The 288,358-nt window shown below is 38.4% G+C and overlaps 1 protein-coding gene across 4 annotated transcripts; it reads right to left on the bottom strand.

Annotated features, from left to right (window-relative positions):
* Positions 1–56,748: 56,748 nt before the first annotated feature.
* Positions 56,749–283,721, bottom strand: EPHA3 (EPH receptor A3). 4 transcript variants are annotated; one of them, XM_051621540.1, is made up of 17 exons: positions 283,528–283,721; positions 266,410–266,474; positions 209,693–210,353; positions 134,659–134,814; positions 133,853–134,188; positions 117,489–117,613; positions 110,735–110,897; positions 108,320–108,422; positions 107,790–107,857; positions 101,914–102,039; positions 95,386–95,571; positions 89,945–90,006; positions 87,438–87,647; positions 77,605–77,754; positions 75,503–75,696; positions 61,967–62,122; positions 56,749–60,533 (listed from the first exon to the last, which is right to left on the bottom strand). In XM_051621540.1, exons 1-17 carry the CDS (start codon positions 283,625–283,627, stop codon positions 60,428–60,430), a joined length of 2,967 nt encoding a protein of 988 aa, XP_051477500.1. In that variant the 5' UTR covers positions 283,628–283,721; the 3' UTR covers positions 56,749–60,427. The 4 variants fall into 4 exon arrangements, with proteins under 4 accessions (XP_051477500.1, XP_051477508.1, XP_051477525.1 ...); XM_051621548.1 differs by having other exon boundaries at positions 110,735–110,894; XM_051621556.1 differs by having other exon boundaries at positions 60,500–60,533; positions 61,933–62,122.
* Positions 283,722–288,358: the final 4,637 nt, after the last annotated feature.

Genomic DNA, 288,358 nt, shown 5'->3' with positions numbered 1-288,358 from the left:
AACACTGCTGGCAGGGAAGCAGATGCAGCAGACATCTGCTTCTGTGGCTTATCCTGTATCCCCATTTCCTTTTCCCAAAGAAGAATAATATCTTGGAGACTTTCATGGAGATAAAAATCATACCTTGGGCAAGGCAGGAAATGAAGAGGGTCCAGAAAAATTGTCAGGGACCACAACGAATACTTGGGGGGGGCAGATCACAGGTGGAGAAGTCCAGCCATTTACACTTCTCCCTAGAAGAATTAGACTAGCTAATTATCTAATCAAGCCAATATATCTCAAAAGTAATTAAGTAATTCAGCTATTTTAACTGTCATTGTTTACAAGACACTTTGAAGATGTGTCTCCAGTGAAAACTGTTCTGCACTGATAAGTTTTTGACATTTTTTTTTACCCATGCACTTGCATTTTATTATTGTCTGAAATAGGAAGGAAAAGGCTGAAACTTATAATTACCAGTGGTGTTATATAGTGTAATCTTTTAGTAATACACAAAAACCACTATCACCCACAAAAAAAGAAAAAAAAAAACAAACAAACCAAAACAAGAAAAGTGCGTACTACAGCTAGTCCAGAATTCCCTTTAGCTGAGGAGATGCTCTCATGCCTTCATAAAAAGACACAACTGGCTTTTGTGGAAAGGAATAGATTAAGAATCTACATCATCACAGCAAATAGGAACAACTAGTCCAGTGTTTACAGAAAAGCAGCCAGCAGCCTGACTCTCTCCTTTGTCTTCATGTGACCAAGTGTCCTCAGAGCTTAGGTCTCTACCAAGAACCCATGCTCAGGTTGTCCATGTGAGGGAACTGCTGAGGATCCCCTTCCTACCATTGAAAAAAGGATAAATTATAAATCTACTGGTCATGGAGATATAGACATGGATTAAAAAAAAATTAGTTTCTTTTCAGACTAACACAGTCTTTCCAAAGTTATTGCAGAAGCATCTGATAGACATTAAGTATAACATTTATACAAATGAATAAAGAACATGTCAAAAGCTTACCACAGTTACTGCTATCACAATAACTATTTTTTTTTTGCTAGCATTTCCTTCTTCACAGTTTAAAATCAGACATTTGCATCACAATTTTAGTGTAAATCAGGCAGACAGGCAGCATTCAAAACAAAGTATCACCACCAACTTATTTAAGAAACAATTGTCTAGGCAGGACACTAAACCTTTAACTGGAAGTCTCAAAAGTCATCAAGAAGGGGGAAACAAAAAGAAGAGACAAACTCCAAGTAAAAGTGCAGTCTGCAGCCTTCCTTGACTTTATTACACAGGTACTTCTCAATTCAAAGACATGTAATCACCAGCTGAGAATCTGACTCTGATCTAAGCTACTTCATGTATTAACAACAAAAATCTGTTTCACTCTAAGAATCTTTTCTCTTATACTGCATCAAATGAGCTGTAGGTTTTATTAGAAATAACTCCTATAAGTTTGCCTGTATGAAATCATACTATGACTATTTTGGGGTGTTGTTTCTAGGTGTCTTGTCTGTCCACATCTGCTAGAACTCTCTCCACCACCTGCAGCATCACCCATGGGAATGTGCCACTCTTTTCTGCAGTGCACCTATTTTTTCCTGAAGGAATCTGGAAGATATCAGCTGTTCTTGAGGATGGCTCTTTTTCAAGGGCATGGTAAGTTTGTCTTTCTGCCATTTGAGATAGGTTTGGAAGCCCTGGGAAACTTGAGCTTCTATAGACTCACGTCTTTTGTTAGTCTTCATCAGTGATTTCAATTTTCTGATGCTCTATGGTCTCCTTTCAGGTTTTTTTGGGGGTTGTTTTATTGGTTTTTGTTTTGCTTGCTTGTTTTGGGATTTTTTTCCCCCAAGATGTTCATTAATGGGTTTAGTTTGTCATTTATTACAGCAAAGGAAGTAAGTATTTACTAAAGCAATTCACAATATTTCCTTCAAGTCCTGATTTTGCCTTGAGGATTTCTAAATCTTACACTTCTACCTCTCAAACACAGCAGTAGTTACAGTCTGGCAAGATCATTGACCAAAGTGATGTAACATGTGGGATGAAGCTGGAGCAGTGCTGTTCCTCTTGCAGATGAAAATACAGTAATCTATTTGTGGGTCCAACTAATCCTTTCTTCGCTTTTCACAGGCCAAGAGTCCTCTGGGGACCATCACAAAATCAAAGTGTTCCCAAGAGCTGCACTTCACATTTAGGGTTTGGCTTTACCTAGCCAGACATTCTCCAGCAAATGCACAAGAGTACGCTGAGAGCATAAGTAGTAAAAACTAAGCTTAAAAATAGCATCCATTTAAAATGTAAATTTTATTCTAAGTTAGCATTTTTTTGAATGGATTTGTTTAATTATCTGACTAGAACACAGATTTTCTGTTTTCTTGCTGAAGAAAACCACCAGATTTTATCCTTTCTACCTCTCATTCCTTTCCTATCACATATCTTCATGTCCTATAGTCAAGCTACCTGGTTTTTGTTTTTAACACATTCCTCCATGATTGAAATGTAGCACAGAACACCTCTGTGCATAAACCTTAAACCAAATAAGCATTGCTGTTCCTGAATAATTCAGAAAGCTAGTCACATACAAATGGCATTTCTTTACTGTGGTAAGAAGCTTATAGTAGATCTCCGAAAAGTATCCACATTGTACACAGGAATATCAATGCATGTGTTACACACACATTTTAAAACTATGACTTAACAGCATAGCAAATAAATTCCAGTCAATTACTTCTTTCCTACTCTAAAATGCAATAGCAATAATAATTTTCATTAAGGACCCTGGTCTTCCATGCTTATTAGTCTTATAGCACTACTTCTTTTTTCTAGGTGCAAAGATACCATTCTCATTGCATTTTTAAAAAGGTACTAAGATAGCAAACATCCCAAAAATCCTGCCATTGAAAGTGCAAATGAGTAATAAGATATCACACCATCAAAATTATCTTAATCCTTTTTTTAAAAAGCTTGACTTCAGCATAAAGTGGACATTCTATGTAATAATGAGGGTTTTAGTTTTCATTTCTGCCAACAGTTCCCAAAAACAATAATACTGAGTTCCTCTTGCTAATACCTGCTGTAGCTCTACATAATGCTTACACAGCCCTTTATCCAGTGGAGACTCCTGAATTCTTACTGAATAGATTGAAAACTGGCAGGTATTCACCACTTCACTATTTCCATTGAGCTACTTGCATAGTCATGAAGAAGCAGGGCTGCATGGGAAGGAAGATGAAAGAGAGAGGTAGAAGCCATTGCTGTGTTATTTTCTCTTACTAAGAGAGCCTGTTTAATTAGAACTGCCCTTCAGACTTTAGAGTGACCATTTGTGCACCATACCAAAGAGTAGCATGAATGAGTTAAGCTAAGAGATTTGGCAGTTCTTTAGTAGGTATGAAAATTAATGCTTTTTTTTTTTTTTTTTAAGATTAAACTCACTACAGCAGAAAATGTTTATGAACCTTAAATCTTGCTTCTGGATGTTTTATTCTTTTGGCCTCGTCAGCTGGCTTGACAGTAAGTAACACAAAGCTTTTCAAAATCTTTTCAGAGTCTGGTTCCATTTTGTCATGTTTCATTTCAATCCCATTTTATGAAGATTATTTATATTTTGAGACCTTGGAAATAACAGGCTAGAGTAAGGTTTACTGCTTTACCTTGATGCTTTCTTGTGTTTTCAGTTGCTTTATAAGCTGTGCTGAATGGTGATGAATCCCCTTTGGCCAACCTGGCATGTCCAGCTGGAGCAGTGGTCAGGACACTGTTCCTTGCTAATCACTGAGGACATTCTCAGGGAAGACGCCCCTTCCTCCATCCATACAAAGTCCAGTTAGGAGGCAAATAAGCTTTTGCCACGTGCACCAAAGCCTCAAACAGGCATGGCCATCTACCAGCTCTCAAACACCAACCCTCTCATCAGCACTAGGGCAGCAGTATCAAGTCAGAACAAGGGTCCAACCACCATTCCCATCTTCCCACTGTTTGCAACTCAGATTTTCTGAGCCTGATTTGATGGTATTGCATTTAATATCAATTTTTCTAGATGCTTTTTAATAGATGCAAACGTTTAAGTTTCCATGGCATCTTGAATTAAGGCTTGTGCTTGCATGAAGACTGGATGTTAGAAGCATCAATGAGAGAGGTGAAATTTTCATTACCTTCCCAGATAACAAGGTGCATCAGTATTATAAGGGGAATTAGGTTATCTGTCTTTGAAAGGTAAACATAGCACTTCCATAGTCTTCAGCTCTAATCTTTACCTAGATCTTTATTTGCTTTTAAAAAAAGTCACACCTATTGAACCTAGAGGCTGAAAAATCAAAGAACAGAATAACTGCAGCAGAGATGTTCCATCTTTTCTTTACTGTTATTTATTGACCCAGCACTGTAAGCTTGCATGTGTCCAATTCTTAATTTTTAAAATGTCCTCAGTCTCTCACTGAAAAGACTCATAAAATAAATTTGCCAATGACAGATTCAGCAACAGAACACAACTTCACTTGACATTTTTTCTGTTGCCTCCACTGTTTTGAAAACTTTGGTGTATTAAAATACAAAAAAAGAGACAGTTCTACTTGCTGTTACTTGAGTGATTAAGGTGACAGAGCTGTCAAAAATAAATGCAGACTTCAAGAAACACTAAACTATTGAGATTATTTTATTTAAAAGCTCTCTAAATAAATCCATTCCTAGCATACACTGCTCATCCCTTCTTAGCATGGTATTACTGACTGAGGCAAGAAGCCAGCAGACTGACTACACACTAGTTATTGGTAAGTCACCACTCACAGCCACCCAGCTTTTTGTTAAGAGGAGGCTTGCACTGGGGTTTTTCAATACAAAATTACAAAAAAATCACACAAAATGTAAATAAGTCAAAAAACACAAACAAGATTCAAATGCACAATATATGAGTTCACATTCCCTTTTGCAAATAAAAATTCCCACTTATGTAAAAAGCACCAGAACAGAACCTTAAGTTCAAGATCTCCATTTTGATTTCCAACTGCAACACTAGAGGAAAAGTATAGTTGCTATTTGAAAGAAATTAAGCTAGCATACCTGCGCAAAACACACAAGGAACTGAGTATACTTATTAACCCCTGAACTCCCAAGCTGCTGAATTACTTTCCTAAACCAGAATTTGTGAATTGATCAGTATGTCAAGCTGCAGGTAGGGGGGCCAACACTTGCAAGGGAGGGAGCACCAGATCCTGCTGAAGCTGCAGGGGAAGCCAGATGCAGTTACTGCTTCTGCCATTAATTACTGACCTCAGGCCTTGCAGCTCCACTTTGAGGGTGGCAGGATCACACTATGGGAGCATGAGTCCTGCAAGGAGCAGGGAGTTGGACTCAATGATCCCCAACACAGGATAGCTATGGAGCTGTTGAAGCAAGTCCAGAGGAGGGCCACAAAGGTGACCAAAGGGCTGGAGCACCTTTCCTGTGAAGACAGTCTGAGATACTTGGGGTTGTTCAGCCTGGAGAAAAGAAGGCTCAATGGAGACCTTACAGCTGCCTTCCCATACCTACAGTGGTATTGTAGGAAAGCTGAGCAGGGACTTTTTACAAGGGCAGGTAAATGATAGGACAAGGGGTGATGGATTAAAACTGGGAGAGAAAAGATTTAGGTTAGACGTTAGGAAGAAATTCTTTAATGTGAGTGGAAAGACAGTGGCACAGATTGCCCGGGGAAGCTGCGAGTGCCTCCTCTCTGGAAGTGCTCAAGGCCAGGTTGGATGGGGCTTTGAATAACCTGGTCTAGCAGGAGGTGTTTCTACCCATGCAGGAGGGCTGGAACTAGATGATCTTTAGGGTTGCTTCCAACCCGAACCATTCTACGTTCCTTACAGGCACACTTCCAACTTGAGATCTTGTATGGGTTGCCTAAAAAAGCCAGATCTCTTCATATCACCAGAAAACAAGCTTCCTGGAGCAGAAAAGACACCATAGCACTATGTTGGTTTTACCTGTTCCTAAGTGATGTCTGTCACAGCAAAGAGCAGCAAAATACTTCTTTCACAGTAAGCGGAAAAGTGAAAGAAGAGAAAATACTAGATAGGTTAAAGATTTGTTAAGTTTTAATTGAATGATCAAGCTCAAATTTCAGAGCATAAAAATTTCCATGCCAGAGAATGTAAAAAGTGTTTGGAAAAACAATCCTATACAAATATTTAATCTCTGCAGTTCTCAGATGACGATGATGATTTTTAACATAGGATTGCCTGTTTTTAAGCAAATCAGCTGACTCACAAAGTGCCTAATTATTCCACCTCCAGTTTTATAATAATCACTCTATTTCAATACCTTACTGCAATTACCTCATCTTTCCTGCTCAAGACTATGACTTACCTAGTCACCCTTTTGGAGAAGGAAAAACACTCATTAATTAATAATTTATCCTTGTCATCCTGATTCTCTCTTGAACCCCAAGGCTCACCACAGCCACCACTTCAGTGCCATTCAATGCTACTTGCAGAAGAGTTTCAAACACAGCTTTTAGCTTTATGAGCATGTCCTTTCACATGTTAGAAGGCCCCTGAAGGTGTTTTGCAGTTCAGATGATCAGGAAAGCTGTGCCTTCACTAGGCAATGGCTGGTCCATCACACTATCTGACTAGGTGAAACACCAGCACAGTCTTCAGATGAAGTCAGCATCCTGACAGCAAACTAGAGCTCCTTTTTCTCAGACTAAAACATCACCCGAAGTTGAGGATGTAATGTTGTTCAGTGATTCAGGTATCTTTTCCAGAAAATTATATTTTCTCTAGTATTTTTTTTTCTAGGAGTAAAGCTTTTCAGCCATGATAATTTTTTTTTTAATTTTTTTTTTTTTAGAATTTTCTTCCTTTTTGGAGATTTATGTTTAGACTATAGAAGGTGGAGACAGATATTTAGCTCACCTCATGCTCTGTACAATTCAAAGGGAATTGATTATTACAGGCAATGTGAAACACCCAATAGCCATCTGCCATAGCACAGAAACCAAAGAAAACGAATATTAGATATATGTTTGAAGCCTAGAGTGAAAATAGTAAAAAAAAAAAAAGACAGAATAAAACTAGAAAATCCTGCACTGATAACTTACATGTACTAAGGAGAGAATCTTGAAACCTGAGAATTATGGTCAAATACAAAGGGCACAGACAAGTAATTTTCAATGAGAAAAACAAGAGTAAAATGCTGTGAAAGGTATTGCTAGGAGATGATCCAGGCAGGAGATTGGGAAAGACTAAATTTCAGCTCAGTAAAAGTTCACAGAATAAATAAAACTTTTCTACTTACTCTCATAAAACAACAAAAAACTCCAAACCAAAAACAAACCACCAAAACAAACACCCTCCCTAAACAAACAAACAAAAAAACCAACAAAAAAACTACCAAACAAAAAATCTACCTCTCTGCAGTGATATCTTTTATAGCTCAAGACTATTCATCTTTATTCCCTGTTTCAGCAGCAGTTTTATCACAAGCTTAGGAAAACAGAAAAAAATAAAAAGGCTAATATTAACACACCAGATTTTTTTACCTTTTCTGTACCTACTCTGTTATTCTGATAATAAAAATCAAGTGAGAGGTGAATAAAACCTTGAGTCTTGTTTTAGGAGTTCCTTAAGCAGTCAGCATCATTAAATTCAATGCAGAAAACTTCATGCCTTCAAAAAGGCCTGGTGCATTTATGTGCAGTTACAACTTTGAGAGTAGGGGGAAAAAAAAAACCACAAACAAACTGAAAACCAAAATCCAAACAAAAAAAACCACAACAAGCCCAGTCCAGTTTCTGAAACACTACCATCTGAAAATCTACAAAACAAACTACATAAGCCTATTTCATATCTGAGGTACAATAGCAGAATAAATATTTTTAAATGAATGAAATTATTACAATCTTTTGGCCTTTTTTCACTTTTTTTTTCCCCTAAGGGTATTTTGCTTTATGAAATGAATTACATGCTTAAGATAACTGGGCAGGAAGATACTGTGGTAAAATTCAAAGTATGTCACTGTACTCAGAGGGTTGTGGGTCTTTTTCTCCCTTCATTTTCTATTTTGTACCTGTTTTCAGTTGTGGTCACCACTCCGTGTCTGCAAAATAGTAAATGGTCAGAAGCTGAAACCCCACTTATCTGTATCACAGTAAAAACTGGCATCCTGCAGAAGAGGGAACCTCAGCAAGATTGGGATTAAAAAACAATTATAACCTCAGTTATGAGGAGCAAACCTCCCATACAAGTTTGCTGTAGTCTTCTCAGGTCTTGATTTTTTTTTTTCCTTAAACAAAGGAGAGTCAGGAAACTGTCAAAATACAGTCATCACATAGTATAAAAGAAGCATTGAGAAATATTATGAAAGTTTCTGAAAGTTTTGTAACTCATCACCTTGACAGATTTAAGGAAGGTTATATTAATTTCCTGACACTCTTGCAGCAACTACTATGATAAAAAGGTAACAGCAAGAAGAAAAATAGGTGTCACTTCTTTGCCTTAATTCATAATATCATTTCACATTCTTCAAACCCCCTTCTCTCCCATGAAGTCAACAGTGTAGGGGAATGAAGCAACAGTGAAAATCTGCTCTAGTGAAGAAGGAACAAAGAGGCCTTTCAGTCTGTGCATGGCTATGTAAAAGCTGCAATTTATATCTAAATTGAGCACTGAAAAGTGGTTCTGCTGTAAAAGATCTGCACAGTACCCGTCCAAAGGACTGCAACTGCTGCATTTTCAAATTATTCCCTCAAGAGGGGGCATTAAGTTGTTCCCAGCCAACTCACACCCCTGCAAAATCTATATTTCAGGAGTGAGGCTTTTTTGTACTCATCAAGATTGGGGATCAATGATTATGCACATCAACAGTGTAGCAACAATTCATTAATCTTGAGTTTATTTCCTGCAACAGAACATTAAGGGCTTTAAATCATACAAGGCCTAGGTTCCCTTACAGAGCCAATACAGAGTGAAAATCTGAACAAGGAAGGTACCAGCACAAGACAGGATACATACTAAACAAATGTTATTATGGAAAAATGGCAATTAAGATTCTCTTAATTAGCCTGTCATTTTGTATTTATCATCATAATGTTTGTTTTACAATGCTTTATTAAATCTGGCTTTATGACAAACAGTCTGCTGGCAATGCATCCTGCTGTGCAACATATGGTGTTACACCTAATGAATATTAATGCTGTGAAGTACAAATGGTCTTCTGGGACAAAGGCTGATGGCTGGGAAACTCCTGCAGATGGCATTATTATTCAAAGAGGTTAACCTCACGTGTTTCTCATCAGGTCTCCTCCATAGCTAACTAGGGTTCTGCCTATAGGGCTTTCAAGAGAAGACTGCAATGTACTAAACCTCACAGTCCCATTCCCTGTTATCAAGGGAATTGGAGGGTTGTGGGGTTTTTTTGTTGGTTTGTTGTGTTTTGGTTTTTTACTAAAGGTTATAGTTTAGCTCCATATTGTAAGTTCATCTAGTCTTTGATAAAACAAATACAACCACCTTCCCAAAGTGAAGCTAATTCTCATCTGGGATTTCTTAGAGTGCTGGAAAATGCCAGGTTATATTTGTTCTGCTTACATTTGTGTTACATGCTCCTTACAATCCATTTGATGAAGAGAGACATACCCCATCCCCCAAGACAGAGAGAAGATGATGTCTCTTTCCTCTGGTCACCTTTGGGGACAGCGGAGTCACAGGTCACAGATGGACAAAAAGGGACTTTGGTAAGGAGCAGTAAACACTGAGTTAAGCTTCAGAGGCCACAGGAAAAACTTGCTGGTGTACAGCATTTTCTGTAACTCAAAGTAATAGACTATTTACAATTGAACCTGGATAAGAGGATCCATCTGCAAGAACACAGGGGTGCACAACCTCTTCTACTTGTACTCTGGCTTGCCTCTCTACTTCTGAATTTTCCGCAAGATGTGAAGTGTCTTCTTTTTCTTTTCAATTTTGAAAGCTTTTCACTTCTCTTGGGGAGCACACAATAGTAGAGTATCCAGGCACCTCCATCTAACAGACCTCGTCTCACCACTTACACAAGTGAACCTGTATAAATGGGAAACTCGTGAAGAAGCTACAGAATCACCAGTACACCTTGGAGTTCCACAGCAGTCTTAATTGAGAAAGTCTCTTGATTACTTTAAGATGTGCTACTTCTTCGTTGTTGTTTGTTCGGGTTGCTTGTGTTGTTCCCCCCACATGCTCCCCCCAATGGACGACTGCACTAGGTGATCTTAGAGGTCTTTTCCAACCGTGAAGATTCTGTGATTCTACCAAACACTGGTTCCTACATCTCTTGCCTGGAAATTACAATAAGGAGTAAAGACCTCCAAAGAGACCTCGCTCTTCTATCTATCACCATCATCTTCCTCTCTAGTCCTGTCCTCTCCAGTATGATCCAATCAGTTAGCAAGCCAGGGAAAAAAAAAGAGGTGGCTGTACTATCCCCAGATTCCATTGCCCAGGTGTTTTAGTGGTACAAGATTTAATATTGCCTTTACTGAAGACAGAAGGTGCTTCATACTAATAACCAAATAGATAGAGTTCCCTTTCACCCATTCCTTGGTGTGGAAGAGGTCTATCTATCAAAATGCTCTGTCCTTTTTCTCTCACTGGAAAATCATGATACCAGGATAAGTGGCCCTTTATGATTATCAGTATCTGTTTAGGGATCTATTGCAACTGGAGAGATTCCTACTCTGAACAAGAGTTCTATTGCTTCACAGCTTCAGGAAAATAGCTCAGATCTGGCCACAACATGATCCAAGAAGTTATTTACTCTTCAGCACATGAACTTTTAAAGATTTAATTACTGACCATCATCTATTTTTAAACATTTGCTACTTGCTTGATTTAAAACTCATTCTCCATCCTCATTTTAAAAACAACACCTCCCCCACAAAAAAAATAAACACCCACCACCAAAAAAACCCACAAAAAAAACCAACCCTGATTATGTTTGGTCTGATTAGTTTCTTTTGCAAAGCAAATCTAACAGAGTTGTTACAAACAGATTTTGGACACTAAAAAGAAGAGTGTGAAGGAAATAGTACTGCATCTCAATATGGAAAGTGGTTTTCCCTGCACAAGAGACAAGCACATCACGTTTGTTTGAGAAATCTTCTAGATTTTCAGGAAGCTTACAGATTAAGAATGACAAAACAGACCCACCAGATTTCCATAACAAGTTACTCCCAGACTCTCCCATCAAGTCTGACTATAAAAATGACAGCTGTGCTCACCAATAGTCACTTTGTTTATGCTACACCAATTATGCAGCATATTCTCCTAAATAGCTGGAAAAAAATACACTTATTTGAATGCCATAAATACTTCAGCCATTCACAGAACCACCCCAATATATGCTTTTGGCTTCCTCCTGCTGAGACTAGAAAAATGTCACAGTTTGACTCAGAGAAAAGAAAAATAAATACAGTAATAGCTGCCAAAATGCTGAAGATAGGCTGTTGGTTTTCCCTAGATTTATTTTGAGAATATTACATTTCATTTAGCCTTTCAATTGCCTGTTGCTGCAACAAATAGCAGTTACTCGCAGCACATTTATATCCACATATTTCTGGATAAGCACCACAGAGCTTGCACTAGCTGAAACAGAAGAGGCAAATCAGCAGGTTATTGTAGACTCTGTACAGCTTTATGGGTTGTGTAACACTTCCCAGCTCAAAAGCTTTAAGTATCATACAGAGATGGCCCAGGAGAATAAGAGCACTGAGTACAGTGCTAAACCAACCCCACACCTTCACAGCCAGCAAGCTTCTTAGGAGGATGTTGACCCACAGACTAACCCTCACAAGGTCAGACACTAACTTACTTACCTGATGCAATCAGACTAGCCTAGATTTTTTTATTCTCTTTTGGTTTTTGTGGTACATGGGCAGAGCAGCTGCCAGGTCTTTTCTCACTGTAGAAGGGTCGTGTCCAAGCTTGGACATAGCCTTTGATTTAAGATACTGTTAATGGCAGTTTCAGTTTTAGGCTTAATCATACAAGCCCTATGAACAGAGCCCACTGTGAAGTCTGAAGTTTAATAAGGCAGAGTTAATTTCACCATCATCCCAAGTCTCTACCTGCAGTATGGTACCTGGGAGCAAAACATTCTATTCTATCATCTATCTCAAGACCTATGTACATAGTTGATTTAGTTTTTATGTTGCGTATATAATCAAGGTTCAAGACTGAAATGTTTTCCAGGAATAGCAATCACTGTGCCTGGTGCTCTCAAAGCCAGAACAGCTTGGTTGTTTGAATTGAACCAAGTCTCCTGTGTACAGCTTGGGGTGTTTAATGATACCACAGACAGTCGAAGCTTGTTTTCTGCTGTTGGGAAGAGCTCTCAATGCACCCAACTCTTAAATTACCTCCCAGCTCCATTCCTTGTTCCTAAACAATGTTAATCTCTATCAGACATCTAAAGAACTAATTAGATTGACAAATTAGCACAATATACTATTGCAGAGGAGCCAGTAATGATAATTATGTTCTTTTAAGTCCTGAGAACCAGAAGGTATGCAACTGGCTGTTAGGGTGAACAAACAGGCAGAGAGATTTCCCTGATAGTGAATAGTTCCCCTTCAGTGCTTGAAAGAAATCACCTGCAAGCTACCACAAGTCTGGTGTGGGGTAACAGCAAGGGAAATAAATGGGAATCTCAGTCTATTTAAAAGCTATTCTCATTTATCAACAAAAGAACTGTGAAGTTTTGGCAGTCTTCAGACACAAGGTCAGAAGCTGTCCTGCCAATGTCCTCCTTCATCCCTCTGTTTTGATGCAGACCTTCTCGATTTGGCTGACGCTTTTCCCCACTGCACGTTGAGTTCAAAGCAGAGGCAAGACTGCTGCCTCCTTACTTGTTTTCCTGTTTGTTACAGGCACCATCAATAACGCAGGCAGCTCTCCAGGAATAAGGTTTGTTATTCAGCTTGTGACAGTTTTTGCAACTGGATCCAAAAAAATTGTAAAACATCATAGATGATTCTGTGCAAGCGAATAAACAGTAGCTGCTGCTTTATGGGTGTTTTGGCTTCAGAGTGAAACAGTTTCCAAAGAGGCAAATTGCTCATTTTTCATAGGGGAACTAGGGAATACATCACACCAGATTAGACTGCATCTCAAGGTAACAAGAGACATAACAGGCCAAATTTTTTTACAGTCTTAATATAATAGATCAGACAAACTCAGGCAAAAGAATAAGGTGTGTTATGGGTTACACTATTACATTGCTCAACACAACAGATGGTGTTAGCTCTCTCTAAAGTTTTCTTCCTTTGCTTTCTTTTACTGAAAAGGAAAAAGGTTTTGGAGACGTGGAAGGTGACAGAAAGCTTGCAAATTAGCCACATGAAATTAACTCATCTTAGCTGATGATTTCAAGTAACAGTCTGCTGTCAAGGAGCAGGATCTCTCAAGTTATTTGTAGCTTAAGAACATGGAAGTTGGCTCTTTGTACCCTTGACCTACCAGACAAACAGGACACCCACTCAAGTTGCAGGGCTTTCACAGATGCAGTGTAAAGGAGCAACACCCTGCAATACTCTGAAAGGCACCTTCTAGTATTTGGTGCCAAAACCAACCTGGCTCCCAGGATGGGCTTTTGGGTTGTCATTTCATACTCAGCAAAGAACAATGAAAGGGTATATCAAAGAGTGGCAAATAATTGGCTTAATTTAGTCTCAACCACTGCCTTTGCTGATAGCTACCAGTTGAGTTACCAAGTGGTGACTTCCAAACCACCAGGTCCATACTGACTTAGGAGCATACACACCATTAATAAAAAGACATGCCTAGACTGCTTCTCCTTGAGGCACCTATGCTAGCCTGGTACAGCAGAGCTGCCCCCATACCAGCAGCATCTACCCAGTTTAACATCCCCCTGCTTCAGTGCCCACCACACCTGTGGATGGGACAAGGAGAAGGAAGCTGATGATGAGAAACACATCCGGCTCTTGTCCCCTTTCCTTGCTCAGGGGGATGGCTGGCTACCTGCACACTGCCTCAGGGCAGGCCAGTCTGTGGCTGGCAAAACACCCTGGACAGTGCAATCCCAGCCTATGGAGGAAAAGGATGCCCAAGACACTTTTTCACCACTGCTGAATCCAAAGTGACAACAGCTGCTGAGAAACCCAGGTGGTCTTTTTCTGTCTGGCTTAAGGCCGCAATTTTGTTGCCTGAGGCAACTGCTGCCTTTAGCCTGTGCCCAAAACCCTTCCTGTATACCCAGGAGATGTAATTATCAGCTTCCCCCAGTACAGCAGCTATTTGAATACCATTTTTTGATTGTTATTTCTGCTTGGTGGTTTAGTATACATTTTATTAACCTTTATTTAGTTTTCAAGTTATCAGGGTTTGTATCCTGATCAGCTTCATGAAGGCAATTTCCGTGGCAGTTTGTGCTCTTGTTATTCAAAACTGAACTACTCCATCTGACTGTTCAGATCACTGACTTTGAAAATCTCATCCTAAAGGCTGATAAATGAGACATGTGCTTTCAAATGGGTGCCATTCCTGATGAGGACCCTACAAAGTAAACAACTTTGAAAACTTCATTACTACTCCTGTTCTTGTCAGCTCCCCAGTTCTGAAGGTACCTACTGAGGTCAGTTTGTTGAAGGCTGCCCCAGATCCCCCTCCAGTCTTACACATTTCTAGGGAAGTTCAGTTGAAACAAGCAGAGGACAGGAGGTAAAATCTACAATAGTTTTCTAGATTAAGCTTGCAACTGCAAGACTCCCCATGAAAGCAGAGACCTAACTTTTCATGGGCTGCTGATACATGCATTTCTCAAAGCCAGAACGAAGTTCATCTTCAGAATATCATCTTCAGTCTAACAGGCTCACAGATAAATACAAGCATTAAAATAATGACCTTCTCTGTAGTACATCCAATCTGCCTTCTCTCTTGTACAGTATACACCAAATTCAAGGTATAACTTCTTGGCTGCTTGATACTGTATGCAGCTGCTTCTCCTTGATGAGGGAACGTAATTCAACACAGAGTTTCCCTTTGTTGCCCATGCATGCCCAGACACAAGTGGGAACAGCAGACTCCTCCAAAGCTTTTAGCAAACCTGCAGGAAAAGTGACTAAAAAAATATCTGGCAGATGGTTGGGCTATGCTCAGCTGAGAGTTTTCATTGTGCTCTTAAAAGGTGTTCTCTAAACAACAGAATAGTCCACTTAAGAATAAATAGTTGATACTAACTCCCAGCTGCCACTTTTAGCCCTATTCCATTCTTCACATCACCAACGATGCCATAGTCTTTCTATCAGGTGACTGCTTTCTCTGAGCAAGTTTAAAGACCAGAAAGTCTAGGCTGTAACCTGTATCCTAAGCAGATTTCCCCCATCACTCTGTAAATAAGCAGGTCAGTTTTAGTTGGCTGAAATAAGCAGTTTTTTTCAGAAGATGCAGATTTCTCAGCAAATTTTATATCTTTAAGCAAACCAGCAAAGGTTAAAACAGCATTAGCATTGATAACCTGCTTACTAATTGTTTCTCACACACAGAATGCAAGTGATTCAGAATACTATGCTAATTCAATAACTAGAATAGCCAAAAATCTTGTGCTAGGTTATATTTTTTAAATTAATTGGTGCTCTATCAATCTTAAATGTCAAGTACCAAGTTTTTAAGAGCTATGCAACATCCATGAACACAACAAATGGCAGGTATAATGCATCATATCTTATATACTAATAAAAATACTGACTGTTATGCTTTATAAGGTCATGACTTACTGCTGTGTCTTGACAAAAAAAAGCTTAATGCAACACTGGTCTCTGCATGATCTCCATAGTCAGACTTAATGAGGAGGAATCACAATTAATGGTTTTCTGCAAACCAATGGATCACAAGTGACAGGAGCTTATTCAAAATTTATGAAGACCTGATATTTTGTCTTGGTGGGAAGAGGATAAGAAAATTGCAAAGTGATAATGAAAAATAACTATTACACAGAATATGGTAATGCAAGTTTATAATCAGAACCTACAGATTTGCCCACTGCAGCAGACTAACAAAGTGCAGGCTTGCAGCTCCAGCAGGGGTAAGATTTAAGGCACACTGACAGAAAAGTACTCAGGGTAGCATTTATGAATATATCACCACTGAAAAAATGACCTATAGAGGGCATCTTTCTGTATGATTAGTGGTTTGAAATATGCATCAGAAAAGTTAGGGAGGAAAGGTACATGATGGGGAACAGCTGAGCAGGGAGACAGACTTTCCTCTGCTCGCTTGCCAGTCTAGCAACAAATCGGTCACAATATCAGAAGCTTCTGCAACCTTCATTACTCAGGTTTCAAAATAAGTCTTATTCTGAATACCCATAACTTGGCTATGAGCTTTTAGACCCACATCTGTGGCCTGAGCTGCAAGAGTTCCAGTTCTCTGGCTATTTTAAGTTTTATCTTTAGAGTGAAAAATACCTGCAAAGGCTTTTGCTTATACTTTCAGCAACATACAAAGTTGTCCCAGTCTTGACACAGTTGCCACTTGGTACTTTTTAAAAAAGTGATTATGATATAGAAATTAGATTTTTTTTTCCTATTTAATCTCCTGGAGGGGGGAAAAAAAGCAGACAGTTTAGTACATAGTCTTTGAAAACCCCATGCACATTTACAAGTTAAATCCACATAGCATCTGCTTCTAGTTCTTATTTCTGTTTGAGATATGAAAAGCCTCTACCAGGCCTGATTTCAGTCAGCAAAGCTCAAGTAACAGATGCCTTCCTATGGTTTGTGTTTATAGTTTATATGAAGGAGGTTCTGAAGAAGACTTCTTTTATCTGCTTCCTCTGGCACAATTACTCTTTGCTTTTCTGTTTTAAGTTCAACAAGCAGTGAGAACATGGCTCTCCTGGCTAGCCTGGACAGGAGCATCTTCAGGGAGGCCAAGGTGAAGCATTTGAATCAACAGAAAACGGACAAGAAATACTGGTTTCTGGACCAGGACCTAGCAATTAGTGGCACTAAAGCATTAAAGTCCACCCCTTCTCCCCAGCTATTCAGTATTCTTGTCCCTTGCTAGATCACAGGCTCATTTTAGACTCCTCCTGAACAGCACCTGGATCTACAAATCCCCAAGGGACATTATTGCCAGCTGCAACAGGTTGCACAGCCACTCTAGGTCTTAGACCAGGAGTGTCAGTAATGTGGCTCCCAAGCTGTTCAGTGGCTCAAACCCTCAGCTTCTTTGGCTTATTAACATCTCCTGTGTGTCAGAAAATAAAAGCAAGATGACCTCCTTTACCAGCTTTACCTTAAAAGAGGAAAATACCAATATAGGTATACTGCTAAACTGTTAGTAACCATATAGAACAAGCAGAGGTTCACAGATTTAATAGTTTCACTGCCTGCATCAGCTACCACCATTAAATAATTAGTAGATAAATTAGTAATTATGCCTCACATAAATACATGTATCTGAGAGAACAACAACACCTATAGGCTGCTCCCCTCCATACCCCCACCACTCATGAAGAGAAGAAACTGCTGCTACAAAGGCAACTGGGCAGCCCCCAGCCAAACAGTGCAGTGACTGATATCCTGCACCCTGTCAGCCTGGAGTAGCCAGCCATGGGCTGCCTGGGGTTTGTAAAAAATAGGGTTTGCAGCATGGTGCTGTGGAGGTTTTGAACCAAGTTACTCAGTAAAACATGCTTTGCTTGCTTTCTACTGGAGAGCATGCCTTTCAGCAGCAGAAGGCAGTGAAAAAACCAACAACAACAACAAAACCCCAAACAAACAAAACCAAACAAAAAACAACACCCACAAAAAACTAAATTTGGAAGGGCTTGGCTTGCAGTATACTAATACAAAAATGCTGGTATCAAAGTAAGCATCACTGGTTCAAAGCTCCTATGCCTACTCTCTGCTTACACATTCCCCTTAGAAAAAGTTTTAGCACCTAAAGCTAAATGTGCTTTCCACCTTAACACTTTGGTTAAGCACACACACTGATTGTTTTCCCTGTCAGAACCAGTTATGAGGGAGATACAAATGAAGGCAGAGTGATGAAACCTGGCACAATAATTCCAGCTATGACATAGATTGTACATTCTTAGATTAATTATTCAATTGGAGTGATTAGTTACAAAGAGAACTCCTGTTTTCCTTCTGCAGCAATACATGTAAATCAAAGCAGGCAGCTGGTGACATAAAAGGCCTCACTGGCACATCTGAATTTCTCCTTGCATCTGCATAAGCCCAGTGGTTCAGATTTATACTGGTGTGGAATAGAAAATAATCAAAGCCAGTGTGCACTATTGAGTTAGGGCAGAAAATGTCAGTAGCCTTAATCTTTATAAGAAATCAAACAAGCAGGGCTTTAATGTAGTCTTGATATTATACCCAAATCTGCTATCGCATAATGATAGATGCATGGTAGGTAACACAGCTTGAAAGCAGGGAAGAGACAGTTGAAATACATGTGTAAACTATTACACTATTGCTTCCCTGCGGGGCAGGTAGGGGGAGCAGCAGCAGGATGGCTTCCAGGTGGAGCTCCTGGAACATGAATTGCACCAGTCCCTGGAGAAGGCACATAGCAAGGAAGCAGGGGAGAACAATACTCCTCATTTATTGCCTTCAAAAACAACAACAAAAAAACAAACCACCAAAATAAAGCTACAGATGCACAGTATAACTAAAAATGAAAGCTGTGAGTTGAGAGTGGAGCAGGTCCTGGTTGGGACCCTAACAGACTGTTTTCCTTTAGATTGAGATAGTGACAGAGGGCAGAAAGAAGAAGTGTGGAAGAAGCAGGGGAGGTGCAAAGGACTAGCAGACACCAGCATCAGCCATGCCCTGCCCTGGGCTAAATCCAGCTTGCCTCCTTTTAGCAGTAAAAGTGACTCTAGACTTGACGTACTCCAAATAAAGACAACATGGCACACATTCTGCCCCCACACCCTTCTCCCCCCATAAGCTTTTTAAGCATAGAGCACACTAGCTGAGCCAAAAATTCTGTATGCTGGTAACACAGTTCTGATGGGAAGAGCCTTTGGCATGGCAGTACACAGAAACAAAACAATCAGTAAAACTTAGCAGGGAACTAATTGCTTCTCAACAACAGTAGAAGCAGAGAAACACCTTTAAAATCTCCAGCACATCAACTGCTGCAATAAATCTGAGAGTGCAGCCCTAATACTTCATTTCTATCCACACAGTTATGATAGTCTATGTTTGAGGACAGGAACTTCAGAATTTACTCCATGCAATGCTAAGGAAATAACTGGAAAGCAGATCAGTTTGCAGGGACCTCTTTAGCATAGATTAGCTGTTATGTCTAGTTACTAGAAGACAATAGAAAATGGGACTGCATCTTTTTACATAGCTGTGAAAGAACAATTAGTATGAGAAATAAAGCCAAAATATTTAATATAAACACCCAGATGCACAAATGGTGAACTTGTAAAGTTCTGTGTTCCTTGCAGTGCTATAGAAAGTAATAAAGCAAATGCAATTAATCTTGGTTATAAATGCAAAAAAAGTCTGCACATTTATCCACTTGTATATAGTCTGCTCACAGCTATGATTTCCTCTCTCATTCTCCTGTTCCAAATGGATTTTGTTCCATCCTTCCCTGCTTCCACCCTCCAGTTCCCATAAAACACAGATAGATGGTTGAAATCTCTGTCATCCCACTTTGACAGCAAGTTTGTTTCTGATTTACATTCTGAATTGGAAATAAAGCTGAATGTCTTTTCAGGTGATGACATAAACATTAATACAGCCTCAAACTCAGGTTATGTCTAAAGCGTTCCTTCAGCAGTTTCCCAAACCATCAGTATCTTTCCTGGCCTCCAGTTGCAATCTGTTAGCCAAAAAAGATATGCTTCATGTGGTACACTTAAGAAAATGAGTTCTGGAGATCTTCACTCTGCTCATAGCTTGGAGCTGTATACAGCACAAACAAGGGGACTGAAACACTATGAACGGAGCTGCCACATGCTTCTGTTTCCCAACAAAAAAACTTTGATGCTGATCTCCAAAACTCCATTTACATCCCACTCCTTTACTTGCTCCTTTAGAGAAAGCTGGGAAGTGTAAAGCAAAGAGGGACTTCCCAGCTCTCCCCATTGCTCAGGTCACCCCTGACCACCATGCAAGTTGGGTGTCCCATGGGGGCTGGCTGCCTTTGATGCTGGCGGCACACAGGCAGACACCAGCAGGTCAGCTGAAGCAGCAGAGGATCCAGCCCACAGCCCATCACAGGCTAAGTCAATCAGACAAGTCGCTTTGGGGATCCACTGGCATATTTAACCTGAAGATGTTCTGTATTCGTAGCATCAAAGTGTTTTTGTCAAGACCTGTGCTATTTGATGTCCACATGGTTTGCATTAGTAAGGAATGGTTTGGGCTCTATGAAGAGATTAACTTCGGTGAACTTGTTGCTTGGGTAAAAAACAACTTTCAGATGCAGAACTTCTATGATCCTGACCTACCCAGGATGATTTTATGATTTGAAATAAACCAGTTGCAAAATCAGCCTTGCTTCTTGCAGACTCTGGGAGCAGACAGCAATAAAGGGGATATTCATCAAAGGTTAGTGCTCAGAGTGAAGGAGTCCATATGGCTTTACACTGGAGGTGGAGGGGGGCAGAGGCAAAGGAGGGGGAAGAAGGAAAAATTCAATGAGGCCAAAAGCCATGAGAGCTGCTGAACATTTGGAGGAGAGCATTGCATCAGGAGGACTGAATGCTATTTCCAGAGCTAAGTCAAACAGACAGCAACTTTGTCAAATGCTAATGGGAGAGAGTAGGACTCTTAATGCATCTGATACTGTGTTTACCATGTTCACTAGGGTGGCTAAAGAAGTCAGATGAGCATGCAAATTGAACAATAAAAGAACCTGAAAGTGAAAATTGGGAATATTTCATTTCAAAATATTTTAATCTCATTATTTGTCTGTTTCACATAGCTATTCTTCAAGTGCTACTAAATTTTGCACTGTTGTAAGACCCAGAATGAAACACTCACTAAATTTATTCCAAGCAGGAAAAATTTTAGTGCTGTGTAAGGTTTTCCAAGTTACTTCAAAGTCATGTAGTCACTACCTTGAAAAAGTGTTGAGAGCCTCCCACTACAGAAAAGGGAATTTAAGATTCTGGGTATATAAGAAGTTGGATATATAGAGTCAACATTAAAAAAAAGAGACATTTAGCTACATAAAAATGTAGTGCATCAACAACAGGAGAGAAGTTTGTCTTGATTCCAACTTAAATATAAAAAACATCTATAGGCAGTAGGCAAAAAGACCTCAGGAAGAACAGTTATTCCTTGCCAGACAAGGATAAGGAAAAACAAAAAACAGAAAAAGGGACTTCAGCCCCTCTCTCCCTGTGGATTCCATGACCCATTTCTGTGGGAGCTGCTCAGCACACATAGCTGGTACCACCAACACAGTACTGCAGATTGTATCCAGTTTGCCAGCAGTCTGATACAAACTGGGGCTTGAGAGCGCAAATGGGCCAGTGCCCCAAGCTTACGACTCAAAGTATCACACAGCAGTTCAGCTGGCATTCACACCAGACCTGCTTCTAACCGATATATCATAGAGAGAAAAAGGTAGTTTAACGTGTTCGTATTATCAAGAGAGTTATAAATGCCGAGGTTTAGTTACAGCAGATTGAATTTGTGTCTGCATCTTATCAAATTGGGGCTGAATTATGCCACAGATCTCAAGTCTAAGGCAAGGCGCATGGAACAGACGTGCTATTCATTTGCATCCAGGACTCAAAGGAAAGGGCCAGATGTGGAAGGTAAGGTATCATTTAACCATAGATGTTAAATCTACATCTTAAAGTGATTCAAGGGAAAAAACAACAACAACAACAACAACAAAATACCCCACAAACAAAAAAACAAAGAAGTGAACAAACCCATCTGTTGTTATTGGTTAACTTGATTATAACACCACCTCAACATGGAGGAAATTCCAGTGTGCTGCACAGCTTTTCACTGTGATGGAGCCAACTGTGTTCCTGAGTTGCTCCAAGAGGTAAGGGGGATACTTTATGCAATTAAAAGCTCTGAGGTAGCTGTGCATGTTTTCTCCTTACCAGCACATGCTGTGCAATCAAGACAGAGTTTAAGTTGGCAGAACTGGCATTCAGAAAAGCTTGCAACACACTATCAGACTTCCCACGGCTTCTTTACACTTTCTTATGCTGAAGCAGAAAGAAAGATATTCCAAAGACTGAGAAAATGTCAGTTTAAAGTATTCCTGTGAGAACTTGGCACCGGTTATCTCGCTTAGTGTTTTCACTGTAAATTAATTAGCTCTTTTACAGACACATTTCTATTTATAACACTTTCCTCTGTGATATTGATGCTGACTTCTTTCTCCTTAAATATTAGATGCCATCTGTGGGTTCCCTGTTTCACCCACAAGTCAAACAAACAAACCACAACAGAAAGCACTGCTATCACTGTATTAAAAAACAGAACTGATGGTATATTTTAAATTTAATGATATATAATGGACAACACGTGTACACAGAAAGCAAAAAAGAAATACAGAAGTAGCTGCCTGGCCTTCCGTGAAAAAATGACCCACCTGCCCCCCAGCATTGAAGGTTTCTCATTCCGTAACCATAGGGACTAATACTTTCCCTCAGTCTTTAACTTCAATTAAAATAGCCATTAATAAACTGAACCCAAACACCACCTGCAACAAAGTCACTGGGAAAACACCCCATACAAGCATTCAGCAATCTGAAGGCAACTGGAGAACAAAACATCATGGAGGAATCTTGCAATTAAAAAGAAAAACAAAATTCAATTGCTCACTGAATCATGTGGAGAAACAGAATTTCCTGCCTATTCCACCCAAGGTTTTGCTTTCTGTCCTCCTGTCTCATAGCAGTTACAGACTTTGGCCACACCTGAGTAAGGAGGTTGTGAATGTTCATAGCAGCCACCCTGACAGCATTTCTTTCAACATTGTCCCTGCTGGTAGTTGTTGCCAGTCATCCCCAGCACACCCCTCAGACCTGGGGCAGCATCCATGAGAAACAGTGAGACACCAAAGGAAAGCAGCCCTACCAGGAACCACAAGGCACCCAATAGAGAGGAAGCCACCCTCCTTTGTCAGCAGCAGCTCTCCATCGCCTCCAAGGAACCAGGCCAGGAATGATGAACTCTAGTCATAACTAGCAGGATGGGATCCTCTGATCTCTTGCAATTTCATTTTATTGGGGACAGCATCCTCCTAAATGGGATAAATAAAACCAAAAATAATAAATTGTTCCACAGTCTGGTCTGGAAAGTTTTTGGTGGGGCCTCTGGAATTTGTTGTTTTGGGGTTTTTTGTTTTTTACTTATTTCTATTTAAAGATATCAGACTTCATTATGATTATTCCAGACTTACAATTTCTAATAGCATGTTTACAAAAAGGTGCTAGGAAGATACATAGATGTCTAAAGGTCTTTTTCAGTTTTGTCACTGGCTCTTTTTCTCTTATGGTAATATGCAGCTCTTCTATAGCTCTTTCAGAAAGGAACCTTAAAGGACTGTGAAATTATAATAATACCTACAGGGAAGGGAAATAAGTTGTGAAAAGCCACAAAACAGACCAAAGCCAAGCCAAAAATTTTCACATACCTGAGATACAGCTCCATCGCTTTCTTCACTGGAGTGTTCTCTGTCTTCATAAAGGCTTGCACTTGTTAGCAAAATGCAGAATAAATATAGGATATGAAAACAAAACTATAGATAGAAAATACTTTAAATCTTTGCTTTAATCCCAAGAGGTGGAGCTGCCATCCCATAATAAATTATTTTGTGATCCCCTACAGGTAGATGACATTTAAATTTACAAAAAAAAAAAAAAAAAAGCACTTCGACTGGGAATAGGTAGCTGGTATGTTTCAGTTGGAAGTCTGAAACAGCTATACAAAATTCCTGGCCTTGGGCCCCCCGAGAATCTAATTTAGTGCTATCATTAGAAATATGTTGAGTAAGAGTTTTGTTCCCTCTAAAAAAAAAATTAATCTTAGCTATTGGAAGGTATATAACTCATGAGAGGATACGAGGGAGTGGGTCAGGAAAAAAGACCAAGAAGTCTTTGGAGACAGGAAAAAGTGGTGTGAAAGGGGTGCACCTGATGAACATATATTTCTCTGCAATGACTTGCAGACTCCAGAGAGTGGAGAACCCTGCATGATGTGTCCAAGAGATTGTTGCTCAAGCAACTGCAGAGATAAGTGTTGTGTATTTAAATGAGTATGAAAGAGCCATATAGGGAAAGCTGCTGTCAGTGTAACAATATTTTTTCTCTCTGAATATTGTATGTTTGAAAAGGGAAACTTATTGCCTCCATGAATTCTTATCAAGATTTTTAGTGTCCTTATATACTATGCATTAATATTTCACAAATTCAAGACTTGTGATAGCTCCCCCGTACCACAAACTGTTTCCCTTCACCATGCAGCAGGGATTCCTGGAGCTGTTCCTTATCATAGACCAATTACTTAGTAAACATTTCTTTAAGATAGCTTTTCCTAAAGCTTCATACAGAACCCAAAAATCTATTTCATTTGGTGGTGCATATAACCAAAACTAAACCTCAGAGTCTCAGTGGTCTGAACACAATTCCATGAATATTGATCAATTTTCTCCTTCACATTCTTATCACCATTTCTGATTTAGCTGCTCCAGGCAGAAAACGTAATTAATACATCTTGACCAAATATCCTCGTCCACCTTGGAAAAAACTTGACAGGCTTTATATCTCCCAATGGCTCACAATGCCAATTCAGAGTTGTAATAAATTTTTCATCTTGCCTAATACACCATGAAGACCACTAGCCAGCTAACAATTGTATCTGTTTTGTCCTTTATAAAACCGGGGAGATGTTAACAAACTTGGTTATGTTGAATAATACCTCAAGCCCACTTTCAGGTATTACTGCCTTCACACCAGGAAAAAAACCAACCAACCAACAAAAAACACCACACCCAGTCTTCTCCAGATGCAACTTTGAGGTTCTTCAGTAACATTTATAGATAGATATTTTTCTGATTTTTTTTTTTTAAATGAAGCCCATCAGTACCCCCCAAATAAAACCTCAACCTCAATGCCTTAAGACTGGAAAATTACTAATTAAGTTATTGAGACCGTAAACAATCACATTCTGGATGTATTATAAGAACAAGATGCAATTTCTGAAAGGCTTTGAAGCTACAGCAGTCTCTGCATCTATTGCAAGTGTTTAGATTCAACAGCGTCACCTTGATCACACACTTCCTAATTCATAAAAGTCCATAAAATTCCTGCATGGTCAGCATAAGATGTTCTTCACCAAACATCTTCTGATCTTGCACATACAGACTCCAATAGTAAAAAATAGTATAAGTGGAATACAGTCACATTATTTTTTTCCCCATTATTATTACAGTTTATCTCCTTTTATGCAAGTTTTAACAGAAAGCAATGTAACAATTAAATAAGACCCAAATTAAAAGCAATAAGGGCTTCAGAGGACAAGAAAAGTGATGAGGGGAGAGCAAGTATGACACACAGGGAAAAATAAGTGTTTGACAGAGGAAAAAGGAAAAAAGAGGCAAAATCAGAGGCTTAAAAAAAAAGAAAAAAACAGACACACGTACAAGAAGAAACTGAAAAATTATGAAGCAAAACACATACACACAAAACAAGATTAATTCACTTGATAAAAAAAACTATTATATTTTTGTCTTCTATTTACACAAATAAGAGATGCTGTAGGCACCAAGGAAAAATTTAATGCTGAATGCCTTCCTGATCACATATAGCAGAATGAAGTTTGTAACATGACTCTCTTAATAGAATGGACATATCAGAGTCACTTACTGATATTAAGTTTGCTTTATCTTTTTAAGGACTCTTTCTAGGGAAAACAGTTCCATCATGAGAACAGAGCCAGTAATTACATACAGATCTCTCCCTTTCGTAGTGATGAAGGACCAGCCATGCCTAGACCCAGCTTGGTGTATGTCTCAGGCAACATCAAAAGGGACTGAACGTCCATCAGGTCTCCTAGAAGTCCTTGGTTACCAAATTGGGAAAGCCCTAAGTACAAATAAGAGGGAAATGATGGATCCGAGGAATTATTCTTTTGACATTTATGTTAAAGGTTCTTCCAGAAAGAGTTTATATCCAGGCAACTACTCTTACCAATGCCCATAGCTTCCTAATCAAATTAGAAAGATTGAGTCATTAGGGTCAAGTGACCAGCCACAAAATGATTAAAGACAGTAATCAAGAAATCGAAACTAATTAGTACCTAAGCCTATTAAAATGGCTTAGAAATAAATTACTTCTACATGAATTCATGTCCAGAGGTCCAATTTTAAAAAGTAATAGAAGTTTCAGAAATTGGTAGGTACAAGTCACAGTACTCCCAAGTAGAATAAAGCACATTGCATTTCACTGGGACTCAGAAGAATACAGCAAAAAAAGTACATGACTCCTAGTCAGCATTTTCAGGGGAATAAGCATTCTCAAGGGTCAAGTGTCACAGGGCTTGAGTAGTCTTGCACAGACTTTATAGTTAACTCATCCATATGGGAGCAAGACTATGTCTTCAATCACCTAACTTGAGGAAATTTTACTTCCAAACGTAAAAACAATGAAAACAATTTTTTTCAGAAGTGCTCAGAGGATAAGGAAAGAAAGCTAGAGAACAAGTAATCTCAATTTGTAGTTACAGGAAAACCTCAAAGCCTGAGATTTCAGTGTATAAAAACACCCAGAAGTTGAGGTAGTTTCTTGGGCTTATTTAGTATGCAGAACTGGATGAGGTGCCACTAAATTTCTAGTCTTTGTTAATGGAAATACTACAAATGCAACTCTTCATCATGGCATTTCAGCATATTTGTATCTCATCTCCATGAAAACCAAGAAATGGAGATAAGAACAAAAATTAGAAGTTATGGAGAAAAGAGAAACATCATCCAACCATTTTATATGTCAAGTTCAATTCTGATTTCACTTCAGAAAAGGATTTTGACTTGTTCTTATTAAGAACATGAATCCAAAGATATTTGTGCAAGGAGATTTTCACTTTACATGTTTTGCATGTGTATAGACAGAGTGCTTTTGGATACAACACTTCTAAGAACTGAAATTAAGCACATTACTCTTTCCATAGCAGAGGGTTTCTTGCTATCCCAGTCTCTATTGGAAGCTGTCAATACATTTTAGGGAGCACAATTTTTGCATCTCAGAACACCTTACTTCAAAAAACACTTAGATTTTTCTCATGGAAACAAGTAACACCACAGTATGCATAACTAACTGGATAATCAAGAGTAATATAGAAAGCATTTTTTAAGTTCAGAACTAACGGTTTGTTTATTATAGCTAAAAGAAAAACAGAAAGATTCTTTTTTGGTTTTAACTATAGTTATGTTACTTCAGCCCTTTGTGTTTCGAAAGGTTTCTTCAGCTGCATCAGCTTCATCCCAATTTGTAGAAAAAGGATTTTGCTCTCCTGTTCCATAATGCAAACATATCTACCTGATACCTACTCTCTCCTACAAGAAAGTAAACATCATCTCTTTTATGCAGCAAGAGGTTAACTCCTAAGGTTAGACTGCTTTTTCTTTCCCTTTGGAAAACGCAGCAAAAAAAACAAAACAAAAAAACCAAACAAGTGAAAGCAGCATCCTTACTGGAAGAGTGAGTTAAGACAGATGCTCCTACTCATTATGCAAGCAGAAACTACTCAGTTAAATTTTACCAAGAGAATTATACTTAGGTATGTGAATTCCACCTATGTTCAGGCCACCTTTTCTTCTTTTAAACACCACTAAGGCTAGTAATGGGGAGGGAGGGGGTAAGGAGCATGTGTTTGGTTTTTTTGTGTTGTTTTGTTTGTTTTTAAAAAAGGCAGTCTGCTGGAATCAGTCTTGGACTACACTTTTGCAGCTATGTTAGCTCACATACAGCTGAGAATGTATGGGATACTGGAACTACATTTCTTTGTCAGATATTGTTATTTAAACTGAATGAGCTTATTTTTAAAAAGCAACATACTTTCCATGGAAGGTTTAATTTTATTTCATATTTTAACATATACACTTGAAAACTGATGCAGGAACATGTCCCAGACACCCTGGCAATCAGCAGGAACAGAAATTGTAAACCCTATTTCATATCACCATATTCTACTTTAGGAAGTTCAGCAACAGGCACATATTTTAGCTTTCAAGTGAATGAAAAATCCTATTCTTTTTTAAACTTTTATCCTTTATTTCTTTCACAAGTCCTCATTATTTTTCAGCTGCTCAGTTCTTGCCTCAGCTTGCTCAGTAGCTCTCTATGCCCTCTTTATCTGTTCTTCCTACAAAATCACATAGTCTTTCAGACCTATGGCTGCAGCATTATCTCACACCCCACTCTGATGGCCCTTCTCCAGTCACTCACTTGCTCTTGAGCAAGAGTTGGGGCTCAATACAAAAAAGAACAGTCTGGTGCACATTAGATGAGCTTACAGAGTTAGAATGTAGTTTTCAACCATACTGGACTAACCTACCCATAGAAATGTAAAGCAAAGCAAATACCACCTGCAGATTTTGTTCAAGACCTGCAGATGATTGCATCTGCATCACTGTCTGAAACAAGGGCACTGCTAACATTTGGTTCCTTTGGCTTGAGGCAGGGCTGATCTGGCTGGTGGGAGAAGGCAGCTCCAGCTTTGGTTAGCATAAGGCTAGGAACACATCTGAGGTGAGGGCAGGGAGGCATTGCTGTGCCCTGCTGACTCCTCCTTCAGTAGAGGAGGGGGGCCTGAGCTCACCTGTGCAGCCTGTGCACACCAGTGTGGGCTGCACTCAGGTAAGCGGTGTTCACTACAGTGATCACTTAATTCAGCCCAGCAAGCAGATTTCTGCAAGTGCATCATGAACCGCACAGAAGAACACGACTGTGTCTGCTGTCTTACAGAGAAAAGAGTTAACAATAAAAATGACATGCATAGCACATTTCCCAGTGTTATGTGAGATAAACAGCATGTCTGGCAGTAATTCAGTTTGAGCTTGTTATATTTCAAAATGTGTGTTTTTTGAGGTTTGGCTACCAAATGTTGTGCTCTAATTATCATAGCTTCCTGGTGTTCTCTAGCCCCTGTGAGATATTTTCCCTGGATGTATTGTGCTCTTTTCAGTAGTAGCAGCTGCTGATAGCCACCTGGACACATTCATCAGGGCAGAGCTTCTTAGCACTGTTTCGATCATTTATGCAGGAAAATCAGTACTAAGCAACCTCAAATCTTTCTACTTCTTACTTACATTAAGCTTTCAGTCATTCTGGTTACTGTGTTGCAAAGATATGCAAGTCAATTGGTTGCTAGTGTTGAAAATGTTAATTTGGCTCTACTATAGAACAAATGCAATCCTAATGACAAAAAAAAAAAAAAAGAAAATCACATTAAACTAGTCACAGCAAATTTCCCAGGTAATGAAGAAGGTATGGTCCTTCATTTCCGCCTCTATCATTAGTTACACATGTTGAATTTTAAAATATTTTTCCACGATCATGGACTATGCGCCCTGGGAAAACAAATATCTGGGGGAGGGAGAGGAATTTGCTGAGGAACGTTTCTCTAACAGTAGTTTTTTCATCCATTGATTTACAAGCCACTGAGTTACAAGCTGTGAATGAATAGTAGCCTTCAACAACAGGAAGCCATGCCATTGAGAAACCCTATAGCGTCAGGTGGAGCCTGGAGACAAGCCTGTCTGCTAGCAGGGAAATTCACTCCAGGAGCCCCCTGTAATCAGAGCTGTTAGCCAGAAGGAAATGTCTTCAGTACTCTTACATGGCCTTTAATCAGATACTGACAGAGTCCCTTTGATCAATGCATTTTCAAAACAAGGGTAACTGCAGTTTACAGTAGGTCTACACAGATTTCACAGCCAGTTCCCAATGTGCACAGTCAGAGAAATTACTCTCTACTTCACCCTCTGCTCTCCTTTTCTTTTGCTGTCTCAGAAGACAGAGTCAAGGAGACTTAGGAATTAGCAACACTGAGTGCCACGGATGCTTAATAGCTTTGCTGGTCCCCTGCATGTGGCAGGGAGGTAGCCTTCCCTTGTGTGTCTCATAATATTTTACAGCCTTGGGGATGGGGCAGAAGGAGAGAAAACACACTTGGTCAGTTATTTTTGAAGGGTCTAGGCTGCTGTGGAGCCAAGGCTGGCGAGTCAGATTAACAGTTTCCCATACATTCACAGTGGTCTAGATAATACCATAAGGAAACTATTACTGAAGATTAAGACCCTATATCCTGGAAAGCTACCTCAGAATGGATTACTTCAATCAAATACTAAGCATTAGATGTGTAACAATTTTCAGAGGAGTATTGAATGAAAACAATTCTTTTTCCCCAGAAGTACAATGATGCAAAATGCTATAGCACTTGATGTAAGAGGAGAAGTGAAGAGAGATAACTATGGATATTCACTGTTCATCACTGCAGTGGTATTCTATAACATGAGAGCTGGCACACCCCAGGACTAATTTATTCAATCTTAAAAGTAATTTAGGGAATCTGAAAGGCTTGCATGTTTTTACTGCTTGAGGAAAAGGCCTAGGTTTCTAATAAACAGAAGACCACAGTGAGAGAACACATTACAGAAATAGAAGAGTGGATGAACAGGAGACTGGGGCAGGGGGGAAAGATGGTTTTAGATCCCACTCCACTAAAAGAATGTGCTTCGAGCAGAGAGATCATCAAGAAAAACAGGAACATATTAATCAGGCAGTCATTCCCCATCCTCTTACATCACCTGGTTGTACCCTGGTACAGCAGGGGTCCAAAGCAGTGGGTGATCGTACATAGCATATGCAGTGAACTGTGTAGCACATATGGTATATACATTGCAGAAACATAAGATAAAAGCTCACCTGCTGTTCTGTGGCTTTCTTAATAGAGTGCCTATGCACCACCAGGTGAATTAAGAGTAGAGTAGCAGCTTTAACTCTAGATTTCCTCACCTCTGTGTTAGAATGCTTTTCTTGTTTCATTTAAGTAATTAGGTCACTGAGGAAATGACAGAAATCAAGAACGTGATGTTAAGACAGAGTGTAATTTAAATAGAGCAAAGGAGCCTTCTCAATTTTATACAATGTTATTAAAAAGTAAAAGATACCCCACAACACAAATATAGGAGACCTATTCTGTAGCAGATATGCTCTGAAGAATAACAACAACAATAATAGCAGCAACAATTATGTGCATGAAACCTCACAAATGGCTCAAGAGATTGGAACAGGAGCACTGTTGGTCACAAACATATCAAGGAATCAGACAGTGACAAAACTAGCATTTAAATGTCCTAAAAAGCCTGCATGCCTTCAACAAGGGGAAAAAAAATCCCATATTTAAAAAAATTAAAAAGTGTGTCATTTTCAGTTTGATACTGCATCTACTTGAAGCATATACATATTTCATCAGGCATACAATTAGTTTGGATAATGGCTACACCCAGAAATCTCACAGCATTTTATGACTGAGATAACACCTGAGGATTACTGCTTACCCTTTTTTTCTCTGACTATAGAAGGAGACAAGAGAAAATATTACACCTCACATTAATACCACCTAATTTTCAATGCCCCAGCTAAGAAAATAGTTCATTAAAAAAATAAACAATAGCTCCATCCTGAAAGAAAACTCTTTCTGGAATTTACCACCACTATACTTTTCCACCCCATACAATGCATGTCATGTGATCCTCGTTTTCTACTAAATAAATATCAAACTGTCTTTCATGTATAAAGTTCACTTATCATGGATCCAAATGATGCTACCTGTAGTAAGAATAACCTAAACAATAATCTCTCTCTAAAGCTAATTCTGCAATCCATCTGCTGTAACCTTTTAATACAGAAATTCTCAGTTTTCTACTGTTTGCTGCATTATTTGATACTTGAAGAACATCAGCTGACCATAAGAACTCTGTTAGTATTTTCAGTTCCTTAGTAAAAAATTGTTAGGCTTGTCGAGCAACCTAGCCAAAAAAAAAGTTATTAGCTATCATAAGACAAAATAATCCTGTGCTTAAATCTGTATGTACTTTTCATACTTTCATTCATGCACCTCTTCCCTCTGTTGAGGAAAAAAGAACAAAAAAATGCTAGAGATTAGTCACACACTTCAGTCTGTCGTTGATGAGTCATTAAATAAGTGTAACGCACCATGATGAAGCTGCACCTTACAACTCTGCACTCAATTATAGGGGTGTCTCTCCCTTGTGCTTTAAGAAGAGGGATCAACACCTGGAAATGAAGCTCTTAATTTTGCCTCAGTCTCTCCTGTTGAATTGTCAAACCACTGCAGGCCTCATGTCCCACCAGGAGCAGAGGCAGGTGGCTAGGCAGCCCCCATGGAGCCCAATGAGGTGGGCAAGCATTCAGAATTTAGTGGTGCTCAGCAGGACTAAGGGCTTATTGGGCACAGGGTAGAAGTGATAAAATCCAGAATTTCAACTCATGGTGAGACTCTGTCACTTCAGTATTTTGGTTCTTACCTTGATCTTATTTTGAAATGTTCATAAAACAAAAAATCTGGAAAAAACCTAAAGCTTTTCCTTTTCCCTCCCCCAGGTTTTGTGCTTATCCCTTTCACAGTAAAATGTGCTACTTAGTCTTACTGTAGTGTTTTTTGTCTTCTTACCTGTAGCATGGACAGGAACTGCAAGTATGCATAACCACTTCAAGGAAAATTGAGACCAATGTACACGTAAAAAAGGTCACACTATCAGATGGGTCCCTTTCCTCTGTACGGCCATTAGGCAATAACTTCTCTTTCAGCAAAACTCTTTCAGCATGGGGGGAACCAATCCTAGAGGAGGAGAAGGAAGACTTACTCAAGTCTTTAGGCTATGGGGGGCTCCTCCTTGTTAACCAAAGACAGCTGATACTGAATGAAACAGAGATTAGCTTTAATGAGCCCCAATATAGCTTCAGTGAGTTTGGCTAGCCTCAAGCTTTTTGCCTGTCCTGACAGAGCTCAAGTGTCTTGAGGAGAGAGCAAAACATAGAAATGGAAATCCTTCCTAGCTGCTGTATGATGGATGTCAGATGCTAGGATGTTGTTGTCTTTGTGGATGTATATACATACACATATTTAAAGCAAAACATAAACAAACAAGTGAAACCACTGTGTAAGCCTAAGTACAAGAGCAACCTTGTGTGCTAGCCTATAGATTGAAAGCAGATGTAAGACTTTGTAATTAGGCCTGATTCAAGCTGCCTGATGTGCACAAAACCAGTTGTTTTGGTAATGAAGGGAGGGACGAGGGTAATATAAACACAATTTGTCTTTTTGCTGCACATGGCAACAGATTAAAGCAAATGCAAGCAAATTAATCACGGGGCAAAAAAAAAATTCAAGGAGGGCACTTACACACTCTCATCCTTCAAAAATGAAATGTTTAAATGTTGCTCTTTCAGAGCTTGTATTCTAATTATTCAGATCTGCAACCTGATTGAAAAGTTGAACTATTTTAGGAAGTTCTCTACATATTGAACACATGCATCTAAAAATACATAATTAAAGTGACTGTGAATTCATCTGGAAGAGATCACTGATAGCTGCCTGATTCAGTCAATGAAGTGCCTGCTTCTCAACATTTGGATCAAGACCCTGTCCTTGGGAAACACCAAATGCTAGCTAAGACTTTTACAGATGAAGACACCAATACACAATGATGCTTGGAAGAAGTCACTGCAGGTGAGTTTCATAAAAATTTTCGTTGTTTTATGCTTTATAGAGAATCAAAACACTTCTCACTCTTCACCCTAAGAATTAATGTGACTGCATATCAGCAGTACACACAATTCTTAGGTTGCTTCAAGGTGAATTGGACCCTCTGGATGTTGGGTCTAGTTACCAAGACTCCTTTGACATCCCTGCCTGTATATCAAATTCCTTTGTGTATCTCACTGCAACCTACTAGATGCTGTCAACCGTGTGCACAAACACTTTTTAATTAACCTTAATGAAAATGCTACAAACACTGAAGTCATGTAAGATAACAACCCATTACTTACAGTATTACACAGATTTAAAAAAAACCCACTTTTTTCTTTGAGAAATAAGATCCAATGTTTATTATCTGCCCTTAGCTATACAGAGGACATTAGTGTCAAACAGTTCTTGCACCTAAACTTTGCTTACCATTCTCATCAGATCACTCAAAATATTGCCATCACACAGAAGCAGGATTTTAGTGAAGCAATCCCAAGAGCCAGAGCATGAAAAGACCCCCACTTCTAGGATTAATAACATACATTCCCATCATTCCTGCTTTCCAGACAGTAGGATCACACTTATTTGTGACCAATTTTGCCTCTAATCAGTATATGAAAAGCAGATTAAAACAGTGCTAGTCCATTGTTTGCACCAGTTGAGGAGACACAGCCACTATGCATGCAAACCCAATATTCCACATTTCAACACCAAACATCAGTTAAGAAGGAAGGAGGGTCTCAAGGCCCCCTCAGTATAACAGCCTTGTGCCACCAGGGTTCAGCTTCAAAGTTTGCCAGCAATCTTTTGTGTAACCTCAGGCAAGTCACTGAAATACACTTTCTTTTAGGTCATTGCCCTAATAGGCCTTGTAAGAAGTTTAAATACCAGTCTTCTATTTTCTTTAAAGTAGCTGCAAGTGCACACAATTTTCTAACAGTAAAAAATCTTTAGGCTCCCTGTCCTGGTGCTCAGCATACATAGAGCAATTTGATCTTCATATTTTTCTTTCTCCCCTTCCTGCCCCAAGTTTTGTTACTTTGTCTGAAATCTAGCTTATTCAGAGCATGTACTGCAAATCCTACAGTGGCTTTTTGAGAGAAGGCTCCTTAAAGCAGAACCTCCAGGAACAAGAAACACAGATATTCCTGTTGTGTGCCAAAATAAGCTGTTCTCTACATCCTGCACCATAAAACTGCACAGGGATTCTTGCCATGGCCACAGATACAAAGAGTTTGGACAGTACAGAAAAAGGCTGAAGAATTCCATGTCTAAAGCTAGCTTTCCTGTAACATTCTTAGTAATTATTTTGACTGATGTGGTTTAGTTTTGTTTTGGCTGAGTTTTGTAGGTTCTATATAGTACCAGGCTGAAAGAAAATACATAAACACACTTGCATCACTACAGAGAAGCAGAATTGATTTTCTTTTCCATTTGGTTATGAAATTTAAGACATCTTAACACCAGATTGTCACCCTGCAAAAGCAGATGTGATGTTACATTTGTAATGTCTTAGAAATTTACATGTTTAGTATTAAAACATTAGAATTTTAAAACAGCATCATGAGCAATCCTCCTTTTCAGAAAAAATTAGAGGCTTGAATATACTTTAAAATATTAGTGACAGGTATAGCTTTGGCCTGAATGATACACTAAAACACACTACAGTAAAACTAAATCTCCCAGAAGAGGTAAGAACACTGAGAAGAGGGCTTTGGGGTTGTTTCTTTGGGGTGACATTGGCATGAGCATGCAGCTGTCCAACTTATATAGGCTCCTTCCACAGTCATAATGAACCCTCAACATTGTCTTCTGAACTACTTACATGTTAATTCACAGGAAGCCTATGTACAGCACTACTCATAGAATTTGGCATTGGGGGTGGTTTTGGGGGAGGTGAGGGGCAGGGAGGGGTTAGGTGTGGTGACTGGTTGGGTTTGGTGTTTTTTTGTTTGTGTGTGGGGGGGTTTTTTTGGTGTTTTGTTTTTGTGTTTAACTTTTCCCTTTTGATCAAGTCCAAGGCAGCACAGTCAGTAAAACTCTAACCCATCCCAGTATTAAGGGCTTTTTGTTCCCTACAGTGAGAGAGATTTCTACAGCCTTGGAGGCAATGATGCCAAAAGCACAACTCAAGCTGATACAAAAGACAAAGAGGAAATCAAAGTCAGTCTAAAAAAAAAATCACAATGGACTGTTGCTTGTTTTGATTGCAGCGACATTAAATTACAATTTAAAGGCAATTCAGGAGTTACTGAAACCATTTCAAAGTAGCCAGCCCAGTAGTTTTTGAAAACAAGTTAAACCCCCACTCAAAGCAGGGATTCTTACCCCTACACACACACTTTGGATCATACAACCCTGGAAAGACTTCAGTGCTCTGCATCACTTTGAGAGGCTCTGATCCCAAATTATGGGAACCTCAACACCTACAGTGGGGAAAGCCTTTCCCTGGTAAGCAAGGCCCAGGCAGCAGGGTATCACAACAACATGCTCACCACCTCCTGTGAGCAACTCAGGCCACACTTACTGTCAGAAGCAGCAGAGCTCCATACACCTACTCAGTGTATTAGTACTAGGGCCATAAAGGCAGACAGTCACAGAATCACTGAATCTTAGAGGTTGGAAGAGACCTTGAAAGATCATCCAGTCCAACCTCCCTGCCAGAGCAGGGTCACCTAGAGTACACCACACCGGAACATGTCCAGGCAGGTTTTGAACATCTCCAGAGAAGAGGACTCCACAACCTCTCAGAGCAGCCTGTTCCAAGGTTCTGTCACCTTCACAGTAAAGAAGCCTTTCCTCAGTCATTTTCTTTCTCCCCCCCAGAGAGTGAAAGTAAAGGTGAAAAAAATCCAACAAAACCAACAGATTTCAGTGTCCCAATTTTTGTTTTACTAAAGTGTTTCCTTTTCACTTTCTCAAAAAATAATAGAAAAAAAAACAGCCTTCAACTTTGATTTTTACTATTTTGCAATGTTCAAGTTCTTCTTTCCTGAGAATAATGTGGTTGTAAGGTGTTTAAGGTTATGCTAAACTAATATCTAAACTACACTGGGCTTTCTTCCATATTCAAATACAAATTAATATTTTCCCAATCCCTATTTCTAGCCTTCGCCCTGAAGGAATGACTCCAGGCTGAGAACAGTGCTGCCTGGAAGATCCAGAAGATCTCCAGGAGATGTCACTATTCAGTAGAAGCCTTTCCAGCAGGCTGAGGAGCGCTGCAGCTGGTAGCCAGTATCTACAAGGTTATCCTGGATCAAAGGATTTTCAAAATAATTCTCCAATAATTTCAGAGACTGTTTGCCCTCAGTGAATATAGTTCTACCACACAGGCAGGCCCTTTCTCTAATACACAGTTCTTTATTATAATACATAATATTAATTTTACTCTCTAATCATTTCACATTTTTGGAATGTAAAGTTACCCTTAAGGTCCCCTTTTGCTCATGATACATGCACGTCTCCTAATGTTATAGTAAGAATAAAAACTGTGGAGCAGGGTGAACAAGCAGGGTTTCCAGACAAGGCAACAGGTACCTCCTCTGCTCATTCAACTACATAATCCTTGCAGGGGGAGATCTAAACCTTTACTGTCCTCAGGTATTGCCATCCCATGTTCAGTTTAATTGCAATCAACAGATGGCCAGATTTAAAATGCCCATTAGATCAGCTGGAACACCTTTCAAAAGAACAAGGTGCCCAACAAAAAGCAGAGGACTTTTCTTCACACAGCAAATGCATAGACCAAGTAATTCACACACATTACCAGATGACTGCTTTATTATGAGGTTTTTTGAGGTTTCATTACATTAAGGCCATCTTTCTTGTTTTCATAAAATAAACCTCAGGAAAAAACACAAAACAAACAAAAAACCCACCAAAACCCCAAACAACACACCCAAACCTAACACACCAAAGTATTCCCTCTTCCTAGGAGCTCTTCAAGACACCATAAAGATGGTTTTCCCTTTCTCCTTCATTCAGAGCAAATAAAAATCTGAGTATCCATGGATGAAGATGTTACTGAAACCCACAGAAATGTAAAAGGTTTTAAAATTGAAACTGCTGGCCTTTAAGTGGGTATAGATAATAGCTGTGCTGCAGCCATGCTGCTTTTAATCTAACAGCACTGAGTGACAAATGATAGCACTAGGTGGAGAGGAATGGCCCTCCTGCAGAGTCCTGCTCTTTAGTAAGTTTTTAGTGTGCTTACTAATCAATTATGAAAATAAGCATGCCATCAGCAGCACCTTTTAGTTTATGAAGGGACTTGAAATAAATGTCACATACTTCTCATGCAGTTGAGTTAGAAATTAAAGAAAGGTTTTCCATCTGGAAATTATCATTTGCTGTAAACGTCTGTCTTTCTCCTTTCTTTTTATCAGAAGACCAAACATCAAAGTGTAAACAAGGGATTTTGGAAGCCTTTAACAAGCTATGGCAGTCAAAGCCAAAAATGCTATTTAACCTATGGGTGTAAAGAACCTCCTCAACTATATCAAGACAAAGCTCTCTAGCCCTAGTGCTTTTTCTAAGATTTGTTTTTTTCCTCAGTGCTTCTCCTGTTGCCCACCAAACTCCTAAGATTTATCCAGTCTCCTCTTTCTGCCCTTTTTATTAGATCTTATTTACTCCCATGATATTCAATGATCTGGTGCCTTCCTGCTGCTGACTCTGCTCCAAGTTTATGCTCAAGACTCTAATTTCTCAGCCTCTATGCCATGTCATCTGATGATTTTTTACTTCAGATTAACCATTCAGCTCATCGCATTGTCCTATGACTTAAATGTTGTGCGAGTTCTATTTCTAAACATGAGCAGTATTTGATAACTAGAACTATGAAATGATATTAAACAAAGTTTATGCAACCAAGAAAAGTACAGTTTGCTGGGGACTAACTTTTGACTCACACCTCTCAGTAAGAGGTTTATTAAAACATTGAAAGAACATTTAAATCAGCATTGAAAATTGCTCATAGCAGAGCAATTTTGAGGTACCTCAAAAACATGAACCTATACTAGATTATGCTGATGTAGTCAATGTGGCATTTCACGAATGAGTCAAGCGACTCAGACAAAGTTGTTCCTGCAAGGAAGCAGGCCTTACACCTTTGCTTTTCCACAAGACAGCTGGGCTTTTTGGTCTGGTGAGAGGGGACAGTGTAACTGCTGTGTCAAAAGACATCTGCAGTGGCCCAGGTATAGCAAGCCCTTCTCACATGCAGCCAGAACAGTACTCCAAAGCACCTCTGGCTCAAGGAGATTCCACACCTGCCCCATCACATCCAGAAGGAGGAGGAAAACAATGCAGGGTGATCCCAAAACAGGTAGGTACAGGCACCACAGAAGGACAGGAGAAGTCTTCATCACCCTACTTCACTAAGCATTGCCTTTGGCCACACAAGTGATCCCAAAAGCATGATATATTGTAGTGTCTCAGAGGATGACATGCAGCAGCTCCTGGTTCCAAAGTACGATTACCAAGTATTTTTCTGTTATGCTAAGGGTAAGTCAAACCTCTGATTTATGTAAGGCTACAGTCACAGCCTTGCTTTGCAAGGGGGTTTCTGGTGTGTTTTAGAATTCATGTTTGTGTCCTGTGCACAGGACATGCACAAAGGTGGTGACATTCAAAGGAGCATAAAGGACTCACACTCATCTGTCATACAGTGACAGCAGAACTTGGCTTCTGCACAATTCTTAGACTCTGTAACTTGATAAGTAGGTAAAGAAGGCTATTTGGAAGCCTGTGCACCTAGTTTAAACATATAACAGAGAAAAGCTAGGGACACAGCTGGAAAAATATTTGCCCCCTCCACTGAGAAATTTAAGAGGTTACTGCTATTTTCTACTTTGCTTTATCCAGGTGAAGCAAAAAACCCACAAACAAGCAGATTTAAATAACTGGATTTGTACAATTCACACTGAAGGAAACACCGACTCTTCTATGGTAAAGGCTCAACATCATTTGCCCAGAGTAACAGTTATACAAAGGTAACGTGGACATAAACCAGACCTGGCACTCCTCAGGACATGTCTTTGGCAAAATTTTAGTTGCTGGACCTAACCCTCATCCTACCAACACTCTTGAACTAAAGCTTTCATTGGAAGTGATGCTTTACATTGTATGGAGAAAGAAAAAAAAAAGCCTTGGCGGTCTCCACCTTTAGGCAATCAACAGACACTCCTAAGGGGTTTAAGTTTGCAGAGCTCAGTTTCCTAGCCCTCACCGAAATTCTGGTAATGGAAATTTGACATGCAGAACCTGAAACATCCAAAGCCACTGGTCTTTTTAATTAAGGGCTTCCTGTCCTCAGATTTCTTCCAAAAGTCAGTTTTTCCTTTAGCTCCTCCAGACCTCCTTTATGTTACTCTTTCAGTTGCTTCAACTTCAGCTCTACAGTGCCTTTACCAGATCTACAGGGGTATGTTTTTTTGGCAAGGCTGGAAAGAAAAAAAAAAAAAAAAAAAAGCTTATATCTTTCACTAAAACTCAAAAGGTTCAATTAGATGAGAAACAGTCAAAACTCTGACCAGCAGAGCCTTGTTTGTGTCGATGTGGCCCTCTATCCGTCCCTGGCATAAAGGGCAATATAACATGCAAAAACAAGAGGAAGAAAGAATGGGCTAGAGACAGAGGTGATAATCGTAAACAACTGTCTAATAATTCATAAGCTTGATTCACATATATAGTAAATACATCCTTTTACTTCTCATCAGCATGTGTCGACACCCACAGTAATTACTCCCAGAAAGTTAACTCTCTGAGGCAGTATTTCTATCCCGCTTAATTGCACAAGCACCAACTTGCAGTCTATCAGTACTGATGAGCAGTGACATCCTCCTGTCAACCAAATAATTTGTTGGCAGAAAATGCCACGGACTTTCTTCTCTATCTTTCAAAGCATCTCATGCAAATGAGGCAGAGTAATTAGCACTGACCTTTGGCTAATGCTGGTTGCCAATCAGTGGTACTTCCTTACTCAGCTGCTGCTTTTAGATATCCCCATTTAACAACCGGGAGTACAAAATGCACACAGCATGTTCACAGCAGGCAAACAGCAGTGCTCACAATCTGGTCATTATGAGGGTTTAGGATGTTTCCCTACTATTGCTCAGGACTGCCATTGCAAGTGCCCAGAAAGAAAAAGATTTCATGACACTCCACACCTCATAGAAATAAAGGCAGACTTCAGACAAAAAAAACAACAACAAACAAAACAACAAACCAAAAGTAACCAAACCAACAACAACAAAGCCAACCCTGCAAACAGCAAACAAAATATAGCAGACAGTTTTCATCCAGAAAACTTGCAGTGAAAACAATGCAGGCAAAGAGGGAATTTCAGAAAGCCTGGACAAACTCAAGTATTACTGTCTGCTCTGGCAACTGGACTTGCTGGTGTGAGACAACCTTAAGGAACAAGTTATCTGAAGCTCCAAAACACTAAGGTTCAGCAGTTAAAAGTGGCCACAAAATGCTCCATTACTGTTTTCAGAAGTGACTTCCCCAGGACACAGAAGGACAAAGGGGGCTGTCCAGATGAGGTAGCTTGTCTATCTATCCAGCCCCCTAGTGAGCCATCGCCCCTAAACCTCCAGAGTTAACTGCAAGCTTCTCTGCTCCAGGCAAATTGGTTACAGTCTTGATCACTGTCAAGCAAACCCAATAGAAGATAAATCACCCTGCATTCATCATTTACAGTCTCCATATAACATAAAAGAGCAGTAACTTGACACTTTAATCATGTACTGTTACAAGCTGCTGTTCCCCACCAACCTGCATTTGGGCCCATTGTCCTGACCCACCCACAGCTGTCACAGAGTGAAAAATGGCACCTCTGTTTGCAAGTGAAAAGATTAATATAGAAGTTAACGGAAGGCGTTGGTGCCTACCAGCACAGAGGAAGGAAATGTTCCTGGAGCTCAGGTATCCAAGCATCTCCCCACCAGAGGGTTTCAGCTTGCTCTGAAGATGCTGAAGTGCTGGTATGGGGATTGACACAATGGCATTCAGGAGCTAAAGGTGGTCTTCTCCATACAGTCCAAATACATAGCCAATAAGTTCTCTCTCTAGCTCTGACAAAGCTCAGCCTGACTCCAAATTAAAAGCTATTTGTGAACAAGACACTCTTCTACCTCCTACAACTGCATAAGCTCTCCAGTGTTTTCAGCATCTTCCATTAGTCAAATGCAGCAAAAGCATTGGCCCAGTAACATACACTGCTTGTTGTGGATGGAAAAAGAGAAGAGAGCTACTTCAGAAACATGTAACTAACAAACTAAATCACAAGTAAATATGTACTTAATTATCCATCAGTGGTTTACACTTTAAAGAAGGTATTTTTGCCTCCACAATAGCACCTATGTTTGTTGAAAACTAGGAATAGCACACTGCAACAGGTCACAGATAAGCTTCATTTGGAGAGGAGGAAAAGGAAGATTTGTATTATCTTATTATTTTTTTTGCAAGCAAGTTCATATTCATGTAGAAGATGAGTCCTGCCCAAAACATTTCTATCAGTCAACAAGGCAGACATGCAGGCTATATCTAGAAGTAAAATTGAAATAAATTATTTTAAGTCATGCACTTTTCTCTTTCTGATTTGCTCCATGGAACAAGTTGTTCCCTTCAGACTAGACTAAATATTCTTAGGCAACTTTTCTTTAGGAGGTCCCGAGCCAAGAGCTTCCTCTGAAGCCAGGGAAACCTGCAGTTTCTCAACACCTTCAACTCCCAGGCAAGCTTGTAGATGTATACACATGCGTGGATCATATATACATAACACAGAGAGAGCTGCAGGAAGATATTTGAAACAGACTAGCCTTTCTTATTTACTTTACAATCACCATGGGACACAACAAATTAACTGAACTAATCAGCTAATAGAGAGCATTAGCTCTCCCAAGATCTAGATGTTGCAGTTCCTGGATTTGGGAATTGATACCAGACAGTCTTTAGTCACTGACTGTGTTACTGATTATGTCCAATTATGGCAAAGAAAAAGGAGTCTGAAATGTTTGAGCTGGAGCAGAGAGAGAAGCGTAATTCATGCCTTATGTTAGACAGATCCTCTTCACTATTACAGCATTATTCAATTATTCACAATCTATTTACCATCAAGGAGACAATCTGTCCATGTGCTCTGTCATATTTACCATTTCACCAAGCTGTCTGATGCTAACACGTTCTATTAATATGGTACCAAGGGGTGATGCTGAGAGAAACTGCACTGGAGTGGTTCAAATCATGTTCAGCTCACAGACAATTTGTCAAGGTGGGAGGTTGAGTTTCAAGCCTGGAGCATAATTCAATTCAGTATCCTGACAAGAGGTGGCATTAGTGCCTTCTGCTCACAGGGCAAGCGATACTCCAAAAGCCTGCAACAGACCAGCAACGCGATTATCCCACACCTCCTCTGCAAAGAATGCCTTCTGTGTTTTAGTGCCACAGAACTGCTCTTTCTTTTTGCAAAGATAATTAACTGTGTGATCTTTTTACTTATCGCTGTGTCTGGCATCCATGGTTCTGACACATACGTGGCATTCAGCATAAAACACTCCCTGCTTACAGGGGGGATGTGGGCAAAGTGTTGCTTTAAAGGAACAATGTGTGTCACTGCTTTGCCACTACACCTACTTCTTTTCCTCTCCTCCAAGTTGGAAAAAAAATAAAATTTAAAAAAGGCAGTCAACCTGTATCAACTCACAAAAGAAAACCTCTAATTCAACAAAAGGTTTGCAGCTACCAGGCACTGCAAAGTAGGCTGAGACTGTAACTCTCCATGCTGAGGATAGTATCTAAGATAACTCTAACCCCTCACCTGTCCCTAAGCATAAAATTCTTTCCCTCCCCTTGCCTGCATCACATACATCTTTGATATAGGAAACATCTTTTTATTATGTTAGCCTAGCAATTACCTGCCCAGGAAAGGGTGCTAAGAGGAAGCCTGGAAAGGATGGGAGGCAGGTCTATTTTTACCATGAAATAAAATATGTTACAGATAATTTTATCACTTTTTTAAAAAGTACTCATGTCATAAATTGATATAGTCATCACATCTATAAACTTACTAGATTATAATGTAGTTCATAAAAGCAGAAACTATCAGGTCTAGTTAACACCAAGAGATGCCAAGCATCCATTCTAAGGCATAACCAGTTCAGACATGGACTCAGCAAGCCTAATGAAAACAAATTTAAATCCCCTTACCCTCAACAGTTCAGGAAGCATAAACGCTATTAGGACTAAGCCAGAACAAGAGGGTCTGGAAGACACACACAGGAAAGCACTGATTCACTCACAAGGATGGTGAGGAGATCCCCAGCTTGGTGTCCCGATGCTCATACCAGTTCCGGGCAACTGAGGAAGCCATTTTCCCAAGCTACTGCTCCCGTCACAGCATAATGAGGGGCTCTGCATCCACCCATGGCTTCTTGTCCCTTCCAAGGCAGCAGAAGGACTCGCTAGAGGATTAGTGCCAGAAGAAATAGAGCAACAAAGCAGAGACCCTGAAGCAGCAGGTGACTAAAGAGTAACAAGGGGAGAGGAAGCTCACATTCAGCAAAAGAAGGTAGGGGAGAAAAAAGGGGTGATTTCTTATTTAAGTCTAACACAGGGTCACTATCACACGTACAGAATATGACTTTTTCAGCATTCCCATAACGTGGCACGAAACTTATACTAGAAGCAGGAGAAATCTCCAAGTGCCTTGAGCAGAGCTTAGGAAAGGCTAGATGGCAATTTTAAAATCCCCATCAAAGCCCCAATTCCTAGCAGCCACAGCACTTACCAGGCACTAAACCACACGATGAGGCTCAGCCATCACAAGATTTAACATGCATTTGTCTGCACTGTTTCCTTCAAGCTAGAATGCCAAGCACAGCAACAGGCCTTTCACTCTCCAATACTAGATGCTACTAAAACATATGCTACAATATTTAAAAAAACCCAGAAACATAGATACGTGCAGCAGGAGGAGAGCTGAACAAATCAGAACCACAGGGATCCATGGACAAGTCTGCTGTCTGTCCAGGCCAGCAGTGACATGCGAGAGCAGGGGCACAAAAGAAGTCTGCCACCACTCTTGGTTTGGTCCAGTAGCTATTGCTTCTCAAGTTGCAAAGAAATCTCTGCATCACCCTAAGAAAAGGGTAGGCACAGCAAAGCTCCCAAACCCATACAGTACCCCATAGCCACAGGTCCAGTAGCCCACATCCAGGAGCTCTCCATAGACATAGGCTCTCCCCCATATCTCAGGGGCTTCCAGCTCACCTGCAGCACAGCAGCCATGTCAAGAATACCCCTCCCAGCTACCACATCACAGCCACTCAAAACAGATTGATACCTAACCCACACCATCTACAACAAGACAGCCCTAAGTTCCTCTCAACATTTGAAAACACCAACTAGCACAACATCAGGAGTTATTTTACCTTTTGCCAGCCAACAGAGAGCAGCCCTCAGGAAGCCATAGCATGTTTGGGCATCAGTGAGAACCTGGCTCATTTGCCCCACATTGCTTTAAGTATGCACAGCTGTGACAGGGGAAACTCCCTTTACACCATACAAAGAAGCTGCGTCCAGATTACAAAGTATTTTAAACAGGTGCTGAGGACTATACATAATAAAAGGCCATTAAAAATGGGCCCATTAACCCCAGTGCCTTTTTTTTTTTCATCCCCAATTGTTTTTAATTGATTCTGCAGGATAGAAAGCCAGAAAAACCTATTAACCGCAATATAAGTTTTTCCCTAAGTAAAAGTTTGGACTGGATTTACTTTTATCCAAATCTGTCCCCTGTGTAACTCTGTGGAAGACAATCAAGTTACAGCATGGGAAAATATACAATTTTATACCTAAATGCAAGCTCTCTTTATTATTCACTGCAGATGGATGCAGGTGTAGGTAGTGGCTACTGATGCTGTTTAAAATCTCAGCTACACAGCTTTCCCTAAAGATATGTGGATGCTAAAAGGAAAAGGGTAAAGCTGCACAGGTCAAAAGTTAAGCTCATAATAACAGAAACAGAGGTTCCTGTGACAGTAGGGCAAATTTCTGGTTCCTTGGGTCTCCAGTGTTGCTCCCTGATGACTAGAGGGTCCACAATGAGGTGATTCTGAGCATTTTGTGTGCTAGGGAATACCCATCTTGATGACTGGGAGATGTGTTTTGGGCCCCTGCACATGTGACACATTTCTCTCTCACATGTCAGTACATGAAACCACTCCTGCTGCAGCAGATGATCCTTTCCTAAGCATTTTCTGGAAGGAGGTAAATCCCTTAACCGCCTTGGAATAAATCTGCAAGTCATTAGCCATCTTGAGGGGACATGGGGCTCCAACTGTGCCAGGCTGGAACACAGTGCTCCTTAAGGACCAGGCTTGGAATAGCAAGAAAACAGACAGGCATCTTTCTGCTTAAGCCTCAAAAAACAAGATACAGTACAATTTGATCATCTTTCATTTTTGTTTTTGTTTGGCTGCAGCCCAGTTAGATTTTATTTGATTTGTTGGTGTTTTTTTCACTTTCATCAGTTAACAGGAATTAAACCAAAGGGAAGGCCTCATGTGTTTGATCAACCCACCCACACAGTTTTGTAAACATCCAGTGAGACTACATGTGGTATCACTCAGTTAATAAATAGCTCATGCTTTCACTATCCCTGATGTTGTGCAGTGTCCTTCAAGGTGGTGCAGTGCACCAGCTCCTTGCAGACAAAAAACAGGATGCTGGTTTTCTGAGAAACTGCAGCTAATTAGAATTGCAGGTCAAGAGAGCAGACATCCAAAACGGGGATTTCATCACACCTTCAGAGGCACATCTGCAAATCTGAACGTGCTACAGGCAACGCAGTAGTGTTTCTGGTGGTTTTCTGCCTGTCTCTGTTTTAGAGTCCTCTTTCCACCCCAGAGCCACTGCACCGTAAAGTGAGGCCTCATCCTGCCGGAGACCCTAGGATGAGCTGTCTTCAGAAACATACCTAAAATCTCTTTTAGATGACTGATCTGATTTGCTCACAAGTCCACAAATAAAGAAAACAATGGAACACAGTAGAAATCTAGTATAAATCCACTAATTTTGTTCATTTTCCCAAGAGCCACAGTGCAGGGCATAGATGTTCACATGGGTACAAATGAAGATTAAACACAACATATGGTACTGGGTAGATCTAAGATAGCTTGAGCCATTTGCACATTCCTGTCCCACCACTTTGCAGGTGCATGGTTTTCAGTAGGTTTGCTTGCAATGCTCTTGAGAAAACACATTCTCATTAGAAAATGCTTATTTGTGGAAATTCCAATATTCTGTGGAAATTCTAAAAGTATTTTTCCTTGAAGCAACATGATAAGCAGCTAAGAAGTTTACAAATGTTCCCACCTCAGTTTCTGTGCTGCGAGGGCTGCCTCAGAGCAGAAGGCCAGGGGTCTGAGGGAGCACAGGAACTCATATAAACTCCAGCTACTCATTGGGCTTCCCACAGGAACCTGAGTCATGCTAATATGCACTTTTGCATAGGACTGCACCTGAAAATACAACAAGAAAGCAAGTACCTAGAAAAGCTGATGGAGTAGCAGCCTCTGGGAGCCCACCATCACTCTCTCGGCCCCAGACCCTCTAGCAGCCCTCAACTTTTCCACGGGGGAGTGGGCAGTCTGTCCTGCTTTGGCCCATGGGTCCTCACCCACATATGGCTCCCGCAGCCAGGCTGCCCAGGGGGCTCAGCCTGAGCCTGGCTTGTCACGTGGTGGCACCAGGGCCCTCCATGGTTTTCTTATTTTCTGCCTTATTTCTTCAGCTGGCTCACAGCACATGAACCATCACAACAGTGCTCACAGCTAACAAAACTAGTCCTGTCCCAAGGCAGGTTTCAGAGCCTGAGATGCCAGAAACCACATTTCACCTATTGTGAAATTTAGGATTTGAAAAATGCTGGTAGCAAAGAATCCATCATTTTTTTTTTAAATGTTGTTCCTTTCCTGCCACCACTGTGAATCATTGTCTTATAATAAAAATGAGCAATATTATGACTACCTGGATCCAGTGATCTGAAGCGTTAATTGCTGTCATAATCTCCTTTAGTAAATTCAAGAAAAAGCAAGGTTACAGTGAGTGGGGAGGTGAAAAGTCTTCTCTCAAGCCACAGGACTCTTCAAGCTTTTGGTTATCACTCATACACACTGTAGCAACACAGGTCCTTGTGAGGCTACATTAAATGATCTTTAACAGGATGTTCTTTAAACACAGATTCAGCAAAAAACAATGCACTCAGCAAACAGTATAAAAACACAGTTTTGACAGTATCTGAAGAAATGTGTGTGAAATTATTAGACCTACAAAAACATTTATTTCCACTTACAGAGCAAAAACTTGCCAACAAAGTGAAGTTGTTTGATTGATTTTCATTTTTATTAAGTCATCCAGGCCTGCTACAGTCATAGTCTCCATGTTCAAATCTACTGCAATTTCGTTTATTAAACATTAAAAAAAATCATCTGAGCAGATGCCATTATCTTAAATTTCTTGAAGCTACAGTTGACTTGTAATAAGATTCCCCAGTGCATCACAAAACAGGGCTGTCAAGCTGTAACAGCTCTATTACAGCTTCTGCTTCAGTCTCTGCTAGTCTTTGTACAGACTGCCAAAATTTTCACCTACCCAAGGGAAGTTATATTCAACAACAGAGAAGAGGAAATTATGCTCAGATGAGTTGTTCTCTTGCTGAACAGATTGCAGAGGTTGTTCTCTCATTACTGAAATGGCGAGGGTGGAGAGCTGAGGGAAAGTGAGAGAAAAGCTACGGACTGATGAGCAGCTGGAGAGCAATGTGCAATTTTGGTTTCCCCTCACTTTGTGACTCTCATAGGATGTCATTCCTTTCTAACAACAACTATGCAAGGCTGAGCAGCCTGGTGGCAGAGAGACCACTGTTGGTGGGAATCAGCCCTGATTCAGCATCAGCAATTCTAATGTCCACCTGAGACACTTACAGCAAGTCTTGTTATCTGTACCCAGCAAACAGGGGAAACAAGTGACCGTATTTGTTGTTTAGGCAAAGAATTTTTCAAGAGTATGGGTGAGGTGTGCTGTGTGACCATGGAGGAATCATGCAATCTGAAGCCAAAAAGACTGAGACATTTTCTGCCTCAAGCCGTGCCTCAGCTACACCAAATGATTTCTATGAGATCCCCATCTATTGCTTTCTTAAAAGGCATCAGTGACAGAAGCTTCATAACTGCTTTTGCAACTGATTTGGAAGCACAGCTTGTGTCCAAATGAAAACTTCTGAATTATTCTAGAGCTACACCCAACATTATATTTGTTTGTTTGTTTGTTTGTTTGTTTTATTTGCTGTGGTTTAATCATTCCCACCCTCAGTATTAAGCTGACTTAGGGCATGTTAAGAAGACTGAGCAGAAGGAAGAAAATTTCTTGCTGTTAAGTTACAAAGTAAGGAGGCCTGATAACTTCCAAAATACAACAACAAAACCAATGAAAACCAAAGCTACTGAGGTGTTTAACACACCCTTTGTTACTTTGGCTCTTCTCTGCTGCTGAGGCACAACAACTGATATTCAGAGAGAGTGAAATTCAATGAGATTGAAATGATGAGCATTTTCCTTAATAAAGTATTCTACAATTGTTCACCACTTTGCCTTGACAAACCTGACCATGTCCCAGCAAGAACTGGGGAACTGTTGAGCCAGGTGCTGGTAATCCACAGGGAAGCCCAACACTGAGCTCCCAGGTTTGCAGCCTGAATGAAGTCCCCTCCCTTCCCACCACCCCCTGCAGCTGCTGCTTTGGGCCCTTCTGCAGCTGGGAAGCAGGCTGGGAAATCCCAGCCCCAACCTTCAGACCCCCAGTGGCCATGGCACTGTGGGACATGATGCCATGAGCATGGTGGCTGGGACTCATCACCAACTAGCAGGAGCTCTCACCTTCAGCTGAGCCAGATTCATGAAACACGTATGTGTGTCTAACCCAGGAAGATCAAAATAAAGGAAAAAAACCCATGTTTAACATGACTAGTTTGGTTTTTTTGTTGGTGGTGGTTTTTTGTGTTCGTGTGTGTGTGTGTTTGTTTGTGTGTTTTGGTTTGGTTTGGTTGTTGTTGTTGTTTGGGGGGGTTTTGTTGGTTTATTTGTTTCTTTTTTATTTTTCTTTTTTTTTTTTACCTCAGAGGATTGAATAAAGCCTGCATGGTCTAAAAAGAAAAATGTGGGCACATTACTCTAAGCTTATAATGGTAGCAATAAGTCTCACGGGTGTTTCTGCAAGTCGCAGTTGGACTTTTACACAATGCAGAACCCACTGTTAAGACATTTCTTTCTACTTTCTCACAAATGCAAAGTGCTAGGCAATTATTGCAAGGCTGGAAATGCCACAACCCCTAAATGACACAAGAGTTGATGTATTTTACTTGCAAGAATCTTACACTCTTATGGTCTGCAAAGAGTTTTGTGATGTAGTGTTCCCATTCCACATGCAAGATCCTGTGTAGCATCTCTGGAGAGAGCAGTAACTTTAACCCTGTGTCCACACTGGGCTAAGGCTAAATGAAGGAAAAAGGAATGCTTCCCCTGAGTCCTCTACTGCCTCTGATTTTACTGAGCTTGGTATTTCAGCTACTCAACTAGATACTTTTTTTTCTCACCCTCTCCTTGGAAATTTCATCAGCTTTTCACAAACTGTAGGTGAAATTTCTGAAAACCCTCCTGGACTTTTTCAAATTCTTTTTTACTGGAAGATACAGTTTTTCTCTGTAAAGTAGTGGCAATCTCTCCCTCAAGATACAGGGCTAACATCTAGCTTAAAACATTAAGTGCATTTCATATGTCTGCTGATCCAAGCCCGTGCCATTTTTATTGGATAAATATTTAAGAAACGACAGTTTCAGTTTCACACTCACTCAGACCATTTACAAATGGACTATCATAGAAATCTTATTGTCTTTTACAGGGTGACAAGAGCAGTTACCTGAAGAAATAAATTTTATATGTTGATAAAGCAATGGCTTACAAATAATCAGTTTTGAAAGCTTCCTTTTGGGCAAGTTGCTAAGACATTTTTGACTGCTGATTCACTTGGCTCTAGGCCTGTTGAATCAGGATACCGTGTGGACACAAAGGACATGTACTAAGCGCCTGATCTGGATTTCAGATTGCTTCAATAAACTCAGAAAGATTAGGAGAAAATTTTCCAAGTTGATCGTTCCACTAGTTTCTCACAAGACGGAAAAGTTTTGCTCTGTTTTATTTTGAACAGCTTTTCCTCTTGTGGTGCAGTGTCTACTACAACCCATGAGATCTTTCTTTTGAGGGCAGTGAAGTAATTTTAGCACTCCCCTAGCAGTCACTTAGCAACAAAAGACTATTTCCAACACCATTATATGGTCTCATTAGGGGGCCATGTAACAGCCAAGAAGTGCCTATACTAAACTTAAAGATTTGGGCCAAGGAAGGAATACTGGGAGAGAGGTTCCCATGAAAAGGCATCTCATAGATGCCAGTGAAAACTGGCATGTCCTTGAAGCAGGTAGCATGCAGAGTCTGAGAGAGGGTGTTGTGCTTTTGGTGTTGCACTTGCCATAATTAGAAACAGACTAGATACAGTCTTTTTGCAGTGTTTCTCAAAATGTACTTCAGACTAAGAGTGCTTAAAAAAAAACCCACAGCACTAGGTATTGTGGTAGTGAAAAGCAATAAGCTAAAGAGCTACTTGTATCCACAATGCTAACATATTTTATGCCCAAAAAACACAGCTAAGATAATGGAGCCTGGTCTTTATAATGTAGACTTAGGCAACCATCAAGCACCAGGAAATTTTATCTAAAGCACTGTTACCATGGAGGACCCAGGTAGCATGTCAGTGCTATTAAATATCTTTTTTCAATATAAATGCATGGCTTGGCCAGCTATGGTACTTGTTTGGCAGAGGATTCAGTGAATAGAAACCATACAAGAAGGGAGAAAGAACACACTCCAGTTTTGGATGTGAAGGCTAGAGAAGGTCTCAGACTAGTTCAGCCCTGTGCTTCAGGGTGTCTTCCTCTTGCCTGGGGATGGGACTGCTCCCCTGGCCTGCTTGCAGTGTAAACACCAGGAAACTGGTTGTGGTAACAATGGCTGGCTGGTGTCAGGCAGAGGGGTTTACTTTGATTTGATCTCTCTGTTTTTATAGTATTTTACATTTTATTTTATATTTATTTGGAGGAATCTAATTATTCCATTACCGTACAGTTCTTCATACTGTTCACATTCAGGAAGTGTTCACAGAGACATTTTTGGTGCTTTTGGTATACTTGGTTTTTGGTTGTTTTGGGGTTTGTTTGTTTGTATGCTTTGTTGCTTTTTGTTTTTTGTTTGTTTGTTTGTTTGTTTTTTGCTGTTGTTGTTTGGCTTGTTTTGTTTTGTTTTGTTTCTTCAGTTGGCTGTTTTTTTTTAAGTAACCTTAAAAGAAGAGGATAGTTTATATGAAACAGAGGTAAAAAGGGGCAGAAAAATAGTTCCTTTGTGGGCCAACAAGTCCTCTCCCCCAAAACCCATGTGCACAATGACAGAATGAAAGTCAGGAAGAGAGAGAAAGAAAAATGAATCAAGTAATGACTGAATATTAAGAAAAAAAAAATCAAACCCAAAAAACCCAAGAAACATCTATATCTAAACATCAGAAAGAGATTTTATTTGTTTATATTGCTTCCTATTTTCATTTGACTTCCTTGGCAGGTAGCCCAGCACTCCATCAGTTAGAGGACAGGAAGTTAAAGTATCACATTGTTGTAGGGATTGAATTTTATTACTTTGCTATTACAATGAGGCAAGTATTAACTCAGTTAATGAGGCATAAGTTTTTTGTTGTTTTTTTTTTTCTTAAAGTATACACAACTGGGGATTGTGGATTTGTCCTCCTCTAAAGCCCAAAAAATCCCTTTATGAGAGTAAAGGAAAGAGATTAAAAACAGTAAAACAGTAAACGGTGATCCTACTTTAAAGGGGCAGAGTAAAAGCAGGGAATCGTTACTGTTGAGTAGCTAACAACCAGTCTGAGGCGAAGCTCCATGTTTTAGCAGTGACCAAACCCACTAGCAAATATCCAGCTAGCTGTACAAAAAGCCATTCAGATAATGCAGAAAAGATGGGGAGAACCAGGATCCCTATTTTACCAGCCTGTGGGTGGAAACCTATTCACTGTCCAAATGATGAGCTCAAGAGGCACTGAGCCTCTCAGGAACTTGGATATCTGGTGAATTTTGTTGGGGTGGGAGGGAGGGTTTTGTTTTGTTTTAAGCATCATCTGTTTTGGTTAAAATGATACTATTCCATAGCTAAAATAATTATTCTACCATGCTAAATCGTAAGTGGGAGGAAATGTCTACACTGAACATGACTTATGGGGAAAAAAAATCACAGGCAAACCTAAATGTCTGGTGGGACTCCCCATGGTTAAACTTGTATGGCAAGATTTCAGAAATGGAAAGCTCAGCAAAGCAGGCAACTGCAACTTCTGAAATATTGTTTCAACTCTAAATACTGCTTCTATCATCTCACATCCTAACTTTTGTGTTCTCCAGAAGGTTGGGGTATAAGCTGCAGCAGACAGACAGCACCTCTCACCAGCAGAGAGAGGAAGGGTTTAGGAGGGTGCTTGGTGGCATAGCAGGGGATGGAGCGTACGAAGGAAAATCTTCAGGAGGAAGAGGTCCTGCAACACACAAAACTTTTGTGGTTTGAGCCTAATTTTAGGGCCTGTTATACTGCATGAGGGAAGACGGGAGCTCAGAGAATAACACAAGTGGAAAGAGTGAACCGCCTTGTGAAAATAAATTACTTCAAGCTGTAAACTGTATGAAAGGATCAATTTCTGCTGGGTGGGAAGGAGGGACAACAGGAAAATTAGCTTCAGAGATGCTTATTTGAATCCCTGTTCAGACTATGATGCAAAGCTACCAGATCTCCATTTTCTTTTTCATTTGAACAAATTGTTTTTAGCATATATATGGGTTTTTTGGGCTACATTTCAGCTCAAAGCCTTAAAATTTAATGTTACACTCTGTGCTCAGCAAGACTGAATGCTCACTTTTCATCCTTGCAAGCCTTGTGCCAGGAGGAGAAATTCAGCCCTGTGAGGAGGGCTGGGCTGGGGCCTTAGCAGCGTTTCAGGGTGAGGACAGCAGCCCTCCTAAGGTGGGTGTTGCTTTGGCAGAGCCATTGAAGCCTGCACAGCATGCACAGCTGCTCAGCAACAGGGGTGCACGAGCACTATGTCACATCAGAAGCAGTCTCAGTGTACAGCCACAACACAGTTTCTTCTGGGAAAGACACGCAATATTTACTGGAGCAGCATCCCACAGTCATCTTACATGAACAGGATGATGATATGTACGGGTGCCTGAGATCTCATGTCTGGTGCTTCATGCCCAGACGTGCTTTTACTATTGCTGAAACTGAAATCTCTGCTACGTATCATGGCTTAGAAATTAATCAGTTCAGATACAAGCTCAAGATCTGCTTCCCTAAGTCCCTCCAAATATTAAGAATATAAAGCCCTGGTTATTTCACCCTGTCTTGCAAACATACACTTTTGAAAGGTTTGGAAACCAACCTTGGTATTAATTACAAATCCATGGTGGGTAAACTCAAGTGGCTCACTTTGCTGAAGAGATTTAAAAATGGAGCTTTCTAATAATATTAGGATAAACTAGATGGAAGAAGAATGGAGGTAAAGGATATTTCCCACTTTATGTAGATAGCAGCAGAGTGAATGAAAAGATTTCTAACTATTCCAGACAGTGAATCTCAACTATGTTTGTAAGATGCTTGACCTTATCATCCAACTTCAAAATCACACAGTAGTGATAAACCTCAGTTGTTCAATTTAATGAAAAACAAAAAATGACATTTGCTAACCAGACAGGTGTTACTACATGCTTCTTTAATGGTGACTCTTAGTAGTTGCCTGCTTGCAAAAATTTGAGGCATAAGCTGAAAACCTGGACACACAATGAAAACATTTGCCTGTATGCATTTTATTTTTATTTTACAATTAGGAATCCTAGGAGGCAGAACAAGTGATTGATGCATTCAGGTTTGCAGAGTCTGTGAGATTTACTATGGCAACAGAAGGGACTAGTCCAAGGGTAGCCACTGGCTGTTCTCTTGGAGAAGTCTTGGAGCCCAGGCAACTGGAGTAGAGCAAAGATCATCCTGACCTTTAAAAAGAGGAGAGAAGCACAGCTGGGCGATTACAGAGTAGGTATGCTAACCTCAGATGCTCAGAAAGATTTTATGTATTTATATACATATATCACACAATACATTTCTAAGCAACCAGAGGATTACAAGGTCTTAAGAAGCCAACTAAGATTTGTCAAGAATAAACAAGTCACGTCAAACCTGCATAATTTATTTCGGTGACAGGATAATCTAAAAACTAGTAGATCTGATTTATCTTGTCTTCAGTAAGACTTCTGGTACTGTCCCACATGACATTCTTATGAGCTAACAGGGGAAATATGGGCTATTATGGAATCATTGTAATGTGGAAGCAGAGTGAGCCGAAAAACCTTGTATATTGAATTTTTTTCATTTACCAGAGGTTCTCACACCATCTGAAAAACATAACATAGCAGCCCAGAGAAGGCTGTCCTTTGTGTTTCATGCTGTTCCCCATTTGAATTAGTAACCAGCACACTGAGCATGTGCATGATTATATGTGTGACTCAAGGCTGAGATAAACATTTCTAGGAGAAATATTTTTAAATTGGGAAAGTAGAATTAATTAAGAAATACATGAAGAATTGGACTGAGAACTGAAAAATAATTGAGTACACACATACAAATGGGGAATTACTGACCAAGAAGTGACAGCTTGGAAAGGATCTGAGGGACTATAGTGGCTCAGAAAATGAAGGATAGTCAATAGCATGGATATTTGTCTGAATTAATGGGGGTGGCATATGTGAGATATCAGAAGTAATTGTCTCATTCCACTTTGCACTGCTTAGGCTTTTACTGGTATAGATATCTAGGTCTGGGTATCATCTTTAAGAAGGAATGCAAAGTCACTTAGACATTACTGAAAAAGGCATATCCAAATTTGTGCAATTATCTGCAATTTATCCCTCCAGATTTGAGCTGAGACATGGTGATGGGCTGCAAAGCATTTGCTTGCTCTGCTGCTGTCTGTGTGAATTTACCCTACGGTTGTTCCAGGATTTCCTGTGAATATTAATACTGTTTTACAATAAACATAACAGTTATAAAAGCGTTAGTATCCACTGTGCCCTTTGGGATATGTATACAATGTACCAGTAAAGCTAAAGGGATGGAACACCAGGCAGTGCAACACAGCTGCCGAAGTGAAACCTATTCACAATGTAAATAGTTTGCATACCGCATAGATTTGACTTACAGAGCTGCTTCCTGGTCCTTCAAGTATAGCATTGAAACCCACTAATTAGAAGTTAAAATTACACTATATGTACCCACTGCAGCATGAGCCGTACGCTGGTGTTACGAAGAAATGGATTTCAATCCAGCTGTTCCCATTTAAGCTTAAGTCAATTTTTCGTCTGTATACTTACGGGTAGAACTTTTTCATGATTCCTCTTTCTATTACAGATACCAAGATAAAATGATGAAAAAAAAAAGTGTGCTACATCCATGTCCATAATGTTTATCAACTTATGAACTTCAGGACAGGTATATAATTCATTATGTTGCACCAGTAAGCACAGTAACACACAGAAGCATGCAAAATAATATATGGTACTGAAAGATCCTGTAACCTTACTCCTCAAGTAACAGGCAAACATTAAAACCACGCCTGTTTATCTAGGAAGATAATTCCTGAGATGCAAACCTGAGTTACATGTTGGCATTTTCAAAGACACACTACTTCAGTGAAGCATATTAAAACAACTTGGTAGGGACATAACAAAACAGGAGCAAAATATTATCTAATAAAGATACTCAGAGGCAAGAAATGATCATGGGGTTAAACTACAGTAAGCGGTGGGCTTTTTTATTTTGTTGAAAAGTACATCTTTTACTGGATTCAACATAGTAATAAGATTAAAAGAGGTCCACTGGCAAGGGAGGAAAAAACCCAAAAGTTTGGAAATACTTGACACAACTAAAATAAATGACAGCTTTTTCACTCTCCCGTAGGCAAGCTGTAGTAGACAATGTTTTCCTGTATCCGTAGAGAAAGCAAAGTCTTTAACTGATGTAAGTCAGTTTAGCACAAATGCTGGTCTGGCTAGTTAAAACCTGCACTGCTTGTTTCTTGTCATAGATAACATAGGTAAAATGTAGCTTTCACTCCGAACCCATGCTTTAACACACAGAGTTTATCCATATTAAATTACAATTTTATCACACTAATCAAATAAATGTACTTTGTCCTTCAAGCAATCACCTCGGTATTCCAGTATGTAAAAAATACTTTCATTATGTTTATTATAAAAATATAAATGTTTCCACTACAAATCATTTTACATTAGTAAGAGGCCATCTACAATTGCACAATATAGAATCTAAATGAGTAAGTAATGTTTTGAAATACAAGTAAAAGTAAATACATATTGCCAATCAAATCACATCTATACATTGCTTATTGAATGCTAAGTAACAGCACAAAACTAGATATGTTAACAGAAATAAATAAAATGGAAACTATATTTAAAGATACAAAACCAATAATACAGGATGTCATTTTATGAGCAATTGCATTTTGCTTGATGTCAATAACCGATGCAAGTCCTGTACAGGAAGATGGCCACACGAATTCTAGTATCTCTACTCCACAATGAAGAATTGTACACTGCTATGTATACATATGTACATGGGGAGAGGGAGTATAGGATGCTTGCAACTGAGGCCACTTACAGTACAAATCAACCTTTGACAGAGAGAGAAAACTAAATGTGTTTTAAAACTCTCTACTCCTAATAGCAAAGAAAAGCAAAACTCAGTTTCTTGGTTGTTTTTTTTTCCCAAGCATCAGTGAGATTTAATCTTTTATGCTGAGCATGCTCAAACAGTGGGCAAGGAACATGACATGATCCTAAGAAAAAATGGAGGGTGGTTGGTGCTGTTTTCATCCGTCATCTAAAACTCTAAGAACTGGGTCTGTGTTTTCAGAAGCATTTAACAGATGTCCTCCCTCACCCACAGCATCCCTCGCCCCCACTCTCCAGCAGCAGAATGAAGCTGAAGAGAAATGTCATGAGGAATATGTTATAAAAAGCTGTCCCCACAAAGACAATGTCTGCAAATGGATTTTGGTGACTGAAATTCACCAACGATGCTGGACTCAGAGCAATCTCAAACTGAAGAAATGAAAGGTTCTGAATGAACTAACCAAAGGAAAATACAGTTTCTCTATTCAGCATGCTGCATTTCACAATAGTTTGTAGCAGATAAGTGTTCTTTACATGTTAAGTGCTGTATTTTAATTTTCTTCTTCATTTTTTATTTCAACTGACTTTAAAACCCATTCATTTTTCTTTCAGAAAATATTACTAATTATTACCCTGTGAGTGTGGTTCAAACCCAGCATGTTCACTGACAGGACTCATTAGAAAGCCTCTAATTCTCCTTCTATTTAACAATGTGTGATAAATTTTGTGTCTCTACACTTTATACGTCCTGGACCCGTGAAGAACAATTTAAAAGCTGATTCAGCCCCACAAATCCTAGGAACTTATTCTTCCCTTATTTGTGTGCCCTACATTACAAGGAGCTTCAAATAACAAATCCAACCAAGAAAGCAAGCATGACTAGTTGTTTGCTTTTGCAAGCACAGCAAAAGGCAGCATGCCATGTAGTCATCTGCCTCCTGCACGGTCTTTAACTTACAGGGACTCTCTGTTATTAATCAGAATCAGGTTTAGGTTCCAGCATGGGAAGTTGGGAGTCAGAGTGGTTTCCATCAGTGCCCAAAGCCTAAAATCTGCATGTCTGGAAACTCATCTAGAGCATTAAGACACTTGCCTGTATTTAGAATAAGAAGTGCCTCACACTGCAGTAGAAACTACCCATTTTTCAGAGTGAAGAGTTGTGTCTGCTTAGGACTGGGACTGACATGCTCCAGAGCAAGAGCTTAAGAGCTTGCTATCTGGAAGATGGGGGAGGGCTCTCAAATCTCACTTTCCCAGCTCCTTCCTCCTCCAGGAAATACAAATGTGCTCCTGGAGATAGGCTTCTTTCTGCTTTCTTTCAAGGAACAGGTGTCTAAGGAGCCTGTGCCAAAAAACAAGGCTCCTGCAGGATAGCAACACTAGGACAGCTGTCTTCTAGCTCAGACTTAGGTAAAATTAGATACCAAAGTCCCATTTCACAAGCTTAAGCAGCACCTTTTAAACTGTCCACTCATCCTTGGCTGCAAGTCACCATCTAAGCGTAACTACCAGTGGCTGCCCACACAGCAGTACACCTCCCAGTTCCCAGCATGGGGAGCAGAGCCTGCCAGACAGAAGCCAGAAATGGACCACTGCCCAGTGAACTCAAAAAGCATCCTCAGTTACTGAAGGATGCAACTCTTGACTCTTTTTTATGTTTGCTAGGCAAGTCTCCCACCTGAACACCACCTGAGAATGGGGGTCCTTACTTTGACAGGAAAGCAGACCTTTGGGAAATAAATGACATGTTAAGTGCTTGACTGGGACAGATACTGATCTAGACATCAATACATGCACAACTCTGCCAAAACTCAAGCCCAGGGTAAAATACCACTCACAGCAAATGGAAGAAATCTCAACAAGCCCAGATGCTTTGTCTAGTGTCAGAGCTGGAAAAAAAATATCATCTTTCTTTCTTTCTGTATTTCATACGTGCTTTCACGAGTATAAAATAATCTAATAATTAACCATCAGACAATTTCTCAGGTTGAACCAATGAAGTTTTGATAACATTTGGCACTTGGCCATTATACAGCCAGGTTAAGGTATGTAAGCATAAATATAAACAATAATGAACAAACCAAAGGAAATAAATAAGTCTTTTCAAATTAAGACTTGTTTCTATTTAAATGAACACAATTAGGGAAGCTAACATAATGGCAAAAATCTTTTGTCAGCTAACTCAGTCACCACAAACTTTAGTTCTGTGTTCCCTTCTGAAGTTGAAATAGTATGTTACAATGACATTATAGTAAATATGGCCAGAGAGGTTGTGAGGTATAGTCCTCTATTTTCCTTGCTTTTAAAGAAATAAAATACCTGTTACAGATCTCTTCTGTATAAAAATACTGCAAGTCTTTCTTTCTTCTTGTTTGCTGTATAGATCAAACACACAGCTTTTACGTCCATGGGGTTTTCGTGTTATTCAGTCACTTAATATTCAAATGGCTCTAGGTTTTAATATCACTGTTTTTTACTTGGAAGGATTTTTTACATTTTTTTTCTTTTGAAATGTACTATCTGCATTAACAGTCAGACAAGAGCACCCACCCTTTAGGATTGACAGATAGAAAACAAGTTTGTTCCTAGTTTTAAGGCATTTATACTCATTATTTGAGTGTCTTAGTGGGTTTCAAATTTCAACCATTATGTTTCCAAAGCTGTTGCAAAGAACTCCTTTAAATTCTGCTGTTTATCAGCCATCGCTTTTGCCATGTGATGCAACTTTTTTTTTCTCTCTCCTAAGCAACTTCATTTTGGTACCTTACACAGGAACAGGGCTGTTCTTTGTGTGTGTTTCTAGAGCTTTGATACTGCTAATGATCTTCTTCTGAGGCCCCACAACTGTAACTCCGACTTTCTTCATGTCACTGGAAAAAAGAGAAGATGCACCAAGTGAGTGAGCACATCGTGTTTCCTAGCACTGATGTGTGCAACAGAAATCTACTCGCTCATCATATTTTGCTATGTTGCAGGATCCTCCAGGTATTGTTATACTGCTGACACATAAGCCCTGGTACCAAAAAATACATTTTGCATAAAACCAGCATAAGGCTGCTGAAAAAAAAGGGTAAAAACTCATTTAGCCTTGTGTTTGCTTATCGGGAAGAAAAGACAATGAAACAATGTTCTCCAGTCATATGCCCATTGGGATTTAGGGACAAGGGGGTTCACTTTCCGGGCCAGCTGCAGTCTTGAGCCTCTCTACCTTCCTACCAGCCTCTTTACCTTCCTTCTCTTTTCCTGAGCCATGCTGAGGTGTCCTGAGGCCTCTGAATATTTGTCTTATCTCTGCTATCAGCACTGAAATAACGGCTTCATGGCCAACCTTCCAGCTTCTGCCCTGTTTTTTACCTCTCCTTTCTCCAGGCTATCCAGTGCCTTTGTTCCTTTTGCTACACAGAAGTGGTTTAACACTTGCAAAGGGCTAATTAACCCGTGGTTCACAGGAAATTGGGCATTCCTAGAGGATTTCTGCACTGTCCCCAAAGGGTAATTGTTACAAAAAGCCATTAGCAGCCTTTTTATAGTTGCAATAATACACTAATTAACGGCATTGATGTGTTTAATTGTCGATACTGAAGCTGTTGTTTACTCTATAATTTGTCATGTATCCAGCTAGCCCAACAGGGAGTCGAGGTTTCCTTTGGTAGTAAGTTCATTACTGTACTTGATGCCTTTTCAGGTGTAGAAAGATCATCCTACTCTTCCTTATCACAAGAAAGGAGATTGTATTTAAATGTAATAAACTTACAAGTTGTAAACTTCTGAGTTTAGCTTGATTAAAACTGGAGGAAGGAGGGAGTTCAGCACCTGAGTAATTATTAGCATGTAGGAGGAGAGCAGCTACAAAGTATTCGCTTTTATTCACCTGGTTTAATGGAATTTGGGATAGGCAATAAAGGAGAAGAGTGGCAGACATGCCAGCTGTGGGGAAACCCCCATATGAAAGTCAGAATAAAAAGATTCAACAGAGAAACTCCTAAGCTGTGACTGAAATAAAGTGATGCTGGTGTAACCAGATGATTTATGGTGTTACTGAATCAGAAGAAACTGCGACTTTCCTTGGCATCAGTGAGAAAAAGATAGGGAATCATGGCCTTCACACAATCACAAGAGCATCTACATTTCCTGCATGTGTATTATAACTAAAACAATAATTTACATTTATCTCTTTAAAGGTAAGAATATTTTAGGTAAATACTTGAAACTCCATATAAAATGCTACTCTTATGTGCTTATGTTTAAACTTGTAACCCCAGCTATTACCAATGATGAAGAGCAGTAGTCAATTTGAACCTACTCGGTAGAAATCTTGGCTATTGTATCACAGGAACTGTACTCCACGCCCGTGAAAATATCTTTGCACTGTCCTGTCCGAAAACCATTGAGCCAATCACCTGTTGTGCGGAAGGCTGAAATGTCAATGTTACTTTGGTCGAGGAGAAGATTTGATGGCCTGAAATAAAGAAGAATATGACGAAAGTTAGGGAGCAGGGATATCTGTGGATTTATTTTGTGTCCAAACAGCACTGGCATCAGCAGGAGATTCCAGGCTAGACGTGGCTTTTCTGTTCGTCTGTAGAAGGTATCTGCTGCTGCTGAGGCCACCACATGTACTCACACTGGCAGCTCTGACAAACGCTGTGTAACCATCATGATTAAGAACTCCAGCTTGTGCCTACGTTTAAATCACTGAAGCACCACCAAGTCACAAAGTGTATTGTGATTCATCTTGTCCCAAACAGCACACAAATGATGCACACTCTACACTCCAAGCTGAAGACACTATTCCACATGCTAGACTCCATGTTGAGCATTTTGGTAGAATATACACACATCAAATGTTCAGGGTATTGCAGCCCACTGACAAAGCCTAAAGGCTGCTACTAAGTTAGAAGCACAAGTAAGACACCAGTGGCTTTAAAAAAAATGCAACAGATCAAAAAGTAAAATTTTAAGGGAATTTGTGAGACAAATGTAGCTGCATGAGACTTGGATTCCACGGTCTGCAGAAGCAGAAATGAGGAAACTTGTTATTAAATACACTTAGACTAATTCAAAGTGCAATTGCCGTGTTCAGTTTAAAATCGATGCTCACTTGAAGGCTCAAACTTTCATATGGATCTCATTCAAATAATTTAGAAGAAAGAACGGAATCGACTCCTGCCTTTGACGCTCATGAAGAATGCTGATATGACTTGCATCCGAGTTCTCTACTTAGGTGACAATAAAGAAACGAGTAAGAAGCAAACAAAACCAACTGAATGAATCAAAAAAAACATTTGTTGCTCTTTCTTAGCCAATTTAAACATTATTCCATCTGCATAAGTCTACCTAGAAGCTACTGAGAAAAAATATCCTTCTCAAAATGATGCTTAAATATATACTTTTTTATTTAGAAGGAATATATTGCAGCTGACCCTGCACTTACTATATTGCAAACCGCAGAAATTACTGTTCCCATATTTATTCCGAAAATTCAGTTCTGCCTGGTAAAAGGACTCTTGTTTTCACACTCTTGTGAGCATTCTGTGACTTCTTATTTGTGGGCATTGAGGCTAAAAATGGACACCAGCCCTTCCCTCAGAGTCACTAGAGTCAGGCTCTACCACACCTCATTTTAGCTGTCTGAACAGTAGCACAAATAGGCCCAGGTAGTTTTCTGAATGATTGCTGCAGTCCATGGAGAGACACACACATTTCCAGGCAGGGGGGCTGTCCTGTCTGAAACAGGTCTTCCAGGGAAACAGCTTGGAGGAGCCACCCATCTCTTCAAGAGTTCAATTTGCTCCTAGCTGTCCCTCCTCACTAACTTGCTGTCTTTTCTAAGTGGCACGCATAGACCCTGAGCAGTAGTATGATCAGTAATTTCTCCCTACTTGCAAAATATTTTACTCATTCTAATTACCTTTTTCTCTCAATGCTAATTAGCACAACAAAGACTTCCTTGACTAGTCAGATATTATTAGATATATCAACTCTATTTCTGCATTTTCCCCTCCACTGACAAACCCATGCCCATATTGGACAGCTCTTTAGCCCCGATTCAGAAACATACGAGCTCTATTTTAAGTAAAGTGCCTATCTCAGGCTTAAAAGCTAAGCATGTGTTTAGCTGTGCTACTATGATGGTGCTACCCACGAACACAGCAGACTGAACTAGAGGATGGCCAAAGCAGTTAGCCCTGCAAATTTAAAGTCTATTTTCTGCACCATAATTCTTTTCGCTCCTGGCTCAAGTGAAACATCATCTGCACAGGAGTCTGACCACTACAGCTAAATCCATCTGAAGTGACTTTTGTCACTGGAAAGAAGTGAAAATGAGAGGTGACTAGACTAATACTGTAATTTAAAGGTAGTGATTACACAGCCCAACAGGTAGATTACAGGTTCTGGACTGAAAACACCCTCTTCACCCCAAACCAGGCCATCTCTGAGCACTGGAAAAAACATAAAGGGCAAATTTATAAAGGCCCTAAAATGAACAAAGACTTTAAATTCCAGATAATTTAAGCTTGTAAGCAGCCTAGAAAATCCAAATAAAACATCTCAATCCCAACACAAGTCTTCATTAAGTTTCATCAAGATCAGTAGCATTACAACAGCATACTCCTGCAGTATATCTGACTCACACTGGGATCAGGAGATACCACATGAATTAAAGCAAGCCTTTTACCTTTGAAGAAAAATAAAACTTTGCAACACAATAACTCTCAGTATTTACTACCTATTAAACAATATCTTTTACTGGTGTTTTGCCAATTGCTATCAATCTGCTGATTTCTTTCAGAATCAGAAAATTATTTTAATATCTTCTTCCCTTCTGGGATCACAGGCCACAATTAAAGAGCTTGTTAGATGCTTGCAAGTCTTAACTTCAAAATTATGAATGGACATAAGTCTGATGTAGATTCACTATAAATTTCACAGTGATGCATGCCCCTGATGGGACACCTTTTGCCTGACTGTTTTCTCTCTGGAGCCCAGCCAGGGCAAGGAGCTGCTGCAAATATCTGTGATCACTGGCACCAACTATTAACCTCATGTCCTGGGAACAGCCACAGCCAGAAAGGAAAGCAAAAGAAAACACTAAAGAAGGGAAAGCACAACACAGCCACACAGACACAAAGGCTGAGCTGAGGACAGAAGATGCATTACATTGCAGGTTACTGTTCTCATGCTAAAAATAGATCTTAGACACCTGCGGGATATACAGCTTTAAACACTCTCCAGATAAAGACTCAGGTTAGATAATCAAACCCAAAATGTTTTTATTCAGTAGCTGTACAGCCTGCATCTCCCTGACTACTGTTTGTCCCACAGAGAGCCAGTGCTTTTTATTTATAGTTTTCTGGGTACAGTGTCTGGAATCCCAAGGCATTTATTAAGAGTATTTATGAACTGTTCTTAGTGATAAAGCATGAATATTTTTTTCCCAGACTAGTATGTCTTTTCAACTTAAATCTAATAAAACAAGGCCTGACTCAAGAATCACCAATGAAAAAAAAAAAAAAGTATAAACAAGTTGAAATAGAACAGGTCTCTAGGATTAGGAATTAGAGTGGCCCAAAAGAGCTTTCATGTTTATTACTTGGATCAAAGTATCATCAGGACAAAAAAATATGACCTAATTTTAAAGCAAGTGACCTCAGAATAACCAGCACTGTAAAGTATCATTTTTCTCCTTGTAGGATTCCAAACAAAAATTAGTTACTTTCCTCCTCAGAGAGGACATCTGGACAGTTTATCAATGAACAGGAATTTGTCTCACCGCGAAGAGTCTGTGATGTCTCCTTGCATGCACCAAGGGAAAGGTGGGCTTTCAGAGCATCTGCACACATCGGCAGTTTATTTCCCCCTGACCCAGCCCCTAGACAGAAGGACTAAACATCAAATTTATGGCCTGGGTGATGTGCACCATGAGCTCACACTTTACTAGACAAATTAGATGGGTTGCAATCCCTGCAGCTGTAAACGATGTCCTGCAGGGTTCCACCTGATCTTTTACAGCTTTTCATAAATCAGTACCTACTAGCTTCAGAAGAGAGTCATTAAAAAGAAATCATGGAAATTACATGTTTGCTCAGGGGAAGTGAAATAGAACATTTCCCTCTGTCTTTTCTTCTCTCCCCTCCTTTTTACTTTGTTACTTTGACCAACTACGATATAACCCCTTGTGTCATCTTTTGACAGTCATGGGAAGACTTCCTCTCCTGTTCATCCTGACTGTGTGGCTATCTACAGACTTGTCTTTACTAACATGTGGTGCCCTGAAAAGAATCAGCAAGACAAATTGTTGGACAAATTTAACAGCGCGATGCCAGTTACAAAATGCCCTGTTGCTGAAAGCTTTCTCTGGATGTGCCCATTATGTTAACGGTTGGAATTAACCTTTGAGCCATCCACAGTAGCAGACAGAACTATAGTTTGTTACCATTAGCACAGCTTTTTTGTCACAACACTGGGAAACTTTTTCTGCCTCATATAGTAACGACAAAGACCGCAGAAAACGTCACTAGAACCCTTCCCAATATGGCATGGAAATCTTGTCCCTGGTCTGCTGCTGCCTGGCAAGAAAGGGAGACATTAACTTGTAAAATCCAGGAAGTGAGACAAATAAAAGGAGAATGTCCTGCTGCTTCTTCTGCACAAAGGTTGATATTCTGCAAATGCACAGAGGAACTATGCACACATTATCCCAGGCCTTGCATTGCAGTAGCATCTCTTTTCATCCCTTCCTCCAAACAACGCAACCGACCTTTAGTTTTTCAGTCTGGCCTTCCCCTTCCACAGCCAGATCCTTTTAAAGGGGGAAGCATTTAAAAAACATATAGTAACTTCCTGTGGCAAATTTAATGCAATGATAAGCTGATTTTGTAAAGTGAAATTGCTCCCTAGGAGAGAGCTAGGTTTGAACACAAATTCTATGTGCTTTATGAACATGGCAAGCTGAAGCACGGAATTCAGGTCTAAAAGAAGGATATATCCTATGTGAAGAAAAAAACCAAACCAAACCCCAAAATCTGGCATAGAAAGCAAAATTTAGTTTTATGTTGTACAGCAAGCAGAATCGTAATTATACATATTTAGTTTAAGTTTACATATCTAGTTTCCTCTAGGATCATGAACAAATAAAATTTCTACTGCCCCATAGGTCAGTACTCTAGTCATTCCTACTCCTTTAGCTGACCCTCAGAACTTGGTTTTAAAGGGGCTTATATCTTTTCAGAATCCTTGTGAGGTAATAAAACATTCCTCGATGTATCAATGGTCCTCAATTTACTTTTTCCCTCTACCAAAACCACTGAAGGCAAAAAATACCAGCACATTACTGAAACGGTTTTCTTTTTCTCATAATACAGCTTGAGTTGTGCTTTCAAGATGCAGAAATAACATCATGTGGTCATTTCCTGGGATTCGTAGCTGGCTCAGATACAGACCCCTAATTGCAACCAATCATTATTGGTAGGACAGCCTATAGGATCTTTAATGAGGGAGAGAAAAATGCCTTAGAGAGCTTTTAAAAAGCTTTTCTGACTCTTTGCATCTACCATTTGCTGTGTACAACTTGCCCTTGTATCTCACAATTGGCTGTGCTATGAATTTCTACAAACTTTGGCCACAGCGTCCGCGGCATCAAGAGACGGCTCCATGATAGTCTCTTTTTCCAACATTTCCAGCACAGAACTGCCATTAAACCTAACAAGGGCCTCATGTTGTAAACCCAGCACATGGAGCTGAGAACAGCAGAATGAAATCCCCTGGAATGACAGTAAACAGTAAAATGCTCACCATCAGGCCACCTGCTGCCTGGGCTGCATTACTATTTAAACTGTACAGCACCCAACTCAGTCTGCTGAGAAATCGTGTTTGAGCTTCACTAGCAGAGGCAAATTTGAGGTGCAAAACTGCAAACAGATGTTTTACCATCTCTGTTAACAGTGAGTCCCAGGAACTTTCAACTTTGAAGGAACAATGGCTGATTTGGGTCCTCCTCTGGCAGGGTACTAACGGCTGCTGGAAAAGTCAGGTGAAAATAGGGTTTTTCTGTCTCTGGCACACTGACTAACTGTAGCTCCTGAAATCTCCTCAGCCTAACTCCTGGATTCCCTGCACAACCCAAACTATGATTAGACACCAAGGAGTATAATTTACTGTAATCTTCCATTTTTATTTCTGATTTGTAGTTAAGCTTCCTCCCCTCCATCAATTCACTATTTAATGTCTAACAGACTCCAGAAAGAAAGATAGTGTTTGTAGGCTTACATTACTTGAATTCTTTTAGAGTGAGCAGTCCATTTTAGGACATGGATTATATTGTTGCAGATTTTTGAACGAGGCTAAAAATTCACAAGTAGACTTGCATTATGCAGTGTTTGGCCAAACCTGGACTCTGTTGTTGATGCCTCAACACTCACAAAACATAAGCCCTCTCTGAAATGCTCCAAGTAAAACTGGAATCTCCTTCCTTCAGCCTGAAAGTTCCTAGCAGAGAGAAGCAAACAATCAATATTACAGCAGGTCAGCAATGTACGTCAAACATCTGAAGCCTTCTGACCTGAATGGCAAAAAAAAGGGATTTTCAACAAAATGTTCAGCCAACACAAATAGTCATCCCACAGCAAATATTATTATAAAAACAGGGCTTGAATTATGCTTCATAATGGAGCAGTCTGTACTTTTGATTAGATCTGTTCACTGTTTCTATTGAATTTAATTGTCATAAATATCTCACTAAGCTAGCATACTACAGATTTTCTACTAAATCATCAGATTTTAAGTGGAAACAAACTTTGTGAGAAGCAAAGTTCAAATTTTAATTGCAAATTATGCCTCTGGATGTCAGAGAGCAAACATGATGCTGGACAGCAGTAAGAGCACCACTATGATGGACAACTAAGCACATGTTTAGCAGCAAACACTTGCAATCAACTACTTGCAAATAAGAGGTCATCCAAAAGCTGCACAAGGAGATTATCAAAGCAAATAATTCAAACAACACATGAAGTTCAAGAAAATCAGTACAGGGTTGCAAACTACTTGCTAATACTTGAAAGAATATACTAGAAAATATTCATACACATTTTCAAACACATTGGTATTTTCATCAGGAAGAGTAACTGATCCTGACCCCCTAAATTTCCTGGACCATATTAAAAGAATTTCAGCTATGCTTTTTTTCTGAAAATGAGTGGCTTTCTTGTTTTTCTAGCCTTAGCTATAACAATAGTGGTAGAGCTCATATTTTAGATGGAGAACTTCTAACACAGAAAAGAGGTCTGAAAACAAATCTACCTCCAATGCTGCAGTACAACCCAGAAAAAAATGCTTTGTATTTTGGGGATTAAAGAGAAATCCACATAACTGTTCATAAATTAACTTTTTTTTTTTTTTTTTTTTTTTTAAATTAATGCCTGCCATAGTCAGGCATGCTGCTTCATTGTCAAGTAACTGGAACTTGGAAGTTAATGGAAGATATGAAATTGTGTAAAAGTATGGGATATACAATCTCAGGTCTATGAGTGAAATTCCAAGAAGGCAACTTCACATGCTGTAAACTTCAGTACCAGAGTCTTTGATAAAATCTTAAGAGGTTTTATCCATGTACCTTAGTTGTCATTCATAAACAGAAAGAATAGTGTATATTCATTACTGTAAATAAAAAATAATTTGAATAAACTTGATGAGGGACCTTATTCTGGAAAACAGAAATTTGTCCTTCCATTTTGTTCTACACACCAAAGAGTGCATCATTAGCATGCGTAATGGTCTTAATTTTGAAAATTAGCACAAATATAATTTTAAATGTCTTTTTGATAAGCAGCATTATTTCTTTAAAAATCTGATTTGGCTTCCCTGTTTTAGAATTAGCTTTTTACTTTGTATGTCTATTCAGAAATCCTTTAGTAAAGTGAAAATAAAAGGCAGTCATATCCACATTTTATAACTTGTAACATTTTTGTGTTACCCAGAGCAGCCTAGTAGACTAAAATAAGCACTTAAAATTAAAACAGAAAACTTTGCTTCAGAAGCCTCTAAATGTGAGTACACAAATCCAGAGTTTTAATTCTTTCAAAGCATCTTAAACCCAAGGACTGACTGGAAAGCAGATTAGCTGGTTGAGGCTACAAGCAGTGCTTGGAGAACAGAGAGAGTCTACAAAGTGTAAGAGAACCAGCCTTGTGTCCTGCCTGTGTTTATGAAATCAAATGGCTTTAATGTCATTTACTTTGCTGAACAAGCTCTCTCTTTTCCATGTGTTTCATACTAAAGGTAGCTCCATGCCAGAAGAAACAGATGCTGAATACTGTTAAGGGGCTGGCTAGCCTGTAAGTAACACTGCCATCTTCAAAGATGTGGGGCTAACTTGCTAATTAATCCTTCTGTGAGGAAGGTCATCTAAATTTTTGGAGACATAGAAAAGTCAACTAAACAAAACAATAATTTTAGAAGTCCCAATAAGACTGCTGCCTTTGAAATGGATAATGTTTTTACATTTTCCAAAATAAAATGAGGACCAATGATTTTGCAAAATATTTGATAGGTGCATTTCCAAATTAAAAAGTGTCTTCCAAGTGTGTTTCAAACCGCACCACCAGTATCTTACTAATAATCATAAAAAAATCACTATTTAATTTTACAGAACTTCCCATAAGCAGAAAGACATGACAATGGCTTTGCATATTAGATAATTGGGCTAGATATGAGCTGAGACTAAGGATACTGAACAATAAATATCACATTAAAATCATCTTCTGAGATCCTCCTCTCAATTTTCAATGCAAATTAAGTAGCATTTTCTGTAAAGAACCAAAGAAACTAACAACATTTTTTACTGTTATCTCTGAGCAACTCATAAAATAATAATCTTTTTTACAAGGAAATCTACCAGCTCTTTATTTTCTGCATTGGTTATAGAAGACAAATTCTTGCAATTCTTGCCCTTAGATATAACCACTAATGCAGCTAGAAACACGAACATTTTTTTACAGATCACATAATAAAGAAATATCCTAAATTCACAAGTAGTTTTCTCCCCTTGTTTGCAATATAATTCTTTACTTTTCTCCTAAATATATGCTTGTGGTATAAGGAAACATCAGTACCAATACTTGACACTGTTTTCTAATTTACCAAAAGTTACATAGAAACAAAAGCAAATACAGAAGTAGTTTATTTTTCTGCATGGATTCCCTCCTAGTTTTGAAATAAATCATAGACCTGTCAGAAATTCAGAATTTCTAAAAATCATGTGTTGGAATTAGGAACATTTTTCAATTATTTTTCAAATCCTTTTTCTTAGCAGAGGCTGTGGATTAACTTGGCTATTCCTGATTTCTAGCAGGTTTATGAAGACTGAGTGACTTTAGTCACACCTATATCACATATGTGAACATACACAGGAACTACAAGAAAGCTGTCATAATGCTTGGGTTGCCTGAGTCCCATAGCAGAACCATTATATGTCAGGGTCACACTGTCCTCCAACAGCTTAATTCACCTTGGGATGCAGAAATGCTTTAAATATATTTCTAATTATACACTGTTTTAAATATGTTTTTTCAAATGGCTACGTAAGAGGAAGATTCATATACATAGAATGATAATACACGTAACTCTAGAGAGCATCTTATATATATTATACATACATATACATAAAATAAGATCAGGATCAGAAATATAAGTAAGAAAAAAAATCAGAAATATAAATAACCCAGAAAAAAAAGAAACAGATAAAGAAAATGAAGTGTTATGAGTATATTTAAGATTTGTAGTGTATACAAAGTATTTCCAGCTGTGTGACTCATGTTCCTTTTTTTTCCCACCAAATGAAACAACAACTAATAAACCCTTTGAGGCCACAGCCTCACCAACTGGTTAGCAGGTGGGTGAAGCGATTCTGTCTTTCCTCCTGAAATTTAGAAAACTTTCCATCTGCTTTGTATCTGCATGAAATGTTCACAAATGTGAAGTAATACACAGTGGACTAAAAAAAAATAAGCTAAAGAAGAAAAATAATGAACCTGATCAAAACTGGAAGAGCTATGAACTCACTTCAACCCTAAAGATATCTAAACAACCTAAGGACTCCATTATAAAAATTAACAACATGCTCAAAAAAACCAGAAAGAACAGCAAGACATAAATTAAATACAAATTTCATTAAATTGTGCTATAGAAAACTGCATGACTTGTACAACTTTTTCGTGTACTGAGTTCTGTTCCTACAGCTCTTTACAGAACTAGTTAACTCCAGGCAGCCTAATGGACACAAAACAGGTGTCCATAACCAGTGCAGGTATTGTTTGCCAGAGCTCAGGGTGGTAACCTGATTAAAAAGTGAATTTTGACAGGAAAGAAATAAATTAGCTATACGCTCTACTTTACCAGGAATGGGGAAGGAATTTGCACATGAATTAGAGATGAACAAGCACCAGGAAAGGTATAATGAAACGTTTTCTGTGCTGAGGTTACAAAAAGCCTTAGCTGACAAGGGGTTGACAAGCATGTAGAATAGTCCACAAAGAGATGATCAATAAGGATAAAACACCCCTCGGGTACCAAGAAAGTATGAGATGCCATGGAGTGGCCATATGGGACAGAGACAAGCAAAAAGGAAACAGAGAATTGAAGGCTTTGGCTCCTCTCCTGTATTCCTATGAGGCACTAGTATAAAACGTGCCCAGGCTATGGTCTGGAATTAGATGTACAGGTCAAGCACATCCTTCAGTTGAAGTCAGTTAAGAGGAACGTACCAGAGGACAGGGATATCCTATGCACCTCCAGCAATGTGGTTTTAAATAGGATACAATGGTCCTGTGACTATTTTAAACAAACACCAGCTCTGAAATCTGTAAGAGGAGACAAGCACTGCATCTGCAACAGATATCGTCAGGTTAAACATTTTTCCTGACCAAGTCTATTCTGAACACCTACAAGCATATGGTGGGCATAAAGCTTTAGCATTCTTCCAGTAGCACTACAGACATGGGTAAAAGAGAGTTGGGACCCCTATAATATAGATTAATTGCTTATTATGGGTTTTGGAGAGGTGCTGCAGGAGTACTACAGCCTCAAACAACAACTGAGAGCAGCCACTTGAGCCAATGTAATCCCCCGAGCCCCTGGGGCTCAGTTGCAGAGTGCTTTACACCTCTGCAGTGATGCCTGTCCCTCTCCAGATGCTGACACCGGCAGGGATCAGACCACAGGTCTCCTTCTGGAGGCATTGCCCTGACTCACCACCTTTGTGTATAAGTTACATATTTCTGCACGTAAGGCTACACCAAGACTCAAGCCCATTTTAAATTCAGCTTCTCATTTTTCTCAGTCTGCCAGAAGGTGATGCTGGATGGACTTCCCAGCACTCAGGCCACAGCCAGGAGCACCACCAGCACTCAATGCAGAAGGAGAGCATGGTACCTGCCACCAGTACCTCTCTGCAGGACATGAAGGGGGCTTTTCAGACAGGTCTGAAGTGTGAGATTAGTCAGTTTTGGCAATGGTTACATGGGGGTGATAATAGATTTCCAAATCTACAATCAATGCCTTCTCGAAGGGGAAAGGCTTGGGCTCACCCATGCTGGTGTGCCCACCACCCAGAGCCTACAGCCCCCTGCCTGTCACTGGGGAGTGAGGAGCTGCAGAGGGTGACAAATACTGCACTGCTTGGGAATGCAACAGGTACAAGGACATAGCAGCAAAAAGGTAATTGGGAAGGAGGGAATAAAATCACCTTTGACATTCTCCTCCTCAGAAACATGCTCCACATCAAAGCCAAAGCATCAAAGCCTGCCATGAGGAACATTTTACTGGGAGCTCACCTAAAGCAGCTGTGAGCACTCCTGTGCCATGTCAGCAGCCTCCTTCCTTCCCTACACCATGCCATGAGCAGAAAGCATGGCACCAGGTATGGATGTGCAGCCTCTGCTGCCTGTGCCAGTAAAGCATATCATGATACAGGAGTAGAGAGCAAGAGAGAGATGAGAGAGAGCAATACTGCACTGTGGTGCTCTTGTGCAGAACATAGCAGGTGCAACCAGACTGAATTTGGTTTTCATCAGAGGATACCAGCTTTTACTGCCTATGAACAGGTAAACTGGAACTGATGGGTCAACATTGTTTTCAGATCTGCTGTGGTTCAAACCCCTAATTGTAAGGACTGTAAACAGGAAATACTTTGCTTCTGTTTGGAATGCAAATGTGCAGCACTCGTTTCTGCAATTCAATCCCCAAACCAAAACATGATAGTCATTATTTCCAAGTCACCTATTCAGCAGATTGCTGCAGTACATACCTACAAAATAATTATTTACAGCAATCACTTCCCAAATAGGAGTGCAAGAGGTTTAGAAGAAATGTGCTTGGCTGAGGAGACAGTATTTAAACATTCTGGGTTTTTTCCCAACAGTTTTGAGGGGCTTTTTGTTTTCTACTACCTCACAGGTAACAAAAAATTCCTTCAGTAAGCATGTTGGTTTACGGTGTGTTAAATGGTCACCAATTAAATTATTGAAACATGGTTACTTGGCAAGCAGTCTTCTCATTACATATTTTTAAACACCAGGCCACTAGTATGGGTGCCTTCCTTCTCCCCTCTCTGCTTTCTTTTTAATGTCTCAGGAGTGGCAGTATGAGCTAATTAGGATGGCCAGCCTCTAGCTCAGGATGCAACACTATGCCAGGAGCCAGGAAAGGGAGGCAAGGTCCATGTCACCTGCACAGCAGGCTGCAGTATCAATGCAGTTCTTCCCACTGCCTGACTTCTACTTCCCTTCTGTGCCTTCTCATTTGATCGCTACAGAGAGAAGTGTGCTGCATGAGAAGTAAAGGTCTGAGAGGAATGTTTTGCTGTGCTCCTTTTTGAAGCTTGTTTCATGTTAGACTCTGGTCTCTTGCCCACTGAAACTCTCCAACACCTGGGGCTGAAGCAGCAGAATGCATTTCTCCCTGACTCTGCCTGCTTTGTGGATATAGGATTTTGTACTTGTATTCATGTTAAAGGTAATTTTATGTATTTTCAGATCACTTCAGTAAGAGGCTGATATTTTGTGCATTGTATAAACCAATCCACTTAAACCCTTCTTAGCCAAAGCTCTTATTTCACCACATCCTCATTATGCCCTTAGGTGTCAACACACTCTTCGGTTACTCTCTCTCAATGAGATAATTCTTATCTCATCATAGTGATGTTCCAGAGTGTGTTGTATAACCAGGGTTATAAATGAATGCTTTTATTCAATTAAGAACAGTGCACAGGTTGGGAATGAATAACTAGTTAAGGTATTGATCTAACAGGGAACCTAAGTGCATTTTTAAGTTTGAGTCCTACTAAATGCAAAAAGATTATTCATACGATTAAAGTTAAGGTGACTTGTCAAAATAGAGCACAAGAGTGTAGAGTATGTGTCTGGACTCAATTCAGAAAGATACTTAGGAACACGGCTAGCTCTAACCTACGGAATACTAGGCACTTAAAACACTACTTCAGGACAAAAGGAAAAGTAAGATCTCATGATGGCCAAATCTGCCATTTGTGTTTTTCTCCCAAACCCTCTGCTCAATCTTACAATGGGTTTCATAACCCTAGTACAGGAACATTTTGCAATTTGAATAAATAATAGCAAATAATTAATAAAAATAATGGCATTTAAAAAAAATAATAATAACATTAAATCCTTCTCCTGAAGGGATAGCTGGGAAGCTTTCTCTAGCCTTTAGGATTGTGAACAGAATAGTTAAAGAAGTGGGTGAACAAAGTAAACAAATCTTAATTATGGAAGATGAAGAAATCAAATACATTTTTTAATGTGCAATGTAAGATCTAATGTGTCACCTTGCTGCCGCATTGGTGATTATTTTCAGACTGCTGGGATTACGGATCAGTTTATCCAGGATGCTGACAATCTGCTCAAACTTGGGTCTGTTGTTTCTGTCTTTCTGCCAACAGTCCAGCATCAGCTGATACAAGGCAGCTGGGCAGTCCATAGGAGGTGGCAAGCGGTACCCTTCATCAACAGCCTTAATCACCTGCATAAGGATAAAAGTTTTGGAAAACTTAAAGGCACTTAAATCAACTTGTTTTTATCAGTTCTGTGAACCACATTAATGTGGACGTTTGGTGTTTAAACAAATGTGTTTATTCACTAATTGTCTTGTCATGCAATGCCTTTGGTTTATCTGCAAAGTAAACCAGGCAGTAAATTAGGCATGCAAAAAGGGGAGTTAAGATACAGGATATGACTTTGAGGAAGGTGAGATTCTAAAAAGGATGTCCATAACTCACACTTGAATGAACTAAATCCATCAACAGAAAACACAGTTAGTAAGGTGCTTGACTATGTCAAACTTCCAAAGGTCTTGAATGTCTCTCATCTGATAACCCTTAGCAACACAGGCTTTCCACACTCTTCAGTGGACACTTCACTTGTCAGAAAATCAACCTACCCTTTCACGGGACACTTGAACTGATAGATAGAGGCTCTTGTGGATGATCTCATAGAGCTGGAAAATATTTTCAAACTTCCTACCAGGATAACTGTACACGTCCCACAAGACAATGCAGGCCAAATTCTTTTATAATTTTTCTAGATTGACAAAATTTGTCTAGATTGTCTATCGTTTGTCTATATTGACCAAAGGAAAAAAATAGCCCAGAATTTACACTGTTATGAAGGTTTTTAATACCATATTTTCAATAGAGCATAACACTTCCTGACCAGTATCTATTGCACCATGCATGGAACCCCAATATATTCTAAGTAGAAAATGTTTAAGCCATATTCTGTTAATCTTTTCTTTTTATCTTCATCAGTTAATTCAAAAGCAGGAAAAAACATTCTGAGGCAGAACAGGGATAGGAAAACAGTCCATGATTTAAGCAGCCATGAAGCAGAAGCACGTAAAATAGGTTAATCCTTCTGTTTCTGATTTTAATGTTATATTATTACATGCATTCCACTAGTATATCAGCCTACGGAACACAATTTATTAATCTCCACAAACAATGGAAAAATGTTCATGACTAATTTAAAGAAATACATCATTTTCTGTAGAGACTTAGGTTTCAGAGGTACTAATTTGAAAAGAAGTTTTCTTCTCTTTTTCCTTGTTTAGCATAAAGGAGTATAGAGAATGCCTGACTGCAACTATGTTACTGACTTTTTAAAATCTAGTACTAGTAACAATATATATCAACACCTTGGAAAATCTGTTATTGCCTGTACTTCAGAAAATTCTGTTAGTAAGTAACTCCTGGGGAATAAATCTAGGATTAATAAAACAACAGAAAAAGAACCCAAAATAGATATAATAAAAATCTCATTTTGGGAAATGTTATGCTTCTTGCAAAAATAATGGGAGAGATCTATTAATCATTTGAATTGCAGGCTTGGATTGTTTACTAAAGTCACAAAGAAGTCTGTATTGGAAGTCTTCTAATCAGATTGCTCTACTTCTCAGTTTTATCCGTTGATTATTTCCAGAAGTATTTTGATTTCATTAAACTCTTTTTCACAAGCTCCGAGAGCAATTTATTCTGTGTATTTGACATTACAGAAGACTTCTACAGATTATTATACAAGTGGAACCAAAGGGGATCAACAGAAGTTCAGGAGGGTTTTCTAACAAAGAGCTAAGGAATGTAAAAGGCAATTACCTCATTGCAGTGGAATTGCTTGAATCATCCTACAGAAAACCACCAGCGTGGTAAAATTCTCTGATATGTTCCTTCAGAGGTCCAAAATACCCTGCTACAAAGATGCTGACTTTTTGTTAAGTTCATTAGTACTTATGAGGGAGATTTGGAGAGTTTAAGTTCTACATCTTATTCAATGTCAATGTCAACAACTCAGAGCCACCTGGTTTCATTATGCTTCGCTTCCTTTCACAGTTTGATCCTTCATTTGAGAACATAACTCAGATAACAAATATACTCACATCCTGGTTGGACATCTCCCAGTATGGTCTCTCTCCATAAGACATCACCTCCCAGAGAACAATCCCATAGCTCCATGCATCACTGGCTGATGTGAACTTCCGATATGCAATGGCTTCCGGTGATGTCCATCGGATAGGAATCTTGCCCCCCTAGGAGGAAAACAAAACAAACCAGTCCATTTGTCTGTAATGCAATGAATATAACTTTGCATTATTTATTATTTTGTATCTGAGATTCTGAATTATCTCTATAACGGTGTAAGAAAAATGCTATTGCCATTTGTTGTGAAAGCATCTTGAACACCATGCCGAGTAAACCATCACAGTGTAAAATCTACTAGAACTGTAGATACATTGTACAGCATACCTAAAGTATATGTATGTGTAGCATAATATGCACAGATAATAATGAAAGATAAGTTAAGTTTAGTTGATTTTGTTTTATAATGTTTGGAAACTGGTAAGACACTCAAGCAGCAGTAAGGATGAGAAAGCTAGTATGAGGTCTTTCCTTACATCCTAGATCCCTTTGCATAGCACAAGAGGGCTGGATTTGGCTATTCATAAGGCACTGCAAATGAGTTCCCTGTTGGTGTGGAACCTGCATGGTTTCACCATGTTTTCATCCCATGTTTTCTAAGACATTCAAGGAAAATGAGGGGCCACAATGTTGCTCTGTTTCATTAATGCCAAGCCTTCAATTGCACAAGGCAGTGACTGTGACCATATGTGTAAATTTCTCATTCCAAAGCTCTCAGATCCCGAGGGGGTCGTCCATGCAGAGGGGAGAGTGCAAAAATGTCACTTGGGGAAGAGGTCTTAAATGTTCTTTTATTGTCACAAGAGAAGCAAGCCACCATTAAATGATGTAAAATTTAAAACCATTACAGCTATCATTACAAGTAATATTGCAGTTAGGGGAACATCTCTGATGATGGCCACCGCTTGGTGCCATAGATAAAATTAGTAAAATGCACACAAGCAGTCTCAGGCTGAGTTTCTGCACAATGCAAATTAGAGGAAAGGGACAGTTTTCAGTGGTGCTGGCTTTGACAGAGATAAGACATTGATTTGCAAGTCACACAGGAGAAAACAAAGTTCTAAAAGATAACAGTGCAAAACTTGTTACTTAAGCTAATTCTCAAGTGAATATATCTGAACACAGAAAACTGCAAATGTTGTTTGCAGTTCCAGGGATGCACAAGACATACAGGGATATACTCTTAAGATTTTGCACTAAACTGGCCATTTGAGGTACTTCTGCAACCCGCATTAGAGCCATACACATAACCTCACAATAACCTGAGTAGGAAGGGAGTGCACTTATTTCCACTGAATAAGCAGAAAGACATAAAATGTAATGATATTAACACTTTGTCTGTACTTCCATAAGGTGTACCTGCACTGAGGGTAGCCATATGCTCACCAGCTTTGGACTAACTAGCTTGGTTAACAACAGAAAAGTGGACATTAGTGTTAATTAGAAGCTTAAATACAGGCTAAATACACCCGAGTCCAGACAACTGCAATGTCATGGCTAAAACTGCACAAATTAGATTAAATACAAGCAATATAGGCAGGTCTGACTCACGCTACAATTTAGACCTCCAAAATGTCACTAGATATGTCTTAGAGGCTTGGAAAAGGTCAGAGAGGAAATCTGTCTTGACATACAGCCTTTATGGATCCCATCCTGTTTAGCAGACACCCTGCCTTAACCAAAAGACAAACTCCCATTTCACACACAGCCCTTAAAATTAGGCAAACACTAAATTTTGACAGTACTTGCGGACCCACAAATAGGACAGAGAAAATAAATAATAAAGTTTTTGAAACCACTGTTTCATCACAGAAGCCAGAGTGGAGCGCCTGCTTTCTCTCTCTCACTTGGAAAACTATAAGATAATGTTATCCAGTCAAAAAAAGTACATTGTCTTTTCTAGTAATTATAAGTTTACTCACAGTTCTCAGCGCGACTCCTTAACAGTACCAAGAACACTAGAATATTATTTTTTTCTAATGCTCTATTGACAAGCAATATTATACCCCTTTTACAAGTGTCTAGGGTCCGTGAGTCCAAGGCACAGCCAAGAAACAAGATAGGCTGTCCTGTGTCCTAGTATTTTCACAACAAATTCACTTACACTTTTGAATGCGGGGATGATAAAGAAATCAATCCCACTTTTTCAACCTTTTTTCAACACATACTAGCAGAGTGAACTTTGTTTCCAATGAAGAACGTTGATGCTGGGGGAATATCACACCCTAACTTTACACAAACAAAAACACACCACCAGGAACGGAAAGAGCTTCCAAATTAACTATCTGCCACTCACCCCACGGCCTCAGAAGTTGCCTGCAAAACTGAACAGACTCACATCCCGGTTGGAAGGCTGAGGTGCCTGAGAGCTGCCCACACACAGCAGTGGGAGGGGGAAAGCCAGGGCTGCAGGCCCAGGATGCCAGCCCTCCCTTCACAGACCTGCCCCCAGGGTGCCCACCCACCCCAGAGTATCTCAACTGCCAGGACAATTTGCTACCTGAGATGCAAATTGTGAAGTATTTTTACAGATGAAGCCCAACCCTGTGCCCTAGATCCAGAAAGGAATGTGCAGCTCACAGGGCTGCTGGAGTCAAAGCATGAGGGCCACCATAATGCTCCTTGGCTGGTAGGGTCTTCTGAGCTCCACCCCCCTGCCTGTTGTCCAGCAGGGATCAAGCCAGACCAACACTAGCAGCTGGTTGGAAATGAAATGCTTTGAATTTCTGGTCAGATGGAGATGTAAAGGAGGGAACTGCTGATCCTTGCTGCCACCTCAGATGAGTTCCAAGCTCCTCTCACTTCTGCTGATCCTTCACCTTGTGCACCGAAGCATCAGTGCTGCTGGGAAAGAGACTGTGCTATCTGATTAAAAAGATGCTAAGATACGGAGCTATGTGTTGTCAGTGACCTTGTGGAGACACAACCAGTCTGGGCCTCATTCTCCAGCAATTGATTTGGCTACATTTTGAATAGAGGGATGGCAGAACATCCAGCTACAACATGCCACATAAGAAAGACCTCAGGCAGAGAGTAGGTATGTTGTTTTTCTTGCATCAGCATAATGGTTCTGTGAAACACAGAAGTATCATTTTGGAGTTTCCAGAATATTACTCAGTAAAAAATCTGAATTTTTGTGGGTGGCTTCAGGTTCACTTTTTAAATTTCAGGGTAAAATAGGAAAATGAAGCAGTTCTTGCTGAACCCTAGAGAAAAAATTGCCTGATATCGCATGGAGAAAACATGCTCATCACTAGAACGCGAGCACTTTAGGCAAGGGCAGAAAACATCATATTTGATAGAAAGTCTTAACCTTTATAATCTTATGGAAAAGTCATTTATACAATTGGAGAAACACATTTACACAAAATGACATTAATTAGTCTCCTAACATTTTGGGCCTGCTTTACTGCGGGCTAAGGAAGATTACAAAATCAATGAAACAAAGTTCTTCTGGCTTTGTTTATTTTAGTGAAAAAAGAAGATACATCACCCATAAGATTCCAGTGTAAGTAAATAAATTTTATTCGCTGTGTCTCAGTTGTAAACTCACACAAGCTTACAGCTACCTGTAGCATTACCATAAACAAGAAAAAAAAAAAAAATGAAGCTAAAAAACAAATCAACTGCCACTGAATAAATATAAAATGATATTTTTGCTATTCTGCTTTTCAGTTTATCATAAAAATGTCAATCTTATCTTTGTATTTAAAAGATTAATTTACTTACTCATTTTTTGAATAATTTAAGAGCAAGAACAGCAAAAAAATGTTCTGGAAAATATTTGTCAGACAAATAAGCATTTTAACACAAAAATAATTCCCCCCAAAGGATTATGCAACAGTCACATTTTATCAGATGTCCAAATATCAATATATGCAGAAAATCTGAAGAACTGTATAAATCTAAATGCATGGTTTTCTACTGCTATTACCTTTGAAAACTATAAGGCTTGCTGTAATTCAAATAGTCTATTTTGAAATTAAAAAGCCATGATCGTTCAGCATTAAAAAAATCCCAATTAGCTTCCACCATTTTTGAGAAATACACATCTCATCTGAGCACAAATCAGCTCTTCAATTTTCTGCTTTGCTAGAAATCAAGATATCCTTTGCAATACTCTTTGCCAGGGTCAAAGATATCTTACATAATTTACCTTCACATAAATGAATCAAAAATTTCTCCTAGAGCTGCTAGTTGGAGCTCGGAAAACTAAGCTCCCATACTTGTTTCTTTACTCGTCTCTTTTTTTTTCTCCCCTTTTTCCACGTGTCCTAGTATTTAAAATGAGTATAAGAACTGCTCTGTAACTGCTATGCTGAAAGTGCTAAGATACCTTACATTTGTATTTTGTTTTGGTTTTAATTATATATTGTATGTCTATTAGGCTTTCACACAATTTAATCTCAACTTTGTCTGCTATGTCTGTTTCTTATACTCCACTGGAAAATCTGATACTCTCATATTATGGGCTAGTATTACTGGGCTCCTACCCTTCAAAATGAGTAGTATCAGGAATGAACATGCAAGACAAACGTACTAAATGAAAAATCATTATAGATATGCCTAGGAAAATAGTTTGCCCAAATCTATTTGACACAGGCTTATACAGAACATATACATGCATGCATGCATCGCTAACTATTGGTAATACATTTCCTGATCATTTTCTGAAGATAAACATGGATTTTATATATTTTTGTCATCGTCTCCCTTCAAGGGCATGCTCACAAAGCCAGATAAGCTGCCTGAATTTGAGTAGAAAGAAAATATCAGTGTTAGAAATTGTAGGAGTTTGTTATTGCAGCTCAAAATCCCAGGCAGTCTAGGTCAGAGAACCACTCTCGAGGTTTTGAATTAGTGAGCCCCAACAGCAACCAGAAGTTTTATCTGCTCTAGATGGGGCTGTGATTCCGGCAGTATCTGGCTGTTCAGCATAATTCATCTAAAGCTGATGAAGTCCTCCATTTATTTCTAGCATGTCTGGCACTCCAGCACAAGGCACTTGTTTCCAGGCCTTCACAACCCATTCCAATATTCTGATTTATAATCTGTTACAGGGTGACTGCCACAGGCACAAAAGCCACAGGCGTGGGGAGAGGAGAATCAAGAAAAATGGATTCTACCAGAATTACAAAAAGAACTTTGCTGGAAAACCTGAAGGTAAAAGCCTGACATTAATTAATTACCTGATGACTTAGCTAGGAGATATCTTACTGGCACAGGACAAGATGGTTTCATGTGAACGAGATGAGTCTAACTTGCCCTCTTAAGCACCTGAAAATTACCTGATACTACGTGTTCATCCCTTACTAACGAATATTTTTTCTTGAAATTATCTCCTTGTGTGGCAAACGAAAACAGAACACTGTTTCTTTCTGGGTGCTTATCAGGCAAGAGAATTTTTTGGGTTTTATTTCTTTTTTTACCATACCCTTCAATACACTTAGACCGTATTATTGTGTTTTTTGCATAAGTAGGGAATGAACGAACCAGAAGTTCTGTCAAGCACCAGTTGCAGTAACATGTGCGTAGCAGAAAGGACCCACATGCCCTTCCCCGTGGCACACAGGGGAGCAGCACCTTGCCTTGCCCTCCCAGCTCCGGCACAGCTGCCTGGGGGCACAGGCCATCAAATACTTGCAATCCAAGAACAGTATTTTTTTAAGTTATATAGATGTATAAGAAATTATGCATGCAAATATAATGACGGGGCTGTGTTTTACATTGAAATGCAACAAACACGTGAAGTATCCAACTATGTATTTATATAGTCAAAGTTTACCTACTGACTACCCAAATATTATGCCTCTAAGAGACATAATTACAGTCCCTCTACATGTGTGAAGGTTAAATTTACTTCCACTTCATATTGTGTCATTAGTCCACCCACAGACATCTAGAAATAATAAGAATAAAAAGGATCAATTTGACAATGACAATTTTAATACAATCTTGGCCTTTCAATTAGAAGTGAATAGGTATGGCGAATGTAGATAATTACATTACATTCCCTCCGGCACAAAGACTCAGCAAAAAAAAAATCCAAACATTCAATCAGCCTGACTCACATGCTGGCTTCTGCTTCTGTAAGCAGGCAGACCACAGGCTGCCAAAGGCCTTTTGTGGTATTGATTCATGGACAATAATTCAGGACGTAAAAAATTACCCTGTCAGGTAGCAAAGTTTTCTTACAGTTTACGATTCCCTGTATTTCATATTTGCACCTGTGATCTTCGCATTGAGCTCTTGTACAATAGCATGAACATACAGCAGGATTATGTTTTGATATATAAAGGGATGCACATGTTATTGATATATAAAAGGATCCATGTCTATATCCTTTATGTAAAGCCTCAGAAAGAGCTTCTGAGAACAGAACAGTGTAAGATTCACCCAGTCAGTGGTATGTATTGAAAGCCTGAAGGGCCAACTGGGCTCCTTGGAGGTGGACCAATCCCAAACTGCAGTTATGAATTAATGCAATGGAACCATTCTCAGGCTTTGATGTTTACGGGCAGAAAATATGTGTGGAAGAGGAGGTTAACTAGATAAAATACCTACCTTTTCAGCTAACTCTATAAATTTCCTTAGTACCTCTGATACTAAACGGAGAACTGGGAGTGGGAAGAGGTGGAGGGGAGGCAAAAGTTTGTACCCATTTATATAATGCACACTCTTTACTGTTTGAATGTTTGGAATTGTAGTTATAAATTGGATTTTTTTTTTTTGTCTTTTCAAAGATCCTATTGAGTAGTTCTCATCCTTTAGTTGTAAAGGCACAAAATTGTTTGGGATGATCCCATTATTTTTAAAAGTGGCATAGTTTTTGTTTAGTTTTTGTCATATAATTCATGCTTGCAAAATGCACTAGAAATCACTAAGGAAATGGTCCTGGGTTTTGTGACATGACTAAGGAACGAGAACATGACCTGCCCTGGAGCTCTCTTTCATAATCATGGTCCCCAGTTGTTTAAGCTAGGGATCAAACATCCCAGGGACACACTACCTGGACATGTACAAAAGATTAACTTCAAGGGAAACTTGAGCAAAAAGATGAACAGCAAATAGCCTCCTCCTTCTCTCAGAGTCAAGATGTGGCAGAGGCATATTCAGCTACTACTTTTGAAGAAAAATAGATTTGTCCTAGATTGTATTTAAAGGTTTTAATTATCTGGGTGGGTTCTTGCAGCAGCTTGCATACACACCAAAAATAACAGATGGAGTTTAATGAACACATATGATTATACTTTACAAAACAGTTTATTTCCATCTGATTTTGCTATCTAAATGTAAATAGGCAGGTAGGCTTAGAAAACAGGTCGCAAAAGAAGAGGAAGAAACAAAAAAATAAACACCACTGCAGTTGGCCATAGGAAAATCACACGTAACACTGGCCAGAAGGCACTGATGCCCTGTGAACCACGGCTTGTCCTAGCTCACACACACATATAAGTCAGTGACAATCACTTCACTTTCAGGGAAGCACATTTCCCTTATAAAGCTGTATGCTGTTTGATGGGGAGCTACTTTTCCTCCTCATACAACTTTTTCAACTAGGACATAAAAGTTTCTTCAGGTCTTTATGACTCCACAAAATGCCATTACTAAACAATAGATTAGTTTGCATGTCCAGTTGAATTTTGGAATAAAAGAACTTAACTTTGAAGGATGGCAGAGGTAAGTGTCTGAGGAGAACTTGAGCCAAACATGTGGCAAAACTGTACTGGGGGTGGAAGGAGACATACAGACTTCTCAACCATAGAGATATTAACACAAAGAGCACATATAAGAAACATAAATATACTATGCTTGGTGCTGGGGATTAATATCCCATTTGGGGCATCACATTTAAGGACATGTAGTTAAGTTGAAAAGAATCTGAAGGAGACCAGAAAGAAAAGTAAGTCTGGAGAAAATCGCTTAGAAAATTAAAGAAAGGAGGGATGATTGTGAAGAGAACAGCAATCTCCATGCATGTAAACAGCTGTTTTAAAGGGGAGATTGATCACCTGCCTGTGGGCAGTGGCGGTAGGACACAGAGCAACTGCCTTACTTTGCAAGCATACATTCTGGGGGAGGGAGGTTAAATATGAGGCTAGATAAATACTGTACCTAAAACTGTTTACCTCAGAAACACTAACACCTATTACTTTCACAGTAGTTCTTAAGAAGAGGGCAGGCAAGCATATTGGACAAGGCAATAAGGCTCTGGCTGAACTACAGACAATTTCCTCTTGAGGGACTCTTGCATTATACTAATATTTAGTTATGAATGCTGCACCTATACTGAGCATGAAAACTGCTTTCTCCTACTAATATCACTTTATACTAACCATGAGAGACTTCTGCAGAAAGTTTCCTAAAGCAGTATATATTGCATATTTCTAACAACATGCCAAAGCTTATCAGAGGTCAAACAAAGCACTGAAAGGTCAAGTAAAGAATAGAGTCTTTATGCCTGGTAAGTTATGAAGTTATGATTGATAAATATATATATATAAACGCATGTGTATCTAATGTATATATAATGCATAAGAAAACAGCTAGGATTTCTTTGCTCATTTGTCACATGTTATTTTATTTCAGTCATGATGAAGGTAGCATGCAAACTACTACAGTAATTGATTGCTCCTGTTAGTGATCAGGAATGAAGGAAACCCTGGAAAACCCCCATTAAGATTTTGCTGATATGTTCTACTCTGATCTGGTTTGTACAGTGAAGGGGAGATGATTACTATGCATCACTGCAAATTACACATGACTAAGATACTGGAGAAAAATATCACTTTTTCTAAAGTTAAGAAAATTCAATCACAATAGGATTAAAGCAAACACACAAGCATTCCAGTGTAATACCTACATACACAAAACTAAATGTATGCTTTGAATGTCTCCACAATTGAACAGAAGCGTTAATCAAGTGATAACAAGAAGTGCAGCACAGCTGTACTTAGAAGACACTGTGGCTTTTCTAAGGCTCTAAAGCCAACAGAGTAGCTTTCAGGTAGCTTCTCAGGCAGGATGAAATCCATTAAAGAAACAAGCAGCAGATAACACTATGGACAATCTCCTATCTGATAAAAGCTTCCTTGTTTCAGGACAAAACAGTCAGAGTCAAGTCTTCTTGATATAATTACATCTCCAAAAGACAAATACTACTTTGTACATATGATATAACAAGGAGAAAAAAAAGAAGGTTTATTACATTGTTAGGCAAGATTTTTTGATTGTTTGTTTTACTCTTTTAGGAGCACAACAGCAGGTATAACTGATACACCCTTGCAGAACTGTGGTATCAGTATGCTTCAGTCAGACGTATGTCCCTTCATACTAGAAGAAACAAGAAGGTAAAAAAAACTACCAATGAAATAAAAAAATGTTGCTATATAAGATTTTTTTTTTTACTGGGTGGCAGTTAAATCAGCGCTGTAACAAAAGATGCTGAAATCATACATGAAGTCTTATGTTATCATGTGCCAAACCAACTCAGTCCTTACTTGTGGTAGTCACTCCTTCACAAGCCCACCAGAAAAAAACTAAACTATGAATTTGGCACACTTTAAGAAAAATAATCTACCAACAGACATCATATATTTTGCCTTCTGTCTTCTCTGAGACATGAATTTTAAAATAGCTGTGATGAGTTCATGGTTTATTGAACATCTCTGAGCATGCAGGACTGGATGGTCCCTGCAACAGAGTAGAAGCCTCAGGGACTCCCTCAGATTTCAGTCTAACTTTGTCACAACTAACAAGAATTTTAAAAGGATACATAAACACAGAAACTCACCCTTGTGGTGTAAGCAGCTTCTGGGTCATCTTCCAGTACACGAGAGAGACCAAAATCTGAGACTTTGCATACCAAGTTACTATTGATGAGGATATTACGAGCAGCTAGATCTCGATGGACGTAACCCATATCTGACAAATATTTCATGCCAGATGCAATCCCTCGAAGCATGCCTACCAGCTGAATGACTGTGAACTGGGCATCATGTTTCTGAAAAACATTTGAAAAGTCATTTCAGAGATTGTTCATGTTCCTACTTGCACAGAATTTTTTATAAAGACCCTGGAAGCTCCTCAAGTGAAGAGCCTGTGAGTCAGGGTCATGATTTAAATGCCACATGTGGAACTACTTTGATCTGTGGAGGATAATCTCCCAGTTAGCTGTCGGAAGGGGACAGATTTTCAATTCAGATAAAAATTAATTTTTCCTGTTCCTGTTGTCATCAGAATTTTAATTTCCTAGATGGAACCCATGTGAAAGTGGCACATAAATCCATATTGTGTGTGCTCATGAGACTGGAGTGGCGGGACATTGGGGAAACAGATGTCCAGCTTCCCTGAAAGGACACAGAAATTGTTAGTGAAAATCCCAGCTTTGCCCAATGGACTAATGAAAGTTTTCTGTTACACAAGCATTTTTTCCTAATAAAATTAAATGCTGATCTGATTCAGTGGCTTTCAAATTCAAGTAAGTTTGAACTCATTCCTCAAAATTTTCCTCAACTTCAGAAAAACAAAATCACTTAAATACACTGTGACCTAGCCTAGAAACCAATAGTTGCAATTATTTCTAATTGTCTATTTCTAGACACATGTTTTAAATCTCCCAGCTCTTACTAATGTTGTTTGTTAGCATCTAACTTTGATATTGATATATAGATACATAGTAGACAGGACAACAGTACATTTTAGTGCAGCTCTTGAATGAATCCCCAAGTGCTGTAAATGTATCATCGTGGGCAGCTCTCCAGCTTTTCCTGCTGCTTCTTTCAGAATTTTATTAACTACATGGGAGCTGGCTCTGCCATGTGGCATGAGCTCACACAGATTGGTCTGCAAGACTGATTGGATTAATTTCATTTTTGATTAATATACTTAGGGGTGACATTAGCACTGTAAACATTACACAAATATATTGCACCACAGATGCTTAAAAAGCCTCTCAGAATTCCCCTTCATGAAGAAATTAATTATTATAGAAGACTCTTAGCAGTTCCCTGTTATGAAACCTTCTTTAACTAGGGCCAACACAAGAGGATCTACATAGACCCTAGAGAAGATTTAGCTAGAAATCAGAAAGCTTCTAACCATGAAAGCAATGAGATGCTGAGATAGCCTTTCAAGAGAAAAGTAAATGAAATAGTTTTTAAAAGGATTTATAAAAAAGTTACTTCGCCTGGGTTGCCTGTGATAAACCAAACCAAACCAAACCAAACCAAACCAAACCAACAACCAAACACTTAAAGGAACAAGCTGAACAACTGTTTTGTAGAGTCAGAAATTATTCTCCTTTCCTCCAAGCTTTCGTCAAGGATTTTTAGCCTAAACAAAATATATGCAGTTCAGTACAGATATATTTCATTCAGATATACTGACACATTATTTATATGTATTTTACATGCTCCAGTGGACATCATAACATATATATACATACTGAAACTAAGGCTGACAACATATCCCCTTTTGGGGTTAAATATCTAGTTCAGTGTCATGAATTTGGGGGATAATGTCACTCAACCATAGCAGAACCAAAGCAGTCTCCCAGCCACAGCTGAGTTTGCCCTAACAAATTAAAATTAAACTAGTGTTTCCCCTCAGATGGGATTTAATTTCTGCTACACTTCTTGTTTTGCCACAAGTAAATCTTGGTGACACAGGGAGCGCTCACATTTTTTTAGGCTCGCTACCAACTTTGTCAGAACGCAAAGATAAATCAACAATGGTATTAGTATGTCTAAAGTTAGGGAAAGAAAACAGGCAAATAAAGCTTGCTAGCAACACATTTCAAACACCGTCAGGTATGGGGTTATTCCCTAAGCTTTTCAGATTTATGGAAATGGCTCTTGGTCAGTACTACTGGCTTACTGATAAAATTTCCACAAAACTGTTCACTTTGGAAATCTCTTGGTAAGACATCCAGATTGCCAACCAATAAGCATAATGGTATTCCAGCAGTAATTCAAGCCAAGTAATTCAAGTAATTCAAGAAAGACAATTTCCATTTTTGTGTGCTATGTTGTTTGTTTTGTTTTTCTTTATTGGTGTGACATACTAATAAACCAAAAAGGTTCTTCATTTTGGAATAATACTTAATGTAAGCAGTGGAAATGGATCGGCAGATTCCTACCTGGCTTTCTGAGCAGATCACAATGCACGTAAACCCAAGTTAAATAAATGAAATACCAAGCAACAAGAGCTGATGATGAATCAGAGTACAGTGGCAGAAAATTCATAACAAATTCAGAGCAAGAGCCAGTCCTGCAGCATGTAGTTCTCTACTACACTTACCCGTAGGAAGCTGTCCAAGGAACCATTTTCCATATATTCAGTAACAATCATTACTGGTTTACCTGCAAATATATCATAGAGGTCAGATATTTAAAATTAATACATAATAATCAGTAAAAACAGGCATTTCAGGAACGTGCCCAAATCTTCCAAATCCAATGGATAATTTTACATTGTAGAAAGAAAGCAAAAGATGCATGGGCAAAACCAGCTCTGTCCACAACATCATTGTGATTTCACTGACAACAACAGAAATACAATTTTCAGCAGCTGGAGTCCCAAGACACAAAATTAAGTATCCTGCATTTTCAGTATATAGTGTCTCATCCTTCACAACTGAATATAATCTGTCATATAACTCTTGCATTTATGCAATGAAGTTGGCATATTCTGCCATGCAATTGCCCCCAAGTTCCCAATGGAAGGGAAGTGGGCCCTGACTGTGGACAAGGTTGCAGTTTCTTCTGAGGTGCCCTGGTCTGCACAACGGAGGTGCAAGGACTGTGGAGCAGTGCTCTACCACATGGGTACAGTCAATATGTTCCTCCAGTACTTCAGTAAGGGAGAGATTAAACAGCATATTTGGAGGCCATAGCAAAAACCCTTCTCCTTCAGGATGGTATTTGCAATGCATTTCAGTTGTAGCACTTCAGTATTTTCCTAGCATAAGCCGAGGAAAACAATGGGCTGAGGATAGAGATGGAGTTGAAAGTGCAGAATAAAAGTAACCCAGGGCACTGGAAAGAAAAGCAGAGCTGTAACATGGCCACCTTTCACTGCTGGGGGTCAGCCCTCTTGCCAGGCGGTCCTGCCTCCCTCTGGAGTGGGATCACCGAGAACATGAACTTCCCCTCCTGCCAGGAACAATGTAGCTGGGGGCCAAACACACTGCATCCACAGGGCAGAAACAAGCTCTAAAGGAACAGCCCTGCATCCTTGAAAATCCTCTAACATCTTTCAAAATTTGTCCACGCAGATTCAGATCAGTTTTTGAAACCATTCTCTCTACCCTAAGATATTTGTAAAACAACCAAGATTTTACATGCTACTCTGGCATGCTGAAGAGAAATGAATGCAAAAATTAATGAGATTATGGTGAAGTTTCCAGAGAAAGGTCATTGCCCTGCTAATATTTTACCATCATATGGATTTTATTATTTCATAATATTTTCTAAAGCTTTGTTTATTTTCTCTTTGTGGTAGAGAGAAAGGTGGGTAAGAGCTTGAAGTTATTTATGGAGATGAATTATTATTTCACATATAATAAAGGAAGGCATCTGACCATAAAAGCTTCACAAAGGCCTGCATATTGTACAGGAAGCATGGTGATATTTTAGCTTTTAATTGAACAGCATGAGGCTTTAAAGAGTTACCCAGTATGATTAAAAGCAAGAAAGCCATTAGAAAGCAAAGTAAATTATAACAACTCCTTTTCTGTTTGTTTTTCTGCAAATACAACTTTTATCAAAAAGAAAATCTTAGAAGAGAAATACTAGTTTCTATGAGTTTAATAAAATGAGAAGAAAAATCTGTGTCCTCTTTGCATAGATTAATGGGTGAAAATATCTTCTTTCTGCTGTGCAAATGATGTGCTGTACTGTGGGAGTCACACTAGTGGGTAATTGACTCTGTCATCCATTAACTAGCAGGAACAAACTCTTTATCCAAAACATTAATCTTGAATTATATAGGATATGGTACAGATAAAAGACCTAACAATGCGAAACCTTAAAAAAACCCAAAACCCCAACACCAACAACCTTTACTTGCTTACTCTTGTTAGCAAGACATAAGCAGTGCAAGGAAAAGTACCTACCTTTACAGAGTGTGTGTAACATTAATCCAAAGGCATTTCTGATAATGTACTGAAAATGCTGCAAGATCTTTCAAGTAAAGAGCAGTGCACTGATGGGACTATCCAAAACTTCCTATGATAAAACCATGCATTTTGAAACCAGGACACTGGCTTCTGTTTAAACTCAGTCAATTTTATGACACATCAGAAGACTGAAATTAGGGTAAGAAGATAGGACTTTCAAATTATTAAGAGAGTACCTTCCTGCCTTGCTCACCTATACTGAGAAAGCCCCAAGTGCAGGGTTTCACTCTGGTTCACATGGAAACCTGTCCATAATAAGAAACATATGCTCTGAAGCAACACAGCACACTTTTAAAAGAACATTCTGCATTCATTTATCAAAGCACAGCCGTTTATACATGATAACAACTTGTGTCAACAGTGTTGCCGAAATTTATTACACTAACAGGCTACAAATTGCTGTAAATTATTAGTAAACTAAGCAGAACATGTGCGCTGGTTATTAAGACTACTGCCTACAGTGCACCCAGGAGACCAGTGTAGCAGGAAAACACAGAACAGGAATCCAAGTGAAGCAGGGGAATGACTGCATTGAAGGAAAGGATCGAAGTCTCATCTGGTGGGTGAACCTTTTTCATACTGCTGGTGGGCTGTCCCACTGGCAGGCCACAGCCACCCCAGCTTTAGGGCCTCTCATGCCAAATGGTCCTGTTACAGGGATAACAACAATTGTAGTTTACTAGGAGTTGCTTAGTATGGAAAAAGCTAGATAATTGCTAAGGGCCACCTGTCAAAAAGAATTTGGTTAATGAAGAAAAAGTCATATTGCCCGTTTATCATGGATTCCCTGTACTGAGAGTGATCCAGCAATTACTCCAAAGACTCTTAACTGAACGTACATAAACTAAAGCTTTTGAGTGTGATTTAATTGCGATCATTAAAATACATGAATACCTGCTAATTTGTTATTACAGTATATTGGTTTGATCTAAAAAAAGCAAACCCCACAACCTTCTTGTCCTTCTATCATCCTACAGAATGTTAAAGGAAACAAATTATTATCTTTATTTGCATTTATGCCATATAATTGTACCCAGCAAGATGATTACAAATACTTTCAGAACAGTTTTCACAACTCTTGCATTCAAGCTATCTGGAGAGGGTGTTGTATCCCTGAGGCTTTTATTGACCTCATCTGGGAATATTCAGTGCTTGCTTTCTCATACTTACATGTGATAGGCAGCTGGCATTACCAGCCCCCCAGAAACAAACAGCGCTCTGCTGTGAATACAGCTGAGTAGCAAACTTACTAATAGTCACTTATACAGAATACAGACAGAATTAGTAATGCACATGCAAAAGCAATGCACCAATTCCTGCAGGCACAGCAATTAAATTATTTTCTCAAGTGCCACAGAAATACAAAATGTAACAAAATAGATTTCAGCTCAGCTGCTGACAGCCCGATGCTGGCACTTTAAGTAATTTTGGGACTGCCAATATTATTCTGACTGTACAAAGTGTGTGTCATTAAATAGCAGGAGATAACATGGATTTACACAGGCAGATGTGGCAGTCCTTTGCTAATGGGATTGTGAAACCTAAGCTGAAGAATAACTTAAATTAGCAAAACAGACTTTGACAAATCATACCTAGAGAATGCATTATTACTGTAATTATGTCATTTCACAACATACAGCTTTTTACACACCTTTCACTAGTTAATTTTAGACACATTCTTGTGGGTTTTTTATTTAATATAATCTATTGCAGTAAGCTAAGACATTCTTTCATGCCTGTCTATGTTTGTGAAACCCTGAATTATGCAATTTTAAAACCAAGACTCGTTAAAACCAATAGAAACACCTATTTAACAACAAAGTATTTGGTATCTTCTACCCAGTTTAACTGGAAAGGTCCTCTGCACATTTCAAGCAGTTCACTGAAATGGCAAGGAGCTGCTTTGCCAGCAGAGTCCTTAAGAATGAACTAGGAAACAACCTACCAGTTTTTTCCACTCCCCTGAAAAATGTCTAGGACATTTGTGATTTTTAATTTTTTTTATAAGAACACCTCATCTAAAAAGTTATTGATCTCCCACCTAATAACTACTGCAGGACTTTGATGATTAAATTTATCACCTTACGCTGGAATGGAAATTTAGAAAGTCTCTGAATTTATGTCTCATGGAACAAGCCAGTTTCAGTATTTCATGCAACCTCTCTCTTCTACTACTATCTACTTCTGTCTTTCCACCTCCAGGTAGGGGACAACCAGCAGCATAAGCAACAAGAGCCTAAATGAGGCAGCATCCTCAGCACCAAATCTCACTGGCTGCTCATAAGGAGAAGATCTTGCAGGATCTGATTGGCTTCAAGGAGGCTACAGTGGCTACCATGGGAAAGCTGGGTAGGAGCTCTAAAACCACACCACTGTTCAGGAACGTGTGTTGCAACTTGTTCCTATCTTAACAAAATTGGAGCTGGAGAGGGTTCTTCAAATACATTACTTTTCCAGGATGGTACCCAGTGTGGGTAGAGTTTTCAGTTATATTTTTGTCTCAAAATGAGAAGGTGATTTGTTATCAGAGACACAAACATGCTATAAAAAAACCCAGAAACCAACAACACAAACACTCAGTGGTAGATTTAGAAAATGTCTATTAATAAAAATATAATCAAAGAAATACAGTCAATTTTACTAGTGACAGTTTAAAGCCCTACAATTTTATTATTTTTTTTTGAGATTTTTATTGAGATATAAATTCTAGAATCTTTAAAATGCCTCATACTGGTACATACTGATTATCACATGGAGTATTTTCCCTGCATGAAAAACATGTAGGAAAAAGTCTGGACTTACTTATTAATAAACTAGTATCAGTTGCTATAGCCAGGTAGGCTGTTCATTAATTTTTGCTAATGATAAAATTTAATTATTAAGTTGAAAGCAGAACATACGGTTTCAGTGCAATTAGGTAACCTTAGGATATCAGACTCCGTGACTCCTAACAGATTATCAGCAAGTGCCTCTTGGCCACTTTGTAGCAGCTTGTAGCTCTGGAGTTTATTAAACATGCTAGTTTATTACTGGGAGGTACTGTTCTTCAGAAATGCTCCTTTTGGAATGTGTTCTCTATGTTTTTTTTAATGCAGATAATTTCTATTTTCGTTATTTTTCCTATCTCACTAACCCAGGGTACTGTTTGTATGTTTTCAGCTGCCAAGAGCAGCAAGGCAGTGGAATTCCTGCAGGTGTGCAGCGGGCAATCGCCTCCGACACCATTCCTCCTTGGATGCATCAGTGTGGAGGTTTTAGCTGGTGCTTGCATGTGGGTGATTTTTTTTTTTTCCTGCCTTTGAGGAAATACAATATACATTGCAAAAGCCAAGCTATGTGTATCTGCTGTTCTCTCTTTTGAAGGATATTTCGTGCATATCAACAGGGTTATAGAATAAATATTTCTGGAAGGGTTTGTGGAGCATAAACATGAATGATTTTGTTTTTTATTTGCTTTTGCTCTTCCTTGAAAGAACATAGAATCACAGAGTAATTTAGGGTGGAAGGGACCCTTTTCCAGTGAAATTCCCCATGTAAAACAGATGCCCCCATCATATCTTACTTTTAGTGACGACTCCTTCTAATCGAATGATATTAGGGTGGTCAAACTGTCCCATGATGCTTGCTTCTCCCAGGAAGTCCCTTCTCTGTTTTTCTGTGTAGCCAACTTTCAGGGTTTTGATAGCCACTGAAATTTCCTTTTTAGAGGGCAGCTTTAGGCGCCCACTGCACACTTCTCCAAATTCCCCTAAAAGAGTGGAAAAAATGACAAAAGACGAAATGCAGTTATTTCATGGGGATTTAAGAAAGATGACATAGTGTTCAGCAAAAGACCCTGAAGTGTGATGTTTAGGGTGTGATATTTACTGGTGAGCCACAGACTGGAGCTCCAAAGGAGGCCTTCAGACAGCTACTTAAGATTTCCATGCTTTGGTTCTCCAGCTGACAAACTGGACAATGTCATTCATTTACACTATATATTCAGATGACTGTAGACCAGAGGAATGCATAAACATCAATAGGAAACTCCCTTTTTATTTCAGGTTATGCACTTTGAGACAATAATAGAAGGGCTAACCAATTAATGCAGAAGTATCAGAACAGTCTTGCATTCTTGTGAACATTACACTTTTCATTTCAACCAGAGATTGTACAGTTCCACTTATTTTACCTATTTCAATTGAAGTAGCAAGATAATTCATAACCAAAGAATTTACCTACATAGCTGTAAAGAAAAAAGAAATCCATACAGATTATCTGTGTTCTATTGCTGTTCAGATGGATCTAATCATGCAAATATATACTGTCACTATGGGACTACAGGACCTCACAGGCCACCATGAATACTCTGCTCACTGTATACTGTGTCAGTGAGATGGCTAAACAGAAAATTGCAGATATCACTGCATGTTTACTTTCATACAACATGGTTTATCCTTTGCTGTGTTACATCCAAGAAGAGTGCACAGGGAAAGTTATCTTATTATTCGAAACAGCGAGTTTTAAATAAGTTGACAAATTACTGGAAGAAAACAACAACCCACTTGAAAATATCTGTCTTTAACTGATGATTGCATAAAGCATATAAGGAAATTTTGGTATCTTAAAAACATCTGAGCAGCAACTGACCTTTTGATTCCCAGCTATCCAGTCCTCCATCTTAAATTTCATATGATAAAATATACTGCACATACAACATCCCAGTTAAAATTACAGTAGCAACTTTGTGCGTCCTTGTTTTCATGACAAAATTGAAATAATGAAAAATACAATAAAAACAGAGAGCGGATAAAATATACATGAAATAGGATGGCAAGAATTGCCCTATATGATTATTTATACTTAAACACAAGGAAAACACTTTACTGGACATGGACTAAAATAATGTTTTGTTTTGTGGTTTGTTTATTTTTCCTTCAAGAAACTAGAAAGTATTGCTGGAGGGCTTTAATACTCATTTTCCAACAGTACACACCCATTCAGGTTCACTTGTCAAAATGCATGAGATATGAATATAAATAGCTCCTCGTATGCCATATTTTGTCAAGCAGCCTTATATAGAAAGTTTGGCTAGGAAACAAACAAGCCCTACAAATCTCAATCTAGTTGGCATCATTTTTGTGCTAACTGGGAATTTAATTTTTATTTGTGAGTGAAACATAATGGAAAGAGTGATTATACTGCTTACATACGAGCTTTTCCCAATTTAATGTGTAATAATCCTGAATGCAACAGCATTACTATGCCTGTACTGAGCTAAGGCTCTTGGAGCTCACTAGCTTGCAGTGATTCTTTCTTTATCTCTGCAGCTAATTGTTTACATTAAGCAACATCTGTGAAAATGAAAAATGACCAAAAGCATTAGAAATAAGATATCTTTAATAGGCAAATTTAAATCCTGTCACTCTTCATAGATTTAATGCTCAGAAATGTGCAATAGATCGACAGGCCTTCACCATTGACTTCAGACCTGATACCATATGAATACATTTTAGATGTCACATTCAGGTCATTTATCTGCAAATTGAAATTATTCTTTCATTAATGTCCCACCAGTATGGCTGGCATTAGAGTCCACATTCCATTGTGGCACCACAGTTCAGGAATGATAAAGGGAGTAATAACAATGACCAAAATCATAAAAGTCAGGGATGTGTGTTCACATTCAATGCTCAAGGATTTAGTGTTATTTATACAGAAGGAATGAAAAGAGAAAGACATGACAATAGCTTAAACTTATAAACATTATTGTTTTAGATGCAATGGGCACAAATACATTTTCCTATACACAAGAGGCAAACCAAAGAATAGTTGCAAATTACAGTAAAGACACTTGAACACTACAAAAGATCTTTTAGGGAGGCTATAAACTCATTTATCTTGGAGACTGTGAAGAATGAGCATCTGTCAAGAATGGTTCCTAACAAGTTCGGTTGTGGGCAAGGGTGTGGACTTACTGACCTCTCGAGGTCAACTTTTCAGCTTTATTTTCTAAGGTTTCTCTGTTAGACAGCCAATTTAATAAAAGAACCTGAACAAATATGTCATAGGGCAAAGCCCTTTCTCTGTTGCTAACCCAGGCTAGATCTGAGTCAACAACATAGAAGTGAATGTCACCAGATCTTATCACCAGCTGCTGAGCTGCTTCATCCTCTTGGCTATTAATGTAATAACTGTGCTAATAATGTAGCAACAAAAAAAAATTAAAAATAGGGCATGTTTATATATACACACACTACTAAAATAGCACCTACATTACTTCCATTTTTTCTAACATTATTTGTATTTTAGGCTGCAAAGACAGGCAGCAGCTCAAAAAAATGAACTGTAAAACCTTCTACTAGTAACTGATGGGTATTGAGTTCTGTTCAGACTTCTCAATTAAAAATATTCAACCTCTGGAAACCAGAATGACTCATATACTTTACTAAGAGCAAACACTGTTTACCCCAGCTCAACACTCAACACTGTCACAGAGCACCACAAAGAGGAAGACTAAAGCACATATTGAAAACAGAAGGGGGAAAAAGTGCTTGAAAAATATCTTCTAGTGTCTGGCTTTGCATTCCCTTTTCTCTATGTTGTAATGGTCTAAAAAGCTATAACAAGCTAAACTCTTAAAACTATTGTTAAGTTACTATCAATGGAGACCATAGCTATGATTTCAGCAAGGACTCCAGCAATCAATCCTTCATTTCTGACCAGAATCATGTAACTAGTATTTGTTTGACTTTTAGGAAGGACAAGGTTATAGCTAATGTCCATCAACACAGTCCCATTTAGCTGTGGCTGTAGAATTTACAACTTTGCTGAATAACTGGATTTCACAAGTGCCTCTAGGCCAGTGGATGGTACAAGAGACTAAATGTTGGACCTTTATAGCAATGGAGCTTACTGTTGACTGTGAATATAAAATGGGCTTGCTTTTTTGGAATACAGTTTCATTGGAAGAAGATCACTGGGCAGCCCAACTATGTTAGCCTTTGGTACTTTCATATACTGGGCAGTATGGATGCTGTAAGTCTATCTGGTCAACACCCATAGCAGTAACACGACGTCTTTTTCCTGCAAATCATTATTATATGGACCCAGTAAGGAATGGACTGGACCTCATAAACTATTATTTAGGAAGAATGAGGACTTGTGTTTGAGTTGGAGAGTGGAAAAACTGGCACTGATTTAGAGATTAAGTTGATTGCTTTTCATGTAAATTCTGACTGAAGTGTTTATTTTTAATTATGCTACACACACAAACAGGCCTGCAGACTGATATGTCTATTTACATGTGGAAAGCAAATAGATATTATTAGGAGGGCTGTTCATAATATAAAGATCTCTCTTCAGGAGATCTTAATTTCTTTTTAAATAGGCTACTCAGTGCATCAGTGAATGGCATTTGCTGTGCATTTAGACCCAGAGGACAAGTAAAAGCTGACTCTGTGAAATTAGCTACTCCCTTTACTTTGCTGTGTTTTAAATCATGATTGTACTGCTGAGCACAGAACAACATCTGTGAGTTGGAGAGACACCTAAGCTGAATGTCTCGAACACCTCATGAACCTCAGCTACATTCTACAAGCCCTCCTCCCTGAGACACTGCAAACTTTCACAATAAGTTCATGAAAAGGTAGAAACTAAATTTTAGAAATACTTTGATCAACAAGATGCTATGCTACATGCATGTTTAAACTTTGCAAAAGCTTGCTTTCCTGTCCCTCAAAGCACATACTTAAATCTATCTCAAATCAAGAAAGCACTATCTGAAATACTCTTGCTATCCAACTGGATTTAAACCTCTTAAGTGGTTTGCTGAACTGGATCTATAAAAACAAGTGGGTTGTTTTAAAAGAAAGAATTACTGTAAAGAAACATCAGAAAAAGTGGCTCCTGACCTCAATTTTCTTATGCTTAGCTTGCCACTAAAATCCCTTGTGTTTTTCTTGAGGTTCTTTTGGACAAGAATATTTCCTTATTGCATTTGGGTATGTTTTCAAAGCTATGTAAGCTGCCCTTTATTCTCAGAGACTTCTGGCTGAAGCTGTGAAAAACTTCTTGGACAAGTACCTCAAAATATCAAGATTACTTGTCTGACTTGAAGGTCTCATTACTTACGTCACACTTCAATGCAGTTAAATGAATCCCTTCTTCTCAAATCACTGTCTTTTTATAATTTCAGTCACACTTGCATTTGTAAAGCAGAAGGGCAGGAAAAGACCAAGTCATCCACTCAAATAAGTCATTGACTCAAGTAAGAGACAGGAAATGCCTTTCTGCTTTTGGGGAGGAAAGAAGTGTTCCTGCAGAAGCAGCCTCGGAGGCACTCTCTCTGAATGCAAAAGCTACCATGTGCTGAACATGACAGCAGTGTAAAGTGATGTTACAGATGCATTTTGGCAGCTCCCAGCACTCTGTAGTCTGATTTTCATCAGTTCTTCCCTGCCTGGCTCTTTGTGCTGGCATATCTGGCAACTGCTTCTAGGAAATGCTACATGTAATGCCATATGTAGTTTAGGCTCCATGAATCCAAGTCATGGTATCCAACAAATGGCTTTATTATATCTTGAGTCCAAGAGGACCTGCAGGAACCTACTGTCAGTTTCACTGAAATGGAGGGAAGCAAAGGGACTTACTTTAAACCACCTGACCCGTTTAGGACATACTCCTTTTTTGAAGCCTCTTGGAAAACACTTACTCTGTTTTCAGAGGCTATGTCTGGCAAATTTTGTTTTACCTCTCATTCCCATGTGTATTCTGATCAAAAATACCTCAGAACAATGAGGTACAAAATATGACATATCATCCATTCTTATAAATTTGTTCTCTAGATTCATAAACTGCATACAACCCAAGTTTAGAAAGATTACATTTGTGAATGAAGGCTCCTGAAAGTCTTGAAAGGAAACATACTGCTCTTGGACTTGGCTTTGTGGTAACCCCCTTCTTTATCCTCATATTAATTCTCTATTCTGTGCTGCCTTGACTGAAGATGATGGAGAACAGTGCACTCTTGTGGGGCAAAATTAAAACCAGCAAGGAACAAATATTCCACCTTTGCAGAAAATAACTCTATTTCATACAAGCAGCTGAGTCACTGCAGTAAGTGAGGACAAACACTGTTTCTTTTTGCCAGGTGAATCAGAAGATGCACCCAGTACAGTAGCTCAGTTTTACATTTTTTTCCAAATTAAAATCTTCTGCTGTGCACTAGGACCCCATCTCTTTCACATCTCATTATTTTAATTTAAATAGTACATTTAGAGAGAAGAAAAAGATCTATACAAAAGAACTAGTAATTTTCAATGGATTAAAAATCAATAGCACTTCTCACAAATGCTTTAATTTATCAGGGAAGCTAACACTTTGTGATTTTCTGACTTAACAAAATAACCTGCCACTTCACTTCAACAAGCAAGCACACGTCCTATCAGGAACTACATTCTACATTGCAACATGGGCAACACAGTGTGATGAGACGTCCCATAATCTGGCTCCTCTGCTAAAAAATCTACCCATTTCAACTGTTTTGTGTGAGCCCAACAATCTCTGGTGTCTGTATGGCTCAGACAATCAGTTATCAGACAGACAACCCTTTCCTCCTAAATCGATAATTCAAATCCAAAGCAGTGACCAAAATCAATCCAATGAGCAAAGGTCATTGCAGCCTGATAGATGTGTGCTGACTTGTATGAGATGAGTTTGTGGTTTCACTCAAGGGGTAATAGTCAACAGTCCTTTTAAGGGAAAAAAAGAAAACACCTTCACAGTTGATACCATTTTCTGTGCTGACAGATTTTAAAGAGAAACACAGAAGTGATGCTGAACTCTCTTTTCACTACCAACAGTGCTGTGTCCGAATGTGGGCTGACAGGTGTCCTCTGAAAAACTGTCTCACTATCTGGCTTCTTTGGGGGAAAAAACCAGAACTTTGTGCCCTTAACTTTTCATTTGCACCTGACTTGGCTTTAAATATGACCTACTAATTTTAAGTCTTTAGAACATTTTCTTTCCAGTCCTAAGTACAAACCCAAAGATGTAAAACAGTATTTAGAGCAAAAACTATCTTTAGTTCAATATATCTGATGGTCATTACCTGCTCCAACTACTTTATCAATGGATATATTAGAAGCATCTAGTTCCTTGGCAAATTCATGCACAGCTTGATTGGGATCCTCATATGTATGTGGATCTACATAAGTTCTCAGGCCTGGGAGCTTTACTGTGTGAAAACAAATTCAGAGAGAAAATGTTAGTTAGACTTAATCAATCCTTCTAAAGAAAGCTCGTGAGACAATAGCAATAAAATCAATAGAAGAAAACAGAATTCTGCTTCTTCAAATCAAACTGCTTTCGGTGAGTCTTTGGGAATCCTAATATGGAGTGAAACCAGAGACACTAATGTAGTTATTGCACAGAAATCTGAAAACCAATTTTAAATATATCTGCACTTGCCATATTTAACACCTCTTCAAATATTAAGGGACTACCCAGCTCTCCCAGCTTGCTACGTTTAGATCCTGCTTTACATTGTCCCTTTCACGGTAACAACAAAGAGGAAAGGAAAAAAAATGTGTGAATGCTACAGTCAACCTGAGAAGTTCTTGGGAATATTTTAAGAAGAACACATTAACTCAAACTTTTTTTTCCAAGTACTCCAACCAGAGGCATACAAAAAGAAGTTTATACATGTAGAAATGAACTTCTGCCCCAATCCCTCTATTAGCAGGTATGATGGCAGTCAGTTGCTCTTATTATTAATAAGCTCTGCTGCTCAGACAGTCCATGTTATTATTTTGTCCCCCTCTATAGTTTCCTAGCCATGGATTGTTCTGTTTGCCTGGGGCAAGCACTAGTTCAACTGAAGGAACGATTTAAGGGGCAGTTTCAAGCTTTCCACATCTCTTCCTCTAGCAGCACTGGCAGTGGGAGGAATATATTATCACTCCCAACCTTTCTCTGCAGGAAAGAAGCTGAAGGCAAAGCACAGCCTCATTCTCCCTCCTTGGCTCAAAGCCCTGGTTGTGCTTGTACCTGGTTCCTTGTGTGCCTGTCTCCGTATTAATCTTAGAACACAAAGATGTTTTGTTAATCAAAAGTGAAATAACCGTTATATCCAGCTTGAAGTTTTCTGCTTTTGACACAAAACCTGTATTCCTGAACATGTATTCTAGCTTTTCCTAACTGTACGTGGTCATGTAAAAGTTATTAACTCCTCCTACAAACACTGCCTTAACCCACTCAGAATTATCCTTTCCAGCTTAGCATTATTATATGGCATCAATTTGTTGGCTGCTTGAATAGTTAAACCTTTTTTGTTGGGGTTACACAGATGGGGAAAAAATACTTTTGGATCATTAGTTAGAGAACACCATTGTTTTTTCAAACAAATCCCAACATACATAAAAAAATACATAATCAGTTTTATGGAGATTTATTGGCCTCGGAATTGACAAAGAAATGATAAACCCGAGTTCCCAAGCTAATTGCCTCGAAAACAATGCAAACTAAGAGCCATGCTCTTTAATACAACAGCTGCCTGTGCATGGCATTAAATGCCGACTGTGTTTCCTTCAAGAGCCTGATGATTACAGAATTACTTGCAAGTAAAACAAAAAGTAATTGGCTGTATATTGCTGTTGGTTAAAAATCTTGTAAATGCTCCTTTCCGTCCATGCTGAATGTACATTACAGGCTCCCTCATAGCCCCAATAAAAATAACAACAATTAAAAGCTTCTGCACTGTGGGGTTTTTAGCTGCAGATTTTTAATGCTGACCCCAGAGGTTCCCAGGATCAGGTGATGGTGACTGCAAGGAGAATAATCCCTTCACACCAATAATTAAGGGCAGCCTGTATAGTAACTGGGTTCTGTCATGAAAAACAGATAATAAACACATGCACATGTGTTAAGCTGTACTACTTTACAGCTCATTCTGTGCAAACATAATAATTTACATTTTCATTTTAACAGCATGAATTGCCCTTAAGGTAGCAAAAAAATAAAAAAGGGACTAGCCAAAGAAGGCAAAGGGAGAGGATCTGAGGAGGTGAAACATTTTTGCTCCTTTGAAGTAATATTATAGGATTTGTAATAAGGCTGCAGGGAATAGTTCATGGCTGGAGCCTTTTTAAAAGTAATTCAGAATAAACTGACTGAAATAAACCAGCTGCTGTATTTAAGATGCTGAAATTTTATGACAGCCATGGAAGTTACTTTATCCTTTTTTAGTTCATCAGAACAATTTTTCTATTCTTTGAGAAAGGCTGTAATTAAGTAGAATAAAGTTTCAGCAGTCACACATGCACTTACATACACATCTTAACAGATAAATATCTGCAAAATCCATCACTAAGTTCAAGAATTTCTAACAGAAATACCAGGTCCATGATTGGCTCTGCTCTTACTACATAGTGAATCAGCATGGCACTACTCAGAAAACAGTACATAAATATCTAAAGCCAAATTAAAAGCAATTTAATCCACAGGAATTTAACAGCACTGACATGTTTAAGAATAGTGATTGCAACTTTTCATTGTGTGGGAGTAAGGAGAGCAAATTCTGACCTGTTATTTGTCTTTGACACTTTTTTTACTGGCTGCTTTTATTTTATAAGCTCATTAAATTTGGATGATGAAGCATTAATTCTATGGGCCACATGTAACCGCACAGATTATTTTTTTTTTTGAGACTAGTTGGTTAGGGGTTGTTGAGCTGCACGAAGCCAACCCACTCTTACAGCTTGCGTATCCCCTGACAGTGCAGGGGAAGGAGAACTCATGGTGTGGATATGCATGCTCATGGCTCTCTGGAGATAAGGAGGGGCTCCAAACTTAAAATAATAATAATAATAATAATAATAAGAAGAAGAACAGTCAGAGACAGTTACTCCATTGACATGGGGATTAGGAAGCAGCTGATTTCCAGCTACTGCAGGTAAACCCCTCATTAAAATATTAATTAAATTATATTTCGTCGGGAGGCGTCTGATTATGGTACCAACAGCTCTTTTCTTGCAGATGGTACAGTGCCACTGTTGTGTGCAAAAAACCCATGTAGATTAACATTACAACATGCTAAGCAATAGAAAGACATGATTCAACATGGTTTACATGGTGTAGCAGGATATTCATCTGGAGCTGAAACAGTTTCAAAGACAAATTCTTATTAAAAACATGCTCATTAGACACCAAGAATTCTGTGGCTGAAAAAAAAGAATTTCCAGTCTTGGCATTAATGAAGGGCATTATCTTCTCTCTGTAAAGATGAAAAAAATCTAAAATGCAGTTATAAAAAACCCCAAGAATATCCACCCCCCCATGGGAATGTTAAACTTCACCTTCCACCTCCCTCAGATTCTCCTGCTCCAAAACCAATTTAGTTCTATTTTAAAGAGCATATGGATGGAACGTTGGCTGTGACCTAGTCTTCATGATCCACAGTTCCTCTGCTGTGGAGAAGTGCTACAGGGTTATGCACACTGCAGAGAGGACCCAAGATCTGAAAGGAGCTGAAGCACTGCAGGATGACATTCCTCTCCAGCCATGGGCCATAGCAAGCTACTTCTTCCACGGAGCCAGGACATGTGCCTGGGCTCAAAAAATCAACACATCTTCCTCTAAGTGTCTCCTGGGTGGGACCTTACTCCATGCTGATCATTTCACAGGGTGCAGCCTAACAATCCAGAGTAGCTATGAATAAAGTACCATTTAGCCTTATTAAAAATAGGTACACAAACATCAGAAATAGATAGGATTCTGGTTTGGCTTTTAAACATGTTTCAAATGTAGCCCAGATTCCTCAGAATGAGCAAAATCTCATCCTTAACTATTTACAAGTTTTGAGATACAAGGCAATGTAAGCCATCAGAAAGTCTCCTAAGACTGACATGAGACCTAAAGAAAGGGTCATGTTCATACTTGTGAGTGGGGAATCAGGACTTGAACAAAAGAAGCTTGTAAACATGACACCTGTGGAGTTTCCCACCAATTGGAAAAAAGGTAAGATAACCCTATTTTTAAAAAGGGGAAAGAGAAAGAGACAGGGAACTACAGGCTGGTCAGTCTCACCTCTATGCCTGTCAAGATCATGGAGCAGATCCTTCTGGAAAATCTGCTAAGGAACATGGAAAATAAGGAGGTGATTGGTGACAGCCAACATGGCTTCACTAAGGGCAAGTCATGCCTGACCAATCTGGTGGCCTTTTATGACAAGGCTACAGAGATGGTGGATGGTGGCAGAGCAACTGACATCATCTGCCTGGATTTGTGCAAGGCGTTTGACACTGTCCCACATGACATCCTGGTCTCCAAACTGACAAGGCATGGATTTGACAGATGGACCACCTAGTGGATAAGAAATTGGCTGGATGGCCACATCCAGAGAGTTGTGATCAGTGGCTCAATGTCCAAATGGAGGTAGGTGATGAGTAGTGTCCCTTAGGGGTCAGTATAGGGACCAGTGCTGTTCAACATCTTTGTTGGGAGATATAGACAGTGGGATTGAGTGTATCCTCAGCATGTTTGCTGATGATACCAAGCTGTATGGTGTGGTTGACACCCAAGAGGGAAGGGATGCCATCCAGAGGGACCTTGACAGGATGGAGAGGTGGGCCAGTGCCACCTCATGAAGTTCAACAAGGCCAAGTGCAGGGTCCTGCACCTGGGCTGGCACAACCTCAGGCACAAATACAGGCTGAGGGGGAAAGGCTAGAGAGCAGTCCTGAGGAGAAGGATTTCGGGGTGGTAGTAGATGAGAAGCTCAGCACGAGCCACCAGTGTGTGCTGGAGCCCAGAGAGCAACTGCATCCTGGGCTGCATCAAAAGAAGTGTGGCCAGCAGGGCCAGGGAGGTGATTCTGCCCACTGCTCTGCTCTGGCGAGACCTGGAGTACAACTCTGGAGCCCTCAGCACAGAAAAGACATAGAACTGTTGAAGAGGGTTCAGAGAAGGGCCGTGAAGATGATCAAAGGCCTGGAGCACCTCTGCTATGAAGACAGGCTGAGGGAGTTGGGGCTGTTCAGCCTGCAGAAGAGAAGGCTCCAGAGAGACCTTATAGTGGCCTTCCAGTACCTGAAGGGGCTACAGGAGAGCTAGGGAAGGGCTTTTCACCACAGATGGGGGTGATAGGAGAAGAGGTAATGGTTTTAAACTGAGAGGGGGGAGATTTAGGTTAGACATAGGGATGAAATTCTTCACCATGAGGGCAGTAAGATGCTGGAATAGGCTGCCAAGGGAGGTTGTGGAAGCCCCCTCTCTGGAGGTGTTTAAGGCCAGGTTGGATGAGGCTTTGTGCAGCCTGGTCTAGTGTGAGGTGTCCCTGCTCATGGCAGGGAGATTGCAGCCTGGTCATCTTTAAGGTCCCTTCCAATGCTAACCATTTTATGATTCTATGATTGTAAACAGACCTGGATTAAAAAATCCCATGAATTTGTGAGAAACTTTTTTAGGAGTTATTCTTAATTTCAGAAACTACTTGGAATCACTTTTCAGTCTATAGTCAGAATAATTCGAAACTAAAATTATTGGGTCAACTTTGTCAAGCAAACAATTTTCAGGCCCTTCAGTAGTCATCAAGACAGGTTTTGTTGATTTTATATATTGCTTTGTGGAAAAAAGTAATTTCTTAGACTTTACACAGTTGATAATGAGGAAGTTGAAGTTGCACTCTAATGCACAGCAGAATCAATATCATATTGTTAACCACATGCATTGTTTTAACATACACAGCAATGTTTTGCTCATTACTAAACTGAACACAGATGAAAGAATTTGAAACAAAGAATAATTGTTTGGGGAAAAGCTCCTTACCCACAAGAGAGGAGATAATTCTCTTCCCAATTTCACCTTGGTTTAAGTGAGGTATGCCTTGTTTCTTTATTTTATTTTATTTTATTTTTAATTGAGAAATACCAGCTATCTAGGGAATGAATTCAACAGATCTGGAATCATTAAAATGTTTCAGTGACTTACAATGGCCATTCCCAAAATGTAGTCTTTTCTCATCAGTGCCATGTTTAGACTTTTTGTATCCACAGAATCTACAAGCAACAGAGAAAAAAAAATTAATATAGAGTTTTTTATGTGTTAGCTGCAGGTGGAAAGAGAATAAAATGCTTTTCCTCCACAATTAAATGCCTGTTTCGAAGCTTAATGATATTTACATTCTCTGTGCCCTATAGAGGCATGTTACGTTCTCAGGGAATTTGAGGAAATTGGCTAATGAGAGGATTTGTTGATTTTTGACCCCTACAGTTTAATTTTACAATTGCCTAAGAATGTGTTTATAGCATTTTTTAACAACTGCTGCATGACTGGGGCTGCTAACGTTCGCAGGCTCATTACCGAGCATCATGAAGCGGTATTCGGAGCTCCCAGGCAGCAAAGGAGAAGGTGCAAACCAGCCACTCTACTGCCCCACGACACCCAATTTGCCATGCTCATCAAGGCCCCTCGGGGAAATGGAAGCAGGAGTAAATGTGCAAACCAGAGGATACACTAACCTCCCAATCAGGATGTACACCACAACTGTGAGGAGAATGATGGCTACTGCCGCTGAGATGGCAATCATTACGACCTGGCTATTCTCACTGGAAATGGAGAATGCTGAAAAGTTAACACAAAAATATATAAATAACCTCCCACACGCGTGACTTTGATTTCATCACAATTGATACTCATAAAGGCAACAGACAGAGTAAGCCATCATTAGACTCCCGCCAAATATTTAATCTAGTAATTATTTTTCAACAGATAAATAAATCCAAGGGAAGAAAACAAAGGACTCCAGTCATTTTTTACCATTTCCCAAAGTTGTTTCTGCTACTGCTGATTGTCACTCTTGCTATTGTAGTAACTGCTGTTAAACTGATACTTTTATATAAACATATATGGAAATACAAACATACATACATCCTGACATAGTCATATTTTGTCATGATCAGTAAGGAATTTTTTAGTTGGCAAGAAATCCCAGCCAGTCAATAATCATCAACCCTGCTCTCCCTTCCATATGATGGAAAGTGCTTTAATGAACTAAGCTTCTTGGGTAAGCTTTACAGTATTCCTGTGAAGGCTGTATGAAGCCAGGGCACACAGAAGCAGATGGAAGGACTACCCATGGTTAAACAATGTCTACAGGAAAAAGAAGGGCTGTTTTCTGCCTTATGTTGGATGTTTCCCCGCAGTCCCTAAGCATGGAGCTTTGGTGTGCTAGACTGCTATTCCGTGACAGAACCACCTTTATATCTTAGTTGTTATGAACAATCTTCAGCAGATACCTATTGAACTTCACCAAGCATTGCAGAACCGGGCTCTTCAGCACTATGCTTCAAGTTAGTTATGCAAACTGAGTTGAAAATTAGCCCTCCTGCTCCACACAAATTGGATAGTTTGTTTACATGACTGCTTGATGTCACATGATTGCCCTTGAGAAGAAGCCACTGCCTATTACAGACCTATAACTACACTTGTATGGTTATCACAGCTGGGCAATAGGAATGAAGCGATGTGATTTGGTGTCTGTTTAACTTGCGTGCTCATTATCAAGATATGCAGCACTGACTCCTGTCACCTTCCATATTTTTGATCAGCTAAATCATCATTATTATTATTATTTCTACTATTACTACTCCATTGCAGAGAAAACTAATTAAATTCCAAATTATGGAATTTGTTATCACTGCAACTGATTTTTTTTCTCCTTGCTGCACTTGTCTAACCCATCTTGAGATGCAGTTTCATCCAGTATGCCAAAGTAGTGATACCACCATAACAGAAAGTGATAGCTATGTCTTTTTAAAAGGAAGATTGTTGATCGTTTCCTTTTCAGAATAAGAGTTGAGGTGGGGGAGGACAAAGTGGGGATGAAATACAGAATATATCTCAAAAAATACATGGATGCTAAGAGCAAGACTACTTGGCTTATGCTACACTTCTTGGTTAAAACTTTGTTGCCATTAGCAGAGCTCTTCCACCATGGTTCTCAAGCCTTATTATGAGTACATGAATAAGCCTTACAAGACTGCAACAGAATTATAGTCCTTAGTTCTGTTTTAACTCTGAGCAGCAGATACGAGTCTTCTGCAAAAGTCTGACCTTCTAAAAAGCAGTCTTTGATTATACGTCATCACTCTACATGGGTAACTGGATACCTAAGCAAAAGCTGACTTTTTGATGCATTAAAGCCACTTTCAGCTCCTAGCAAAGAGAAGTTCTGATTTACCATACAGTACTAAGTGATGAGAAAGTAACATTTAAGACCGTGAGCTCTATTAAAAGTAAGGACATTGGTTAAGTAATGTTATTATGTAGAGAAATGAAAAAGGAATTCCAGATCAGTAACTAACTTCTCTGAGGAGAACCAGAAACACAGTAACAGAGAGAAGAAGGGAGCCAAATTGCCCAGCTCCCTGACCACCTACTCAACCGAATAACTTCCTGGCCTGTGTGTATTGGCTTCATCACAAGGCTGGGTAGAAGACATCAGCTACACTTCACAGCAATGTGGAAAATTACACATTGACCCACAGGATCAAAGGACCAATACAGTATTAATTCTCTTCGAGCAGAGGTTTACAGTCAATAGGGTTCAGGCCACAAATCTGGAATAGCACAAGGCTTTGAATCCGGTTTTCTATCAAACTTTCTCTCTCGGCAGGCATCAATTGTGGCACAAGGCAGAGGTGGGGTAGGGAATGTAAGAAAATGCCTTCTGTGTTATTCATGGTATAATTTTTACAGCATGTTTCAAGTTTAATGATAAAACATAAAGTTATATAGTAACTCTTACCCAGAAAGTCACATCATAAATAGTTATACGTCACATTTACTAAACTAGAAAGGGAGGGAAAACAGCCATTCAAATCAGTCATAAACTGAGCAGGGTGTCAGTTTAAACCATTTGAACAAATACATACAATCCGGACTGGTTTCAAATTCAAACTTGCGGCTGTTTGTCCCGTATCCAGCTGCAGTTCGTGCTCGGATTTGGAAGACATAAGTGGTATCAGGTTTGAGGCCACTGATGGTAACATTGGTGCCTCTGGCTCTCAGAATAGTATAGCTTGTCTCTTGTTCCTGCTTTTGGGAAGAGAAATTATCAGATTAAAACCACACCCTAAACAATTGAAAAAAGAGCTGGTTGGTAAAAAGTTACTACAAATCACCTGAAGAGCACCAGCATGATTTTGAATATTTATAGTCTGACAAATGCTTATACAGCCATTCATTTTCAATCACCTAAAAGTCTTTTGATTAGCAAGAAATCTAAATCATTACAGCTTCTACGGCCTTGTGCTGCAAATCAAATGCTAAGCATGCTGAGTATGTGACATTTTATTAAATGGTTTTGCATCATTTTGGCCCTTGCCTGTAATACAACAAGAAAATGAAGATTACAATGCTATTTAAAAAGCATAAAACAGATTTTCCTGCTGCACTGAACTGGAAGTTGTAACAGGCCCACTTAGACATTTTAGGGCCCTGCAGAGCTATTGCAGGATGCAGGTTTTATTGCCTCACATTTTACATTACTGTGTTTACCTTTATAACAGTCAAAAGAGAAACTCCACTCAAGCTCCTTACCTCAGCCTTACAAACAAGCAAATACAACTGGTTTTCTATTACGCTATAAAAACTGTGAGCTTAACGCTTTTATCCTCATTTGGGCAAAACCCCACCAAACCTGCTCCCGAATTAATCTTGGGCTTTAGTTACCAGAAAGAAAGCACATGTTTGCTCCTTATTGATTTTTGCTAAAAAGCAAGGTGTGCCTCCAGATGATATGCTCAAATCCACTCTGCTTAATAGCCATACATTTCTGACATAATGACTTTTAATATAAAATATGAAATGGACCATTTTCTAATGTAGTTAGTTTGGATACACTTCACAGTGTGTGAAAAGCTTATTCTGACAAAAGTATGTCTCAGTCACACTGTAAGCACACAGTCTAAAAATTTAAGCATGCATTTGGAGCCTGAGGTATTGCTTATTTTACTAAAGCCAGCATGTACCAAAAGAGCATTTTTGGCTTCCTAAAAATGGCAGCTGGAACTGTCTCGGAAAAAATCTTGGACACCAGCCACACATGTGGGGAACTGTGAGAATCTCAGTTGTTTAGGTTCCCAACCACGAACTTTTTCATTCTGGAGGTGGTGGGGATTTCATATGCTGCCCTTTTACTTTGAGCACTCTGAAATACACTAAAACCATTGAGTTTTGCCTGGTTGAAAGCCGTAAATGAGTTAAATTAATGTATGTTGGATGCACACAATCTCATCCACTTCCCACTATGTTTTATAGCCTTGTACTAGCCTGCAAGGTACTGACATTTTAACTTTGACAACATCAGAGTGCCAATGCACAAGCACAGAGGTTGGAAAATACTCAGCTCACTCATTGTCAAAGCCATTTCACCTTCACATGAAATGTTCAAGTTACTAGAGCTGCTTTAGTGTGTTGCCTCTGCAGTGCTGTCTAGTGTAAGAAAGTCAGATTTATTCTAAGTTAGTAGGTGGACATCAGAAATGGTTCAGTTTGGTGCTACTGAAGCTTAGCTGCCCTGGTCTTGGCAGTCCTTGATACAGAGAGAAACAGAAACATTTACAGCATAATTAGAAAAATTGCCAGAATCTCTACATAATATCCACCATTATGCTCATGAGTAATCACAGTGAAGGAATTTAATTTTTATTTTTTTTTAAGAAAAGCTTTTTTTTTTTTTAAAAAAAAAAAGCAAAAAGAAAAAGCAACTAAGCCTGTGCCTAAAAGCTACCATCCAGAATCAAAACCTCAGATATGGTAAGCTGTACCTGTCTATAAAAATGTTTATCATGGCCCATTTTCTTTGCACACTAAAAATAAAAATGAAATCAGCATTAGACCTCCTCATAGTTTCCTGATACCTCTCTGAAAAACTGTTCTGTTTTAACTACAGGGGACAATAATTACAGAAAGATATTCTAAGGAGCTAACAGGTTTGCATAAAATTATTTATTTTTGAACTAACAAAGGCCTAGTATTATAATTTGCAGGCTTTCCTTATCTCATCATTCAGTTGAATGTAGGCAACTATTTTCCTTTCAAAGACATAATAATCTCGCCTTTAAAACAAAAAATCTTTTGTGTATGCTATGACTGGACATTCATTTTGATCTCCCTTCAGGCTGCTTTTATGAAATGCAAACATTTCCTTCTTGTGCAGATACATATGTGCAAGGGAAAATATAGTCATGGTGCTGTCTGTTAATAATCTACAATGGAACTTGGAAAATAAACGTTTAAAACAATGGTATGGAGGATGTCATGGTATCTTAGTTTATGGTAAGCTTTTTACACACACATTTTGTAAGTCATTTTTTATGTTACTAGTAATCAAATCAGTGAAACACCACATAAAAGCCTAAGTTTATCTTTCTTGGGGATGAAGAAAAACTTCAGAGATACAGCACTATAGCTGCCATAAGGAGAAGGAATATACAAAAAGGAGAGTCAGCCTGTGCCAAGCAGAACTTTAATCAAACACTCTGATGATAAATTTGAACTTGGATGCACAAAGCGTATTCTTCCTGAATATTTCTGCATAGTTTACCAGACACAGTCTTTACTGGGAAGCAAATCCCACTACTGTTTGTGTCTTTTGCAAATGACATTTTATAATTTTAAACTATGTTTCACAAAAGACACACATTTTTTGGATACATGTAACATATACAGTGGCAGTACTAGTAAGAGTGAACAGTATGTCCTTCTCTAGATAAGCATAGTAAGAGTTTATATTATGAGGAAGAACATTTTCTTCATCACCTCCGTGTACACTTGAGAGGCCAAAGTCAGACTACACATCTTTGGGAGGAATCCACATTTCAAATACTGCTTCCCCTTATTTTCAGGTGTGAACTGTTCATTGATATGCCCTCATGCAGTGCATGTGGCCCACCTATCATCAAAGCCATGATAGTAAGAGTGTGAAAGCAACTAAGTACATTTGCATATAATTCACTTTTTCAGCCTTAGAAAGACCACCAACTAGATACCATTATTTATTTGATGGCCTTAACCAGTCTATTGGGCATACAATTTCAGTGCTGGCAAAGGCAAATTTATTCTAGCAATGTGAGACTGCAAATAAATTTCACTTGTTTGCTGCAGACTTCACCTTAATAAAGTGTGTGGGATTTATTTATCATAATTTTAAGTCACATTTTTAAATGAAGCAATTAATAGTTCCTGTGGTATTTAGGAGATGGCTTTTTTTTGTATATTTGTACTACAAGATCCTCTCTCCAGAGAACATTAACTATGAGAATAAGGATAAGAAGGAAGGAAAGGATCTGGTTGTGTAAGAAAAAAACCCTGACTTTTGTTATATGTGCACTTGGACAGTTGAGACACTTAAAATCCAGCGCAATATTATATGGACTGACTAAACTGGGGTGCCATATGGCACCTTTAATTTAACATAAAATATTATGCACTACCATAAAATAAATGTCTGTAAGTTCCATACTGTATTCCTCTGAAAGAGGGTTTTACTACTTTTAAATGTTTTGAATAAATTGTAACTGGGGTCTCAGAACCAGGCCCTACAGAAAATACAGTTCTATTCCAAACAGTGAGTCAAAAAACTATCAGTTCATAACGTTAGGCATTAAAACCCCACAGGTCATTCCAAAAAGTTAAAACATTTTCCCAAAACTGTAGATCCTAATTTCTCTAGAAATATCACATAAAGGTCTATTCTTTCTTGGTCACAGAAGTTAACTAACTAGAGAAAAAACCCTGAGTAGGTTGTCTAATTACCTTTGTAGAAAATAAGTATTTTCCACATACATTATGCAATTAATATATTAGAAAAACTACATAATACCATAATTTAGGTACAGGACATTGTAATTTTTTTCCAAATCTATTCTCACATCCTGAATATAAGTAACATACAGTTGCCCATGAATATCACATATTCTTTGAAATTTAAGAACAATTTGACAAAGTAAAAAAAAAAACATCCAGATGCATCGAGAAGGTGTATGACAGAATTGGGATGACCTGTTTTACTCTTATGCAGTATTCATTAATTTCTAAGAACTTACAAAAGGTATGGCAAGTAAAATCAAGCAGGAAGGAAAAAAATGGCTCAACCAGTAATCTGGTATGACTTTTTAGAATAAATACCCAGATTACTAATTGGGAAGGGTTTAAGTCCTAACAGCTGCCCCCTAACAGCAACAGGCTTTTTTGATGAGCACAACCAAGATGATTTCTGAAGTAGAAAATCAAATAGATTGGCTAAGTTTAAAAAGAAAGCTCTCTTTTTAAAAGAGAGGGGGAGGGGAGCTGTTTAGAACTCTCAGACTGAGAAGCAGCATCTTTCAAAGGTGTTTGGAGAAGAAATTAAGACCAACAGTCCTGCACATGCTGCTCTGGCCTCACTGAGAGACATTTAACAACCACAGAGTAGGAGTTTTGAACCTTTTTCAAATTGCAGACTTGAAAAAGGCAATGGATTTAAAGTCTCCTGACAATAGATTTGCTTTTCTTGGTTACCTTTCATAAACCCTGAGGAATAGGCCTCTGACTTCCCTAGGGGCTGCAGAACAGAACACACATTAAAAACACCGGTGTCAGAAGGTGTTTTAAAAAAAAAAAACACAAAAAAACACCACCAAAAAACCAACAAAAAACTTTGCTCTAAATGGTCTGGCTCCTATTGACAAGCAGTTGGCTCTCTGGATTAAGAAAGCTGTCTGGTGCATACAAACTCTTGATCACAGACTTCAAAGGGAAAAAAAACACATGTGCAAGATCAGCCTCATAAGGCTGGTTGTCTTATGAAGCTGTCTTATGACAACCAGTTGTTCCACAAGACTGGAGATACTTGGTGGGAACAGCAGCAGCGGACTCAGTGTGTGCATAAAACAGGACAGGAAGGTGACAATTTTCTTTAATAAAGCAAGGCACTTTCAGTGCAGAACAATGATCAAATTACTGCAAAAAAACCAAACACACAAATACAACTTTTTGGTCATTTAATTAAAATAAATTAAATGCTCACTAGGGGAAAAATTCTCTCCCTTTGGAGCAATTGAAGCCCAAGAGATCATCCTAATGCCATGATTCATGACACACTGGTGTTACATCCTGCACCCTGCAGTACTCATGTGGAGCCATCCATGCAAGGACCTCAACTGGGGGACACTGGAGGGGAAGCTGAGATTGGGCTGCTTCTCTTGGAAAACAGAGGTACAGCCAATGGCAGCAAAAGTAACCAGGTACCTCGCAAATGAAATGTCAAAATCATGTAGGGAAATAACCTGACTGTGCAAAACAGGCTGATGTTCTGGGTTCTTTTGGGCATAAGCTCTTTGAGAGGTAAATAGCTCTTCCAAGCCTTACTAAAAGGCAGTATCTATTTTCTTTTCTTCAAAAAATTTGGCAATAAGAGAGCCTACATAATTCCTGCATCCTTTCACTGTCAAGAATGTACAAATAAAGACATTATGATGTATAAACTGGTTCTCTTTTACTTCTCAGGCCCAGAATCCAGACTTGATTGTGTACCCATTGAAATTAATGGAAAAAATCCAAAGCTAAAGTCTATAGAATAATGCTCTATGAGATGAGACTGTTTAGAAAGCTTTCTTTTTCCCTTTTTATGAGTATTACTACATATATTTAGATTTTTACCAAGGTCTTTAAAGGTTCAAGTGCTCACCAAAAAACCTTGACTAACTGAATACCTGTGGAGTCTTTTTATCACCAGTTTATAAGTGGATACTGGCATCACATCTTCCCTGGTATGTAAGAGCCTGATTACTGGATATGAATAGCAATTAGTAAATGCTAAATTATACCATTATTTCTGACATTTTTTCAAAGTCTGTCAACTTCAGTAGCAATATATTAATCAAAAGGTCTCTCTGATCAATCTAAAATTGGATAACATTTCTCTTTGTAATCTTCACAACAATCTACGGTCTTTTCAACTCTAACAGGAAGTTTTATGAAAAAAGCCCCCATTCTGTTATGAAGATTATTTTTTTTCCTAAGTACATACCTATAGAGGATGCATAAATCAACAACTGTAAATACAAGCAAATGTCAATGTGAAGTAGAACCTAATTTAATAGCAGATTTTCTTTGTAGCTATTTACATAGAATTTATAAATTGTATGTAAAATTGTACATATCTACAGTTTTATACAATTATTCATGGAAAGTGGGAAGTTTCATAGTACACACCAGTCACTAAAAGGACTGTCCATCTCTTTTCCAAATAATTTTTGTGTAAAAGATACTTGTGTCAGAGGGAAGGGTCAACACATGGACACTGACAAAGAAACGTATGAACACTGACAGAATAACACACCTGCGTAAGTAACCTGTACTCAAGGAAAAAAAACAACAAAAAACATTACTGTTTGTCTGCATTACTTTCTATATTTTTTTCTGATGTATTTGGGGATGAACTTGGTAGGTAACACGATAATTTCACTTCGTATTGTAATGATGTTCTCCTTCCCAAAAATTTAACAGTTTCCACACTCGGTGTCATTGAGAGAGACAATGAGTGAACAGGGCTGTCTCTGAATACTTAACATAGGCAAGACACAGTAAGTTCATTGGCACTATTACCAGCACAAACACCTCCCCTTCAATCTTTTTTCCCACCTTTTCGTAATATTTGACCTCGTAGTCCAAGATGATCCCATTTGGATGTTCGGGTTCTTGCCAAGACAGAGACACGCTGTTCCGGGACGTCCTGTCTTTCCTTATGACTGTGATGGGGGAAGGAGCTGTAAAGGAGACAGGGAGAGGAGGGGAGAGAGAAAAGCAAACCGACTTTATTTTTTTTCCAATCTTTGGCAAAGAGTACTGTTTCCATTTAAAAGACTCACAAGCATAGATCTGGACTTGTATCAACATTAAGCAGCTGGATTATAGTCCTGGTACACGTCTTGAAGCATGCTGGCCTCAAGGAAAATGAACTGAAATTTTCTGTTAGACTGGTGGATCAGTGGCAAGACAGCAGATGGTTTTGATCTGCTACTACAGTGTAAGCAATGAAATACACTTGATATACTAAAATAGAGGACAAAATAACAGCACTGCCTATCTGTTATAATGCTGAAGTATTATCATTACCAGACACTGAAGAACTCTGATAACATTTTCATATGCAAGTTCAAAATGGTGCTGGGATGTATTACGTATAAGGAGCTCCTTGTATCCATGGCTAGTAGTAACCATCAGCATGCTGCAGAATACAGCCTCTTCTATTGTATTATTTGGTAAGCTCTCCAGATACAAATTGCTCCCTTATACACTCCCTCTTTACCACATTTCTTTGAAGGAAAAAAATCTTAACTGCAAAATAACCCCATTTCTGTTCGGTATTAATCAGTCAGGCATGACGACTGCACGCCACAGAATCACCCAGCACTCAAAACTTGGAAGTACTATCAACGTTACAGAAAAAAAATCATAATTACCTATGATTCTACAACATCAGTTCAGCTTTAGACCACCCAGCTCTAAAGGTTTTTCCAAGACCAGGCCCAGATTTCCTGAACTCATTGAAAGCTATGCAATTTTTAAAATTATTTTTTCTGTTTCTTTTGGGTTGTCTTCCCATGCCAAATGCTTCTCTTCCATAGCTTTGGCCAAAATTAATCAGATGATATCTTACAGATTACACATTAAAGGTCATAACTGTAAATAAAAAACCAAAAAACACCAAAGAACTTTTACCAATAAACAGCCTTTTATCTTAACATGTAAAACAAATGTTTATAAATCCAACATTGTACTATCCTAATATAAAGGCTCTAGCTGATCTAAACAATTTAATTTCAGCTGAATCCTATGAACTTTTTACTGTTCATATAAAACTAGTTACACTTTACAGGCATTACACATTTGCATGCATTACCCAGTTTCTTTCCATTTGTGTTTTCATTCCTGCAAGAGATTTTGCAAAAGCCAGGAAAAAAAAAAAAAAAGAGAACTTTTAATTAAAATAAGTTTTGCAAAATTTATTCTGTGGTTGAATTTGCCTAAACTTCCATTAAAACATACCTTCTAGTCATGAGTCATAATCTAAATGTTGACATCCTCCTTTAATTGTGCAGAACATTTAGAAAGCTATGTACACCTGCCCAAGCACATATGTATATATACACTTCCATATTCTTTCTGGGTTGAAACACATCCTTTGAACAGGACTTTCACATCACAAGGTTCAAAACAGTTTTCTGAGAAGACTAAAAACGTGCAAAAATACTTTTTTACCCCCTAAACAGAAATAATTTATCCTGAACTTAAATTACTGAAATCAGATTTTGGAGGGGTTTTTTGTGGTTGTTTTTGTTTTGTTTTGTTTTTTTTTTTTGTTGATGTGTTGTTGTTGGGGTTTCTTTGTTTGTTTTTATTTTTTGTTTGTCTTTTTAAGTAGAAGAGGAGAGAGTCTCTATATTTTGCTCTGACTCACCAGACCTATGCATGCTGAAGAGCCCAAAAGCATTAGGGTAAGGGATACAGGACTGTTTTGTAACTAAAATCCTTCAGCAATTCCACTTGAATTCCACTCAAGCAAAAGCCAGTGCTAGAGCCAAACTATAAAGTGGTTATCTAGCTGGACTGCTTTACTGTAGCCAGCTCTATGTTAACTCATATACCCATGCTTGCTGCTTTTATACTCTTATAAGTCATTTTTATGTCTTCTTTTTAAGTCAAGCTATTAATCTTTTTTTTTGTTTGTGAATAGATTGCCAAGACCAGTACCCCAGCTGGTAACATTTCCCATTAAAGTAACATTAATACAGATTTTATGAATAATTAATACATGATTAACAGAAATGACTTTTCCCCTAATAAATTATGGTAAATTGTACTATAATACATTTCAGAGCAGGCTGAAATAATCTTATATGCTCCAATATGATGTGTTTTAAGACTAGCTTTCTTCTAACACAATATTAATTATTTTGAGCTCATTTACACACATCTGCAGATGCTACTAGTAACTTATCTCACAGCAGTTTATTAGAAAAGCATCTGCTTATCAATAACATCATAAAACATTCATATACCTTTTCTAATCCCTAGAGTTCCCAAGGCTGCTTAGAAATTATAGATACTGAAAGTCTGGGAGAGCCAGCATCCCACCACATGGGCAAACGGAGGGGAGATGGATAATTATGAGGAACGCAAAGTTTCAGGCACCTTTAATACAATGCACAGAACATATCTGAGTTCTCCAACACAGTGCTGCATGCCAGGCCACTCCAACAGCTACTTAATCTCGAGCTACAGAGATTATGTATTCCAAATCTGTTTAAATCACCATTTTATCTTAACTATGTGGATTACAAAAGTTACCTAGTTTTAAGGTATTAATTTCAGTGCATAAAGGAAAAGTGTCTTCAGATATTTTGGTGGTCAACTATTTATTTCAAAAGGATAAACTTCACTATTTATGTTCAGAGGGGAATACAGTTATTTGTAACTAAATTTTAATTGTTAATCTTGTATTTTTATTGGTTTTTTTTCTCATCTTGTTAAACTAGCTTGTATATTATCCAAGTATTTTAATTTTGAAGCACAAAGGATGTTTAAAATAAAGATTCGATATCAGGGTATACATTTCCTAGTTTCCCTGCTGTTCCCATCACCTCTGTGTGTTCACATTGGACTTTACAAGCAATAGCTGACTTTGATTCCCCTTTATGTTTCTGCTAACAAAACAGAGCCTCAGAGAGGACAACCCTCACAAAACCTCTTCCAGCAGTTCCTCTCCTGGCACTCTGTCATGCACACAGCTCTTCAAAGCACAGGTGAACCTGAACTGTACTGCTCCTGGAATTATTTCAGCTCTAGGACCCTTCTTCAGAAAAAGTGGAGTAGGGGGGAACAGGGATAACTCTTGAAGTGAGCATGCCTGACAGCCAGCCTTGCAGAAGCCCTGTGGATGGGGACAGAGAGAGCAGTCAGGGCGCTGTGCCTGGAGGGGTTGCCACCCTGCACAGCCTGTCACTGCTGCAGTAGGGCTTTCCCCAAGCCAGGCTCTTCTGTAAGTCAAGAGACAGTGGTGGCCTGGCTCTTCTGTTGTGCCTGCTGCCCTACATAACTGATACGTCTCTCTTTATTCTAAATTGTTTCATTGCCTATGTCCAGAACTGACACCTCTTCTAACACATGGGATCAACTGATGAACACAGGGCCACTCTTTGGTTTGATCAAGATGAGATAACATGAAAAAATTACTATTTTAGACAAAGAAGCTGAATTAACACTTTCAGTGATTTTTGGATGAAATTCTCTGGCTTATACACATCTATGTATTTACATTTTTACTGGTGTTTTGATTAATGTATTAGTACTCTTAACTTCTTCGCTGAATAAGAGTTGGGTTTTTTTGTTGTCACTTTAGACTTGTGTAGCCATGCACATGTTCAGTCTCATTAGTCACAAGCTAAGCATATAGAGGCATTTTTATGCATCAGATGGTTATTAGTTGTCTGGTACTACAGTCTACCTGGTGCACGACTAATTTAAGCAGTTAATATGAACACTTAAAACTCCCTAGAGTTACAAGGGGAAATGTATGTTGAGCGTTCAATGTTGTTAGGTAGCATTTGTGACAACTGGGAATGTGGATGTTGAAAAGGTAACAAATGCAATGATCCAGGGAGCTTAGACTTGCAAGTGTAAAAACCTTCTCAGTCATGACTATTAAAGGTGCAAGCAAATAACATGAAGGATCTAGCAAAGACGACAATAAACTCTGCTCAAATTGATTTCCCAGTGAAACTGACCCCAACAGATCATTTGTTTTCCTCCAGTTTAATAGCAGCTGTATATAAATCTCCTTATTGACTTTTTCCTTATTCCTTGGTTATTGTTTTCATATGTGACTGGCTTACAGATGTGTATATACACTGGAAGAAAATTCCCTGTCCTGTGACAGAGAGAACTCAGTATTAACTTTGGGACGCCATGTGTGTACAACTGCTGAAATATTTAGAGTCCTTCTGTTTCTTGCTTATGTCTTTAGATCACAAATTAAATTTTAGGGAAGGATTTCATTCTAAAATGACCATAGTCTGCTCACTTTCAGCTTTTGCTTACATCTAGCCATCGGCATCAGAGAGTAAAATATTCCAAGCTATGCTGAAAGATGGTGATCAAGGACATTTCTGAGCCAGCAGAACTGACTGCATTACCCAAATTGCAACTTCTTCTGCACTGTTGAATAAATGAAAGGCTTCTTTCTTTTTAATTCCTTAGAAATTGATTATTTTCTTATCTAATCACAATACTCTCATCTGATAGAACGTATAGCTTTTCTTTAATATCTACTATGTCCCAAGGAGATAATGTGGAATGGGAGCAGTAAAGATAGATTATAATCTGAATATTAAATCTGCAGCCTCTGACAGCAGGATCCACTGGGACCCAAACCCAAATCTCTGTCTTAGAGTACCAATGTCCAAACCACAAAACTATCATACAAGTCAAAGGAGAAATACCAACGTTTAAATGAAACATTTTCTCTGGAAAGCTCTGGTCACATCCACAACATTAGGATGCATGAGAGAACTTATCCCTGGGGAAGAATTGGGTGTTCAGACATGGCACAGGATGGCACTGCTCATAACACTACACATACACATTTCACTCAGACAATGAGAGTGCAACATCTGGGTTTCTGTGAACCAGTCATTCTATCTTAAGGTTTATCCAACCATTTGACTACCAGTCAACATTCAATTAATGACAGAGTCCTCAGTAATGACTTGCAAATCAGTATAATGATATCTCCATGATATAATAAAATTAACATGATGTCTGTATGAATTGTGGTGCTTGTCCTTGTATCCTCTACATTTCCAACATTTAGTCTGTGGACTAATGTCTATGGGGTTTATTATAGAAGACTGCTCCCAGAAAGCAGGAGTTTCACCATTTGAAGCCTTCTCCGATTGCATCACTATGCACTTTCTGTGTTAAGTGCAGATAAAGGCGCCACCGCCACCAGCTGCGCTGCGGTGCTGAGGTAGGGCTGATCCCACAGGCACATTCCAAGAAGGCTCAGTCAGCACTGCGTCCCCAGGTGTCTCCCAGGAGGCAGGATGAGGGGAAAAGTGACACTTTAACAACACTTTGGAAACCTGCTAAACTCTACACGCTCCTCTTCCAAACACAATTGCCCACCTCTTCAACGTGTGTGCAGACACAGCCCTTGGCCCTGTAACCTGCAGGACGCATAGTTAAACTAGCACAGTACCTGTGTTCATGTTCCTGCACGTTTTCCTGAAGCTGAAGCAGACTCAATATATTTTTATGACTTGGGCTGTAAAACATCATCTTATTCTGCAAAATCATTAGGTGACTGTCAGATAGAACACAATGCACCTCTTCTGTCCTTCCCTGTCACCATGGACCAAACGTTAGGGAGACTGTACATCTGAAGAGCAAGAGCGCCCACCTTATGCCATGACACAGGATCCTTACACCAGATCCAGACTGCTTCCTAGCAGGATGAAATAACTAGGAAATGGGTGAAAAGGATCCCAGTTTCTGGGAGAGCGTTATCAAGATCTGGGCATTTACACACATCAATACGTGGAAGGAAAGAAATAGAACAAAACTTTAAGGCTAACTTTGGATGAAGCGACACAGAGTGTGGGAGCTGTGTATGTTTCTCCCAGAAGAAGGACAAAAAAATTAAAATACTGACTTGTTCATGGTTATTTTAATGGATTCTTGCCTGGACTATGGCAGAAGTACCCAAATCCACCTGGAAGCTGGGGGAGTCCAGCCGGTGGTTATGGAATCCAGAGTGGCTGCAGGCATCACACAGTTGTCATGAAGGAAAGGTGGCAGGGAACTGGAAAGGGGAAAACAAGCAGCTACAGCAGGAATTGCATTAAAAGGCAGCTGCTTGATTTCACTCCCAAGTGCAGAGAAAGGCAACCTTCTGGGCAGCAGCTGTCCCTGGAAAAGCGATTATCAGAGCTCATTTCTCACTTTTACAAATAAATTCTAAATTAAAAGCAAACTTCATTAAGTGTTGCACATTCATGCTCTCATTTCTCCCTCTTTTTATTAAAAGAGATAGCAAACGCTTTCCAAAGAGCAAACAAAATATTAGACTTGCTCATATGTTTAACACATGTGTAATAAATCACGGAAACGCCATGTCCATTTGGGAAGTATCAGGCTGGACAAGGCATTTGCTTCAGAAACTGAAAATTATGGTGCCATGGTGTTCACAGATGTTATTTCAGAGAGGAGACAAATGCTGTATATGCTTTCATAAGGATTCAACCCAAAGGTATTCATAATACAAATGTTATTCTTTACTCTGAGATGGTGATGGTGGGAGCTCCACAATATTTTATACTCTTCACAGAATGTGTTTTAGACCATATCAGTTTAAAATAAACAGTTTTGCTTTTCCTTTCCTACCCCATTGTTACATTACTTTATGGGACATTAGAGCCACAGGCTTCCTGGTGTAAAGTTTTCAGAAAAAACAAAATAATTTATTCACCACGCCCATGACATCAACTGTCAGGTGCTTTCCTTTTCTGTGAAAGGTTAGTTTATTTGCTCAACCAGAGAAATCCCATTCATAATTTAAGAAGTTTACTTAAGATCAAACTATAGAAACGCCAGTATCCAAAACCAGGGAAGACAACTGCTCTCAGGTAAGTAATTTATGTATAAAAGACTTCTTCTAAGTAGCCACCAAAACCTGCTGATCTGTCAGAACATTCCACTTACTCAACCTTGGTCAGAAAACACTCAATGGAAACAATGTTTCTCAAACCTCTTCCTGTGTCACTCCTCAGTAGTTTCACAGATTAGCTTGGACTAATTCAAAGGTTAACCAAGACAGGACAATCTCAGATGGAACACACTTGTGTGTTCACATCTTTCACTTTCTTTTGGATTTTGGGGTGATTTAATTTTTATTTCTGATTGGTTTTAAACAGTTATTTATTTAGAGAAGCATAGCTTCCTAGAAGGAATGCTAGAAAGAAAACTCTCTCAAGATGTATTCTGCTGTAGAACTAGACTGCAAGAAAAGCAAAAAAGAAACAAAGAAATATAACTTCTTTGAAGGATTTCAGGTGTCAGGCTTACAAATTCTGAGGATGTTCACTGGTAAGAAGAAGAAAATTCTTTAGTTTTCCGAGCAAAGTCTACTGGCTTCAGAGGATACCTGTCTTCAAGAGCAGGTTGACACATCCTTGCGCTCAGATCAGCTTCTGTAGTTGGTCTGAGTAAAAGCAAAGCTTCACACATGTGAAGACTGTAACATGCAGCGATGCATAACTTTGAAACTATAATTTGGGTTTATACTAAAATGTTTTTACAAAAAAAAAGTATTAGCAATTCCCACTGACAAGAATAGTCCCCAAACTCAAAGAAACAAGTAACATTTTTTTCCCCAGCTGTCCCCAGCCTGCAAATTGTCTAGCTGGAATAGCTTTGAGAAGCAAGCAAAATTGACAGTTTTGTTTTCAATCAAACGGAACACAGGCTGCTTCCCTCAGTGATTACTGAGAATATTAGTACAGATAAGGGAGAGCCAGAAGTCTAAGGAGTATTATTTAACTGAGTGATAAGCATCTTGTTTACCTCCATTTCTTTACTATTACTATTTTACCTAACCAAGATATTAAATGAGGATCCACATGTAGACTCATTTTAAAAAAGCTTGTAATAGAGGCAAGTAGAGAAAAAACATTATCCACTGATTTCCAAATACAACTTCACCATGACCTCTGGAAAAGGTAGCTGAAAGCATTGGAAGTGAAAATACTAGCTGAGCCACAGAATTCACCTGTGAACTTTCTCTAAGGCCATGAACGTTCACATGAGGACTGTGTGCTCACCGAAGAGACCAATGTATGTCACAGACTTTGAAGCCTCAGTAGAGCTTCCTTGACATTCAGGGGAAAAAGGATCAAAGGCTTTGCAGGAAGAACGTCTCTAGCTAATAACAGGCTACGCATGGAGTGACATTATTAAAACGCTTCCCTCTTATATCCCTAAAGGAGGAGTTTTATTGAGTTAAAATGATCCTTGAATAGCCTCTGGGCTGAACTGTAAAACACATTTCAAAAGCGTAAAATCTTTATTTATGCCAGGAATGTACGAAACTCAAAAGATAAATGTCATTCACAAAAACAGGCATGTCCTAGGTATTCAGTGCATAATGGGACACAGCTGTAATAACAGTCAGTGAACCAGAGACTCCCTACATCATGTCATTAGCTCATTTTTAATAAGTCTATCTTCTTGTCCTTTTTATAAGGACCATAGGGAAAGAAAGAAATTTATCATGCACCAAACATCTGTGGCTTTCACAAATTGTCTCTCTTAAAAGACAGATCTACTTAAGGGACCTGTCTTGGGATATAGACTGTAAAGTGCACACGACCCTTTCTAAATATGGATTTTATTTAAAAAGGGAGCATCACACATTGTGAGTTGCTGAAGAAGTGCAGTCTAGCTTAACAGAATACAGGCTGAACACAAAGAACATCACAGTTTCTGCAGGTAATCAAAGACCTGTATTGAAATACAGCTTAATGCTCCACTTGGTGCTGAATTTATTCCCTTGAAACCACAGATTTCAAGCAAATAAAATTCTAGTTCTGAGAAAGCTTTAACAGCTTTTCCTGGGAGTCTTTGCTTACAACAGGACTGAAAAATTTACTGTTTTTTTCCTCAATTTTAAATGTTTATTCCCCCAAGCTGAAATTAAACAATGGCTAGAAATTTTCAATCTGCAAATGACACATGCAGATCAAGGTATTACAAACCAGCTATGTCTACCCTTTAAGACTCTCTTACCAATGATCCTAATTTCTGTACCTAGTGGTCAGTTCATTCTCAACCTTTTTTGAACAAATTTCATCCTGGTCCCTTCTCCTTAAAGAAACTTACACCTTCTGTACTTTTACACTGCTAAGATTTGACAACCAATACATTTTAAAAAGAAACAGAAAGAGGTGCAAAAAAAGATCTGGTTCAACATACGTAACAGGCTGGTTGCATGTTTGCACCTGAAGAAAATATCTGGCTAATGTGTTTTTATCACTTTGTTACTCATTAATCCACAGAAAAAATGAGAGAGAAAAATGGATTACTGAGTCAACTTCCAGACCTGATACTGCCATGGAGAAGTGCACATGCACAGCTTCTAGTTCAGTCATATGCTCTCCCACACCTTTTCATGCATGGATTAAATGATTAAGCAAGATGATGAAACAGGCTGGATGAATTGTTCTGCTTTGTGGGTTTCAGAAATACAAAAGATAAAAGGAGGAGACTCCTGATAATCAGACTATTGCTCTTCTAGGGAAGCCAGAGATGATGTACAGTTTACCTTGTTTTTTGTTATTCTTCCTACTATTGCTGTATGTAGATGTCTCAGTTTGGATCCAGAGATGGCTACTATCTTTAAGCTTCCTATATGAAAGGAACTGTGCAGAAAAAGTAAACAACACTTTACAAGTGCACAACTGAATTGTGGGGATGCCTAAACTCAGGTTTAGGCATTTTTCGGCACTTAATTGAGGAGCTTAATCACTTTCTATAGTTACCAGGAAAAGTCTGACATCTCTAGTTGAAATGTAGCCCACAGAAACTTTCCTGTGCTCCCTTTGCATTTATTTCTACAGCAGGTAAGTGGAGGTTCCTGTTTATACTCTGATTTTGTTTGTTTGGTGTTTTTTGTTGTTGTTTTTTGTTTGTTTGTTTGGGTTTTTTTGTTGTGTTTTTTTTTTGTTGTTTTTTTTTTCAATTATCTGAATCCTATATGGATTACGTGGAAGAGCTGGGATGAATTGAGGGCACAGTTTGAAGGGGTCTCTTGTTAGAATACACCTCATTTGTTTCCCTCCTGATGCCATGATATGTGACAGCACAGAACTCTTTGGAATCAATTTAGTACTGACACTGGCTTACTGCAGCTGAACTCAGTTGCTGCCACCACTTGCAGCTGCACCGTTGAGACCTTGGTTTACAAGGGCTTAAGTCCTTAACAACTAATCAAACATAAAGCTACATTTAAAGCTGTTACACTGTATTTTTAGTGATTAAAAGAAAACAGTCTATTTTATTATGAAGCAGGCATGCAGTAAAGACTTCAGGCATATATATATAAAAAAAAGATCAGGCATCCGCACAAGTATATTTGGAAAATACAGAAAAGGTAATTCTTTTCATTGAACTTTGTTGCTAGTAATTATTTTGCTGAATCGTGTTGGAAATAATAGAAGAGCTAAGAGCTCAGGGGTTGTGAGGCACAATATTCCGCCTCCCATGGCGTAGCTGCTCTACCCAGGAAAATGCTGCTGCAAAAGGAGAGTCCCAGACTTAATGCCCTTGTTCCCACCTACCTTGTAAAAGGTTTTGATTTTGCTCATTCTCCCTGCTCTGCCCCTGTGACACCATTAGTCTAACGTAGACAACAGGATTTCCTACCCTACATGGTGACACAGAGCCCTCTGAATATGGTACAAGGAAATTAAAGATAAAACTGTAGACAAGCTGTCTTGGGACAGCAGTTAACATTCTAGAGCTTACACAGTTCTTACAGCTTGGAAGCCCAGAGACATCTTCAAACATAAATTATCTGTCTCCATAGTAAAATTTTAGTAGTGTGTTGTAAACTTGTTGATAAACTAATTTGTTCAGATCAGTTCAAATCCCAAAATGTGCACTCTTCCTTTAGTGTCCCAATTAATTTAACATGAAAAAATAGGAAAAAAATAATTCTTACAGTAACACAAATGTGACTATGCAAAGGTTTGCAGTAGCTTAATTTAAATGCTCTCATGCAATTTAAAACTGCTTCCCTACACAATCAAGCATTCTAATATTGACATGGGGAAAGCTATCTAGTGGAAAGTAGGTCTCAGTTTACTCATTGCTGACTCCAAAGGGGAGCACAATAAATGTTTGCTATAGTACTGTAGCATACATTAATGCTATATTATACACAGATTAATAAGTCTGAATCCTGCAGGCTCTCTAATGAAAAAGCTTAGGAAAGAGGCAGTAACCCCCAGGCAATTTAACTAAATAAATCTCATTTTCTAAAACCATCTAATCATATGGAAGTATTCTGTAAATTAAGCCAATCCTACCACAGCTTTTCGTATTCATATAGGCATAAATTTTATGTGCTGTGATAAACGGTAAGAGTTTTGAGATTATCATTGCTAAATAACAAAACAAATGATTCAATAATACTCTCCTGAATTTCTTTCATGCGAGGATATTGAGGCTCACAGCCCCTCTGCACCCATAGCTTTACTCTCTCTCCAAACTGAGGAGTGCACAAGGAGTTGACTTTCCCAAATTTCATTGAGAAGGCCTTGATACATGGATGAAAACGTCTGAATTAAAAAGAGGACAGTAATTACTGAACAGCCCCTTAACTGGTCTCCTTCAGGTTGCTGCTATCTTCTTTGCACACAAGCGTCAGACATGGACTGAGGTAGGAAGGAGCCTCTGCAGATCACCTAGCCCAATCCCCACTGAAAGGAGGATTAGCCAGAGCAGGTTGCTCAAAACTTCAATTAGAAAGGTTTTCAATACCTCACAGATGGAGATGCCACAATCTCTTTCAGCTACCTGCTCCAGTGCTTTTCGGTTTTGGTTTTTTTGTGTTGCTAATCATTAGACTCTGTGATCTCAGAGGTCCTTTCCAACCATGATGATTCTATGATTCTGTAAACTTATTATCCAGTAGCACGATTGTGTTGTCCCTACCAAATCTTAGTTTTTCTTCAGTTAATTCCACATCCTATTTCCATTTAAAACCTCCTTGGGCTCCAGTGTGAGTATTATGCTTGCTACAGCCCTAATGCAGTAAATGCAGAACTGCCCTGGACTGGATGTCTTTTCCCTTTGGGTTACTTAAGAAGCTCCAAGGAATGGAAAACTTCCTGGTCTTTACAGACAAAAGCATTTTTAAAAAGCCCATAAAGTGTGTTCAGAAAACCAAGTAAACCTACAATATCTGTGCCCAGACACCTGATCACACTAGTAACAAACCAGGCAGCACAGCATGGCTGCCATCCTCTCTGTGTGGCACATGATTAGCATGCCCCACCTCCAGGGGTACCAAATGCCATATCTTCTACCATAGCAGCCAATGATCCTTTCCAAACAGGATTTATTTGAGTTATTAGGAGGTAACACCTGCGTGGTGCAATATATTGACATGAGGAGAGAGCTTTCTTTGGACAGCAGCAGAACGCTGAAAAATAATTTGGAAGAAGCTGTATCAGGCGGCAACTCAAGGCAGGTATTAGTGCTATCAAAGATGATGATCAACAAACTTAAATAACAAGAGATGTGTGTCCTTCCTCTTTTTCTTCCACTCCAAATACAGAAAAACTTACAGGAATGGGAAATATTGCAAATATTGCACCGTCATACCTGTCTAGCCATGTTTTGCAAGAGACTTTTTTTTGGATGGAAGGAAAGGAAGTGCAATAAAAGTGCAGCAAAAGTTAGGCGAGACAATTGGAAGAAAAAAATCTAATCCATTTTCCCAAACAATTCAGAATTTTCCTCAGTTCAGGGGACAGGATCTTGGCTTTACAACAGTTTTGTACTCTGAAATGCATAAAATTTCTTGTATTCACAGCACCAGCAGAATCAGAGTCTGTATGTTTCAAACCTTACAAGTGACAACAAAGCACACCTTTTTTTTTTACTATTTTGGTCTGAAAGCTTTCCAGAAAAATCTTAAGATTGTTAGTTGCAGATTCTAAAACTCAGTTGATGTAAAGGTATCAGCAAATTTTTCAGCAACATTTAAGAGACTCATTTTGTGTGTGTATATATATACATGTATACGTAAATTACAAATATGTGTATACATGTGTGTATGATGTTTCTATGTACAAAAATGGAGCTGGTGTGCAAACTGTCTGACTCTTAATATATCAGCTAAATTTATGTTAACACTCTGGCAGATTTCCCAATTGTGACAAAACAGAAAATTAGTACTTTGCATGTTCTGATCTATTAGGCTAGTGATGGACTGACAGGCAGAAATGCCCGTGTGTATAGTGAGAAACATGGAAAGAAATGTTTTTTCCAGTTTTCAGCAGGCCTTTGGAACTCAGAGACTCAGCAAACATAACACCAACCGATGCTTCTCTTGAACTGAGCTCATATGAAGTAAAGATGTACAATGTCTCATTGTTACCGCTAAGAGAACTGCCACAAAAATCACATGTTTGTCCTTAGAAAATATAAAGCATTCTGCAATTCTGCTTCAGACTCTTGGAAGCCCACCTACTTGAAAAGCATTGTTTTGGGCGGGTGAGAAACATTCTGCAGAACAGCTTTCACTAAGCTGTGATGGGCCCTGACAGCACATGAAAGAAGCATATGGATACTGAAAACCCAGGATTAAAACTGCAACTTCAAGATACCCATCGCAGGGGTACAGGACTCTCAAAACAAGGTTGGCAGAAGTGAAATAACCTGGATTCAGCAGAGATTGAGGAGATCCAGGTTGTAGAGACCTTTTATATCTCAGTCCTCTCTCTAAAGCTCACAGTCTGCTGACTGCTATTGTTTCTTGTGCAGGCTTGCCAGGGTCTGTGTCCCCAGCGTGCATCTGGCCATACCAAGCCGTATCACCCCATGTGAGAGAACAACCCCTCAAACAATATGCTGTTCCTTGAGTCCAATAGACCTTATTAATTTAATCATTGAATGGCTCGGGCTGGAAGGGACCTTTAAGATCATCTACTTCCAACCCCCCTGCTGTGGGCAGGGACAACTCCCACTAGACCAGGTTGATCAAAGTCCCATCAATCCTGGCATTGAACACTTCCAGGCATAGGAAACTTTAACAAAAACATTTTAACCGAAGCTTTATCCAACTGGTGGATACCTTTGTCCTTGAAGGAATGTACCTAGAGTCAGACAGCACAAGTAATAGCCTGAGAGAGTCATGACTGACTTTTCCCTCTCTTGGCCTCTGCCAGATACAGCTCAGTTGTGCTTTCTTTTTTGAAGTGCCTGCCAGTTAAGCCTTTAATTATAATGCAATCTAATATTTTCAGACTTCCTCAGCCCACCCTTTGCCCAGGTGTTTAAGTATTACATTAGCTAAAAATATACTTCTGGTGTGCCCCTTTTGTGATCTAACCAGGAAGTGAATGCAAGAGAAATCACATTTTTGTAATTATACTTTAAAAGATGACGCATATACATTTTTAAGGTATAATTTTGCAACTTGCAGAACTTCTAGGGGAATTCTAATATAGTAAACCAATCAGCACAATAAAGAGAGAGTACAATTAAGCCTGTAGCAACCCACAACACCTAAATGTACTTTAGCAAAAATGGACCACGCATAAAAAGCAGAAAAACTAAAACTCAATCAAATAAATTCCTTAAGCAGCTTGTGGGTTGCATTAAACAAAATTGCTATTGCTAGATATGCACTGACTCTGCCATGTCATAGGAACTGTCGGTTCCAAACCAAAATCAAAATCCACTTATCATTGGGATGCAAAGGCAGCCAGCTCTGGGCCCCGGAGAAGCGCACTGAAGAGCAGAAGGCCCCTGCAGAGAAATACTATTCACTGATCCTACAGAGTTCATCCTATGCAGTGTCCCCAGGTGATTTCTAACTGTAGTGGTGGTGAACAGGCTGAAAAGCAGTATCTCTGATACAAAAAAATAGAATAAAAGCAAGCAACTAAACATGGCTGCTCAAGTTGCTGACACAAGTATCCAAAAAATGTAACTATTACAGTAGCAAATTGTTTGAAATGGACATAAAATGCATGTTACAGAGCTGAAGGCAATGCCTAGATGAGAAAGAGATCATAAGAAGATGTTTCAATTGGGTAGATTCACCTTTTTCTCCCTACTGCATAGTGAGTTAATCCTCCAGAGCATTTGGAAATGTACTGAGTGCTGTCAAAAAACAGTCTGTCATCACATTTTTATGCCTCCCACCAAAGCTGATGGGTGATCTGAGGATATATATCTGCTATGTGAAAAGCACTGCAGTAAGATGGCTCACTATGAGAGAGTCTACTTGGAATGTTAACTTGGTTTGTACTTCGAGGAAGACAGAACTATAGGTATTTTGGGGATGGTGGGTGGGATTGGAGGAGGTGGGAGAAGACTTACTGCACGCACACATGCTTTCAGTACAAAGCTGCCTGATGGTGAACACCATGAAGCAGAGCTACAGAAATTTCAGGATCTAGTAATTCTCTTAGCTGGCAAACACTGCTCCTAAACAAATGCTAGAGAAGAGTCTAGATTCTTCACATCTTTCAGATAAATGAAACCTTTTCAAATAAGAAGCAAACAGTAGAATAGCACAGCAGGGACAATATTCTGATCTGACAGTCAGGGCATAGTGCTGTGCCCAAGCAGGCCTCAAGGACTAATAATTCTCCACGTGAGTAGTTGCTTTGCACACTATCAAACTAAACCACCAGGATCTAATTCAGTATTCAGCTCCACGTCCCAATCATGTTGGCAATAAAACAGAGTTGGTGAGACAACTTGTAAAAAGGAAGAAAAAAAAAAAAGTGCAGTGTTTTAAACCTCTCTAATTTAACATTAACTTTTTATGTGTCTAACATCAAAGCATTTTTTCACTTCTATTTAATCAAAATTAATCACTAACATTACTACAGTAATTTATGTTGGAGATTATTGAAATGAGTGTTTTATTAAAATCTGGTTTTATTAATAAAACACATTCTGGCTAAGGAATCACATGAGTCTGCTATTAGAGACTATTAACTGGGGACTGGGAGTTAATCATAACAGTCATGCTGCCAGGTCCTTTGACAGCAACACACACTGGGTTTGTTTCTGCTTTTACTTTTACTAGCATATTCAAGTCAATTAGTTGCCCTATCACAGGAATGGTCAGCGCTACCCCAGTAACGTAGGAAAAGGAAACAAAGGCACATACATCTCAGTAGTTTTGAACAAAGAAAGGGACCCACCAGCCTGATTAGTTGTGATGCTGACAGCAGCAAATTGTCTGGAAAGCATACTCAGGTCAGATACCCCGTTGACTGCATCAATCTCAAAAGTGTAATTGGTATGTGCCAAAAGGTCCACTACTGTCACGGTGGTGTTGGTGAGTCCAGTCTGACGGGGTAAGAATCGCACGTTGTCACTACATGGCTCACATATCTTTACATTTCCTCCACATTTTTTGCAAATGATGTTGAAAGTGACATCTTTCCGACCTCCAGTGTCAAGAGGCCAGCTCCAGTCCAGGATAACAGATGTCTCGTTAATGTTAGAGATAACGTTTCTTGGAGCAGATGGTGGTCCTACAAAACGAAACAGGAAATCAGAAGGATGAGATTTTCTGTAGTTCTCTAACAAGGGGGGAAAATAGAAAATTCAAAAATGTAAATAACCAAACTCTTCTGTTTATTTCCTTTAGAGACTCCTAAAATATTTCACTGGACTATAGACCTAGACTCTCAAGGACCATGTTTTCCTACAGACAGACAGTACTCTCAGGGTGCAGTTCAGGATAGAGGGCTGAAAAATATTGGTAGCAATTTAAAAAATCCTAGCTCTCCTTCTCAAGTCTGACAGAGAACAGGAAAGAAGAAATGAAAATATGAAGACAGAAACCCAGCCCACCAATTTTTGGTAGCCTGTCCAACATGTAAGAAGACATGGGAGGTAGTGGATGGCTGACTGCAATGGGACATGAGAGGAAGCAAGCAAGCTGCTGAGGTACAGATGGAGGAGCAAGAATGACAGCCCCGAGCATAATGATGCTACTCACTGGTGCAAGCCATGGATGGAGGGTCTTTCTCAGAGCGAAAGTAATTCTTTTCACACCTGCAGTTGAGAGATGCATCTTCGTAGGTAGAGCTGTGAGGTGGGCATTTGGCACACTTCACGTTGCCAGCAGAGGCTTTGTAAAACCCAGGTCGACAAGCTGCAAAATAACAGGTGTATAGTTTTAAATTCATAAACATCTCTTCAATTTTAACATGCAATGTTGGTACTGCCCTGGGAATTACACATATGTAGATCACATTTTGCAGGTGTTCATGGTCTAAAAATAAGGACTTTTCTCATAATGAGAAAGTTGATGGAAATAAAACCTCTTGGTAGAATGGAGCTCTTCATGCATCAACTTTGATTTGCATTTAATTTTGCCTGGAAAGCAAAACAGTGTATTGCACTACTAAGAAGAAACATTTTCTATGTTGCATTTTGAGAACTTCATTGATTTTTCTTCTCTTCTGCTTAATTTACCAAAATGTTGGCCCTGTCCTGCATAAGCAGCTAACTTTAGCCTCTCTCTGTTGCCAAATTTTGCTTACAAAGGCACGCTGATCATAATCTATGTCTGTGCAGTTCAGCATGACTAAGCAAGCCAAAACCAAAATAACCTGAACAGGGAAGATCTATTCCATTTCTGAAGGACCATGTATCAAGCTCAGTGAGCTACTTCTGATACTTGAGCAAGTACCAGAATCTTGCATGGTCTTTACAAAGAGAGTGTTTTTTCCATCATCCTAGTCCTCTAGAAATGGTGCTTGCACCCAAAAAAGCTGCTTCTGACAAAATCTGAGTGGGGGTGTTTCTTTAACATTGCCACACTCCCTCTGTTTTGGCTCCTGTCACATTTGAGACTGATTCAGGGCCATGCTTGTATCAGAAGAAAAAGGCATTTGAAATATGTTACAGAAATGAACAATTCAGCAAATACATTTTTATGAAGAACCAGACAGTTTATAATAACAATATTGACTTCTTTCCACTAAGATGATTTGACCAACAGAAATAATATATTTAAAAAGAAACCAAAACGAGATAGAAGTCAGCCGATCCTACTGTTCAGCTGCTGCTTCCCTCTAAGACATTCCTTCTTCTCCAAATGGAAGTTACCAAGTGGCACTGGTCACCCATAGGTCTGTACTCATATGCACAACAACTGAACACAAATCGCCGATGTAACTAAAGGGAGCACATCTTAAAATATGTTCACTTTCTGCTACACTTTGGTTCCACAGAAAACACTGCCTAATGCAGGGGCACACTAGGAAAATGCAAGTATATCCTCATTGAGAGATTTAAAAAAAGAAAACTAAAAAAACCTATTACTTCTTTTTGTGTCTTGAGCCCAGACAGTCAAGTTTAGATAAAATGGCCCCAGACCTGTCCCTGATTTGAATGCTTATTTGAAGACAAAAGAATGGGTTTACCAGTCTTTCACTTTTTGATTTTGCTTGTGGAGATGAACAGATTCATAAAGGTAGCATAAAGTCTGAGATAATGAGATGTGGCCTTTTCCATTTACAGATGCACTGCTCAAACAGAAACGTGGATGGGCAATCTGAGGTGGGAAAAAAGTTAGAATAAAAATCTCAGCATCTTTGTAAGTGAAGAGGGAGAGACAGAAGCTGCAACATTACACTGGACTCTCAGCTACCATGTTCATCACCCATAAGCAAGCTCTGAGAATTCGGGTTAGGTGAATTTCCTGATTAGTTCCTGGTGCCAAACACCTGAGTGAAAAATGCTGGCAAGCAAAGAGTGAACATACTCCTGTACAGCCAAATGTTCTATTCTGAAACATTTTACCAAAGGAAAACCTCCTCACATTGCCCTGAACACAGTGTGAGAAGCATGAAACATTGCTCAAGGAAGTGCTAATCTCAGCCACTCTTTAGCACTTCACAGCCCTTACAAATCAAGGTGCCTGGCTGCAGCTGCTATCTTCAACTTCCAGGCTAGCAAAGCAGCTGCAAAAGACACCTTCCTCTCCAAGTTCTTTCCTACAAGCCCTGAGGAAGCAATCTGGAGTTTGAGCCTCTAAGGCATTGACAAGACAGGCAATCCATAAAAGCAGAACTGCTAAAAATGACCTTGTGGTAAGGTTCACAGAGCCTAATGCCAACTTGGTACACCCTGTCCTCCTTCAGCCAGCATTTCTTGTGTTTCCATCTCCTTAAACGCTACAAGGGTCTTTGGGGATTTCTGTTTAGCTTGAAGAAATAAAGAAAGCCTCAGTCCCATCTTAAGCACCTCCACTAGGATAAAATGCTGAATGAAATTGAGTTGGATTTTTTAGTTTTGTTGTTGGTATGGTTGCAGACTGTTAAGACTCAAATCTCATTCCCTTCCAAATACTGCCCCATGCTACATGTGCCTAGAGTAAGCCTCTTCAGTCTCCCTCTGACTGACAGAGGAGCCTCAGATGATTTTACTGGCTCTAAGACAACAAGCCAGGCAGAAATGTTGCCCATCCTGCTCTCACCTGCATTAGTAATTAAAAAAAGCACATTAAGAAACAAGCATCACTCAACCTTTGTTCAGATACTTACACAGTACTTTCACCAAAACTTCCCATGCAAACTCACTGCCAGGTATTAAACTCACATGGTTTTGCTTAACCGTATCTACTCATGCCTCTATTTGAAGGGGCATTTTTATATTTATGGACTGGTATACAAAAGACAAGGATGTATTTATGGATACATACAGTATAGTATTTGATTTTGGAAATAATTGTATATACTATTTTAATGTAAAGATTGGAGAAAGACTAATAGCCTAAAACTGAACGTTTGTCATACTGTTGGTCTTCCTAGAAGAAACAATTCCCACTGCTTATTAAGCATAATTTATTCATAGCATCATAACACATGAGTATTCATTTACAGGACAGAACTACAGTAAGGCTGTTTATCTGAGACACTTTAAAAGCACCTACCACCACCATCATTTTAATACAGCAATGACTTAAACATAAACAAACAAGCTTGTGTAAGAAGTGGACAGATTTTGTGGGGTGAGGAAGAGTAAGGACAGAATCAAACCGCTCCATTGATAAATGGCCCTTTCATCCCTCAGGTGAAAGCTCACAGACCTTGTTTAAGAGAAAGTGGTGGTGGTGTGAGGCCTGAGAGAAAAAGAAGCAAGAAAGAGAAGCACAGAGGAAGCAACCTGGTGACACAAGATCAGGATTTTTCTTTTCCAGAGGAAGGATTTCATCGTTTTGAGCTTCCACTATTGTGGTACAGAGTGAGCAGTTGGGGCAGGATGGTGTGAGCCAGCCGCCAGTTTGATCTCTGCTGCCCCAGTATGCCTTAGAGAGGGCGTCACGATCTCATGTTTTCCCCTTCAGGCTGTCTTGTGCTTTCTGTCTTTGTCTGTTGAATCAATTTAAGATTATTCACAACTGCAGCCCGAAGGAGAAAAAAAAAAAATAAAAAGCAATTATATACTGGAAACTGAAGATTGGAAAGGGGGATGCCAACAGAAAATGCTGTCAATGTACTTACTATTATTATTCTTTTCCTAGTCATTTTTAAATTCTGATATATAAGATAAAAATTGAAGCCTTTACTTCAAAAGGTATTCACTTTTCTATGTCAGAAAAATTGGATTACATGGATTGATGGAAAAAAGCTTGGCTTTTTGAGGTGAATATCACATCTTTGGTTTCAGTCAGGTTGAAAATAAAAGGACTAGCACAGAAGATCTTCACAGAATCTGTAACTCCAGCATGGGAACCAGCTGTGACAGTGCTTGCTTTTTGTAAGGTTTTATTCTAGAAGCTATGAAGTTTTCTGTGCCCTCAATAAGGGGGAATAATATGTGAGGAAGTAAATGCAGTAGACCAGGAAGACCTCTTGGCACACTAAAAGTGAGTAAACCTTGAGTTGATATAAACTGTACATCAAGGCTGTTTGGGTTTGCTTTTTAAGATTTCCTCAAGTCAGATGTCCAAAACCTGCTGACCCTAGTGACTCCCGTATTAACTCCAACCTGCAATATTATTTAAAAACTGTATTCAGTCTGATTTCAGTCTCTTTTGTTTGAATGCCAGCCACACTGACTTTATTGAAGTCACCTTCTGGTAAGAGTTTCAGGACTGCACTAGTTCTCGTTACTGTAGGAAAACATATTTCCTTAAGCTATAACTGATAAGTCTGTCTCAGAGAGAGAGAGCAGGGAAAGTTATTTCAGTGACAGAAAAATGAATGTAGCAATCTATGGTAGTTACTGCAAAAAGGAATGTGACTGACTTTTCAACTGCAAAGTGAATTTTGCCTCTGTTTGACTAATTTGTTAGAGATGAAAACATGGTCTTAATCAAAGGTTAAATTATTTATTTAAATTTGAATTAATTTTAAATTAAAATATAAAGCTCTTGGTGCATAGCAGCAGTTTAGTATTCAAACCCTGCAGCCCTTTATACACAGAGCAATATCACCAATTCCCAGCTGTAAATACCAACTAAAGACGCATGCCTGTGCTGCCTGAGCAGATGACTTCCCAACCCCAGTACTTCAGGCCTGACAGGGCACATTTCCCTGCACACGGTCAAAGCAATTCCTTATTTGCAAAACAAGCTGTACTTTTGTGCTTTAAGTAGATGTGTGATTCTTTGAAGCAAGGCTCATGCACTGCAGTGCACTGGAAGCAGACATCCACAGCCATGAAACCAGGCGTGCAACAGGCAGCATCCATCAAGCTTCCTTCTATTGTTTCTCTGCTGTTCAATAAAACAGCCTGAGGGAAAAATGCCACTATGGCATTGGACTGCAACGTTTAGAAAATAAGAAAATAAAATCATAAACCTGTACATGTCATGGATACCTTAACATTTCCCCATCATGTGAGTTAGCAACATGAATTACAACAACCCTGGGACAAGCATCCTTCCCCTGCAGAGAGGATGGGGAAGCATCCCCCACACATGGTCCCTTTTAGAGGGTCTTTGCAAACCACTCCTGTTGTCACTTATGGAAATAGCGTGCCAATGAGCAGCAGCTGGACCTGAAGCCATAGGATGATCTTTGGTTGAGCAGATGTCCTGGAAACTGAATGCCACAGACTGGCTCACCAATCACAATACCCACGTAGAGCCTGGCATCTTTGCAATGTTCTCAAGTCCCTTTTCAAAGCATTTACAAGGCTGCTCTTTCTCACCACGCATACCATGGTCGTGTTCTGGAGATGTCAACAGCACTATGTTTATCACCAGCAACAGAGTTGCACGGTCACCCACCCATACATACACATGCACATGCAAAATGAAACGTAACACAGCTGTCAGCTTGTGAAAATGGATGGCATTAACAAGCAGCATAGATTAACCTTATAAAAGTCTGAAGTCCATTCTATTTCCCTGGGGCAAGTAATTCTTTCCCTTCTTGTTTATTTTGAGAGAAAACAAAAAGGTGAAAATTGTGATTAAATGAAAACATCATAACCTTTCATTTCACACTTCCACCACAAATTACATCCAACCATACATGTTACTCTTGGTATATTAAAAATAACACTGTACTGATATGCTATAGTTATGGCTCAAATACATGAAGTGTATGAAATGAAGGTAGAATTCTGCCTTAAATCATCCCATCCTCAGTCTGTATCATATCATTCACAAAACTGAAAAAGTCTCATATTTTCCTCCCTTGTTCACTATGGCATCCACTCAACAGGAAACAATACTTTATAACATAGGTTTCCTACAAAATCCCTCAGAGCAGGGAAACGACCTGCAGCAGCTCTCACTGTTCATCAGCACATGAGAAGCCACACAATCTAAAGAATTACATATGTATATGTTCTCTCTCTTTCCTTGGCCTTTAGATACCTTCTTGCACACCCACCTAGCCCAAACAGTCTTCTAAAAATCACTGTGTATTTTCAATTGTTATTTCCATTGAACTGAAGTAATGTTTTTTGTCACCAGGTCTGAATAAAAAGAAAGACACCACTTCAGGGAGTGGGTCTCAAAGCTAAGTAGAAACAGAAGTACAGGGCTGAATGTCACTGATACACTTTGACAACTCCCTGTCATAGGAAGAGGAGGCAGGGGCAGGCCTAACACTGCTCAGCAGGTGGGGATCACCACTAAAAGCTACTGCTGCACAGGCAGAGCCCACTTTCTCTTCGTTGGGATGTGGCACTGGCACATCTACTGTCTGTGCTCAGGGGAGGAGGAAAATAATCTCGAGAAAGTCTGTAGCGAGGCCTAAAAGCTCTGGTGGGGATGGACTCCAGCCAAGGTAAGACTATCCCCAGGATGAGGTAAGGGCATTGGTTTTCTTTCATTGCCCACAGAAGTTTATTCTGTTTGTTGGGGAAATAAAAACTTACAATTATTCTTAGTATTCTTTACATTTGTACTTTGTCTTCCTTGCAGTCTTCAGTGCACGATAGATAATACCTGAAATAATTACAAAACAGGTAGCACTGGGACCAGCAGCAGAAGCAACCCAGACATTTTTGCTAAGTGTTGTAAGCAAACAAAAAATATTTCACAGTGTATTTTCTGTGTATGAGACATTTTACTCTGAGGATGCAGGCATAAACATAAAAGTTGCATTTTAAATACTAAAGTGAATCCCACCACTCTTTTCATTATTAGCTGTGCAACAGCACTGGAAAAAAATGCAACTGTTTATGACTATAACTTATCTTTTGGGGGGAAACTACTGAAGAAGGAAAAATGCATCATGTGTATTTTTGCATCTCTAGACCGGAAAATACAGTAATCAGAGCCAAAGCCACTAACATTCGAAGAACTACAGCAGCTGTCCACTGCTAGAAGAAATCAACAATGAACAAAATTGATGCAATTTCTTTCCTATTGCTAGGCCTCCTCCAACAGTTAAGAGGCCAATAACCTGAGGGCTCTAGGAATTGATCTCTCTTCTCTCCACCCCTCTCCTACCTCTGCAGCCTTTGTGCCAGCAGGATGGACTGTGTGATATGCATGGGGCATGGGTCGAGTGCAATGTGGCACTGAAATGCCTCTAGGAAAATGCTCCCTGGAATGAGCACTTTTCATTTTTTACACCTGAAAGCTACTGCCAGCACAAAACCAATATTCAGTAGTATTTAATCTTACTCATGAGAAAATTTCTTCTTTTTCCTCCCCTCTTCATATTTTATAGTGATCTGTGACCTTAACATATTTTAATCAGATGCTTTTTAAATTGGCTTTACTCCCAGGTCAAGTCATTCAGCAGAAACAATTCCTGTTCTTTGTTTAATAACTGTTACTGGCAGACATATTAATTACATGTACATAAGAGATAGCTTTATCCTGAGGGAATAACACTGCACCTTTCAACTGCAGCCTGTAATAGCTCCACGTTATGCCTTGCAGACTTCTATATCTCTTTCTATGAAGTGCATTACAGCTGTGATTGCTACCAGCAATATTGTTAAAAGTGCAATGTCAAAGATAGTAGTTCTAAAACACAGCATTACAGCCAAGATGTTCCTGCTTGTGGGTACACAAATATCTTGCTTCAAAATGCATAAAGCATTTCAGCCTCTTTAAGGGCAGTTTTGGGGAAAAAAAATCTTTCATTAATAGATAAACATTGAGAAGCAGCCTTGATTCAGAATTAAAGCAAAATAAACAAAGTTCTACCTTAATTCCACCCATACTCAGTGAATCACTAAAGCAAGTATTTAAACCGTGAATCTAATACACCCAAGTTTATAAGCATTCACTTTCACTTTCCCTAAATAAGATGTTTTCACGAAGCAAAGCCTGGACACACTGACATATATTAAGCTGTCATTTTGTCAAAGAAAGAAATTCCATGTTCTAGTTTTGGTTTTGTTTTTTAAACTTAATTTAATCCACACAGAGATGAAAAATATCTTCCCAATTCAATAAATATTTTAAAAATAAATAAATCTAAATTAAAGAAATACCAGAAAAATACCCACCACCAGCATCAACTTAAACAGGAATAAAACCAGTTGTACAAACACACATATGAGGAATCTGGATGTTTTAAGTGACCATTCGGCAAGAATAAAAAGTCAAGAAATAGTTTCTCCTTGAACTAAAGTTACTTTATGGACTCCTTAAAGACAAACTAGACATAAGATTCCAACAGCTTAAAACAATACATGTTTTTCAACATCAGGCAGAGAATGCCACAAAGGAATAACCACAGTACTGCTCCGTTTTAGTCTTTCCTCAGCCTCCATTCCCCATGTCAGAACTTTTGAAAAAACAAAATCACAAACAAGAGCAACCAACCCACCCATTCTGCCCCCCAAAGCAAACCAAACAGACCTGGCAGACATGGTAGCCCCTGTCCCACAGGACATGAGCTCTTGGAAAGATATTTCCTTTCTAGCTCAGTGGAAAAATCAAGATAGTGCCTGGTAATCCTCCCAGGCTAGATTTAGCTAGTAAGTGAAAACTGATTTTTATAACTTGGGGATGTTCATGTAATTTCCCAGTGATTCAACCAGGCCAGATCAACAGATTAACAATATCAAAGGTAATATAAACAAAGAACAATAAATGAATTGTTATACAGGTTACTAGGTAAGTGCCCTAGCACTTAATGCTGGTGCCTATCTTGCATCTAATGGTAGCACCACATGAAAGTGCAAGAGAAAGACCAACAGGGGATGATAATTTGCCATCCCTCATTATTTTGCCCTCATCCCTACAACCTAGATACCACAGAATCACAGAATGCTAGGGATTAGAAGGGACCTCTGGAAATCATCAAGTCCAACCCCCCTGCCAGAGCAGGACCACCACAGAATCTAGGGCAGGTCAGACAGAAATGCATCCAGATGGGTTTTGAAAGTCTCCAGAGGAGACTCTCTGGGCAGCCTGTTCCAGTGCTCCATAACCCTCCCAGTAAATAAGTTTTTCCTCATGTTGAGGTGGAACTGCCTGTGCTCTAGTTTGCATCCATTGCCCCTTGTTCTATCACAGGGCATGATGGAAAAGATTGGCCCCTCCTTCTTGACACCCACCCTTCAGATATTTATATACATTAATAAGATCCCCTCTCAGTCTTCTCCAGACTAAAAAGCCCCAGGTCTCTCAACCTTTCCTCATAAGGCAGGTGTTCCAGTCCCTTAATCATCCTTGTAGCCCTCCATTGGACTCTCTCAAGTAAATGCCTGTCCCTGGGGGACAGATGTTATTTCAAAGACCTGGAAATCCAAGGTTTGATATATTTGCTAATTTATTTTTAAAAAAGATTAATTACAATAATCCTCCATTTTATTGTTCTTCAGGTAGAATATCCAATGCCTTTTAGTAACTTTTTGTCTCAATGAATTTCTCTGACATTCCTTTCCAGTTTAGGCAGTCAATGTGAAGTGATAAAATACATCCTTTTGTTCAGTTTACCTTAAGATTTGGTAGCCTTTCAGCACAATCAATGTATCCTTGGTTTTTAGTATGAGACAGGGAGAACAGCTGCTCCTGATGTATCCTGCCTAAGCCATTCCTTACCTTACAAAAACCTATCATGAACTTATCTTGTCTGTGACAAACAAGCACAAACTTTTCAATCAGCTTTTATAGGAATATCTTATATGCCTTTGATTATACCCATCTCTAGTTCTGCAGTATCATTTCTCAGGTGGCAAATGCTCTTATTCTTTGTGTAATGCTTTTGATGAAACCAGTTGATTTATATATTGGACTAGGCTTTATCGCTTACCCTCTGTTTCTAGCACACTTGGGGGCTTTGCTTTGGTTTTTATTTCCAGCAGTCCGTGACATGAGCCAACCAGGCTCACATCTTCCAGTTGTCTGTGTCCATGCACATACCTCAAGCCAAAACAGTTAATTCAGACATTAAAAAAATCTACATTTTCTCTCTGGGAGGGAGGGAAGACGATTTTTTATTTATTGAGATGGAATGTTCTTTTGCAACCTTCCACCCTTCTTAACACATACAAGATAGTGTTGCTGGCCCCATTTGGCACGTGAAAAAGATAATGCAGAATAGGCTCCAAACCCAATGTTATTTCTTCCAGCGACACCTACTAATCAAAATGCTGCCTGGTGAGTTGTGTGATGTTACAAAGAGCTCAGCCCAGATCCCCAGTGACACAGGTCCACTACTGCAACTAGCATGAATTAGTACTTTTGTTAGTAGTCTCAGCAGAGCTGTCAAATTATTTGGAAAATAAATTTAACAAATGCCTTTCCCCTTAAGAGTTATTCTTTTGAGTCAGGGTTGAGGTATGTTGATTGAGCAGTGTGAGGTAACTGATGTTCATTATGCCCTCATTGAACCTGTTTTGTTGATGAAAAGAGAGGACATGGGTTTCTGGAGCTGTTAATCTGGTACCTGTCACAAGCAACCCACTGACATAAAAAAGACAATCAATTTTATAATACTGAAATATTCCAGCTGCTGATAAAAAGAAAAAAAAAAAGTTTCCATTAATGGCCAGTGGCTAGAATATCTATACATTTATTTTTCAAGAACTCTTCCTTTTTCACACCTCTAAGTTAGTTCTTTCATTTTTCTCTCTAATTTGCAGAGGTATTCAAAAGATAGTGATGTGCTTCCTGAATTTTAAGATATTTCTGAATTAAAACACTGGAAGACACGACTAGGTGCAGATAAGCCTTAAGGCTTAGGAGTCAAGCACTGGAGATCCTATATCACCATCCCTTACAAAAAAACCCCAAACAACTCAAAAAACAAACACACAAAAAACCAAACAAAAAGCAAAAAAAAATCAAGTTGGCATTTTTAAGCATCCAGATTAGCAAGAGACAGAAAGCTAAATTATGTGGCTATGCCTTATTTGATGAGGGCTGAATGCCTTACTGTTAAGTTTCACTGCCAACTATTGATATATTGCTGCTTGAAGTGACTGAGTGGTGGTGCTGGGAAAGGGAAGCTCTTATAAAGAGAAATGGTGCTGCAATGGCAGGCACTCAAACCTGCATAAAAAAAAAAAAAAAAATCCCATGGTTTAAGCCAGTGTCATTACTTGCTGACGTAATTCTGGGATGTAATCTAAGTGTATCAGAACATGGTGGTAATTTTTAACAGTGTACGAGAAACAGCCAATGTTTGTTAGGGATGTTGCTAATGCTACTTAATGGGTGCATCTACATAAGTGTTTTAGCTCAGATCTGGAGATCACTTTCAAAGCAAAATTCCAGTTCTTCCCTCTTGCCATGACCTGGTACACAATATAAAGTGTCTCCAGAGAATGCAAATAGGTACACTGGATGATGCATTCCCTGCTCTAGGGAGTCCACCAGACCTGACTAGAGATACTATGGACTAAAATGTGCTGAAACGGTTATGATGCTGGCACAGGGTTCTCCATGCAACTGCTTAATGTTACTGATCTGCTCCCATTTGGTCACACTACTTCTTAAGGTAGACTTAACTCATGATTACCAGTCTTCAAATATCTCAATGCAGTCAGCATTGCTAAAACTGTCAGCTCTTTCCATAGGGACATAGATTCAAAAAACCCTGGTAAGGGGGGAGAGGGGACAGTGGTGGGAGAGAATTATTGTATTATCAGAAAGCCATTAAACATATAACTGCAAAACCCCACACATTATGGTCTGTATTTTATCATGTTTAATAGGATTTAGAAGAAGGACAGAGAGGTTCCAGTGAGTACTAAAGAAAGGCTTTAACCAGATGATGGAAAAATTATGGCTTCATCATTGTTGCAGAAACCTGTCTTCTTCATGTACCTTTCCTCATTGACTTTACTTTCATCCTTCCAGTGGAAAGCCTGAAAATTAAACAGCTATGGCCTCTGGGGACATTTGAGCACTGACCGTCTTCTCACAGCTGAAAGGAAAAGCCCAAGGTTTTTGCAAAACTAATCACCCAAGTGCAGTATTTATACATTGTATGTTTTAGCTTTTATCTGGACTTTCTCTGTATTTTGCCTTTTTAGAAGAGAACTCTAAATTACTTAACATGAATTTTTTAATGCCTGCATTAAAAATGTCTAGCTTTGCAGGGTAAGCGATTATCCTCTGAACAAAAACCTAGTTAAATGTAAATTTAAAAAAACAACAAACACATCAGCATTTTTATTCACTAGCCTGATACCTATGTGAATTCAAGGAGGGTAGAATCTCAGCTGTTCAGAAAACAAAGCATATGATATATTGCATTTTGCAGAGTATTTGCCACAGAATTAAATCTCCCCTTGTAGTGGTGAAGCTTTACAAAGGCAATAGCAACAAGAACTCAATATTCTCCAACAGCATTCATTTTGCAATGCAGAAAATTCATCAGAATTGAGAGGAAATTAAGTTTCCAGTATTGCATTCCATATGTATTTTCTCTAACACACTATGATTGTGTGCTAGTAGAAAATGCCACGTGTTCAATAAACAGTTTTCAATACCACTGAAGTTCAATACCAGCAGCAAGTTAACATCACTGCATTTTATGGGGAAAAGAACTGAAGAAAAGCATTAGAATACATTTAATGACTGTTGTTTTCTACAAAAGCTTTTGCTGTATAGACAGCACACCATTTTCTGACTGAAGGAAGAATATTGTAAACACAAAGGATTTAACTACACATTGTTTTTGTTTTCATTTTTCCACTTCTTGCTTTGAGAATTCATAAGCAGAAACCAGGGAGGATGAAAGGACATAGAAACCCCTGAGAAGCTTAAAGTATTTCAGCAGATCCACCATGAGATATGAAATTCTGCATCTATCAGCACCAACTGATGGAGAAAAAGGGTTGTGGTCATTTGTTTTTTTTCCTACTAAGAATATTTCTACCTACACCCATTAGGATTTTTTGGTGTTTAGGAAAAAATTCTTCACAGAAAAAGCATTGAGGCATTGGAAGAGGCTGCCCAGGGAGGTGGTGGAGGCACCATCCCTGGAGGTGTTAAAAAAATGAGTGAACGTGGTGTTTCAGTAGATTGCTTAGTGGTTGGGGTTGTAGAGTGGATGGTTGGACTTGATCATCTTGAAGGTTTTTTCCAACCTTGATGATTCTAGGACTAGGAGTTTTTAGCCACACACACGGCAGTTGAGCTGAAATATTATTTTTGCTTGATCATGGAAACAGAATAGTCAAGTTATGGCTGGTTACTTTTCTAAGCAAGATGCTGATCAGAGTTCTGTTTCTTAAAGACCTATTTTATTTTTTCTGACCAAATCAGGTCATAAAACCTCATAATGAAGTAAATTATATGGTAGGATATTGAACCAAAATTGAATCTTACTGGGTCAGGACAGTCCATTGCTGTCTAGATTGAAAGTGCTATACCATCAGAGTGATGTATATACAACGCAGGAAATGGTTGAATATTAATAGAATAGTAGTTTAACCAGCCCTCTGAACAGTATCCAATATATTCAAGCACAGACATATTTTTATCTGGTTGTAACTGTAGTGAAAGGCCTATATTTTATCTTTTAATAAAGCCTCATAAATCTTATATTATGTACAAAGATTAAAACGAGTTACAGCTACAGAATAGAGCAAATTTCAAGACAATGAAAAAGGTTTTCTTTCTTGGCTAAGTCACATATTCAGTATTTGTATTTATCTATATTGCTTTAAAGAAAAAAAAAAGCATCTAAAAATAAGTACTTGGCACTCTCTAAACTTACAGCCAAGTAGTACAAAATAGCACATAAAACCAAACAGTATCATGTTTTTTGTATCCAAAAGACAGGAGACAAACTTTCATTTTGTTTTGTTTTCTTGTTAACTGAAAAATCAAGTCAAACAAATGTGTTCAGATAACTGAAAAATATTCCTCTCAAATTGCTTTTGGCAAATCTATAAGAAAAGTGTACCTAAGCCCTCCATTCTTATTTCTTCCACCACCCTGTATGCCATACATCAAGAAACTCCCTCCCTGCCATGATTCTTGTAAATTTCCTTCCAATGCCTGTGGCATCCAGAGATTAAGGACAAAGAAGGTGGAGGTTGTGAAAGCCTAGAGACTCCCTCACTGACCACAGTATACCCCACTGCAAGCACATTTCTGAATACAGTCCTACCCGTAGCAACAAATACTAAAGGATTGATGATGCCAATGCTATTTAACAAGGGGTATATAGCATATTTCTAGCACCACCAAGGATTATGCTGCTGAACATAAACAGAGCAGTTGATTTCTCCAATGAAACCAATAAAATAAAGAAAGCCTGTTCTCAAAAAAATAAAGTTATAAAAGAAATAGTTTTCTGATTGTTAATATTACTTTAGTTGGGACAACTAATTTTAAGAATACACATCGTGAGCTTTTTGTCACAAAATACTTTTGTTTTGCTAATTGTCCATCCAGCAGTAGACAACACTGGGAATTGGACAAGAAACTCCCCTTCCAGACCTGATTCTTAAATCAGAACCGCACTGAGATTGATAAAATGAAGGTAATACCATTACCTTGCTCTACAGAAAAGATCCTGAGGTACACAACATACTTTAAAAGATATTTTTTTTCAACAAACAAGATATGAAATCCAGAGACATGAGATCCTCAGAATCTCTGCTATCTTCTCAAGCTGTCACAGAGAAGAGGAAAAAGGTTCCTCCCTGACTCAGTAAGTGATTATATGGCCAACACCCATTACTAACCAGTTGCACATTTGAGAACCCAGGACCAATAGGGTGAAAACTACACCTGATCCAAAAGGCTTTGCAGATTGGGTAGATCATATATAAGCTTCCTGGCCACAGCCAGAGATCCCAGCCCCGTGCTGGGATGCTGTGTTTGTTGCACACAGGATCTAGCTCCAGAGGAAACCTGCTGCTCTTGTGTAGCTCATCCAGAGCCTTCTTGAGGATTCAGCTTGGGATGACATGGACTACTAAAACCGGCCACTTAAGCTGTACTTTTCTGCAAAGCCATAGTTCAGAAAATCATGAACTCTCATTTCACCACCAATGCCACAGAAAAAGTGTGCACATCAGTTCTAAGCATCCCCTATGCAGTTTGTCTCCTATCTAAGTGGTTTGGTGCTTCAGACAGATTAATCCAGTTTATTGAAGTATAACACAAACCTCATTACAGTAAATGCAAAAATATTAATAAACATGCTCCACAGCCAATAAAAACCTTGGTGCCCCACGTAAGTCAGTGAAGCTTTTATACCTTTTTTCCTTTGCTCTTCTCATTGCTGCCTGTGCTGTATGTCAGATTAGAAGTATAAAACAAGTTATTAAGTTAAGCAAGTATAACTGTATTTTGAAGGCACTGTCAAAATGCATTAGTGAAATGCCATATTAGAGCATAACTAATCTGAAAAGATCTTCCACTAACATGAATATCACTAATACTGTGCTCTGCTGTACTGACATCATGAAGTTAGACTAAGACAGCTTTCCACAGCTATAAACCTGGCACCACAGATTCAACATCATGCCACAGAAGCTGATTAAGCACTCACATCCCCATCTGGTGCCAAGAAAACGGCACACACAACCCTTCATTTTCCCTTGTTCCTATCTTATAAATTAACTGTGCAGCAAAGCTGCAGTCAGTTGGACTGACTTCAATACTGACAAAATGCTCTTATCTGAACAATGCATGGCCAGCAACATAAAGGCAGGTAGCTTACTTCAGTACCATTATAATTTTCTCCACTGCTCTGTGCCAGGATTATGAGCTGCTGTGTTCAGGGAGAAATGGTCTGGCTATGAAGAGGGACATGGATTTGCACTGACCAGGAAGCCAGTCACCTTCAGATACAACTGCAGTTCACTTTGTAAGTCTTCTCTAACAATAACATTTTGTTTCTACATGAGGACTCCCTATTAAGGAACATTTTGCTCTTTCCTCACTTCTTCTTTTGGTTACCGTGAACACTGGGTTAAATATGTGTAAAGCAAATACTTAAAATAGGCTAGCAGTAACTAGCCTTGTTATTCTTGATGAATAATGTAACTTAAGAGCTGTAATACTTACAACTGATTTAACAGCTGCCAACAGTCCCAGTTTAGAAAACAGTGATGCAATGCTTGTAAATTTGTCTTCAATTATATTAAGCCCCCCAGCTACGCACAAGCAGTTGGAAACATCACTGACCTGTCGGCTTAGTGGCACCCTCCTCTTGCTTTGCTTTATCTGAAGCAATAGTTCTCAAACTCCTGTTCTCAACTTTTCAGAAGCTACTGAGAGACAGATACCATAATCAATTCACTATGAGACACTCACCCAATTTAACAGGTCGCTACTTCTGAAGTTCAGAAGCAAGGATTAAACTCATTGGATCGTCATGGGAAAGAAGAAAGAAGAACACTTCCTAGAGCTGGCTCTTCCAATGAACAGAGGGACAGGGAAAGCATTTTCTGCACATACTACAATTCTTTCACTCTGAATTGGCAGGGGGAAAAATAATCACCCATAATTCACTAAAAGAAACATCCATCTGCCTAGTGGCCAGGGGCAGAAATTCTAGACTTCTAACTTGTAGGATGATTTGTAGATATCAGTCTTCTTACTTTCCACACTACTCACAGCTCTGAAATTAAAGTTAGTTACATGGACACATGACTTCTTAAAGAACTGAAACTGTTGTTACCAATTCTTTCTATCCTCTTGAAAAGATCCATTGTTAGTATCATACTACAAATTCCTAAATTTGCATTTAATACTCAAAATCCCCCCTGTTGCCCTCTCCATGCACACTACAAAGTCTGCAATAATGCTTGGACTTTGTTTTTATCTCATTCTTCTTCCAGTGTTTTTTCTCTAACTTTTACAACTGTGACACAACAAAGGTTGAGCAGCTAGGGCTCAACCAGCAGGAAAGTGTTCTATTAAAAGGTTAAGGCAACTTGCTTCCAGACTCTGCAACAGCATAATCAAATTTCCAAAGTGGTGGGGGAAGGAAAAAAGTCCTCTCCAATGTTCAGAATGATTATCCATGGTGGTTTCATTGCATACGACTAATGTTAAACTACTTTAGTGGAGCTCCCTCTCCATTCTTCTCTACCCTTTGACTACATCAGGTTTTCTTACAAAGATAACTTTCTCTGAGAAAAGGATTTAAAAAAAGAAACCCATAGCCCTTTTTAGGGCCACTTTTGATAAGGTAATTTCCATCCCAGAAAAGCAAAATAATTTCAAAATGAAGCCTGTAAGCAAATGTCAAGTTGAATTTTCTACTGGACCATAAACAGAGGGAAGGACATAAAGAAAACGGTAAAAAATAATAATAAAGCAACAACAGGAGGAGAGACTAGATATTTTAATTAGCATTTTACCTCTCTCATTTTTTTAAATTTTCAAATAAACCCACTACCTCAACACTCCTTTGCACTAAGATGCCACAGTCCAAACAAAAATTAGAAGCTGTGTGCAATATCTACATAGTAACCTCCCTAACACACAGGGAAAAATAACTATTATATTTTCACAGCCAAATATTCTGAGAATTCCAGATTACTAAAAAAACTAAGTTTTACAAGGGCTCTTGAAGTAGTTCCAACTTAAGCAGGAGGAGTTGGCCCTGACGAGCAGTTAAGAATCCATGTGATTATTCAGTCTTCACGGTCACTAAATTTAACATTAGCTCTTCGGGGAAGACTCCCAGAGGTGGGAGAGAAGGTGGCCAGTTAGATTTGGCCAAGTGCAGTGGTAAAAATCTTGGGACTAATAGCCTGGTTATCTAATTCTTAGCAGCTGGCAGAGGTGGCTTTAGACAGCAAATTAGTATGTTTGGAGGTTATGCAAAACAATAATAATTTACAGAAAATTGGTATCCAGAGAACTTTTAATCAGCCATGATCTGAAAATCCTGACTTCCCATTAAAATAAATTGGAATTGCATTTGCTTGATTTAAACTGCAGGAAACTTGAGTGGCAAAAACAGATTCGTAGGAGCCTGGCTTTATCTGAAGACTTTATCTCCCTTAAGTATATACTTGAGACTGGGAAAAAGACCATGAAAACAAATTATTAAAAGGTTATTATACAGGCCAGTCCTTTGTCCACCTATGGAAAACAGGGTTCATCTCTGAGTTCAAGAGACCCAAATGTCTGAACAGCTACTGAAGTAGGGACTTAGTTCAGGAGCAGATAAAGAGAACAGAAAACATAAGAAAATCCCTCTCCTCTGGAAAATTTAAAAGGTTGGTTCCAGGGGTGACACTTGAGAAGGGGAATGTGATCAGATTATAAATATTAAATAACCAGTCAGCATGGGAAAAGTAGGTAAAGTTAATCTTGCCTCTGGGGAGAGGCTGAAAGTCCTCTCAAGATCCTTGCCTGCCACTTTGATGGCCCTGTGGTAAGATTCTTCTTTGCTTTCTCCCACCTCAAGATAAGGCCAGAAACAACTTGGACGGGCCTTTAAACTCATGACAAAAAAATGCTTTTGCATCATCACATATTCACAAGTAGAAAAGCAGACCACAGAGAACAAGCACCTAGGATTGGTCACTGTCAGAAAGTGGACACTTGACTAGGAAACTACTGACCCCCATCCATTTTATACCGTAGTCTCTAGATTTTGTAGAATTTCAAGAGTGTAACTGGCTAAGGTATGTTCTAATCCTTCAGCAATTGCTAGAAACTTCTGTGTATAATAATTATTCTTAGCTGTATCTTCATACTTTAATCTGAAGCTCTGCATTTTTATACCTAGCAATAAGAACACTTCTCCTTTGCAACAGCTGAAACATATACCTAATGGATATATAATAAGAAGTACTTGTAAACATTTTGGGTTTTTTTAAATCTTTCAAAAACTCATCTCTAAATACTTACCTTTTTTGTTTGCTTGTTTGTTGTCGGGTTTTTGTTTTTGTTTGGTTGGTGGTTGTTTTTTTTTTTTGACTTGGGGTATGTGAAGAAGTAGACAACCGAGTTTCAACATGACTGACTAGCCACATCATAAGAGGTCATCCTGAGCAATAGTAACTGCATTTGTGTAGGTTCTTCATCTGGTGTAAACACCAGACTGCAAAATGCACCAGAGTAAGCTTCCTTCATTGTTTACCGTGGGTTACAGGCATGGCAGATCCTCATACTTACTCCACAGCACAACTTATTTAGCTGCAGCTACTCCCATGTACAAAGCTCTTAGAGAACAACAGCAACCTGTATTAAACCACTGCAAGAAGTTTCAGCAGATCCAAAGTAATTCAACCACGCATCTGTGCTCTGTGTGGAAACATTTAATACAATTTTATTTTGGTTTGCTGATGCTAATCACATTTCAGGTAACTACTACAGAAAGATGGACCATCTAAATGTGTGTATTAGCCTATTTTAGGTCCATGACTGTAAATCTCTCTGCACATCTTGTGCTTAGTGGTCATTTATACCAGCTTATCTTAAATAGCTTCTTAATCAATTGCAGTTAAAACAAAATTAACCTGAAATTAAGCCAGGATCTATACAAATGTAGGACTAACTTAAATAAATCCATTTCAAACAGCAACCTCACCAAAAGCAGCACAGCTTGCTGATGCACTAAACAAGAGCGTAAGCACTAAATCCAACCAAGAGTTTCTTACACCAGAATAATGCCCATGTATGTTTTTGCAATTATCTAATTAAGCTGTTCTCACTAGTCAGGACACCTGCATATCTAATGGAAAATCTGGATGTGAGCCAATGGGCTTTCCTGATAAACGCAGATCAAAAATCTATGATAAAATACTTATTAAAATGACTGATCCTGGTGTTTCTAAAATTTCTGTGGGAAAATCCCAATGCAGACTGGGAAAAGGCCAAAATCATACAAATTCTACCTACAGCAGCAGTTCAATTATTTAATTTTAAATTTTTAGACAGGACTGCTAAGTCTCATTTTGTTCTATTTTTCATTCTCATTTTCTTTTCACAATAGTCTCCCAGGATTTCTCTATTTTTCACTTTGTTTTCTTTACGTAGTTGAGTATTTCTTAGGTCTTCTTCCTCAGCTTAGATCCATGCCACCATTATAGCTCCTGTGACAGCTCTCACATTTTTGGTCTGCCCTAGCTGGTCACCCTAGCCTGCAAAATAAATCACACCAAAACATCCCACTTTTGCTCTCATTATGATCTCCTTTTTCTTTCACCTGTGCAATTATATTACAAGGATGATTTTCTGTGACTTCCTAAAGGCTTATTATCAGATAGATATAGTAGAATATTGCCCTGATTTTCCAAAGAACAATTTTTAATTTTCCTTCAAGGTGATAGCTAGGAAGGATTTACCAATTGTTCTACAAATAAGACTTCCACCAGTTGCCTCTACAGTGCAGGTCACCCACCCAGCAGTCTTATTTTGAAGCAGTTTTGTTTAGTGCTCTATTTCCTTCAACATGAAGTCTGGTGAATGCAGCTGTTCCCAAGGTAACTTCCAATTTGGGTAATGATTGGGTGCTTTTGGCTTGATCTATGATGATCCAAATGGTTCTTTTTAATAGACAAATATTTATATATATATATGTATTTATATAAAAATATATAGGCTTTTAAATATATATAAAGAAAAATGTATAAACACTTATAAATAAATGCAGTAACATTAGTTGTGGGAATTTCTTATCTGAAAAAATAATGCACATATTCCATTATTTGCAGTTTTAAATTCCTAAACATAAAATGTTAGAAACTGCACACAATCATTTTCAGTGTTAGTATGTTGACTTCCTGTAGCTATCTGCCGTTTAATTAAGCTAAAAAGAGTTGTTTAAATATCTGAGATACTAAGTTTACAGATGTTACTAAGAACAACCTATGGCACTGTGCAGAAATTCAAGTTCTCTTCCACATAAAGCTGATTCAAGCAGTGGACGACCAAAGATATTCCTGTTTCAGAATAATCCTATGTTGGAGTTAAAGATTTTTATTATCCTACACTCAGAGAAATGGCCTACTGAGTTCCAGTCTGTTCCACTTCGTTAGAAATATTAATTCACTATACAAATCCAAGACCTACAACTCCTCCTTATACAGCTCCTGAGGCTGCAGGTTGCTGCTACATGACTGTAGCCGGTAACAAGAAACACAAAGGCCTTTTGATATCCCACCCACTAATTTTCTGCCACTGAGACTTAGACCTAGCACAAACGAAAGGTGGTAATAACATTCTCTGGTGTATTTCACCAGTGACCTTTGTTTTATTTATGAATAAGAAGAGAAAAAAAAAAAAAAAAAAAAAAAAAAAGAGAGCAAGAAAGAGAACAAAGACCAGTTGTAATTAGCTACTAAAGTTTTATTCAAATAGAAAAGACTTGATGTATGTGAGCCATCAAATAGAAAATGGTCCTCGGAAGAGCACTGCCAAAATACAATATAAGAACCTACATGGAAAGTATTTCCTGAAACAAAGGGGTAAGATGGCAGAACAAGTTCATGCATTGACTAATGTGAAAATAAATACAACTACACCAGAGACATACTGGAACATCACCAAGGCATTATCTGAGTTCACCAATGACAACTAGGCAACTCCAAGTATATTACTCATCCCTATAAAATGTTCTGGGCTAATGCTATGGCAGATGTGGCAAATACAGTTGACAGGACCAGATAGATAGATGTAAAATTTTATTCCATATGGGTCACTTCAGAGAAATCAAAGCTGAAAGGAATAACAAGCTAACCAAAAGCAGACAGTACTAAACTAAGGGCATGAAAAGCTGTGCAATGGGAAACTTCTGCAGGAAAAACCTAATACAGGGTTTGTATATAGAATGCTGTGTTGCTTCACGATTAGGATGAATTTCAAGCAGCAGCAAGAGTGAAGTTACAACCAGAGCATATTTACGTTCCTTACAAAACTTAAAAAAATACTATTCTATTTGGAAGTGGACAATGACCTTTCTGTTTCAGAGCTGAAGAAAGAGTACCATACTAATCTATGTCCAATGTTTCACTCGGTATGCTGGGAGTGTTTGGTCCATCTATCCATTATCTGGTGGTGAAGTGTATGTGTACAGTGTTTACACTAGAAACGCCCATCAACTCTGTCCTGAAAAGCATCCAGAAAATGTCAGGAAACAAATCGCTGTATTTGTTTAGAAAGTCCGATTATTTAGAAATTGTTTCAACAGCTAACCAGAGGAAAAAAACTGCTAAAATTTAACATTATTTGTAAAAGCCTAGGAGGTATTAATAAAAATGAGGCAAGTGCAATAGAAAAAATGCCTGTAGTCAAGAAAATAAAGCTAACATCTTAAAAGATGAAAAGGGAATTACTAAAAACAAATACTGTAACGATTTGGCAAAGGAGATTCTGAGATCACTATTTCAACCAGAGGTTTCAAGGTTGGATGTGACAAAGAACTACTGTAGAAAACTAGCAGTACTATCAAGTAATAACCCTAAGCTAAGTACAAAATTACTCCAGCTCTTTCTTTGCCCTAATATCTCTGACTCTTCCTTTCAACCTTTGCCATTACATGATGTTGTTATAAACAAAGAAGCATAATGACCTTGCTCCCTGCCAGCCATTAGACAAGCAAGTGTGAGCACCAAACACTGAAACATGGTTATGACACACATCTTGAGAACACGTGTTCTGGGACCTTAGAGTCCCTTCTTGCAAAGCCCTATTTAAATTACTTGAACAGCCTTGTTCTTACCAGCTAAAACTCAAGTGTCTTGGCAGAGTGGTTGAGAAATGTTGTTGCAGCACTTCTTTACTCTAATCCTGGAATGAGCTACTGTTGTTAATCCTTTGCTTTACTAAGAACTAAATTCATTATTATTTTAAACAGTCATGGCAGATGCTGAAGTGGCGCAATTCATGCATGCACAAAGAGGTGAGAGGCCCTCCTTTTGCCCAAGTGATGCAACTGCATTGGAAGTTCATATCCTTCAATTCTGTACTTTAATCCCTAAAATCTCATAAAGAAGATACTTTGGCATCAACAACAACAAGAATTATTGAAATGCATAGTAAAAAAGAGAAAGATTTTAAAGGTAGATTTTGGACTGAGCAAGCACTATCTACAGTCCACTAGTCATGTTTTCAGAGAGGAGAGTGAGATCCTTCAAAGTCAAAACTACTTATATTAAAACTTGACAAAAACTTTCGGGAAAAAACCCAACAAGAACAAAACCCCAAATAAATACTGTGATACAGTTACGTGAATTATACCAGAAATATTTTGTCTCTCTGGCTCTGGGAAGTTTGGAGAAATGATCTCGCTTTCTGTGATTATGTATTTATTTAGTGCTTGTTTAGTGCATCTTCGTAAAGAAAGATGTCAAGGCAGCAGCACAAGCAACCCCCAGATCCTTTATTTAGGGCTATATCTTCAGGAAAAAAAAAAAAAAAGAAAAAAGAAAAAAAAAGGAACAAAGTGTTAAATAAAGTGTTAAATAAAGCCATTATTCACTGCCCTGTGACACATATTCTTGTTTTCTCAGAAATTATGAAGTGTCTTTCTTAGTGGCACTAAAAAATTATCAATATTTTTTAAAAAAGGCATCTTACCTTTTAGACATGGAAAAAAGAGCCTCTTACTTTACTTACACCATTGTTATACCAAACATTTAGAAACACAGAATCTGAAAGTTACACTTAATGCCTCTATAAAGAGAAAGTTAGGCAAACTATCTGCCACGGGAAGATTTTTTGATAGTTACAAAGAGTTAGCAGGGACCTGCTGGCAATTCAGATAAACAGCCGTTTTGACACTTAAACATGCTATACTGATGTCTTCCTTTAATTAGGTGGCTTTCTCCTGCTAGCAAGTAGCATCCTCTTGAGACTGTTTCACTGTCTGCATGGCCTTTGGATTGATGAAGCCACTATTTGATAAATATCTGGATGAAAACACTCCTAAGATATTTGTTGTTTCCTGTGTCACCTTTCCAAAGCTCAGCTCACCATTCTGAATTTCACTCTCACATGCTGAACATTATTTTAATCTAAGATCAACAGCTTCATAGAGATGGCGCTGCTGCTTTGACTTTCAAAGAGCTGTGGTAACCAAATGCTTAAACATAACAGGCAAGAGACATTTTGATGGCAACCACTAACTTTCATGAAATGGTAACATTTTGTTGCCTATTACTGTCTAGTCCACACAAAAACAGAGTAGGTGATCAGCAAGACAGAAAGGCAGTTCACCGCACCTTGTGTCTTTTAACTAGTATTTTATTTCAAATATCAGTCACAGGAAAAACAAACAAAGAAAAACTCTGCAACTCACAAAGTTGCTACTGACTACTCAACACAGGAGTGCTGCAGGACTTGTGCCTTCCAAATGGGCTTAGCTGGATCCCATGTAGGATTTGGGGTTTAAGTAACATTTTCTATGCAACAGCCAAAAGCAGCAACTAGCACAATAAAGTGCTGTGCTCAAATGGTCAGACACATGTATGAGCAGAGTCAGAGAGCTGCAATGAAAAGGGTCAGTTAAAAACTGATGGGTCAGTTACTGCCTTCACAGCTCCCAGCTCATCATACAGTGGAGAAACGTCTCCAGCTGAAGGTCTCCTTTTTTAAGAGACTGAAATGCCAGTCTTAGGCTTTCTGGCTTTCTCTTGAATTGTATCAGATGTTAGGAAAAAAATGTAAGGGTTGAAATTACACATAGAAGTAGCTCTTTTTATGGGATTTCTTGCGGCAAATAGATTAACACTACTTTGAGTGCTGGCTGGTGCTATAGGATAACCACAGTAATTAAAACAGGAAACAAAAAAGAAAAAGAAAAAAGAAATTTCACAAGGCTTTCCTTTGTATAGCCTATTAACTCAAGCACTGGCAGGTGCCAGTATTAATTCCTCAGTTCCTTCTCCTTAATTTAGTTTCTGAAATAAGGCTGACTAAACAAAGTTGAAAAGAAGCAATGGTGTAAAGGCTTTATAATTACACTAGAGGGAAACAGATGAGAAAGTGCTGACTACATACACTACATCATCTGAGATCATAGTACACCAAAAAGCTGCCCAGCCTTTTTTGTATAATAGTGAAAGAAAACTAGGAAAGTTTGTCACAGAAGCATTAGTACTCTCTGATTTATTTCAGCGTACATCAATTAAATATGCTCATCTCCTGAGGCTTATGGAGCAGAGGGACCTCAAATGACAGCAAGAGGAACACAAAAAGAAATAATAATAAAAAAATAAATCAGTCAGATCATATGTCTGTGGTTCAACTGAAATGTCAGCACATTTGTTAAGATTTCACAGCCACCCATCTTCAATTTATCTCCGCTGACTGGGCACTGAAACTGTCATGGGGCAGACTGTAAACCTGCTCAAAATACATCAAACCTCTTGCGAAACAACTAGAAGTTCATCAAGAGAAGAGACATTTTCATATATCATGCCAGTTAGGCACCCATGTCACATAAATCAGCCCAAACTTTTTGCCCTGCACAATAAAGTCTTTTTTCTTTTTGCTGTCAGTAAGCAACAGAGTTATAAAGTGAGGGAAATGATCCTTGCACATAATCCCATGCAACATTGCACTTCAAGGTCCTCAGTTAGTGGTCTAATAATAACTCTTCAGCCTAAGTACCTAAATTGTCTAAAAGGTACATTCAATGTGCAATCTTGTACTGATCTCATTAGTCAAATACTCTGTAAAAAATTCACTTGTTTCCTCCCCTTTCTTCCAGGCTTAGGCTTTTGTTCAGGACTAAAAGTGCATTTATTAACTTTCCTAAAGCATCTCTGCATATACATCAAGCTGTTCTGCATAATTAGGTTCTGCGGGTTTAGAACATCATGATTTTTCTCCAAGCCAGGCATCCCCCACATGCCTCAGGAATGCTAAAGAAAGCAGTTTCTTGTATAACTCAGATGTTTGCAAATGCCTTCTCCTTCGGGAAGGCTGAGGATTAGTCTTCTCAGAACTACATGCCCAGTGAGAAGTGCTAATAATTGAACAATAGAGATAAACTGCTAAAGGTATCTGTTCACGTCATGGGAGATAGGGTTTCCATTTGCTTGCTGTGCCAAACATTTTGCCTCCCAAATAAATAACTACAAAACCAACAACAAAAGTCACTTGGTCATTGTCAGTGACTGAAGCCTGAGTCTCCAAGAATGTCACCTAGTTTCACCCATTTTCCTAGCTTTCAAATAAGGCCTTCAGATGCCTCTGAGACATCGTGTCCTGTTAGCAGAAGGTTTTACTATTTCTTAATATTCAAAGAGTTCATCTGTGAAAATCCCTTCTTATGCATAAGGTGCTTGTTGAGCTATTAACTTTTGCAAAAAAACAGTTCAATTTATTTAAACTTTATACACTGAATTACATTCATTTACATTGCCAAATGCCACAAATTGGATATTCTCACGGATGATGCAAAAAGGATACATTCCTTTTGCTTTTTATAATTTTGCAAAGTTACAGAAATGTATAGCATCCTGGGTCACAGAAAATCAGCCAGGCTTCCAAAAATTTAGCTTCCAAAGCAAAAACTTGTGCTGGTAGCCTACATTCTATCTCACATTATACTCCTTACAAGCAAAAGCATTATAAAATTCATGTGGCCAGAAGTTGAACTTTGAGAGAAGACATTATCCTTTTATACAAAATAAATTCATTGAAATGCATTTGATCAGACACATATGCACAAAAATGCTGAAATATATCTTACAAAATTTTCAGATAAAATGTGGTAAATTATACTGAGGTGCAGAAGAAAACCCATCACCTTCCCTGCAAGAAACATGACTCCAAAAATTACAGGACTAGTTCATTCAAATCTAGAATCCAGCTTTGCTTGTGAAAAAGGCAGAATTCTTCCATATAAAATATTTCTTGTGTGTAAATGTAGTATTTCCCTGACACATTCAACAGCCAAAACAGACAAGGCATTTCTGTTCAGAAAACTACTTTAATGAGGAACTTACAAGGCCAAAAAATACCTTTAGCAATACAGTGCTTTAATGAGATGCAGCCTATCTACACAGCTAGCCTAACACAGAAAATTAAAGGAATTATTATTACAGCCACAAAATTACATTTTCTAACCAAGACTATCTGTATGAATGAAAAACAATTATTTCCAATTTAAAGTGCTCAGTTCTGTATTAAAAAGTTAAAGTTTTCCATTCGCAGCAGACACTTATCATAATTAGATTTTCTAGCAAGCAAAATACTTTCCTGGTGTAACTGAGCTCTGGAATACTATTTCTAACCAGCAGCTGCCATATATCTATGTATAGTTATACCTATGTTGCCTTGTATTTGTTTCCACAGCTTTGCAGGTCCCATGTGAAGAAAATGCAGTCTATGTACTGCACGGATATGAATAGTCCATGCCTGATTTCTCATTGATTTCTTACCCTATGCTCATATCCTTCCTAATAAGGTGAAATTTACTATATACTTGGCTTTGTAAAGGCAAGGTTGCCTTTCAGCAGGAAACTAAAAAGCCTTATCAGCTAAGCATGTCTGTGCTGACTCACAGTTCAGCACAGACACATCCTTTGTTTTTTAGGTGTTCAGAAATGGGCCCAAACTGATCAAAATCCTTAAAATTGTTTCTAAGATGATAGCTAGGTATCATATTTTTTATAAAATAAAATAAGAGTTTGTAGGCTTTTCCCTAGTTTGAACAGTCAATGAGAGAAGCTACTGCAGACCTCTTGAGACATCTGACATAATGACAAGTCTTCTAATGTTTCAACTGAGGCCTTAATTTTCCATCAAATATTTACATCAGAAAGCCCCTATGGCTCTCTAAAGAGTCAGCTGGAGCAAGGCCATATGAAACATACATTTACAAGCTTCTAAAACATCATAATTTCATTTTATAGTTTTGTCTTGTGTTTTGCTACTGCACATATACCTGTGTGGTACCACCCATGTGTGGCTGTGAGGTGCTGTGCATGTCCACAAAGAGACCAGGTCAACAGTCCTCCCTCCTGCAGGAGACTGCAGAGGCATGTCTTTAAGAATAACATATTGCATGTTGAGTTACTTTTTGGAAAGACTTCTTTTTTTTTTTTCCATCTACATAGGTATGTGGCAAAAGGTATGCAATGACAACCTCATGGAAAATGCACAAATGTACCAACTAATTACTATTAAAATGGAGTTTTTACCCAATTAGGCCACTCAAAGGGAATCCCACTAAACTGTAACCTAAAGACACCTATTCTATGTTGCAGAAGTCCAGTGAGCAGATAAAATGCATCATCCTGCTGCTCCTGTACTCATTACAGCAGGGAGGCTCCCAATTCAACAAATCACACAGTGCAGTAAGATTTCAGCCTTTGATGCTGGGAATAAAGAAAAAGGCTTTGATGTTGAAAGGAATTAAACAATCTGTATTAACAGGAAGAGCTGCACAAAAAAATCTGATTTTTTTTTTTTACCTGTTTTGTCTCCTCAGGTCTCTTCTACCACTGCACTGCCACAGGTCTTAAACTATATCAGGCAAACACACTGACAGGTACACAGTCTACATCAAAATATCATCCTAATTTTTTCAGACTTACAAAACAAGAATATTTTTCTTCCATTACTGACTGACACAATTTTCATAGCTGGTCACATAGTGATCATAACCTGTTTTTCATTCTAAACATCTGCCTAAACGGATGCCAAACACAATTTCTGGGTAGGTTCAATACTTAACTGGTAACATGCCTTCTCTGACACAAATGAAGTACTATAGTACCATGTAGGTATTCACAGCCCTTTTCATAGACTCTTCAATAGGAGTGGAGAATATGAAGTCTCCTGTACTGAAGCACTTGTATGCAGGCAACAGCAGTGGTCTGTATCCTATGAGCACCATTATAATAATTGATGTTTGCACTAGTAACATCTAAGCTACAAGGAACTGAGAGAAAAAAACCTCCCTTGCTCTTGAAGCAATTCCAGTGACAAAGACCTGCATCTGTAACTGAACAATGCTCCAGTATCACAAGTTCAAAATAATGTCCTACTAAAGTTTGCAGCTAAATACTGCTTTTGTAAGCCTCTTCATATTCATGCAATCATATCAAACCCAAAACCACTGTAGTAGTTACAATCATATTTATAGTTAGAGGTGGTTTAGAAACCTGTTTTATCACTGTAAATTACATGGAGTAATGTGGGGATTTTTAACCAGCTCTTGAGTATTATCTCCTTTGGAAGGATGGGAATCTGAAAAAAAACAGAAATACTGGATGCTTTGCCCCTTCAAGCACAGAGATTCTCTGTTATTGCTTAGCTCAGGGAGCAAAGGAAAGGATCCTGGCACACCTCACTGGTTTTTGAGCAAGGTTTGGGCACAAAGCCCTAAGAAGGATGCATCCTTTTGGTGTCACAAAGCTCCAGTTTGGGCAGGTACTCTGCAATGTTCCAACTGGATCTCTCAGCACACTGTTCCAGCCCTCTACTCAGCAACCACCCTATTCCACATAATTACCAGCTTGTTAAAGCTGAGTCCATGCTCAATTACTTCATCAGAAAGGTCACTCCCTAACCTGTAATCTAACACCATCTATTCAAATTGATCAGGTCTAGGGAAAACAAACTGCTTGGCTACTCCTGTCAGAGCTAAAGCATTGAAGCTGTCAATTAAAGATATTGACATCTTGTAAGGCATACAAACTCACTATCGTTTGAAGCCCACCTACCATGGGTATAGTCTTTTAACCTCTATTGACTAATACCAGAGTCATGCTAGACTTGCTGTAAAGAATAAAGACAATTTATGGTAAATCATACAAGCATAGCTTGAAAATCTATAATTCATCTCAATTTCAAGTTAGAAGAATGATTTCCCATCAGTATAACAAATACTTTAACATTTTGTCTTCTGAAAATGCATGTAACACCTGCACAGTCACAGCTCTCTCTAGAATAACAGCCATGTTCAGCAGCTACGTAAGGCAGCTACTGCCAGGACAACTGGTACATTTGCATTTCATACAAACCACTTGTGCTAAGAATATGCTCACACATGTACAGAAAAAGCAGAAATAGAGAAAAGCAACAGCTCATCATTATACATTATGGTAAACGGAATTCAGTCACACCACAGTTAATGTCTAAGCCATTGCTATCCATCAGATATAAGAGCTTGGTTATCAGACAAGGAACTGAGGAAGGGACAGTGGGATTTAGCTTTCAGAAGGATCCAAGAGAGACAGAAACGGAACCACACAAACCAGAGGGAGTTATCCATGAGACTATTACTTCTTATGCCTAAAACAAAAAATTAAAAAATGAAAGATAGAATTAAGCCATTATTACATTAATCATCTAAAAAGCCACAATAAAAACAAATATTTTTCCTCAGAAACATTACCTAAGACACACTCAACATTATAATCCTGCACAAACCACTTCAGAGAAACAGAACACATTCTTTCATGAGTGGAAAAAAATCTAATATAAACCCTATTAAATTACAGGGGGTGCTCTTACATCAAGCAAGATGCCAGAACAAATATTTAAATTTATCATAAAAAATCCCTAAAGAGATCTTAACACAACTTTCTCTCACGCCAAAAAAAGCCTTAAAAAGTTTGTAATTAGACAACAAAAACTTCCTGCTAAGCTTTTTCTTTTCGATTCCTGCAGAATAACATGGGAACTAAATTAGGACTACATTAGGAATGTATGCTGAAAATCAACTATATTGAGACTTTCCAATTAATTAAAAAATGTGACTGTTCAACTCAACTATTAATGACAACTCCAGCGGTCTAGCCATTATAAAATGAAACTTGGGACTTAAAAAAACAACCAAACAAAGAAATAAAACCACAAACACCAAAAACCCAACTCCACACTGACTTAAAAGTACCTGCCTTACTCTTCTGGAGTATTTTATCAATGTAATGACTTACTGAAAACAGGGAAGAGATGTTGTCCAAGAACAAGACAGAACCATTTTCAAACTAGTTCTAGATGTTCTCGTTTACAGATACTCCTGTAAGTTAAAAATACTTTAACAGCATTTATATAAATTACTTTTTCAGTTTCAAATTACTGAAGACTGTTGAACATCACTGAAGAAGGTACTGGAATGTATATGTAAAGAAGAGCTACACTTGGTACTCAGAAATTCATGAAGGCTAAACTATGGCTCATCTCACATCAGTAACATAATCCTCTCGTGTATGTTAGTCATCTTACAGCTTTTACCTTAAGAAGATCATGTGTAAAGGCAAGCTTACTGGTGGACTTGCGACCAAGAAACTTTATTTTTGGTTGGTAGTCTAGAAAATAGAACACAAAAATTATACAAAACTTGGCACACCAAGTAACAAGCCAACCAGAAAAAGCATCACATCTGGCTGCTTTTTCCTGAGTTTTTACAGTGTGTTCAGTGATCAAATTTCTTCTGGGGCAGAACAACTCTGATGCAAGGTGACACAAGCCAGTGGGATCTCCCTCTTTTTAACAAGCAAAAAAGACCCAACCAAATTCAGACTGAAATTTAATCAAGAAAAATCTGTCCCAAAAGGTATAATGGGTACAAAAATGGGACTATCCTCAAATTAATATTTTTTACTTTCTAATTTTAAAATTAGGTATTGATTACTAGTCAATCTTAGTTATTCTTCACAAGACAAAAATGGAATTTTTATTAAGATATTGAAATACTAAGGTATCTTACATATATTATACATAATTTTAATTTTAATATAAAAATACTTACTATATAACTCAGAAATGAATTTAGAAATAAAAACTTAATATAAATCAAATAAATAACTTACAGGAGTACTGGATTTCATATATAATTTTGGAATAAACATTTCATGTTAAAATATCAGAAAAATTAAGTGTCATAATCAATAGGAGCTCCATTTATTATTAAATGAATCCTGATTTGCTATCTATTTAGGAAAGATAAAACAGTGTATATGTATAAATTTCGTGTCTAAATATCATCTTATTAGCATACATAACAAACGTTTATGAATGGATTAAACCAGAGTGATATTAAGACACACTGTACTGAGGCAACACCCAGAAGACAAGGTCTGAACATTCGCAGCTGCACTCCTTAGCATCTCTATCTACATGATATCTCCATCGCTCCCTCCAAACCACCAGTGAATTTGTGCCATATAAAACAAATTGTAAAGGGCCACCTGCCTGTCTCTCAAATTTGTGTTGATGGGCAGCATTCTTATCTTCAGCATTTTACTGAAAAAAAACCCCAAACCTTAGCTGCTTCAGTAGGTATTTTAAGGTAAAAAAAAAAATAAATAAAGGAAGGTCAGAGACAGGATGATTTGAGTAGTGCTTATCATCAGTGAAGAAGCAGTATTTTTTGTTTTATGTTGGTAGAGAACAAAAAGCCCATCATAAACACTTCTGCACTGAAGACAGTACACTCACCAAAGCAGCACAAGACAGCTTGGATGATAAGCACCCTGGGGTGCTTAAAACCTGCAACAAGGCCACAGACAAGAAAATGGGAAGAGTGTAAATAATATTGCTTTGCATTTTCTGTCACTTTTCATCTCCATGTCTTAGAGACATTTACACAAGAGGGTGTTGGTCTTATTATGTATTGGTGGTAGCTGAGACATCAAGTGGATGAATAATGCATTGAAGGTTATGCAGTAAGTCAAAGATGGAGCAAGGGAGCCAAGAAGCCTGAATTCCCACTTGCCAGCTGCAACTTTTCATTGTCTTCTCCTCTTTTATCACTTCTATGTGCTAAAGCTACAACTAGGTTTCTGAAGGCACTCAAAGCTAGCTACACTAACCACTGCCAACAGCCTAACTTCAGATGTTTGAAGATCTAATGAAAATTAGCTTGCTGCAAATCAGACATAACCAAACAGTACATGCATTTAATATGAGTCCCCAGCAGAACTTAAGTACATAAAATCAGTAAATAAATATAGGAATGTATCTTAATTCTCACTTGAAGTGTAATATACTGACCTTGGAAGGTAGAAAGCTTCCTGAGGGCAACATTTACCACTGCGACCCATGAAAATAGGCATTATTAATGGTACAAACCATGTAACTTACAGGAATTTTAGACAGAATTTTGTATAGTTTGGGCACACAAGCTTGCTCAAAAACAGATTTACCCTGGCAGATGTCCTCACATGCTTCAAAATTCACAGTTCCTACGTGCAATTCCAGTGATAAGGAGTGAAAAAAGGGTGTCAATCAAACACTGAATTTCAGCTATTGTAAAACTTGCATAAATACGACTATCAGTTTACTATATAATCAGTTCCAAAAAATGTATGTGCAGGATCCTTTCTGCCTAGTGCTGGTAGTATCTCAGTTGGATTTCTTGTGCTGTATGACACGTAGCAATTGAAGCCAGTTCAAAGTGAATGCAAAGCGGTATAAAATACTGCCAGTGTCATACTCTTCACTCTGTTTTCCTGGAGTTAAGAATGACATAAAATGCATGCTAGGGAATATCACAATACCACCTAGATCTCTATGTGCTTATGTTTTGGGTTTGTTTGTTGTTTTTTTTTCTTTTGTTTTCCTTAAAGTGTGATTTACAGTGAATGAAAACCCTGATTACCTAGACAACAGGTGACTAAGAAGAACAATCATGAACAACAGATCTGATATTTTAAGCTTACTTACTGTTGCCCCAGTGGGACAACACCACCATAGAAACGTTTGGCAAATTTCTCAATCTTAAGAGGATGAATTTCCATGCTGCAGAACTTATTGACACTTCAGATAGGAGTGCTCACAGATACAGACATAAAAACGCATCATTTTGTTTTCCAGCTGATCTCCATTTAAAGCCCACCAGTATAGGAAAATTTCACTGATATTACCTGTAGACTATTAGCTAAAACATTAAATATATACAGTACTCCATTATTCACAACTGTCACCAAGCAGGAAAATAGAGCAGTGAATCTTTCTGTCTTCCTCACCAGCACATTACATTACTTTTCCTTGTCAAAACACCAGAAACTGAACATCAAAATTACAGGTAGCAATACACACTGAAAAAGCATTAAGATAACAGGCAAATATTAAATTATAGACTGATTTTGTTCTGTGAGATAGACACTCATTCCCCACTGACAAAATTTCCTCAAAGCCTATAACAGTCAGCACAAATGCCAATCTGCCTTCAACTCGTGCTGTAGCTGCAAAGGATTCCAACAGCAAAATCTGAGACCCATATGAACAGCTATGCTAGAGTGCTGAAAACAGGCAACTGTTCCAATAAGGTTTTGATTGAGTCTCTGTTTAGCCTCAACTTTGACTCAAGCTGTTTCAATTCAACTTTTTGTTTCAGAAAGAAAAAAATCAGCTGAAGCCATGTTTAGTTTGGTTTGCCAGCCCATCCTGGAATAAAATAATAATAATAATAATAAAAATTCCTAAGTTCATTTAGTGGTGAGGCCAGCTATCTTTGGAGTTTGATCTGTTGTGTGCTATCCTGGTGACAGAAGTTCTGGAGGAGGTATACTCACTTATCTGTTCTAAAAGCGTTTACTAACTGGTCTAGAAGACCATGATAGACCAGAAGACCACTCCTGAAAAAGTAGCATTGGAAGAAACGACCAGCTGATACAAACCAGCATTACTACTTCCGAAACCAACACAGCCTCAACATTTCCCGTCTTTAAACTTTGTCTTCAATTTGCATGAGTTGTTTTTGGGGCTGAACCTTAAAACATCTTAAAATCTGGCTCTGTTGGCTGTGTGTAGCATTTCTGCTTCCAGGACACCTGAAGAACCAAGGGGCCAGGCTCACCAACAATGCAAATACAGCCATGGCTTCTGCCCAGCTCCCACATATTTTTACTTGGTTCCTCTTTCACGTTGTTGTTCAACTGGATGAAAAGCCTACAAAGAGCACTCTACCACTTTCATAGTTTATGTGCATTACGCACATGCAACTACACAGAGGTAGGCAGACAACAACATGAATTCCAACCATTTCTAACAGCTGTACTGATGGGGCTCATATATCTGAAACCAAATCATAGGACTTCTGACACTCCAAAAAATAGTCACTCCCTACAGAATAGTTCGTTCAGCCCAGATCAATAGGAATAGAAACATCACTTGTCACTGCTGAGGTACTTTGATTTCTATGAGCTGTACAACAGGCAGCAGAGACAAGACAACACCATGTCCCCTGCTTTGCTTGACCAGACCCTGGCAGCCTTCATATTGATCTAACGTTAAATTTGAGCAGCTCTCCCTACACCGCTGTCACAAGGCTGCAGACAGGCTGCCTAACACCACATTTACCCTTAGTCTCTGTAGAAAGGTCTCAGCTTTCTAAACATATTTTTCTGAGTTTCTAAGGAACAACTAACTGAGGCATTTGTGAAACATCATGTTGAACTGAAAGATTTCCAGAGGGATTTCCAGAGACTGAATACTGAGTAACAGGAGTAAAAGTGATGCATGTAAGGCCACCCCATTAATTTATGGATCATGAAAACCCTTCAGATTTCTTTAGTTTGTTCTGTTCTTCCCAAAGAATGGATCACCATAGGATCAGACATCTAGGTTTGCAGTTCTCATCTTGCTAGTTTTTTGGGTTTAATTAACTCCACCTAATATATACTGACAAAAGTAAAAAGTTTTGTTTAGGGAATTTAATAAAAACAGTGGTTATTCATTTTCAATTTTCAAATGCAAGAATAGGATAGAAAAAATAAGGTAAGGTAGAGGTGATTTACATCTGCAAAACAGTGTTACTGTTAAGAAACAGAACTTGTGTTGATTTAAAAGGCATGTTTTTAGGCATATTTATTGTATACAAGCAATAGATTATTCTTCTTCTACATTTACAAAATAGGTTGAAAATAGGCTGTTTTCCAGTCTTGCATGTAATTATGCTGAAGATGTTGAATGATACACTCCTGATGGTCTCTTTACTCAGTACTCAGTTGTGAGCATCTTAGCTAATTTAGAAGGCTCTAATCCTTGCTTAAGCTGAACATTAATGAGAACAGGGTACAGCACCTAAGAGGCATAGTGCACATTTACCTCAGGGATACTGCAGATGTTGTACAAACGACACACTTTTATCGGTCACTATTGAAGATGAATGCCCTCATTTAAGAAACTGTGATGCCACTTGTGTTAAATTAGTCAAAATCCTATGTGTACAATCGGCTGACGCACCAGCTTATTTCACTGACTACTGAGCAAATTGAGCCATTTCTCTGAATTTGCAGCCCCATTTACTCTAGACATTTATTAAACAAATCTTTAAGCCCTTAACCAATTATCTACAGACAGCTGCTTAAAAAAAAAAAAGTGTATAAAATTAATTAATGACAGATAGCTTATGATGTTTCTTTCATAAATTAGATCTCATCTTGTACTTTATCTGTAAATATTATAGTACAGCAATTGCAGCTCATTGATCTTTTCCATCTTCTCCCTGAAAGACAAGCAGAGGGCAGCTATTCTGTTTGTCAGTACTGCACAACCTTTTAAGCATATTGCTTACTACTCAGAGAAGAATCTATACCTGACCAATAACAGCTTGCTTTTAAGTCAGAAATGGCCTCTTTTAGCTTATCAGAACATGATATGTCTCGTTAGGAAGAAGGCTACTCTTTCCGGTTACAAACATATAAATAAATAACAACCAAAAGCATCCTGCCTCTCTTCAAAAACCTTTTAAGGCACAAAATGGAACTAAGATAACTTGCTCCCTAATGAATGTCAATGTCAGATAAACATCTTGAAAATGCCCTTGAAAGCTTGCATAAACAGTTTCCATTTGTTTGGGTTTATTTTCAATAAAACTGCTGATTACAAACTGTAAAATATGAAAACTACATGTGACAGCAGTTCTGATAGGAACAACTTCCCAGAGAGTGTGTTCTTGCCTTTACAGAGCCTCATAAGGGCTACACCACAGCAGGCTGATGTCAGATTCTGTGGCCCTTTCTATTGCCAAATAGTCCCATTCACTGAGGAAGGACTAGTTAAAGAACAAGGGCAGCAAATAGCAGTGAACCTATGGTAAAAGTAAACAGGTACCACATTTCAGTTCCTTGCTGACAGTAAGTGAAATTTATCACCATGTCTAACCAAGGAAACTCCTTAGCTGCTCAAAATTGTGAAGGATGGCAACATCTGGAGCTAGAGACACCCTTCTTTACCAACTATTGCATCATATTCCATGTGAAAGATTTCTTGTGGGGAAGCAACCCTTTTGGATACGTCCCATATCTATGTGGGTATCAATACACACGTTCTGTACTGAGCAGAATATTTTAAGAGCAACTGTAATAGTCTGATCAAGATACTCTGTTACATGCTGGTCTTCCACATTTCAACTATACATTAGTTTGTGCATATGCACAACGGCAAGAGTGCAAGACAAAAGAGAACTGACAATAAAGATTCTATACGTGACAGCAACTAGATCACAAAACAACTTTCTGGTAGAGGAAATCAACAGGGAATCTGGAATGTACACCCGCTGGGTCTACACATGGTATTCTACTCAGCGAATGAAAAACGAGATTGTTTCACTGTAACAAACACAGTCAGTGATGGGAACCCAGACCTGCAAAAGTTTTCATTTAATGAACTCAGTAAACTAATCATGTTTCCATAACTCAGTCTGACAGGTTGATTTCCCACCTGAAAGAAGGCAGCTTCTTCAACCTGAAACCACCTACAGAGCTAACCACATGCTCATTGATGCCTTTATTCCAGAGATATGACATACTTGGATGCTGATAGGGAACCAGCAGAGCACTGGAATAAAATCAAGAAATATGCCTTGAATCATGCACTAATGCACTTGGGATTAGAAATACATCTTCAAAAAGGGAAAGGTGACCAAGAAAAGTTATCACAAATTTGTCCTTAGGGTAATCTTCATTCAGCAGCAAAGCTACCAAAGTCCATTTTAAAGGGTTTCAGGAGCATTAAAAGGTGCTATTTCAGAGACATTTTTTAAAAAGTACAAACCCATTGTGAAGCTTCTAAAAGCAAAGACAAATATCATCTGTGAATCTTTTTTTTTTTTTTTCTTTTAACGCAGTGAGGCATGACCAGCTACCTCATAAAATAAGACATTGCCACTCTTCTCATAAAGATTAAAAAGATTAAGAGCTGAGCTGACATCTTAGACAACATGTCCAGAAACAGCATTTTTTGAATATCAATTGTGTTTAGCTAGTGAAAATCAAGATGCTGTGAAGTTCAATTTGTGTTTAGATTTAGTAAAAGTTCAAGTTTGTAACCTTCTTCTCAACTCCAAAGTATTTTTCAATGACATGTCACTTTCTTCCCTGTTAGAAAATAACAGACAGAAATGTCATGTCCTGAAGTTAGATCAAAGCTGTGAAAATATGAACTGTCATGACCGCTGTTCTTTCTATTAAAGATACTATTCATTTTCTAAAAGAAATCTGAATTCTGTCCCCTTTCCTTGCCTAACTTCCTGGTCTCCTTATTTTTCAGTCTTTATTGTAAGTACTCCAGGAGCTCTTGTCTCTACAGTTCTGATTCAGGAAGTGTGTTTTCAGTACACTTACATGTAAGAAGATACCTACGTCCTACTGAGCGAGGCACATACTACGTGCTATTCTAGATTAATGTCTTTTTTTTTTTTCTCTGTCATTTTCATTTTCTACAGGGTCTTTACCAGGTAAAACACAGATCTGATTGGGTTAATCTCCCTAATTTAGGGTTTATTCAGGATGGATGAAGACAATTTTAAGCCCATTATTGCTTAAAAACTTTTGTCTTCTATGATGTTGTTACTGCAAATGAGTATTAAATGTAGATGAAATAAATGTATTCAGCTTCTGGTCTTACACAGTTGGAAATCAAGGTTAACAGCACTGAACTTTTGTTGTTAAAGGAAGAAAGTTAAAAAGGACAGTCTTTTTCAGCTTAGGTCCCTAGAATCTGGGAATATTGAAATGTGAGGCAGTAAGAAATTGTAAAAAGTTGACAACTCATTACTGCAAGGCAGTACAAAGTTCGGTTTGAAAATCTAAATTAACACTTTCTGAGATGCAATCACAGTCTTAGTACCAGTACCCTGACATGCACATTAACGGCAACATCTATTTTAACAAATTGTTGGCTCATATTCTTTTTTCATCAACTGTTCCTATTTTGTTACCTAAACAGAACCACGCTACGAAGAATAATACAATTCAGACAAATTCTTAGCTTCTCTGACGTGAGTCGAATGCCACTTTGAACAGCTCATTCAGTCCTTTCTGCTAAAGCAATGGTTACTTATCAATGTCTATGTTACACACAGTGTCTGTGTCTTTGTAAATTAAATAAGTGTTTATCTTTTAAAAAACCCAAATTTGCCTGCATACCTGAAACTTTGAAAAGTTTGATTCTGTTGTGTAAAAACATTCTTTTCAGAATTCTTTGGTATTAAACATAGCCCAGGATTGTAGCTCAGTCACTCATCCCTTATTTTTTCTTTCCACTTTCTTAAGAGATTTTTTTCATTTTGAGCCTTTTATTCAACGACAAAAATACCTCAGCTAGAAAATCCACAGTGGGAGTTCACTTTAAACATGAGTACCTGGTCTTCCCAGGAAGAGATGACCCTCAGTTGCCAAGTCTGCTTATTTCAGACTGTACAACAAATTCCAATCTATAAAATTTTAAGGGAAGAAAGGTCATTTCATAGGACCATTCATTTTAAAATGTTACTGCATTAAAAAGCTGTGAGTTTGGTCCTTCAATGGGATGCTCACTAAATGTAAGCAGAGAGAAAAAAGCTACTGCCACCATTTTAGCCAAAACATGATCATCTGGAATTTCTGTAACAATCTATGCTCACATTTTATAAATTAAATAAAAGCAACCTTGTATTAACATATCTTAAATCAGAGTTTCCTTTTCACTTGGAGTGCTTGTGCTTTGTCAGACATCAGGGACAGAACATGGCTATCTACTGCAACACCATCACAAGTGCACCCAGTAAAAACTAACAGTAATTGTTTGATAAAATAAATAAATGTATTAGACTGGATACTGCACTTTAGTTTAAAAAACAACAACAACAAAACAAAACAAAACAAACAAGACCAAAACAAAATAAAAACCAAAAATGCAAAACAAACACCAGAGCAACAAAGAGCTGTCAGAAGACAGAAAAGAACAGGCTTTTGAAATACTCATACTGAAAAAGTGAGCTCTAAGACTTCTTCAGAAACAATGTGATGTGGAGAAGCAGGGAGGAAAAACATAGTTAAAGATTATAGATTATGACTAATTGTCTTCTTTGAATCCCCAGTTTAATGTATTTGCCAGACATATGTAAATCCATCTTTGGTAATTTTATTTTTTTTAATGGGAGTAAAATTACAGTGGCCTGGATTAGTATCACAGCTGCACTCCCTCAGAACATCAGTGACTCACAGATACGCTATTTAATGCAGAATGCCTTCTTGAGAGTTACAGAAAAAATACGTGATTTCCTGTGTTCTGTGGGAACTCTGGCTTCCTGAGAGTGCCATTTAGCTTATTCTCATAAATCTTCCTACTAAAGGCAGAAAAGCTCAGTAAAACTCCCTCTCTTACTTAATCAAACTTATTTCATAAGGCTTTTTTCTAACAACATCTAAGTAGTAAAACTGGCTCTCTACTGTTCACTGCTGTTTTCAGCTCCCATGTTTCTTAAATTTATATGCCCATCTGAAACTGCTGTATCAAAACCAAAAGACAGCAAGTTATCTTTACACATGGTATAAAGGATATACAATGCTATTGTCCTCACAGGCAGGCAACCATTTAAAAATTCTCTTCCATTCAGTCACATTTTGCCCTGTCTTAAGTACCAGTTTATGGAAGGTAGAATGATCAATAACCCATGAAGGCTGAGTGTGAAGTCTCAGTATGGCACATGGCTCTTTCCTCACACTGAGAACTCAGTTGAAATTTATTAAAGAGCTTTTCAAATAGCATAGTATTTTCATTGCTAGAGGTCAGGTTGTAACATTACCATCACAAAACCCTATTCTTAGCAATTTGTAACTTAGACAAAGGTGGCCAAACCACAGAAGTGACTTTAGATTTGTAGAAGTGAAGCTAGATTATGAAATAAACTTACGTCAGTCAACTCACAGCACTGTTCACAAAACAACAAACCTTTATTCCAGACACATTTTCCAGCACTATTTCAGCAAAGCACTGTAAACTAGAATAAGATACTTAGCATTGAGAAATGAGAGGGTCAGTCTATAAGTCTATTCAGTCCTTCACTAAAATGAGTAAAGGATTAAGATTATTCTGCCCTGTTTTGCAAGATACAAAGCAGACCTGCAGTGAAATCAACATTCCATAGGAAAACTGTAAACACAGGTTAAATAAACAAATATACATATTTAAAAATAGCCTTAAACAATTCAAATGTATACTGCCAAGCAAGTATGGAAATCATGAAAGAATATGAGAATTTTTTTTCTTTCAAGTACTTCAAATTGATTTTGCTCAAAACAATGACAGCCTATTAGCCAATGGCAGTTGCCTAAATATGGTTCAATTCTGTAAGAGATGTGCAAGAAGAAATTTCTAATGCTACATTTAATCCTTTCTAAATAGGGCATGAAACAGTAGTAGTCCCTTCAATAGAAAGTAATCTATAATTTGTTACAAACAATAAAAAATAAAACAAACAAAACAAAAAAAAGAGGAAAAAAGAGACATCTCAGCTTCATGTCCAGTGGTTCTCAAAGGAGTTTTCATGTGACTACATTCAAGATGATAACCCATTGAAAATAGCCCTAGTTTTTTAACAGATAAAGTATCCTATTCAGCTTCTGAAAGCCTTGTTGGAACTTGCAAGCATCACTGTGCAAAAGCTAAAGCTATCTAGAATAAGTGTCATAATCTTATTTCACTTAGCATTTGTCTCAGTCCACCAGGTTAAAAAACCCCAACAATCTAATATTATAACCTTAAGTAATGCTCTAAGAACCCTATTGACAAAACTGGTAGAGAAACTGCATTTCATTCACTTATGATAAATATTTTCTATTCTCACTCCAAAAGTGTTTCCTAGAACCTCGAAGTTTGTTATTCAGAACAAATGATTGCACTATTTTTACTTGAGAACATCATGTTCCTAAAGAAGGACTCTATAACTTATTCAACGCTACTCCCCACAAGACAGATCACAGTCAGCATTTCAGGCACAGAAGACATGGCTATATGAACAAAGAAAACATCAATAAGTTGCTACACAGAGATTGCCACAGTAGCCCATACATAAGCTTTGAGGATTCTTCCACACTTGTTAAAATTAAAGGGGCCACCTGAAAAAAACCAACTAAATAGGTTTTCTTTCTTGATTATGAGGCCAAGATCATTGATCAGATTTCCTCTGTTATCTCAGTCATTACTGACTGAGGGACATGCCTAACCCTGCCTAACGAGGGGGCGGTGGGGCAGAGAAGAAGGAGCAGCAGATAGACTTTCTACTAACTTAACTCTTCTAAATGAAGAAAATAGCTCACATCACTATGCAAATGTGACCAGCAAAAGCCATGATACAAGACATGGTATTCTCACCTAGGAGGTCTGATGGAGCTCTTCCACACTCACATGAACCCATCATGTTATCTGGGTATCAAAAAGACAAACCAAATTGTTATCGCAATGCACTCACCAGAATAAGTACCATCAGCTACTATTCAGAGGTGGAATATTGAGGCTAAAAAAATTCACTAAAACCATCTAGAGAATACGGGAAGGGGATTTGGTAGACATGCTCAGACAAGCAAAAACTCATAACGGTGACACCATGCTACTCCTGGAAAGAGAGGTAGCAGGTTTTGGAGGTGTTTTTACTGACTTAGTCCAGTAATTATCAGTAGCAGGAAAGGATTCAAGTGTTTTCCTTCCAGAACTACAGTGATTCTGCTGGCAGAAAAGCTGGCATTTTAGCAAAGTTCTAGATGCAGTGAAAGGTAGGAGGCCAACATCCTGCCCACTTCCAACCTCAGATGTATGAATTATATATGAATACAGTGCACTCACTGGAAGAACTGGGAATGGAGGCAATGGGTGAAGATACTCAGAGACTGACAAGCAATGTTCATTAAGATACAATGCTAAAGGATACTTTAACAAAACATTAAAAAGGTGGCCAACAGCAGGAAAGGCCACAGAACACAGAGACTGACATCAACTGGACAAGAAACAGGAGCACTAACAACAGAGATTGATCAACTTTACAGAAAAAACATCCTCATCAACATTCATGAAAACCATTTCTTTCCTGAATCCTCTGAACAGCTTTGTTAGGGCAGTCAACAGCAGATCTCTCCTTAGCCACAGTTACACTGGAAAACCAGCCAAATAATGGCAGCTCTAATTAGAAAGTGGGGATTGTCTACAGTACGATGCAAATGTGTTTGACTGAGCATCCCGTACTTTGAACTACTGCCCAGCTATATTACACATGATACTCAAAACACCTTGATATAGTAACAAGCATCTCATTGCTATGGCCTTCCTCTAGTCTTTTAGTTGATCATACTGACTCTGCAGGCCTTGAAAGCTAAACACAAAGGGCAATTTAAGAACATAAGTACAAAGGAAGAAGAATGATATATCTACCAAACACATGACTCACAACACACAGAAGCACTAGCATGAAACAAAAGCACTGCTCATGTCATGATCTGATCATTTATGCCACGTAAAAGTTTTGCAATCTCACATTTTCCTCCCACTCTGCTTTATTACAGTGGGAGAGGCTCAGTGTGTATCTAAAGAATATCAAACACCAAGAAAATGCATGGAAACCAAAAAGATTTTATGAACTGGAAGCAAAATGGGTTGAAACTACAGGGAAAAGATTTAATGAGTGCCAGGAGAAAGAAATACTGACATCTCTTAGACCCCAGAATAACTTCTCAAAAGAAACAATGGAATTCAGGACTTCAGATCTATTTAAGGTAGGATCAAGGAAAGCAAAAAAATCCCTGTACTGCAGGGAATAACCAACACTGAAAGAGAAATACAGAACTGGCAGGTCTTCTTTGATCTTTAGTTTAGACATTTCTAAGTTTGCCATTTGAAATTTTTGCTATGGATTTCCTTCTTCTTTTTAATAATTAGAATGACTATGAAGCAATTGAAAGTGAAATCCTTAATGCTTTAAGCATGGTGGCCTGTTTTGAACAGTCTTCATAGCTTTATTTCATTTAGGAAAATACTAAAATATCTAAACATAGTCTCTACAAATGTATTTAACCAAAATAAAATCTTAAGAATGCTTCTTCAGAAAATTCTTAGCACAACAAAATAAATAAGTCAATCCCTCTGAAGAACATTCCTCACCTGTTTTAACAAAGAAGAAAGTTGGTATTTGGAGGATCTGTGTTCAGCACTGAGTAGCCGTTAAAAATAAGGCTGTGTGAAATGCTTCTGTCAAAATGCAGACCACATACCCCTTATGTCATCAGAGATTTTCTCTAACCTCGTTTCCATTTTTATTCAAGGATTTGGACTGGTTTGATGAAAGATCTTTAAACTAATATAAAAATTACTTCACATCTGAATTATGCCTTACTTTCATACCGATGCTTCTGCATAACCGCTGAAGGCGGAGAAGGACGAGAGAGATACAGAATCAATGCTTACAAGCAGCGAAACCTGAACACTTTGATTTCTCACATTCCTGCCTGATGATGCTTTGGGTACAGAGTGTATCTGTAAAAAGAAACCAGCTGGAGTCAGAAGGTCTCTGGGTTTTGCACTTAGGGTGCTGGTGAATGGTACAGTCATGAAAGCCAGCCTGCCTCCCTTACCCAAAGGTGACAGAATCCAACAGGTAGCCCAGAGGCCTCTGCCCACAGCCATGCATGCCCCAGAGGGAGGGAAGGAGGGGGATGGCCAGGGCTCAACACCACAGAGCAGGGAGGTCGACTGAAGGAAGATGAGGCTGAGGCAAGAGGAGAAGAAAGGATGTTATCCCTGCACAGTGTGGTACCTGCTTCATTTTCCCATGGTGATGTATCAGACTGTTCTCTAAAGAGAAATGGGTACAGACCCACATCACAGGTCAGATCTAAAAAGCTTTAAAAAGCACACAGGCTTCACAAAAGCTCCAAGGTAACACCAAGGAAAGTTTCACCAAGCCTGCAAAACAGATGGGTCAAACCCCATAAAAATGGGCAGAGCAAAACAGAACGGGACATGCTTGTTAAACAAAAATGTCAGTCACAAAGCGGATCTTCTGGCTGTGACAGCACATTACAAGTGCAATATATATTCCTGCAATTTGTCACAGAAACTTTTGAAGGCAATTTGAATTTAACAAATACAGGTGAAGTACCTGTCTAGCTGATACCCTCCCTGTGACTGGTGCACCAAGGCCTGAGTCCAGCAGTTCCTGACACTTACTTCTTCTTCTATCATTCCCCTTCCTGATTTCCAGTAGGAATTGAAGGGTGGTTGCTCATGCTGTGCCTCTCAGGAGTATTTGCTGACTCCTCATTTTTTTAATAAGAATACGCCAAAGCCCCAGTAAGCCTATTTCACAGATGCATACAAGCTGGAGATGGGAAAGACCTGGGTTATCCAGCCTATGTCCTCGCTTCCCCTCCCTCGTTCCCTGTTTGGCCAATATGTGATTGTTTCCTACAATGCATTTCTTTCCTGTTTGCTGGCCCAGTAATGTCTGATTTATCCACTGCATAAAACAACCCCAGATAATTAATTTCATGCTTTCAGTGAATATATAGCAAGCCACCTACCCCAAACTCAAGCTCCCACACCAGCAGACAGCCAACTGAATTCATTTGAAAAGCAAACAATAATGTTGCTCCCCAGCTCCTTAAATTACTTCTGGAGGCCTTGAAACATTTTCTGTAACTCTCATAATTTGGTGTTCTGAGGATAAGGTTACTTTTTCCCACTGATCCAGTTTTATTTCTGCTAATTTTCTGCTACATGTTTTACTCAGTTTCATTTACAATTTAGTTACCAAAGAAAAAGAGTAGTCTCAGGGGCTGGGTTTTTGGGTTTTTTTCCTTCTCCTCAGCTTCTACCAGGAAGACTGACTGCATTGTAACAGCAAAAGAGCATAAAATGTGTCTGAGAAATTAATAATATCTCAGGAAAAGGGTGTAGAAAAGAGAGTTTCACTTAAGAAAACTCTCATTTGGCATTTTGTTTTAAATATTTTTTAAAGGTCAGCTACTCTTGAAGGACTTTAAAGGTTGAGTAGGAGGATCTCGGTATCTGAGCAAAATAGAATCTATCATAAGGTAGTGAAGCAGTGCAGCAATGTTATGCATGGGGAGTTTGACAAATTACAAGGTCAGTGATCATCATATTACACCTGCTTCACTTTTTGACTTACTATTTATGCTCGATGGTGCAAAAAACAGACAAGTTTTCTTATGTTTCTCTTACTGCTTCACACATAGTCCTCCCTCTCTCCCCTCCATATGTATATAGGTCAGCAATACAAAAAAGCCACAGAATTTTTGACTCACCAGTGTTTGCTCCCAAAGGTACCCCCGGCTTTCTTGAGACAGGCATCTTTCCCTCCGAGAGGCAAAACAGCAAACACGTCCTACATTTTTGGCAAGCTCTGTTCAGTGCAGTAATAATTCCATCACACCAGAAGGCACAGATTGCATCAGTGCATTCTTCCATATCCAGCACTGTGTGCCCAGGCCCTGCTTTTGGCCTTAGATTTTTTAAAGGTTTGGGCAATTTTCATTCTAACTATGGGACATGAATCCATTAGTAGGACTGACTAGGAGGTATTCATTCACCCTAGAGTTAACAGGTAATTTCCCAGTTAATAGGTGTCCACAAGTCTTATTCCACTTCTTGACTTTATTGAGTGATTTCCTCTGTTGGCCTTTGCCTCCTTTCCTGCTTTTTCCCTCACCAGTCTCCTGAATCTAACTCTAAGGCAGCATGAAAACAAGCAGGGAAACTGAAGAATGTGAGGGAATAAAAAAAATTAATACCTATCTCATTCTCTTTCACATTTCTGCTTGTGGTTCATTTTCCGAGGAAACAAGCAGCAGATATTCTGAAGAAGAGGATGGACTTGCACACATGTTGGGGAAGCTTCTCACAGTCCAGCAACCTGTGGGTCTGTATGAGTTACCTGAGAAACAACCATGTCTTGTGCTGTGCCCTTCAAACCTCCAAAGGAGGAAGAGCTAACAGTAAATTAGGTTTGGACCAATAATATCCCCAAAAAGGCTGACAGAAGAACACATATACACTGACTGATCCATCTGTGGGCCTTATTTGCATTTTGTTTCAAGAAAAACATTATGTATATAGCTTTGCATACAGGCCAGTGACAGGTTAAAATAATAAAAACCTTACTGCCTATCAGGTATACAAAATACTTTGGTATCTCAAAGATATCCTCAGTGCATCTGAACCTTCTTTGACAGACTTGTTTCACATAAATCCCTTACAGAACTTTCAAATCCAGCCCTGAAGCTGCCTGGTCCTAAACAAAGTGCTGTACAGTAGTGTGCCTTTGACTGTAACTGTATTTAATAGGAAAGCATATCTGAAGGGTTTGGGGGGTTGGCAATAACAGCACAGCCACCATCAGTCCGTTTAAAGATAGGAGGGGGAAACCATGAGTCCCCTGTGATCTCCACCAATATTTTCTAATATTTTTGAAATGCCAATACCCAGCCCTTAAAGCTTACAAGTTTTCTCACTTCAGAATTTGAAAAACTTTAAGCCTCAACTCCGTGGCTTGGGATCCTATAATTGCATACAGTGAGCTAAACTTCCTCCTTTTTTGTTAATGTAATCTGTGGAAGAAATACCCCACGCAGTCCAGATAATCATAAATTCAATTTCTCAAACTGTTAAAACCAAACAAGATACATACGCTAAATGCAGGCTCTCTGTGAGGACAGTTTTGTCTTTGTAACCCCTAAGATGCAGTACAGGATGATAGCCACTGTTTTTTAAAATGCTGAAGGAAAGAACAGTTGAAATTCAACTATTTCTTGATGCTACACACCATGCCCTCATTCCCAGTCAGACCAAACTTTTATGATTTGCACTTTATGTGTGGTATTGTTGTTTTGGTTTTTTTTATCTGAGAATCACCCTGTTATCAGCAAGGGGTTTTGAAGCCTGCTGAAAACCACAAATACATGGAATTGCAGCCTGTGCTCTACCAAGGCAAGCACTTATTTATAATATCACTGCTTGACTCTATAATCTCCCCGAAAGTCTCTTCTCTTTTCTTTATATGTGAGACCTGAAACTGGTCTTTATTTTTAATAGACCATGAAACCAGGACCTGATCTCTCCCCATTATACATAGGGTCATTACTGACACACATTCCCTTTTGATGAATTCAATCCATGTTACAGCTCTCAAGAGACTAACTGCAGCTAGAGCACAATCAGTGCAACTAAGGCTTACTCTGAGTCCTTACAAGTTTTGGGGTTCTTCCCCCCTCTTTCGTTAGACAGGATTTCATTCCTTTATTTCTTAAAGAAAGTGGTGGATGAAAGGAATAAGAAGTATTCAAACTATTAACCTGATGACCTTTAAGGTCCCTTCCAACACTAACCATTCTATGGTTCTGTGATGGTAATTGCTCTTATTTCGTAAGCCTGAAAATCCTCTTGTTCAATATACTGAAGTTATTTCAGATCACTTGAGCACAAACGTAATAGATTAACTTCTATTATGCACCCCACGAATCTGAGGCCAGAAGAGGTGACATTAGCTTCCACAAGAACAGTCTCCAGAAAATAATTTATGGTTATTCACAAGGGGAAACTTTACAAAATCTTCCAAAAATGCAAGCATGTCAGTAACTCCTGCTGGGATCAGGAGTATCGCTTGCAGCGATTCTTTAACCACTGTTTCACCTCCACACTTGTCAATGCATAAATCTTTCATTATCGCTGGGAATAACTGAATGACACCTGGGAGTAATATTGAAGTAGGATAAAAAAACACCTAAAAACTCCCACATTTCCTTAAGCCAGATGAATTTAAGATGAGACTTATTCAAAATGATCTGGTTGAACACAAATATATTAATTTTATGTTCAGAGCATTCTTGAAATGGAATAAGAGATAAAGAAGTCCACACCCTATAGTTAATGAACGCAGCATTGCAATTAAATATGGACAGAATATTTTATGACACTAAGAGCCCATGTATAGAGAAAGCATTGTTCTCACATCAAAATGCATTTTTACTCTATTTCTAAATAAGAAGAGATAAAACTTACTAGGTTTCAAAAACTAGACTTCAGGTTCTCTCTGGTAATTTAGTAGAGGCAGTCACTACTAAAGATGGGTTTGTACTACTGTGGACTTCACTAGATTAATGTTTAAAGTATTAAATCATTTAGGAACATCAATCTCATGACATGGTTCAATCTTCTTTCCAATGTGACATTCGAAGCATGCTTTTGAAGAATATACACAAGTCACTGAGCTTATATTGAAATCTCATCCAAATATCAATCCTATACAATCAGATCTTTCCTTCCTCTTGCAAAAATCCTGGTTATTTAAATTATAGCTATTAGCTAGCAATATATATTTTAAACATAATACATTTCTGATGTCAAGAATGTATGAAAAACATACTGTCACAATCTAAGGGTATCATAATCTCAGTGTCAGGTATCAAACTTTTAGAAAGAAGGGTCTGAAATAAGAAGATTTATGTATTTCATTAATTTTGTTTTCAGCCTATAGTTCTCAGAACACTTCAAAGATACTCTGCAAAAGTTAGTTAAGAAAAGTAAGTCCACAGCCAATTTTAAATTCACTATATAGATATCTACTTTTCCAATGGAAAAAAAAAACAGGATCTGAAAATAATAAAAAAAATAATGCTGCAAAACACTAATTCATGTTGTTAAAGTTTTTTCATTTATGTTGGACTAGTAAAAAAAAAATTCTCTGTGTTCAGGGAAGCAACCTGCTTGTCTCTTTGTGTTTATAAGGTATCTTACTGTTGAAAGCACACTGAGTGTTAAAATACATATTAATAAAATGATGTCATTATCATTAATAGCAAACATATTACCCTACCACACAACAACATAATTTATATATCTCAAAGTAGGTAAAAGATATGTGCATTTATATTTAAGTAATAAACCACAGTGACATTTCAAGTACAAACCTTCATCTCCACATACTTGTAAGCCACTCCATTAAACCTATGACAGATATTTTATGGGATAAATGCATATGCATTTTTATGAACGCTCTGTGTGTCCATTGCTGGTCTTATTTTTCATTTTTATGTAGGTTCAGTAAGTATTTTTTCTTATAGTCATGATAAGCAGGTGGATGCTGGGAAGCTTGCCCTTCATGGTCTGTCCACCAAATGCTCCTCTAGAAGCAGCACTGATCACAGAATCATTAAGATTGGAAAAGACCTTCAAGACCATCAAGTCCAACCATCAGCCCTAAACCCCCATGATCACTAAACCATCTTCTGAAACACCACGTCTACCCATTTTTTGAACACCTCCAGGGACAGTGCCTCCACCACCTCCCTGGGCAGCCTCTTCCAATGCCTCACCACTCTTTCTGTGAATAATTTCTTCTTAATGTCCAATCTGAACCTCCCCTGGCAAAACTTGACCCCATTGCCTCTTGTCCTATCACTGGTCACTAGGGAGAAGAGGCCAACACCCACCTCACCACAACCTCCTCTCAGGTAGTTGTAGGGAGCAATGAGGTCTCTTCTCAGCCTCTTCTTCTCCAGGCTGAACAGCCCCAGCTCCCTCAGCCTCTCCTCATAAGACCTGTTCTCCAGACCCTTAATCAGCCTAGCTGCCTTTAATCAATCCTTGTCTACCACAAGTCCTTCCCAAATGACACACCTAGACCAGCTGGGTCACATGTCTATAGTCTGCTGAGCTGATGGCTGAAGAAATACTAATTCCACTCAGAAAAACTCAGATACAACATTTAAATAAACTAAGAACCAAACAGTTTTGAGTCACAAGCATGCTCACAGGAAAAAAAAGCAACAAACAAAACTGAATCCATTCATCTTTATTTTTTAGCTACCTTCCATTTCACATACTCATACCTCATTTGAGTATTTGCTGCTGACTGAATATTCAGTTCAAGGCAAGATTTCAAATTTACAGATTTACAGATTTATATTTGCCATGCTTTGTTACAGTTGAGTCAGCATTTATAGTAAAACATGCTAGAAAATACTTTATACTGTTTTAAAATGTCTTTCTCTTTTTCATGCAGTAACTCTAGAGCAGGTAAAATATCTTTGTTACCCTCCTTCAACAGAAAGAAAATCTCACAACAGTTTTAGATAAGTTATTTGTGCACAGATGTAAACATTTACATATGTACACCTGCACACAATTGTACATAGAGGATGATATTTTGGCAATTAAGGTATTTCTAAAGAAATGCTACATGAGATTATTTCTTTTCTTTCTCTGTCCAGATTTTTAAATAAGTAAACAAATGTAGTATAGTGTAAAGACAGAAGAGATCCTTATTAAGGCACATATTTTTCCTGAGCCTTCACAGAATTAAAGTGGCATTCAATGCTGATCAGATAGAGCCATGGTTACATTCCAGCTAGTCACAGAACCAACTATTAAAGTTTAGCATCCATGTGAGTTAGACTCCTTCCACTTCAGTTTAGATCAGAAACATACTAGATGCTTCTGTGCTATTAAGCATCAACTGAGTCCCCACACAGATCGATTTAAAGTTTATTTGAAACAGAAGGCTAAACTATGGTCCTCTGGGAGAAGCAAAAGTCAATGGAAATCCATCCGTGAAGACATAAATTTGTAAGTGAAACATTTATGCATAACTCATAATTGCCTAAAAGCTGTAGCCCGATACAGACTAACAGCAGTTGATTTCTTTTTCTTTTTTTCTTTTTTTTTTTTTTGCCAGGGGAGCATTTAGTCAAACAATTAGTCAGTATTTGGTCAAATGTTACAAAGATAGAATCATAGAATCATAGAATCATAGGGGTTGGAAGGGACCTCAAAAGATCATCTAGTCCAACCCCCCTGCCAGAGGTTTGTTTCAATTCCATTTGTAACTTTTCAGTTGGTCTAATTACTCTTACGTTAATTCATCCCTTCTGTTTAATCCTCAGACAAGTACAAACGTGAAAACTTCACTAAGTACCTAAATTATATATATAAAAAAAAAGTATGGTGTTTGGGTTTTTTTAATTATTATTTTTAAATCATATGGCCTAACTCAGCTACTTCTTCACTGAAGTTTTTGTACCCAAAAAATGCAACTCTCTTTTTTGAAGATTTTTTTTTCTTAAACAGATTAGGACAGTTAGATTCTAAAGTTCTACATCATCAGAAACTGATCTAGAAAAGTGAAAGTATGATGAAGAGCAAGGGGAAAGAAAAGGATGTTTATTGAGCTAGTATCACATCATCTTGCCTTTTTTAACCTGCTGTTTCAGTGGAGGTTAGAAACACTTCATATCTTACTGTTTCAGGGTCTAACTGCTTATCTTGCATTAAAACACATCACAAATGTGTTTCAGAAAACAACTGAGATAAGCAAGGTTCTGTAGCATCTGTTTCTACCATTTTCTTCTACTGTCACAGGAAAAAGAAATAGAGGAGCTGATGAAGAACTGGTGCATCATGTCTCACATGCATCCATTTGGCAGGAACGGTTTCCAGAAAATAATATCCCTACAATAAAAGAATTGCTGTGAAGGAGATGATTCTTTTTACAGGATGGATTCAGTCATGTCAGATTTGTGACATATTCCTTTACAAAATACTTCACATCACTGAGCATTTCCGGGTCTTTTTACTGTTGACTGGACTGTTTTTAACTCGTTTGCAATAAAAGGGTTGTAGCCTGCATAGGATAGAAGTAAAAAATCCACAGTATCCAAATCCCTGCTGTAGCATTTGTAAATTACTTACTTGACCTAAATAGACACACCTGTGCTTAGAGGCTTCTGAAGTGCCATATACCATCTACAAGCCACAGTAAGGACCAAATTATTCATTTCAAAAAGCCGGTTATTTTTTTCAGTGTTTCCATCCTCCAGATCAGCATATACCCTAGTAAATTACTCCTAAGTACTCAAAACAATGAGTTGGCCTTTAACTATTTAAGTGTCTACACCACCGAGGGCAACAGCAAATACTCAAGACTGCCAATGACTACTCACAGAGGCTTCGCTCATGATCGTCTGGCTAATGTGTTATATTTGTGAGCTGTTATACTTCTTCCTTAACCTGAAACATCAGGAGAAAGCCCAGCCCCGGTGGGGCTGGCAGACAGACCCCTGGTCCCTTGCTTATGTTCAGATGTCAGTTTTGCCCGTGCAGTTCTCCTGCACTGAAGGATCAGCTGCCTTCAAGGGGACAGACAGGAGACCTATTAGCACTTCCACATCTCAGGCCGGTCTGCTTGATTACAAATTCAATGAAATTAATTAATTTTTAATTTCACACTAACCTCAGCTATTACAAATCCAGCCAACCAGGTCTGAGAAACATTGACTGAAATATGACACTGTCTGTCAAAGAGGCGCCAGATCACAGGTTCAACTTTAGCAATCTGTCACTTGAGAGACAAGGAGGAAGCAAATTACTTTTCACAGATATTATTGGAAAATATTGTCTTGATTAATTATGCTGTTTCAGAAAGGGCACAAAAGGAAAAAAGATATCACACCAGTTCTGAACTCTATAAGCTAGAGTTTGGTATTTCAGTCTGATGAATAGTTTCATCATCATCTGGAAAATTTATTGTTTTAAAACTTTTTAAGCCTTCTCTTTTCAAATTTAAACTCCATTTACACAATAAAAATAATTTTAAAAGACAAAATATTAACATCCCTGTATCTATGAAAGTAATATCTAGGCTTTTCATGTTTTTCTCACTGTCCTCAAACTTCCGTGCCACAGCTCCAGAGAAAAGGAAATAATCTTAATATGAAATATTGACAGGTTTGATAAAGACACTCTTGACATCCTTGTTCCTGCCTTATGGTGCTTTGTTAACATGAAGCAGTTACTTATCAAATACATCTCTACAACAGGAACATGTTTCAGTTCCATCAGAATTAAATCTCATGCAAGATACACCACCTCCTGTCATGAGCAAAATTCAGGGAAGGTTGTTGCTTGCTTTCTACTTTCTGAAGTTTGTCTACTGTGTTAAAAGTATGAATTCAAACCTTGGTTAGACCTCGTCTGACTGCACTGGAGTAAATGGAAGAGTAAGTACTTTGATAATCTCAGAGCATAAGCCTGAGTTGCTCCAAATATTATCTTTTTAATATTCATATACTGGACACCACTTAGTAATAGTGTAAGAAATAACAGCACTGAATACAATGCATTTAGTGTACATGTATTGGTTAATTTTAGACAGACAAGATGGAACTGCGCCCAGAGACCTCCTACACCTTTCTTTCCCTATTCAACACACATTTTGCAGTCACATCTACTCATTTTGAATGCCAGTTTGCTACAACTAAGGTTACTTTGTTTCTTTAGGATAAAATGCCATAGCTGATACCAGTAAACCTGTAAGAATTAGTACAAGAAGTACTGCACTGAGTGAGACCAGATCTCCAAGACCTCCATCCTTAGTGGAAATGATCTCCCTAAATGCCTATCCTTAACGAGAGTATAGCAACAAGACAAATGTTTTGATCCTTCCTCACAGTATTTTCCAGGACTCCAGCCATTTGCGGTAAACGAGCTTCCAGAGCCAGAGAAGGTGTCTTTGTGTTTAACAAACTTTGCTAGATTTTTCTTCCAGATTTTTTATACAGTCTTTTTGAATCAACATACAGCTTCAGCATCCACAGTGTCTCATGGCAAGCAGTCCCATAACTTCAAGTGCAGTAAGACAATGATAAGAGGTTGAAATAAAGAAATAATTACAGATGTCCTCTAGAAATGAGACAATAAAAACATCCTAACATATTATGCATAATTTACACTATTTGGTAGTGTAGGAAGTTGGAAGAGTGTAAAGCATTTCTTCTTATTATTTTCCATGTCATGTCACTGAGAAAAACAAGAGTATTCTTTACTGAGAATCTAAACTGCCTGAGCTTGAAAATACTAAAATGAGAAAACTTCTAAAAATCAAGGTCACCATATGGCTGTCCAGCACTTCAGCACATACACATGGAAAGGATCTGACTTATATATATATATATATATATATATATATGTATATATATGTGGCATTTTTTTTTCTTTCTCAGGAGATAAAACTCTCACATCAGGCCTTGTTGCCATTAGTATTTAATTTTAAATTAAAAAAAAAGACACCGCTACTTAAGGTAAAATTATAACAATTTAAAACTATGATACTTTTAAGAATAGGGAAGTTATCCCCATTTGAATTTTGCTCTCCTTCATCTTTGGATGGAGATGGTTTCAGTAGGAGGATTCAATATTTGAAGCAGGAAATGTATTTATTTTCCAAACCCAAAACTGACTTCAAAGCTAATCAGACATGTAAGATTATAGCTGATTGAAAAAGCCTTCACCAAACAATTTTCTGCTCAAAAATACTGTTACATCAAAATTGAAATCCCTTCTCAAAACTGACAAGATGTGTGCATGTGCATACATATTTGGGTGACTGTGAGAAAGTAAACGAAAAATCTATGCTTAAGCATACAAATCCAAGAATGTAACCTTAAAAAATAGGGTTATTGGAAGCTTACCACCTGGTATTTAAAAAATACACATTTTTTGAGTGTGTTTAAATCATACATTCCAATATCCTAACCTGTTTCCTATTCCATACATACACTAGCCCTATACTGTCAGCTGGAAAAAAATCTTGAGCTGTTTTGACAGAATACACATGAGGCATGATCTTTCTGTATGGATAGGAGAGAGCTGAAAGACTGCTCACGGCTGCATAGGATATTTCAATAAAATTATTGTGCTCTGCCACTGTTCCAAATGGCCCAGTGCAAAGTCTGCAAGTGCATTTCATAGCCATGCCAATCACGTACATGTATGCTACGTGCACAGAAAAACAGGCACAAACACTCAAGACAAGTGCAAACTGCTACAAAGCTCTCCTCTGAAATGCATAAATACAAGCAAATTTAGACACACAAAGAACCCTCATTGCTGCTAACAAGCTCACAGGATGAGCAAGATTACAAAAGATCTGAGAACTGGACCTGTATAAGCAACACTGAATGCTTACATTCAGCTCCTGGTACAAAATACCTAAGGATAAGCACAGAAAGGTTTAAGACAAAAACAGGAATGAAAGACACACTATCTTGTCAAAGAAAAACATGGAAATGTAAACCCTATGGTTTCTTAAAAGCAGCTGTGTACCCACCATTTGGACAAAAAGAAGAGATTATTTAATCTCAGAATATAGATTTCCACTTATGTAAGGGAGAAGAGGAGAATTATTCTTTTTATTATTCTATTTTGCATTATCAAATTACTCTCAGAATGCTTCCCTGGTAAAGCTTGGGTGTTTCAGGTGATGGTTGTTGTTGGTTTATTTTATTTATTTTTTTTAAAACAGGACAAGGGGCAATGGGCACAAGCTGGAACACAGGAAGTTCCATCTAAACACACAGAAAAAACTTCTTTACTGTGAGGGTGACAGGCCGTCCAGGGAGGCTGTGGAGTCTCCTCTGGAGATACTCAAAACTCACCTGCATGCAGTCCTGTGTAATGTAATCCTGCTTTAGTGGGGGGGTTGGACTAGATGATCTCTTAAGGACCCTTCCAACTGCAACTCTCCACAACTCTGAATGTTTAAAGTGTAGTGGCTTGGAGAGCACAATAGCTGAATTAATCATAGAATCATTGAGGTCAGAAAAGACCTTCAGGAAATAATACCTTTGATCTGAAAATCTTCAAAATCAAAGTTCAACTGATGTGTCTGCAAAAACACAAATGTGAGGCCCTTCACTAAACTTTTGTCTTCTTTTGTAGAATAATTATTAGGAATAGCATTTATTACTTTACTGAGCAAATAAGACCCATGCCTCTTCTGTAAGTCACTAGGCAAATGAACTACAGAAGTTAAATGCACTAACTGACCTAAGGAAAGAAAGAAGAGCAGGAAGAGCAAGTCAGCTCACTTCTCATATGATCTCATCCATAGTGATACTACATTTATTCTCTTTCATTCCACAGGAAGAAAAAAAAATCTCAACTCTGATTTGTGTCAAGCTAGATGTTTTCCTCCCCTGAGAAGTTTGAAACACACATTATGAGCTTGGTCTAGTAATCATTCAAAGCAAAATTCTGACTGAAGCCTGCAAGAGCTTTGCCTGCATAAGGACCACAGGCTTGGCCTCTTGTGAATACTTTCACTTAATACTGAAAGGCTTCATTGTTTACTGTATTACCAGAACATGCATATGCGCTTATAAATGGGAGGCATTTATCATTCTCAAACAGTGATGAGGTGGCCACGGTTCATGAAGCAAGCTGAGAGATGAGATTCAAGAAATCTGGGTTCTGTTTCTCACTGGGTGACAGATTTATGTGTCCAAGCAACTGGATCTTTTCCTATTTTAATACTCTATTTGTAAACTATAGATGATATTTTATTATTCTGCAGAGTGCTTTCAGATTAATTAATTAAATTCCCTGACTGATCATTAAACAAAGATACTTCTTGGCAAATATCAGCATAATGAAATATGAATCAGACACTGTTCAAGGAGATGCAGGGGAAGCAGGAAATCTCTCATTTAACAGAGATGTTTCTGTAACATCAAGGTATGTTTTAGTACACCTTCACTAAAAAAACATTTTCCACAACCATCAAATTTTGTGACCCTTATCTAGAAGGCCAATTTTTCCAAGAGAAAGTAAGTATATAGGTGACTTGAGCCCTTACAGGGATGCAACCTCTAACAACCTTTTCGGGGTGTAGTATGCCCACTCCTCTTTGGGTGGCCATTTACCTTAAGTCCTTTGAGCTTACAGATTTTTGCTCTGATAGCACCTGTAGGGCACAACTGCTGTCCACCTCTTCCTGTGGGTCACACTGGGATCATCATAGTTCCCATCCCTCTCCCCAGCACAGAGCTCCACTGTCCCTGGGACTGAAGCAAGCCCAATGCAGGACAGAGCAGGAGGGCAGCACATGAAAGAAGAGCTCCTGTAACTAGGAAGTGAGTTCTCTAGTGTGCACCTGTGAATCCTAAAGCAGGCAACTGGCAATCAGGTCTGGAAAACAGCAGAGTAGCTATTTCTGTACCAGGAAGGATCTGCTATCCCAACACTGACAGAAGTTGCACTACAGTAAATTTTTAACACACTTTAAAGTGTGTGGCCCAAGAATAGGGCATGATGGAGGAGGTCAGAAAGTAATAATCAACATTATTCGTGGTGAGTCATCTTCCTCTAGAAAAGCTCCTGGGAGTATATTTACCAGAAATACTAGAAGCAATGATTTTCTGGACCAAAGAGGATGAACTGCAGCCAGCCAGTTCCTAAGCATCGTTTGAATCCAGGTTATAAGAAAAGGTCAGATCAACAGTCTAGAAAAGCTATGCAGTATGGGTGAGCTATACAACATTGGACAGTGAAGAAAGAAAAGAGAGGGGAGAAAAGCAAATAGGTATAAATACAAGAAAGAAGGCAGGAAAAAAAAAACACACAACAAAAAGTAGGTTATGAGACCAAGCCACAGAGGAGCTTGCAGGAGAGCCCAGAAGCTCCACCCTGAAGTGAAGGTGGAAACTGAGATGTGGAGCAGGAGCAGCACTTGTCACAGCACCACAGCACAACACTCATGACCAGCCGGATGCCATTTCCATCCAGTTCTTGGGGCATGACCACCCTCAAGTACTAGATCTATACAGACGAAGTATTTTTAGAAAGAGTCTTCATTTTTTCACTTTCCAAGAAGGGATGAAATCTGTATAAAAACTGCTTGCGTGACAACACTGTGATAGACAAAGTAGTCCTTTTTACCTGTGCCATCAGTAGTCATGGGGATGTCACTGTCTAGGCTCACCTCACCACAGATGCCATCAACCTGCCTCTCCAGAGGACGATGGGGCAGTTTGTGCCTGCTGAAAACTCAGGAGCAATACAGCACTGCAGAGGACAGAACTGCAGGCTGAGCATCTGCACTCAACAAATCTATCAGGAACTGGCATCAGAGGGAAATCACTCATAGTTGAGAATGAAAGAAAATAAGCAAGAGACTGCAACCTAAAAAGAGAACATTTCAGCTTTCATGAAACATACATAACATTTGTGAATAAGGCTGAGAAGATATAAAGTATTAACAAAAGCCACCCATTTGGATTATAATAATTTACTAAATTATTTTAATAATTATCTCTAAGCAGTGCTCAACAATAAATTATGAGCTTTCCTCAGGGTAAACCAGACTAAAAAAGCTGTTAAAAAAGTAACCTAATCACAGTTCCAATTAAGCCCAGCAAACAAACATTTTTTAGGCTACAGACACTAGAGCTGCTAGGGAGTTTAAATAACACTAATACTTAATTTCCGCACTAACTTTTGATTCTTTTCAATGCGTATGCCTTGTAGCTAAGCCTTTAAAATGGACTTTTAAAACAGACCTCCCACATTTAAAAGCATTATGTATTGTTTATGCCAATGTTTGTCTTTCTTTTTCGAATCAGTTAAATTCACGTAAATGCAATCTCTTTTTGCATTAGCTATTTGTATTTTTGGATGAAATGTCTAATATTTATTAGTGGCTTTTCAACATACCCTGCATTAGGTGAAATTCCTCTATTGTGAGTTTCGCTACTCGGCACTACCAACAGAGCAATATATTATGTGGCAGCCATGGCCGGCGAACCAAGTATGTGCCCTGGTCACTAAGCTTAGTTCATGCGGACTGCCAGCCCCAGCATGGGGTCATCTAGCCTGATCCAGCAACTTCTGTTCAGGTTATGATGGTGTGTCCCATGCTGGGACAAGTAGCCTCTTCAGGCTTCACCCCCGTGGTTTCCATATGTTTTCAAATAAATCTCCCTGTCCCGTATTTTATAAATTACTCTCTCAAGACAAGCAGAGCAAGTAAAGGTTGGGCTCTCAGTTCTTCTCCTTGTGGGATGCACCTAGGTATTTATACATATCTGTAGAGAAATATATATATATGTAGGTATGACAGGGAGAAAATATATATCAAGAAAAAAGGGCAAAAAGGACACATTTTCTTTTAAGGCGTTTAAAGGATTTATGTGAACCAGAAGACCAGACCTAAAGCCCTCAGGCATGCTGGAAGTTCAGTCCTGTGAATATAATAATTTATACAAATTTCTAAATTATAGGGAAGGAGTATGACAGTTGCAAACCATTTCAATATATTGCTAATTGAAGCATTTTTCATGCACATAACTACAATTAAACTGTGATCATGAGTACAAAACTAAAATGCAATAAAAACAAAGCTTTCAGGTTATCAATGTTCTGCAACAATGACACGTAGGTAATTGATGATAATTTTTGTAACTGATAACAAATATTTATTTTTTTTAAAGCCTTGATATACAAACATTCTGCTAAGTTTCTTGTAATTACCCAGTATACATAAAGCTGGCAGGACTGGACCCTGAATAATCAGAGCTGTGTGTACACAGCTATCACCATTCTAACCTGTTTTGGCTAGACCAAATCACATCCACAAATAGGCAATTAATGCAAATAAATGTGCTGGTGAAGCTCAGCTGCTGCTTTTTCTTTTTCTTTCTTTTTTTTTGGAAGACACCATTTTTAGATGAAATACTTGCTATCTGTTTATTAAATTGATCATTTGAAAGTTGGACTCCATCTATCAGTAAAACAAGAGGCCCCACGGCTTTTGTTTTCTAACTGGATAACATGCACTTACATTAGTATCATACAAATGTTACATACTTCATTGAAATATTTATAAATTCATGTTGATGTTAGTTTTAGAGGCTAGCCAACTGGAATCTAAAAGAATACCACTTGACTAATATCATTAACACCCCAACTGTCTTGTACTTTAAACCACAACATAATAAAAGTGGGTTTGAATGATTGACAGAGCTAATTAGCTCCATGAGGTAAATTGGCTAAACGATTGATTCATCCTTAATTTTTCAAATTTAATAATCTGATTTGTAAGCTATACAAAAAGAAATGTATCAACTGTTTTATTGTACTGCTTTCCCTAACTGCAGACTGCTGTGTTGCTATTTAAGAAGAATAGCATTTTATCAAAAAGCCACACGTTCTCATCTGTCCAAGAACTCCTTATTGTTTGAAATGCCTGGCTTGTTCCCATCACATCAATGGGAACTTTGCATCTGATTTCAGAGATGGCACAAGAAATCCTTATATTGAGAGGCTTTGCCTGTAAAATGTAATGACAACAGAAAAAAATATACTCCACCAGGCAACCATTCCCTCATGCCCTAACTTTAGAGAAGGTGAAAGAAAGCTTTGCTGATGAGGAAAGCATTCCTCCTCATTCAGGCCACTCATGTTTTCAGCTGACAGACTCCAGCATGCCATCATCTGTCTCTGTCACAGGTTCCACCAACTCCAACTGAGAGCCAGCAACAAGCATCAATCCTCAGCCAAAAGGCCTGTCAGCTATTTGAGATGGGAAACCTGGCTTTTCCTACCCACCCGGTCTCTCCTACCAAAACTGGAACACAGTAGAAAAGGATAAAAAACAGTAGCCTGTGTAAAGGTCTGCAGGTCCATCACAGCATGAGAAGGTGAAGTAAAAAGTTATGTCAACAACAAAAAAGAAAGAAATGAATGCTTTGATGTTATGAATAGCTGCCGATGCAGAAGGTGAGGCATGCTGCCTGCACCATAGCCCCTTCCTCCTGCCTTCTCCACATATTCCCACATCTCAGGAAAAAGCAGCCACAGTGACACTGGTCATTTTTACTATTTTTTTAATATTTTTTTTTCAGTTGAACTCCTCCAAAATGAACAAGTGTTTATTTCTTAGGAAATACTTTGTTAGAAGTTAAGAAAGCCTTGAAAGCATGCTCTTGATGACTCTTTAGTGAGACTAAAAAATTTTTATACATCTATCACTAGTTGTCTTGATAAACTTTTATTTCTTCAACCGCTATACAAAATCATACCATCACACCTCTTAGTGTTTTCAACTTGACATATAAGAAACTTCTAATGAGATCCAGTGCAAATTATTCTGCTTACATCCAAGATTCTACAGCACCTGACGGTCAAGTTCATCTGACTCCAAACTTCTTCGTAATTACTATAGGAAGGAAAGAGAAATAATTTTTCCTTCAACCAGAAACCTCCTCAGATTACTGCAGGTCACAACTGTTATCCAAAAAGAGTGCTTCTAAGTTGGTTGCAGAGACAGTATACAACACAGTATTTATTCTTTGGTTTATCTTTAAAACAGCCTTTGGATACAGATTTTCCATCAGATTTTCAGCTCATAGAAACAGTCCACAGAAACTCCACAGAAGCACCACAAAACAAGTTGCAATGCCTCAAATCAGATTTACAATCCATAATAAAAGACCAAAAGTCACAACCATATCAAAACACAATCTCTAAACTGTCAAGAGCATTTCCAAAGAACTAGATCACAGCTAGTACTTTTATTTTCTACAGTTTCCCAAATGACCTTACAAAATCAGATGCATCCCAAATATACAAAAACTCATGTTTACATGTGTTTGGACTGAAAGGCTGGGAAACTGATAGACTTGACCAAACTGATCCAGGAAAAAATCTCCTTCCCGCACTCAAACCTCAAATCTAGAAAAAAAAAATAAAAAAAATGTAGAAGGCAGAAGCAGAACATGGCATGAAAGGTGCTTAAAAAAGTAAACTCTTAGGAGTATCAGTACCCTTGAGCTATGTCTGATTGGTAGCTGTGGCCAATCCAGTGCTTCAGATGAAAATATAAGATGCAACAATTCAAAAGCCAAATTACTACATTACAGTGGGAAAAAAATCCTTCCAAAAAGTGGAAATTTTTAAGCATAGTGTGAAAATAATACAGACTAAAAAAAGACAATAATTCATGAAAAATCATCAATCCAATATGCTTTTTATTCTGCTATCTTTTTGAGATAGGACTTCTTTCTCTAGTAGAGAGAAACTACTTGCACCACCACATATATACCAAATTGCATTTTTGAGTAATATATTAGAATATTTACAGCCATACTAAACAAAAGAGAAAAAAAACACACCTACAGACTGGATGATTGTTTCAACCTGGTGGATGCACTATCTGTGGGTGCACGTCTGGGGATCTGATGCTAACATGCAAGTGTGAGGTAACAGCTTGACTGCTATGATTGCAAGATAGACAAGGAAGCTTCCCAACAGATGGATAACTGACAGGCTATAAAATAATCTCCAATTATAAGATTTGGGGATAGATGGCATGCCTGGGTTTTAAGGCAGCAATTTAAACATACTGGCTGTAGAAAGTAATTATTGCAGTGAAAAACAGTGTACTCAGTTCCAAAGGAGCCCTTCATCCATGTTTAAACAAGCTCTATACTAAACAGTCTCATGGCTGAATACCTTCTTTTAGCACAGGATTTGGAGGTTTTTGTGTGTTTTTCAATTAAAAGGCTAATATTTAACTTTTGGGGGGAACAGCAGGATCTGCTTGTTCAGGGAAGAGATTAAGAATTAAAAGGTTAGCTGTTACCAAACTGCAGATGTGAATCAAAAGTAAAACTAGAAATCTGATGGAGTGAAAACTAATATGATTCATATTACAATCACATTTCAGATCCGCTGTGGATTAGAATGGATGAGGAGCATGGCTGCACTGTGGGGACGAACAAGGATTAACATCAACTCAACTCAAAAACCTCTGCTACCCTCTTCCTCCAGCCCTTTGGGGGATTCACCACCCAAAATCCTCCTTGCCTCTGCTGTACTCAAGTGTAGAGAGATGGCAGAGATTGAGAGGCCTCAGGCCTCCCCAGCCCTGCTCCACATGCACCTCCACCTAGACCACAGTAGCTGTTTGCTGATGAAAGAGGTGGGAATCAGCTGCTCCCAAAGGATGCAAATGATAAACCGCACCTCTGAATCATACTTACAAAGGGAAAGTAGACATGTACCTGTCCAATGGCAAAGGTTTTATCTCACGTCCCTCCCTCTATTAAGCACTCTGCAGAGCAGGACTAAGTCCACAGGACAGAAGGCTCTTTGAATCACTGTATCAGGAAAACCAGTTCACTGATTTCAGGACAAGAGGCAGCCCCTTTGGCTTTGAAGTTGTTTCCGTAATTTCTAAGATATTTCTAGATATATGCTTAGAGCTCTTGAAAATTCAGCAATGTAAAGAAACATTAAGGAAACATTCTCAAAATACTGACAAGAAGGGAATTGGATCATTTGCATACTGGCTTCCTCTGAAAGGAAGGCTCTTGAGAAAACAACAAATCTTTTCTAGACTGCAACTGTACTTAGACAGTGCTCACTGAAACACAGGAGATGTGTCCCCATTTACTGTAGTTCAAATCATCTTTAAACTTTTCAATGTAATACATTCATTATAATAATTTTATATCATTATTTGCAGACCAATTCCATGCAAGACTGATCATATAGCCAAATACAGACTTCAAACAGTCACCATGTTTTTCCCCCCTGAAACTTGAATATCTATTTAGCAGTTAGGCACAGAGCAAACTTGCAGAGAGATACTCAACATCCTTTAAAGACACCATTAAATCATACTCATGTCTAAACTCAAATCTGTATCACTCCCTTTCTCATAAATGCCTCTTGAACCTCTAACTTTTTTTTTTTTTTTTTTTAAACAAAAAGAATATTAAGTGCAGCATTTAGGTTTCAATGTAAAAATAACATAGGTATGTTTCACTTACCATGCTAATTTTTTCCCTCCGTTCTTCTCTCCTTGTTCTCTGTCCTGTTCTGACCCTTTTAAAAAAATGTCTTTAGCTTTCTTGCTTCCAATATCAGCCGTGGTTAGTGTGGGTAGAGAAAAGATATAGAAGCCAATTCCCTTTTTACTGTTAATTTCATGGTCAGTTCATCCCTTTACACCGTATGAGAAACAAGACCATCATTGCTTCTTAAACGTCAAGCACAAAGAGCAATTATATGTCTTCCTAATTTTATCCCCCGTGTTAACAAATATGTATTCATATGGCCTCGAGGTGAAAGGTCTGGACACCCTGTCTTCACAGTCAAAGAAGTCAGAGAGGTTATACACTGTATAAAAATGGCACTTTAACAATTTGTCTGTTAATGTATGAAACAGAAGGTTCATGAGCTGTGGTTAACTCAGATCTCCGATTTTTTTTCTTCTGCTAAGATGTCCTGCTTCATACCCAATTCCTTTTATTTTTATTTTTGAGGATGAACACTTTTACAGCTGGAACGGTGACCTCTTGCTAATGGCTAATACTCCTTGACTACACTTCAGGTCACAATCCCTCAGCCCTGCTTTAGTTTTCCATATTATTCTTTTGGGAGCAAAACCTGGGAATTCCTAGAACAGATTTGAAGAGCAGCTTGTTAAAATAACTCACCATACCTGTCATCTCAGTATTAGGATCACATTACCGATACAAGGAAGAAAGTCCTGTTAGACCTTAAAAGAATCCAAATTTTTTGTAATCTAAAGAAGCACACTACAGCAGATGGAGATGCCCCAGATAAACTGCAACTACATGTATTGCTTGTATTTATTTGTATAATAATAATGACTGCACTATGCCATTCATTATGAAAGCAAAGTAGCATCCTACAAGGTCCTACTATTAATGTTACATGAAAAAATGTTACAAGATAAATTTATATATAAAACATGTTCATACATAAATCTTAGAATTACCTTTACAGAGATTAAGGGACTGTTCAGGTTAGGTCAAATCTTGTGTGAATGGACTCTGTATGAAGTTGCAAAACATCAAAGAACATGTTTAATATCTGAATTAAATATGTTTCCTAAACTTCTTTTTTTAATTCAGCTGGGTAACAGATGAACATTTCAACATATTTTACTGCTTTATAATAATCACCTGAGAGATTAAAAACTTTTTTTTTTTTTCTTAAACAACAAATTTGTGTCACATTCTAATTTTACAGGGGGGGGAACAAAAAAAGATGCATTCTTAGAGATAAGTACACTGTTGGTAGAAAGTTCCTAGTCATTTGTTTATTGGCATTTCTTAGAGCTAAGAGCTCTTCTGAGTAATTTTTTCTGGTTTTTCTCCTTCCCACAAAAATCTCTGCCAATTCCAAGAGAAGAGTCTATATATATATATACACATATATTTTATCTAGAACTATTTTTTGTGAAAAATGGTTCCTCTTAATTGGAGGTCTAATGAATTCTTCCTAGCATTTTGAACTCCTGATGACCACCTTATTCTTACATATAAACTGACCATTACAACTTTGGCTGATCACATTAAATGACTACTTTTATTAGGTTTCATTCTATTCACATACTTAATTTACTAGTATATGTATAAAAGAACTTGAGTGAATTCTTAAATACTCTGCTAAAAATGTATGAAAAGTTTATTAGACATCGCCTCTAAAAATGCATGTCATTTTAGTCGAAAATTTTGAAGCAATCATTCTACAAAACTTTGTTACATTTTTACTGCACAAACTGAGGCCTGGACAGGGTTATGAACAAACCGGATATTTTTAAAGCCCAGAACCCTTTTCTGTCACTTAATCAGCCTTATTAATAACAAAAAAAAATAAATTAAAAATAACTGCAAGGGCAGTCTCATGGCATAAGGTATGATTCAAAAAAGAATACTGACTGGAAATACTGATGGCAAGTAAAAACGCTTTACTTCAACCATGTTGTTGGTGAGAACTGTCCTGTATAACTTCTGCAGTTATTCAGGTTTGGCACAGTGTCAACTTTTACCATATGGCTTTTTCTTCCCTTGTTGAAAGTGAATCTTTGTGTCAAAGAGCAGCTGCTCTAAATTATCACATCAAATGTTAACCTTACAGTAGACAACCACTGAACCCACAGACTCAGGACAGTGAAATAGTTCACCTCCTTGACCTGTGAAGGATTTGTCATTGTTTAGGCCTGTATCTGCCTCAGCACCACAGCTACACCAGATTCCAAGGCAGGCAGGTAATTAAAGCTGAAGCTACCAACAAATTCTAGGCAATGAACTTCTCATCTTCTCTCCCTAAGGCGACTGTGTGAAGTCGAAGTTATGATGTTCCTGTTGTGCTATGAAGTCAAAATTGCAATTCCAATTGCAAAGGAAATGAGATACTACAAATGCAACCCTTATTATTCAGTTTGTAAATCAAAGAAACAGTCAATTCTGATAATTTTCCTGAAGTCTAAGTGTTTCAATAAAGTCTGATATCAATTACTGGTTATTTAGTTGTCTGCCAACAGCATGTTTTGACAACATCTTGTGCTTCATGCTGAGGAGAGGCAGACGTAAAGAAGATTCTTGTCATCTTGTACTCATCTCTCAAGATGGTTCTTACTTGAAGAGCATTTTTGTTGAACGTTATGAAAACTTACAGCTCTCACTACAATTGCTCTCTATTAAACTCTAGAACCAGCTGTCAGTTGTAATGCAAACCCCTGTTAGCCTTTGTAAGTTTCATTCTGGAACTAATGGGAGATTGTCAAATAGCTCTATACACAGCCACAAGTATCAGAGAAACCAATGGAAAAAGCACACGTTCAATGAATTCACACTGACAATACAATCTTTGTGGAAATGTGAGCTAAACTGATACTGAAAGTCACCAAAGACATTACAAGCAAAACATGCTCAGGGTGATACTGTTAATTTAGTTTTTAATCTTTTGAAAACCTCTGAAGAAGCAAAGCCATTAAAAAGAAAAGGTTAAGGAAATGCCAGTGAGATCCCTTAGGATTCTCTGCAAGAGACATCCATAAGGTATTTCCAGTAAAATCCGGCACAAAAATTCAACAGTAGTGGTCTTGAACACGTAAGTGTCAGAGATCTAGGGTAAAAATTTCTTTGTTAAAAAGGGGAAGCAAATGACTCACACACAGTTTGGCTCAATACCCAGTATATTCTACTACTTTACAGGAGCACTTGTAGGGTTTTTTTGTTAAGAGCTGGGGAGAGGGGGTCTTTTTGTTGCTTGAAAAGCAGGTGAGGGGGACAAGGAAGAAAATACACCATGGGGCACAGCAAGTGCCACCTCTAAACTGGTGAAAGGTCTAGGCTGAACAAACATATGGTGCAACTGTATTAAGTTGCATTTTGTGAGTCATTAACACTTCTGCAAATATTTAATTTTCTGAGTGAAACTTACCAAATAGTTTCAAATCTAAAATTCATTCTGAGTTACCTAATTATGTCATATGTTGACACTGTAGTACTGAACAACCTGGAGAGAAGAATCAGTAACTTTTTAAAAAAGAACAGTAACACTACCATGCTAATCACTTAACATTAAAAATTAACAGAAATACTTATAATCATGGAGATTTAAAAAATATTTTTACCACAATCTGCAAGAAAATTAGTAAAGGCTCTTCTCAAGCAAATACAGAGTACTGAAACAACACTTTTCTAACTTGAGAATCTGTATAACATTCTATCAAAAAAAATATATTTTCTAGTAATTTCAGAATGTTTATTTTATTTTAGAACAAGAGACAAATGTGCTTACAAACCGTAAGATTCTGCACAATAAATTTTGCCTTTAAAATATCCGTTTTAGATCTACAGTTTATGAGTCACAAATCCTAGAATATTCTCAAAATTTGTAACAATCCTGAAATGTTACATAAAAAGATGGCTGTGATCTTTCTGAAGGATTCAGTGCAGCATAATTCTTCCTCTATGAAAAATCACGTGGATATCTCTGACATAACTTCTATAACAATTAAATAAACTCTGAGCTGAAAGGTAAATCCTTCATTGTGTGCTCTGCTTCTGTACTTACAGAATATAAAGTGGATGAAAACAATGAATATTTTACAAATAAAGCTATTTATAATTTATAGCTGCTGTCATTTTAGTTTACTAGCTTGAAAGATTAAGACTCCCTTTTAAAAAGCATCTCTTGCTTTTTAAAATCAAAACAATATTTCAAACTGAAGGAAAAATGACCGCTCAAATCTCTGCTTTAAAAAATCCCTACATTTTAAAGATTCCATGTAAAAAGAGACTTCCACAATAGTTCCGTTATTATATTACCTGATCTTCCTATGATCAGTTCTTTACGTTTTATGAAATGTAACTGCTCCTTTACACAGCCACAGAATTAAAATTACAAACTTTTGTAGTGTAAGCAACACATCTGAACCACTCCACTATTTCCAAGGGAAAACATTATCATTTTTGTGCTTGCAGCAAGTACACATGCCTTCCACTTATTTTCACTTGCACAAAGTTGAGTAGCTCCTCACAGTACCTTTTTCTCTTTATATACAAAGTTATTTTTATCTACTGATATAAGCAAGTAAAAAGTATATTTACTTATGCTGAGACAAAACAAAGGAAAACCAAAATAAATCTGGATAAATCTTTTTAATCCTTAGCATTAATTATGTTTAATGTATTTTTATCTATGGTACAGCTTTTATTCTACTGAGAGAATTAAGCAATGTATGCGGTGGTTTAGCAGTCACAGATGGCATTCCTTTAATATCTCCAGAAACTCCCAAAGAGAAATATTATTTAGAATATGCTCACTATACAACTTGAAACACTGAATAATTTAGTGTTAGGGGAAATTTGTGGGGTCGTTTTTCCAACAACCAGGCACAGTGGGTAAACTCCACCTCTTGCTCCTTTATGTCTTACTCTCTTTTGTTCCATTCAAACCACCTGATTAATTGCTAAAAATTAGATACATATGGAAGGACTGCTGGGTTACATTTTCTTTTTTCTTCTAGCTTTTTAATAGAAAATGTGTCAGTCACTTGAGGTTAAAACTTAACATTTTATTACATAGTATTACATAAGAAATTTACAATTCAGGCTTGTTCAAAATTTTAGCAACTAAAATTTAGAAACTATACCTTGAAATGACAGCATGCAGAAAATGTAATTCTGTGCTTTTTGAGTAATTCTGTTCAGGCTAAACAATTTAATTTTCCATTTGATAACTGGAGCCACAAAGCTTGTTTTTGGTCTAAAGGGTCACCTGTTTTAAGCATTCAAAAAAAACATTCAATCTCACTCATACTCCCACAAGGATAAATAACTGCCTACTGCATGCATGCTGATTAAGTGCATCATCATGAAAAATATCATTATTCATGTTCAGCTAGTCTTTCTGAAGTGCATGAAATAAACCAACAACAGAATAGACACATTCAGGATGGAAGAGATTTATTGGTCCAAGACTGCCCGTGCAGGATTTCCTTTATCATCTGATTACTGCATTATAAAAAAAAAATATCTCCTGAAATGAGGCTTCCATTATTTCTCCAAGGAGACTTCTAGATTATTACAGAACTAAATACATTTTTTCTAACATTGATCCTAACATTTTCCCATTTATTTTGATACTATTACCCCAACTAACCCATCAACCCTTCTGTAGCATTCAAAACAGAACTGAGCCTAGTTTCTTCACATACAAATCACTCACTGGGCAGGTGATGTGAATGCTCCTTTTATTGATTTTTGGGCTGTTCCAAACACTATGCCAGTGCGTAATCTCCTGGCGTACTTGCAACACAAGCCTCATTGCCCTTTTCATAAAAAACACATTGTTTACTTTAATATGTACAGAGAAAGTTAAAATGATGAGAAAAGGTATGGAGCAATTAGCCTGTCCTCCAGATAAGAAGGCACTAATAGAGAGGGAGGGTTGGTAAAAAAAGTTATTAGAGATGAGATATTAGACGTGAAAGAGATTTAGAAAATTGTTAATAGAGAAGATGAAAAAGGCATAATTCTTTTCTCACTATTCAAGGAAAACCTTATCCAACTGACTAAAAACTGAAGGCTGAAATACAGCAAGAAGGTATGTTTTTCACACAAGACAAGTTATGCCATTCATTACCATGAAAACTTACAGAGACTAAAAATATTAGTCAAAAAATAGCCGAATTAACAGGTGACATGACATTGACTCCTATTATACATAGTTTTTCTTACAAGTTCTATCTTAAGTCTTAGGAAGTCAACAGTTGATTAGCAGAAGCTGAAAGGTGTTTCTAGTAAAGGAGTGCTTTATAGTTTCTTATATTTTTCCTGAACAATCAGCCATTAGCCGCTGCCAGGGAAAGAATATAAAATAAATTTCTGACCTAATTTAATCTCCTATGGCTGTTTGATGGAGGACAAATGGAAACAATGACTTCTCCTTGTTGACTGGGGAATAGCATAGAGACTATCAGAAAGCATTAGGTTCAGTGTGCAGTTCCAGCCAGTTGGTTTTTTCCTAACAAAAACAAATTAAAAAAATCTTAATTCTAAGACAGAACATGTTACAAAGATGCAGTTTGGCCGAAACGGCATGAAGACAACCATGAAATATTACGGTCTATTAAACAGACAGGACCACTATGATTCAAGTGCTAACAAAGATGTAATAACAAACAATCTACAGCAAATGACATTTACCATATTTAGTTAACTAACACAGGCATTAGTTAAGGGGGGAAAAAGTACGGAGTGGCTTTTCCAACATGCTACCCCACCCCCAACACACTTTACCTTATACAAACCTACTCCCTCCAAAATACTGAACAGGTGCAAAAGTCTTTGTTAAAAGAGGTGTTAATCTTAAACTGTTAAGCTAAAGCATACTATAAAAAACAGAATTCCTCAAGGTGACATATCCAATTCACTTTTGAGAAATCACCTCTCCACACAATACTGAGGACTAGGATGGTCACAGTAAAATTGGTCTTGATTCTTTAACTGACTGACAGGTAGGTAACATACATGTACATTGCTTATTAATTGGCAGGACCCAGAACAGAACAATAATCTTTCCAACAATAACCAATACACTGAGTAAAGCCAGCAGTTCAATCTTGGCCTTTCGGTGCTTAGATACAAATATGTTAGAAAAACATGTATGTTTTTATAAGTACATGTACACCAGTAACAAAAAAAGGCTTGAGCCTTTTGTCTTCTTTTCCTGTTTATGCAGGAAAAAGGGAAGCAGTTTCAGAAAATAGTTTGAATTGTGTTATTTGAGAGCATGACTATGCCTTAATATTTTTCCAAGTACCAAGAAAAGCAGTTCTGAATGAAACTGATCATGTACCGTTAAGGTCCTTCATCTAAATAACTACAGATAATCTCCTGCTAATACAAAATTACATTGTTTCTGAAAACACCATTACAGCTCTGTGGAAAAAGACCTGGGAGTCCTGGTGGACAACAGGAAGCCCATGAGCCAACAATGTGCCCTTGTGACCAAGAACGCCAATGGCATTCTAGAATGCATTAAAAGTGTGGCCAGCAGGTGAAGGGAAACTATCCTCCCCTTCTACTTTGCCGTGATGAGGCCAAACCTGGAGTACTGTGTCCAGTCCTGGGTTCCCCAGATCAAGAAGGACAGGGAACTGCTGAAGGAGGTACAGCAAAGGGCTACAGAGATTATTAGGGGATTAGAACATCCCTCTTACGAGGAAAGGCTGAGGGACTTGGGTCTTTTTTGTCTGGAGAAGACTGAGGTGGGATCTTATCAACGATTATAAATACTTAAAGGCTGGGTGTTAGGAACACGGGGCCAGTCTTTTTTCAGTGGTGCCCAGTGACAGGACAAGAGGTAACAGGAACAAACTTGAACATAGGAAGTTCCATCTAAACAAGAGGAGAAACTTCTCTGAGAATGGCAGAGCATAGCAACAGGCTGCCCAGAGCAGTTGTGAAATCTCTGTCTCTGGAAACATTAAAAACCTGCCTGGGTGCCACCCCATGCAACTTGCTCTAGGTGAATCTGCTCTGGCAGGGGGGTTTGGACTAGATGATCTCCAGAGGTCCCTTCCAACCCCTAACATTCTATGAAACAAAGAAACAAACAAAATAAGAAACAGTCTGAATTAGGATCAAGTAGTGACAGACACTAAGTCATTGAATGTTTCCAACTATTGTGAAGACAACAATTTCTATTATTTATTACTCTTCTTTCAAACTTCAGGTGAAACATTTTATTTTATAAATTATTACTTCATTCCAGGCCATGCTTGTAGCAGGATTTTGGATCTTCTTTCAGGCTTTAGACAATTCCGTCTCTACTGCCCTTTCATTGTCAAAAAAAGCCCTCCCCCCCTCCCGCTAAAACTCAACAGCCTAGAAGAAGGAGAAAAAAGAGACAAGAAAACTAAAAGAAAGGCACAGTTGCAGCCATGAGCCTGAGGTGAAAACTGAACTCTTTTTCTGAGATTTTCAACTTCTGCTGAGTTACCAATGCCAACAAATAGGAGATCTGGAAATTACTGCATTATTTTAGAGTGTCACTTCAATCACACCAAAAAGAAAATATCTGATAAATATGATTTCCGATAAGAGTTACTAGAACATTATATGTTAAATCAGAATAAACCAGAAGGACCTGTCTGTATTGTTAATGGTTTCATCATATATCACTCCCTTGGTCAACAGTTGGTAAGGAAGTAAAAAAAAGTAAAAAAAAGCAAGCAAGGAAAGAAAGCAAGGAAAGGAAAAGGTAGTACTATGGTCTAATTTTATGTCTTCCACATGATGCAAGATATAGTCACACATGGATGTGAACTCACTTCTCATGTCTGCAGAACTCGGTAGGAGCTACCTTCCCTATAACAAGCATCTGAGAACCAGTTTTTAATAAAACAATTTCTCTTCCTTTATTTAGCTTAACTTTTGCCCAGTTGGAGCCTGACAGTTTCTAGAGTGACTGCCTTTCTGTGCTCATGTGTAACTGAAATTCTAAACCAACACGTTTCAACCATTTACAAGTACAGACTGTACAATAAGCAAGACTATAAACAGTGGTTAAAAGAGTATCACTAAAATTTCAGTATTTTTAATTGCAGCTATAGGAGGCCCTAGATAAATAAAATAATATAATACCCTCTCCTGGATTCAGCTCATAACGGAAGAATTTAACTTGCTTATCTTAATATTGGTATCTGCAGAAAAGCATACTCAAAAGGCTCAGCTCCCCAACTTATTCCTTTGGAGGGCAAAACCAAGTTAAAATCTACTTAAAAGAAAGACCAAACAAAACACAGTCTTACCTCCCACACCTCCCTGGTATTTTCTGAGAATAAGTTACCTTAATTAAAACAACAGTTTTCACAATAACCTGGCTATGGTTTGGTGGGCTCCTATTAGCTCCCCAGGACTTGCCCACTTGACATAAAGTTTGCTGTAGGACCAAAGAAAAATGAATAGGCACCCATTCAACCAGGTTCAGAACACTTTAAATTTGTTTGTTTATATATGCATAGGTACATGTACACACACATTAAATAGCTCAGCAACTATTCCAAATATCGCTGTTTAACTTTTACTCTATTGAATGGAAGACCCTCTGGCACAACCAGCACCCTTTAAGACACTCTGTGAAAAAAGGTTTAAGATTCTACTAGCAAAAAATTTCTAAAATATACTTTTGTAAAAAGCAAAATGTAGACCACCAACATTTTGGTAGATATAAAGAAAGGTAAAGATAATATGCGTTTCTCTATCATCTCAAAGACCATTTCTGGAAACATTCAACATCCCTGTGTAACCTTGTTCTTGGGAGCATTCACATAACCATAGTTTGCAGAAACCAAAAATTTGGAGAAAATTATTTTGAGTTAAATACGTGAGTATTCATGAAAATGCAATTTTGAAGTTCAAATATTAATTTTTCAACTGTACCTGTGTTTAGGAATTATGCTACCTGAAAAAATGCTACTTGTTTTTTTTTCTGACCAGTCTCAATTGATCAACACAGGTCAGTTGCAAACAGTACATATCAAGACGCAGAGTTTCAAAACATCATCAAAAAATTCAAATAATTTGATAAACAATGCATTTCAGAAAACTATAGTCTACTGAAAAGAAGTCCATGAGCAGTAAGAGAGTCTAAATTTGCTACATACAGTATTGACTAAAATTAATTTGTTAACTCTTATTAAATATTTTTTATCCAATTCCATTATTTACACAGATTAAACAAATGCTATTTTCATGGTGATTTATGAACTAATATATTGGTCTCAAGAGTTCAAAGCAAATGAACACAACCCAATACACAGTGTAGGGATATAAAGTGAAGCCCTTGTTAATAATTGAACTATGAACATGGAGCGCATTGTTACCTTGGCACGCAAAGCCTCTTTCTTCATAGCCAGCATTACACAAGCACTTCCCTATGGGCACTAGCCATTCTCCTTCTGTACTGCAATACATCTTGGGTGGCTCTTCCTCCTTGGAATGATTGACACAAGAACCCCGCACCTCCACCAGTGACTGGGAGTCCATGGGTACTGTATCTGGAAACATGGCAAGGTTCTTGACAGTGAAAGGGCACTTTTTGAAGTACACTCGCACTGAGACTAAGGCAACACATGCACCTACATCTTGAAAAGCCAAGTAAAAGCCTTTCCTGCTGACAGGCCCCACCTCACGGACTTCTGTATTTAACTTGAGAATTCTGTCCCCAAGATCCATTTGGGTAAAACTCTCATCAGCTGCAATGGTGTCAATCTTTGTAAACTGATGCTCTCTGAACTTTACCAAATGGTCATCATCTGACTCCATGTAGTACAGATTGAAGGTCTCTTTGCAAGTGCCCAGAACTAGAGGGATACTATTACAGTCCCTCAAAGTAAACTTGAGCTCCACATATATCTTCTGAGCTGAGTTGCGTGGAATCCAGTTTGTTCGCAGCCAATTGTTTTGACTATGATCCATAACGTTGCACACCTGGTAAGTTCTGATTGGAGTATAATGTTCATCAACACCACTAATCTCTTCCCACTGAAAAAAAAAAAAAGAGAGAAAAAATGAAATATTTAAAGATTAATGATTATACCGATAAAAATCACATTTAGAGACAAAAGCTGTGAAAAAGCAAATATCACTTAGCTTGGACATCACTAAAACAGACAACAAAGTCTGGTTGAACATGCACTTTTTTTCCTATTAAGACACAAACATCTTAAATGAACACAGAATTCACCATTGAGAAGTCAGATTGTACCAAGTTATTTCAAGGTGGCATGAAAGAGATGACGCAGTAGTTTTGTATTACTAAAAATCTGTGATTTTTCGAACTAAATGCAGTGCTGTCCCTCATACATGATCCCAACATGTCTTTACTGCAACTGCACTTGCCTCAAACAGAAGAGGTTCAGTAGGACATTATCACATCTTCAGTTACAATCAAGTTGTATTTCAAAGATTAAACAAGATTTTAAACCTTACCAAATGAAAGCAAATGGCTCCCATTGAAATTCTACAAAGTCTCAATCAAATGTGACAAAATATATTTGTTTAAAGCATGAGCATTGATTTTTTTTGGATATACATCCTCTGGAAAACAGTCAAGCTCAGCCCAGTTTCCAGAGTTACTAAAATTACTGTAAACTTATTCTAACTATCTTGGTTACTTAATTCTTCCACAGACTATAAAGCCTATGACACTAAAATGGTTTTTGAAGTATATATAGTTATCTTTTTTTTTTTACATCACTCATCAGCTGACAAACTTACTTGATCCAGACAAGGGAAAGAATGAGTTTCCTATTTGTGAATTACTCATGTACCAATCCTACCTGAAGTTACACTCACTGAAGATGAATATTTACTAATCACAGGGAAAAATAAATAAATAAATGAATAAATAAATACATATATACATATATATACACATAAATATATACAGGGCTACTTTAAATACTTGTCATATACAACTAAGTGACTTAAGATGCATCTTTCTTTGCTTTCTCCCTGAATGGATGACTAGCACCATCTTCCTTCAAAAATCAAGTCACATCAATGTCATATTTAAGATCTTAGTCTAACAATTACTCATTTTACACAAGCACCTTTTGCTGCAGGATCTTGAGGTAGTGCAGAGCAGCCATTAAGAAAGTACTATTCCTACTATACCAAAAAGGAACTGAGGTGCAGAAGTGTCAACTGTTTCCTGGTTTTACAATACTCGCATCACCCACAAATACAAAGACAGAATGGGGAAAAAAAATAGTGACCACATCAGAGTAACATCTGAAATTTCTCAGTCCCAACCCCCTAACTTAAGGAAGTTTTGATATGATTAAGAGTTCGTCTGTACAATTAAATTATCCAAGTACCACTGAAGATGTGATTTTAAATCATGTTATTAAACCAGTAGATAAAAGCAGTATAAATATTCTTCCTTTAATTGAAACAAAGTTTATTTTAGTTCACTTTACAGATCTAACTATACACAAGTTTTATCTCTTCCTGACTAGTCCAACAGAGTTAACATCTGTGTACAGCAGCTGAAATGCTGCAGCAAGCCCTAACACGCTACTCGGCCAAAGAGCTAGCAGTACAAGGACCTTCTGAATCAAAGTTACTACACTAGAGCTCGTGGCCAACTGAGAGCTGGGTGCCATGTGCCAGCCCATCATACAAAGGCAGGTTCTTGCCTACATAAGAGGTAGCCTGACAAATCCCCAAAACTGACTGGAGTACCCTCCTCTGAGAGATGTCCTTGTACAAGTCAGCCTCTGAGCCAATAATCTAGTCCTGTTGCAAAAAGCCACTCAGATGCTGTAATTGCCTCCCATGAAGCTGAATGTACCTATTTAACTACAAGTCTGTTTTGGACAAGTAAAAATTCGGTTACAACAACTGGATGAAACTAGATTGCATAATGAGATATAACTTTATGTACACTTAAAGCAGCTCACACTGATTCGTAAGTGATCTATTTATTATCTCTTCCATAATTTATGAGTTCAACATATTTTACATGTCTAGTGGGAGACAGAAACAAAACTAGGAAATTGCAGAATTTAAAACACCTTCACAGAAGATGTTATTTTTCTGAACAAGTCTCATTGCACTTTTTTCTTTTTCCAGAAGTTTCTTATCCAATATGTATACATGGATGTAGGGATCTTCCCTGCTCCCACATAAGACTAAATGGAGGAATGTCACGAAATCATCCTGGCCTCTGGCAGTCCGTTACTAACACCGTCGGACCATGACAATGTAGATGTCTGAATTGCACAGTAAAGGTAGCACCCCTACTATGTTCTTCACCTAGATATTACAACATGCAATTATCAATCCATTAAGCTGCAATGAAGACCAAACTGCTTGGAAACAATTATAGTTCCTGTTAGTCCACTTATATAAACAACAAAATTTCAAATCTATAATTTAATGCTGAACTGCTGCTGAACAAAAGCACCAGGTGCTAATTTCACCAAAATACTTTAGCTGTTACAAAATTATGGAGATTGCAGCTATTGCTTTAGAAAGAGGTAAGGTGAAATGAGTAACTGAAACTACAGGAAATGTCCAAATCAGAACATGTACCCAATTCAAGTAGATCTGTGACTTCAGTAATTACTGTGACCAAACTAAAAAACAAGCAGTACATTTGCATTGCTCATACATGGCAACTTTGCTCAGTAAATTATCCTATTGCCATGCCCAAGTGATCTTAATTCTAAATAGATCATTAGGAACATCAAGACATTTTCCCTTTCATGACCCATGAGTTTCTTCTATTGAGTGAGGTTTCTGAAACACCTTTATTTGTTTAAAGTTTTATTTCTGTACTTGTAATTTCATGCGTTCAACTTGCTCTGTAAAGTTACAATAGTTACAAATTACTTTCTTTAAAAAATAAAAATAAAGAAATGAGATAAGTTCTTATTCTAGGGATGGAACTAAGTAAAGAAAGACATGAAACAGAGTGCATTTTGGTTTATATAATATCAAATGTTTTCTTATTTAATCACTACTGTCCATTGCTCCTATGTTGATTTCAGGGGATCAGATGAAGAACAGCAGTCTTTCACTGTAAATCCTTATATATTACATTCCTGGGGCATTCCACAATACCAGTCTTTTTAGGCATCATTTATAAGGACTTCACAGACCAAATCTGTTCCGAACACACATAATAAAAAAATGTTCCATATTGTTATTATGCTGCAAAATGCTAAACCCATGCCCACTTCAGACCAAAGTCAGAATATGCATACTGTCTTTAATGCAAAGTCATGCTGGTTTAGCACCTCTTCTTCTTTTCCCATTATTGCTCTTGAAGAACTACCTCCTGCTCTGCTGCCTTTACAACAAAGTATCAGATAATAACCAAACAAAACTAAGCCTCTCACAGCATTTCTTTTCAGCAATGAAATCAATTATAATTGCAGTGAGGATAAAAAATCAATAAGCAAAAAACCTTTAGTAGTTGAGAATGTAGACTTTAGATTTGCAGAGGTACTGTCACAAAAACATGCTGGCTATTAAGAGGCTAAGTGACAACAGGAAACAAACCTCCTGTGATGCCACATAGCCTACTCAGTATTACAGTAATCAGTACAGTTTTACTTTGTGCAGGCATAATTTTGACCTATATCCACAAAAAGCTAGCTGCAATAATAGAACAACAAGGTATGAGTTAAAAAGGAAGAAAGAGATAAACAGGAATAAGCACAGGATAAAGTTTATTTTCAAATCTTACATAAAAGCAGAGTGTAAAAAAAAAAAAGATTATTCCTTACAATAAAAGCTACAGAAAAGGTGCTCTTAGTGTAAGCAACAAAAGAGATGCAGAGATGAGAGGGGGGAAAAAAAAAAAAAAGAAAAAAACTAAGATATTAAACACAAGGAGAATTCAGATCTACCAGGAACTGGGGGGTACATCAGCCAAAAGAAGAGTCCAGAATTACTATGTTGCAATAAAAAACAGTATTTGTATCTTAAAGTACAGAAAATAAAGAAGAGTGTTCTAAGTATGCAGAAACCTAGATATCTAGGGCTTGAATAGGTCAAAAGACAGGTAGTTCTAATAAATTATATGATACTGAAAAGTTATGAAGAGGAATCCAGTCAAAAAGGAAATAACACAGTGAAATGCAAAGAGAATAATGAGATAGAGAAATAAGAACCCCTGTGACAAAACTTCAGATGTGAGGTACACCTTTATACATGGCAACAAGATAGCAGAAAGGAACACGCTGCTTTGCACCTTAAGCACCGAGTCCAGTCTGTTGCGGTGGCAGCTTCCCCTCCGGCCACCTCCAGCTGCCCAGAACTACTACCATCCCATGGAAAATTAGCATGGTGTGGTGGGCTAATTTATATTCAATCAACTCTCCTACACAGTACATCATATGCAACCAGGCAACCACTAATATTTCTGCAGGAACAAGAATGTAATACAAGGGGAAAGAAATCATTCAGCAAGCAAGACCCAAAAAAAGATCTATTTCTGAGGATATTGCATTTTCCTATACAAAATTTCATTTTGCTGAGGCTTTGCAAAGAGAAAATAAGAATAGTTTGTTTTTGTCCTCCAAACAGATGAAAAAGACAAACCAGAAGGTACGAGAAGAATAAGCAAAAAGATGGAGAAATTGTCACAAGGAGATGGACAGACTACACAGCACGAATAGCAGTAAAATACTGCAGAGAGAATTCGTGCACAGACACCTTCTCAGGAGTTAGGAAAGACTTTGAGGTTACCTGAGCCAGGAAGGAGGGAACTAGCGCTATATAATACTGAGAAGGAAGCATGTTGGTGGGAGTCAGGCTGAAAAACTAAAGAAAATCTATTGAGATGCTGGCAGAGCGACTGTATGAAAGCTCTGCAACTTTCACTGTCTAAGTCAGACACCGGTAGGACGTAAACCTAATTCTTACCTCAATTACATGCAATTACTTGGGTAACTCTGGTCCATGGTGGATTATACTTCAGAGGTGTCCCAACTTTCTTTCAGTACTATGCAGCTACAAAACTAATGGCTATTTACTAGTCCTGGCCATGGCAACACTGGAAATAAGTAGCCAGGTTCCAAAAACTAGAAGAATGAAACAACAGGACTAGCTTCCAAGGAGTCCAATAGGCAGGCTATATTCAATGTTTCAAAAGATGTTTACAAAATTGTGACAGGGATTTTATGGCAGCATGATGGGGGAGCTGGAATTCTAAGGCTGCGTTGTGAGGCTTTGGGTGCTGGGTTTGTCAATGGCAGGAAACAAAACAGTGCTTTCAGTGGTATAGGAAAATCTCTGAGATCGCCAGTGAGACCATTTAACTCTTATGCTCCAGCAATACTGACTGAAAAAGTGGGGACAGAAAGGATTTTCTTATCTGGAACAGACTTTCTTTTCCAGCTAGAGTGTGGTGGACTTCTGGCCATTGTTTTTCTTCCTTTTTCTTTCACTTTCTTCATGGAAGGGAATGTACTGAAGTGAATGTAGGCCATTTCCTAGGATGTCATGAGCAGTCACACCAAAAAGTTCCCTCTCAATGTGGGAAAGTAGGGCACGACTGATCTCAGTTCTTTCATCCTTCTTGTTGCATACTTCAGTTTTTGTGACTTTTTATCATTCCTACAAAAAAACTTAAGTTTACATTAAGAAATTGAAGGCTATTTTGTGATTTACAATTCAACACGTATCACAGAATCACAGAATCCTAGGGGTTGGAAGGGACCTCGAAAGGTCACCTAGTCCAACCCCCCCGCCAGAGCAGGGTCACCCAGAGCACATCACACAGGAATGTTTCCAGGCGGGTTTTGAATGTCTCCAGAGAAGGAGACTCCACAGCCTCTCTGGGCAGCCTGTTCCAGTGCTCTGTCACTCTCACAGTAAATAAGTTCTTCCTGATATTCACATGGAATCTCCTCTGCTCCAGTTTGCATCCATTCCCCTTGTCCTATCACTGGTCATCACTGAAAAAAGCTTGGCTCCATCCTCCTGACACTCACCCTTTACATATTTGTAAACACTGATGAGGTCACCCCTCAGTCTCCTCCAAGCTAAAGAGACCCAGCTCCCTCAGCCTTTCCTCATAAGGGAGATGTTCCACTCCCTTAATCATCTTCGTGGCTCTGCACTGGAATCTTTCAAGCTGTTCCGTGTCCTTCTTGAACTGAGGGGCCCAGAACTGGACACAATACTCCAGATGCGGCCTCACCAAGGCAGAATAGAGGGGGAGGAGAACTTCCCTTGACCTACTAAGTACACCCTTTCTAATGCACCTCAGGATGCCATTGGCCTATAATGTGACTGCATTTTTCCAACAAACTAAATTTTTTCTCTGTCATGTTGCTATAAAACTCCTAAACTATCCAAATGGAGTTGGATAATTTTTCAAAGTCCCTATGGAACCCAGGCTGCACTGACACATCTCAGACAACAGTCTAACAAATTTTGTTTACAATTTTATTTTGCTTTAAGAAATTTGGTATGACTACGTATTTGGTATGATTCAGTATGAGCATCATTTCAGGTAATTTCCACCTGTCCTTTAACATAAACTAGTAATTCTAATAGTGGCTAGGTGGAACATACCTTAAACTACATAAGCACTGTGCATGCTAGAACATGGACTGGGAATACAGTGCTAGGAAATCAGCATAAAAGTATTAACTGAGGGAAATTACTTTGAAACCTCACAAAAACAACTTCATGTGCTTTGATGCCCCACCCTTGCTGAGCAGAGCAGTCAAATCAGTGCTTATTTATAAAATACATTTTTAAAATTATATAATATTTTTGTCAGTGTAATTGCTTTTCACTTTCTGTGAAGTGTTCACATAAGCTTCTGCAGAACCACCACTCAAATTCTACCTGAAAAATCCTCTTTGTTCTAATACTGAAAACTGAGCTTGCTCTCATCTACTGCCTCTTATTATTCAGTATAGGTTTTCAGCCAGCAGAAAAACCCCGTATTTATTATGCCTTGCTGAGCAATGACAGAAGAGCATGCATTCCCATGTAGGCACTTCCTGCCTTCTGCTATTTATCCAAGCAATTTCCTTCCCAAACAAAAAGATGATTATGACAGGAATCCCACTTTTCAGATAGCCAGTGCATGCAACTTGGCAAAATTTCACTGACACAATACCAACTGGCAAGTAATATTTTCTTTTTTTTTTTTTTTTTTTCCTTTTTCCTCCATTGGTTGCCCAGCAATTATGATAAAAAGAGGTAAACAAACAACCTTGAGCAACCAAATTAATGAAGCCTAATTTCCTACAAATCTGTCTCATGCCTGGTCTCTGACATGGACTCTGATGTCTAATAAAAGGTGAGTGCAAAAAATGTCTCCTTCTCATTGGAAGCATTGACGCCGTCTCTCTCCCTCTTCCTCTCCTATTACTTATTTTCATAAAGCTTGCAGAGACTTAAGCCTTTGGAGACCTTTGCTCCTGCGTGAAACTGTTGAAATTCATCTCTGAGTTCAAAAACTATTAAGTGGGATGTTCCTTTCCCCAGCATATATACACATGTCTGTGTAGTCTCCATTTGCTCCAAAGATTACACTGAAAAGAAGGCCATGGTTTCACAAACAAGCCAAGCATAGTATTCAAAACTAAGATTAGTGTAGGCACTATGAATTTCTATTAAGGTCTTAATGTGGAAAAAATAAATAAAATCTATGTTCACGAACAGAAAATCACAATAGTCAAATGTTCCATTATGAGTTTAGAGTTAGGCATATGAGGGTTTCATGCAACATTTGGGAATGCTGACATATTCCAAAGATACATAATACATGTTCAATTCCTGTAAGTGTTGAGATCAATGATCAGCAGGCATTTCAGATATTACTCAATTAGTGTTTTCCTCAATTACTAATTTTATGTTAAATTAATGGTTTTTTTACAAAAGAAAGTAAGTTACAGCTGGCAGTTCAGTAGAGGTCCTGAGTACAAGTATAAAGGAGACATTTCTGGCGAAATGTTCTTTCCATTGGAAACAAGAGATCAACATAAAAAAAATATTTGACACTTTTTTTTTTTCAGTTCTTCCATAATTTTATTTCTTTGTTCCAGAAATGTACAAACATTAAGCTAATTTTCTTATTTTTGGAAACGGAAGTGCTACCAGCAAACATTGTTAACTAAAGCTATTCAGTTCCATGGCATCTTTGTCAAGTCAGTATTACAACAAATTGTTTCATATATTTGTTGCTGCTGCAGGTAAGCATCCTGCAGGCTTACATAAAGTGTGCCATATTTATGCTCCCTGATACAAAACTTTCATTAACTTTTTGCTGTATATCTGACACTTGCCTTGGGAATCCTTGATCTTTCACTCAAAGGACATCTGCCATAACATAGTAAGAGTATGAGCATAGTCTGAGTTGAACATTGAAATAAAACTCCACCTCCAAAGAGAGATGCTTTATGAAAAGCAAGACTTTCAGAAAGGACTAAAAAATGAAGATATAATATTGGGCAGAGGGAAAGTACAACAAAAGAGACAAATCATCACCACCACAGACGTTTCTATCTTTAAAAAAAAATAACCCAAAAGGTCTATAAGTAATTTTCTGACAGCTTTGTGCTTGTCATCTTAATTAACTGAAAATCTATTTTAAGTATGAAACATCTGACAAACTTAATATCAAAGCAACATAACAGGCCAAGATTGAAAGCCTCAGGCATGGGAATATTTGCCAGTTATCCAAATAACATTTGTATTGTGGTTTTGGCTTGTGGGGTTTTTTTTAAGAACTTTGCATAAGATAAGTTGACGTAAAAATTATTTTAGTATGACAAAAGGTAATTATATCATAATTAAACATATACATGTATATACTTCAGTCTAACACTTTCTTTATCTATCACACATTGTCCAATATTTCAAACATTTCCATCATGCTGAAGCCATCATTTGGGAAACAGATTGCAGGACTTTAAGTCAAGTAACTTTGATGCCTCCTTTGTTTCAGTACTTAGATCTTCTGTTGACTTTCTTACTGTAACATTAAATATTACTAAATTTAGATCACTAAAAGGATCAAGCTTTCACATACATTGAACACGGTTCTAATGTATCATATACAATTTCACAGTCAATATAGAGAGAAAAATAACTTTTTCAGTTACTTGAAAGAAAAAACATATTCAAGGAGAGATTTCTATAAACAACCACCAGAATTCTGAAAAGGAGTGAGGAAATCAAACAGCCAATAAAAATTAGCACATATTTTAGGACAGCTGGAGACAAGGAATAAAATAATTCAGATCCAAAAGGAAGGTGGAACTTTGCTACATATGATATACAAGTTGAACAAAATAGTAACAGGATGCACAAGCTCTGAAAGCTTGTTATTAACAAAAGCCTTGTGATGACTACATCATAGAAAAATGCATTCCAGACCAGTTCACCAATACAAAAACACTTTCCTCATAAAGCCACCAAAGATGCTGATGCAAGCCCCATAAATACCAATCAGCTGAGATCAGAGGACAGAAAATGATCTGATTTGGGAGTTAAAGAAATTTTCAAAAGTTAATGAAAATACGTGCTAGTACTGTGCCTCTCTCCAGTTCCTGTTTGTAGTTTTTTCTAAGTTGCACATGAAAGAAGAAGTTGTATTGCAAGAGTTTTCTGATTGAGTTACACACACAGTGAAATTATCATTACCATCATATACACCCTACCAAGACACAGAATTTGGTACACTTTCTACTCATGATATTTTAGTAGTCTACGACTTCACATCAACCAGTCATAACTGTTAAACTACAAAGATCTACTGTGACAGAAAATAAGCATACTAGAGAGAACGCAAGGTTGAAAGAAGGATATATTAGTACAAAATTACATGCAACAATATTCAGTCCATGGTCCACTTAGTATTACAACTGTGCTCTTCTCCTTCTCTGTTCAGTTATTCACTGAAGTCTTCACATTTGTGAGAGATGAAACAGACTTGATGGCAAATCACTATATTCAGAAGACTTTGCTTATGTGGCTTCAACCTAAAAGTTGGTGGTTCCTTATAACTAAGCAAAATAGTTTCAGAATTACAACCAAGACAAAAATCTTAGTTTCTCATCTGATAAGAGCTTAGGGGAAATCAAGAGTATCTAGGTATTAAATCTGGCTGGCAAAAAGTGAGACTTTTGCCACACTACGCACAGCTCAAAATTTACCCCAAATAATCCAAAACAATCTAATGGATCTAATGGAAAATTCTTATCTAATCTTTTTTTCTGTTTTTCATATTATCTTCTTTCAATATAAGCAAAGCCAAAACAGTGAAACTCAGGAAAAAAAAAATCACAAATATACATATTTTAAATATAATTATTGATTGATTTAAAGAAAAGGAAGCTCACCTTATCCTCCCCAACAAAACATGTGTTTCCCAGCACATGACTGTACAGGGGACTGGAGAGAAACCGTATCCCATGATGTGACTATAGAATCATAGCCTGGTCAGAAAAACAAGACCAGACATGAAGGAGGGCAGAAAGCACAATAACCTTCCCCCTCTACTTACTAGACCTCAATCCTCTGCTACCCACAGCACAAAATATATTGCCACAGTGATCTGAATATCTTTCTAAGTTAATAAACCTCATTTTTCCAAAGCATAACAAATACACACGTAACATAAAGCTTGACCCTCTTCCTCTCTCAAAACAAAAACAGCAAAAGTGCTGCATTCATTAATGCCTCTTAGTTTTTAAAGAGCTTGCATCTGGGAAGTAAAACAACAAACATTACAATAAATAGGGTTAAAAAGGTAAATATGATTAACACACATAAACACACAATATTGAAAGAAAACAGGAGCACACACCTTATCATGGAAGAACTAGACTAATCAGCAAACCAAACTGCACAAAGATAAGTAAAGCTATCTTTTATCCCTATGTCTTATTGCTAGGCAGCTGAGTACCTCATCATTAAACTTGTAAGGACAGCTGATCCTCACCGTTCTGCAAGCAAAATCCTCTAAATCACAGCGGGGTAAAAAGGTCACTACAATGGGGAAAACATCTGACCTTATAACAGACACCTAAATCCAGCATTCCAATGTCCATTGATAGCTTGGACAAGCAAAACATTTACAACTTTTTTCTTTTTCTTTTTTTTTTTTTTCTTTAGGCTGCATGCCTCCTGGAGAAACAGTTTTAAATTTTACTTATCTCACAGGTTAAACAGATTTTCTGGGAAGTTCTCAATGCAACCAACACTCCTCATGGTTGAAATCAGTATGGAACCACCAGTCACATCTAAACTCCCTTCATCCATGACTATTGTACAGAGTAGGTAAGAGTCAACCTTTAAGTGTAGCTGTTTCAGAGACAGAAATAAGCAGCTGTTTAGTGTAACACGTACTTCAGCAAGCAGAATTTTGTCCCAGGTTGTGGACATGGAAAAACTGTGTCTTCAGTAATTACCATTAGAGAGAATCTCACACTTAATGTTAGACATAACACTTCCAGCAACGTGGCTCATAACAATAAGCTCCTATTAATATTTAATAATAGTAAAAATAAAAGCATCAGGTCCTCCAGCGTTATCCTCTGCTTCCCCTAAAGCACTGCTTCTGGATGTAGTCAGGCAAGTACTGACAGCAAAGCTTTATAAAGAAAAGATAGTAGTTCCAGAATGTAAAGAAGCCAGTTCTCCAAACTGTTCACTCGTTAGGTAAACCTGGGGATACCTCTTACCCACATTTGTGCCTCAGTTTTCTAATATGTAGAATAGGAACAAATTAATAGTAGGGAGACATATTAGCTACTATTTTAGTTATTATTTGGACTCTAAAAAATAAGTCAATCATGTCTTCATAAAACAAAACAAACAACAAAAAAACCCCAAACAAAACAAAAACAAAGAAACTAAACACCACCCATCACAAAACCCCAAACATGAGCACATTAGCAAAGGGTTTCAGAAGCAGCAGCATTACTTAAATAAGAAAACATCATCTTTGCACAAAAAATGAAAAACATTTGTGGCACAGGAACACTTACAAATTCACATTTTAAAAGCCTCTGCAGTTTGTTGCTTTGTATTTGGCAGCAAAACACAAATATAAAAGTATTTACATCAAAATGCACAAAACAGGTGCATAATATAGCATTTCCATGGTATAGCCAGTCTTTCAAAACAATGTATTTTTACACAAAGGCATTTCCTACAGAAATCCCAAACCACCTCATGCTCTCCTATTGTCATTAATACAACACTGAATGTACAGTGAAATTCAGTAGTGTTGTGCTGAATGTAACTGTAAAAAGCACCAGCTGGCTGTATTAGGAATGGCATTCTTCCAGGTCTCAAATGTCTTATTTATATACAAAGGAATCCTGCCAGCTGTTTAATATTTAGGGCTAATAAATATAATTGGCAGTACTACTGCACAAGGACAAGTAACACAAATACATACTTCCCAACAGAAAATCTGATTTGCTCTTAGATGATTAAACCAAAGATGGATGCAGAGTTCTGAGCAAATTTTACATAGCTGTCTTTTTTATTTAATCCAAACAATATTTACTTGTTTTCCAAGTGCAAAACTGAACAGAAAAAAATACCAGGCATCGCTACTCCAGCTGCTCCGAGACTGATATAGCCTTCAACCAGTGTTTTCCACACACCATGAATAAAGATAAATTGTTCAGGACAGTGTGCTGAGGTAGAAAGACAGGACACAGCCCAAGTTTCTGGGGTGGAGGGGGGCAGTTAATTATTCATTCCATAAAAAGTGCTGGATCACTCCAGAACTCAGTCAGACCATACCATCCAGTCCAGAAGTGATACTTATTCCCATAAGCAATGCTTCTATGCATGTGTAGGACACCTTTACCTCTCACAAACAGATTAACTCCATTTTAAAGGGAAGGTGAGTGCAACGCACCTGAGAATGCAAACATAACAAAGTTGCTCTATGGACATGCTTGGAGATTCAAGTTCCTATTTCCAGCTTTCTAGCAGACTTGAGGTTGACAAGGTTGCTACATTATTGCTGAAGTAACAGTACAGCAGATTACTGGTGAGTCTAGTAGTCTTCCCTTCACCTCAAGAGGGTCAGCATATCCAAAGAGTTGGGCCCCTTTTTCAAGCAGCCTCACAGATTCTGAGAAAAGCTTCAGGATCTGTGGCCTTCAACATGGCTAACTGCCTTTTATATCACACCACTGGATGCAATCCTGCAGAACAGATAGCGAAGGTCAATATTGTAACTCCCTTCTGTAAGAATTTGATTACTTTGAAACCTTCTTCAGCAGCCTGGTACTATATATATGGAGAACTAATCTAGAAATTGAAAGTTTAATTTGCATGAGTGAAGCATAGTTAATGCTTCAAAACTTCACATGAGAAAACAATTTAATTTGAAAACTCAGACAACTTCCATGACAGATGGTACCCAGAGTCAATTCCATAAAAGGCTGCTCAGTGTAATTATCATCATTTAGAGGTATTTGGGTTGTTTTACTTAGTTCATATGGTAATGCTCTGTTTTTATATCCTTCAGCTAAGCAGATTTGCATGCTCACACATCTTCATGCTCCCATCTTCAGCATCATTTCTCAGTAACAACTTAAAGAGTTACTCTTTTCGTTCATCATTTCACACTTTCATTGAAAACTGCATTCTTCAGTATAGTTAGACTCCGAAGTTGACTATCATGACTACCAGCAGAAAAATGTTAACAAGCATACAGTAATGTCAGTCACTAATCACCACATCTTCAGTTTCAGCTTCAACTCAACTGATGCAAGAAGCTATGGCATCCCACTGTCTAGATGCTCCCTTTTATACAGCTCTTCTCCCAGAGCCCAGACTTAGCCCTTCTACATCCCTGCCACATATTCAGCTGCAGCAATAAGCACAGCCTACAGTGCCTCCCTTACCTTACCTGTATACCAAAAACTTTCTCTTTCAACCTCATTATTCAGGCACTGAGGAAAGCTTGTACTTAGAACCAGTATCCTTACCCACAGAGAACACCTTTCACTTTGGCACACAAAAGGCCTCACATAAGGACTAAACCAGCTGTCAACAGCAGCTCCGAACTAACTCATAGGACCTGTGGCAACAGGTTAAACACTGGGCAACCAGCAGCTCTGCTATTAACAAAATATGTGAAATAGTTAATATTATTATCTTCCTACAAGTCACCAATAAAACAAAAATTATCTTCCTCCCGAGTCGGCCTTTTTAGTCCTGTAAAAGGCAACACACACAATCTTTCTTAAAGGAAACGTCTGAAATCCTGTCTCTGCCATCATACCTTTCCTTTAATGGGGATAAGCCAGAAATAGTTATGAGATAAACCTGAAAAGTATAACAATCCTTCAATCCTTTTCTTGGAAAGCATTGAGAAAATGGTAATTAAAACAAAACAAACAGTACAGGTATTACTTCTTAAATCTAAATATCACATAGGTTCTTGAAAATTAAGCACATTTTGATATCACAGAAGAGTCATTATGCTTAAGAGGCTAAGTTAAAAATACCCCAAAAAAGGTTATTATTCTATTGTCAGTGGCTGGGTCAAAAGACTAATTATAATATTGTATTTTTACTGTAATTCTATGTAAATGAATTTTTTCACCATGCAATTATGGAGTTAGTTCTATGCTCATATTTCCATAATTATTTTAATTGGAAAATATGCTTAATATAGGAACTCATAGCTTGAAATTTCATATTTTCTAAAGATAAATTTATTTCAGTTCAACAAGAAGAAAGTAATTGGACTGGGAATTCTAGAGATAGTCCAGATATCTTCCCAAACTCTGGCTAAGCTGCTCTTAATTTCTCAAGGCTTTAAAACATTATTAAACAATTACTTTTCATATATCTAGCCAGGGATGAAAGAGAAACTCATGCCTAATTTAATAGAAGATAAATAAACAGAAGTAACTACACCAGGACTTTAACCAAAGATCAGAGAGGCAACGGCATTGGCTGATTTTCAGTTCTCTACCATAGCAATAAGTTGGAGATACACCATTTTCTACAAAGTCTCAGTTCATTATTTGACAAACTGTACACACTGGGAACTGAAAAACAGTCAGCATGCCAGCGCAATGTGTAGTTTTACATCAAGAAAAAAAATAAAACAGCCAGTCCTATGGCCACTAGGGCAGCTTTCAGGTTGAATCAGATTCAGTCTTGGATAAATGGAAGCTCATTAGATAAAACAGTTCACAAACACACATTACATACATCTAGCACAGCATTCTTTCAGTAGACCTCAGTCACAGGTCATTTTAAACCCAAGGAGGAGTTAAATTTCTCCTGTGAACAGCAGACATGCAACAGTATTGTTGTCTTTTACAGAAGCCTTACATCTAAATTCCATTATACAGATGTGTTTCTATACTTACTGAGTGGAAGGTTGACAGACATAATCAGGGACACAAACTCTCGACCTATAATCCTACTAAAATAATTCCTCCATAAGACCCTGTGTATAAATTTGAGGCTTCTATTTAATCTTTCAGTTGTCTTTGGGACACTAGAGCACAATGTGCTTCAAGAGATACGCTACACTAATTATAATGACTAACAATACTTTACTGTAGAGATGAAGCATAGTTCAGAGAATTACTTTAATACTAAACAGTGCTTATTAGCTCTAATGCTGAAAATATTTCTATGGCTCATTTTTATTTACTCAAGCTTAATTTCTTTGCCAGAACTACCTTAGATACAAACATACTCAATAGTACAGCACTGCTGGTTTTGTATTCAAATATTCAAATTGTTTCACTTCTAGGTCCTGTGATTAAAAAAACAGTTAACCTTGCACTGCTCTCAGTAAGACACTGATTACTTACTGTGATAACCTCAAAATGGAAAGGACTTCCCAGGAGAGAGGGTGGTTGTTGCTTGTTTTTTGGGTTTGTTTTGTGTTTTTTTTTTTCACAAACCACAGTATTAAACATAAATGAAAGCCTGCTAGGAACGTGTATCAATAAATGTGATTGTGTTTTACTCTGTTCTTTGTGTTTTTAACTGCGCAGAGGGGAAAAAAAACAAAAACAAACAAACAAAAAACAACAGACAAAGATTTCACTGTTTTATTTATTTTGAGGAATTGTGGCTCCAGAGGTTAAAGTTTACGCAGAACCAGAATACAATTACATCCTCTATTTGACAACAAGATAGCCCCATAGTAGCAACCATATGGTCTTCCATATTGTCCTGACAATGACCTCAACAGTTATGAGTGAATAACAGCTCAAAGGATGAGAGACAAACTAACCTTCACACTATCTCATTCCCCTGGGCTTTTCCTGCCCAAAGGTCAGGAACTGTGTCAAATTATTTATGCTTCTGATAAAGAAGACTCAATCCCAGGACTCTGAGATAAGACTATCACAGACTTTCTATATGAGTTTAGTCTTTGAAGTCCCATAAACCAAAAGATTAAAACTACATTTAATATACTTGGTTAGGAAAGATACCATATGTAGGCAACCGTCTTTTGGATCTTCAGCTTTAGCTACTTGCTTCCTAGCGTCCATCTGAACATGCTGGGAGAATGAAATTCAAAGCCTATACATTGCTAACGGAGAACTTGAGCTGTCAAAGATTCTTGCCTTTGCTGGAATCGGAACTCTCTCCTACAAGATGAATGGGACCTAGAGAGAAACCTGTCACATGAAAAAATCTTGGAATGTGCTTCAAGCCACAGGATAAATTCAGTGTTGCTACTGATTTATAACCCATGAAATATATCTGCTAATACAGATTTACTGATATGGAATGAAGTTCAAAAGCACACTTCATAGCTGTCTCATATTCACATGTCCCAGAGCCAACAAACAATTGGCGATGTTTTGGGAAATGAGAACTACAGCTTGAACCCCATATGCCACGTACAGCTTACAACAGCAGAAAATGAGATGAAGAATGTAGGAAGCTGATAACCGTAACACACAGAACTCCATTATTTAAATTATAATGAACACATTTATTGCTGATGAACCACTGTAGTGCAATATCCTAAACCAAAGGAGTTAAGCAAAAAAATTAAGTATTAAATATTCAAATTATCTTTGATGGCAGAAAACCCGGTAATTCATATATCAAAAATTTCAAGTTGTAAGACTAACAGTTCTATCATGAAAATAGTAATCTGCCCCTCAAAACAGCCCAAAAATACAAATTTGTTTCACTCCATTTCATTTTGTCAGGAATAAGAAAAAAAAAAAAAAAAAGACAAAATTTATAACTTCTGGTTTGGCTTGGTGGGTTTTTTGGTAGCGGGAGAAGGGTTCCAGGAGTAGCTCCAGTAAGAAGCTGAGAAGCTCCCCCTGCTCCAAAACCCAGACAAGGAGCCATTAGAGGGACAATAGATGCACCTCAGTGATGAATATACAAAAGAAGAGCTGTAACACGAGCAGAGCTAGGATTTGTGCTGGAAGAGAAAGAGATGTGCTGGAGGAGGAGAGTGGTGCAGGGGAAGCAGAGCATTGGTTGAGTGAGGAAGAAGGGGAAGAAGGTGCCCAAGCAGAAGTTTTCCTGGCAACCCATGGCAAGGTGGCAGGCTGTCCCCCTGCACTCACGGAGGAACATCATGGAACATTCCCTGAAGGCGCCAGGAGGGGTGAACTTGGCCACTGGACTTGGATGTTGTGGCCAGTGGATTTGCTGCCTGTGGACTCTGATTATGCAGCTTTGGAAGACCCCAGTGCCAGGGGAGTTGGCTGTTCCTGAAGCAGCCCATGACTGTGAGAATCCCACACTGGAGCAGCTCTGGACCTCGTGGGAAGGACTCATGAAGGAGAGGTTCTTGGAGGACCCTCCCATGGGAGGGACCCCTTGGGGAAGCAGGGCAGGACTGCAAGGAATCCTTCTCCTTGAGGAGGAAGGAGCAGCAGGAACCACCAGCCTGTGAACTGACTCTAAACCCCATCCCCTGTCCCCCTGTGCTGCTGAGGGGAAGGAAGGAGAGAAACTGGGAACAAAGTGGTTTGGGCCTGGGAAGAAGGGAGGGGTGGGGTAACATATGCAAGTCCTGCTCTGTGTGTTGTGTGTGTCCTGTGTGTGTTTGATGAGTGTGAATTTTTTATTATTTTTTTTTTCCCCAAGTTGAGTCTGTTTTGCCTGTGACCTTAACCGGTGAAGAACTCTCCTCGTCCTTTGTCTCAACCCAGGAGCTTTGTCCTCCTCATCCCAGAGTGTGTGTGTGTGTGTGTGTGTGTGTGTGTGTGTGTGTGTGTGTGAGGGAGGGGGAGCTGAGTGAGCGGCCATGGAGCTGTTCCTTTGTGTTGGGCCCAAATCACTACATAAATGGCAAGCCAGGTAGGAGAAAGACAAGGAACGATGACAATAACTAAAAAAATCCCACAACGTATCTTTGAATTCATTTAAGTATTTTATGCAAGTGATGCTAAATACACACTTTACACCCATTAGTTTTATAATTGATGCATTAACCGTTCTGGAATATTTTGGTCTGCTAATTCTACATGCAATACTATACTAAATAAAAAACTTTTTACTGTAATTACACTGCAACTATTTAACTCTATGAAAAAGCACACTTCCAACAGGAGAATAGTACTGCTGACATTATTGATAAATTAGCAGTTATTTACCTGAATTGAATATTAAATATCAGTGAAAATACTGAAAAATCATGCTTCATAAGCATGAATATGATTTATCCAGATTTAACATTTCATTCATTATACAAAGAGATTTTGAAAAGAAAATAATAATATATTATTTATATGTCTACTTACATAACATTATTGGAATACATTGCTTAGACTTAGAAGCCTTGCTAAATATAATGTGTGGACAGAAAGCTAAAAGTAGCTAAAATAATAAAATAACTATTTTTAAAAAATAAATAATTAGACACCATTTTTCTTCATAGAGGACACACTATATATCCCATGTATACCTATTTTGTACTGTAATTTCTCTTTCAATTAAAGCATTTTTGAACTCTTACAAAAACTCGGTTTCCCACAAAAAATGCTGGAGTGACAAGATAAAAGCCTGCTTTGAAAAAGGATGAGAAGAGAGGAAAAACATAATTTAGTTACAGTTTATACTAATTTGCACGTATGCACATTCTTGAATTCAACTATTCAAGATTGTATTTTGTTCTTGAGGGTGCTTTGTGCTGTTTTTGTTGGGTTTTTTTCTTTTCTTTTTTTTGCACTAGCAGGTAGATAGTCTCTGCTTACTCTTCCTGCTATTGTTCAGAAGTTACATACTGGTTTTAGCAATGGTTTTGCTTTATTTCCTAGAGGTATAGGGGTGACAGACAAGAAAAGCAAGCAGAACAGTAGGTAGATGTTTGACAAAGGTTTAGTAATCTCAACAAAGAAACATGCATGATACGTAGGTGATTAATCACACAGAAAGTCTCAGCCACCGCTGAAATTTGTTCACATCAAACATTCATATTACATTTATGAATGCTCCCAGTTTTAACAAACTTTTTATTTTTCTTTACAGAAGAAACCTAAATGCACAGACCAAATTATGAATTGTTTATACTTCTCTATCTCAAAAGGCAATGATATTTTTGCAAGCAGAAAAAAACCAAAAATACAGATTTTAGGGAAAACAAAAAAAAGTTAAAGTATTGGAAGCCTAGGTGGGAGAGAAGAACTGAGGACAAAATGATTTCACTCTTACAAGACAAGGCTACAGAGAGAAGGCCAGTAAATTACCATAAATGAGGAAAAAAGAATGCTATTGCCATCAGAAAAGAATAGGCTATTATATAAAATCCAATGCAAAAGCAGGTATGATTCAAAAACTGTTATGGACAAAGGAATCAAGGAAAGAAATGTGTAATGTAATCAAATGAGAGACTAAGATACGAAGAAAAAATGAAAGGTGGGGAAAAGGCAGACATTTTAAGCATAAAGGCGCTAGTTCGTACAAGAACTATTTCCAGCCACTTGGAACTGTGGAGAAGAAGCAGAAACACCAAAATCTGGATGAGAAAGTAGATAGGCCAGAGAGAGACAGAGGGCAGAGCAAATTCATGCAGCATTCCAAAAGCCAGGGAGGCAACTCCTAATGAAATGAGGAGACTGTGAAAGTAAGAGAATACAGAGACAATGCCCTCATGCTCTTTGGAACCAACCTGTAATCTGGCTACAGCAAAGAGGACACCTTCACATGCAGGGCGTGGCGACTTAGTTAAGAGAGACAATCTTGCAGTATGCAAGATGAGATGTTTTGGACATGAGTTTTTTTCGAGATTGTCTAACACAAAGTTCTACAGCATAATTCAAAATTCACTTGCTGCCAAGATACTGTCCTTCAGAAGGAACCACTGTCTGACTACTGCAACAGCAAGCTGAAATTAAAAACACCACAAACATAATACCATGCCAACATACTCTCTATCTGATTATTTTTTTCCTGTGAAGAGTACAGAAATGTATGTGACCTCTAATCACTACATGCAAAACTGATTGAGCTTACACAGCAAGCGGAGTCATGGCACTTAACTGCTGATTTTGCACTGGCTACTCCTACTTTCTCTTCTGCTCCCTGCATTAGTGTTAAAGTGGCGATGCAGGGAGATGATACAGGGAAAAATTCAGCAAGCTTGCTGATGACACAAAACTGTAAGGAATGGCTAGTATACCAGCGGGTTGTGGTGGCATTCAGGAGGACCTTGACAGGCTGGAGAAATGGGCTGACATCTCATGATTTTCAACAAAGGGAAGTACACCTGGGTAGGAACAACATACTTCAAACTTTAACTTAGCAAAACTGGATTTCCCTGCTCATAAGCACACACATCATAAGTAGCTAGCTTTGGTAAAAAAGCACCTGGATGCACATACTTGCTTCCCAGATTACTGTCCCTTCCACATTGATATCACTCCATTCACTGCAGGAAAGGGTTTGTAACGGATCCAGCACTGCTGGTTTCCTGCATAATTTAGAGCGACCTCATTCTGATTCTCAAAAGAGCATCCTGTGATAGCACAAACCATTTGACCATGCAAGCAAGGTTGTCCATTTCAGCAATACTAACAGCAAGCACAACAAGCCTCAGGAAAACAGTGCCACTTTGCAGGGCATTTAAGGTTAAATCAGTAACTTGGAAAACACACTTTGTAGCATCTGTACGCATACAGGTCACAAAGCTGCTGCTTTAAACTATGAGAGAACTGTGATCTAACCCAAGGATGAGAAACAAGTCTGTACAAAACACCTGTGCAAGGTCTTTTGTTCTTACATAAAAGCTCTTTCACAGACACCTTCTTCTACGAACCCTCAGATCCAATCAACAACAGTTTCTATTCCAGAAGCCTGTACCCCAAGGGCCCCATCCCCTTCATCAGCAGAGAAGGCAATCTCATTTCACAGTAAGAGCACAATTTCTGTTAACTCTTGCCAGGCTACACTTGGCAGTCTTATATTTAAACAGTGCTAACTCTGTCATGACAGAAATGTTGGGGTGACTACACATGTGTGATCCAAGTAGGGAAAAATGCAAGGTGATTGCCTGTACCAACTTCTCAGTCGTGACTCTCAAGAGCAGTACATGCTAACATGTTCATCTGTTCTCCTAATTAAGACAGTTTGGTCTTTAACAGGCTACTCTGGTCATGGGCATATGATGTCTCACAGAAAGGCCCCAAGATTCATGTTAATAGTCCTGTTTTACATTCATAAAATGTAGCGCTAACTTAAAATTTAAGATTTAGCTAGGATTAAAATAATTTGCAATGCATTAAATGACAAAGGAACTGGGATTTACACCATAAAGAATACAGACAGATTGGCACTGGAAAAAGGAAGACTTTCAAGAACTATCTACCCTACAAAGTAGGTCACCCAGAAAAAAAACCCAAAAAACTTCAATGTTCCTGACAGCAAAATAAGGGCACTTTTTTGTAGGAGATAAGTTGAGGAAAAAGTATTTTTACTGCTACATTTATTACTTTAAAAATGGTAGTACTAAGAAGGAACAATCCCATTGTGCAAGCCATAATAGGAATACGTAAGAATGACTCATCTATGCCTACAAAAAACTTTCAGTCCTAATGGTAAATGCTATTTTACAGCATAGATTTGAAAAAGAAGGTCCCAGGCCTTTTTACAATGAATCATCACAGCAAGAAGAATACAACACATTTCAAAACAGAAGCTCTGTTTTAGCAGTCTAATTTCCTAGTTTACAGTAACTGTAATGTCCTGGTTTAAAGTAACTATGAGTCAGAAAACCCAAGTGGACATTTCTGTAACATTTGAATGCAAATATTTGCACAAACAATGGGACAGTCAGCTTTATGCCACTATTTTCTGAAAACTGAGATCTCAGCTAGTAATACATAACTGGATGAAGATTGGCTAAAACCATCTTCCTGTCTGTGCTACCAGCACTCATCAACCAATACTTAGTGAACAGAAAATACATGTTGAAAACAATTCTACAAGTTTTTTCACTCTAATAATTTATTGATAAAAACAAAAACCTGATCCTGTGTGGGTACAATCAAAATTATATAGAGATTCAAGGCGCTAGCTTGGACTGAAATAGTGGAGAAAAGCTGAAACAAAGTGTCAAAAGAGCATTTTGTGAAAAGCATTGTTTCTATTAATAGTTTTTAAAAATAAAGTCTGTTACAAAAAAATGCTTGAAGTTTTCAGTCTAACACCTGTTAAGGAAAATATTAAACCTGGCACAACAATGAATGTTTATACAAGACCAAGATCTACAAAACTATACCAGTGTAAGTTAACCTGCACATGTTTTTGGTCTTACTTTAGCCAGAAAGTTTCAAGAAAGCAACAAAAAAAAAATTACTCTTTTTCTCTGGATATACAGTCAGAATTCATGTAAAAAAATTTAAAAATGTCTTGAACTGTCTTAAAGTCAGTAACTGCTGAGCACAGTATACCGTAACATAATGCAGGAACTACAAACTTGCTAGGCAAAGAAAATATCAAACCACTTTTTCACTAGTGTATTTATTTTCCAATGAAGAACCAGTTTCCCTAGCAGTAACTTCTTTTGGCATTCTGTTATTCTATCTTTGCTTTGTTTCTCCTTGGTCGCTCTCTGATTTTAAGGAGAGGAGTGTGGGGCAAGCACAATCCAGCAGCTCACAAGAGTGATATGAAACATTTGCTTGCTCACTCAGACAGCAAAGCCCCTTTAAGTACACTTTGCATAAACAGACCTCTAACAGCCTTGCAATTATCAGCAATTTGAATCAAGTGACCAAAGCAAAGGTTAACTTGGAGTAAAAGAAAGCATGGCAACTAATTAATATGTCAAAGTAGCACTCTCTCTTCTAAAAGAGCTAATGAAGCTTACAAAAGACACATGTGTGCCTTTTGTTGTGCAGAGCTGCTCATGCAGCACGGTGCAGCTGAGTTAGGTAAACTGTGTGTTACTTACCAGGCTGTCAGAGGCACCTGGCTGCCTGTGCCTGTCCTCCTCAGCACCCCACCTCAGCCCTACAATGCCAGCCTATGTGATTCGACAGCCAGTAATAGCTGAGGATGGTTAGCCCCACATTGGGCTCTAAACATGACAATGAAGAGCAGGGAGACAGGATAAATGAGAAGGTTTTTCTGTTTGGCTCATAATAAAAGCCATCAACAAAGAAGAAAAGTACCCAAAACCACCACCAAAAACAAACAAACAAACAAACAAAACAACCACAAAAAGAAAACAAAACACCAAAAAGAACCACCACCAAATCCAAAACAAACCTGAAAAACCCCTACTACCAAAAAAATCCCCACCCATGTACCACCATCCTCAGTGTCTGTGCAGCTGTTTGGTTGTACGAGATGCTGTTAATAAGCTGTGCACAGGTTATGAGCAGCTGAGCTGTGTACAGTTCTGGAGCCCTCATCACAGGAAAGACACAGAGACACAGTAAAGACCCTCTGGAGAGGGTCCAGAGAAGGGCCATGAAAATGATCAAAAGATTGGAGCAACTCTGCTATGAAGACAGGCTGAGAGAGTTGAGGCTGTTCAGCCTAGAGAAGAGAACACCCTAGGCAGACCTTACAGGAGCCTTCCAGTACCTGAAGGGGGCTACAGGAAAGCTGGGGAGGGGCTTTCCACCAGAGAGGGTAGTGATAGGGGGTAAAGGTTTTAAACTGAAAGAGGGGAGATTTAGGTTAGATATTAGGAAGAAATTCTTCACTATAAGGGTGGTGAGGAACTGGAATGGGTTGCCCAGGGAGTTTGTTGAAGGAAGAAATTCTTCACCATTAAGAATTCTTCATAAAATTCTTCACTGGAATAGGTTGCCCAGGGAGGCTGTGGATGCCCCCTCCCTGGACGTGTTCAAGGACATGTTGGATGAGGCTTTGTGCAGCCTGGTCTAGTGTGAGGTGTCCTTGCTCACAGAATGGATGTTGGAACCTGATGATCTTTAACATTTCTTCCAATCTTAACCATTCTACGACTCTATGCTTCTTTGAGTCAAGCCAGCTATTACCATACTCAGTCGACAGAATGACAGTGATAGCTTCAGACAGTAATATTAAAATAGGTTCAGCCACTATGAAGAAAAACTTTACCTATTCTCCTCCTCAAAGAAGTTTCTTTACATTACACTTCCCTCTGGAAAGAACCAGTACACAGTTCAATCCTGTTGCTTCAGAGAAATTATCCTTCTCATTTTGCCTTCTGGGAAATTAGTATATTGTAAAATAAAAAAGTATCTAGTAAATTCAAATTACATGAAAATCTATACCAAGACACTTGCCCACAGCAAAATAAAAAACATATGCAATACAGTATATAGATGTGGTTTGGGAAAAGTAACTTTATAGGCAAAGAGTAAATTACACTTCTTTCTATGACCATCTAAAAATCCAGTAGTTTTAAGACCACTCAATAGCCTTTGAAGGCTATATTACTTACTGTCTGTTAATCTTCCCATTCTCATTACACTGAAAATTCTACTTTTTTTTTAAATGGCTGCAAAAGAGAGACTGTAATTTCCCCTGAACTCAGGGTTCAATCCTTTTGTCCAGAAAGCAAATTAGGCCTATAGAGCTCTAAGCTATAAAATCCATGCAGTATCACTCATATTATAAGAAAAAAACCTTGCAAATTTAAATTATGGTAATTTCAAAAATTAAATTTAAAATAAAACAACACAAGAACAAAAAACAAACAAACAAAAACGCAAAACAAACAAACAAAAAACTACAACAACCCTATCCAAACCTTTTCTCTTCCTGCTCGGCATAAGAGCACTAACTTCTTTCCCTTAGAAAAATAATTAGTTGTGATTAGTTCACCTCTGACCATTTTCAGTAGTTCTATTCTTTTTCCATGGATGTCTGCACTCACACTGCAAACTCATTAAATTGAACCTTCCAGGCTTCCACCTGCAAATACATTACTCAGGACAGCAGGCATTCCCAGTATCTTTCTCATGCTTTAATTACCAGGAGTATCAATTGGTCTTATTAGTGATCAACTCAGAAATCCACATGTGTATGATTTTGACCCACTGACAAATTAAAGAAAATATTTACCAAGACTCAGCTCCTCAGGCAGCAGGTGAGTTTGCTATGAATATGTGCACAAAGGAACTTGACTGAGAAATGTATTTAACTACAATCAAAAATCTCTTGAATGTTTCTTTTAACAAGCTGAGACTATGAACAGCAAAATTGAACTGTTATAAAACAAAGGTAATAGAACAAATTTGTAATTCTTAAATCCCCAAAACACCCTTTTGTCAGGCAAACCTCAGGCTTGACAAAGAAATTCTTATGCACATTATATTGGCAGCAGTATTTGCTCCAGAAGGTACCCACATTTTCTCTAGAATGTCTCCAAAGATCACATTCAAAGCAAACGCTTTTAGCCTTTTTCACAAGATATTTGCATGCCATCCAAACTCAGCAGAAAGATTACATTGTCTAGAGAGAGCTGACATTTTACTAGTACAATATACTCCATGTACCTCCTTATAGACATCCTACCATGAACCTCCCCAGACATTTAGGGAATACGAAGCTGACTGCCAAAAGTGATTTTGCATATCTTTCAGCTCAAGTCAGATCTGCATGCAAATTTGACACTTTATGGAATCAGACAGATGCGTAAAACACTTTGGAGAATTTTAAGATCCCAAACCAACAGATAAAATCGAGCTAATCACACATTGCTTCCTCTGCAAAAGGCAGAAATAAAGGTGGTTTAGTCTGGTTTCCTCCAGACAGAAGGCTTTAGAATTATGCCAACCAATTTTATTTTCCCCTCTCCCATCCACACTGCCCCCACTAACTTTGGAACCTATTGGCCAATTTTAACTAAATTTTAGAAGACTGGGGTCTCGAAGGATTTCTATGGGCCTTGCAAAAGTCAGCAGACAGGTAAAGCAGAGAAATACAATGTCTGTTTTGAAAGCTAAGGCTACAGTGTGACTTAACAGCTACTTGGCCTGCCATCCAGTTAGTGTGCACGTGCACACACACTTTTCAGAGCTAAGTCCAACATAAGACTGCCAGTTCCCCCTCGAAGTTCAAGGGGCAATGAACAAAGATGACAAGTGTAAACTGAGAAAGCTAGTGTATACAGGGATCAGTCTGAAACTCTGCAAAAGGAATGGTGATGGATATGAGAGAAATGGCACTGCTATGAAGAACAGAAGCCACAGGACATTTGTCAGCAATCTAGGGTTAGGATAGCCATCTGGAGAAAATAAAAATTGCTTGGTTCTGCTGCTTGTGGAACAAGCTACTGAATTCCATTGTCCAGACATAATTAAGTAACACTGACAAAATAGCCTGAGCTTCATTACATTTTAAGACACTGCTCATCAGGAAGTACAACTGACTGAACAGGAGCAGGCATTAGCATTTTGCAACACGTGTCAAGGTTTTCAAGAATGTAAAAACCTTGTGATTATAAACCCCTTTAACAACTTAAAAGAACACATAACCTATTAATTAATTATCTTACTCCTGCTAGTTTAAAAAAGACATTCATCCAGTGCTTAAGTCATCATTTAAAAATTCCTGCACTACTGGCTAACACTTTCACCTACCAAGAAACATTCTCCTTGACCCATCTTCCACAGAACACCAAGTTGTCACAGGAACTGGGGATGGGGCAAGATACTGGGTCAAAAGATAATGACAATGTAGAAGATGCATGGTAGGCTGATTCCAGAACTGCTAACTCTTTACTGTAACACCTCCTGAAAAAAAACATCCCCACCAGATCCTCAGAAAGACAGGAATGCAGAAAACAACTTTATTTCCTCTCATTCTTCACAGTCACTGAATTGTCAATCAATTGTATGCTCTTCGAGACACAGAAATCTAACTCTGCTCCACTGTGCATACCCCTTATGATACCACCTAATTAGGTGATTATACTACCTCACCTCCCCCAGAGGACCTTTGTGTTCTAAGAGAGTGGGAAATCGTGTTCAACAGTAAAAACTGGTCTGGATTCAGATAATTCTGGAGAGACAGTTGTCAGGGCAACCAAAAATTAGATTCCAACTTCTAGCCACAGGTCAAGATGCTCTTGGATTCAGTACAGTGGATATGGAGTATGCACTCAGATACATCTTAGGATGCCTATTCAGCAGAGAGCCCAGGCTGTAGAGAGACAACACCTGAGTAGGGTCAGCTTCACAAGCTGGATGCAGAAACACACCAGTCATAGTAAGAGGCAAAATACAGATTAAAGGCAACAAAAAAGGCTCTCAGCAGTCTGAAGATGACAGAGCCTTTGCTCAGACACTCATTTGTCTTGTTCGGTATTTTTATTAATGACCTAGATAAGGAGACTGAGTGCTTCCTAAGCAAGTTTGCAGACGACACTAAGCTGGGAGGAAGTGTCAACTTGCTTGAGGGTAGAAAGGCTCTGCAGAGAGACCTGGACAGACTGGATCAATGGGCTGAGGCCAATTGCATGAGGTTTAACAAGGCCAAGTCCTGGGTCCTGCACTTGGGTCACAACAACCCCATGCAAAGCTACAGGCTTGAGAAGGAGTGGTTGGAAAGTTCCATGGTGGAGAAGGACCTGGGGGTGCTGGTTGACAGCCAACTTAACATGAACCAGTAGTGTGCCCAGGTGGGCAAGAAGGGCAATGGCATCCTGGCCTGCATCAGGAATAGTGTGACCAGCCGGAGTAAAGCGGTGATTGTGCCCCTGTACTCAGCATTGGTGAGGCCACACCTTGAGTACTGTGTGCAGTTCTGGGCCCCTCACTACAAGAAAGATGTCGAGTTGCTGGAGCATGTCCAGAGGAGAGCTAGCAAGCTGATGAAAGGTCTGGAGAATAAGCACTCTCGAGGAGAGGCTGAGGGAACTGGGATTGTTTAGTTTGAAGGAGGCTGAGGAGAGACCTCATTGCTCCCTACAACTACCTGAAAGGAGGTTGTAGGGAGGTGGGAGTTGGCCTCTTCTCTCAAGTGAATAATGATAGGACAAGAGGAAATGGCCTGAAGCTGTGCCAAGGGAAGTGGTTGGGCAGTGGAACAGGTTGCCCAGGGAGGTGGTGGAGTCACCATCCCTGTAAATATTTAAGGGAAATATAGACATAGTGCTTAGAGACATCATTTAAGCATAGAATGGGTAAATTAGGTTATGGTAGAGGGATTTAGGTTATGGCTGGACTTGACGATCTTCAAGGTCCCTTCCAACCAGGATGATTCTATAATTGGCATTTTATCTGGTAGCCTCAGGACTGTGAGGCATTTTGCTCCTGGGATATTTGGTAGTTAAAATATTATAAAATGGCATTTTGCCTCTGACTACACAAGCTGAATTAGGCTTATGCAGTGAGCCAGAATTTAATTATTGGGCTCACTATTTTAACGTTTCTAAACTGATCAAATAAAGACTCTGAACATATGGACATTCACAATGTTTGCTGTCTTTAGTCTCCTCCCAAATTAATACCAAGCAGCAAATCGAAAGACCACTAAGATAAAAGAAGAAGCAAACAAATAAAAAACTTCAGTGTTTTTTTAGGGGATTTGGACATGGCCCCAAGAGATATTTACAAGAAAAATATCTGACTATACAAATACATCAACACAGCAGAACTTTTAGGAACAGGGATTTTGTTTAGATAAGCCAAACAGTTATTTATATCCATTTATTTATATTCTGCCAAAGGCATCCACAACACATTAGAGCTCTCTATAGTGAGTACTATCAAAATGGGTATAAGTTTCTGGGACAATGTTTGGATTCTCATTAGAAAAATTACTAGAAATCACTAGAAAAAACATTAACTACATTTAGAAGAAGTTGGAAGACTAGCTACAAGCTAGTCTTACTTGTAGTAGTCTTAGACTTACTAAACTCCTATTCAAGTTTACACAGTTTAAGACCCAGTCAAATGCATTATCTGTGTGTCACCAAGAAACTCCTCTAAAAGACAGCACATGCAGCAGCAGTTGACAAACTAGAAAACTTAAATCGTCATTATAACAGCTTCACCTGAAACATTTAGAGAAAAAAGTCAATAAACAGTTTAGCTTCCAACTTGTCAGCTCTTTGTTAAATGTATAGCTTGCACTTCAGTCTCAAAAATCTTTAGCCACATTTGTTTCAGAGTACTTCACTCACAATATTATAATTTCGAGGTAGCAACTACAAGCCAAAATTTCCATGTAGAGAGACTGTCAGTCATAGCTAAGTTATTGAGTGAATGACCTGAACACTATCTTGTGCCATCTTCTTGTTTTATTCAACTTATTATAAGCATACTCCAAATGATTAAGAGATCTTTCACTAGTCCAACAAAATAAAAATGAGCTATGTTAGGCATATTAATTGAAATGCTTTGTTTGCCCTCTTCATTTAACACATCCATTTAAGAAGAACCTCATATTCCCCTGCATCTAAACCCATGTAAACTCAATTACATAGATGAGACACTGAGCACTCAAGACAGAGAAAGAAACAAACAACCCTGAAGACTCCAGAAGTGTTCTTAACCAAATTATAATGCATGAATGTGATCAGAATATTTTTGTTTCTGATTTTGCTTTACCCTGAGTAATGACATACAGATGTTATTTACACTGTTGAATATTTACATAACATGCCAGCAACCTATGTGAGATAAGCAATGCATTTTGCTATTGGAACATTTGCTTTTGGCTTTTCTGACCTGTGTGTTCAAATGTTCCAGCTAAATATACCTTTCATTATTTTTTATGCCCTGAATATTTGTGCATACAGTCTGTAGAACTCTTTTGTGTTTACAGTGCTAGAATTCTTAGCTGCAGTTTGATCACGGCCCAGTGAGTGGTAATTTTCCACCCTGAGCGTGTCAGCCTAATGAAATGAACAAACTGTTCCCAGTCTCAGAGACTGAAAAACAAAAAAATTCACAGTTGCCAAAGTTATCTGCTTCTTATCAAGATCCATGTTTGGCACCAGATGCATTTGATTCATTCATCACCATCAGTGCACTCACACACTAATTATTTCAAATTGTTTCCTCAGGCAGAGGTCTAGGACAAATGCAAGTAAGCCAAAAATAGCAGTTATGAATAATTATGCATAATTTACCTCAAGGCCTGGGCCTTATTGCCACCTGTGATTCAAGCTAATTGTGGACTTCAAATTAGTTCAAGATTACTTAAAAAAAAAATCAAAAAAAAAATCAAGCAATGCCAACCTTTAACTTCTCCACTAGTAGTTTTCTGATGCTTTAAACATTTCTAATAAAATGCCAATAAGGTTCGTCCTTTTCCTTCTTTTTTAACAATGCCTTTGTATTTCATGACATGAAAAGTATGCTAACAGGAAAAACTTCTGAGACTGGGTCAGCACATGCAATCTAACTGTGAGACCACAGAACAAGGTTCTTCGAAAAGCACAATTCCTGTTCAGCAACCTCAGAGCAAATTCTAATGTTCTAAACTAAAGCTGTTTCAGTCCCTAGAACTCTTCCTTTTACAGTTCTAACATCTTAAGGAGAAGAGAACAATAAAAACATTAATTAAACACTTGCTCCTGCAAATTCACAAGTGTCCATTCATCTTCACAGATAGTAAACTCCTTAATTTCAATGGGACCCAAAAAAGCGAGCAATGACAGCGTAGAAGGTTTTGCAGAAAAAGAGCCTTATTTTATTAATTGCACTGAATGTACCTTCTATGTTGTGATGCTATTTTAGCTATTAAAACAATAGGTTTAAAATAAGAACTGAAAGAAAAAAAAACAAACACCCAAAAGAGTTCTAGAAGAAACATATATCATACAAAAAACTAAGTGTACATACCATTGATAACTTCTCTAGCTTGGGAACGCAGTACAGATGTTTCACTTTTTTGAGACAACAGAAATTTTGTGACAGTAGCCAGAACTATTACTGCACAAATTGCAAGGACTGCTTAATCAGAGAAAATCATCTATTAATTCCTCCATTCAGGTATGAATACACAAACCTATCAGAGACGATAAACACTCCACTGCTCAGTAAACAGTGTAAGACATGCAGGAACCAGTCCACCTAAGTTCTTAAGTCACTTAAGCTAAGGATATGCTTATGTACTTTGCCAGTTCAAGACAACAAGAACAACAAAAATCAAAGCACACTTCTTTTTTAACTTACATTCACTAACAAAATGAAAGGTATTTTTAAAAAGGAAAAACACAGGAAAACATGAATTCAAGCTGTTTTCTGGATAGCTATTTAAAACATTACAAACATCTATTAAAATCATATATTCCTAAGACATTAATGAAGTTTACTTAGTCTGATCAGTTCTAAAGCTGACACAATATTGAATCATCGACAGATTTTGAAAGCAGATGAAGCAAGCTAATGCCTTTTAAGTCAAAGCTTACTAAGTTTCCCCTACAGAAGAAAAAACAAAGCTTGCAGCGCAATTCTTTAAAGTATCTCCACCTGTGTTATAAAGATAGCTGCATTGGGTGTCTCTGCACCACATCATTTTGGATTGGGGCATCTCTTGCTGAACAGTATGGAGTAAGCTGCATATTTCTAACACTCAGATAAAGTAAACTGAAAAAGGGTGAGAATGCTGAATAATGCATATGGAAAAGGGGAGAATGTAAATCCACTTCCTCTATAGGGTATCCTTGAGGCTTCCATGACAGGTATAAAGTTATTATCTTCAAAATATTTCATCTCAGAAAATAATGTTCCGGAACTTTCATTTATATATCTTGTTAACTGGCCCATATCATGGTCCAATAACCTAGGAACATCTGAAATTTCAATAACAATTTTATTTTTGCTGAGAGAGGCAATGCAAATGTCTGATCTCAATTCTGTGTCAAATGTAGTTGTGGCTGGTTTACTATTATGGATCTTATACTACTGAAGTTTGTTATTTACCAGTCTACTTGTTATAAAGAGTTAGGAAGTCTTTTACCATTTGTAGCAGGCCCTTCCAGACTGAATTAATGCAACAATGGTGGACTAAGTTTTGGAATGCAAGCAGCCTTTTTTCCACTTCAATTTTCCGTAAGGAGAAAAAAAAAGGCATAAACTCATCTTTCAGCTGTTTCTATTCATCACATACACACACACAGCTTCAATGAGAGATGTAGATTGTTAAATGCTTCTCAATCATACTCTCTAATGACTGATCACTAATAGTTTCACCTCATTAGTCAAAGAGCTACTGCAGCAATATGGATTAGTGGAAATTTCATTAAGTGTCTACACTTTCAATAGTCCACCTAAACTATTTAAATCTTGCTATACTCACCATCTTGAAGAGAAGCCAATAGGCCCCTAAGAATTGTGGTAAGGAGGTGCTTTTTATGGCATTAGACTGTTCTGTAGGGTTTTTTTTAAATAGGGATAGGAATTTGTAACTGCAATAAAAAAGATTGGTTTCAATACTTGTTTGCATTCTCTCCTCCATGGGTGGAGGTCTACAAGGCTAAAGTATCCAGTTATGGACTCAGTTATTTAACTCTTTTCTACCTGTAGCATTCTTTTATACATTTTGTTTCAGGTAACACAAGAGAGATGCAAAGAAAAGTTGAAGACATATTCTCTATTGTTATTTTCTACAGCAGTGTTGAAATTCTGCTCTGATGCTTGAAGTACTAGCTACTCTGTCACTTTTTTCAGAAACAGGTGAAACACCTTGCTGTTGATCCAAGCACAAACACTCAACAGTGTTCTAACCTACATGGTCTCACACCTCTCCTGAGGTAGCATATGGGGCAAAAACTCCAAGATAAGGAACAGTGTTTCCTGCTCCTCTGTGCTTACCAAACACTTCTCTTACTTACAAAATTCTGAAAACTCCAAGCCTAAAGAAAGGGGGGGGAAAACACACAAAAAAGCAATGAGCCTTTCTACTGGTCTTTTAAAAAGTTCCTCTGCTTCTGATCCACCTGCTCCTTTTCCATCTAAGGTTGCTTCTTATAGTACTCTCAGCACTCATTTTCAGTACTCGAGTTACCTAACAAACATTTCACCTTTGTTTTATTACATCCAGATATTGTTTAGAAACTAACAAAATCTCACCATAAAACAAATTCATAGAATTAACTATACTGTGAACTCCACTATAACATCGCAGTCACCTTAAATAAATTTGTCTCAGTAAATCTCACCAAAATAAACACATTTATTTTTTCAACTACAGTGGCACTGTAGTTGGATTATTTTTCCTCCACGTGCCCCATTTTTTTTTTTCTGTCCAGACAATGCTTCTTTCAAAAGGCTTTATTTCATGTCTCTTCTGTGCTGCACCCCTCAAATGGTTTGTCATAAAACATCTGCTTTGAGTAAACTAATATTTATAAAATACAGATAAAATCCTGTTCATTGCATCTGCACAACCAGTCAAAAAAACCAACAGAACAGTGAAGTATCAGGTATTTATGACAAATTCCGGAACAAATTCAGAGATGCTGTGAACCATGGTGTCAGTTACACATAGCAAAATATATATAACTCAGGGTGAAAAAGACTGGCTGATGTTAAACAACAAAAAGACAGACTACCACCCCCCCAAAAAAACAAACATGGAGAGCTGTTTTATTTCATGATTGTACAACAGCCTGCAATTCAGTTTTCTGGGAAAGCCAGGAAAACTTTGTATCCCAATGCTGAATTGCACTGCTGCCTCTATTTACCATGGCCACAGACACAAATCTATCTACAGATCTTGCCTTAGCAGAGGACTAATTCAGTTTATCTTGGATTCAAGACCACTGTGCAGTAAGCACACAGAACAGGAGAATACTTGAAGAAAGCAACAAAACTCCTTCTATCACTCAAAGAAAAAAATTTGTCAGTGTTTGACCTTCAATTGTTTCAATTTTTTTTCTTTTTTATCTGCAAGGCAATTTTCCATTTTCATTTCTCCACATCCATGCTGCAGTTCCTGAATATAGTAAATCTCTCTTTTTTCGGACATACAATCTCTTTTAATATCCTGTGCTCTTGTATCATGCTGTAGTTCTCCTCTGTAATATATTGTTCATAAATTTTTCAAATTATATAAACTTTAAGAGCTATGAATATAATTGAAATACTATGTTAACTATTTTTCTCCTACTAAAATATTCTATGGAATTTCATGTTCATTCCTTGCAATTAAGTAACATCTGGGTCATGCAAATTTAAAAATGGCAAGAAACTTATTTTAGTCTCAAACTCCAAGTCATAAAAGACACAACACCAAAGATTACTCTTTTTCTGGTTTCCTCTGATTTATGATATACAGTTACTTGACCATAAAGGAGATGTGTAAGCATTTAAAGTCAAAGATATAAAATGAAAATGCTAGAACTCAATAACGTGATGTGTCATTGTGACAGCTGATATATGTGGCATATAATGTGTGCATGTCATACAGATCACGTAGCACAAATGAATACTAAAATTAAACACTGTTTTGTTGAGGTACCTGAACGTTATAGAAAACCATTAAAAAATTGGACAGCAATCCTCAATCTGCCAATGTAGTTCTTTCTAAAATGACCCCATTCATCCACTGATATGTTTAATTTTTGCTACTATTTTCAGCTTTTTGCTGGGATAATTCCACCAAATTCAAACACTTGTATTTGCTGAACTGGAACTCTGCCTCAGGTCCATTCCAGCTAAGCTTATACCTACTAAAGCACTTAATTAGCTTTTTCATTTTGCAACTTATTTTTCATGTTCCCAGATCCAAGGTGTCATAGGATTACACTCTGTGCAAACACCCACGGTACACTCTATGTAAATTATAAAACTATCACAATATGTCACAGAAGTCCAAATATATGGATTTTGCTGGAAGTTACACTTTTGACAGATTCTTGGGGAGGCCTATGGATATAACTCACAGAAGTTTTTGCAACTTTAAGTCCAATACTACACTAAATTGATGATGCTAGCAAAGCACCCTTGAACAGTGGTTTATTAGTTAATTTTAAACAGCAAAAAATCATACCTGAAGCTCTTTACTAGTACCCAATTTACTATTTACAAACACCACCACAAGAAAACATTATCTTGTAATTTAGAATGTGTCAGAACATGGTAACAGAAGAATAAAGAACTTCTGCTCAAAAGGACATTTTAAAAAAATCTGAAAATCAAGTCCAGGGAGTAAAGCAACATGTTACACAAGTTCTTGGTCTCCAAATACCAAGACTTTTTCATACTTTTGAGACATAATTAATTTGGACACTGGAACAGGCTGCTCAAGGAGGTGGTGGAGTCATCATTCCTGGAAGTATTTTTAAAAAATATAGATATAGTGCTTAGTGACATGATTTAAGCACTGAACAGGTAGATTAGGTTATGGTAAGGGGATTTAGGTGATGGTTAGACTTGACGATCTTCAAGGTCCTTTTCAACTAGAATGATTCTATGATTATATAGTAAAAAACACAACTCCTAAGTTTATGAGCTCATATGAAAATTTCATACCTCAGTAATTTTACTCCTTGTACCACTTGTGTAATTCTTACTCTCAATTCACATTGCACCAACTGTCACAATTCACCATCAGGAAACTGAAAACTGCCTTCTCATTTAAAATTATTTTCTTATTCAGCTTGTCATATCCTTAAAAAAACTTATCTTTTTATGTTTATGTGATTTTTTTCTTTCATTCCCTACCCTACCCCTCCTCAAAGAAAACTTGCTAGTAAGATATATAGCACCTATACAATAAACACATTTTATCATTAAATTACACAGATTGCTAATTTGATTTCAGAAAGCAGCAATGCTTCATGTTAACCAACTATGTAACTATGCTGTAAAAAAAAAAAAAAGGGGGGGGGGGGAAGAATTATTCTGATTCTTAGTTTTAAGAATCATCAAACCTATAAAATTAGCCTGACACAAGTAAGTATCCTAAGAGAAGAAAAGTTTCATTAATTTAGGATTCTAGATGTTATTATACTTTCACCTACATATATTTACTGATTACCTGAGAAGAAAAACTAATTTCATTAACAATACTCCAAAATCAGCATTTATTCTGGTTATATAGTGATATAACAACAGCATAAAAGAGCTGTTCCTCTGAAATCAGCACACCAATGCTACGGTAAAAGGTAGTAAAAGTGAGATCAGATTTGCACCCAAAGAACTTCCTATTACTATTTAAACCAACAAATAAGAAAAAATAATCACTAATGCATGCACACACATACACTGAAAACTCTTCAGACACTATGATTATAGCTGCTATTGACATTATGCTGCAGCTCTGGAAAAGCTCATGGCACTTTACCTGTCAGTCACAGGCACATTCTCTCCTTATGAATTTCATCTCATAAATGAATTTACTTTAATATCATGAGAAAACTCAATGCTGAATGTTCACGAAATGGTCAGTTGCATATACCAATATTTAGCAAAACCAGAACCTAAATCAGAACCATTCTGTAGTCTTCTCTTGTTATTCAGACTTCAGGTGCAAGCCACTTAACAAAGACCTTATTTCTCAAATGTAAATTTGGAAGAAAGTGGTTCATGCCAGCTCATCTTGTGCAGTGAAACCAAAAACAAGCTGTTCAGAACAGGAAGAAGAGCAAGATCAGAATGCTCCCTTCTCTCTTCTTTCTCTTTTAATTAAGAAATTAAAAAGTAGGAAATGGAGTAATAAAGGAATAACCTTTAAGAGCAATAAGAAAGCAGTCAAACTCTGAAAGACAAATATCACATTGCACATTTTCAGTACACTGTAATATAAGATCAATGACTATCAAGTTAATTTCACATTCAGTCTTACACCATAAATCATAGAGAATTACAAATCAATACAACGATCCAGTCTATAGCCTTCGTTTTAATGAAACTGAATTCTTTTCACAATGTTTTCTTTGGGAATTGTAAGATTGGGGGAAGAGTTGTTTGGCGTGTTTTTGTTTTGTTTTTAATTTCCAGTAAAATAAAAATTTGATTTCTAAGACTTGACAGTGTTTCCCTCAGTTCACATTTACTGTTTGGCTACTCTGATACACCAGCACACTCCTTGGCACTGTAGGTTCTAGCATAATAAACAGTAGTTTATTAAAAAGTATGCATAGTTCATGTATTTTTAGATTGTTTTTTAAAATTATACTTTAAAAAAACCATGAAAATGTTTGCATGATGAAAAGCCAAGATTCATACAGCAGACTGTAATGACAAAATCCCTTGATCTGTGAAATATTTTTGTACTTAGTGCCATATGATTCAGATAATTCAGTTCATAATTTTTAATTGAATGCCTTACGCCAAAACTATCCTCCCAGAGTTGGCGGTTGGCATGTTATTGTTGTTTTTAAACTACTGGTAACAGCTTATTTTCCAATGGGAAATTCCTAATAAGAAAGTAGAGCTAACATGCTGGTTTATGGCACCAAGCACCAAACGGTCAGTTGATCAGCAGTAAATGCTTCATAATGCTGAGTTTCTGTAATGAAAATTATTCAATTTTTATTCAATTAAATTTTATTTCTCTGTTATTGATTTCATCAAACTACTGAAACAAGTAGTACAGTCTCCCAAAAGCTTACCTGTATTTCCAAAGCTGAAAATTAAAATGTATTCTAGACATGCCCTTTGCCAACTGCTAGCAGATGTCAGAACCTCTTGTATCAGCTACCAGTCATCGGCATCAGCCTACCTGTCACCTGAGACTCCTATAGAAAGTTAACTGTGAAACCTGATGGTGCTACCACCATTTCAATACACAGCAAGACCTTATTCCACACCCAGAGAGATCCTTCACTAGCTTATCACATCAGAACCAAACACAGAAGGAACTAAATAATAATACACATAAACAAATTCCTCTTCCGTAAAATTGGTCTCAATGCTTAAATCTATGTCCTAAATTGGTACATTGTATTGACTAAAAATTGACAGAAGATCCCCTTGCAGATTAAAGTACTCATTACTTCTGAAATTCAAGAGCAGAAACTTCACTTCTGTTTCTGCTCTTGAGGAGAAAAACAGGGAACTTCCCTCTCGACAATGCAATCAATTTCATTCAAGTTAAAATCCTAAAATACTACTTTTAATGAAGAGGTAAATAAATCTTGTTTGTGCATGTATGTACCACAGATACCAAATTAAGTAAAAATCTGCAGAGAAGGAACTCCCAGAGCATCCAAACATTAGCACTGCTTTTACAAATTCCCTAGAAAAGGCAGCCCACATGTCATCAAACTACACACACTATCCCTTCATATGTATTTCTCACTCTCTCTTCTCATTTATTGCATCCTACACAAACAAGGAGTCCTTTGCCTTTGCTCCTCACATCCTTTCCTACCTGCAATATAAATTACATTGATGAAGCAAGAATGTTTCAAAACTTGCTGCTGGAAAATTATGTGTGAACAAAAGATGCAAGCTGACTCAACAACATCATGTCCATAGAAGATTGAAACCTTACCAAGGAAAGTGAAACATGAAGAAAGATAAATGGACAGATGAAAAAACACTTGTATCCAGAAGAACTAAAGCTGACATTTAAAGACTTCACTAAGTGTGAGAACTAGATGCACATTTGCTAAGTTCTGTGACCTGCTGCTAAGATCTGATTTCATCTTCATGCTATCAGAGTTTAGGAACACTTCTAAAGGGAGATGCTGTGATTTTTGACAGACAAAAAATGATCCACCCATGTGGAAAAGGGAAATATGATATCTTTTACATTAATTTTTTTATATTTCTTCCTCACATCCACATAAAAGTATTCTCACACACAAAATGAGAAAGAAATTTAAAAACTGCTTAAAGAAAGCCAAAACAGCAATTTTTCATTGCCAACTGGACTCAGCCAATTATTGGATGGATAGATGGATTATGTTATACTGCACATACAAGTTCAGTGTCACATTCTGACAACTGGTCCTTTTACAATTGGGGCCATATTATCATATTTTTGTCTCTGTCAGAGTCAATTTGGGCAAAAAATTAATTTTCACAATGTATACATGATACTTAATGAACTACTTTCTTTTAGGGTTTCCTCTTCAGCATTCCAGAAACAATCTATTGGTGAAATTATGGCTGAAAGCACCTGAAAATTATTTCATTAAGCAAACTCATTACAGACCAAAACTGGCAAAACTTATGTAGCTCACAGATAACAAGTATGTACTGTAAGACTATTAAATAACTGTGTATGTGTTTATAGATAAAAAAACCTGCATAAATGTACGCTACTTTGCACCATCATCAGTTTTTCAACTACTTCATCAGGCAAAAAAGTCAGTGTGTGCATGGCTACAAAGCCATCTGCATTTCTATGACCTTCATAGAAAAAAAAAAAAAAATTGTTTCATATTGTAATACTTTTGATGAGGATTCTGTATTCATTCTACACACTCAGGTATCTGCTGAACCTTGAAAAAATACTAAAAAAAATAAATAAATTCCCAGCAGCAAAACTAGTGTTCTGGAATGGCACAGATTTTTTAATTACTCTCTTCATTGAACAACACAGAAACAACAAGCTTGAAGATACACAGCAATGCCAACTGGTTTAAGTATTGTGCCTTAAAAATTAGAGCTGCTGACAAATTTTAACTGTATCAACCAAATAAAAACTCATCTGGTCAATACAAGGCCAGTTAAAACTTGTGGCAGGCATTTTAACAGGATCCAGGAACTGCCTACTTTCTGGTGTCACACCCATAGCCTCCACCATGCCATTCCTATTCCATAGTTACTTTACAGGACCACTAAAAGGACTCAGCAACTAACCAGAAAGTAACACCCCGCTGATAATGAAACCATTGACAGCGTCTAACAGAATTACAAAGGGCTGCTATGGAAGGAAGCACTGCTTTGAGAGCTGCCTATTGCTTACCTTCACCTTTCAGGACCCCAGGAGCACAGACAGCCCTTTGAGAGAAAGACACAGACCACAGGGCATGAAGCAAACATGGCTTGTCTTCTACTAGTTTAACAAAGAGCAGGAACAAGATCTTTAATATGTAAGCCATAGGGCTATTTCTCTCAGTTCAGGGCTTGCTCATACAGAACTATATATTTTAAAGTAAGATGGCATCCTTCATTTTTCTGTTTTCTCTCTTTTCCTCAATTTCATCTCTTTAGCTCTTCATCTTCTTAGTTTCACCTCCTTCCACACAACATTTGCTGTAGACATCTATTACATTGTTATCTACTGCTTTTCTGCATATCCCTGCTCCTCTCAGTGCACAAAATGCCACGCGTCAGCAAAAACAAGCTAATGCTAAATCATTGCCACAGGCAGTTAGCCCGCTATGACTTCTCTTGCATTACTCTTGGTTTACACATTTTTAAAGATTTGTGGACATTGAAACAATTCTTTAATTCTGGTTTTATGCAAACCCCCTCTTAATTAAATTATTCTGGGTTATTTGTAAGATCCCTCACTTTTTTAGTTTATTTTGATTTTTTTATTGGAGCATTCTTTCTGAGATAATACAATGCCTTCATTATTTATTTTGATCTTTTGGCACTCTTACTTTATTATCATCCTAATATTGGCATTAACCATTCCATAACCTTTGCAGTTGTCCAGTATGATATATATATATATATATTGCTCACACCACCCATAAGTGGTTGCTTATTGTACTTCTATATTCATTCTCTCTTCACTGCAAAGGCATTCATAGCCATTTTGAACCCATTATTTATCTTCAGACACTTATTTCACCTCCGTCCTTTCCAGCCATGACTTTATCCCACTGAATGTCTGGCATAAAACATGGTGCCAAAATGTAAGTTTATATTTATTTCAGTTAATCACATTTACAAAACACTGCTCACATTTAGGATGACAGAGGTGAGGGCAAAAGAAAAGAAAAAGGCTACATTAACTAGTCTCTTTGTTATGTTCACTGCAGGAGCATTACTTGTATGAAGCCATATTTTACTCTTAGCTACAATTTAAATCCAACACAATTCCTGTTTAAAATGGGTTCAGAGGTAGGTTAATCACAACTTTAATATACTATAGACCATAGAGCACTGTCCATACTTCACTTTGTCCAGAGCAATAGCCTTGCTAGCAAATAAGTTATTCTGTCTCCTGCTAAGAATTAAGAAATGTATCATGGTAACTCTTCTAGACATCCTTTTCATTATTCCTCCAGGTTTTTTATCTTCACAAACCTTTTCAACTAACCTGCATTGATAAAAGAAATCAGATGGGAAGCAACTATGTCAGCTACAGTGATTGTTCTGATGCTCCTTTGCTAGGAAGCAGAGATCTCCTAACATCATCTTGTTATCTGACGTGTCTAAGATAAAAAGTTTTCTGTCATATATATATATAAAGAAGCAGTTGGTCACTTCCTACTCACATCTCCAATATTTAACTCCTGTATCACTTTCTTCTATATCATTAACAGTATATACTGTAGAAGTTGTTCTTGTATAATTTTCAAATACTATTAATTCTCAATGCAATTTTTTACTAGGATGTGGAATCATATTTCAGTGGAAAACATAGCAAGCATGTACACATATCACAAAAGTGCGTCTAATTCAAATGCAGAATCATGTGCTTGAGATCTTCTAAGGGATGTTAATTGCTAAGAAAATAAATACTAACTTTCAAACATAAACCTATTTCTAAGGCTTTTCAAATTCTATCTATGTATTATGGTTTTACACAGTGGAAAGAATTGTACATTCTGTGTGGGATCATACCTATCACTTACTCCTCACATACCTAGCCTCAGAAGCCCTCCAAAGTCAAAGGAAGCTTACTAGAACATGTAAATCTTATGCTGTGATAACCAAGGAATTCTGGTTTCATACAGATCTTTATCTGGTGATCAGCTGACTTTGGCTTTAGGGATGGAAAGGTTTATCTAAACGATTTTCCTGAGTTGGAATTTTATAAGGGCTGCCCTCCATGTAGATAGGGCAATGGTTAATAACCAGTTCGAGTGGGGCTTCTCAACCAAATATTAAATCCTTCTTCCATGAAATGCAGGAATTAAGTACATTTGAGACCTATGCTGTCTGATCCCCTCCAGTCAATTGTGGCTGAAATCAGAGAGAGAGTCTTCAAAAGTTATTAGGAATGCATGAAAAACAGAATTTATATCAGGATTACTAAAACCTATTTCCCTAAAAGATGAAGCTAAAGATGGCAGGATTCAATTCTAATATTGTGTAAATGGTATTTTTTTCAATTATATATTGTCATCATTTTAGTAATACAGTGTACAGGAGTATCTGTATACACGTATGTTCCAGCGATGCACACCAACACCACAGCTTAAGAATGTCTCTGCACTGACAATGCACCTTAGAAGATCTTTCAGTCTTTGACAGAAGGCCACCAAATCAACTCAAGAATGCTTGTATCCTAAAAGAAAAGCTGTGGTATAATATATATATATATATACACACATATAAACTACATTCCTCCACAATACCCAACTCTGAGACCACACACAGGTAGTTCTGCACAGCCTACAGCAGAGCACTGGAGGAGACTTCTACACTATTCCCAGCATACTGGGGCTTCAGGAGCCTTCAGACCTGGCGTTCAACTATACCCAGCAAACTTCTTCCATGCAGCTGGTAGAATCTCATTGTATGTAACAAGAGGAAAAGACTGCAAGCAGTCACTGGAAAGAAACTAAGACAGAAGGATTGTTCAGTTCTTCCTGTAATAGTGAAGGAGGGAGATTTAGTGGCAAAAAGATAAACCAAACAGAATGCTATATCTTGCAGTTCTGCTTTTCTCTTTCCCTCCCCCTCCTTTTTATTTAATAAAAATATTTTATATTTTAAAAACAGGAACAGAAATAGACTATTTCTTCTCCATTTCCTAGGTCTTTCCTGGATGACTACCTTTTGCTGAATTTGAATAGGCAAATAAAAGGAAAATAACTTGTAAGGCTTTAATTCAAAATCTCTGCTTTACAGAAGGAATGCAAAAAAAAAAAAAACAAAAACAAAACACTTGAATCTGAATCTGTATATTCAAATCAGTTTTTCTAAACAAGGCATAAACAAAGAGGAAAAAAATGCAGTGTCCTAGTTACTAAATGAACTTCATTTCTAAATAAAACACATTGCAAGTGGCTATGCCAAAACTTGTTTACATTCCGTCACAGCACTGCCTTTAACTCAACTAGTCAACTAGGTTAAACAAACCTACATCACATTTGACCGGTGTTTGTAAATACCTCTACCATGCACCAGTTAAAATGCATATGGTTTTAAAAAGTTCACTTCCAAACATGTCAGAAACAATTAAATATACATTTTATATTACCATAAAATAGGATGGCAGACGTAATCCTGCAAACTTCTGTACACCAGTCATTGCAAGAGTCCAAGGGCATACCTTCAGTTCAGATACTTTCATGCCCCACAGTTGAATTTTTGTTTTTAAAATGACATAAACACAGATTATATACTTAATATAGATGATATACCTAATAAAAGATCATACAACTCTTTTACACCTCCTCTATGGAGACCTGCCACTCGTCAGATTAAAACTCCCAGTCAAGTAGAACTTGCATTTTCTTTGCGTAGTCCTCAGTCGCTACATTTTAACCTACACAACACAAATTGCAGACCTTGCACTTTATGTGTATTGACAGTGGTTACACCCAGTTGGCTCCCTGAGTTCAATGCTGCCCTCCACCTTCTAAATCAAGACATTGCACTAGTGCAGTCACATGCAATCACTGAATTTTTAATATGTAGTATGCCACATATCTATTAGTTTTCCTAAAATCTTAACAACACCAACACTCAGCATTTAATTTCTATTTCCAAAATATTCTCCATTCACTCAGTTTCTATTTTATTTATCAATAGTCTAAAATAAAATTACAAACTTTTCAGGAGCTCAGAAGTAGGGTAGTCCACAATCCACCCTCTGTTACAGCCCAAGACAGAAAACGCACAGCCTTCTCTTAAAACACTATGTAAACTAAAGATGTGACAGTACTGACATTCACTAAGTGGTTTGTTCCAAGATTTGGGAACTGCTGTCTACCCATCCAATCCTATTCTCTGTGCTTTAAAGCCAATACCTCTGTTTAGTCACTTTGGAGATACCTCCAGCTATTTCCCAGTCTACCAGAGAATAATAACTCAGAAGTCCTATGGTCCTGGCAAATCAGCCACTTAGTAGAGAGGAAGTTTCCACCTGGGTTGCACATTGTGCACTACGTCACCATCTCTTCCTATCCTTCACCCACATAGTGCTTTTCTACCAATTTGATTAACGTTCACCTCTCTGGATGTTTTCATTGTAAGAGGATGCTCTAATCTGAAAACCATTTACTTCTTAACACACACTGCTGAATTACAGACCCTTCAGGAGAAGCAAAGCTCAGCTTCTCCTCTAAACATTTCATCAGGCTAAACCACTTCTACATAAATGCTCCACAGTTCAAACATTTATTACCAGGTTTCAGAGTAAAATTAAATTACCATTGTGGATACGTTTTGTTTATTAATGAAGTGTCACAAAAATATTAGCAAAAGTTAAACAGGTAATACAAGGACATCAGGGAACATAAACGCTCAAGTTCCAGTAGCAATGTTTGCTTTGCCAGGTTACACATCCCTTAAGTTTCATGGAATGCATTGCACGTTATGTATCAAACTGCATGTCCAGGAAGAAATGAACTTCTGAAGTTCTGGCTGAGATTTTAATTTTGCATTAAGTTAAAAGTGGAAAAGCAAGAATCCTGTTTGTTTGAACTTCTAGTAAATATTTACACAGAGGCTCACGAAGGCACAGTTTTGAACATGTCAGGCACAAGCGTAATTGAATTAATTTCTACAGTCTGAAGGAAGGAGTCACAGGGAAGCCCGGAGTTAACCCAAGCTCTTTCCCTCCCACAGAAGCCAAAGGTTCCTGCTTTTCCTCTGAAACACCAAGGTTCTTGTGGCATCTTTATTCCCTACTATCACATGGGAAGGAAGCTCCAAGTCTTACATTCTGCAGATTGCAGTCTTGATTCTTCACCTGCCCTCAAAACTGCCACCTCTCTCCACATAGGCTTTGACTGTTTAATGTCATTCTGTCTGAAGTTCTCATCTTCTTTTCAGCTGACATTACTTCCTTAGCCCTTTTTTTTCCCCAGTTACCCTCAGATAAATTTGGCCTTTAAAAAAAAACAACAAAACAACACAACAAAACAAAAACAAAACATCAACAAAATCAAACCAAAACAAGCAAACAAAACCCTATTCAAATTAAAAAAGCATTCCAAATCTTAAATAAAATAGAATATACAAGCTTAACAAGGAAAAAGCTCTCAGAAAAAACCTTGAAAACATTCAGATTCTAGACAAACACATCTCCAACTAAAAGAGTTTTTGGATAACAAGCTAGTATAGGATCAGACTTCACATTTTTAGGAGCTGTGAAGAAGTAAGCTACATGGTGCTGTTACTCTCCCTTTCTAAGAAATCTGAACTCCTCCAGAATCCAGCTTCTACTTGTCAAATCCCTGGGTGGTAAAAGGAATCTAAAATAAAATATAATGTTGCTTGTGAACTGTATTGACTGAAACACTTGATCAGTTACATAGATAAGGCACCTACACTCCTAATTCATTCCCATACCTCGATTTTTTCTGCCACTCTTGTAGTTTTCCACATGTTCACCACCCCTCCCCCCGGTTAAGAAAGCTACTACGGCAACGAGCATGACATTGCAACTAGTAAACGCACTCAACACCAGGAGTTAGAGGACAAAAACACATGATGTGGGGAAGCAGGGACTTCTTGTAAAAAGAAAAAGCTAAGGAGTGATCTAAATACAGACTGCCACAACTTGAAATGGACTTACCACAGCCAAACTCCCCTCAGATGACCTAAGCAGATAAAACAGATACAAACTGCGTCTTGAAACACTCAGATTAGGTATTAGGCAGAATTCTGCCCACTAGAAGCTTGCACAGCACTGGAACAGGCTGCCTTGGATGGGCTCTGTTATCTCCATCCTCAGAGGCTCTGCTGCCATAGCTGTTGATCTGATGCAATGTTACCAATAGTCCTGCATTGAGCAGGTGATTGGATGGGCTAGACAGCTTCCTGCCCACTCTTCCAAAACAACATTATATTATTTCTCTGATAATCTACATCTCAAACTGTGACATATTTCAGTATCAAACTTCAAAGAAGATTCTAAGTCAAAAGTAGATTCTAATTTATACCATTCTGCAGCCTGATCTATAACCAACACTATCAGCCTCTCCAGTCAGTCATAATTTTGGGGCAACAAGTCCAGTTAATTCACCAGAATTTTCACCATCAGTATCAATGAATTCTAAACAGGCACTCATTAAAGGACTGGTGGTCAAAATCTACCTGTAATGTTCTAAGATATACAACTGGCAACTAATAAAAACCCCTAGTTCTTACCATGCCCTAGCTTTTCAATACAGAAAGCACTGTATGTGAATGTTGACACCCAGTTCAGAAAACTAAGCTTCAGCTACTCTAAACAGCAACTGTCCTGTAGATTTAAAAGATTCACTTTGCATTTATGTTTCTATTTTGTTTAAAAACAAGGATACAGCAGGATTCCAATTTTTTCCCTGAAGTCTAACTCAAATCAATTGCAAGCCCCTTGGGGGAGGATGGTGTTGACTGCCCCTACTTGTCTATTGCAACAGCATACAAACCACATAGCAGCACCGCACTCACCCATACGTACAAGTGCTAACAGACAACTAGCGATCATTCTGTGTGTCTTAATTACCCTTTGGGGCCTCCAAAAATCCAGCAGCTGGAAATAAAGTTCTAGTCGGAGAGACATGGAGGAACAGCAGTTAGGCAGGGGAAACTAACGCACAGATGCAAGCATCAAGTGTCACAGAGCAACAACTCACAGATTTCATCACCATACTATGTCTAAGATTGTATCTACACACAGTGTGAAGAGCCCTTAACCCCAGCATATCCTTCATAGAGCTCCACCACTGATTAAAAGCAGAACACAAGCATAAAACACACACTTCTCCATAACACTTTCCACTCCAGAACAAATCAAGTACACGAAGCACTGAAGTATCGGGCCCTACGCTCTTGCGCTGGGCAGCACACCCAAAGGCCACCACAGCAGCTGCGTAAAAGGGGTGGCAAGCCTGACCACGCGAGCGCCAGAAGGCAGCGGCCACCAGCCCTCGGCCTCCCAGCGCCCGGCGCCGCGGGCAGGCACCGCCCGCCCCAGCCCCCAAGGCCCCAGCCCGGCGGGGGCCGCGCTGAAGGAGCAGCGCCACCTGCCGAGCTGCCGGGGGCGCCGTGCCGCTCCGCTCGGAGCCACCCGGCACAGCCGCGCCGGGCTTGCTGAACCCGCGCCTCTTCCGCGCTGGCCAATACTCCTAGTACTTTTGAATACCACTGTACGAGGATGGCCGTAACAGAAGCGAGACGCGCTATCTGAAGCGCTGCCCCAGTCCTCCCTGAAGTGTTGAAACCTCCCGGCTCCCCTCCAAGGCGGCCCGTGGCCTCCCGGCACGGGAGGGAACCCAGCAGAGTCCCACCGCCGCCCGGCTGGGCGCTGAGGGGCACAGGCCGGATGCCCCGCGCTAACTCCTCCTCAAACACACCTCCCGGGCTAACACCGCAACGCCCGATGGACCCGCGGCGGAGCTTCTCCCCGCTGCGGGAGCCCTTCCCCTGGGGGAAACCTGCTCTTGGGGCGCCACAGCGGCCCCAGGGCTGGTTTGAACAGCGGCCCCGCAGCCCGCCGGGGGGCCCGCCCAACGGCCGGCCCTGCGCGGGACCGCGGCCCCAACGGCCGCAGCGTGCGGCGCCGGTTGGGCGGTAACGGCCCGCGGGCTGCGGGAGGGGGCGGCGGCAGGAGCCCCCGCTCGGGGCTGCCCCCGCTCGGCGCCCTCCCTGCCGGCTGCGGCCCGGCACACCTGCCCTCCAGCCGCGGGGCCGAGCCCGGCGCTGGCGGCAGCCCTGCCGTCAGCCCGGGCCGAGCAGCCGCCGGGAAGAAGGGAAAGCGCTGGCCCTGCCGCCGGGCCGGGGTCCCCGCGCACCTCCGGACACGGCTGAGCCCGCTGATTCTTCTCCTGTTTTCGACAGGCTTTACCAGAAAGCTTGGGACATCCCTCCGGAGAAGTTAAAAAGTGCGCGAAATGAGGAAATGAATTAATTTAACAGAATCCTCAGGCTGTTTTCACAAACAACTCTGAAAGATTGTGGGGAGAATTCAAGCAACATGTGAGTCTCCTGCCTAGAAAAAAAAGGAAAAAAAGCATTCTCAGTCTCGCTCTGCCAGCGCAAGAGCCAGCGAGCCATCCATGCACTTACCCGCCTACTTCCCAATACCTTCTAAAAGAACAATTTTAAATTGCAGAAACTACTGTTCTACACGGACAATCGTTTCAGTCTGAGTATTCTCAGAAAGCCGGAAGAAACAAACAGAAGATACATACCAGAATAAATTACCTACCAAAACTATTTAGACCATAAAAATAATGCAAACCACAGCAAAGCTATCGGGCAAAAGCGTTTATGGGCATTTTTATCTGGAGACTGTGGTTACTCTTCTTGTGGTCTTGATGCTATAAAAACAGTCTTAAAATCGACTGTAGTGTACCCCTGTGATAAATAATGTTGCATTTCATGACAGTTACTATATTTACTTTTTTCTATTCTGGTTTATGCAAATAAATTCGGCACAAAAGTAAGTGAATAAAAAGTATAAAGTAAGCGTTTCTTTACAAAGGGAAAAATAATATCTCATGGTGATCAGGCCATTTGAGAGAACTTCTCACAAACGGCCTGCGTTTAAGCTGACAGGGCTGACAGAAATAAAATTCTGCCCATGAGGAGAATGATGTCGTTTCTAAGCTTTGGAAGTTAAAAGGAAAAATTGAAAGCTGAACTATCTGCAATTCCAACTCTAAATAAGACCTTTATTTAAGTCTTGGAAAAGAAGCCAGAACTTGCTCTTTTTTTTTATTAGAAACCACAGAAAACTGATACCCAACCTTCAGCAAACTATTACCAGTAAGTAAAATGACTGATGAGGCTAATGAAATATAAGGGGGTTTTCCATATTTTTCATTATAAAAAATGACACAAGGACATTGCACTTATTGTACATTCAGCTTTTTTGGTTCTTGTTGCATTTATCTTTTTTTTAAATAAAAATCTCATAATTTGAATTAACATGGTAAAATTGCTAATTTCAAAAGAAAAGGGGGGAAAATGCTTTCCCCCTCCCTTAATGATGATCATAGAATAGAAATTAGCATACTTTTTACTTTATGGCAAGTTTAAAGCTGTCTAAAAATGTACCAAAAAACCCAGTACTATTATGACACCAAATTTTTCAAATGAACACAACACAGACTAGAATTATTACATACGTCAACTCATAACAAGGGACAGTCATAAATATAATTCTGATACTTTGTATGCATAATCTCAAATTTATTTATTTTTTCAAAACATTTCCCCCATTGCTTTAGTCATTTAGACTTCCATTTTAAATGCATACTTTATGTAAGCTGCTGAAGATAGTGCACAGATGAAACACAAGTCAAAGCCAGCTGAAGTACACCAAAAGTACACTCTACCCTTGATTACCCACACACTGTTTCTGAAGACATCAACAAGATCTTCACAGTATATTTAGAATGCAGTACTAAACAATATCGTCACCAGTTTAGCAATATTCGTATAATTAAAATAATCATCTGGCATATCTCATAGCTTTATATTGCTGAAAGTAATACCCATCAGAAAGAGGAAAAAAGTACAGTACAAATAAGTTTATTTTTTGTCATTTTCAGATTTAGTATAAAAGCTGCACCCAGAGACTGAATAAACAACCATTGATCACATTCTGGTTCAAGGCTCCGAGTGTGAATGAAGAGGTTTTTGTTCAAGAGGCAAATTTTTAAGTGTCTCTTTCCAAAGCAAAGTAATTCAGTTTATAGTAATAAAAATAAATGCAAATAGTGGGTTTTTTTCTAGTTGGAAGAAAATTAAAAGTCTAAAAATGAGAAATAGCACTTGCTTAATTACAGAAAATTGGAGGTGAAAGGAAAGACTTATGAAAGCTATAATAGAAATGTTTTTATTTCTTTATAATTATTTTGAAAAAAAGCAGAATAAAACGAAACAAATACACTTCCAGTGCACCCAAAAAGCAAATATCTTAGTGAGGGGGGAAAAAAAAGTACATTAACCAAAAAAATTACTTTCTCAATCAGCCATTCAGCATGACAAAAAAAGACAAAACAAAGTCTATGATTCACAAAAACAGAATCTCAAGTGGTTAGTTTGACTTTCAAATGCCAAAATAGTCTGCTTGCACTTCAGACCTGATCCACAAGCCGTGAAAGGCAGGGAGACAGCAGGAAATGTATAAAGTTGTAAGGAGACCAGAGCTCAGGCAAAACATAGATAAATCTTGGTTTTAACAGCATGCATTGTTTTAAAAAGTACTGAGGAAATTCCACTGCTAATGAATAGGAAAAAGAAAGTGTATAATAGTATAACATGCCTGTTTTCATTCTAGAAAAAAGTACTTATTTTTTTATTTTACAAAGACACCTTTTTCAGTTTCAATCTTTTGTCTCATACCAATTGTTTGGTATAATTTGTTTTCCTTTGAAACATATTTCACAACCACCTGGTGATTTTGGTAATGCTCCCCATTTCAAATACAGTATCACTTAGAAGTTGACAAGGTAAGTTTAGTGTCTCAGACAAAAAAATGAATACAGACTAAGACATCAATTGGTATCAAAAGAAAACTAACATTAGGTTGTTTCATGAACTTCTGTATTTCTTGGCCAGTTTCAAGTTTTTTTGACAGCTCAGCTGTCCTAAGATTCTGCAGTGGTGTGAAAATAAGAGACATATGTAGGGAAAAGAAACTTCTGTGTGTCCAGCTGAGGGGAAGGCTGAAGCAGAATATCAGGAAACCCACTAGCATTAAGGACCTACTGCAAAAAAACCTTCTATCACCGGACACAATTAACCACAAGACACTAAGCTGCAGGAAAACAAACTTCATTATTTCCACTGCTCATGGAAATACTTACTATCTTGAAAACATCCTCCATATAAACAGAGAAACCTAGCATTCACAGTGGCCTGAATAACTGACTCTCAAAGGCAGCTTATTTGAGTGCACCTTAATCACAGGCAAAATGTAACTGCACAAGTTGTCCCCTACCTTCATCTAGTCATAAGGGATATCCAAATGCTTACAGAGTCCTCTTCAGTCACTGTGCCCATGATGTCCCACAAAAAGAGGCCAAAAAGTTTTTATAGTTCCACATGTGAGCTGACTATAGAAACTAGAACAAATGCAGCCAGGGAGATTGCCACTGTCATGAGTAGGCAGTAACACAGTCTAATGTGACAAACTACTTTCAGGCTTTTGAAATATAAGAAAGCAGGAATTTTTCTTATTTTCACTTGGATTTCTGGATACTAACCCAATTTTGGCTGATGGAAAAACTCTCATTAATTTCAGTCATACATGCTTTAGCCTTCCTAGTACAACACAAACTATTATAGAAGCAGGGAGTGTTATCCTTCTCTCCTCTAATACTTAAGAACCAGTTTCCATGACTGAGATGATTGGCTTGCTTTGTCCAAATGATCATGAGAGTGACCACTAAGAAGAAGAAAATTATTCATGCCAAATTTTCAAAGCACTTGAGGGTAGAGTCAGCTGCTGAAGTACATGCCCAAAAGTGTAAGGTACTGAGCATGGCTAGCTCTCAAAGAACTCAGATGTTTCTGAAGAAACTTAAGGGCCTGGAAAACTTCTGTCACAATCAAAGACAATATCTGTATTTCAAAACCAGTTTTTTTTTTTTAATTTTGCCCTCAACTTAAAATATTGGTGAGGTACAGAACAGGTGGGGGTTGGAGTTTTTGTTTGGTTTTGCTTGGCTCGTTGGCTTTTTTACAATTATCTATTACATGACAATAATAATGCCACAGCATTCTTTTCCCCAGCTAAGAGCAAGACAAGATAAGCATGATTTCTTTTACTTTTCTACTGACTTTGTTAAAAAAAAAAAAGCCCAAAAATTTCCAGTCCATAAATATGAGTAATAAACGTATAAAGATCAAATCACAAGTTGCGTGGCTGCAGAACGATGAACTGCAATTATGTGACAAATTTTATTTTATTTTTTTCAAACTTCCCGAAGAACATGGAGCTGGAGTCAAATTAGAAACATCTTTCTTAGTAAAAAAGTGATACTGAAACCAATACAACTACTTACATGAATATGCAGAGCAGGATTTAGACTGTACTCTTTTTTGTTCTGTATGAATTATCCATCACATTTCTATTGTATATTATTAAAGTGACTTGCTTTTTTATTCCCCCAACCCCCACATCTGTGCTGCTGCAATTTATGTGAATTGTAGTTAATGATCACTTGTGTTATGCTTAATCAGCATATCAATAATATACTCTGCACAGGCTAAGTAGCTCTTCTTTCTTTCCCCTTTAATGAAACCTACAGAAATGGAACTGGTATTTGACTGACTGGCATTACAAAAAGGTTGCCTAGGCAGGTGCTGGAGATGGTGGTACAGGATGCAGGCCTTGTGCCTGCTGCCAATCATGCTCAAGCATCAGCAAAGGCTGCTATTATATATCCTAATTCCGTTGCCTTGCTATCTAGAGGGGCCAATGTTTTGTACCCAAGGGATTTTAATGAGCTTGACCAGATCAGTGTTACTGATGCCAAGACTGTGGCTGTGTGGGACAGTTCAAGGAGAGATCACATTCTTACAGGGTGATATTATTAACCATGGTCTAAAACACTGCCATTAGAGTGTTCTTATGTGGGACAAAGAAATTTTGGAATACAAATGAGCTGTAAATCTTAACATGAATATTCAGGAATTTCTGGTAAGCTATTATTATAAACACCCAAGTCAAAGCAAACTTAAAAGAATAAAGAACCATCATATGCTGAAAATGATAACCAATCAATTTAGGTCATTTTGCCAGAAACCAAATCAATATCATGTATCGATAAGATAAAATTATTAACCTAGTAAGAGTTTTATTAAACACTTTGGCTAATTTTTTTTTTTTAATTCTCTAAGTCACTAGCCACAGATACTGACATTTATGGCTTCAGATGAGAACATTGCTGTATGCTGGAGAGGAATTGGCACAACACCAATATTCTCATTTGTGAATCACAGCCTTCAAGAGTAGCTCTATTAGCTTTACCTTGTAAATCACCACTATGCTATTAGCAATCCTTCAATATGATGTGACATCTTTATTATAATGTTTTTCCACTGAAGTTTAAGTTCATATTTTAGTTAGCTACGAGACAGATGCAGCCGTATTTACCAGGTTTAATTAATTGGCTATAAATAAAGGATTGTAAAAAGAAGGCATCTCTTTCACATGATGATCAAGTTGTCATCATTTTACAGCAAAATGCCAATTGAGATATATGTTGCCATTTCTATACTTTACATTCATGTTTCAATATGTAAGCTTAAAATTTCACAGTATTTTGAAGGCTATGGTGTAGAGCCTCTGTTCTCCTATAAAAACAGTACCTGTTTTACATTAATTTACTACCACGTGATTTTTAACTAAGAATTTTATTAACTTGTAAGAACATTAGTAAATCCATTATTCACTTTGGCTTCGATATCTGTGGATATTACAGTAAATAAGAACAGCATGCACAGACACACGCACACAAGTTGTCTTCCATTTACCTGATAGAAACTTGCAGAAGCTAATAAAATTGCTTTCAGAGATCTGGGGGCCCTTTTTGGTGGGGTAATGTAACAAATTTGTTATTCTTATGGCCCCCAAGATACCCTGTATCATTCCCTACCAACTGCTTTAGGTATCCAAGGCAAGAGAGCCACAGCTGCAGGAAGAAGTGCAGTAGATCTGCACAGCTGCAAGGAGATGAACAGAGCAGAAGAGTAAAGGAGAGTACTGCAAGGCAGCTGGGAGATAAACAAACAAACAAAAAAAGGCTTTCCGAAAAAAAAAAAAATATGCATACAGAGACCAAAAAAATCTGATGAGCTAGAAATTGCTGAAGAGTTCCCTCTTGGACATCCTGTTTATAGAGGTTTCTTATTGTGAAAAGTCAGCAGGAACAGCCACTAGAAAGAAATATGAGTCCTCTTCCCACTTCTTCCCCAGGAGTATGGAACAACTTGTTCAGAGACACGTTTTAACTCAAAAAATAAACCAGGCCTTAATCCTTAAATGCTGCTAAACACCTGCATAACATTTAATTTCAGGAAGGCACTACTTAAATATTAACAACTGAATCCCATAAGGCAAAGATGCAAAAGTACTGTTGCCACTAATCTTTGTAAAAGTGATAATGGTAAAGTAACTTGTTGCCCAAAGCCACATAGAAGAATAAAAAAGCAGATGTTCACGATCTTACAAACAAACCTCTGAGCAAATACATGTCAACACTGAGAATTCAAAATACAGTTGGTTTGGAAAAGGACATTGTCTGGACTCTTAGCTAGCAACTCTTTGCCCTTATCAAGACTAGACATAACATTTCCCAAGGACTGCAAAGGGGCAGTACTCTCCAGCAGAGGTTTACCTGTAGGGTAGAAGACAGGAAGAGACACATGTAAAACAGGAGTTGTCATACCAAAGGTAGAAAACTGGAACAAGGCTGCCACAGAGGAAGGAAACTGGGCACCATCAGGGCAGACAGAAGTGGAAGGACATAAAGAGGAGGAGCCACAGGTCTCACAAGTGCCTTCATTCAACAAAGACTTAATGGCACAGCCTTCTCTGAGGGTGAAAGAAGCTCCAGCCTGCCAAGTAGGAGGTGTTTTTTTTTTTTCAGGATTCAGAATGCAAGAGCCTCCTTGCCATTTCTTCTGCTCTATGCAATGTAGACAGAGCATAATGGGTTGTTCCTACAGAAACACACATACACATTCCACTGAAACAAGAAGCTGGGGATTGCCCAGATATCAGCACTACTGGACAGCTATGCACGGATATTAAGTAATCAAAAATGTTAAGAGACAGACATGTGGCAAATGCTATGTAAAAATGATGTAGTTACGAAGTTCAAAAGCACAGATGTTCTAAGACTGCACTTTTACTTCTCCAAATAGAATGCCTAGCTTCATTAGGTCTAGATACAAGATAAATTAAAAACACCCAACCAAAGACATTATTTAGACATTTTGTAAGTAACATTTTAACTCAAAAGTAACAATACTTGAACAATTCAGCAATAAGTTATCAAATAAGTACTTACATCACCCACTTATGTCCATACATTTTTCACCTTCCACTATTTCCATCTGAATAAATTAGCAAGTAATACTAGGAAAGCGCCTCATGATATCTTTTAGAAATACACACTATAATAGAAGAAGGAACAGTACCTAAAGGCTTTTTAAAAATATTTTTTTATTTTTGCTCAATGCATCTCTTGCATTCATCTTCTCCAATAACAGTGAGCTCTTCCTGGGGATTACACACAATGTGATGTACATTCTAAAGAGCATGCACCATATCTGTATAAGCCATATATTGCAAGTTTAGAGTAGACTATTTTTGAAGCTCCAAAGAACCAGCCCTATTGCACAGTGTCCTCTGAAGGGGAAACAACAGTTAAATAGCATATTGGTCTGTAGCAGCACTTTTCCATTTCACAGTCTAGTGAACTCACCCCATGTGATGGGTAGGAGATCCAGCCCAGCTCCCCTTGAATTGTTTTTGAGTCCAGCAGATTAACTAGAAAAGAAGACGAAATGAAGAGGAATGAGTTTAATTTGCCTCTGTCCAGTTAACCTCAGTTACCCATACCAAAAGACATGTTTATTTGGGAATCTTGTGAGCAGTTGATTTGTTCAGGTGGCCTGGCAGTTAGCTACAGAGAAAAAAAAAAAACAAATGAAAAGGATCATCTTGTTTATCTTAAAATGTGGTATGAACAGCAGACAGGGGAACTTTTCAAAACAAAAAGAGTGACAAAAAAACAAATAATGGATCTCTGGCCAAATTAATTACAGCAGGGGGTGGGAACAGAGAGCTTCTATCAGCTGCACAAACTACAAGATTTTCCCCTTGGATGCCTGAAAATTGGGTCAATGCGTCTAACTACATAGGTGAGATCTGAATATTTTAATCATTATTTGATTAAAGGCCTGTATTTGGCATATATAATTTTCTCAGAATACAGGAATAAATAATGAATGCTGATTAAAGTCTTTCCTGCAGTTCTTTCTTCCTTCTGATCTAATTTGTTGCCAAATTGTCTTGTAGTAGTGAAGTGTTTTCTAAATGTCATGTGTAATGCATTAGATACAAAAGTAATTATTTACAATGTTACAAGTTCAGACAAACCTACTTTTAAAGAGGGTCATCAATTCATTGCTAATCTTGCTGTTATTTTTAATTTTTTAGAGGCATGCAAGAATTTTCAGAGTAAGAAGGAAGATTTTATTTGTAAACAGTTTGATACAGACATTTTCCAGTCAATCAAATCACAGTATTTTAAAAATCATTTTAAAACATGACAGGTATTTGAAGTAAATAAATAAATAAATACATGCACATTAAAGACTATTTTTATTTGGCATATACTTACTTGTTTTTACAAGCCCCCCCCCAAAATTCTGTTCTTTATCCTGCCCAGTCATCTGTTTAATCCCACAGTTCCCCAACTAATAATGTCTTCATTAACATGAAGAAGAACAGGTGAATTGGTACAAAGAATCACACAAAAAACAAAGAGTGTCTATATAAACACAAACCAATAAAGTATTAGTAGCCAACATGAAAACACTGTTTGCAGCTACACCAATCTGTGCAACTTCAGTATTTATTATCTGCAATTTTGGCTTACTTTTGTTGAGTGTGTGTGTGTCTCCCCGTTTATTTTTTTTCCCCTCAAATATGGAAATTACTGACAAGGAAAAAAGAAATAAATCCCATCATATGCAAGGGAATTTTAACACCTGAGCATGCTGGATCTAGTAGAGGTGGCCACTAGAGCAGTCTGAGCAGCTTCAGCTTCTATTTGTAAGCCTGAAGGGTTGTCACTGCTCCTAGAACCAGATGGTCTGGGTATTGATGCTCAGAGAAAATAAAAGAGTAGGACTAGGAAAGGAAAAAAATTGGGAAAATCTATATGAATCTGATAAATTAGGCTATTTGTATTACCTCACCATTCTCCTTTTAATTGTTGTTCAATTTTGGACATCATTTTTTAAAAAGTGCACTATGAAGGCACATTTTTTCCTGTTACTGGGATGCATAGCAGGAGAAACTACGGAAAAACGGGTCTACAGTACTAGAATTAAGGCTATGTTATAAACAACCATAAATATACATATTTGTCTACATTTGAGTGCACATGCATTTGTGTTGTGTATATATGCATATGTATATATGAATGATCTGCTCTGCCATCTATGCCAAGAAAATTTTTTCCCCTTTAAAAGAAAACAATGGTATTTTGAATTTTTACCCACATCAATAAACAAAATATTTTTACTAATCTTACAGAAGTAACATAATCCAGTATTGTACATTTATTAGCTTTGAATTTATCAATAATTAAATTCTCAATCACATACACAAAAACAGTCAGTCCTTTATCAAGTGCATAGGGCCCTAAGCAGATTATTCTGAAGCAAGGTTTGCATCTATAAAAAGGAAATAGTAATAACAATTCATAAGGAAAGAGTGCACTTCTTGCTTATGTGACTACAAATTCCCACAGATTATGGATCTCCTGGGTTAAGACAGATATATTTTTTTGCATCTGCAATACATGGTGGTGAAGGAAGGGTGACTTCTGAAGTAAATTACTTGGCAATAAGTTACTCAGGCAAATCACTCAAGAGAAACTTAAGTAATATATTTATTCTTTAAGAATTAGTTTCTTGAAAACATGATTTCAGCCACTCTGAAATTTATTAATTCAGTCCAAATTCATCAGTCTCATCTGGAAAAAATAAACAGGCAATAGACCCAAAACCTGGTGGTAGTCCCCCTCCTGGAACATGCTGAGCAGCCTCACAGTTAGAGCACAACCTCGAGGAGCAGAAGATGAGCGTTCAGCACCACTGTCCATACCTCTCTATGCCACCTGCATTAACAGCCTACTGCCCACTGCCTGCCTCTCTCTCAAAGCAGGTTTACCCAGTTACCAGGTAGCACTCACTGGCTTTATGATAGGGCCATGAGGGCAAATTAAATATTCAGTGCAAGTCATGAGTGCCCCACAAGAGGCAGGAGCCTCAGTCAGGGGGCCACTTGCGTGGCAATATGTCAGGATCAAACCTACAATGGTTAAAATACCATTTTCCCACCTCTCTCCTTCATTGCACTTTCCCTGTCTTCCTCATCTCCTTCTAACTGGCACTGCTGGGCAAACTACAATTCCATGCTCATATGTTTCACTACATTTAAGAAATCCTTAGAAGGGAAGTCTTCACATTGACTACGGCAAGCTTCTAGTTCAGATACAAGTCAGAGAATGCAAGTAGGTACCTAAACAGAGTAGTATGAATGCTCCCATTGCTGACAAAAAAAACAAAACCAAACAATTAAAAAAAAAAAAAAAACTGGGAAAAAAAAAAAACACAACCAAAACAACAACAACAAAAAAAACAGTTAAAGCAAAGGTATGTTCCAGGCCTGTAAATAAGGAGTTCTGTGCCAAACATATTTATATGCTTTTATACTGCACTACCTTCAACTTTTTCCATTTTCATTAGTACAAGAAGGAACAAAGCTTGTCATTTCAGGTAACTACTTAGTAACTAGAGCAAAATAAGATCAGAATATCTAAAGTTCCTTCCCCTATCTAGTCACATGATCTTCAGTAACTATAACAAACTCTCCTCTTTTTGTTCTCTTTTTTTTTTTTTTTTAGTTTTTTTTTGTGAAATGCCAAGAAATAGAAGACCCGCAGAGGGGAAAAATATATCCAAAGAAAGAAAACATTATTATGCTGACCCCCTAGATATCTGTCACTTTGCCTGGATGACTTTATCATTTGCCTAGTGATAATTATACTACAGACAAGCAGAAACATAGAGCAGACTGCCCAAGTGCTGAAACTATTTAGAACCCAACTGAAATTCACACACAAAATACTTTTTCCCACTAAAAAAAAATGGAAAAAAATACTTTTCACCAGAAGTGTACTGTTCTTTAAACATATCTACAATGCAAAACATGTTTCCTTTCTTTGACTGCAAGTGCAAGAGTCAGGTGCTCCAGAGCAAGTGGTCCAGCAAAGAGTATGGCTGTTCAAGCAAGCAGGACTGCAGGTTTGATATAGTCCTAACTTGAGAGACTGATTAACCACAAGTCTTATGTTCTTAAATGGGATGTTGAGGAACAGAAGAGGAGGATAGTTGGGCGTATTATGTCCCAAAAATAAAGCTAAGAACTCTTCTTCCTTTCTATTACCACTTCTCAGAGGAGAGTGAAGAAGTGGTTTTACAAGTCAGGCCACATGAAAACAAATCAGCATTTCCAAGCTCTTTGTGGAGCTTATGCATTTATCACACAGTTCATTTGCTCTCCTTGTATCTCCTCCTCCTGCAAAACTGTGTATAGCTCTTGCAGAAATCTCTGAGGTTGACCTGTCAGTTACTAAGGGTAACTCTTAAACTAGCTGAACAATTGCTATTAACAATTCTTTCCTACAGAATGCCCTGAAAAGGATCACTGGTTATGCTAAGAACACACAGAGGAGTTGTCATAAAAAAACTTTACATAAACAAAGTGCTGTCTAATCTCAGTTTCCTGCATTGGTTCCTATAATATATTCAACTCACGTTAAAACTAATGGTAAGTATAAGGGAGAATTTACTGGTATTAAAATACTGCAGTGCTATACAAATTGAGCAACCATTACTTTTGGCTTTGAAAATCAGTAACTTGGTCCTTCTGTACAACAGACTTGCTCACCATACTATACACAGCAGCTGTTTCTACCACGTGGCAGCAAAATGCAGACGTTCTCTTTCTAAGAGCTCTCTCCTGCCCGACCCTTCTGGTCTTCCCCACTCACAACTGCAAGAAAAGCATTATTAGTTCACTCAATACACATTTCTGCCCAGGGGGTGAAGATGAATCTCTTTCCAGTGACTGGAGCAGGGACGTGGCCACAGAATGCAAAGCTTGCTCGCTCTCCTTTTCGTGGCATCAGGCAGAAGACAAATGAAGGCTCAGATGGAATTTGACATGTGGCCTGCTCACGCTACCAGAAACTGCTTCCAGTTTAAGAGCGATGGCAGAGGGCCTGCCGCGAGGCTTGCTAACAGCAGGTTTCACCAGCAGTAACGTCAGTGAAAGGAAAAGAACCATAAAGCTAACAAGGTACCTGAACACAGTCTGATAGCAGCAGTATTTCCAGAAACACATGGAGCAATGACTGCTACAATGAACTGGACACAGTATAAATACTTCCCCCTTTAAAAAATAATTTTAAAATGTTGTGCCAGATAGAACCCCTCCTCCAAGAGTTCCCTCATTGCCTAAGAAATGGGGAGGAAAGCCTGGTAGGAAGCAACTTGCAGTATCTAAAGAAGAATCTACAAACAACTTCACCACTGGAAAGCATTTCCAAATCATATTTCTTCAAAGAAAATAGAGAGCAATAGCCAATGAGGTAAAATGTATTAAATACTTTGACTAATTATCATTTACATTTAAAAATTAAACAAAAAACCCCAAAACACAGAACAAGAAACCACCACTGTTTAATCTTTCCAGTTTGGCATCAAACTGTCAGTTTAGAAATATGCTGGTTAGTTATTAAAAAAATGCCAACAAATGGGGAAAATTAAATTTGCTATGCAACAACAACAATAAATTGTGAATGTCCATAATTGAAACATGTCATATCATCCTGAGCAGCAAAGAAAATACTTTGTGGCAAAAGTCAGCCAGAACTTGGTTTTGGTGTAGGACAGAGTGGAGTCAGCACAACCTCTGATATACATTTTTCAAATGGTGACCTCTTCCCAGCAAAGGGGATTTGCACCTGGATTTTCATCCACCTATGAGTACAGATCTGAGTCTTCTCAACTCTCCATACCTCCAGCAGTGGCAAGCAACAAAAACTAGAATGGCAGCAGATAAGGTCTGTGTCTTATTTTGAGGCTAAACAACATCTACAGACACACTGGGCCCAGGCAAGACCAAAGCTGCACCTTGTTACACTCACCATAATTGCCAACTAGGATCAGCTATCATGCTGATGTTGCTGAAACCATGCTGAAATTTGTTAAGGTAGACCACAAAATCTTGGGGAAGTGACAGCAAAAAAATAAGTAAAATCAGTAGATAAGGAAACACTGCATGAAGCAATCTTAACCAGTGCAATACTCTTTTCATGGACGCCTGTCCAACAGTGAAGCCTGGTTCTCAGCAGCAGACTTGGGGCCCGATTTGTTGTTTGCCCATTAACAAAAAAGTCAAATCTCCTGTGATTTTATGGCCCTGCACTTCCTCTCAAATGTAGTAATGAAGATGTTGTTACTGCCCAGAAGAAAAATGACCTTAGCATAAGAGAGATCTTCTAGGTCCCTATCTACTAGCTCTTTTCTTACAGCTTTGTCTTTCTCCAGGCTGGGACACCCTAGGAAGGAAAGTGACACTAAGCTACACAGAGTAAAGCCTGGCAAAAACAACCAACAGAACATACTTTGTAACACATACCCAACCTAAGTACCAACAAAGTTTGGCCCATTAGCTACACAACTCTCTTACAAATTTGAGATTTCTCATTGAGATTTCTGCTACAGCTCAAAGTCAGACTACAGTCCTTTGAGAGGCACAACGTTGTGAGGTCTGCACTTTCAACCCTTCTTGCCTGTGCCATTATACTGCACAACACAAATATAATTTTCTGCAGAACATTCCAAATTTGGCAACTGTCATGTTCAATCTGTGATGAAACTACTGACGGAAGAACTCTACCAGGGTGGGGGCAAGAGATGAACAAACAAGGGAAAACCAAAATGAATTAAAAAACAGTTGCTCCAATACTGAATGTGGGAATCTTCATAAAAAAAGATTGGATAGCCCAAGTCTCTTTTATATTCATTTCAATGTACAGTAAATAACTGTCTCCAAAATTAAGAGATTGCGTTAAAACTCAGATGCTAGGAATACGTGTCAAGTTACTGTACAGATTATTGCTTCTATAGAACATAAAAGGTTCCTACATCAATTTGGATTATTTGGCAAATTCAATTTTTATGGCAGTTACCCTCAGCTTTCAAAGAGTCTCATTTTCTTCCCAGATTTTACTCTTCTCATTAAGCACACTCCCCAGGAAGGTCTGAAGCCAGATTGAGATACCTCAGTTTTTCCTACAGCTGAACACTGAAGCAGCCAAAGCAGGAACCTTACTGCAAGTTTCTCTCAAGAGGCTGCCACAAAAGAGGGAACACAAGACAGAGATGAGCAATGCAGGAATGCCTATAAATAAAACCATGGATTGTAAACTGCAAAACCAGAGCCGATCAGGGAGGTTCTATGACCACATAGCAGCCCTCTCCCTGCTTGCTGCCCACAGCATGAATTTCAGTCCTGCATGGGATGAGCAGCGCACTCGTGCCCCCTCCACAGTGGCTCAGACCATGCTAGCCCGTGGCCACAGCTCCACCTGTGCCTCAGACTGGCGCTCATCACCTGTACTTGACACCAAGCAGAAGCTCTCCAGCAGTCTTCCTCCTTTAGCTAAATATGGAGCCTGCATGTGGAAAAGGAACACCACCATCCTAAGTCTCCTGAACACACATGACAGTGACAGCCTGGTCCAAAACCAAAAGCCTCACATTGGAGGTTTCCAAGAGCAAAACTGCAGAACTACGCTGCTCCTTAGCAGACAAAACTGGAATGGATTTCAAAGCAAAAGAGAAAATGAATAAACATTTTACTGCTAGAACTCTTAGCAGTGTTCATGTAACACCAAAACCATTTCCCCAACCTCCCCCCCCACCCCCCATCCTACTGTGAAGGAACTCCAAGCAATAGCTAAGGCAATGCAGCATTCATCAAGTTTTCAACTTATCCTCTTGTCAATCTGCTTTGAGTCTATATAGGTATGCAGACACAAGCCTCCTACCTCAGCACCTTGCAGAAGGTATTCTGGCTACTCGAAAGAGAAGACAAAGACAAGCCATTCTGCACCACTAGCAGCTCTTCTTTGTAGAAGTAAGGTGACAAATCCATACACTGCTTTTTATCAGAGTATCTGCCTGTGTTATGCTGACAACCACCCATCCATTCTCATGGATGAACACAGACAAAACAGATTTTATTTCTTTTTTATTAGTTTGAAACATGAGAGCTCTCTTGATATTGTTAAAGTGGCATAAAGCTCAATTTCCAAGTATGCAAAAACATATGACTGGTGGGCTGGAATGCAATGTTTATCAAAGGGGCCTAATAAGGTTTCAGTTTTATTAGGCTATTTCCTGTAAGTTGATATGTGCCAGTTCTTTTCATTAAGACAAGGATATAAAAATTAAAAATGGATTAACCTAATGGGTTCCAAATTACTGTGTCGCTTTCACTTCTTTGCACTCTTTTCTTTTTAAAACAGTTCCAATTGGTCCTTTTCCAGAACCTCCTACAAGAGGCATAAACCCAGCCACTTCATGCCTTTCACCAGCCCAGAATAGAAGTGGGTGTCTTGCAGAATGTCAATGTGTTGTATTTCCCAGTCCCGTTGAGTGCCCAAATCTGAGGCACATGAAATGGCACCATATGCCTGTGTCTAGCCAAAGCTCTACAAGAAACACTACTCAAGTAACTTTGATAATCTCTAAAGCAGTTCTTAAAAGGGCTTAATACACACTGCATAAGTCTTTTTTACTTCTGCATTTCTCCTCCCTTTGGGGGGAAAAAAGAAAAAGAAAAAAAAAAAAATTCAGTACTCCCTAGTTTTGCAGCACTGAGCTCTCCAAACATCTGATAGTTAAGGTCTACCAGAGCATCACAAAGATCTCCCTTGGGACACATTCTAGCAACTAAAGGGGAAAAAAAAAAAAAAGTTGCAACATAGTATCCAAGTTCACTTAAGGTAAATTAACAATTCAAAACCTAGTAAAACATGCTCAGTTTCTAGAATTGTAGACACCAAAAAGTGTCACGGGAAAGACGTAGGCACACGCAGCACCATTGACTAAAAATTCCTAAATTCCTACAAATTTTACGGCAGTTCAAACATACTCAAGGTCCTAAAAACTCCAAAAACCACAGCAAGTAACCAATATTCCACTGAGGACAGAATTTTCTGAGACAGAGACCAGATCACAAGTCCAGCAAAAGATCTTTATTTGTTAAAAAGGCTGTGATACCCACCCCCTGACCTCAATCATGTCAATCAGCTGGCAGCATGCCACAGCTCAGAAAAAAAATGTTTTTAAGAAATTTCTCAGATGGGGCACATAAAAATAGAACACTTGTGAGGAAATATAGTTCTGTTGGGTTTGGTTGTTGGCTGTTTAGGTTGTTCTCTTTTGTTGGGGTTGTCCCAAGTTTGAAACACAGAAGTTAAGACTTTTAAAAGATTTCTGAGAATCCTGAATCACTGCATTTGGAAAGCCATCTACTCAGGTGTGCCCTGACATAGTTTTGTCAAGCTTTTCTTCTCTAATTCCAGGAATCAAGGGCTCCTGATTGCACAGGCCATGAAACACTTCTGTCCTTACACAGCTACTCCACAGATAAAATAAATCCACAGAGCAAACGACTAAACACCTTGGTTCAAATTGGGAGAGTAAAATGCCAATAGCATAAGAAACCTCACGTGTCATGTTGAGAAAATCAAGACGCTAAAACCAGTTTTATTTTCCAATACAGTGATGTCACCAACAAGATATTTTCATTGTTTGCCAGGTTAACAGAATTTATGGAGGTAATTAATGCAGAACATGTGTGCTGAGCTATCCATATGAAAAATGGAATTGCCCCGACTTCATATGCAGCCCTTGCAACCAAAACCCAGCTAACATCTTTTTTCACTATTTCCATATGTGAGAAATACAAATATTTATAACAAAGGTAAATGCCTAAATGACTGTTCTAGTCCCATCTACCCACAAGACAGTTTTTCAGACCCTTGTCTTCTGCTTATTCCTCTAGTTCCATTACCTTCCCACAAATGGCTCCGGTTTCCATTACTTTCCACAAACTAAGCATGTACCTCATACCTCTTCTCCAGAACTGCTTTCCTAAATTTGCATGGACAACTTCTGCTTCATTTTCTTGAACACCCTCTGTCCACCTTTAACCTAGCTTTGGGGATCAACAGAACCAACTAACTATGGGCAAAATAATGCCATTAAACATATAAGTTTTCCTATGCCTTTTCTTTCTGGACATCTACAGGATCAAAGCCTCTCTTCTGCTAGCAGCATTTAGTAAGAAGCAAAGGACATGTGGTTTTCCCAATCAGGAACAGAAAATATTTTTTCCTTCTACTCTTTAGAGAAAGACTGAAGGGCATTGTGGGTGGGTGCATGGGTGGGAACAAGAGAGACAGATGAGGTTTCCCCAGAGTTGGGTTATCTCTAGATGGTTTGGGTGAGCACAGTACATTTTCCATAGCTGTAACAAGACACTCCAGGAAAACTGGAGGTCTCAACCACTGCTGGGACTTTGGCTTTCTAAGGTAAATCAGAATTTGGGAGAAAAGATTCTGCCCTCACCATCTGAGAATCTGTTTCAATAGAAATGTCTTAATTTTTTTTTTTTTTTTGGTGGGGGGTGGAGGTTTTGTTGTTGGTTTTTAAAGAAAGCACCATTACAGGAAAAGTAAATAGAATGGTAAAAATGCTTCTACCCTGTCTTAACTACAGCCTCTGTTGAAATTCACCACTAGTAAATCATAGTCATGAAGCTTACTAATATAAACAAAGCTTAGACTTTCAGGGAGGCAAGGAATTTCTTAATTTGTGCTTTGCTCAGTGTTCAGATCATTGTCAGCACTGAATTCTGGGTTCCTAACACTGCCATTAATTGGGAGAGAGTTTGGATTTTGGTCTGATTTTTCTAAGACTCAGGTCCAACTTTCACATCATCTCCGTCTATCTATCCTCTTCATCTAATCCTTTACTCCCTCTACAAAAGAGGTATCTCAAAAAGCCTTGCCTCTCAAAATACCAACCAGAGCAAAAATCCTCTAGTTGCCTTCTAGCTTCTCAACAACTAAATCAAGAAACCCAGTGTCACTCATTGCTATTTGTCACTGCACAAAGTCTGTGGGAAGTCTACCGTGGGCCAAAATATATTTTTGTGCTTTAATTATTATTGAAATGATAACTTGTCATTCTAGATTTTCTACAAAACCCTTCTTTCTTAGTCACCAAATTAAAAGTTTTAGTTTTTAATTATTGACCTCTCACGTGAGACAGCTACACTGCAGTAGATTTTTTTATTTTTATATATATAAAACACCAGTGCAATGCAAACTTTTCCATCCAAATACAGATATAAAAATGCTGTGAGAAACCAGCTGGAAATAAAAAAAGCGCACCATTCCCACACCTTATTACACTAAAGTGCCCTGACTGAACCTCAACATTCATCCTATTGTTCATTTAATTGCTAGCAAGTTTCCACCACTGTTCATCTGGTCTGCTATTCTTCTTTCATCAATATTTTTCCAGCAGATTAATGGGATTTTCCTCCATATTTTGCCTAAAACAGCAGGACACAGTACTTAAATGAAAAAAAAAGGAGCATGACACTAAAGTTTCTGCTTACAGTGTGTCTGGTTTAATAATATCTCTGCAAATTTAAGGCTGTACATGCCGGAGTTTCATTCAGGCTACCCGTCACTCCCACAGACAAGGTCTTCTTTGTCATCGTCCCAAGTTTTCTTTCACACAGGATTATCTTTATTTCTGTAACTTTATGTCCTTCATTAATTCACCAGTGAAATTTAAAAGGAATCTTCAGTCCAAAGGACTGAATTTTAATGTTACGTCTGTTTCACACTGCAAAATAAGTACGTGTGCAAGGATTTATCAACCGCCTAAGAAACTAACATGCTCAAGACTACCAAGAGGGAATAAAATCCTAACCCAACAAATTACTATCACGTTCTGTTTCCAGAATTACACCACAGGGAGTTCATATCTAATCTTCTGACTTAAACTATTTTCTTTTAAGTTTTGGTTCTTGTTTAGAACATTTTATATTATTATCTTTATAAAAAAATCAACAGCTCTAAAGTGTTTATGGAAATAAGAAGGACTACACCTATTCACTGCTGTGAATTTTTAGCAAAGCTGATAATGTAACAGTAGTCACAGGCATTTGCAAACAAAAATTCTTCCATTTCACCATATAATTTCTTATTGCAAATCTTTTCTCTCTCACAATACATTTTCAACAATCTGCAAAAATGCTTCAACAAATTGAACAATTCATTTTCATATGAAAGGTAATATTAAAAACCAAAACTTAAAATCCCTACATCTCACTCCAGGAAAACAACTCTTTGGATGTTGCAGACATGTTTTAAAAAAAGCAATGGGTTAGTGAGAGCCCTCTGCCCCATCTCTTAAGTTTTATCTAACACCTCTGGACAAGTCCAGTCAATATTGCACCTTAGTATGTCAAAATGACCTTTCTATGTTTCAATACCATCTCCATTGAGTAGAGCTTTGAACTTTAACAAAAGCCAGGACATTATTTTATCTCTAGTTGCTTATGCTTTTTTTTTTTTTTTTACTTTTTTTTTTTTTTTAAACAGAAAAATCAAACGGTGGTATCTATCTGAACTACAGGTACCTAATAGAACTCAGGCTCTACAAACAGTACTGTTGCATTCGGTAACAGCTCTGTAGTGACCCTCACTGGTGATAAAATCCAGAGCTCTGAAAACAACACAAAACGAACACCTGCATCCGTATTTCTAAACTTTCATCAAGTGGGGATTACAAGAACAAGGGCAATTACATATGCTCCTAGAGGAAAACTTACAAGTTCTCAAACAGAATCAAGAGTAAGTATACTAATAGCAATTTACTTTACTCCAACAGATATTAATAATATAAAAAAATTAAAACTAATTTTTATATCTCCCCAGACAGGAATGAAAAATTTAAGTTCAATCAGAATATATTCCTGATTTGCAGAGATTTCACGTAAACAAGTTAAACTCAACATGCTTACTATCTGCTTTCCCCCCTTCTGATGGTGCCTCTGAAGCTTAGTTTCTGAGACTGAGAGTATAGAAGAGTTCTAAGCCATTTCTATGTCCTGACTGCTTTGTTTGGTGGCAAAGATGTTGTATCCAAATTAACCTCAATAAAAACTAATTGCTGTGTCCAATTTGGACAACTTTGTATTTCAAACATGTGCTTTAATTTTGCTGTAGAAAATGTATTGATTTTTCTTTTTAATACGCCATATTGAAATCCACAGTAAGTCAAGGCAAACTTGAAACGAACAGAAAATAAGTTATTCTATGTGCCACAGTCTGCTAGCAAATATGTTGTCAGAAAATGAGGAATTTACTCAATTTAATTCTGTTGCACAGAATTTTAAAAACATGATGGTGTAAATTTTAAAGCATGCTCATTATTTGTCTAATCATACAACTCAGGATTAAGCACAGAAGCTTTGAGTAAGATACAGCTGTATGGAAAACAGCCCTTTAGACACCCATGACTGAGCTTTCTGAAATTAAATTTTGCAGGTACCACATTAAGATTTCTAAACCCGCTTTTAACTGCTTTTGCAGATAAACACTCACGAGCAAGCTACAGGCACCAGCAGGAATTGTGTCACAGTAAATGAAGACTTATCCTGACCTAATGATACCTGACATACAGCGACGCAAGATCTGTAAAAAGCATTTCCCCATGCAATCCCTTTTGATTCTACAGAAAACTTCCCAGCATTGCCAGCTTTTCTCAAAATTACATGCCAAAGTTGGGCAGGCATTTCACTCCACGTGCAAACACCACACTTTTCAAAGCCATGCCAAGAGCTGTCATTACTACAAAGGCACAGTAAGTCGTCTTTAGCGACTTTTAAGCATTAACAGAGACCAGCCCAGATAAAATGGTGCATTTAATTGCACAGTTACACAAAGTTCTGAGATAGTAATCAATGAATAAAAGATGAAACCACATCTCCAAATCCAATACAGACTGAAAAGAAAGGCTGATGGGAAACTTCTTGCTGTAAACCAAAACAGACACTATCTGAAACCAAGTACTGTGAGCAAATTTACCGTATTGATCTTTTGGTAGCTGTGTTCGCAAGAAATTAATTTTATGCTAGATTGAGAGGTTACAAGAAGTTTCCTGTCTGCTCAGTCAAAATATTATTGAAGCAATTCAGGTTGTCAGTAAAAGCTTAAACAAATTTGCTGATAATCCTGTTAATGACCTAGGTCAAGTGTTAACTGTTGTGGGTTATAAAACAGTGAAATTAAGGTTGCTAGTACCCTCAGGCGTGCAATATAGTTACAGAAAAGCTTGAGGAGAAATTATTAAATTACAGAACGATATAACTCATTTGATTTCTTGAGACCTCAGGAATTATTCTGAAAGAAACTGCATCCTTCTAAATAAAAAACCCCACAATCCTCCCTAAGCGGAAAACATCCAACAGAATGGAAGAGCAGAACATGTGGTTTCTAAGGACCCACAGGGTTTGGTCAGCGACTTCAAATTAGAAAAGTTAGATGTTAAATCTTCCTGACATTTTCCTGCCTTGCAGAAAATGGCACACACCTTACCACTGCACACAGATAAATCTGAACTTTAAAGAACCTTTTTGATCTCCTGTGATTATGTAGGTAAAATGCATGCAGCTTTGCAATGAGCACAGCAGATAGTTAAAAAATAAATTCAGTGGAAATTTTCACATTTCATCATGTCTGTGGGATGAAGCAAATTAACAAAAACACAAATGATCCAATAAAAAATAAAAAATAGGAAAAAAAAAGGATGACATTTAACACCACAAATTTAAGTAAACCAACAACTTGCTTTCAGCCCCTCTTTCATCCTTTTCTCCCTTCATTCCACCCACTTCCACTGTAGTACTAGCACTAACTGGGTCATCAGTTTTAATATTAATTATAAGTATTAACCAAAGTTGCATTTAAAAACAGAAATAATTCTCTAATGTCACATAAATTTAGGAAATAGATCTGAACGTACTCTTGCAATGGCTCTATTGCAACATACACATCCCCTAGAAGTTAGACAAAGCTATATAAATACAACAAAAATCAGCTCCAGCTTTTTTTTTTTTTTTTAATCTGACAATAATTTAAATAATAGCTTTAGTATAAACTGTAGGAAAAAATGTATAATTTTTTATCTGTATATCTTTCTCATTTTCAGTAGTGGGAAAAGAAAACTTTTTTTAAAACCCCACAAAAATGCAGAAACATCTCTCTCTGGTTTTCAGAGGAAATTTATGGTAACAACAGGAGGGAAGTAAGTGGAGTGGTTAGAAAAAGATCATTTCAAAGAGGAAAATAATCTTCTGACATGATTGAAAGCTACATGCTAATGCTTATAAACATCAAATAAATAAGTGTGCCAGGAAACTATAATAATTCAGATTTCTAAACTAACATGATCAGCTAAATACAGTGTAAAGAAAAGAAATACTGAGGTCTCCTAAATGGGGAGGAGGGGGAGGAGGGAGGGGAATAAAACAAGAAAACAACAGAAGTCTTTTAAATTGGTCTCATTTTTTAAATGTGAGGGTTTTTTGAAAGTAATATAAATAGCAAAATACATACTTCAAAAAAAGTAAGCATGCAAAAGCAGGTTAGTGTCTGGTAAGTGTATTTATACTGCTTTTTTCAGTACCATTTTTTAAAACGTTGCCCATGCTGGAAGGACCGAATGGAAGCTGGCTTGGACAAGTATGTTTAACATGCATTCTGTATGATACCTATTTTTTCCCCTCCTTTCTCAGTGCTGGTGATTTTAAACAGAGAAACAAAAAGTGATGGGTTTTTTTTTTTGTGAACTGGAATGCTGTAATATCTTTTTTGCATAATTAGTCTCAGTTTACAGACTGTGTCTGCCTACCACTGCCGTGGAGGCAGAGCTGCTCCGCTGACTGACAGAACTACAAACATTCCCAGAAAGCTTTTAATAATAAGACAAGAGTAACCCCTACTAGTTTTCATTTCTGAAAATAATTTGTGAAAGATTACAGTATTTGCAAAACAGCTTATATCTTGGGGGCTCAAAAGTGACCAACTACTAAAAGCACATTCTTTTAAACAACCTATAAAGCACCCTGCATGCAAAACAAACGTACATAAAACACACAAGGAGATGATGCATTGCTCTTATGGTATGATGGTAACGTAGCTGCTTTCCAAGCAATAAAACCAACTGATTTAAGATTACCCAGGATCTGTAAAGTTTTAATCGTTCCTTATTTGTTTTATAATTTGTTTATTTTTCTTTCCAGAAATATTTTAAAGTTATTATCCCACTGTCTTATCCCGCAAGCATGCAGAATATCAAGTATATCAGTGTTCTTTCTACAGGAGAAATGACTGCTCTAACAGCTTTGGTATCTGCTGCTTTACACAAAAACTGGAACTCAAGCAGGTGCAAGTTTTACATGGTTGTTTGACACTATAAGTTCTTCACAACCTTTGGCCTCTAGATTTTATCCCTAAAGACAATCACACTGGACACCCTGGTCCCACCAACTGCCGCTACTGTGCAAGTCAGCAAAAGCTGCATAATTTATTTTTCATAGGGATTTTTTAATTAATATTTTTTTTAAGGATTGCAATTACTTTTTCAAACAGTATCTAGTGGCCATTATTTTCCCTGGAAATCTAACATGCATTTTCATCCAATGTCATCTTAAAAAATTACTACAGGAAAGGAGAACCAGCCACTCATGCTTTTTTCCAAAAATTTACACACATTCACATCCAAAAGCACCACTTTAACAGGTTAAAAAAATAATGTGACAAAAAAGCCACTGAATCAAAAAGAGGTTTTACAGGGGAGCAAGCTTTTTTTTTTTTTTTTTTCGTATTAATTAAAACTTTTCAAAACACAGGACGACTTAAAGAAACCATCACCCAGCATATATAAAAGGGCTCAGTTATCACTGGGGTGAGGGAGACGGGGACCAGCCATGAGTCTTTATAGCTTATTTGGATTAATTAACAAACCAACCCGATCCCCACCGCTGCCAGCCATCAGCCAGCTCTCTGAGGGGGCACAGGAGGCGGCGGCTCGCCCCGGCCGGCCAGCCGCGGGGGCGCGGGGCACCTGCCCAGGACTAGAGCGCTCCGGCTCCCCCGGGCCGGGGGAACCCGCCGCCGCTCCCCACCCGCCTGCTCCCCTGCCCTCTCCCCTCCCCTCGCTTCCCACCTCGCCCCGGCAGCACCTCCGCTGAGGGAGAGCCGGGGGACGGCACAGGCTGCCCCTATCGCCCCAACTTTCCCCGGGGGCGGGTGGGGCGGCTGCTCCCACACCCTCCCCCTCCCGCTCGAACACCGGGCGGCGGCCGCCCGGGCGCTGCCGCACGGGGAGCCGCGGTCGCGCTGACAGAGCGCAAGGCGAGAGCACACTCCGAGCCCGAGATGCGGAGCCGCTGCCGCCGGGACCACCTTAACTGGAGGCGAGGGAGGGAATTTTTTATTTTTTTAAAAAATAATAATAATTTAAAAAAAAAGGGGGGGGAGGGTGGAAATAAGAAAGAGGGAGGAAAAAAAGGGACAACGCGCAGCGGGTCACCGCCAGCCCCCCACCCGTCCCCGGCGGGACCCGGCCGGGCCGCGGCTCACCTTCGTTGCCGGGGCGGGCGCTCAGACGCCCGGCGGCGCCGAGGGCAGCGCAGAGCAGCGGCAGGAGCAGCAGGAGCGGCGGCGGCAGGCGGCGGTCCATGTCGGCGGGGCAGCGCGCAGGCAGAGCCGCATGTCTCCGCGCCGCATGCCACCGCTCCCCGCCCGCTCCGCTCCGCGCTGCGCCGCGCCGCCGGGACCGGGACCATGCCCCGCGCCCGCCCGCCTTCGCGCTGCGCCCGGGAGGGGCCGCCCCCGCCCGGCCCCGCCGCCGCCGCCGCCGCGCCGCCCAGGGCCCAGCGCCGCCCCGCCCACCTGCCTGCCCGCCGGGAGCGGGGCGGGGGGCGCTCCCGAGCGGGCTCTCCGCGGGACTTGCGCGCTTCGGAGGTCGCCGTCCGCGCAGCGGGACCCCTCCGTCGCACGATAGATAGGGAGCGAGGGGGGAGTCGGGGGTGGGTGCCAAGATCCGGGCGATGCAGAGCAAGGGGCAAAAGCGCAGGACTGCCCCTGAGCCCGAGAAGACCCCCTGTCACATGCGGTGTGTAGTGGGGTCACTGCGATACTGGGTGACATAAGTCACATCACTCGGAAGCCTCGGGTGGGTGTTTCCGTCAGCTACCATCTGGTAACAGAATCATAGAACCGTTTGGATTGGGAAGGACCGTAAAGGTCATCTAGTTCCAACCCCCCTGCATGGGCAGGGACATCTCCCACTATACCAGGTTGCTCCAAGCCCCATCCAACCTCGAACTCTTCCAAGGGTGGGGCATCCCCTGCTCCTCTGGGCAACCTGTGCCAGTGCCTTACCAACCTCACAGGAAAGAATTTTTTCATGTCCAATTACCTGTCAGTCTTTCCTAGGCTGAAAATAACCGTAAAAATAGCAGTAAAGCCTTCAGAGTTTCAGAGGGCAGCCATGGCAGGCTTGCCAGAAAAATGCCAGTTGACAGTGGTAGCGGCCTCCTCCCAGACACTGCTTTCTCTAGGGATGTGCAGATTTACTTTGTAAGTTGCCATGCAAAATGTCTATTTTAAAGGCATACTCTGCACACATGCACCTTGCCACCAGCCCTCTCAGCCCATCACAGGCCCCAGAGTACCTGTCAGAGCAGAGGGCAGGCAGTACTGCTATTCCACCGCTCCCAAGGGGAATCACTGCAGAGCAACACTTCCTCAGCTCCCCCTTCTGTGAATCATTTCTTCAGAATATGGACATCTTTCTTCCCAAGCGACTTGTCTCAGGTCTCCAGAGCTACCCAGCGTGGTTCTGTGGAAATGGGAAAATATTTTAATAATACTGAGGTCAAATAAATATTTTACTCCAAACCAAAGTTATGCATCCACATAGCATGAGGTCTTGCTCTGAATGTGCATGCGTTTTGCACAGGCAGCAAGCAACAGGCTGGAAGGAAAGGAGCCTTCAGCAACACCAGTGGAACTACAGTGCAGAGTTAACACCAAAAATCTTCAGTACCACAGGAACCAACCCCCCATATTTCACAAACAAGTTCGTTAGACAACAAACAACCTTCCTCTTCGTGAGTACAAAATAATTGTCCCATGTGTCCTCAGCATCACAGGTATCAGCAGGACAGCTAAGAACTGCTGCCTGCAGCATCTGAGCTCCAAGTTTATCAACAGCAATGCTGCCTGTGGGGTAACACCTCAACAAAGTACTGCCAGTTCACTTCAGCACTCACAAACCTTTCCTGTTCTCCAGCAGCAGAAAAGGAGGTGCTGGGTTCATTGCAAGTCAGGGCCTGTCCTGCACAGTACTGACATACCCCAAACTATCTGGTTTAGCTCTACCAGGTTTGCACTGCACTAAAGGGGTTGGAAATGTAGGTAAACTAAACCAAAGGAGAGATAAGGCTGAGAGAAGTCAATCTTAGCCAGTTACTTGTTTTAAGGAAGTACAGTTGGGGAGATGAAAATTACTTTCCTTCTCCCTTCTTGTTTCCAGGTTTCATTATTCAAGCAATCAAGTTAAGGAATCATCAAATCTAACAGCATCTGTTGTTTCATGTCTCTGACCTGTCCTTTCATTTACCCTTGTATTTACCATGTGTTCTACCCGGTTCCTCTCTGGTCAAATCTCCAAAAGAACCAGACAAGCTACCTGGGGCTCCTGATCAGGCATCTCCAGGGGCAGAGAGAAGAGCACGATGGCCTCTCCGTTCAGTTATAACAGAGAAGGAGATCTGTCTTTCTTTGCCTTTCTAAAGGCTCATTTCATGCTACCTCTAATTGATTGGACAAAGATGCTTTTCCACAGGAAAAAGTCCAGAAATATACACTAATTTGGCCAAAATGTTACCGTCCTGATTCATAAAAACTACTCGTTTTGGTCTCCGTGAACCCACATCTTTCTTTCATGACTTTGGGTAAGTATTTTCCTTAAGGTGGAAAAAAAAGAATGAAGAAAGATAACAAATATTGGGGGGGAGGGGAAGGAGGAAACACAGACAAACTAACAAAAACCAACAAAAATACCCACCAACAAACAAAACAAAACAAAAAACAGAACGACAAAACAAAAAGCAAACTAATAAAAACATGCAAAAACAAACAAACAAAATCAAAACTAAACTAAAAAAAATCTAAACAAAAATGTCTGTTTTCACTTAGTGGAAAAAATATTTCTGGAGAAGAAAATAAGGGAATTTTTGTTTTTCAGTCTTCAAGTTGTGTAAAACATCTGCACCTTCCAGCTGCAGCACCTGATTCTGCCCTGGCTCCATCTCTGGGAGCAGGAGACAGAGCACGTATCATGATTTTACCGCACAACAGTGAATTGCTGAAGAAGGAAAAGAGGAAAAGGAGAGGCAACCATATTCAGCTGCCAAACCTTGTTTTTCTCCTCCTGGGAAGGACTGCAGCATTCAGCATTTCCCTTCCCATGCTACTGCTTTGAAAAGGAGGAGCTTTTACAACATGTGAAGAGTGGAAGTGGGAGAGGCAACTCCTTAGAGTCCACAAGAAGTGAGTATTCTCTAACTGGTTTCTGACAACAAGCAGGAATCAGCATTTTGCCAAAGGTTCTGGCACAGCCACGTCCTTCTACCACCACACACAATTCTCCTGACCCTTTGAGCCGCATATTAACATTGTCATACAGCTGGTGGTGATAGGATGCTCACTGCACAGATTATCCTGCCATGGAGGAAAAGAGCTGCTCCAAAGGATTAGGGATGGCAGCAGGTGCCTGAGCCCAGCCCCAGCATCCCTCCACATTACCTCACCTTGGATCACGCTCCAAAGTTTGGATTGGCCAGCATCCCTCCAGTCTGGGCATGGTACCACCTCAGCACGGTAACTGCTTTTGAACTGTTCTCAAAACTCAAAACTACCCTTGCAGGTCTGGAATTGTAAGACTCACTCACAAAGCCCACACCTGAGAGAAACTGCTTAGATCTTCTGTTGTGATCTCATTTTCTACAGGTACAAATCCAAGCTAAAGAAAAAAACAAGAGAAAAGAAAAATGTCTTAGGCAGGACTGATGGAAAAAAGCTGGTAAGAAAACATAATGGAAAAAATAGTACATGCTAAAAGTGATTGTGCTCAAAGTCTTAATATTACCAATAATTCCTTCACTGGTTGATTGTAAAATAACAAAGGGTGGCTGCCTTTTTCTAAGGTAACAATGTGGTTACAAGGTAAAGATTTTGTTAAAAAAAATGTAAAAGAGATGGAAGAAGAAAGAAGAGAAACAAATTATGATCTATGAAGTAAATTACAGATTGTGACTTCCCAAGTCTACCTTGTGACAGTGCTCATGCACATGCATGCATGTACACCTATTTTGGGTTAGTTTCATAATCCATGCCTCAAGGTATATTTTTCAGCCTTCTTTTCTCCTTTTGAGGATAAGAGATACACCTCTTAGAAACAAATGAAAAATTAGATTCTCGTATTGTGGACAGCTGTTAGAGAGTTTCCAGGGGAAACATGGATTGTATGGCCAAACTCTAAAGCTGAACTCCGCAGATTTTTTTGTCTTGATTGGGGACATTAAACAAATACTTTGAGGTTACTCATAGCAAACACATTCAAATTCTTAAATACCTTACCACCAAAGAACTCATCTCATCCAGAAAAGAAAGAATATTAAATGACACAATCCATAGAGCACAAATTTTTAGCATCGAACCTTTGTAAAGGACACCACTCAAGCTGCAAATGAGTAGCAGAAATATTCAGAAAAATTTGAAATAAAAAACAAGTTTTAGAAAACTGCAGATTCCAGGAAAAATTCCCAGCGGGAAAGAAAGAAAAAAATAATTTCCGATTTTTCACTATGCTTTTTTCTCTGTGACAAGCAACCGGGAATGCATTGTGTTAGTTTTGTGCAAATTGCGTGTTTACTCTATTAAGAGTAATTTTCTGGGAGCTTAAAGGGCACCTTTGAAGAAAAGAAAATAGCCTCTAGTGGCATTTCTACATAACCAGGGTGCACATGGTAATATCTTTGCCCTAGCATCCATAAAATAATTCTAGAGAAACCCATAACCATGATTTATGATTTTCTGCCAACCCTGGACTTTAATTTCTTTAATATATTGAAGATCAAAATCCTTACTAAACACAAATTTTATCTCTTACATTTTTCTTTTGTAAACAGGAAAGTGACACATTCTGTGATTGCATAATGGAAAAAGGAAATCATAACACATGAGCAGAATGCTCCAGATCTCACGTTTGCATACTAAATAGGAAAACAACTTTCTGCCTAATGAAAAAATGTTACAGATTATTAGGAACAGCCACAGAAGTAATCAATCAATTTATCCAATGAACTGGGCCACAGTCTGCTTCCAAGAAGGCTTTTTAATG

This window comes from Apus apus, chromosome 1 (genome assembly GCF_020740795.1).
Source record: "Apus apus isolate bApuApu2 chromosome 1, bApuApu2.pri.cur, whole genome shotgun sequence".
NCBI lineage: Eukaryota > Metazoa > Chordata > Aves > Apodiformes > Apodidae > Apus > Apus apus.
This window is presented reverse-complemented; position numbering and strand designations above follow the sequence as displayed.

Coding starts and splice junctions, on each gene's coding strand:
- EPHA3 (XM_051621540.1), bottom strand. CDS start 283,627: ATGGACCGCCGCCTGCCGCCGCCGCTCCTGCTGCTCCTGCCGCTGCTC. Junction 107,858..108,319: donor GTGTACATCCTGATTGGGAG/GTTAGTGTATCC, acceptor TGTTGCTTGTAG/ATTCTGTGGATACAAAAAGT. Junction 75,697..77,604: donor GGGAGATGTCCAACCAGGAT/GTGAGTATATTT, acceptor ATCCTTATGCAG/GTGATTAAGGCTGTTGATGA.